General features: G+C 42.7%; 5 protein-coding genes across 28 annotated transcripts; 1 reads left to right on the top strand and 4 right to left on the bottom strand.

Moving 5' to 3' along the window:
• Window positions 1-17,489: 17,489 nt before the first annotated feature.
• CHAF1B (chromatin assembly factor 1 subunit B) lies at window positions 17,490-41,399 on the bottom strand. 2 transcript variants are annotated; one of them, XM_005303313.5, is made up of 14 exons: window positions 41,293-41,399; window positions 39,212-39,342; window positions 38,705-38,837; window positions 37,850-37,967; window positions 36,005-36,108; window positions 32,693-32,789; window positions 30,475-30,553; window positions 27,491-27,584; window positions 26,684-26,753; window positions 26,472-26,563; window positions 24,745-24,907; window positions 23,159-23,587; window positions 19,465-19,559; window positions 17,490-18,829 (listed from the first exon to the last, which is right to left on the bottom strand). In XM_005303313.5, the coding sequence occupies exons 2-14, from the start codon at window positions 39,335-39,337 to the stop codon at window positions 18,708-18,710; spliced, it is 1,722 nt and encodes a 573-aa protein (XP_005303370.1). In that variant the 5' UTR covers window positions 39,338-39,342; window positions 41,293-41,399; the 3' UTR covers window positions 17,490-18,707. The 2 variants fall into 2 exon arrangements, with proteins under 2 accessions (XP_005303370.1, XP_008163441.1); XM_008165219.4 differs by having other exon boundaries at window positions 26,481-26,563.
• A 4,728-nt stretch (window positions 41,400-46,127) lies between these two features.
• MORC3 (MORC family CW-type zinc finger 3) lies at window positions 46,128-93,944 on the bottom strand. 6 transcript variants are annotated; one of them, XR_010600116.1, is made up of 17 exons: window positions 93,655-93,944; window positions 84,833-84,905; window positions 81,986-82,118; window positions 80,611-80,823; window positions 80,176-80,322; window positions 77,363-77,513; window positions 76,002-76,133; window positions 75,649-75,768; window positions 69,526-69,623; window positions 63,325-63,429; window positions 63,063-63,185; window positions 62,889-62,963; window positions 62,024-62,066; window positions 57,875-58,062; window positions 56,040-56,869; window positions 50,806-50,969; window positions 46,128-48,321 (listed from the first exon to the last, which is right to left on the bottom strand). XR_010600116.1 is itself a non-coding variant. In XM_005303314.5 (17 exons), the coding sequence occupies exons 1-17, from the start codon at window positions 93,691-93,693 to the stop codon at window positions 48,168-48,170; spliced, it is 2,793 nt and encodes a 930-aa protein (XP_005303371.2). In that variant the 5' UTR covers window positions 93,694-93,944; the 3' UTR covers window positions 46,128-48,167. The 6 variants fall into 6 exon arrangements, 5 of the variants coding, with proteins under 5 accessions (XP_005303371.2, XP_065446375.1, XP_065446370.1 ...); XM_005303314.5 differs by having other exon boundaries at window positions 56,035-56,869; window positions 80,176-80,320; window positions 80,609-80,823; XM_065590303.1 differs by lacking the exon at window positions 50,806-50,969 and having other exon boundaries at window positions 56,035-56,869.
• A 46,472-nt stretch (window positions 93,945-140,416) lies between these two features.
• DOP1B (DOP1 leucine zipper like protein B) lies at window positions 140,417-238,174 on the bottom strand. 9 transcript variants are annotated; one of them, XM_065590260.1, is made up of 38 exons: window positions 237,985-238,174; window positions 232,125-232,299; window positions 211,684-211,865; window positions 211,423-211,593; window positions 209,365-209,463; window positions 206,642-206,831; window positions 203,966-204,064; window positions 202,132-202,255; window positions 199,326-199,426; window positions 198,768-198,876; window positions 195,588-195,708; window positions 194,383-194,502; window positions 192,887-192,992; window positions 191,681-191,872; window positions 189,736-190,426; window positions 187,446-187,717; window positions 185,496-185,648; window positions 184,299-184,399; window positions 183,354-183,544; window positions 181,020-182,634; window positions 180,646-180,757; window positions 179,379-179,567; window positions 176,444-176,569; window positions 174,472-174,606; window positions 171,507-171,562; window positions 170,495-170,599; window positions 170,336-170,402; window positions 167,732-167,876; window positions 156,926-157,008; window positions 154,628-154,737; window positions 153,530-153,676; window positions 153,044-153,105; window positions 151,375-151,503; window positions 150,850-150,986; window positions 150,397-150,452; window positions 149,842-150,006; window positions 148,021-148,150; window positions 140,417-145,385 (listed from the first exon to the last, which is right to left on the bottom strand). In XM_065590260.1, the coding sequence occupies exons 6-38, from the start codon at window positions 206,666-206,668 to the stop codon at window positions 145,128-145,130; spliced, it is 6,234 nt and encodes a 2,077-aa protein (XP_065446332.1). In that variant the 5' UTR covers window positions 206,669-206,831; window positions 209,365-209,463; window positions 211,423-211,593; window positions 211,684-211,865; window positions 232,125-232,299; window positions 237,985-238,174; the 3' UTR covers window positions 140,417-145,127. The 9 variants fall into 9 exon arrangements, with proteins under 9 accessions (XP_065446332.1, XP_065446340.1, XP_065446335.1 ...); XM_065590268.1 differs by having other exon boundaries at window positions 181,020-182,631; XM_065590263.1 differs by having other exon boundaries at window positions 187,446-187,714.
• A 14,834-nt stretch (window positions 238,175-253,008) lies between these two features.
• On the bottom strand, window positions 253,009-264,132 carry LOC101937374 (carbonyl reductase [NADPH] 1). The gene is made up of 4 exons (XM_005303321.5): window positions 263,992-264,132; window positions 261,325-261,643; window positions 258,416-258,523; window positions 253,009-256,647 (listed from the first exon to the last, which is right to left on the bottom strand). Exons 2-4 carry the CDS (start codon window positions 261,608-261,610, stop codon window positions 256,211-256,213), a joined length of 831 nt encoding a protein of 276 aa, XP_005303378.1. The 5' UTR covers window positions 261,611-261,643; window positions 263,992-264,132; the 3' UTR covers window positions 253,009-256,210.
• SETD4 (SET domain containing 4) lies at window positions 262,232-286,886 on the top strand. Of its 10 annotated transcripts, none has more exons than XM_065590204.1 (13): window positions 262,232-262,334; window positions 265,080-265,213; window positions 266,672-266,775; window positions 267,685-267,780; window positions 268,895-268,932; window positions 269,603-269,691; window positions 272,448-272,877; window positions 274,660-274,834; window positions 276,189-276,270; window positions 276,747-276,827; window positions 277,729-277,852; window positions 279,889-280,097; window positions 283,760-283,895. In XM_065590204.1, the coding sequence occupies exons 3-12, from the start codon at window positions 266,703-266,705 to the stop codon at window positions 280,057-280,059; spliced, it is 1,359 nt and encodes a 452-aa protein (XP_065446276.1). In that variant the 5' UTR covers window positions 262,232-262,334; window positions 265,080-265,213; window positions 266,672-266,702; the 3' UTR covers window positions 280,060-280,097; window positions 283,760-283,895. The 10 variants fall into 10 exon arrangements, with proteins under 10 accessions (XP_065446276.1, XP_065446307.1, XP_065446268.1 ...); XM_065590235.1 differs by lacking the exon at window positions 262,232-262,334 and adding an exon at window positions 264,173-264,310 and having other exon boundaries at window positions 279,983-280,097; XM_065590196.1 differs by lacking the exon at window positions 262,232-262,334 and adding an exon at window positions 264,173-264,310.
• Window positions 286,887-288,358: the final 1,472 nt, after the last annotated feature.

The raw sequence follows: 288,358 nt of genomic DNA, 5'->3' as shown, positions 1-288,358 counted from the left end.
TTTCCTCAGGAAAAGCCAGTGGAAGGAACATGAAAAGAGTGGTGAAATGGCAGGTTTGGCCATGCTGTACAAACCCACGCTGCAGGGAACTGGGGGGACAGGCTCTGGGCAAAGGCCCTCAGGCTGCCCTGACGTAAGGGGAACTAGAACCCCACGTGGGGTTTTGGTTTCAGAGCCTGTGGGAATCAAAGCTGCCCTCAGAGGGAGAGGGGCTGACAAAACCAGTAAAGGGATGGAGGGTGAGGGGGGCTGATGCCAAGTGCAGCAAGGAGTGACTAAAGCCCTTTCTGGAACACCTAGGGCAGAAACACCTGGTTACTGTGGCAGTCTGAATGGGCCGAGAGGTCCTGCATCATGGGTCTTTCCTGCCACAGGCCCGGACTTTAGATTTTGCCAGTGGGTGCTCCCTCCTATCTGCCCCTGCCCCCACTCTTGTGCAAGTGGCGGGCAGGGCCTTGGGGAGGGAAGAGGCCCAGTGAGGGCAGGGTCTCAGGTTGGAACGGGGGGCCGAGTCACGGACCAGGTGCTGGGGCCCACAAAAGATTCATCTGGCCCTGCGTGTGCTGAGCACCCTTCTCTTTTTTTTGGTGGGTGTAGGGTTGCCAACTTTCTACTCACACAGAACCGAACACCCTTGCCCTGCCCCCTGCCCGTCCTCCAAGGCCACACCCATGCCCCGCCCTGCTCACTCCATCCTCCCCTCCCTCTGTTGCTCGCTCTCCCCACCTTCACTCACTGGCTCAGGGGGCTGGGGTGCGGGAGGGGGTGAGGTCGCCGCCAACCGGACAGTCAACAGCCCAGTCAGCAGTGCTGACCGGAGCCGCCAGGATCCCTTTCCGACTGGGTGTTCCAGTCAAAAACCAGACACCTGGTCACCCCAGACCACCCACAGAGTTGGCGCCTGTATTTCCTGCCCTTCAGCTTACCAGGCTCTTGAATACTCTCCTGGGTTGTGCTATGTTTCACCCCAGTCAGAGCAGAGAAACAGCCAAGGACCTCTGGCCCGTCGCTTCCAAAATGCCAGGTTCCGCTGAATCTCCGCCCCGAACAGCTTACAGCTTGCCGCTTGCCTGCCATAGCGCTGTAGAGTGGGGGCAACTGCATTAATGCGCAGCTGGAGTGTGCGCTAGAGCCATTTTGATCTTAGCTGGGCTGCTACACTGCCAGATTTCTCCTCAAATAACCGTTTCCTGCAGACTCCTGTTCTCAAAATCCTCTCCCCACAGCGTGGGTGGGGGACACCAAGGAGAGGGAGAAGAATAGAAAAAAGTGTCATGGAAAAAGCTCCTGCCTGGAGCTAAAGAGAGGCCACGTCTAGAGCAGTGGCTTTTTTCATTTGCGGACCCATAAAAATGTTCAAATGGAAATCTTAGACAAAGTCTGTGGGCCCCCAGGGGTCTGCGGACTGCACGTTGAAAGCCACTGGCCTAGAGGAACCTCCTGCTTCTTACCTTGGAGCAGAAGTGAAACACTGGGGAATAGAGTGGGAGTCAGTCCTCTGAACACCTCCACTTGCTGGCAAGCACATTGTGAAGCTATAAAGAGAGGTTGTGGGTGGGGTGGAAAAAAGAGGCGCCTCTGAGCTTGGAAGATGAGGAGAAATAACCCACTTGTAAAGGATCACCAAGCACCCAGTGCTCATGATGGAGAAGGATCCTCATAAGGCTGAGAGCCTCCTATCAGTGTAAGTTTCCTTCAATACCCTACCACCAAAAAGGCTGCAAGCACCTCCTGCTCCACAGACACCTCCTCCCTTGCCCCTCCTTCCAGATTTCTACTCTCCAGTTCCTCACCCACCAACCCTTCTTCCCAGGGCCGGCTCTAACTTTTTTGCTGCCCCAAGCAGCAAAAAAAAGTGCCCCCCGCCGAGTGCCACGCCGCCGGAGCGCCCCCCCCATCGAGCGCCACAGAATGCCGCTCCGCGCCGCGCTGCCCACCACCACCCCAAGATTGGCTGCCCCTTACCAGGTGCCACCCCAAGCATGTGCTTGGTTGCCTGGTGCCGGCCCTGCTTCTTCCGCTAAAACATTCCTCAATGTAGGGCTGCCAACAGTCCCACATTATAACTTATTTAGATTAAAAAATTGCTTGTCCCATACTAAATTAGCACAAGATGCCTTGTATCCTGTATTTTGACATATTAAAAATAATATCCCTCTGCAAATATTGCAAGCCAGTTTTTTATTACCTTATTTTCCAATGATATTAAGTTTCTAAAACTAGACAACATAGTACAGAATCAATTCCATGATTTACTAAATCAACGTACCTACTTAAGTTGAATTAATAAATGGAAATTTTGCCTACCTAGTGGCTAATATTAGCTGCAGCACCATTTACACACATCAGGTAAACAGATTCAGCAGGGTAAGTGAAACAGCAGGAACTTCAGACAGTCCTGGACTTAAACAAGAAAAAATGAGATTGTATAGATATAAATGCCAATGAGAAAGAAAGTACAACAGTGGTAGTTCTGGTAAAGCCTTTTGTACATGATTTGCTATTGGGCATAGAGGTGAAACTGACCTAAGACAGCATTACAGCAACTGAGGGTACATCTACACTACAGGGGGGAGTCGATTTAAGATACGCAAATTCAGCTACGTGAATAGCGTAGCTGAATTCGACGTATCACAGCCGACTTACCCCGCTGTGAGGACGGCGGCAAAATCGACTTCTGCGGCTTTCTGTCGGCGGCGCTTACTCCCACCTCCGCTGGTGGAGTAAGAGCGCCGATTCGGGGATCGATTGTCGCGTCCCAACGGGACGCGATAAATCGATCCCCAAGAGGTCTATTTCTACCTGCCGATTCAGGTGGGTAGTGTAGACCTAGCCTGATAGACATAACTAAAACCTCTCCAGCGCATCATCAGAGATCTACAACCTATCCTGAAAGATGATCCTTTACTCTCACAGATCTTGGGAGACAGACCTGTCCTCGCTTACAGACAACCCCCCAACCTAAAGCAAATACTCACCAGCAACCACACATCATTGAACAAAACCACTGACCCAGGAACCTATCCTTGTAACAAAGCCCGATGCCAACTCTGTCCACATATCTATTCAAGTGACATCATCATAGGACCTAATCACATCAGCCATACCATCAGGGGCTCGTTCACCTGCACATCTACCAATGTGATATATGCCATCATGTGCCAGCAATGCCCCTCTGCCATGTACATTGGCCAAACCGGACAGTCTCTCCACAAAAGAATTAATGGACACAAATCTGACATCAGGAATCATAATCTCCCACTGGTTTTTGGGTAACACTTTAACCTGTCTGGTCATTCAATGACAGACCTGCGGGTGGCTATATTACAACAGAAAAACTTCAAAAACAGACTCCAACGAGAGACTGCTGAGCTGGAATTGATATGCAAACTAGACAAAATCAACTCAGGATTGAATAAGGACTGGGAATGGCTGAGCCATTACAAACATTGAATCTATCTCCCCTTGTAAGTATTCTCACACTTCTTATCAAACTGTCTGTACTGGGCTAGCTTGATTATCACTTCAAAAGTTTTTTTCTCTTAATTAATTGGCCTCTCAGAGTTGGTAAGACAACTCCCACCTGTTTATGCTCTCTGTATGTGTGTGTATATATATCTCCTCAATATTTATTCCACTCTGTATGCATCTGAAGAAGTGGGCTGTAGTCCACGAAAGCTTATGCTCTAATAAATTTGTTAGTCTCTAAGGTGCCACAAGTACTCCTGTTCTTTTTTTGATAGACATAAGAAAGCACACAGGCCGAAAGTATGACTACCATTAGCAAATGTTTTGTGATGCAAACACTAGAAGTGACAGAATTGCAGCATAGGAAATTGCAACCTTTCACCATACAGTTAAACACAGTCTGCATTGCAACAGCATGGTCAATGGAAATAAGTTTGCAATTCAAATATTGTTAAAAAATGGTCTTGTGCAAGAACCAAGGCAGAGCTATTAGTGACCAGTGTTTTGGCCCCAAAATCTGCGAGGGATTGTTTACAAGATTTATCATCATCACCACCAGAACATCTCGTGTGTCTCAAGTAAAGGGGACAGAAAGATGTGCTAATGTGCTTGTGATACTCTACCACAGGCCAGCACAACTTGTAAAGCGGCAAGGGCCATATTACTCCAAAGAAGACAGCTGAGGGCCGAAACCCCCCCGGCTCCGCCGAATCCCCCCCCCGTCCCTCCGCAAACACAACATCCCCCCCACCGCCCGCCCCACAGAAACAACCGCCCCAGTGCTGCCGAAACACCCCCCATCCCAGCGCCCCCGGGAATCCCCCCCAGCGCCGCCCACCCCGTGGAAAAAACCCCTCCTTCCCCAGTGCCGCTCTGCTGAAACAGCAGTATTGAACCTTAGTAATATGTTATAGCTGGCCCTAGGGTAAAAGAAAAATGTCTTTTTGCTAGAAGTAGAATAAGATCTTCCCCCCACTTTGTAATCAATTGCCCTGTTGAATGAATGAGGTGTGAATGAGGAAGGCAGGCACCTCCAGACAGCTTCAACCCTTGGAGAGGGGATGGGAGCCTGACCAGATCAGTAGAACAGGTCAGCTACCGACTTGCCGCTCGCCTCCTCAGCCCTCCTCCCCCAGCTCACCTCCTCACCCCCTGCCATTGCCCCCCGCCCGCCTCCTCAGCCCCCCACCGCCCCGGCTCACCTATTCAGTCCCCGCCGGCTCACCTGCCCCCCCCGCCACTGCCCGCCCTCTCAGCCCCCCACCGCCCCGGCTCACCTATTCAGCCCCCGCCCCTCCGCCGCCGGCTCGCCTGCCTCCCCGCCACTGCCAAATTTGCAAATGAACTGGAGCTCAGCAGTTTCTCTTTGGAGTCTGGTCCTGAAGTTTTTTTGCTGTAAGATGGCTACCTTTACATCTGCTATTGTGTGGCCAGGGAGGTTGAAGTGTTCTTCTACAGGTTTTTGTATATTGCCATTCCTGATATCTGACTTGTGTCCATTTATCCTCTTGCGTAGTGACTGTCCAGTTTGGCCAATGTACATAGCAGAGGGGCATTGCTGGCATATATAACATTGGTGGACGTGCAGGTGAATGAGCCGGTGATGTTGTAGCTGATCTGGTTAGGTCCTGTGATGGTGTTGCTGGTGTAGGTATGTGGGCAGAGTTGGCATCGAGGTTTGTTGCATGGGTTGGTTCCTGAGTTAGAGTTAGAAACTGCTGAGCTCCAGTTCATTTGCAAATTTGACACCATCAGATCAGGATTAAACAAAGACTGTGAATGGCTATCCAACTACAGAAGCAGTTTCTCCTCCCTTGGTGTTCACACCTCAACTGCTAGCAGAGCACCTCACCCTCCCTGATTGAACTAACCTCATTATCTCCATACTGATTTATACCTGCCTCTGGAGATTTCCATTACTTGCATCTGAAGAAGTGAGGTTCTTACCCACGAAAGCTTATGCTCCCAATACTTCTGTTAGTCTTAAAGGTGCCACAGGACCCTCTGTTGCTTTTTACAGATTCAGACTAACACGGCTACCCCCCTGATACTTGACACATTCTGACAGTGAACATCCCTGCATATGAAGCCCACAATAATTTGCAAACATGAAAGTGATCAGCAGGGCCGGCTCTAGGATTTTTGCCGCCCAAAGCAAAAACAATTTTGCCCCCCCCCCCGTTCTTTAATTACCCCACCCCCGGCCCCGCCTCAACTCTGCCCCTTCCCCAAATCCCCAGCCCTGCCTCCTCCCCCCAGACTCTCAAGCCTAGGAGGGAGGGGAAGAAGCGGCGCCCGCGTCGCGGCCACTCGGAGTCTCCCCCTTCCTCCCAGGCTCTCAAGCCGGGGACGGAGGAGGAGCAGCGGCCCGCGAAACGGCCACTCGGGATCTCCCCCTCCCTCCCAGATTTGAGAGCCTGGGAGGGAGGGGGAGACCCCGAGCCGCCGCGGCGCGTGAAACAGCTGATTCGCGCGCCGCTGCTCCCTCTCCCTCCCAGGCTTGAGGGGGGCGAGTAGCGGCGCGCGAAACAGCTGATTCGCGCGCCGTGGCAGCAGCAGCGGAGGTGAGCTAGGGCGGCCGGCGCACATTTTTAGGGGCGGCATTCTGGCGCCGGCCATGCCGCCCCTAAAAATGTGCCGCCCCAAGCACCAGCTTGTTTTGCTGGTGCCTAGAGCCGGCCCTGGTGATCAGCTGGTAGTTGAGAGAAATTATATTGAAAATTTACAACCATTTTTCTGTGTCCACAAAGCGCAGAGAACACAAAGTTTTTCTGAGTTCGTTGAATGGAAAGAAGTACTGCAACATCCGAGTACAAGATGGCTCCCCCTTAACCTAGCAGTTGACTGACTTTTGAGAAACTGGCCAGCAAGTATAGCCTACTTCAAGTCAGTGCAGAGTCCTGTACTTAGGACAGAAGAATCCCATGCACTACTAGACTAGGGACCAAGTGGCTAGGCAGCAGTTCTGCAGAAAAAGGGCCTAGGGGTTACAGTGGATGAGAAGCTGGATATGAGTCAGCAGTGTGCCCTTGTTGCCAAGAAGACTAACGGCATTTTGGGCTAAGTATGAGTATTGCCAGCAGATCGAGGGACGTTCCCCTCTATTCGGCATTGGTGAGGCCTCATCTGGAGTACTGTGCCCAGTTTTGGGCCCCACACTACAAGAAGGATGGGGAAAAATTGGAAAGTCCAGCGGAGGGCAACAAAAATGATTAGGGGGCTGGAGCACATGACTTATGTGGAGAGACTGAGGGAACTGGGATTATTTAGTCTGCAGAAAAGAAGAATGAGGGGGGATTTGATAGCTGCTTTCAACTACCTGAAATGGGGTTCCAAAGAGGATGGATCTAGACTGTTCTCAGTGGTAGCAGATGACAGAACAAGGAGTAATGGTCTCAAGTTGCAGTGGGGGAGGTTTAGGTTGGATATTAGGAAAAACTTTTTCACTAGAAGGGTGGTGAAGCACTGGAATGGGTTACCTAGAGAAGTGGTGGAATCACCTTCCTTAGAGGTTTTTAAGGTCAGGCTTGACAAAGCCCAGGCTGGGATGATTTAGTTGGGGATTGGCCTTGCTTTGAGCAGGGGGTTGGACTAGATGACCTCCTGAGGTCCCTTCCAACCCTGAGATTCTAAGTCACTAGGGAAATCTCACCCAACAGCTTTAAATAAATTTTTCACCGCAGATGGGGAGTAGAGCTGCATTGTAGAAATTTACATGCATTTTTTCCACAACATGGCTTGTGTCTGACGAGCTTGTGAAGAAGTTAGAGGAATCAAAACATTGATGACATATATGAAAAGATATACTGTTTTAAGATGAAGATGCTTAACCAGAAAGAGGATGATTTTTTAAAATTCATTCCAAGCCAAATAATTGATGGAAAAACTACCACCAGAACAAAATATGAAGGGAAAGCAAGACTTTATTAAGCTTTATGACTCAGTGCTTTTGTACATTTTCGATTGGTTCTATTTCTCTTCTGACAACATAATGATGAACCCACTGGCCTCTACAAAAAGCTTAGTTTCTCAGACCTTCAGGACGTAACAGAAGCACTTCCAAAGAAAGAAATCAAAGAAATCAAACATGGATCAACTCTGTGAGGAATTCTGCACCAGTCGAGATGTGATCAAAACATCAAGAAATATTTCCAAATCAACAGTGAACAGCAGATGGATGTGTTTCAGAAGTGTGGAAAAAGTGTGGAAAAAGAAAAGCGTGTTTAAAATTGTGTCATTTGTACTTAGCATACCAGGAACAAATGCTTTTGTAGAGAAGATTTTTTCCATGATGTGGAATAAATGGTCTGACAACTGGAACAGATGCAGTACAAATTTAATTAAAAGCAAACTTCAAATTTTCATAAACTTCCAGTTATCTTGCAAAGATTTCTTCATCTCCCTGCTAAAGGATCAGGCATTGCTGAGTGCAGCAAAAAGCAGCAAGAAATATCCCCAGTGACCATAGGTGGGTACTGCTTAACAATAAAAATAAAATGTACACTACTGTCACCAAGTTTTGCAGGTCGCCATCCCTGAAAAACAACAACAGTATTTCTCTGCGATGTTGTCCCGGGGCATGTGTGTTTGTGTGTGCATACACGCTATGAACACAGTTCCATATTTTTAAAATACAATGTTGGTAACCATGCCTCAGTATCCCCTACCTAACCCAGGGTTCCTTACTGAAGCCTGTCTCTCCCCTCACTATACTCCACACTGAAGCTTTGCCCTGACCCATGAATGGCAGGGGGTATAATAGGCCAGGGGAGGCTCTGCCTTCGCCGGTACTGCTGCGGCTGTTGAGCCCCGGGTTGTGGGGTTTGGCAGCAAAGATTTTGCTTTATGATGCCCCATGCAGGATCCGAGGTGGCTGAGGAGGCACATACCGCCTCCTTAAGCACCCCAGAACCTACATGGGGCATATCAAAAGCATCTTCTAACAGACACTTTTCCCCTGGGCAGCTTGGGTCCGGGGAGGGGAGGGGAGGGAAGGGGAGGCACAGCACGGCGCTCCTCGGTGGGGGGAATTCAGCCAACACAGGGCTCCTCCAGCTGGAGGCGCTCTGGGCTGCGGCTGACCCCGGCTCCTCTGAGCGGGTGGGGAGGTGCTTGGGGACTTCGGCCAACCTGGGGTTCAACCCAAGGGGGGGCCACACTCTGGGTTTCTCTGGGCAGAGGAGGGCTTGGGGGGGTAGTGAGTGCAGGTGGAAAGGGTGGAGCCAGGGGCTAGCCTCCCCAAAGGGGAGCTCCACCCACCACCCATGCCCTGACCCCACTTTCCTACAGCAGTTCTCAAACTTCATTGCACTACAACCCCCTTCTGACAACAAAAATTACTACACAACCCCAGGAGGGGGGACCAAAGCCTGAGCCCGCCCAAGCCCCACCCCCCAGATTGGGGACCAAAGCCAAAGGGCTTCAGGTGGGGGGCCTGTAACCTGCGCCCTGCCTGAGTGGAGAGGGTGGAGCTCAGGCCCCAGGCCCCAGCAAGTCTAACACCAGCCCTGGTGACCCCATTAAAAGAGGGTCATGACGCACAGTTTGAGAACTGCTGCTTGAAGATACAGTCTGCTTCTCACATCTGGACCTCCCTCACAGGCAAGGGAAGGAGAAGCGAGAACTGCTGCTAGGCAGGTGGGCTCAGTCTCATGCCTGCCTGGTTGAATTCTCTGTTCTGTATTCAGAGCTGGGAGGGAGCTGAGCCAGCTCCTAGGAGAATCTTTCTGCCTGCCACTGCAGCTGCCTCCTCTCTGATCAGTGAAGGATGAGGAAGAAGCGTGCTGAGTGCCACGCTAACAAAGCTCAAATCCCCAAGATTACCTCCCTTCCCTCCATATGGGGGGGTGATAATTAACAGAGAGAAGCAGCATTGTTCTTCTTCTCCTATGCTGGAAAATAGTGCAGTATAATCTATGGATATACATGAGTTAGTCAAAGCCATGATTAGTAAGGTGCGATACTAAGGAATACTACATTTATGACAGACTAGCTGGTCTACAAGACTTCAATTAGAGACAAATGGAAAGCAGCCATCGTTTACCTGTAATCCTCCAGATTAGAAAAGCACTAGTTTTTCAGCATTTTCCAGATGCCTTTTTATTTATTTTCTTAAATGATACAATACAATTCCTTCAAATAAAATTCCTGGGCTACATATGAGTTTGGTAAATAATCTTTGGTTACTCTGGGCCAAATTTTCAATAGTGCTCAGCATTTTAATCTGGACCCAATTAAGTTCTAGGCACTTTTGAAAATCTGGCCCTTCTATATTAAATTTTGAAATGCCATATTTCCAACTCAATAACTAACTACAGTATTAATCTATTTATGTAAGTTATGACAACCAAGCCTATCACAAGTTTGCTATTGCCATGTAAAAACATTCCAGAGCATCTGAAAAGTGACAGAAAAGTTCATTATAAATGAAATGTAATAAATGAGAGGAAAAGTGAATGGTGTGAAAAGCAGGAGTGGCTTAATACAGTATAGTGTATTCTGTATGTTATAACTTAAAACATACCACCAAGCTGCCTCTTATTAAATAGGACTGCCAAACAAGCTGGGAACTCATAATGCAATAAATCAAATACAGCTATAGTATATAGATACCATAAACCATTTTTAAAAATGTGAGTCAGTATATAGATTTTGTTTAGGAGCATATACCTCTGGCGTTCAGTGAAAAATTCTAACAAGAGGAAGCCAAATTCACTGGCAAATCAGGAATTCTTTATATGCAGTCAGCAACAATGTGGAACTGTGAGATTATATATTAGTGGAACTGGCCAAAACATTCGAAAATTTTAATTTCCCAGAACAAAAAAAGAGAAGGTCACATGCTTTTCTGTAGGCCACAAGCATTGCACACACCAGGAGCTCCTTACATTCCTCCATTTCCTCCTGCTGTCCCCAAACTGCCTGTGTCATTCTCCCTCTATTACATGGATTCCTCCTGTATCCCCCACTCCCCATCTCAGGGCCTCTGTGTAACCTCATTCCCTTCTTTCCCCAGGCCAGGGTCCCCCATTCCCTGCGTGCCCCCTCCATTCTTATGTCCTTTCTTTCTGTCTGGGAGATAAACCATTCAGAGTGTCAACCTTTTAAACTTCATTGGAATGAATGGTAGAGCTGAGATGCGGGGGGGGGGGGGGGGGGGGGGGGGGGGGGAAGATAGCTATTCTTGTGCTGGAAGGTGTTAACGGCTGCCATCAACCAGTGTTTTGAACTATGGACTATTATGTGCTCTTTCCAGAGAACAAATTATGGGCACACTAGTCCCATCAATAGCCTCAGTGCAGTGTGGGAAGCCCATTCTCTCAAAGCCAGCAATTATTTCAGGACTGATGTTTATGCCCATCCGCCTTGGGTAAAACACAGTTCTGATCGCCTCACAAACCTCCATCACTACAACCCCTCCCCAAACTGGTTAGCCATAAACCTGTAGCAGTCTGGGGTAGCCTGCTTCCCGACGGCTATAATGACCTGCTTCTGGACTCGCCTGGTCTCCCCTCATGCAAGCTGCTCACACTGCTCTAGGAACATCTGCTTCTTCATGAGAAAGTTCTGGAATAATTGCTGGTCATCCCAGGTCCACATGACAATGCGGTCCCACCAGTCTGTGCTTGTGGCCCTGCTCCAGAAGTGCCAATTGACATATGGTGAATCTGCAGCTATGGCAACAGGCATGAACTGCATCAGCTGGGTTGCAAATTCCATGGCTATACCCCCTTCCAAGAAGTGCTTTCATTAAAACGGATACCACTATTGAAATGTCCACCAGCACCTCACAGATGTTCTGCCAGATTCCTGAAATAGGAGTGACAGTGCAAGCAGGAGAAGATCTTCTATTAGTGCTGGATAGATGGTATTGTCTCCAGTTATAGGGATTGTGCACACCCAAAAAATGGCTTGTCAGGCCAAAAGCACTTTCAGTCAAGTGCGGTGGGTTGGACAGATAAAGTCTCCAAAAATGCATTATGAACCAAGCCCTAGGGCAGCTAGAGCTAGCAAGGGGCACTAAGAATCTGGGATATGCCCCTAGAAATCAGTGCCTTGCAAGCACAGGCTTGCAAAGAGTGGGTTTGCGGGCACAAGTCACATGGACCCAGTGTAGAAATAAGCTTCAACAAGGTCGATAAGGTTAAGTGTGTGTTTTAACCAGATGCAAGGGACTCCATGTGTCCCTCATTTCTCCCTTCTGATTTTCAGCAAAATCACTAGGGTTCTGACCATTGATACCAAAACATTCCCTGAAATTTTGGAATTGATCAGATATTGCATTCTAAAGTTACATCCAAACAAAAAATGCCATCAAGTTGAGCGCAAGACCTCACTTCACTCAGCCATTTATAAAATAACCTTGAGTAACTTCATTAACCCTATCAGGAAGAGGTAATATTTTTTTCTAAAATGGAACAAAACCATGTCTTTTGTTACTAGCTATTGCAAGTTACTGTTGACCAGAGAAAAGTCAAAGCTTGAAAACTGGGTTTAAGAAAACGTGGGAAATTTTATCCATGAAGGAAAAACTAACTAACTAAAAATTATGTTTATTTATTTCTGAAACTATAAGTGGGTCTTGGTAGCCATCTGGTGTTAAACTTTTCTCCTTAATAGAGTTTTGTTGCACTGTTTATATTTTGTTCCATTTCTTATTTTACTATTTAAATGTATATAATGTATTTAGTTTGACCCACGTAGCCTTACTTACGCCTTGGCATATGGAACACTTAAGTGAAAGTCATTTACATAGTTCACTTGTTGCTCTAATAAAAATATTCTATTTTTTAAAATTGCATGCGTTGATTGAGAGGGAATCCTTGTTCTTGTTCATGAGATGCTACTCAGAAAATAAAAACACCTCCTCCCCGCATACTAGATTTAACTGTAAGGAGTAAGCTCTTGTTGGTAACAGAACCAGTATTTTTGGAAGCCCATATATCAAAGATTAAATTGTTTACTATCCTAAAATCCCACAACTCTTCTTAATCCACCATGTTTTTTTGTTGTTTTATACTGCTAGCTTCAATATCTTTTTCCCACAGCCCCCAAGATGTAGAACAGTGACATCCAGAGGCCAGCTAACACTTTATGCTTAGAATTCTCATGCCTGGGTTTCTGGACAAGTTATTTGTTCATACTGTTACTATATTATCCACAACTGAATGGTATTCAGCAACCTAGTGGAAAAAAATCCATCATCTTGTCCAACACAAAGATTAAACTGGTAATCAACCAGTAAGGTGAATGGATGACTTGGGCATATGGAGGACCTTGTAAAAGATGTATTGACAGACTGCCAATAAGGAAATACTTAAATATGAAATATATAAATCAGCTAGTCCAGTTGATATACATGATTATGAATGGAAAGAACTGCTAATGAACTTACCAACAATTTACTTCTGTAAAACAGATGTGGGAGTATCTAAATGTGAAAAGAAATCATAGTAATATAATACTGTGTCGAAAAATAAAAAGGGATGATAACGGTAATTATTTGCATGTATTATTATTGCTGTTCAGAGATGAGCAATAAAAATGATGTGGGACCTGGTTTTATGAGAAGATTAAAAGAGCTAAATATGTCTGACTTTGCTGAGCAAAGAGGAAGAGAGGGGAGACAGCAGTTTACCAGTAACTAAGGGCGGTAAACAAGAAAAGGAATTATTTTGGCAAGAGGGAACTACTAGGAATAATGAGATGAAATTATAAAAACAGAAAATGTAGCCCAAACACTGAGAAAAGCTTCCAATCAGGATGTGGAATAGTTTTCAAAGGGAAGTGGCGGGAGCCCTATTTCTTGCAACACTTATGATTAGACTGGAGAAAGCATTAACAATGAGCTGGCTGGCTAATCTACAATCAGTAATTCTCTTCCATATCTGGCTTATATGGTTTTAAGTGCAATGGTTTTTTCATAGATTCATAGATTATAGGACTGGAAGGGACCTCGAGAGGTCATCGAGTCCAGTCCCCTGCCCGCATGGCAGGACCAAATACTGTCTAGACCATCCCTGATAGACATTTATCTAACCTACTCTTAAATATCTCCAGAGATGGAGATTCCACAACCTCCCTAGGCAATTTGTTCCAGTGTTTAACCACCCTGACAGTTAGGAACTTTTTCCTAATGTCCAACCTAGACCTCCCTTGCTGCAGTTTAAGCCCATTGCTTCTGGTTCTATCCTTAGAGGATAAGGTGAATAAGTTCTCTCCCTCCTCCTTATGACACCCTTTTAGATACCTGAAAACTGCTATCATGTCCCCTCTCAGTCTTCTCTTTTCCAAACTAAACAAACCCAGTTCTTTCAGCCTTCCTTCATAGGTCATGTTCTCAAGACCTTTAATCATTCTTGTTGCTCTTCTTTGGACCCTTTCCAATTTCTCCACATCTTTTTAAAAATGCGGCGCCCAGAACTGGACACAATACTCCAGCTGAGGCCTAACCAGAGCAGAGTAGAGCGGAAGAATGACTTCTCGTGTCTTGCTCACAACACACCTGTTAATGCATCCCAGAATCATGTTTGCTTTTTTTGCAACAGCATCACACTGTTGACTCATATTTAGCTTGTGGTCCACTATAACCCCTAGATCCCTTTCTGCCGTACTCCTTCCTAGACAGTCTTTTCCCATTCTGTATGTGTGAAATTGATTTTTCCTTCCTAAGTGGAGCACTTTGCATTTGTCTTTGTTAAACTTCATCCTGTTTAACTCAGACCATTTCTCCAATTTGTCCAGATCATTTTGAATTATGACCCTGTCCTCCAAAGTAGTTGCAATCCCTCCCAGTTTGGTATCATCCGCAAACTTAATAAGCGTACTTTCTATGCCAATATCTAAGTCGTTGATGAAGATATTGAACAGAGCCGGTCCCAAAACAGACCCCTGCGGTACCCCACTCGTTACGCCTTTCCAGCAGGATTGGGAACCATTAACAACAACTCTCTGAGTACGGTTATCCAGCCAGTTATGCACCCACCTTATAGTAGCCCCATCTAATTTGTATTTGCCTAGTTTATCGATAAGAATATCATGCGAGACCGTATCAAATGCCTTACTAAAGTCTAGGTATACCACATCCACTGCTTCACCCTTATCCACAAGGCTCGTTATCCTATCAAAGAAAGCTATCGGATTGGTTTGACATGATTTGTTCTTCACAAATCCATGCTGGCTGTTCCCTATCACCTTACCACCTTCCAAGTGTTTGCAGATGATTTCCTTAATTACTTGCTCCATTATCTTCCCTGGCACAGAAGTTAAACTAACTGGTCTGTAGTTACCTGGGTTGTTTTTATTTCCCTTTTTATAGATGGGCACTATATTTGCCCTTTTCCAGTCTTCTGGAATCTCTCCCGTCTCCCATGACTTTCCAAAGATAATAGCTAGAGGCTCAGATACCTCCTCTATTAGCTCCTTGAGTATTCTAGGATGCATTTCATCAGGCCCGGGTGACTTGCAGGCATCTAACTTTTCTAAGTGATTTTTAACTTGTTCTTTTTTTATTTTATCCGCTAAACCTACCCCCTTCCCATTAGTATTCACTATGTTAGGCATTCCTTCAGACTTCTCGGTGAAGACCGAAACAAAGAAGTCATTAAGCATCTCTGCCATTTCTAAGTTTCCTGTTACTGTTTCTCCCTCTTCACTAAGCAGTGGGCCTACCCTGTCTTTGGTCTTCCTCTTGCTTCTAATGTATTGATAAAAAGTCTTCTTGTTTCCTTTTATTCCCGTAGCTAGTTTGAGCTCATTTTGTGCCTTTGCCTTTCTAATCTTGCCCCTGCATTTCTGTGTTGTTTGCCTATATTCATCCTTTGTAATCTGTCCTAGTTTCCATTTTTTATATGACTCCTTTTTATTTTTTAGATCGTGCAAGATCTCGTGGTTAAGCCAAGGTGGTCTTTTGCCACATTTTCTATCTTTCCTAACCAGCGGAATAGCTTGCTTTTGGGCCCTTAATAGTGTCCCTTTGAAAAACTGCCAACTCTCCTCAGTTGTTTTTCCCCTCAGTCTTGATTCCCATGGGACCTTACCTATCAGCTCTCTGAGCTTCCCAAAATCTGCCTTCCTGAAATCCATTGTCTCTATTTTGCTGTTCTCCCTTCTACCCTTCCTTAAAATTGCAAACTCTATGATTTCATGATCACTTTCACCCAGGCTGCCTTCTACTTTCACATTCTCAACGAGTTCCTCCCTATTTGTTAAAATCAAGTCTAGAACAGCTTCCCCCCTAGTAGCTTTTTCAACCTTCTGAAATAAAAAGTTGTCTCCAATGCAGTCCAAGAATTTGTTGGATAGTCTGTGCCCCGCTGTGTTATTTTCCCAACATATATCCGGATAGTTGAAGTCCCCCATCACCACCAAATCTTGGGCTTTGGATGATTTTGTTAGTTGCTTGAAAAAAGCCTCATCCACCTCTTCCACCTGGTTAGGTGGCCTGTAGTAGACTCCTAGCATGACATCTCCCTTGTTTTTTGCCCCTTTAAGCCTAACCCAGAGACTCTCAACACTTCCGTCTCCTATGTCCATCTCTACCTCAGTCCAAGTGTGTACATTTTTAATATATAAGGCAACACCTCCTCCCTTTTTCCCCTGTCTATCCTTCCTGAGCAAGCTGTACCCATCCACACCAACATTCCAATCATGTGTATTATCCCACCAAGTTTCAGTGATGCCAACAATGTCATAGTTGTATTTATTTATTAGCACTTCCAGTTCTTCCTGCTTATTCCCCATACTTCTCGCATTTGTATATAGGCATCTAAGATACTGGTTTGATCTTTCCTCCCAGTTTTGTCCTGACTCTCCTTTCTCTCTGCCAATATAGCCCACACTCCCTCTTGTTTCCGACCCATCTCCCCGGTCTCCATGTTCCTCACTTACCTGTGGGCTTTGCTCACCTGTCCCCGTCGAACCTAGTTTTGAGCACACATCTATTTCAAACCACCACAAAAATGAAGATGAAGTGAATAATATTATCCATTACCACTTACCAGTCTTCAGTGTAGAGCAGTGGTTCTTAACCTGGGGTGCATGCACCCCTGGGGGTGCGAGACATGCCAGATTTTTTTAGAAGGTAAATCATTGAAAACACAAATTAAGCACAGGCATGTAAGCACAACTACTTTGTTTCATCAAACCTATGTATTTATTATAATACTTTTTTTAACGATTACTGTAATATACAAACAAAAAATATCTAGGTTTAAAGAACTGACCTACTTCAACGATTTTTGATAAGGGGTGCGAGAACATATTGAGGACCAAAGTGGTGCAGGCTGCAGTAAAGGTTAAGAACCACTGGTGTAGAGGATAGCCCACTTTGTTTAAAATCAGGTTTTATAAAACTTCAGAAAAATATTTCAATTAATGTTTATAAGAGTTTGAATTTAAACTGTCCCTTGCAGTGCACACAACCCAAATATTGCAGCACCAAATTAGTCATTGTATGTGGAAACCAGAAAGTGGAGATGATTAGCGTTTTCATGGCCCAAACTGAGCAAAAAAATAAAACAGCATAAATAGAAAAGATGACTTTAGATGTAAATGTCTATCAGTCATCATTGGTAGAGCTCTTTAAAAATATTTTTACTCAACAGTGTGAACATCTGACCTAGTTTAGTAGTATCTTCTTTCCATTTCTTATTTTAGGATGCTCAAGATTTGGCTAGATCTAATACAGCTCAGCCCCAATCCTAAAGATTTTGAGCAGAAATGCAATCAAGATGTTTTCCCCCCGTTTCTATATCAAACTTCAACAGAAATGTTCAATAGATCCTGATTCAGCAAAGTACTTTAGCATCTGCTTAACACGGTCTCACTGACAAGCATTTATTAAGTAACATTTCTTCCTTATGAACTTTATTTTATTCAACCCATTTCTGAAGAACTTTCACTTTAATTTGCCTCTTTTTGAATTAGTTGTTTCTCAGGCAGTTATGAAACAAGTGATACGTAAATTACGTATTTTAAAAGCAATAACTTTACAGTGAAACAACCAAAACCAGGGAACAGTATAGGTAGAAAAAAGCTTTAATATGAATTTGGAACTTTTTTTTTTTTTAAACTATGTACATTAACACTTCAAATGTTGAAAGCATAGGTTTAACCACAAGAGATTACCTGAAAAAGGGTTTTAAGTGGCAGTTTAAGTAAATTAAAAGGGTCCTTCACTTATTTAACCATTATCTTACATTTTCTTTTAAACAGGGAAGGGGGGTTACACAAAGTACTCCCTCTTCCTGCCCCTCTCCAACCTTCACCACCAGGGCTGAGCATTCTGAAGTGTAGTAGGTTTCAAAATATTTGCATTCTGATTTCACTGTTCCCAATTCTAAGGTCTTATGTTAGCTACACAAAGAGCACTAAGTGCTAAAACGAACACCACATTAAAACCTTAACATAAATTGGTTTTATGTATTTATTTTTTGCTAAGGGAGCAGGTTTTGGACTATGGAAAAATAGGGAAAACTAGTAATTTCAACATATTTATCGCAATCCTTTGCGGTCCCCAGAAAATCTCATGCCTGCAATTTTTTTATATAGAGAATGAACGGACAAATCTGTTTCTATTTTTGAATGCCCATAACAAATATTTAAACAAAAATATTTTTCACTTCCTTGCAGTTTGACTTTTATTTCAATTATAGCACTGATATTGCACTGCATTTTTAAGTGTGGAGCACATAAACATCCAAATGGAATGAAAGTCAGAGTGCATAATTGTCTTGTAAACTGATAAACTTAACTGTGAAATGTAGAAGTCAATTGCCTCAGGGAAACAGTGGTTAGCCACATTAAAACACTATGAAGACAGACAAATCCTTAAAAATCCCCCTTTTTTGCAAGACACAGACTTGCTGGAAGACTTAATACTTTAAAAATATCAATGCGATGATTATGAAGGAGACTCTTCGGTTGTCATGACATTTCTATACCAATATTGCCTGAAAACACTATGCTTTATCATGCAGTTGACACTACTTGGTTTAGAAAGCAGCGTTCAAAGGCCGATACAGGCATAGTTAAGTTCCAACTATTTTCACTTCCACAAAACAGGATTTTTGCAGAAAATCAGTCTTTTCTGCTGCAGATACCCTCCTTCACAGCACCTTATGTTAAACCCCCTTAATACTCTATTTAGCTGCTGAGGATCTATCACTTGCAGAAAGGGAGTTTACTCTCTGGTCTAGTTGCATTGCCCCCAGACAGTGAGTTTACTGAAATTTTGGTCTTCAGTTGTTTGAACTACAGCTGGTTTGCTCTTCAGGAGATGCAGAGACAGGAGTTTCATCAGTTCTGGGACGTTTAGATGCTGGGGGATTGTGCACAGGATCATCAGAGGGAGAAGGTCTCTCTGAAATATTGGGAAATAACGAAATTCACTTAGTTTGATTTCTTGTTTATTATTTTTCATTTTAAAAAAATTAAAAATGAATTGAGCACTCATGAAAGATGCTGAGTTGACAGCCCTGGATACCAAAGTCCTTTATCCACTGTACAGGCATCATGCAGAAGCAGCAGTGAAAGCTGGCCTGTACAACCCACCAGTCTGATGTGGAGGTGAATACCTCAGTGCCAATTCATTCCCGGGTGTTGAGACTGACAGACAGGATTCTAATCAAGATCAACTGTGTTCACAGAATCATAGAATATCAGGGTTGGAAGGGACCTCAGGAAGTCATCTAGTCCAACCCCCTGCTCAAAGCAGGACCAATGTGTTGCTGATGACTAATGTGGTCATCTGTCCACTAGCAACTGGACTGAGAACAATAACTCTTTACATTGTCCAAAGTACCATCAAGCAGCAGCAGCTTCCAAAACTGTGAGCTGGAGACAAGTTTCTGAATTTGTCATTAATCCCTCTGTATTTATGTTTGAACTAAGACTTTCATATTTGCCAAACTAGTCAAAGATCCATAACAATGTAATTTGGAATGAAATGGCTGAGCAGCAAATCTTCTTATATATTATGACCAGAAAATGGCTTACCATGTTGAATTGTTTCTGAGGAGGAAGGTGTGGACTCTGGATTTGTGTGTGTTGAGTTTGGCGTGTCTGTCTTCAGAGGAATCAAGTTTATTCTCCTTAAAAATAAAACAGATACAATTCAACTGCTTTTAATGCCTCACTTCCACAAATTCTTCTTTGAAAGGTACTGTACAGTATAATTATTTAATTACTGCTTCAATTAACTGCAGTGGTATAGATGTGCTTTACACACACACACACACACACACTTTCCCTGGCTACCTTTGGCATGGGATATTCTGAACTGAAAATTTAACTCGTAAAGACAGAAGTGTTTTAATTATTAGACACTTTCCTTGAATGAGTATATGTGGATATAGAGCAACACAGTACTTGATTCTTGACTTCAAAACATGTTATATATATATGAAAGAGATTTCAAAAATTAAAATTGGCTGCTAAGATAAGGTTTCTACTCTGCTCTTTAGGCATGTCTACACTTACCTCCGGAGCGATCGATCCAGCAGGGGTCGATTTATCGCATCTAGTGAAGATGTGCTAAATTGACTGCCGAGCACTCTCCTGTCGACTCCAGTACTCCACCGGAGTGAGAGGGGGAGTCAACGGGGGAGTGTCAGCAGTCAACTTACCGCAGTGAAGACACCGTGATAAGTAGATCTAAGTAGATCAACTTCAGCTACGTTATTCATGTAGCTGAAGTTGCGTAACTTAGATCGATTTCCCCCCCAGTGTAGACCAGGCCTTAAGAAAGTGCTTCCACTGTGTACTGGCAGGTCCTTCCACTGTAGCGGAATCTCTTATCTATACCTCCACTGGACTGTTTTGACTTTGCCTATTCTGGGGGAAATGCCAATTTTCTGCTGGATTACCCGTTCTTCTGCAGATGTTTGTTGACAAGCACTGTTAAAAAAAATTACACTTCCCCAGCAACTTATTGCTTGTGCTTTTCTTCTGTTAAATCTACCAGACATACCATTTGAAAATTAAGTATAAAAAAATGGGGCAGTGTGTGACAAACATGGTAACTAAACACTTCAGTGTTTTCTTTTTATTTTTGCAGACAGCTGTCTCTGTGTTATGGCACAGAGTCCCAGAAATGTAGAGCTGGAAAGGATCTCGAGAGGTCATCAAGTCCAGCCCCCTTCACTGAGGCAGCACAGACCATCCCTAACAGGGGTTTGTCCATGCTGTTCTTAAAAACCTCCAGTGATGGGGATTCCACAACCTCCCTTAGAAGCCTGTTCCAGAACTCAACTATCCTAATATCTAACCTAAATCTCCCTTGCTGCAAATTAAGCCCCTTACAACTTGTCCTACCTTCAGTGGATATGGAGAACAACTGAGCACCAGCCACTTTATAACAGGCCTTCACATACTTGAAGACTTATCAGGTTCTCTCCTAGTCTTTTCTCAAGACTAAACATGACCAGTTTTTTAAAACCTTTTCTCATAGGTCATGTTTTGTAAGTTACATGGGCATGGGAGCATACTGTAATTCTGTATTTCCTGGTTTTCTGCAGTTTGAGTTTTTCTGAACTCGAAGCTCTGGAAGGACATGAGTTGTCACTGGGAAACCTTAACTCTTCATGAACGAAGGTTTTTTTGCTATTTAATTTCCTAGGTTATTTTTCTAAACAGAAAGAAAACTAGTTGGTAGGAGTTAGTGGTCACTAGCAGTTGTAGATAGCATGCAGGCCAAATGGACTATCAATCCTGGCCCTATACCCTTCTGCCCCCACCACTTAGCCCCACTAACCAGCCCTGTCCCTTCCTGTCTGGCTGCTCTCTCAGCTGGCCCACTATTTTGTCCAGGCTCCCTCCCATCCCCACCCCAACTCACCTGAGGAGGGGATAGGGAGAACAGTTTAGACCCCTCTCCAGAATCTGGTTCACAGGAGGGGCACATGGAGGGGGTCAGACCCCAAAAACATGGGTAGGGGTTCCCTAGATCCCGGCACATGCACAGGGGGCAGGAAGCAAGGCTCAGACACCCCCCAAGGAGGCAAGACCCCCCCATCCGAGCTCACATGAGGGGAAGCAGGGAGAGGGGCTTCCATTCCCCTAAAGAGGCAGGGACCCCTCAGATCTTGATGCACACACGGGTGGGCAAGGAGTGGGGCTCAGACACCCTGGGAGCAGAGCCCCCCCCAAACCCAGTCTCATGGGGAGGGATAGGGACCCCCCCCGAGATCCTAGCACACATACAGAAGTAGAGAATGAGGGGCAGACAGTCACCCCCACCCCTATTCTCTCACTAGACCCCATGCCATTCACCCCATGTATACCTCACCTGCTACCCCCAACCTTTCACCTCCCATCCCCATTTATCCCCCTCCCAACACAAACCTAAACCCTTCTCACCCCTTCCCCCACACATTCTCCCCCTCCCCGCCAGCAAACATTTTTCACCCCAAAATAAAAAAAACCCCTCTAAGATGGATTTTAGCAATATGCCACCACCCTCTTCTAAATTTCTATCCAAGGGAGGGGGTGAGGGACTCAAATTGACATTGTCTGGGTTGGTCAAGTTCATACTACTGCTTATTCCCTGGAGCGATCCAGCTAGTGTGAAACTTTGAAGGCTAATAACTAAGGCTGCGAATCATTCATGGAGGTCACGGAAATCCTCCATGAATTTTGCAGCGCTGGTGTGGCTGACCCTAGGACCATCCCAGCAGCTGGGGAAGCCCCGGGACCAGCCACTGCTCTGCCAGACTCAGGCAATGGTCCCTAGCGCTGACCTGGAGCAGCGGTCCGGAACCAGCAGCAGCGGGGCTGCGGGCTGCCCACTGCCCAGACTGGCAGCAGGGCCCTGGGCCGTCCCCCACCCCCTCAGCAGAAGCGTCGCCCATGTTATTCCCCCCTCCCAGCAACAGTCTTCAGGAGCACCACCCTCCCAGCAGGCAAGATTTAGTCCCAGGTATTTTTAGAAGAAGTCCTGGACAGGTCACGGGGCTGTGACTTTTTGTTTATTGCCCGTGACCTGTCCAGGACTTTTACTAAAAACACCTGGGACTAAAATATAGCCTTACTAATAACCTGTTAACTCCTCTGTCCATGCATGCATGGCACAATCTATTAGTCGTGCAGATAGACTGGCGAGTTGTCACATGTCTAACTGCAGAAGTAAAATCTTTAAGTAACATTTTCATTTGATTTTCCCCAAAGGCCTGATGGCTGCCCTGCGCTCTACTGGGGTAACCCTCGAGCATCTGGGATGCTTGGTGATGATCTGAGCCTTGGTTTGATCTGTATTTGTGGACAGAATGATAGGTTACCAGAATCTGTCAATTTGAAGAAAAGCTGGGGGTAGGGGTTGTGAGAAGGGTCTGTATCTCAGAAACCCCTTAGTTAAATGGCCCTAAATTTGGATCGCTAACAGAATCCCACATCCCTATGAGGTACACCAAAGCCAATCTGAGTAACTGTAGATTTTAGAACACTTTAGAGTTGAGCTTTAAACAAAAACAGGTCTTAACAGTAACCATAGCAGAGCTGTCACTCTGCTATAATTAAGGCGCAAATTTAGAATCTAGAAGTCATTTTGACCTTTCACTTGGAGTACAAACGGAACACAAAAGTGTGAAAAATAGCTATAGAATTTATTTTTAAACCTCCATACTTCTAAAGTAGCACAAGAACAGCTTGTTTTGGCCTTCACATTTATCACAGGAAATGGCAATATAAATCTTACCTTGGCGTCTTACTCCATCCTTGTAAAGCATTTAGAGTAATCCTCCTGGGCTGGTTTACTTTAGCACGCTGGCTGGCTGGCTGCATGGGTTTCCTCTCTTCTGAAGAGGAAGCTGGAATATGTTTGATGCCAACGGGTGTTGAGGGAGAATCCTTGTTGGTTATTATTGCTACTGGTGTTTTAGGGTGGAGAGCGAGATTACTTGGATCCAGGGTCCTGTTCAGCGGGGTTCCATCAACTGGCCTGGGGACTGGGGAGACAACCTTGTGTGACTGACTCTTCTTCATTTTCTTCTCTGTTGCACTAGCAGTCGTGACACATACCACTGGTTTCTCTTTCAGTGGTACTCCAAGCTCATCCTCCTCAAATGTCACAAAAGAGCAGTATCCATCCGTGGAAGAAATAGCAAGAAAGGATCCATCACTGGACCTGTTTATTTTTTTCAGAGGGAAGAAATCTGAGAAACTGAGCTAGTTCTGCCCGCTCTCCCCAGAAACATATCCCATGTCAATCACACAAGTTGCCCCATCCGCAAATAAATGTGTAAATGTAAATAAATCTGAAATGACCTCAAAGACATCATCTAACTCAAACAATCAATAGTTCATGAAGCACAGCCTTGACAATTGATTTAGTTCCTCTGGCTTTGTCTGTGGTACGGCATTACCCATTACTAGCAGCAGGTGGGTGCTGCCGAAGTGGTATTGAATACAATTTAACTGCAGGTATACAAATATTCAGCACCTTTTAATCATGACTTCTGACATTCTGCTGAACGCAGTTTGCCATAATTTACATTGTAGTTAAACTGTGTTCAGCACTGGTTTGGCGGCATTTCTTGCCCTTTGTGCTGGCAGTGGGCAGAAGCCCTCAGCGATAACATGAACAGGCCCCTGCCATTCACTTCACCAGTGATCACTGGTGAATTAAGAAACCTTAATTTTCTGTTCATGTTCTCATATAGCCCCCCCTTCATCATCACACATGAGCATCACTGACAGGTTTTGAAAGAAGCCCCATATCCAGTCCTCAGCTGGAAAGATAGTGGTTACAGTATGGACCAGTGGTTCTCAACCCGCGGGCCGCTTGCAGCCCAATCAGCACACAGCTGCAGCCCATGTGACATCCTCAGGGCCATACAGGCAGTATATATATTGTGTAGATGTGGCCAACATAACACAGGGAGCTGCATATGCAGACCACAACGGTAAATAGGTTGAGAACCTCTGGTACAGACCCTAGAGAGGAAAGATGGTCCAGCGATTAGGGCCGCAGTCTGGGCCACGAGAGACCTAGGTTCAGTTCCCAGCTCAGCCACAGACAGAGAGACCTTGGGTAAGTCACTCAGTCTTTTGGTGCCTCAGTTCCCCACCTGTAAAGTATGGATTATAGCACTGCTCTATCTCACAGGGGTGTCATGAGGAAAAATACAGTACAAGATTGCAAGGCACTCAGGTACTATGGTAACCATAAGTACAATCGATTGATAGATGTGTAAAGCAAGAAATAGGAGGATCCTTTCAGAAAAGATAAGAATGACAACCCGCTCTACCATGACAAATCTAAAGGATCTGTCAGTTACCTACCATGAAATGTCACTCAGAGTATGATAATGTATATTGGATACATAACCAAAGGGAAAGGACTGCTGTGTATCATAGAAAAGCACAGAATCTTCTGAAGCAACAGCAAACACCAACCGATAGGGCAGATTTATTAGAGCAGGGATGGACTTCTGTGAAGATTCATCTAGGAGTACAAAGAACACAACTCTGAGAAAAATCACTCAGAGACCACCACTCCATTATAATGGTATTGCTTGTACTAACTTACTTAACTGCTTGAACAGAGTTTTTTCATTGCAGTGTATCAGTACCAACATTCTGGCTGAGAAGATGGCACTTGTATTATATAACACTATTTTCAAGTACATGCAATTTTCTGGAAAAGCTACTCTTTGGACTTAAGTTTCTCCTATTTTATCTTAGCCTAAAAGGTGAATGGCTGGGGAAAGTTTGGTCTTTTTGGCCTTTTTTAAATTATTCGAATGGGAATGAAAATCCTCCAGTTAAACTATTCAGAAGCTTTTTTGCACTTTAACTCAAGGTCTGAATAAGCAAATCTCAAAATTTACTTTAAATTACAATCTTACCAGTTTATATAAAACAGAACTTGCTATAATCCATTTTCTTCCTGAATTTCATTTCCTTTTGTAATTTTTAATTTCAACAGTTGGCTAATCTTCTGGGCTAGGAGTTAGTTCTTTGTATGGTTAGAGGACAGATACTGAAGCAACATTTTCCCAGCTGGTGCTAAAAGGCAAGCACTAACTGGCCTTTATTTGCAGCAGTGCTGAACATACACAGGTCGCACTGACTTCCATCAGTGTTTTGGAAGCTCAATGCCTTTGAAAATCAGGCCATTTATTTAATTTTAGGCATCTAAGTTTGTACATTTTGGCCCTAGTCTGGACCTTTTGCTTTCATGAGAGTGTTGTGGAAGCAGCAGCAGCAACACTCTGCTTAATAAAGAACTGACAGATTGACAAAATCCCATCTAGTTCTCTTCCACCAGCAGCTCTGAAGGTTATGGTGAGAAAAAAAAAGAAAAAAGGCACTAAGTAACAGGATCCTGTAAGGGATACTATAATTTGTGAGTTATGCATTTCAAAGGAGGGGGCCCTATTGTGCTCCAGTTAGAATTGAGGAAATCTGTGCCTTTTAGCAAGAATGTGAATAGTCTTGTTTAAAAACCCTAGGGTAAAATCCTGGCCCCAGGGACTTCAATAGGGTCAGGTTTTCACTTCCTACCAGCCAGTTATTGTGCAGTTTGTGTACAAATTTCCCCTCACCACAGCTCTGCCAATGCATCCCAGTCCTGACCAGCAACACTAGTGCTATTTCAGTCTTAGCTCTCCTGAAAAAATATCTTCAATTGTTGCAAACTGTGACAAATTTTGTAATGATTCTGTGATGTGGGCAATCAGGACTAAAACAATATTTTACGAGGTGATTCCTTAATGCTGAGCCAAGTTATTTATGTTTATCCAGTGAGTTAAAAAAGTTGTAGGAAAACACCATAAGAGGCCAAGTGAGAACATTTATCCACTATACCAAAAATCACTCAAAAGGCACTTAGTGAATTTAAGGCCTTAGAATCAGCAAATAGCTTCTTAGTTGTGGCACAACAGTTAATATCCTGAAGGAATGTTAAAAGACTGGGACACAACATAGTATGACCTGGAGTTACATAGTCAGATTTGCCTTCCAGCAGATTTGCTGTAAAACAAACTCCCCAAAAGGATTTACGGCACCTTTCTTACGTGCTGGTCTCAACTCAAAGTAGACTGGACAGCAGCGAACAGCCAGAGTTGCTTTTCCAGGACAGGGCAGGTGAGCTATGGGCCTATTAAAAAGAAGAAATGTGTTAGAAAATGGCATGTTAAATGGATATATACACAAACACTCTCCCCCCTCCCCCCCCCCCAATATATTATAAAGAAAATTTAGGTATATTAAATCCTACCTTTTTAGATTTTTTCTCGAAAAAACATATGTAGTATTGGTTACATTCTCTCCTGATTCAACACAGCCAGCTGAGAAAATTAAAAAAAGTTTCAAAGCATTACTCATCAATTCAAAGGTAATAAGCACAGAATCTTACATTTATAAACAAGCATTAGCCTTGTGTCAGAGGGCCAGGTTTTTGTGATCTGATCACAACTTGAAAATGTATCCCAAATACTACTTTAAATCTATTTTAGTTTTCCTTATATACTGCTCCAAAACAAGCTTCTCTTTACTTTTGCAAATGGCTGCAACATCAATGCCTATGCAGGTAACAGACCCCACTTTGCAGCTTTGGTCTTATTAATCGATCAGAATGCTTTTAAGAACAAGGACACAAAGGAGTAGAGTCAGAATAAGTCAAAAAAGAAAATACTCCTTTTTTTTCCTGACACTGCAGCATTGTTGATATACCAGGAATTTCATAAAGAATGCCTTATGCAAGTGTTAACACTACACTGAAGGTCTGAGTCTCCTGCTGTTGGTTAATAAAATCCCAAACTGATTGCAAATGTATACAGAGGGGTACACTGAATTTAGCCTACTCTGCAAAATAGGGAACCACCGGCTGTTACTACCACCACCAGCAGCAGCAGAACGTAACAAGAACAAGATACTGTTAACCCCTTTTGCTGCTGTAGCACGTGGCTGTATTCTGCAACATATCCATGTTCCTCTGACATTTCAAAAGTCATGTACCTGACACAAGGGCAAAGTGCCGCTCCAGGGCTGCCACATGCACCTGGTATATCTTCCTTTCACGTACCTGGAGTGAGAAGCAAAGAGCCGTCAGGAGTAAAACTAAGCCTGCGGAAGAATGATTTCATGCTGTCATCATGAAACATCCGATAGCTTCTCACCTGTAACATTTCAAAAGAATAAAAAAAATCTTTAAAGTATCATCTCTGAAAAACACCATTAATTCCAGTCAATACAGTTATCTTAAGGTGTGACAATCGCCTGGTTATGCGATCCAGTTTAATGGGTCTTTAGTGGGTCTTAAACTAATTTAAGATTTTGCTACCTCCAAATTGTTTTTGTAAACTATTATTTTGTGTGGTTTAAATTCTCTATGGCTAATGGTAGTCTCCCAGGATCCGTCTTCATATACTGATTAGCATATTTCAAAGGCATATTAGACTTGACTATTCCTCTCGTTTCCCTCTATCATATTATCGCTATTTAAATTAAAGATACATTTTATTTACAGAGTAGCACTATTGCTTGGATATAATAAGGGGAAAAATGCAACTTGATAAATCCAAGAAATTCAGATAAAGAGAACCAAAAATTAAATAAAGACATGGGAATAAAGATACATTTTAAGTAAACAGACAAGTTACAAATTAACTGAATCTAAGAGTCTGTCCCTTAGGTAATCTTACTTTAATACTAGAGATTTAAAGATGCCCCCTCAGATCCATTTTAGACTTGATTTTCAGGACAAACAAACCTGCTTAAGGCTACTTCCTAAAGAAAAAAGATTTGCATTCCTTTACAGACAACTCCAAAAAGTTATTTTACTATCATTCAGAGTTAATTTGGGGGGGGGAAAAACTCTTCTGCTTCCCCCTTGGGATTTGAAACTTTTTACCAATATATTTTCACTCAAAAATTATATTACACCCACCAGGTGACTGCAAGCCACTGCATTAGTAATAAAAATGTTAATGCAATATTATAACTAGGACTGTCAAGCGATTAAAAAAATGAATCACGATTAATCGCGCTGTTAAACCATAGAATATCATTTTAAAATATTTTTGGATGTTTTCTACATTTTCAAATATATTGATTTCAATTACAACACAGAATACAAAATGTATAGTGCTCAGTTTATATTTATTTTTTATTATAAATATTTGCACTGAAGAAAACAAAAATAGTATTTTTCAATTGCAAGTACTGTAGTGCAATCTATTTATTACAAAAGTTGAATTTACAAATGTAGAGTTAGGTAAAAAACCTGCATTCAAAAAACCAAACAATGTAAAACTTCTAGAGCCTACAAGTCCACTCAGTCCTGCTTCTTGTTCAGCCAACCAGACAAACAAGTTTGTCTACATTTGCAGGAGATAATGCTGCCCACTTCTTGTTTACGATGTCACCTGAAAGTGAGAACAGGCATTCCCATGGCACTGTTGTAGATCAGCGTCACAAGATATTTAGGGCATTTGGCACGTAAAGATTCATATATCCCTTCATGCTTTAACCACCATTCCACATGCGCCCATGCTGATGACTGGTTCTGCTCAATGACAATCCAAAGCAGTGCAGACTGACGCATGTTCGTTTTCATCATCTGAGTCAGATGCCACCAGCAGAAGGTTGATTTTCCTTTTTGGTGGTTCAGGTTCTATAGTTTCCGCATTAGAGAGTTGCTCTTTTAAGACTTCTGAAAGCATACTCCACACCTCGTCCCGCTCAGATTTTGGAAGGCACTTATTTGGAAGACACAGATTCTTAAACCTTGGGTCAAGCGCCGTAGCTATCTTTAGAAATGTCACATTGGTACCTTCTTTGAGTTTTGTCAAATCCGCAGTGAAAGTGTTCTTAAAACAAACAACACGTGCTGGGTCATCATCCTAGACGGTTATAACATTAAATATATGGCAGAATGGAGGTAAGAGAGAGCAGGGGACATACTGAACTCTTTGGAGGAGAATTGTCACAAATTTAATGAAACATTTTTTCTTTTTAAAACGAGCATCATCAGCATGGAAGCATGTCCTCTGGAATGATGGCTGAAGCATGAAGGGGCATACGAATGTTTAACATATCTGGCACATAAATATCTTGTAATGTCGGCTCCAAAAATGCCATGTGAATGCCTGTTCTCACTTTCAGGTGACATTGTAAATAATAAGCAGGCAACATTATGTCCCGTAAATGTAAACAAACTTCTTTGTCTTCACAGTTGGCTGAACAAGGAGGACTGAGTGGACTTGTAAGCTCTAAAGTTTTACATTGTTTTGTTTTTGAATGCAGTTATGAAAAAAACTACATTTGTAAACTGAACTTTCACGATAAAGAGATTGAACTACAGTATGTGTATGAGGTGAATTAAAAATACTATTTATTTTGTTTATAATTTTTACGGTGTAAATATTATCAAAAACAATATATTGAGCACTGTACACTGTGTTCTGTGTTGTAACTGAAATCAATATATTTGAAAATGTAAAAAAATCCAAAATATTTAATAAATTTCACTTGGTATTCTATTGCTTAACAGTGCGATTAAACTGCGATTAATTTTTTTAATTGTGATTAATTTGAGTTAATCGCGTAAGTTAACTGCAATTAATCGACAGCCCTAATCATAACTATTAATAACCTTAAGAGCTGCTGCCAGACAGATATCTTTGAAATTATTCCATTTAAAAGAAACTCTCTGTGTACAGACTATTTTTTGCTTCTCTCCCCTTGAACTTTACTTAAGGGCATTAGCATTGACAATTTGCTAAGTTATGGGAGCAGATGAACTTGCAAGAGACTTGATAATATTATTTGTGATAGTCACTTCCACAGTAAACTAAAGTCAGAGAAAACAATATGAAGAAACATCTTCTATTCCACACATTCATATAGCAATAAATGAAGCGACAAATGCAAAAATATCTGATGTACAAGTAAATTATTTCTAAAACTGAATAGTTTTTTTCCAAATTTCACTTTCAGAGAGAGCAGCCCTTGTAAAAAACATACCAAGGGTTATCTGATAACATTGTTAGTATTAGAACAGTTTACCTCGCCTTCAGCTCCTGATGGCATCTTGGTAACATTGAACGCTACACGCTTAGTCTGTGTACTGTACACACGCAGCACCCTACATAATGGAGAATATCGTTACCCACAAACAGGTACCTTCCGCACTGAGCAATATCCTTGTCTATTTCATACAGAGTTACAGCACCTTCCTTTTCAATCAAAACTTTCTGGATCCAGTTGACAGTTATGTGACAAAAGGACTTCCTTCTAAAAGGGTAGGAGATTATTACTACTAAATATTATAAGACAGGACATTAACAAATAACCACTAAATGCATCTCTACCCTACAAATTTTTGCTGACGCAAGTTTTGTCAGCATAAAGCCACCACAGTTAGCATATTGCTTGTGCATGTGCATGCTGGGCTCCTTGCATCGGCGCTGCGCACATTCACCAGGAGCGCTTGTTTCAATGCAGTGAGGAGCATCATGATGTGAAACTTGCCACTGTCCAGCACACTGTCTTTTGGGAAGTTTTGGCAATGCCTGGTGGGGCAGAAATGAGTTGCGCAGGGGTCTAGGACTGCAGGGTCAAGTTCCCATCATGCAACTTTCTCCACTCCCATGCCACCTCTATCCCATAATTTTTGTCTTTTTTAAAAATTCCATGCACCTGTGTGACTCTCTTGCTGTCCATCATCTCTGACAGAAGCACAGAGCCTGCACAGCTCTGCACTACTGTCGTCAGCATTGCAAACAAAGGACACACGATCCTCTGGTATTTGCAGAGCCATAAGAAGGGCTGCAGAAAACATGGACCTTTGTTGATTTATTCACAGAAGCTTATTTGTGACATGTGTGTATGTGCCCTTGAGAAAAAATCAGGGCTCAAAGTGAAATGGAAAAGACCTGAACAATTTCCTGGGACTTCCCTAGTGATTCCATCAGTTTCTACAGAACATGAACCGTCACTGAAAGAATAAATCATACTTCTAGCCGTTATTGTTGCAGTTTCCTTACGAATGTGAATTGAATGCAGGCATGTGCAAGATTATCTTCCTAAATCTGCACGGGAGAAGTGTGAACAGACTTAATTCATGTCTTTCAGGATTGAACTCAGAAGTCTAAAGATAATTTAAATTGTCACTTTATTATTTCACAGCTGATCATTTTTTTTAGAGAAACATCCAAATATTGTGTTTATCCAGTGGAGATTCAAAAGGACTATTAGGTCTTTCTACTTGTCCTCTCTCTGATCCACTTGCAGGATCTGCTCCAAGTGAGATCAGTACCTTCTGAAATAGAACCCTCATAATTATGAAGGCTTTCCAGGTATACCCAGACAGTTTTCTGTTTCTTAATTTCATCCTGCTACTTCTTGTTACACCTCTGGAATCGAGGCTAGTAATCCAGAGGAGAGGAAAGATAAAAGGAAAGAGGAAGATGAAGCGGGAGGGGATTTATTAAAAGGGCATCACTTTACACCTCCAGCCCCTGGAGAGAATAAAACCAATAAAAGATGTAGGTTAACATGTATCCATCTTTTTTTTCTTCAGCACACACTAGAGACAAAGGGATAAATATAATTAAAGGGGTAAGACTTTGGTGATAAAAAGGTACCAAAGATCAACTAAACTAAGGCACTAGCTACACAATGCCCATGTAATTTCTATAGTCTATGAAGACAGCCCACTGATGTGTTATTTTTCTGCATTACAGAGATTCTGAACACTTTGGTACTAAAGAAATCTCAAATCAGGGATCACTCTCCCAGAGGTTTATTAGCCAGTTGCAAAGTCTATCAAAATAGGATGCATACCCCCAAACAATTTAAGGTGACCTGCTAAGTTAAAATGAAAAAAATTGAGTTAAACACAGATTTGTTTGCCAAACGACCTTACTAACCAGGCTGCTGAGGGTGGGGATATTCAGCCCAGAAAAATTAAACTTCTGATATCTTCAGTGATCCAAAAATGCCCAGTGGAGGATCATTTGTTTAAAAGTTTAATTAAAATTATTTCTTTGCATCCAAAGTCTTAGAGGGAACATTCAACATTCAGCACAGAAATAAATTTAGGATTAACACCAATTCTCACTTCACCTTTGCAGTTCCCTTTGAAGGACCAACGTGAACAGCAATTAAAACTCACATTTCCAGATATTGATACTTGTGAAGTGAAAAGCATTCAGTTCTTTTCTTGACTTAATTAACATGCAACAAAGAATAGTAATAGAAAACACTTAAAACAATAACTCACCTATCACAGCTAAGAGTTGCAATGTACTGGCCGACAGGATCCCATGTTATTCCTTGTACATAACTCTTGTGTTCATTAAAAATTGAAACTTTTTGCCCTGAAAAAGTGAACAGTTTCTAAGTTCCAAAACTCAATTTCTATTTCATAACACACTTTTCATTTCAGAAATAAAACAAGGCCAATTATATATTTTTACACTTAAATAGAGAACATTCCCGTAAAGTGTCTTACACTGACGGTAGTGGGAGAAAAGGCTTTCTAATGATATCAACTCAACCCACAAAACTCTCCACCAACCAGGGGACCTGGTGCTAGGAGGCATGAGGGGCCACAAGTTCCCCCACCCACCCCCGTTACACTGCAGAGGGTGGCACTGTAACGGTTGGATCACAGAAACCCCCCTGAGAGCTGCCACCTGATGTGCCAAGACTACTTCTACCCCTGCTTTCCCTGCCAGCTCAGGTCTCCAGCACCAAGTCTTGCTGAGCCAGACACTCTCGTCTGCTCCAACACAGACCCAGGGTCTGAATTACTTGCCCCAAAGCTGCAGGTTTACCTGAAAACAGCTCACAGAAGTGTGCTTGTCTTTAGCACTCAGATGCCCAACTCCCAATGGGGTCTAAACCCAAATAAATCTGTTTTACCCTATATAAAGCTTATGCAGGGTAAACTCATAAATTGTTCGCCCTCTATAACACTGATAGAGAGATATGCACAGATGTTTGCTCCCCCAGGTATTAACACATACTCTGAGTTAATTAATAAGTAAAAAGTGATTTTATTAAATACAGAAAGTAGGATCTAAGTGGTTCCAAGTAGTAACAGACAGAACAAAGTAAGTCACCAAGCAAGATAAAATAAAATGCACAAATCTATGTCTAATTGAACTAAATACAGATAATCTCACCCTTAGAGATGCTTCAGTAAGTTTTTTTCCTCAAACTGGACACCTTCCAGGCCTGGGCACAATTCTTTCCCTTGGTACAGCTCTTATTCCAGCTTAGGTGGTAGCTAGGGGATTCTTCATGATGGCTCTCCTCTCTCTCCCTTTGTTCTGTTCCACCCCTTTATTTATCTTTTGCATAAGACGGGAACCCTTTGTCCCTCTGGGTTTCCACCCCCCCTCACTGGAAAAGCACCAGGTTAAAGATGGATTCCAGTTCAGGTGACATGATCACATGTCACTGCAAGACTTCATTGCCCATTTGCCAGCACACATATATACAGGAAGACTCACAGGTAAAACACAGCCATCTGCAGACAATGGTCCTGGTTAATGGGAGTCATCAAGATTCCAAACCACCATTAATGGCCCACGCTTTGCATAATTACAATAGGCCCTCAAAGTTATATTTTATATTTCTAGTTTTAGATACAAAAGTGGTACATTTATACAAATAGGATGATCGCACTCAGTAGATTATAAGCTTTGTAATGATACCTTACAAAAGCCCTTTTACATGAAGCATATCCCAGTTACATTATATGCACTTATATTTTTATAAAACCATATAGACTTCAACGTCACAGGCATCGACACTCATGTTTAACATGTATGCAGAGGAATCTGTTAAAAATATTACAAGAAGAGATTCCAGAGTATTACAGCTGTCCAACACATTGACTCCATGTGTCACAATGAAGAAGCTACGGTCTCATACTTGCATGGAGGACAACTGCATACTTTGCAGGAAAAATACTCCAGCATGAGAAGAGTTGCTCAAAGAATTTTTTCATCATTTGGCATAACAAAGCTGCTGTCTTTCACTGTTAAGTGAAGTTTCTTAATAGTTCCCAAGAGGCATCTGACACTAAAATGATCTTGCATGCCTTCAATGTCACAGTGAAAGATGTGCACACGACACACATGAGCTAGTGTTGTGAGATGCTACCGAAAACTTCCGCAAGATTGTTTTTGTGCCTGCTGCTAGGGAACAGAATCTCTGTATATTCCTCAGCGATGCGTTCCTACTACTCGGACCATTAAATGCCACCACACTGCCAGGATGTGACATTACTGGAAGACCAAATTGTCTTACCAGAAGGCATTTGATTCATTCTCCTAAGACATTCTCCACCCTTTGAAGGTGCCTGGAATGGCTGAGACAATCACTGATGAGGTCATAAATAAACTTGGCATATGAATGCCTCCAGTGTACCATTTGAAGACCAACATTAAAGACACTTGCAGAGCTATGTATCACAGGGGTAGCCATGTTAGTCTGGATCTGTAAAAAGCAACAGAGTCCTGTGGCACCTTTAAGACTAACAGAAGTATTGGAGCATAAGCTTTCGTGGGTGAATGCCCACTTTGCCGGATGCATGTAATGGAAATTTCTAGGGGCACGAATCAGTCTGCATGTTGATGGATGTTTTCCCAAGAAGTAGAAAAACAGAGAAAAGTTATCAAGAGGGGGCAAATTATCAAGCAGTGGAATGGCTCTGGGATGATCAAGTGCAAACTATCCTCCCCTTTTGGGCATGGATAGGTCTTGGATGATGGACTAATCACACCAGTGTATGTGAAATGCCTCGCACTCCAGAATCAATCCTTCCGCTAATCAAATGCTCACAAAAACAAAGACCAGATGCTCACCACCTGGCAAACATTTGGCCAGCAGCTTGCTTTTTACAGAGATGTACGAGTGCGCTGCAGACGAGAATCAGTGTGACATGTCTAGCAATGGTGCCCTAGATGGAGACAACATTGACGATGAATAAATATTTTCAGGCCTATATGTCAAGGCTAGCTTCCCTAGAATTACCAAAGATTAATGTCTTCTTTACTTAAGCAATGCATCTCTGTGTTAACATATAATTTTGAATGTTTTCTCAAATATAAATCTATATAATTGTTCAAAATTTGTCACGTTTGGTACCACTGTGGTTGTGGGAGAAAGGGCTTTTAAAATGGGTATCGATCCATCTCTGACAACACTGTATTATCAAAATTTTCACCACTGGAGGACCTGGAGCTGGGAGGGCAGTGAGTCCCCCCTGCCATGCCACAGAGAGACACACCATGGAAACTATGATTCTGTAGATTGTGTGAATCAAATTACCCCTCCCTGACCCTTTTGTCTCTAACCTGTCCACAAAATAAGATTTCACTACATCACGCGCCCAGACTACGAGGTATTTCCACCCCACCCTCACAAATTCAGGAGATAATTTGACCATATTGTCTTTAAAAAAAAAAAAAAAAAAAAAAAAAAAAAAAAAAAAGATGCTTTCATTATTTCTTAAGCATTAAGCAATTCTACTTATCGCAGGATGGATGCCACAAAGACAAATTAGAAACTTATCAATTACCTTTATTGACATCCCACATTATAGCTGTGTTATCTACTGATGCAGATGCCATGCAGTTTCCATCAGGGGTCCAGCAAATATCGTACACATCCTCTAAGTGGCCTCTGGAATCCGGAGTAGTAGATTGTGATCATTAGTAATAGCAAGAACAAGAGTTATGAACAAAGTCAGATTTTTTTTAAATGTTAAAAGCCTATAACCAAAGGTTATCAATTATTGCAATAGTGAGATGGTCAGCCACTGCTTTTTATTTTTAAAACTATATTCCTCCTAGTAGGACTAACACACATATAACCCTGCTAACCTCTGTATAACATGGCATCTTTCCAAGAAATAAAAACCCTGAATTCACAAATGACTTCAAATGATGTAGAATTAAATATGTGAAAAATGAACATCCCCAGGAATTTGTGCAATATAGAGAACACACAATTGTTCATGTACTAATAAATTATATAAATATGAGAAAGGTCACATTTTCAGAAAACTTTCCTTTACAGATACATTTTTTCACAGGAAGTGTTCAATAAAAGGTTGGCATATCAAGTGGAGTCATATCAAATCTCAGAATCTAAGTTTAGTTCATATTGCATTTGAACCAATGTCTTCTGATATCAAGTCCAAGTTAGGAGAATCTCCATGAAAAATAAGCTTTAAAAATGGTAAGAATCACTAGTATTATTTTGTAGATTTACACCACAATGTGACTATTTGAATGATAAAATATATGTTACATTCCCAATTTTTTTGAGAAAAAATAATTCTAATTAACTTATTTTGGAAGCTGTTCCAGTCTTGTATGGAAATTATACAAAAAAATTTGAAGGCATATTTTATACTATACACACTTTGTACCAATTCAGGTTTATCAGGTAGAGATACTAGATTTTTTTTTTGTTTTGTTTTTTTTGGTAAAACAGTGTGAATTACTAATGAATTTAACGACCAGAAGGGGTGCAAACTGAGAGAACCTGGAGACCAAACTGCTCAGTTTATCCACAGATGCTGCTCAAACAGAGGATAGTGTTCCACATATTGTCCCATGAAGGGACAAAAGGTGATTTCAATTTCCACAGCCTTTCATTCCTTTGCTTCTCCACTGAGAGTGGCAACAGGATGCCATTCAGTTCCCCTGTGGTAGTGGTGCTCTGATGTCTTGCCCACTGGGAACTGGACTGAAACCACGACTCATTTCACTTAGATAAATGAACTATTTTAACTGTTAATATACATACATTTTAATAAGCATCATATATAATGTGAAATAAAGGCTATTTTTATTAGATAAATACATAATAAAAAATGTAAAAGTAACAATTGTATTACTGTATTTTGCAAATAATATTTCCAGACAGCTGGAATAAGACTTTTCAACAACTCTAAAAACTAGTTTAAACAATTTGGCTGGGACTGACATTTAGCAAACAGGCATGATTCATTTTTATCTTTTGGCACTTTTTTGTTTAATATTTATTATTAAATTACGTTCACTATAAATACAGTAATAAAAATGTCTGTTTTCTTAAAATGTCCCTGTGCAAAAGTGGACAAAGACAGAGCTTCTGAAGTACATAATCATAAGTAGGTGCAGAGAGCTATGCCACAGATATCAGATCTTCTGCCTTAACATCTTAGAAGACTGGGGAAACAGACTGGTACAGAACACCAGCATTCACTGTTACTAAATAGGGGCAGAAGTTAGAAAGCATAACAGGAATTAGCTGTGGAGCAGGTGAGTTTTCCAAAAACTGTGAAGGGGATTTGAATATGTTGAGTGGAAGGCCGTTCCAGACATAAAGAGCATCATGGAATGAAGAAAACTCTCAAAAAGCCCAATTAAATTACCTTAAAGTTTTAATTACTGTCCAATTCTCTTTGTTCAGCTGAGCTTCATCTTCATCTTGAAATGTTATTGGTTCTGGTTCTTTGTTATCATTCAATTTCCACAATAAAATCACAGCATCTGTGGAATAATTTGACTTGTTGATAAATTTTTCTGATAATGAATTATTATATTGGCCTTATCCTGCTAACCCAAAGATAGACATGTAATGTTCAACTCAACCAGCAAAAATATTTAGACTAGCCTTGGAGATTTTTTTGGTAATTGACCTAGAAATGCTTTTTTCCCCACCATTACCTTTATTACGCAGGAACAGTAAACAAATGTATAAGTTAGTTTTGATTTATGTTGATCTAGCCTTTTTCATTAAACAATCTAATTAAGAAGGAAATTTCCAAAGGTCCAAGAGGGAGTCAGGTTCCCAACTTTCAAAGGGTACCTAACTGCCCTTTGTGCCTTTGGAAATCTTCCCTTAAAATATGACACATTTGTGTCAAACACAATAGAGAGCTATCCAATCCCTTTGGTCCTGAGGATAAAGCACTGGTCTGGGACTCAGGAGATGGATTTAATTTCACAACTCGGCCACAGAGTCCCTTTATGATATTGGGCAAGCTGCTCAATGCCACATCTGTAAAACAGGAATAATTCTTTCACATCTGTAAAACAGAGAAAATACTTCCCTATCTCACAAGGAGGCTGGAGGAATAAACTCATTAGGGTGTGTGGGGCACTCATGTATTATGGTGATAGGGAGGGCAGTGGTTCATATAAACCCGAAGATAGACACTTTCTGTGCTCACTTTTACATGAGATGTATGTATCTTCTTTATATTGGTCTTTATTATGTTACTCACCATCTCCTCCTGATGCTAAAATCTCACCACTGGGAGAGAAACGCACAACATTCACTGCTTTGGTATGGCGAGCTAGATTGGACAAGAATTCCACAATTGCTTTCCCATCTGGTCCTTTTTCCACTTTCCATATCTAGTTATAAAAGTATTACAGATAGTAAATTGGCTTCTATACCTGAAAATTGATCTATTTTCAGTTTTGTAATTAGTGTGCACCATTTTCTTCAGTTCAGTTATTTATATATTTTACAAGGAGGCAGGAGGCAGTCATTCAAAAATTTCAAAACCCTACCCAAACTAGATGAAATTAGGAAGAAGCAGATTAGCCAGAACTTGAATACTAAACTCAAACTGATAGAGTTCATGCCCCACTTTCACATAACTGTTCACCTGAGTCACTTACTCATGGGCAGTGGAAAACCAGAAGAATGTGAAATTTTAAAGTAAAATTAAATTCCTTGGTAGTTATCTTGCACACAATAAAATCAGTGAAAGTTTGGAACTCACACGAACAGCAGTGTCTACTCCTGCTGAGGCCAGTCGATTTATTTTCCCATCAGTTCCGTGTTGGAAGTCTAAGCTATACACTGGCTCTTTGTTGTGCCATGCTATTTCACAAGTGATGACCTTCATTCTTTCTAAAGGAAAACAGGGCAAGAATCAGATATTTTGCATTTATTATGACAAACATTATAATAAAAGTTAACAATACAGTGTCCACAAGCACTAAGGAAATAAGAAAAACATTACAGCAAAGCACAAAAGATGACTACGTTTAAGTAACTATGGTTTATAATAACTGAAATTTTCTGTAAGAACATTCTCTGAAAAGGTTACTAAGCCATGGCTCTCCACTCCATTACTAGAAATCTTATGACGACAGAGGTAGTTGTGCTGGAACAGTGCTTAAGTACATTTTCTGTGAGCATATCATTTTTCCCATCCCCAGACCTCAAAGTGGCTGAATTCTTCATGCTGCTCTGATCCCTCTACTCCCTGCTCTGACGGCAGCACAAATCTTGCATACATTGGTGTTTGAATCACAAGCATTGCCAAAGCAGCAAGAGTAATGACTCCTGAGGGGATTCTGCCCCAAAAATTTAAAAATTCTGCACCAAAAAAATAAAAATTCTACACACAGTATTTTAAAATTCTGCAAATTTTATTTGTCAAATAAATGTGGAGGCTCCAGCATGGCATTAGGAAGCACAGGCCACTGGCTGCACAGAGGTGAGAGATCATTGTGCAGCTCTCCCGCCACAACACAGACTCAGCGGTGAGGCAGCACCCAACCCTGATACAGTGCAAGGACTGGGTCTGCCCCAGAAACATCACAGGGCCCTGCCCCTCTGTGACAGGTGCACCAGGTGTGGGCAGGCAGGCTCATTGGCATGATCCAAGTGTGGAGGGGCTTAGTGCGGGGAGATCAAGTGTGAGTTGAAAGGGTTGTGGGGAGGGGGGCAATCTGGGTGCGGGCAGCTCAGTGGGGAATCCAGATGCACAGGAGCTTGTTGGGGGGTTCTGGGTGCAACGATAATGGGACTCTGCAGGAGGATCCAGGTGAAGGTAGTTGGGGCTCAGCAGGAGGAGTGTTGGGGGGGGTGAAGAGAGCTTGGCAGGAGAGTGTGTGGGGCTCAGTGGTGGGGTCCAGATGCTGAGGAAGTGGGGCTCAGGGAGGGGGAGGGAAGATCCAGGTGCAACTGGTTGGCTTGCTATGGTGGGGATCTGGGTGTGGGTGGTCCAGGTACTGGGGGAGTGGGGCTTGTTGGAGGGGTTCTGGGTATGGGAGGGAGTGGCGCTTGGCAGGAGGTTCTGGATGCAAGGAGGCTGGGTGGATGGGAGAGCAGCTCCCTGTACAGGGATCCCTCCCCTGCAGATGAGGAGCAATGGGTGCAGGAAGCACAGGGGGGGGGGGGGGAGGGGGAAAGAGTTTGCAGAGCTTCTTACAACCAGGGGAGAAATCTGGGGGTGGGTCTGACACAGCCCCAGATGCTGCGCAAGGAAAGAGGAAGTCCCATCCTCCCCAGTCCAGCCAGGACAAGCAGCTGAGCCTGGCACAGGGTAGGAGCCACCAGCTGAGTCTTCCCCAGTCCCACCCCCTGCCCCACAGTGATTTACCTCTGCTGGCTACCCTGGGCACCCAAAACATACTGCTGGGGAGGGTCGCATGACCATTCTAGTGGCTTCCTTTTGCTTCCCCATCAGAAAGTCATTTTTCTGCAGGGAAACAAAAAAATCTGCAGGGGACATAAATTCTGCACATGTGCAGTGGTGCAGAATTCCCCTAGGAGTAAGTAATGCTAGAAACCTGGCAAGCAGTGAGGGAGGAAGGGGTAAAAGAGGAATTCACCATTTAGTGCAGACCTCCTGGACCATAAACGTTATCTGCATTTTAAGGGGAAATTACCAAGTGAAATGAAGAGAAAAGAATTAGCATGTTGGAGTGGGAAGGGAGATGAAAGGATAGAAGAAAGAGGGGAAATAGAGACAGAACAGAACAAAAATCATTCCTCCTAGGAACAGGGGGCTTGTTAGTCACAGAAAAGATGCTATGCCTCAGCAATAACAAAACAACAACACTCACTTACCTAGCAGTTTTCTTCCAGAGGTCTCAACGAACTTTGCACATCACCACTGTTCTACAGGAAGACTGAGGCACTCAGCTGAGAACTGTCGCACAAAGCCTGAGGTGCACAGTTAAAGGTTTGAATCAAACTAAAGTAAAATATGCACTCGTTTGCCAAACAGAGTATGAAGTTTAAAAGGAAGGTGAAGCAAGTCAAGCTGACAAATCCCTGCAAATGAAGAGGCCCCCTTCAAAATACTCCATCTCTGGAACAAAACCCACCCCCGGGAATATTAGCCGGACAAGAGAATCCTGGAGCGACACAAACCCACCCCCGGGACACAGAACAATCTAGGAAGTCACAGCAAGGCTGAATGCGGCCCTTTAGCTGCCCCTCGCCAAATCCCATCTCAACAGAGTCGGGGCTCTGTACGCCCAGCATGTCACATGCACCCCGCAGGGGGCACCTCTCCTAGCCCCGCCCCTGCACCCCCGCACCCCGTGCCCCAGCTCCCGTCCGTGCGCCCCGAGCCCGCTGCCGCCCCTACCTGAGGCTGGGCGCGCGCGGAGTAGGGGAGGCGGGTCCGACCGGCAGGCGAGGTTCGCCTTTCCCGCGCGCGCGCCGCTGCTCCCCCGCAGTGACCGCGCATGCGTCCGATAAAGGCCGGGTCCAGGGAAAGGGACACGCCCGCTGCTGACTCGTTCCCGGGGGACGTTACGGGGCAACAGCGCCACCTGCTGGGCAGCGCCGCTGCGTTCCGCCTCGTGCCTCCCCCGCGCCCCGCTAAACCCAGAGCCTCGGTCCCAAGCTACGAGCCATAGCTACAAGTGAGGGGTGTATTACGTGTGTGTGCGTAGAGCTGGGTGGGAGAGAGGGGACAGGGTGTCTGTGTAGGAGGAGCAAGTTGTGTGTGTATGGGTGGGAGGGAGCAGGGTTTGTGTATAGGGCCAGTGTCTGTCTAGGAGTTGGAGGGGGCAGGGTGTGTGTGTGCAGGGATGGTAGGGGGAGCAGGGTGTGTGTGTAGGGGCAAGTGTGTGTGATGGGTGGGGGGAGCAGGGTGTGTGTGTGTGTGTGTAGGGGCAGGGGAGCAGGGTGTATGTGTAGAGAGGGTGGGGGGAGCAGGGTGTATGCATATAGGGGTAGAGCGTGTGTGTTGCTTTACAGAATGATGGAGATTCAAGTGTATTTTCCTCTGTTCATTCAGTCCCCTCCCGTGGCAAAGTGAAAATTTCTCGAGTTCAATCGTTCCACTAGAGTGGGTCAGATAAGAAAAGGCCCTTCCCCATAATCGCTCCAGCTGTCTGCTCCGTTCTTTCAGGCTCCTGTAAGCCATTCCAGGTAGGTGGGCGCTGGCAGAGCCGTGGGGTTAGCACAGCCATGGGGATCCTACCCTCTAAAGAGCAGCAGGGGGTCTTTTTTGTTTGAGACAATTGCTTAAAGCACATTTTCCTATGTAAGTATTAAGGGGGTGGAGGCATTAGAGAATACCGAAATGGTAACAGAATTGAAACGGTTGCACTGCTCTTATGATTACTGAAATTAATTGTACCTAACCCGACATGGACTCCTCATCCATAGATCACAAAGCACTTTATAAAGCTGAGTATTGTCCCCATTTTACAGGGTCGCAGAGGGGTTACAGCCCTGGATCTCAACTTTTTTTTTTGGAATTTACACCAGTTCCTAGTTGCCAAATTTTGTTAAGTTCCCTTAGTGGCATTTTATGCAAATTATGTAGCAATCTAATTTGCATTCTTGCAAGTTTCCATAGGACCACAGGCTTCATCTGATGGCCAACACATTCTGCCCAGAGCAGTAGCAGGATGTCAGGTGACATGAAATTGCACAAAACTTGGCAATTAGCCCCAGGGCTGCTAGACTACTGAGTGGAGGAGGGTGCCTGGTGTGTGTAAGGGTGAATGCTAGGCTGTCAAGGTGGGGGACTGCTAAAACTGGGGAGAGGGTGCTGGAGTGAGTCAAATTACTAACAGGTGTTGGGGGGGGCAGCGGCTGGCTGTTTGGGAAGGAAGCTGGGGTAGGTAGGGGTACAATCCAGTGGTTGGGAGCTGGCTGAGGGACTGGCTGGAGACAGCCTGGCCCCTGTTCCTCATCTCTTCCCCTGGATCTGCTACTGGTGCTACAACAGGGAATATGGTGTGAGGAGACACAGAGGCTGGGTGCAGACCCCACAGCAACCTCTGCTGTACTCAATTAACAGTTACAGCCTTTTCTGTAACCCATCTGAATGCATGATGTTAGAGTTCAGTATTCACAACCCCAAAAGTTAAAAAATAATGATTCAAACCCTAAAATTGTGAGACTTTTACAAAAGCCCATGAGTATGTGCCAAAGATTAAATGGTGTTTTGGTCTGTCTTGACTTTTGAATTCCTTTTGCTCACCCCCAAACGTGTATCATAATTACAAAATGGCCAACCCTTGCAAATTTAGGTCTCACTATACTTGACCTCATACCGAACACATGTTATATGGGAACAATTTTTAATCCTTGCAGAGCTGGGCACCGTTCAAACAAGTGACCTAGTGCTGAAAGGCTCTGTAGCAGTGGTTCTCAAAGAGGGGTAGGAGTACTTGTGGGGGTATGCAGGAGGTCTTCCCAGGGGTACATTAACTCATCTAGATATTTGCCTAGTTCTATAACAGGCTACATAAAAAGCACTAGCAGAGTTAGTACAAACTAAAATTTTATGATGTGTTTATATTACTCTATATTCTATACACTGAAATGTAAATACAATATTTATATTCCACTTTATAGTATAGATTAAAAATGAAAGTAAGCAATTTCAGTAATAGTGTACTGTGATACTTCTATTTTTGTCTGATTTTGTAAGGAAGTAGTTTAAGTGAGGTGAAACTTGGGAGTACATAAGACAAATTGGACTCCTCAAAGGGGTACAGTAGTCTGGAAAGGTTGAGAGGCACTGCTCTATAGCTCAAGTAGTAATGCCCTAAGTCACTCAATCTCCAATAAGTGCCAATGTTACACCTTTCAGAATGAGGATTACTTTCTGGAAAGATCAGTTATTAAACTTAAGTTCTGGCCTTTTTGGAGCTTACAGAGCAAGAATCTACTCTTTGGTTACACAGAGAAAGTCTTCCATGGATTACTCTGAACCAAACATAAGTAAAAATACAGCAGTAAAGTATATATTAGTACAACATCCAATTTCACTTCCAAATATTTGCAATATAAAATCATTTCAACAAGTGCTTCAGGGCTCTTAAACTGAGTTTTATATATAATGTATTTTTTCCACCGTATCTGGGTCATCTGCAAGGTTGGAACCCACTGCCTTCCAGTCCACAGACCTCTTCCATGTCAAGATTATAACTAGTGGTGGTGTGCGCGCACAGGGGTGGCGTATGCTGATATTCTTTACATGGACTAGCCCTTACAGGGAGGGACGGACGGCACATTGCCAGTGGGTTACACACAAGCTTTTGTGGAATGCTGGGCATTGGGAATCTTGGTTTCCATTGCTGGCTTTGGGAGCAGTGTGTGGTCTAGTGCAGGTGTAGGCAACCTATGGCACATGTGCCAAAGGCAGCACGTGAGCTGATTTTCAGTGGCACTCACACTGCCTGGGTCCGGGGGACTCTGCATTTTAATTTAATTTTAAATAAAACTTCTTAAACATTTTAAAAACCTTATTTACTTTACATACAATAGTTTAGTTATATATTACTTATAGAAAGAGACTTTCTAAAAATGTTAATGTATTACTGGCACACAAAACCTTAAGTTAGAGTGAATAAATAAAGACTTGGCACACCACTTCTGAAAGGTTACCGACCCTTGGTCTAATGGTTACAGACTGGATAACCAAAGATACCTGTGACAGATTTGTCCAGGGTATTGCAGGAAACTGACCAACCTTCTTGAAGTTTGTTTCGTATGCTATGGATTGTATGCAATTCCATGTGGGGAGGGAGACCAGAGTCTTCCAGGAACCAAGCTGAGTGGAGGGGTGGGGTTAGGCAAATTCACTCCAGTTGTAACACTTCCAGAGAACTAGCACTGACTGGAGTCTTGCATATACTTGTTCAAACTGAACTCTCCAGGGACCAAAAAAGAAGGAATTTTGTTTAAAGAGTTAAAACTAATGGAGAACTTTCCTTCTAATCCAGGAAATGGGGAGGGCCCCAATACTCAGGAAAGTGTTGAAAGGACTGACAGACTAGAGCCCTTGTGGAAGATAGGGTGTGATCTATAGTAAGTTTAGTGTATGTGTACATTCTTTTATTGTTTTAATGTTTTTTCTTTAATTTTTTTACTTTAAGAATAAATGTGCTTGCTTAGAAAGAGCTGTGTGGTAACTTAATTGTGGCACTTACACTGTTTACGGTCACTGACAAGAAAAGTAAAACAGGCCTGCTTAGGCAGTCTGACTGCTGGGGAATTCACAGTACAGGCAGGGAACTGTGCAGCCTGGAAATAACCTCATTAGGAGCGAGAGAGACGTGACAGCTGGGAGCTTAGAATGGGTGCCCTTGCTGGACCACAGAGTGGGAGCAGAGATGCAGTTGCTCAGAACTGTGACACTACCAACCCTTTGTTTAGGAAATCTGGCATTGAACCTGGGACTTCAGAATATGGAAACACTAGCCTCCAGCACTGGAGTTAAAGAATCAGGTCTCTTAGCATGGAAGTAGAGTCAAACATCTATATGTGGTCTAACTGCTAAAGAGAGTGACAGAACGACACATAGTGCAGATTACAGAAGCAAGCAATTTGACATTCTTCTGAAAGGCAGCATGGTAAAGTGAAGGCCAGATTTCTCGTAAGGATGAATGTTAAAATAAAGCTGGAGATAGCTAGTATGCATATTCTTATTTAAAACAAAATTATTTTTTTATTGACCAGTTAAAAGTTTTGATCTGACAGAAAACCAGAATGTGCTTTTTACAAAAAAATACATCTATGTACTTTAACAAGTAAACTTACTTCCATTTACCCGCTGTTCCTCAAAATTTAAATGTACAGTATAAATTTTTAATTTTCAATATAGACATATTTTACCAGTCATCTATAATAAATTCAACTACAGAAGTATCTGGACAAAACACTGAGAAAATAAATAAACAATGACAAAGAATGAAAAATTGCACACCAGTTTATCAAAAAATAACAATGTTCATATACCTAAGTCATATTTCAGCTACCTGTTCAAAATTAAACATTAAATTTAGCCATTATAAGCACAATAGTATTTCTTTATCCCTACTAGCATAATACTAGATCAGGTATTCAAGATACTCTTACGCTAAACAGACTAGCATAGTACAACTAAGGGAATGCAACCTAATTTAAACAGGACAGTAAGGTTGCTTAAGCCAAAAAAATGTAGGTTTTGTAGAAACAGATGTTTCACATTAATATGTTTAATATTAAAGGGATGTTTTCATGATTGTTTTAAAGGTTTTAATTGAAACAATTTTTGTTTAGATCACTAGTCAAATGAGAAGGACCCCTCTGTTGGCTGGGGAAAAAAAGATGGTTTAAAGGAGCATACCATCACTATCCCCATATTTGTCCTCAACACTTAAATTTAAACATTCACCTGTTTTGCAGATATTGCAGCACAGTGCTGATACATGAGAACCAGGAAAAGAGACTAGAAACAAAAGGACTAGCCCATTTTTGGTCCATAAAAAATGTGCAAAATTTAAAACTGCATAAACAGTGAAAGCAAATTAGATTTAAGTTTTCAGCTTTAATAAATTCATTGGTCATTACCACCATCGGTAAGGTAATTAATTTGTTTTTAAAAGTATCTTTAACTTAAATGCCCTTTTAATTACATAATTCCTCTAAAACTGAGTAGCCCATTGTAATCATACAGCATGCTGCATTATAGGTATTTTCATGGGAAGCTAAATTAGGAGACAGATTGATTACAGTAGTGTCATTTCAAAGAAAGCTAACAAAGGGGGGTTTCTATGGCAGAGTCAGTAATCAATATTGCAACAATTCAGTGTTCTGAGGTTTATTATTTTAGGACATATCTTGTCCCTATTCTGTATTTGCCAACATCACAAAACCACTATACAATTTAACATGATTCGCAGTCTTCACTCAAGGGGGTAGTATTAAAATGGTAGTATTTCAGGTCAGTATTGAGATGCATCGGCAGAGCTATGAATAAGCTCACACAGCACATACCAAAACTATGCCTACTTGTGGTTAGTACCACAGCAGTATGCTTCTGAGTGGTATGAGCATCTGCAATTCCCACTGGCTTTGGTGGGAATTGCAGGTATTAGCACTTGTCAGGATCAGACCCATGTTGTACAAAAAAAAAAAAAAAAAAAAAACCAACAACCCATATTGCTACCAGGGACCATAGCCCAAAAATTGTATGTACCAACTAAATTTGAGTAAAGGCAAATGCACAAAACTTGCCTGTTTCATTACTGTTTACAAGCAGAATACTGATATTTACAACAATGCTATTGTGGTTTGGTTTTGGAGGGGGATCAGAGAGGGTAAGTTTAGTTTTGGGGGAACAAATACATTTAAGGATCACAGAATACAAAAGTTAAAAGCAAAATGAAAAGCTCTGTAAAAACTGCTTAAGATTCCAAAGTAATAGAAAATATTTGCAAGTTTAATTACAAACATTTATTTTTAAAACAAAATTCTTAATAAGTTAGGTACATCCACGGCCTGTCAATGTTGACTGTTCCTTTAAGGAGAAAGTTAAAGGTACATGAAAAGTACCCACAGTATTTGTGACACCTGAGTGCACACAGTATATATATATATATATCTAAATTACTCAAACATAAAAACAAAACCAGTCTTTACAATTTGGAAACCCTACAATATAATGGAAGATTCAGCAAGTGTCTTAATGTCTTCAGTAAAGGATATTAAGTAGTGGTGATTTCATGCATTTGTTCCACAACTTGTCCTAAAATTTCATCAACTATATCAACATCATAATTTACTTGCTGCAAATCTAGATCAGGCATAATTATGGCCAGTAGCTGTCCAACGTTAACTCGGAGGGATCGCAGTTTCAGGCTGTAAGGAGATAATGTTGATCATATTAAGGAAGATTTTTATATAAAGTGCAGATAAATTCTGAGATTACAGTCCATAACATTTTATATTGAACTTTAGAAACAATATGACTGCCTTACTGAAAAGAGAAGGTTCTGCAAATCTGAGTTTTACAAAGAAACATATCAGCCAATATAAGACATGATGAAATTTAATTTAAAGTAATCCATGAAGTAACTCAAGGCAAGGATCTAGCTGGACCAGTTTTTTCCAAGGTTTGAGCACCAGAGTTCCTGAGCTGGAGGATTACATGCTCATTCCGTTTTAAACAAACACTGAGGGCAGAACTTGGTTCCATCCTCATCATCACAAAATAGAGGCTCTTTTGAAGCAAAATGAAAGGGATTGTGTTTATTTGTTTGGGTAGCACAAACCCAAATACTGACCCAGATACCTTACTTCAATCTCCATTTTGCTTTCTCAAAACAATTCCAAAGTATTAAAAATTGTAAATAGTAATAAAAATTGTAAGTAATAAAAAATGATAGGGCATGGCACATCTGGCCCAAGTGTGAGGCACACACTGAAAGCCACCTCTAGAGACAGACAAGGAGGGGGGAAAATACCAGCTGGAAAGAGAAATGAATTTGTCCAAGAACTACCTTAAAAATAAAGCTACAATAGGTGTGTAAAGCTACGTTTTAGCTATATTTTTCTGTTACATTCTATAGGTTTTTTCCTGCTTCAGCCTCTTTCCTACTTTCCTTTCCTCCTCCTGTTTATTTTTTCTGTGTTCTCTCTCTTATTCTTGCTTTCCTGTGTTCATTTTCTCACCCCATGCCTCTTTGCTGCTCAAAGTTACTTCCAACTCAACCATCCTTTTTCTCTCTCTCTCTCTTCCTTCTGCCTGTACTTCCTTCCAGGTTAGCATCCATTCTGCTGATAAGTTCCAGCCTGATTTGTGGATGGCCGCTAGTGCAACAAATTCAAATAATCCGCAAATCCTTCCAGGGAGTACAAGACATCAAAGTTGGAGGCCAACAGCAAAGAAAATGCTGGCAGACAGAGGAACGATCACAATTGATGCAGCTACAGCTCAAACCTAACACTAGAGATCTGGCTAGCAGTGACAATTCTGAACAGACTTGTATGGAATGGTAACTCAATCTATTACTACAGTTTGCAGTAAGATTTGAGGAAGTGTGTCAGTAATCCATAACAAAGAACATTTAACGCCTAGTCTACATTACAGAGTTAGGTCAACATAAGGAAGCTTATCATTGACCTAATTTTATTACGCATCTACACTACAGTAAGTTGTCCTCTACGCTGACCTAATAACTTCACCTCCGTGCGCAAAAGTGTGCTTAGGTCAATGTAGTTAAGTTGCTTACATCACCTGCTGCTGCTTTTGACAGCCCGAGGCCCCGTTGCCCTTGCATGGAGCCAGCCAGTGCCATCAGCCCCAGCTTCGCTGCCCCCACATGGGGCCAGCTGCCCCATGTAGGGGCAAGCGGGACTGGGGCCGATGGCACCGGCCAGTGGGCGGCAGGGCCGGCCGCCAGCTGGTGCCATCAACCCCAGCTGCTCCCGGGCGGGGCAGCAGGCCAGCCCGTGCCACCAGCCCTGCCTCTCCTGCACGGGGCCAACCACTGGCTGACCACCATCAGCCCCAGCCTGGCCAGCCTCCCCAGGCCTCCCCTGTCGCCTCCGCATAGGGCATGCTGGTGGCATCATCCCTGCCCTATCGCCTCCGTATGGGGTAGGCAGCCTGCCATGGGGCCAGCCAGTGCCATCAGGGCCAGCCCTGCTGACTGGCCAGCCGCCATGAGCGCCAGCCCCACCGAAACATACAGCCCTAGGGCAGAGAGTTCTCACAGTCAGCCCTGCACCAACTGTCAGCCCTGCAGTGGTGGGGCTCTGCCTGTCAGCCCCCTGCAATGCCCCCACTTAAGTCAATGCAGGTGCGCCTGGTGAGGACGCATACCATTGGCACAAGGAGGGTAGTGTGGACATGAACAGCTGATTTAATTACTGCACTGGCTGTAGGTCAACGTAACTTACATTGACTTAATTTTGTAGTATAGACTTGTGCTAATATACATTTGGAGTAAAAACGCCTGAGAAAAATGGACAATATCTTCTGTACGTTGTATAGCGGTAAGTAAGCAAGCTGTTAACGCCAATAAAAAGCCATTATTCTACCTGAATAAAGAGAAACCTTATTTCTTTATTTTTTTTTTTTTTTTTTAGGATTTTCAGACAAACTACACATTTAGATTCTTTAACACTTGCAAACTGGACCATATTATACATAAATTAATCTGAAATATTTTTTGGAAGATAATAAATTGTGAACATTAGCAGGGAAAAGAAGGGGCAGTGAAGATTCAGAAAGCCACAAAAGATTACAGAATCAATCATGAACTTTGACAGGGTTTTAAGGTACAAGCCCGATAGGCTATTCCAGGCAAATTTCTGGTCTAAAAGAAAGAAAAGCGATACCTTTCTTCATCAGAATAACTGACAGGATCTTCAATGTTACTGGTTGTAGAATCATTTGCACATGCTACCACTTGAGGAATTGTAGCTTTTAACTGTGCAACTTCTCTTTTAAGCTCTTCGCACTGAAAACCAATTTGAGTTTTTTCCATTTCCAGCAGTTCAATCTGACAGGTAAATCAAAGTAAGTTAATTTTATACTTCTGAAGTGAAGGTGGAGTAATTTAAAAATAAGGCAATTTAAATTATTGGCTTAACGAATGATCAAATCACTTGATTTTTAAAAGTTTACTGATGCTTTAAAAAAACTCATCTGAAAATTTGTTTTACTGCAATAAATTAAAATTAACTAAATTATGCTTTCTAAAAATGTCACTACTGGTTGGGTATCATATCTATATTTTACAAAAATGCTACAGGAAAACAAAATATTGAAAATTAAAACCATGATCCTGCAAACATTTAAGCAGGTACATAATTCTGCTCACATTAATATCAGATTTTCTTCAATGTGACTACTCATCTGCTTGAAACCAACATGAGTGTACACAAGTGTTTGTGGTATCAGAGGTTAAAATTGTAGTTATCAAAAAGTCTTAGTGCCATAAAATCTTTTCATTCAAAACAAATTGCTTCAATATTCACAATCAGAAGTTAAGACCTTCAATACATTAGTGAACATACTTTACATATGCCAAAATTTTCAAAAACAGAAGCCTAAAGTTAGGCACTTAAAGCTAATTTAGGCACCTAACAGTTGGATTTTCAAAAGCACTTAACATATTTAGGAGCACAAGTTCCATTGATTTCACACTGCAAACCCTGATGGTTGAGTATAGACTGGTCAAAGCATTTCAGCTTTCTTGACTTGTGGAAGTTCAATATATCAAAAAGTGGAGTTGAGTACAAACACAACATGGGCAATTTACTTATCAATTCTGTATCTGTGTGTGTTGTTTTCAGATTAAGGCTATTAATGAGGCTCTTAACTTTTTCAGCATAGATGAGCATTTTAAGTATGAAACTTGGAAGGGTGCAGTCTATAAAATCTGAAATTCTATGAACAATTAGAAAGCCAAAGAAACATACAAAACATCCACATTAGCAATTTAATATTATAAGATAGGGAAATAACTAGCAACATTTAAAGAACTGATCTTTTAAAAACTAATTTATCCATCCTGTGTGAATTCCAAAAATAAAACCTGTTCGTTTCTAAAATTAGCTGTCACTTTCTTGGTTTTAGCTAATTCTTGGTGAGCAAAAAGTAATGGCAGAGTATAGATACTCTCCTCTAAAAAATGTTTTGAAAAAGATGGAGACAAATTACCCAAACTGATCAATTTCCATAACACACACAGCAATTTTGTTTAGAATAGTTTTTTTTTTTTTAAATTAATGGTTTCTCTCCAAAATGAAAATTTTACTCCTCACAAAAGATGCCAGATTGGGCGTCAGAAGCTTTGGATGGCAGCTGATCTAGGAGAAGGTCAACTCCAAATTAAAACCACAGCAGGGTCAGCCATGAGTGGGCTACTTAGCTCCTAGGCTCTTGGTGTGTTCTTTAAATGCAAGTATTTAAAACATGTAACCGACACTCTTTTCCAGGCAACAGCGACAAATTGGCAAAGTCCTTAGAATAGCAACTTGGAATGTAGGTTCACTTAGGGGTAGGTCAGGAGAGGTGGTAGAGGCAATGACTAGAAAGAAAATCCATATACAATATCTGCAGGAAACTACATGGTGTAGAGGCAGAAGTATAATCTTGAAAGATGGATTTTTTAGTTTTGAGAAAAAAAGAAAATGAATGGGGTAGCTTTCATCATGAACTCAGATCACTGATGTCAAAGGATAGAAAGAAGAGGAAAATGACTGACAGTATGGTTGATGAGAGAGAATAGGGTTGTTTGATGTCAAAGTTTGCTCCTCAATCAGGCAGACCTATGGAAGAGAGGAAGAACTTTAGAAATGAGCTGAAAAGTTGGTGGTTATGGTTGAGAGTGACACCTTGTTAGTGACCAGCAATCATGTTGGTGAAGGGAGCCCAACAGAAGGAGTGGTGGGTAAATTTGGCTTTGGTAAAAGAAATACAGAAGGAGAGAACTGGGTTAAGTGGTGTTTAATGGGAGTTCAGCGGTGAATAATGTTTAAAAAAAAATAATCCCATATGAGGATATATTATAGTGGAAAAAGCAAAGCCCAGGTAGATTATATTTTGGTAAGAGAACATATGAAAATGGTGAAGGACAAAGGTTGTTCTGCTACATATTCACTCAGTATAACAAGTATTAATAGCTAAAATGTATAACCTGAGAACACAGGAAAGACAATGAAATTGAGGAAGAAATTGCACTGGTAGTTAAGTTATGTCAGGGGGCAGAAAGGAAGTTTGCCAAACAGTAAAGGAAGGTTTTCATGCTTTGCCAAAGACAGTGAAGTGAGTGGAGGGAGAATTAAGGAAGTTTAAGAACATAAGAACAGCCATACTGGGTCAGACCAAAGGTCCATTTAGCCCAGTATCCGGTCCTCAGACAGTGGCCAAATCCAGGTGTCCCTGCAGGAATGAACAGAATAGGTAATCAAGTGATCCATCCCCTGTTGCCCATTCCCAGCTTCTGGCAAACAGAGGTTACAGACACCATCCCTGCCCATTTCATTAAGGCAGTGAAGGTAATGTGGCAGAATGAATGTTAAGATAAGGTACTTTTGGATAACAAGTAATTAAAAACAAATAATTATTTAAAGAGTTTGAGAAAGCAGGTTGTGATGAGAATAAAAAAAGCACACAACATGCAAAAAAGGCAGTTGCTAAGGCGAGAATGGAGGCTGAAGAGGAATTATACAGAAAGCTGGAGGAAGATGATGTCAAGAAAGTATCAGAGGGGTAGCCGTGTTAGTCTGGATCTGTAAAAAGCAACAAAGACTCCTGTGGCACCTTGTAGACTAACAGATGTATTGGAGCATAAGCTTTCGTGGGTGAATACCCACTTCATCAGACGGGTTGGCAAAAGAGAGGAACAAATGAAACACAAAAGATAGAGCTTTCTGCATGAAGGATGGGAACTGTGTGATGACTAACCCTAAAGGTGTAGTAGAGATTGGAAATATTTTTTCCATAAGGCTGTTAAACAAGAAGAGAATTGCAACAATTCTTGCAATCATGGAAAAGCCACAAAGAGGTATTGATCTCTGTAGAGGAGGTAAAAGCTCTGAATAAGATGAACGGTAAGCCAGCAAGTGAAGATGAGATAACTGTTGATATGATCAAGGCAATTGCAGATACTCGCTTCATACATTACTATGTGTTTGCTGGGATCCCACTTAACTGGAGAATGGGATAGATTGTGCCTCTCTGGGAGGGCATGCGTGATGCAAATGATCCAAATACTTATTGGGCATCACTCGGTTAAATCAGACTCAAAGTCCTTGAAAGAGTTTTGGAGGTAAGGTTTTGGTGCAAGGTGGAGGAAAACATAGGAGAAGAGATTTAAGAAGGGAAGGAATACTACAGACATTATATTTACGATGAGACAGAAGTTTGCAAGAATTATAAATGGAGGGCGTAACTGCTATGTAGCATTTATTGACAAAGCATATGACTTGATTCTGCATTGTTTGCAGTATTGAAATCGATAGGACGGGACTTCAGAAATGGATAGGATAGAGGAACTTTATTGAGGGTCAAGAGCTAAGGTGGTAACAATCCATGGAATTTCAGAGAGTTCTGAGGCAGCAGTGGGAGTCAGACAAAGCAGTGTGCTGAGTCCACTTTTCTTCATCCTAGTTATGGAGTTAAGTAATAGGAGAACCAAACCTGTGGAGAGAGAGAAAGGTAATCTATGCTGACCATCTGGCCCTTTTGGCTGACAGCAAAGAGGAACTGGTAAATACTGTATCAGAGTAGGCATCTGTGTTTGAAGATCATAGTTTGAAGGTAAACACAAAAGACTGCAATTATGCAAGTAAGGAAGAGTGACAGAAGAGCTGTTGACTGAAGTTTCTGGAGAGAAGAAAGAATCTATATGCTTGGGAAGTATATTTCATGCCACTGGACCAAGATCTGGAGAACTGAAAAGAACCCCACAATGTGCATGGATGGCAGTGAAAAAGGCAGGAGTACTGTGGAACTTGCAATTAATTCACAAACTGAAAGGAAGAGTATTCACTGCATTTGTCTGTCCCTGCCTGCTCTGATTTGGCAACAGTGGATAACAGAAAATAATATACTGAAGAGAATGGCAGGCAAGCGGAGAGTAAACAGAGTGCACATGGAATAAATTAGGGGGAAGATGAATTTGGGACTCTCAGTGATAGCAAAGAAAGCATGGGAGAAAGAGGACAGCAAGAAAGGACATGGAAGACAGAGGACACGATGGAAAGACTCAAGAGAAGTTTGAAGAAAAAAGGACTGGAGCTCCAAAACCTACAAACCTGTGCCATGGACTGGAAGGAGTAGTGAAAAATCAGACACCTCCGACCCCATGTAAATGGGAAAAGGAGTCGAAGTGAAGTTAAAAGATGGCAGATGTAGTCTCCAGTGGTATCTATTCCGTTTAGAAACAAAAACGGACAAACAACTACCCAAAAGCAATGAGAACTCCTGTATATTTGTCTATCAGGGTGTCTCAAGCTTACTTTGGAGGGATCACTTCTAACGAGAAGTTAGAATAAGTCTCTGCCAATTCAATGCTTGGTATCTTTTCTAGCCGTTTTTATTAGCTGTGTTACTTGAACACACAATACATGATCTATATATTTACTAGAATTGTTATGTTAATTTTTTAAATTTAACTATTTGAAAAAATATTCATACTTGAATTTTTGAAATAGAGGTAACAATATACTAAAAAATTAACAAAAAGATATTCACATCTCTAGCAATTTACAACAATCAAGATCTAGCATATACACAGGAGATGTCAGCTAATGAGATAATCCTAATTTATTTCCAATTAACTGATTTGCATCTGGATAATTATGGTAATTTGTATGTGCAATTGCATCCACAAATTTTGACCCTGGTCCTGCAGTGTACTCGATGTGGCTGTTCTCTTTGCTCTTAAGGAGCCCCACTGAGGCCATAGGGAGCTCTGTGGATGGAGCTCATTATAGGATCAGGGCCTCGGTGAATATTTTTGTAGCTAGCTGTTAAAAAAAAAAAAAAAAAAAAAAAAAAAAGACAGGTCCTGTATATTCCCTTTACCTTGCCATAAACCATATTAACAAACATACCTCACTTTTATATTGATCTCTCTCAGTATTGCATTTGTCCAGTTGTCTGAAGACATCATCAAGTTGCACAGCAATTTCATCCACCTCATTTTTATTTTCATTGTTAGAACATTTGCTGCATTCCGTTTTTAAATTTAGCAAAGTACTACACTGTTCCTTTAGCTTTTCCATCTCTTTTAAGGCCTGCTCATATAAAATAGCCACTTCTTCTGGACTTTTCTCTTTAAAATTTTCTACTTTGTCATCTGGGAATATAAGAGTAGTCTCAGTTGACTGATGACACATTTCCTTTTTCACATAGTTATCATTCATTTCTAGTATCTTCTGCTCTAATATTTTCATCTGGTTGGTTAACATTTCACACTGTTTTCGGTAATTTTCTTTTTCTTGGTTTGCTACTTGCAACTGATTTCTTAGTTCATTTAATTTGATGCTAAAATCCACAGAAGATGTCTCAGAAGCATTAATGATTTCTTCTTGGCTTGTTTCCAACGTTGATCTGAGTAACTGCATATCTACATAATCTTCTACTTCTTCCTTTTTAACAACTAAACTTGGGATCTCAGTTTGGGTTGATGCAGTCCACTGCTCATATTTATCTTCTGAACTAGCTGCACCACAAGGCTCCTCTTGCATGCTGCCTTGTTCCATGTTAATATGCTCAGTTTTTACTATTGTAACATCACAGTCTGCTGCAGGCTTTGGAGTACTGCTCTCCTCTAAGATGATGACGTCCTCATCATCGTCATCTTCAGTGTGATTGTCAAATGTGTGGTTATTTAATCGTGGTGTCTTTGAAGTAATAGGTGAACAACCAGAAATCTTCCGTTTAAGGCTGGGGAGGGCAGAAATGAAATAATCAGCTAGTGCAAACTACTACATTATTCAAAATAATTTCTAGTTTCCTAACTGTATAATTTCAAAGTTTGTGTGAACAGTGCTTATGAAAATAAAGTACACATTTGTTGGACTGCACTGGTGATTCTAGACAATCATCTGCACTTTTTAATTTCTAAATTTTGAGGTCAACTTTAGGAGTCATGAATCCTACCATTTTGGAGTGCTCCTGAAAACTGGACATTGAGTGAACTGACGCTATACACAGTGAATAAGAGAGGATGTCTTTCTGCTTATCTAATATAGTGAGACTGTTGGTTGTGCTTGGTACTGTTAAGAACATTAGAAGAGATCAAGTTTCATGGCTGGACTGAATCAAAAGGATTCATCCAAGGCTATTTGGGACAATGGAAGCAACAACATCTTTAGTTAACTAATTCAGAATTAGAGGTAATTAGCAGAAAGACAGGCCAAGTCGAGAGAAAGGTGTTCTTGAATAGAACAGATGTCAGCAGAGAGGCTCTGACTAGAAAGAATGTTATGCTAAGAAAAAACTACGTATCACTAGTCAGTCAGGGTACATATCAACCATTATTTTTATAGTAACCTAGCAATTGACTTGTTTTCACACTATATCATGAAACAGACTAATAAACTTTGGGCCAAGAAGTGACAATATAATGAAAGGTTACCTACAATGGAAGCTTGTTTGGAAAAATATACTGGAAAGACAGCTAACACAAATCAGTCTTTCCTGACTAAGAGAAATAGGTAATCAATATTCCTCCTTGTTAGTAAAATGCTCCCTACATTTGCTTTCACTCTTCAGAAAGCATTTGATCTAATGTCTGACAGCTATCATAATAGCTCAGATAACACATCAATCATTATTATGGCTGTCACAGCCTGGCGATTGACATATTACAAACACCATAATTATTTTCATCTGCAAATTATTTATTCCTGAGATGAATGGAAAGCTACTTTGCACTTATTCACTAACCTGTTTTCAGGATCCAAATGAGGTGAAGATACTAATCTATTATTTGAAGTGTTTATAGATCTTGTAACAGAAATGTTTAAGGCTTCTGTTAAGTGTGATCTTAGAGCACCCTCCTTTCTACTTATAGATGACAATGCATTTTTGATTGAAGAGACAGAAGGTGTTTTAAAAAACATTTCATTATTAACCTGTAGAAAAAGCAATATTTAATTAGACTACCTTGAAGGTAGGAGGGGGTACTTGAAATCTAAATTTGACAGAAATATGTACCTTATTACAGAAGTTCACAATGTGTCCCATACTTGGGCCACCCTCACATACAACTGGAAATCTGCCTCGCATTTAGCAATATGAGAAGGGCAGGATGGTCATGAGCCCTTGGTTGAAAACCCCTGTACCCATTAGAACAAACAACCCCAAGCTGACTGTTGTAGCCCAACCACCAAAATCTTATTCAAAAGTGTCATCCATATTCTGTTTCAATACGTTGTATTTATGGATGATGGAGCTACTTTGAATGGTGCAGTGCCCATTCAAAAACACTATAAAAAACATCCAACCACTGAAATCCTATCCAAAAGTTCTGTTTCAGTATGATGTAAAAATACATGTTACTAAGGGAGTAAACACAAAAATCATACGGTGGAGTTCTGGAAATAAAGATTAAAATGTCCTAGACTGGAAACAGGTTCAAATGGTTTAGGAAATATTATAAATAAACTGAACATCTTTGTACGCGTCTGTGTTATTAATATTACCAATCTGCAATTACCGTAAAGAACTGTGCTCACTAAAAATAGGTAAAATATGCTTAACCACCATTAAAAGGATTTTCTAGACAAAAATGTATACTTTAATGTGTAAGAGTGCTAAGGTTGGGGGGGCAACTACACTGAGAGAAACTTAACAGGACTGGCACTAGACTGTTTGAAATCACTATTTTGCTAAGAGATGCTGTGGAAACAATCATGCCCTTTGACAGTAGATAGCAGCAAAAGTACTATATCCATTAAATAAGCAAAACCTATAACTCATTAATGAAGCTTTGTTAACTGTATATAACATATGTGATCTTGTAATTGTTTTAAGGAAGTATGGAATTAAGTCAATGTGTGCTAATAACATGTACGTGGGGGATATACAAGCTATACAAAGTAAAAGTGACTAAGTTATATGCAGCAAGAAAGTTATATGCAGCCCTCTTACCACAAACAAGTTAACATTTTGTACAAGAAAGATTCCAGTTGGTGCAGTGCAAAAAAATTAACAAGGATCCAATTCCATGAACTTAAATGTAAAACCACTGAAACCCATATGGTGTGGAAAAAATTGTTTTCCCTCTGTTGCAAGACAGTGCAAGATCGGGAAAGCCCCAGGCTTGTACTGCTGTTCGCACCTGGGAGACACTTACGTGTGCAGCTGTAAAGTCTTACAGACAGAGTTGCCAGTATGTGGATTTGCTTTGGGGAAACAGTCTTCAAATTGCACAGTATGGCTGAAACACTGACGCTAGTAAAGTAAAAACTGTATGCTAATGATAATTATTGTGTAGTGGCTAAAAAACCCCGCTTCTAGTATAAATGCAGAAAACGTTACTTTAATTGGTCTATGTTCTGTTTCACACCTAAATTACCTGTAGTAATAAATATTTTGAACCAGTTTATAATATAATTAAAGAAAAGAAAAATTAAAATGACAAAAAATGCTTTAAAGGCAAATCAAGCTTATAATGTATTATACCCTAGTAGGCTATTCCATAAAAATAATCTTGCACCCCCTGGTTTGTGCTTTAAGCTAGTATTAAATAGTAATTTAAATAATTATAACTGCTATAATGAGTTTTAAATGAGTTGCTAAATAATAAACTTTTAAAAGGTACACAAAACAAAAATATAATGCAAATAAAACAAATACCAATATAAAAAAAGAACAAAAGTAGTGGAATGTAGACAAGGCATTTATTGGGAGGCACGGTAGGAGTCAATCCTTCAAACCCTACATAAGGGTTTTTCTATAAGGACTGAGAGCTGTTAACTCAGAACAAGCACATCCACAAATAGGTCAAGTCCTTCCACATAAAACCATTCTCAGGAAGGACTGCGTCTCCCCTTGGACAGAAAGTCCTGCATCAGTTTAAACTCAAGTAGTACAGAAGATCTTTCTTTGTTTGCAGGTCTCCAGAGAACCCAGTTTGAACCAGTATATTCAAGCCTGTACCTTTCGAGAGGTGTGTTGCAACCTGAGTTAATTTACCTAATCACCCCCTCTTAGCTCCTGGATGGCTGTAGTCCCCTCCCTCCCCCCATCCCCATGGAATTTCATACAATCCCTGGCCCACAATGATATATAAACTTAATACAATAAGGCTAAACTTAATCCAATAATGTTTTTCCAGGGTACTGCAGGAAATTGCTATTTCACACGACAAACAGAATGAAATTGGACAAAGGCAAAGTACTCCACTTAAGAAGGAACAATCAGTTACACACATACAAAATGGAAAATACATACAAAATGGAAAAATGACTGAGTAGGAAGGAAGTACTGCAGAAAGAGATCTGGGGCTTATAGTGGATCGCAAGCTAAATGAGAGTCTGCAGTGTTGCAAAAAAAAAACCCCATCATCATTCTGGGATGTATTAGCAGGAGTGTTGTAAGCAAGATACAAAAAGTAATTCTTCCACTCTACTTCATGCTGATAAGGCCTCAACGAGCATTTTGTCCAGTTCTGGTCACCACATTTCAGGAAAGAGGTGGACAAATTGGAGAAAGCCAAGAGGAGAGAAGAGGCCATCAGCAAGTTCAGGATTGAAATTAGACGAAGGTTTCTAATCATCAGGGAACTCAAGTTCTGGAATAGCTTTACTAGGGGAGCAGTGGGGCCAAAAAAATCTAACTGGTTTCAAGACTGAGCTTGATAAGTTTATAGAGGGAATGGTATGATGAGGCTGCCTACAATGGCATATTGCTTATCTGGGGGTTATAGAGCAGCAAATACCACTAGCAGCAAATATCCCCAACAGACAGTGATGGGTCACTAGATGGGCAGTTTAGATTGGACATTAGGAAAAATTTCCTGTCAGGATAATTAAGCACTGGAATAAGCTGCCTACGGAAGTTGTGGAATCTTCGTCATTGGAAATTTTTAAGAGCAGGTTAGACAAACACCTGTAAGGGATGGTCTAGATCAGTGGTTCTCAACCTATTTACCATTGTAAATGGTAAATGGGTCACATATGTAGCTCGCTGTGTGTTATGTGGGCCACATCCACACTATATATATTAGACACACACACAGTATGGCTCTGAGGATGTAACATGGGCCGCAGCTGTGTGCTGATTGGGTCGCAAGGGGGCCACAGGACACAGGTTGAGAACCACTGGCCTAGTTCAAAATAAAGGACAAATTCTGCAAATAGTTTTTATAGGTAAAACCCCACTGAAGATGTTGTCTATGCAGAATGGAAAGTAGAATTTGGCCAGCAGAACCTCTATTGCTAGCAATGATACAGATCTGAGGTTGAATTTGCAGGACTGACAATTTAAAAAAATTCTTACTTGTAAATTAAGCAAGTTGAACCTAGAAGACACATAACAGAGTCTCTCAATGCTGTTTTAAATACCTTAATTTGATCAAATAGTATATGGCTTCTTAAACAAGCGTAATGTGATCAGATATCAGTATGTGTGCACTTGCATATATAAAAACATTAAATATGAGAAGTGTGTATATTTGTTTACACATCTTCTAAATAAGAGCAGCAGGCTCATTGCCTTTAAAAAATGTACTAGTAAAACAAAATGCATATTTAAAAATATTATACTGTTGTGTAAATTATGTTTGAAGTCCCTTTCAGAATGTTATGTAAAAATATTTAAATGCATTACAAAGTAGTTTGAGTAATCTCCCTTATATCCTCTCACCAAACAAAATCAGACACTCGGATGGAAAAAAATATCCCAACCTTCTGAAGTGTACATATAGAGTTTTGAATTTACAGCTTTCACTAAATGCACATTAGCGGCTACAGTCCAATATACTGTATGTATATTCTTAAATGAATTACATCTGGAAAATCATCATTCAGGTGCATTTACAGCCAAAACTACCAAATTCAAGAGCAAATCAAGATTGAGAGAGACAGTTACCTGTTGGCTGTACTCCAGTCGCCTCCTTAGTTTTTCCCTGTCTCTTTATACATTGGGGAAGAAAAAGTTTAAATTAAAATATAATTCACTGTAAAAATCAATTTCTAGCTTAAAACAAATACAATACTCTTCACCTTTCAAAGATTAAAAGAATAACAGTTTTCACTAACATTCTGAATTACTGAATATAATTTAAGCATGAAGGCTATTAGGAGTTAAAATTAGCATAACCTCAATTACTCGTCAGATTTGAACCACTGTAAATAATCCTTTTTAAGCTAACCCTTTTCATCAGTACTCAAAACAATAGACTTCCTGAACTGTCAATTAAGGTCCTGTTCATGCTCAAATTACTACTGTGTTGGGGTAGTTGGTTACACCCAACTGTATGTGTAGGCTAGAGCAGGGATCCTCAGGTTATGTAGCCTGCATCACACCTTAGAGTGTCTTCCCATTCAAAATTATGCAACATCCCTGAGCCAATGCCACCAATTGTTCTAATAATATTACCCTATGAGAGTATTTACACTGACAGCTAAATATGTATTAATTTAGCAACTGGAAAAAAGAAGAAAGCGTCATGTGATCAGCAGTCAAAAACAAAAATGACACTAGTGGTCCACAGAACAATTTGAGAATTTCTGCATCAGTCCATGCTAAAAGGAGAGATTATATATGACATTTATAACACTGTAGCACTGTTCCCATACAATGGTTTGGTCTGCTCTTTTAGGGCACAAACCATGCTGTAACTTGGTAATATCCCCCAAACAGTGGGTAAGTTAAAAATTTAAAGGTGTTTTACTTCTCATATTTCTATTCTATAATAGGTACATCTTTTCACACACAAGTCTTTGGTACTCACTTTTTCTTACATGTTTTCTCATATGTTGGATGTATTAGGTCATCATCTTCAGGTTCTTCTGGTACACTGCAATTCCTGATTAAAAGTAAAGTATTGAGACAAATGGTGCTCTAATCAACTGAGAAAAGTAAAACATGCAATAGCATCTAGATATTCCTCCAGATCCTACTTTACCTGAACTGTGGATCAGGATTCAACGAACAGTACCACTTCTCTGGCAAGCGATCTATCCCATCTGGAAGCTTCCGCCACTTCAGACATGAATCGCATTGAACCCATGTCTGATCAGGTCGTTTTCTGTAAAGAAACATCAAAACATTCATATGAAAATGTTTCCTCCGCCCCCATGCAAGATCATGTAGGAGCAGAGAAACTAACATGCATGTATTCTAGTATTGAGGCCTTTACATTATAGCTTTAGAGACATCTTACTTACTGTAGATCCTCTACTGGCAAATCTAGAGGATATTCTTCATTTTTCTTTGCTTTCATTTCATTCCAGTAATCATTAAGTTTTTCTCCCAGTGCCGCTATTGTAAGTCTAGCAAAGAAATAGTGCCTCATGAGAAACATTTTGTAAAATATTTATTAGCCAGGAAAACATTTACATTCACATAGCTGAAGTTGCGTATCTTAGATCGACCCCGCGCGGTAGTGTAGACAAGCCCTTAGTGATATATTTCTGACTTTGATTTGGGAAAATTGCTGGTTCAAATATTGGACAAGTCCTTTGCACTAATAGTGAAAATAAAGGTCTCAAACCCAATTTACAAATGACTTTCAGAGAAGAAATAAAATGAGCATTGAGTAACACGATGGTCTATGGCAGAGGTGGGCAAACTATGGCCCGGAGGCCACATCTGGCCGGCAGGACCGTTCTCCCCGGCCCCTGAGCTCCTGGCCCAGGAGGCTAGCCCCCAGCCCCTCCCCTGCTGTTCCCCCTCCCCCGCAGCCTCAGCTCACTGCACCACCGGTGCAATGCTCTGGGTGGCGGGACTGTGAGCTCCAGGGGCAGTGCAGCTGCAGAGCCCGGCCTGACCCGGTGTTCTGTACTGCACGGCTGGCTCCAGCCGGGCAGCGTGGCTGCCTTTCATGGTGTAGCTGCACCGCCAGCCACCGGTGCTCCAGGCAGTGTGGTAAGGGGGCAGGAAGCAGGGGAGAGGGGATGGATGGAGGACAGGTTAGTTCGGGGAGTGGTCAGGGGATGGGGGTGTGGATAGGGGTGGAGGCGGTCAGAGGGCGGGGAACAGGGGGGTTGAATGGGGGCATGGGTTCCAGGGGGCGGTCAGGGAGAAGGGGTGGTTGGATGGGGCAAAGATCCGGGGGGGAGGTCAGGAAGGAGAGGAGGGGTTGGAGGGGGCGACGGGAGGCAGTCAGTGGCAGAGGTTCCGGGGGCAGTCAGGAATGAGAGGAGGGGTTGGATGGGGCAGCTGGGGGCAGTCAGGGGTGGGGGTTCCAGGGGCTGTCAAGGAGAAAGGGTGGTTGGATGGTGCAGGGGTCCCGGGGGGGGGGGGGGGGGGAGGAGGGGGAAAGAGGTCAGGAAGGAAGGGGGGGTTGGATGGGGCGGCGGGGGGGGTCCAGGAGAGCCGTCAGGGGCAAGAAGCAGGAGGGGGGGGTGTCGTCGGATGGGGGCAGGGCCACACTTGCCTGTTTGGGGAGGCACAGCCTCCCCTAACTGGCCCTCCATACAATTTTTGAAACCCGATGCGGCCCTCAGGCCAAAAAGTTTGCCCGCCCCGGTCTATAGGAATGAGTCTCTGGTTTAGGTATGAGGGAGTCTGGGCAAACATTCACAGTGGTGGTGAAAATTTAGGCCAAAGTATAATTACAGTCAGTAGAAATAGCAGCAGTTGAAGAAAATAACCTTTGATTCAAAAGGATGGTGACAGATAAGGCAATACAGCTATTAAAAAATAACTTAAATAGTCCATTTGATGGTCCTGTTAGTATTTGCTCGTGAATATTAGCCCTTTTAGTCCTTTTCTTTTTTGTATATTGATTCATTTACATATGAACTATTCTTTAGAATCTTTGTTAATATCATAAAAAGTATGTGGAATTCTAAGGCCCAGAATACTGGTCCTTGACCTATAAGTAACCCTATTCATGATTCTATGCATTAGGATGTATCTAATAATCGGTGGTGCTTCCATGTCTATAAAACTCCAAATATTCTTGGAAACCATTCCTTTTAAAAAAAATGTTATAATATAATATAATGCTTACATAAGCATATATAAAATGGATTGATGAGGGATGACTGTTACAGCAGAGGTTTCCTATTGGGGAATCAACAGGGAAGAATGCTTATGGGGGAAGAAGAACTCACTGAGATATTATCTTAAAGAATGTTGGTCCTCAGCTGTAAAAAATTATGCCTTCACACATAAATCAGGTAAACTAAGAATGTACAGATATTAAAGGAAATCCCATCAGAACATAAGAAATGACATCAGAACACAGTTCTGGGAGGTTGTTTTTGGCAAAGAGGGGTTATGGCCTAAAATCCCTATATAACAACAGAAATTTTGGAACTTAGGTGAGGAATGAAACTGTGCATCCCACCAGTTACAGTGAAGAACACAGCATCAGATCTTTACCTTACAGCTAGGGTAGTAATGTATCTATTATTTCTGTATTCTGTACAGTGCTGTACTAATCTCTGATTCAGGGCCGGCTCCAGGCACCAGCCCACCAAGCACATGGTTGGGGTGGCACCTTGGGGCGGGGCAGCGCTCGGGCTTTTATTTATTTAATTTATTTATTTTTTGGTTCGTAGGGGCAGCGCTGGAGGGTTTTTTTTTGTTTCTGCGGTGCGGTGCTCGGGGGGGGGCTTCAGGCAGCGTGGCGCTCGGGAAGGGGCGGGGGTTGGCGCGGCGCTCGGAGGGGTGGCGGGGGCTTGGCACAGTGCTCGGATGCGGAGGCTTGGCATGGCACGGCGCTTGGAGGAGGAGCGGGGGCTTAGGGTGGCGCGGCGCTCAGGGGTGTAGGGGCTGGTCTGGCACTCGAGGGGGTTAGGGGCTTCAGGTGGCGCGGTGCTTGGAGGGGGCGGGGCTTCAGGCGGCACAGCGCTGGGGGGCGGGGGCTTGCGCGGTGCTCGCCAGGGCTTCGGGTGTGCGGCGCTGGGGATTTCGGTGGCGCGGCACTGGGGGAGTTTCGGCAGCGCGGCGCTCGCGGGGGAAAAAAGTTCGCCTGGGGCAGCAAAAAAGTTAGAGCCGGCCCTGCTCTGATTGAACATCTATGATTAATCAATTCCAATTGAGCCTGTTATTTGACAATCTTGGATAGTCATCAAGTCACATGCAAAAGTCCTCAGCAAGATCACAACAGACTTAGAGAGGAAGAGAAGTTTTGAGATCGGATTTAAAGATTTAAAGTCAGAAAAAGAAGAGCAAATGAATGTTCCAAAGAGAGTTCTAGAAAGAAACACACAAATGTAGACAGCCACAAAAAAGTGAATCATGACATGAAGGAAGGAAGCAAACTGGAAGGCAGGAGTAAGTAGCAGAGCAAAATGGATAAGAAGCCAGTGAACTGAAGAGGCAAAGACATGGGAATAAGCAAGGCAGAGCAAAAGTTATAGTACATGAATTAAGTAGGATGGATTTGGACCAAATGAACAAAGGATTCTACAAGACCAAACATGACCTGTAAAATGAAAATACTTGTCTAACGGAAAATACAGACGAGACCAGTAGGAACAATTATGGGTATACAAAGAATAGGCAGTAAAGGAGGAATAGAGCTGACATCATAACCAAAGTCAACAGAGCCCCTACATGCAGACACAGGTTTTCCAGAACATATTCAGTTGCAGGGTTGAAGCCTAAGGGAGGACAAGGAAAGCAGACTTCATAGGGTGATGGGAGCAGATGCACAAAAGCTAGGTGTCTTTGGAAAGGTGGTGGTGGGGGGAGGGCGGATAAGATAACACTACTTCATATAAAATTGTACTCGTGTATTAAATTTATTTCAATATTTTTCATTAGATATTTACCATTCACCTGTCAGTTAAGTGAATTATTTCTGAAGTCTCCCAAACTTTTCAAATGAGAGAAAAATATATATCCACTGTTTAATAAATATAAGCAGCACAATTTTAGATAAAAGTTGAGAAAGTTACTGTCATTGTAAAGGATTACCCAAATCTCTGTTCCCAATCTGGTCTCTCTGAATGCAACCCCCTCATGTGTTAGGCCTCGTGCCTTTACCTATCTTATGGCGTGTTAGTCAATACAAATATATTAGAGACTGCATACATTCCATTAACGGATATTATCCACACAGTTTGTTTACATATACAAAAAGTGTTGGGAAGTTATGTTAACTGAATATATCATGCTCTCCCCACAATTCTGTCCAGAAGATCACAACATTTTGCAAAGCTGAAGTCAGCTTTGCCATTAGAAAACAGGAAGCCTGTTAAGTTAAAATACAAAGAGTGGTAGGTCCTAGTACAGATTGGGATGCACCTCTTCACCCAACTGGGTTTGGAAACTACTAGTCAAATCAGAAATAAGAATAGAACAAAACAAGTTAAAGAACTGTTACAAACTGATGGATTGGATTTTAGTGATGTGTAAAAAGCTTTGTAACTTGTAAAATCATACTACAAATATTACTCAGACTTTACGGTCAGAAGGGACAATGATCTTCTAGTCTGACCTCCAGCACAACGCAGGCCACCACAGAATCTCACCCACCCCACTCCTGTAACAAACCCCTGACCTATGTTTGAGCTACTGAAGTCCTCAACTTGTGGTTTAAAGACTTCAACATGCAGAGAATCCTCCAGCAAGTGACCCGTGCCCCACGCTGCAGAGGAAGGCGAAAAACCATCAGGGCCTCTGCCAATCTGCCCTGGAGGAAAATTCCTTCCCAACCCCAAATATGGCGATCAGCTAAACCATGAGCATGTGGGCAAGACTCACCAGCCAGACACCCGGGAAAGAATTCTCTGTAGTAACTGAGATCCCACCCTAGTTAGTGTCCCATCACAGGCCATTGGGCATATTTACCGCTAATAGTCTAATTTTGGTAACTGATCTTTGACTGTCCCATCATACCATCCCTTCCATAAACTTACCAAGCTTAGTCTTGAAGCCAAATATGTCTTGCCTTCACTGCTCCCCTTGGAAGGCTATTCCAGTACTTCACTCCTCTGATGGTTAGAAACCTTCATCTCATTTCAAGTTTAAACTTCCTGATTACTAACTGATAAGCTATCTTAGAAGCACATTTTCTGTGCAAGAATTGCTTCCCAGAAGGAAGGCATGTATGTCTCCTTCACGTATTGTACTGCTTTGTCTTTAGACAATAAATTTGGGTAAGTTTGGTTATTTGGTCTCTTGAACATTTAACCATGAGCATAATCAAACGATTGTCCTTTTGTCAATAGGTGGGATTCTGCAATTCTCCAATTCTTGAGACCAGGCCCTGGACTACAGTATCCTGTGGATCAACTGTAGTTACTTAACAGGTACAAGTGAGTTCAGGTACCTGTACTTCTTCACTGAAAGTAAGCTAAGCAGGCCTAACTTCTTCAGATACCCTCAGAAGGATCCAGGGTTTTAGTCTGGTTCCCCTAAAGAGCTACCCTCCCTCTTTCAAGAGTGTTCTTTTTGAGTTTTTGATCCCAGTGATCAAAAGCCTTTTTCTGTCCTGGAACTGTCAAACACTTGTGTAGTTACGAGACAAGTGGCTTATCTTGAGCCATTTTTTCCCTTCCTGCTTGTTCTCCGTTCACCCCCACATTATACTAAACCACTGTATCCATACAAAAACCATCCCAATCAGGTCAACATGCACTATTCATAAATTATTACAGAGCAGCTCCAAATCCCACAGTTACCACAACCCTATGCTGCTGAGCAATCTGAGCTGCTTACTTTCTGGTTCATGTGCCAAATCTCTCAAAGATTTAACAGAATTCCCATTCTAATGACCTATCCATTTCCTTCCGTTACAGGTGATTGATATTGCTCAGCCTGGCAGAGAAACAGGAAAGCTGTATCGCAGAATTTTAAAAAGGATGAGTCAACTTTTACTTTTAAAATGGACAAATTACTAATTTACAGCTTTAACTATGGCATTAATTTTTAGACTCCTTAAATACACTCTCCAATAAGTCAATTACTTAATTATCTTTGCATGTAAAAAACAAGGAAAAATAGCAACTCCAAAGTATCTTCAGATGTAGATGACAAAGTATAAAACTTTTCTTGCAGATATTACTATTAAAGAACACACAATAGCTAATAAATTAACTTGGCAATTATTTGTTTTCATTTCTCACCTCACGCCTCCCTCAAATACACATACAGCATATGAATTCAGCTTTTCAGCCAGTTAACTCTACCAATAGAAAGAAGCATTTAAAGAGAAAAGCATGAAGGTGTTTGAAAGATTAAGTAACTTTTTAAAACAGAATTAACTGCCTTTGTTTTCAATTTGGTAGCACTTCCAAAGTGGTGGTAGTATTTCATGACAATTTCAGATTACAAAGTACTTATCCAATACTTAGGAAAAAAAAAACTGACATTTTATAGCTAGGAAATAGCATGCTAGGAAAAGTATTTAATACACCCACTGTAAACCCATTTTATAATATGTCTAGATAAAATACATATATATTCACCTGTATTCATTGGTATAATCAAAATCTTGTTTATTATGAGTTGGTTTTAGGAAGTTACATTCTATAACCCCAACTACACCAACACCCATGTTGTTTGCCTGTAAAAGATTAATATAGAAATTAGAAAAAGATGCCAACTTTTATACTGAAACATTCCTATATACAAAAGGAAAAAAGACTATTGGTAGTTTGGATTTTACAAATATATTCAACTTAGCAACAAGTTTGTGGGAAAAGTTTACAAGCCACATGAGCTGAAGTTATAAAATTTAAATTTGACATGTAGTTCCTCTTGAAAAAAATGGAATTGTCTTGTATTTTGTACCTATCATGGGTGAAAACATACCCAAATGTGGATAAAGGAAGGCTTAAAAATAGGTCCAAAGTGGGCAGGTGACAAAAGCGCATAAGTATAAAAAAACCCATATTAACAGAGGGCTAGATGTTCGGGGGAAGGGAGGAAGACATGGAAAATTACAATAGGGTCACAGGAGCAACAAGAGGGATATCAGTGGGGGAATCTGCTCAACGTGTCTATACACAAATGCAAGGAGTATGGGGAATAAATAGGAAGAACTGGAAGTGTTGGTACATAAATTAGCTTATCACAAAGACTTGGTGGGATAAATCTCATGACTGGACTATTGGTATAGAGGGGTATAATTCGTTCAGGAAGGACAGGCAGGTGATGTAGCATTATGCATCAAGAATATATTCGCTTGTTCTGAGGTCCAGAAGGTGGTGAGAGGCAGACATGTTGAAAGTTTCTCGGTAAAGATAACAGAGGGAAAAATAAGGGTGACATCATAATATGGGTATATTATAGACCACCAAATCAGGAGGAGGCACTTCTAAAACAAAACAGATATCGAAAACACAAAATCTGGTACTTATGGGGGACGTGAACAACCCAGACATCTGTTGGAAAAGTAATACAGGCAAAACAAAAAGTGTCCAGTAAGTCCTTAAAACTTTTTGTTTCAGAAAGTGGAGAAAGTAATCATGGGGACAAACATTTTAGACTTGATTCTGACCAATAGGGAGAAATTGGCTGTGAATTTGAAGGCAGAAAGCAATTTGGGTGAAAGTGATCATGAAATGCTGATTTCATCATTCGAAAGAAAGAAAGGAGAAAAGCAGCAGAATAAGGACATAAAAGGCAAGGGAAAATTCCAACTTCCAAGTATCTTTGATGTAGATGACAATATATAAAACTTTTCTTTCAGATATTACTATTCTAGAATACTCGGCAGCTAATAAATTAACTTGGCAATTATTTGTTGTTTCTATTTCTCACCTCACACCTCCCTCAAATACATGTTCAATATTTTAAATACTCTACTGGTTAGCAAAAAAGCAGACTAACACACTCCGAGAACTCACAGGTAAAGTCCAATGGGAAGAAAAACTAAGGGAAAAATGAGTTCAGAAGAGCTGGCAGTTCCTCAAGGTGATAATATTAAAGGCATAACTGCAAACTATTCTGATCCTATTCTATCTTTCCTTTGTAAGAGACCAATAAGGCTCCATCAGGAGCTCTTTAATTACCTGAAAATCAAAAAGGAATTCTACAAAAAGTTGAAACATGGTCAAATTGATGAGGAACACTAAAGAACAGCATATGTATGTAGAAACAAAAATCAGAAAGGGTAAAGCACAAAATGAGTTGCACCTGGCAAGGCACATAAAAGGGAAGAATAAGAGGGGGTTCTTTAAATACCTTAGGACCAAGAGAAAGAAGAAAAATGTGCATCTTCTACTTAGCAGAGAAGGAGAGCGAATAACTGATGACATCAAGAGAGCCAAGGTGCTTAATGCCTATTGTGTTGCAGTCTTTATTAAAAAGGTTAATGACCACCAGATACTCAACACAATTAATATTGACAACCAGTGGGAAGGAATGCAAGCCAAAATAGGACGAGAACAGGTTAACGAATATTTAGATAAGTTAGATGTATTTCAAGTCAGAAGGGCCTGCTGAAATTCATGCTAGAGTACATAAGGAACCAGCTGAAGGCATCTCGGAGCGCTTAGCAATTATCTTTGAGAACTCCTGGAGGACAGGAGAGGTCCCCAGAAGACTGGAGAAGGACAAATGTAGTACCTATCTTTAAAAAGGGGAAACCAAAGAGGGCCTGGGGAATTATAGACCCATCAGCATAACTTCAATACCTGCAAAGATACTGGAGCAATTATTAAACAGTCAATTTATAAGCACTTGAAGGAGAATAGGGTTATAAGGAATAGTCAGCATGGATCTGTCAAGAACAAATCATGCTAACCTGACTTAATTTCCTTCTTTGATAGGATTACTGACCTAGGGGATGGAGGAACACAGGAGATGTGATATACCTTGATTTCAGTAAAGCTTTTGACAGTTCCACATGACATTCTCATAAGCAAAGCAGGGAAATGTGGTCTAGATGAAATAACTGTAAGGTGGGTGCACAACTGGTTGAAAGACTGTATCCAAATGTTATCAGTTTGCTGTCAAATTAGGAGGGCATATCTACTGGGATGCCAATGGGGTCAGTCCTAGATCTGGTACTATTCAATATTTTCATTAATGACTTGGATAATAGAGTAGAAAGTATGCTTCTAAAATCTGCAGAGGACACCAAGCTGGAGGGGTTGTAAGCACTTTGGAGGACAGGTTTAAAATTCAAAATGAGCTTGACAAATTCAAGAATTGATCTGAATTCAACAAGATGAAATTCAATAAAGACAAGTGCAAAGAACTGCATTTAGGAAGAAAAAAAAAAATCAAATCACAACTACAAAATTGGGAATAACTATCTAGGTAGTAGTACTGCTGAAAAGGACCTTGGGGTTACAGTGGACCACAAACAGTTGTCAATGTGATGCAGCTGCAAAAAAGGTTAATATGATTCTGGGGTGTATTAACAGGACTGTTGCATTCAAGACACAGGAGGTAATTATCCTACTCTACTCGGCACTGGTGAGGCCCCAACTGGAGTAATGTGTCCTATTCTGGGTACCACACTTTGGAAAAAAGACGTGGACAAATTGGGAAGAGTCCAGAGGAAAGCAACAAAAATGATAAAAAGGTTTAGAAAACCTGACCTATGAGGAAAGGTTAAAAAACTGGCCATGTTTGGTCATGAGAAAAGGCTGAGAAAGGACCTGAGAGTCTTCAATTATGTTAAGGGCTGTTATAAAGAGGACAGTGATCAACTGTTCTCCACGTCCACTGAAGGTAGGACAAATAGGGGCTAAATCTACTGCAAGGGAGATAGGAAAAGCTTTCTAACGACAAAGGAAGTTAAACCCTGGAATAGCATTCCAAGGGAGGTCATGGAGTCCCCATCATTGGAAGCTTTTAAAAACAAGTTGGACAAACACCTGTCAGGGATGGTCTAGGTTTACTTGGTCCTGGCACAGCATAGGGGACTGGACTTAATGACTTTGAGGTCCCCTCCAGGACTAAATGTCTATGATTCTATAAGGACAATGGACGTAAAATCTGCCTTTATTTTTTTTAAATATACTCTGAGAACTGGTAGGTAATGTCCCCCGGGGAAGAAAAATCTAAAAGAGAACTGGCAGTTTCTCAAGGAGACAACATTAAAGGCACAACTTCAAGCTATCCTGATGTGAAGGAAAGAGGAGTAATAGTAAGGTATCAACATGGCTCCATCAGGAACTCTTTAATCACCTGAAAATCAAAAAAGAATCCTACAGAAAGTGGAAACTTTGTGGTATTCTTTTGTACTTAGCAATTTATCAAGCATATAGGGAGAAAATCAGAAAGGTTAAGAGACAAAATGAATTACACCTAGAGAGAGATATAGAAGACGAAGAGGTTTTTTAAATACATTAGGAGCAGGAGAAAGACCAAGGAAAGTGTAGGTCCTCTACTTGTCAGAGAAGAAGAGCTAATAACTGATATCAAGGCGGCTGAGATGTTTAATGCCTATTTTGCTTCAATCTTCACTAAAAAAGTTAACAGTGACCAGATACAACACAATTAATATTAACCAGGGGGAAGAATACAAGCCAAAATAGGGAAAGAACAAGTTAATGAATATTTAGATATGTTAGATGTATTCAAATCAGAGGGCTTTATGAAATTCATTCTACAGGTAACTTAAGGCTGAAGCTGAAGCAACCTCTAAATCATTAACAATTATCTTCAAGATCACATGGAGGGTGGGTAAGGTCCCAGAGGACTGAAGAAGGGCAAACATATTGCCTATTTTTAAAAGGCAGAAACAAGGAGAACCTGGGGAATTATAAACCAGTCAGCCTAACTTTGATACCTAGAAAGATACTGGAACAAATTATTAAACAATCAACCTATAAGTACCTAAAGCACAATAGAGTTACAAGTAATTACCAACATGGATTTATTAAGAACTAATCATGTCAAACCAACTTAATTTACTTCTTTGACAGGGTTGTTAGCCTAGTGGATTGGGGGAAGTAGTAGATGTGATATCACTTGATTTTTATTAAGGCTTTTGACAGTCCCACATGACCATTCTCATAAGCTAACTAGGCAAATGGGGTCTACATGAAATTACTGTAAGATGGGCGCAAAAGTGGTTGAAATACTGTACTCAATGAGTAGTTATCAATGGCCCACTGTCAGATGGGAAGGACATATCTAGTAGTGTCCTACAAGCATCAGTCTTGGGTCTGGTCCTATTCAATATTTTCATTAATGACTTGGATAATGGAGTGGACAGTATGCTTATAGAACAATCATGACAGCAAGCTAGGAGGGTTTATAAGCACTTTGGAGGACAGGATTATAATTCAAAATGATCATAACAAATTGGAGAATTGAAATCACACAAGATGACATTCAATAAAGACAAGTGCAAAGTACCTTACTAAGGAAGGAAAAAATCAAATGCACAACTACAAAAGTGGGGAATAGATGGCTAGGCAGTAGTACTGGAGAAAAAGATCTGGGAGTTGTAGTGGATCAAACTGAATATCAGTCAACAATGTGATGCAGTTGTGAAAAACGCTAATATCCTGGGGTGTATTAACAGCAGTGTTGTACGTAAGACACAGGAGGTAACTGTCTCACTCTACTTAGCCCTTGGGAGGCTTCAGCTGGAGTACTGTGTCCGATTCTAGGTGCTACACTTTAGAAAAGATGTGGACAAATTGGAGACAGTGTCCAGAGAACAACAAAAATGATAGAAGGTTTAGAACCTATAAGGAAAGGTTTAAAGAACTGGACATGTCCTCTTGAGGAAAGAATATTGTCTGCAGTTGATCCTTCCTAAGTGGAGTACTTTGCATTTGTCCTTACTGATTTTCATTCCGTTTATGAATGAAAGGGGGGGGAGGGGGGGGACCTGAGAAGTCTTCAAGTATGTTAAAGGCTGTTATAAAGAGGACTGATCAATTGTTCATGTCTACTGAAGGCAGGACAAGATGCAATGGGCTTGAACTAAAGCAAGGGAGTTTTAGGTTAAATATTATGACAAACTTTCTGTCTACAAGGGTAGTTAAACCTCTGGTATAGGGAAGGTTGTGAATCCCTATTACTGGAGGTTTAAGAACAGATTGGATAACTTGTCATGAATGGGCTAGGTTTCACTTTACCTGACTCAGCACTAGGAGCAGGACTGATTACTTTGAGATCCCTTCCAGCCCTACATTGCTATGATTCTCGAGTCCCTCCTTTCTCTTAAAAGTGACACATTCATGCCTACACTTTGTACATCAAGGTTAGTTCTAAAGCAATTATTTATGATTCAGTATTAAACTGATGCATTGACACTACAGAAACCAAGGATTTTACAAAAGCTGCATCAAAATATAACGTTTTTTAAAATTCAGTATTATTACTATTAAATTACTCGATTAAACAAATTAGGTAAACTGGTTTGAATTAAACTACACCTCTACCCCGATATAACGCTGTCCTTGGGAGCCAAAAAAAAAAAGTCTTACTGCGTTATAGGTGAAACTGCATTATATTGAGCTTGTTTTGATCCGCCGGAGTGCGCAGCCCACCCCCCCCCCGGAGCGCTGCTTTACCGCGTTATATCCGAATTCATGTTATATAGGGTCGCGTTATATCGGGGCAGAGGTGTAGTTTCTAATTCACAAATATTAACTTTTTCAAGGTTGAAGTCTTACCTTTAATTGACAACCAACCCTTTCATAAGCTTTGATGAGTCTGTTTCTGTGATACATCATTATTCCATAATGGTCTTTGTTTCTGCAGTTAAATCCAAAGGTGATTCTTACAGTTTTAGCCTTGTTTTGGGATGTTAAGGATAATTTGATCACCCAAGAGTTTCTTCATACTGAAAGTTCATTCAAAAATAAGCCAATACCTTCAAACTGGAACAATTCCATGAGCCCCTAGGTTTGGTATAGCATCTTAACATGGATATCTGCAACACAACATTTTGTCACAGAATTGACAGCCTACTGACATCATGTCTTCCCATTCAGCATACAATGATGTACGAATCAGTAAAGGATACAGCCAAAAATTTTGGTCTATAAATATCACGTTCAATGTATGCAAGACTTTTGGAAATCAGCTGCGTTTTCACTTTTTGTCCTCTGATAATGATTTGCATTCTTGGCTTCAAATACAAAATACTGCTGTAAGCCTGCAAAACACATGGTAATTTCTATTATGCAAACCAACATGAATGGTTTATAATACATCCTCTCTCACTATATAGAATAAATGCTGCATAACAACAACCCTGATAATTACTTCCTGTTAAACATTTTGCCTGGAACTAATTGATTTGAACTGGAATTGGTCTGGACATTGGCAACAGGTTTGCCACTTATTGACTTTTTTTGCCTGCAGCTCCACGGGTTCCCAGCACTGCCATTTCACATGGAAAGACCCAGGCACAGGCAGGTTTGCAGGGCTGCAGTTAGGGACAGAAGTGCTAGGATGTGTGGAGCCCAGGCGCCAGGGTGGGCTGCAGGCAGGGTTGCTGCTGCTGCCTAGATGATGGGGGGGCTGCATGATACCTCTCCCTGTCCTCTCCGGGCTGTGTCCTGCCCTTGCAACAGGGGCATGGCCTTGGCACTCCCAGCCACTTCCCCTGGCCGCAGGCAGGTTTGCAAGTGGTGGCAAGGAGACGGACTGTTCCTTCACTGAGGAGACAAGCTGATAGTGTGGCTTGCCTCGTGCAAAAAGGAGCACCACCAGGGTTGGTTGAAAAATAGTGAAAGGTCTTTGGGGGTGAACTTTGCTTTACAAGGCATTAAACAAGTCTAGATTCTAGACTAAATAGTTAAATAAGTCTAGGTTCTAAATGCATTATGATTTTATTTTATATGTAACTATTTGTTTCCAATACTTCTACTTGCTATCCCTTGAATCTCTTTCCTTTGTTAAATAAACTTTTGCTAGTTTACAATATAAAAATATCTAAGTGCTGTCTGTTAAACAGAACAGTGATCGGAGGTATAACTGGAAACTGCAGTGTACTGCAGCTGAGAGCACCAAAACTGTAAATACTGAGAGTTTCCAGTGGAACAGAGGCTGGGCACTAGGAAGACATTCATGGGCTTGGAGGTTGGACCACATCTATCACTAATCTGCAGAGAGACAGCAGAGCAAGCATAGGCTGAGAGGGGAGTGCTTGTGTTGCCCATGACCGGCGGAGTCAGGGAGCTGACACACAGCAGGCACAGAACAAGGCTTCCTCACACTAAGGGCAGGTTGTTGTTAGGTGCTTCACAATCCTGGGCACCCCGGAGAAGCATCGCAGACATACTTCAAAAGCAAATGGATTGGCTTTAAAATATTTTATGGCCACTGCTGCTGTAGTATAATCATTCTCATTGAAAAGAAATATTTTAACAGCATACCTACCCGTAACGAATAGTCACTTTCGGGCACAATCTGGTCCTGTCTCTCTTGTTTTTTATACCCTCTTTTCCCTGTTGCTTCATCTAAATCTTCTGGAATTCTGATGTCGTATTTATCCTTATCAAAATCGAGCTCTGTTTCTCCATCTTTATCTCTGTGGAAGGAAGTCCAAAATATAAATAGAATAAATTATCATTTTTAATTTATATTAAATTGTTTACTTTTTAATTAACTAAATAAATAACCCAACACAATTACTGAAGAAGGCAGGAAACCACAGAGGGATGGAAGAGGAAAAACATCTTAGCAGGCAAGTTTATTTCAGTTGGCGATTCTAAAGTATGGTTTCCTCAAGGAGATGTTCCTTTTTAATCACAGTTCTCTAATATTTACCAGGTAACATTGCAATGACATTCATTTGTTCTAAATGAATCCTAATACTACTACTACAGAAATACATCCTAAAATACTCAAGGGGCTGACTGAGGAAACATCTGAGTCATTAGCTATTATCTTCGAAAACTCATGAAAGATGGGAGAGATTCCAGACTGGAAGAAGGCAAATACAGTGCCAATCTACAAAAAGGGGAATAGAGACAACCCGGGGAATTACAGACCCAGACCATAGTTATCAGTGGTTCACAGTCAAGCTGGAAGGGCATATCAAGTGAGGTCCTACAGGGATCCTTCCTGGGTCCAGTGCTGTTCAATATCTTCATAAATGATTTAGATAATGGCATAGAGAGTACACTTAAAGTTTTCAGACGATACCAAGCTGGGAAGGTTTGCAAGTGCTTTGGAGGATAGGATTAAAATTCAAAATGATCTGGACAAACTGGAGAAATCGTCTGAAATAAACAGAATGAAAATCAGTAAGGACAAATGCAAAGTACTCCACTTAGGAAGGATCAACTGCAGACATACAAATTGGAAATGACTGCCGAGAAAAGAGTACTGTGCAAAGAGATCTCTGGGTTACAGTGGATCACAAGCTAAATGAGTCTACAGTGTAACACTTGCAAAAAAAGCAAACATCATTCTGGGATGTATTAGCAGTATTGTAAGCACAACAGAAGAAATAATTCTTCTGCTCTACTCTGCGCTGATTAGGCCTCAACTGCAGTATTTTGTCCAGTTCTGGGCACCACATTTCAGAAAATATGTGGACAAATTGGAGAAAGCCCAGAAGAGAGAACAGGCTATAAACTAGCTATCAACAAATTTAGGCTTGAAATTAGGCAAAGGTTTCTAATCAGAGAACTGACGTTCTGGAACAGCCTCCCAAGGGGAGCAGAAGGGGCAAAATACCGAACTGGCTTCAAGACTGAGCTTGGTAAGTTTAGAGGGGATAGTACGATGAGACAGCATACAATGGTACGCCGATGATCTGCGACTGCTAGCAGCAAATTATCTCCAATGGCCAGTGATGGGGAGGGCTCTGAACTACTACAGAGAATTCTTTCCCAGGTGGGTGGGGCAGGTTCTGCGGCCTGCAAGTACAGGAGGTCAGACTAGATGACCATGATAGTCCTTTCTGACCTTAAAGTCTATGGGAGCAACAAAAATGATTAAAGATCTAGAAAACATGACCTATTAGGGAAGATTGAAAAAAATTGGGTTTGTTTAGTCTGGAGAAGAGAAGACGGGGGAGGGGGGAAATATGTTAACAGTTTTCAAGTACAAAAGAGATTGTTACAAGGAGGAGGGAGAAAAATTGTTCCCCTTAACCTCTAAAGATAGGAGAAGCAGCAATGGGCTTAAATTGCAGCAAGGGCGCTTTAGGTTGGACATTAGGAAAAACTTCTTGTCAGAGTAGTTAAGCACTGGAACAAATCTCCTAGGAAGATTTGAGAATCTCTCTCATTGGAGGTTTTTAAGGACAGGTTAGACAAACACCTGTCAGGAATGGTCTACTTATTACTTAGTTCTGCCTTGAGTTCAGGGGACTAGACTAGATGACCTATTGAGGTCCCTTCCAGTCCTACATTTCTATGATTCTATAGGGCCCAATCCTGCAGAGGAACGTGGATGGAGAAGTTGACCTAACAATGTTCTCTAATTTCTACTGACTTTGAGAATGTGACTAATTAATACTGACTTTGAGAATATGACTAAGTAAGCCTTTTATTTTGCTATGGTAAATTGTGTGGGAAAATTCTGGATTAGATAATGTAAGAGTCAACAAACTAGAATTAAACTTGAAAAGTTCCAGGCATTTTAAGTAGACTACTGCTAGGCACAATAAAGTTTAGTTAAGGAGCTGCCTGGTGTCTCAAACAGCCATTAAAATATTAAAACAGATAGGATTTAGCAAGATACCACATTTTAGGGCTAGTTTACAACTGCCAAAGCTTTTCTGGTACAACAGTACCAACAAATCTCTCTAGTAAAGATCCAACTTATTCTAGCAAAGTAATTCTTTTGCTGGCACAGTTAAGCTACCTCCTCAAAGGACATAAGCTATACCAACAAACGTCTTTTGCCTGTATTAACTGTCAAACACAGGGTTTTTTGCTGGCATAACTAACAGACATAGCTATGCCAGCAGAACACAGTATAGACCTGACTTTAGTCCCTTTGCCTCTGGCTATTTTATTTGCTCTGTCGAGATAGTTCAGTGGTAGTGGATGAATGACCTTGTATCTCTCAAATTCATCAGTCCAATTCCACATGTTCCCACTAAGTTACTACCAACTCATGCTCATTAGCTTTAGAGAGTAGTTCCACCAAGACGTCTAGCTGCTTACCACCAAACTCATGCATAGTAAACACTTATTTTAAGTTCACAAGTTACCAGACATTGGACTTCATCTTACCTTCTAAGGTTCCAAATGATGATTCTTGTTCCTTTTTTCCCCATGATAGCATCAAGCTCTGCCAGTAACTTCTCCTCAGTAGAGAACAAAGAATGTGCCTGGATGGCCTTTAGGCTGGCTTTGTATTCTGGATTAATTATTTGCCGTAAGAACTAAGTTAAAGACTTAAACATTTCACAAATTAAAATAAATTTCTAGGTGAGCTTCTTTGGCACAGCCACAGTACTCAGGGCTTTCTCACCTAACGTATCTCAGACACGTGTTATGCTGCTAGCTTACTGCTTTTATCCAACCCCATAGCCCTCCTCCCTCCTTATATATAAGGAGGACATCAGCACAACTGCAATTTCCATCCCTTGAGAGGCTGCTCTTATCCTACTTTTACACATGCAAGTTCTCTACTTTTTATGTCTGAAAATAGTCAAAAGGATATGTTGCCTGTTAAATGATACTATCGGAACAATGACATGTTCTGCCTTTGTAGCTTCTAGGAAGGTCTGAGATAACAGGCCGACACTCATGGTCTCTCCATTTTTGGTGAAAACAATCGCATCTTTTCCCAGGCGCATAGATCCTGATTTAAATCCATTTCCATACAGTCCCACTGGAACGCGGCCATTTATTGTAACTTTGTCACTGAAGCCAAAGCTGAAACACATTGTAAGAATATTTTGTAAAAAGTGTAAACCCACAAAAGGTTGATATAAAAATAGGTTTAAACAGATTATGTTAATCTCCAGTTTTGAGATCAGTGATTACAACACAGCTAAAAGCAATATTTGCTCAACAACTAGACAAAGGCTGAGGATCAGATTGAGGTTATAATGCTAAACTGCTCCCTAGTGTCATCTATTGCCATCTTTTAATATGTCTAAGGGGTATCATCTGTATGGAAAAAGAAGAACAGGAGTACTTGTGGCACCTTAGAGACTAACAAATTTATTAGAGCATAAGCTTTCGTGGACTACAGCCCACTTCTTCGGATGCATATCTGTATTCCATCTGTATGGAATTATACAAAAAGAGCTCCCAAAGCAGTCTAATAGTCAATTATATTTTAAAAGACTGAACTGGACCTTGGTGAACAGTTTTTCCACTTCTCTCAATTATTTGTAAACAAAAGTCAACTTTGCATTAGTAAATGATGCAAAGGAGACATTTCATTAAAAGTGACGATCTGTAGTTGTGCAGTGAATTTAGCATTAAGCCCTTAAGTCACAAGAAACAATACCTTAGAAAAAAAAACATGTACAAAGAAAATATATAACTGTTCATTAGTTATTCCTCATCCCATTAATTTTTCTACAATACCTTTAATTTTGAACAATGTGCAAAATCTGAATTCTATTACATTTCACCTATAACCCACTAAGAAACAACTGAACGGTCATGTTGGCAGTTAATAGCACTGAGTTAACTACCTTTCAACTTTGGCTACCTGGGTTTATATTCACACAAACCTGAGTTTAGCAGGTATGGCCTCCTCTTCTTCCCCTATCCTATTCCACTTACGGACATTACAAAACCACATATTTCTGTATAGACGCTGACTCAAAATAGGCTCAGGAACAGACAAATGGAGATGGGTGATTCAGGAACAAAATGTACTGCCAATCTTGATGAACACTTGACCAGCATCTGCCTATTGTTTGGATCTAGCTACTAATCCTAGTCTTGCTTTTACAAGTACTAAATTCATTGGCAGATTTGATATAAAAATATGTAGGAATGAGCAGAACATTAAAATCTGAAACTGGAAATTGGAATGATTGTGGAAGACCATAAAAATATCCACAAAACAGTTACCCACCTGAGCATTTTGTGCAATTTCTCTGAAGTCATACCATTTCCATTATCAGTAAATGTCAAACATATGTTGCCCTTTATTACTGTTTTGTCTATCCATATCTGTTTAGCATTCACATCTGGATCATAAGCATTGTCTGAAAATCAGGGAAGTGTGAAATTAACAAAAGCATAAATTAAAATGCTATAGCATCCATACATTCAAAAATACATCATTCTGGTGAAGGGCTTATATACCAAAACCTTCTATGAAAATATTATTTTCCAGGTATGTGGATTCAGCATGTCCCATCTCTACCCCATAAAACATTAAATTCCATACACTTCTTTCTCCGACCCTTCTTTTTAAATCAGTTAAAGCCATTTTTAAAAGTTAAAATATTGTACAAGGTCTACAAAATGAGTGGCTTATAGTTGCTGTTTTAGGATCAAACTTGAAGGACAGTCCCCACTTAGTACACACCAATTTTTATCATCACTCATATGGACAGCCACCATTTTTTCTGTGCTGTTTGCTGATGATTTTCCATCACTAATCACTAAGAAAGATGTCGGGTTAAACTATGAGTGCTGGTTGCCAAGTAGCTTTCAAACAAAAGGCCTTTCCAAAGATTAATGAGGATCTGACATTTAGGAACCACTTAAACTATTGCTGGCAATGCTGATGAGCAGCCACTGGAATGAACCTACCACCTTGATTAAATGTAAACCCTGCCGAATTTTAGTAATTTGCATTAAGGCCTATTCTGAATTTGTGAGTGAACAAACATGTAAAAGCAAAGGTGCATAACAAAGATGTCCTTTATCAATTTATTTTGTCAATTTTAATTATGTACATTTCTTCACAGTGTAAATATACAGTGGTACTTTGCAAAATTAAATTGTAGTAATACAATACCTCATTACAGCATCTGCCACAAATTCTAATTTGGGGTGAGGGGATACAATTTTTTCCTTATGACTCGCGCATACAGTTTTGCAAAGCACTGAACAGCGAGATTTTGCTACTTTGTTTAAAAATTAGCATAGACCCTGAAACAAAAACCATACGTTGAAGACGTACTTGATGAATGTCAATTCTAGAATTAGAAATGCATTTTAGTTTTATTTTCATCTCTTTGATGAAGTCATCAGATTATATGTAAAATATGTAAAAGTTGATTAACAGTCCCCCAAATTGACTCAATTTTAAATACAAGATTAACACCACTCCACCCCCTAGCAGGAATATCAGCTCACATTAGACTTGGGTGAACTATGGTTTTAAACATGTGCAATATGCCCAATGCATGTGGTCAAAAAGAATGAGATCATAAAAAGAGTTGTGTTAAACTTTCAGTGACCCTTCAAAATACCAGTGTTATATTATTTAAGGTTTGTGCTGAAATAATATAAGTAAAACCTGGTTCACTGGGTACCAGGTACAGTAAGTAATTGTCTATATAAGTTTGTTTAATATATTATAAAAAACGGCTTCATCTGGCCTTAGCTAAGGTCAAATACTTGGCAATGACATCACTTGTTCATTAAAGGGTATTAAAAAAAGTAAACTCTAAGGGTTCATTGCTAATACCTGCCTGAACAAGTTGGAGCCAACCAATATGGGTATAAGTATTCCTGTAAGCCCTTTTGTAAATATTTGTAATCAAATGCTCATAAGTGTGGTTACTGTTTGTATATTTATTGTTTAGGCTTTTAGACATATTTAGAGCAATTGCAGAAATACCATTGGGCCTTCAGATTTAATAAAGGAATTTATGATTGACTTGGTGTCATGGTAGTATCCTATATTAATAATTTCGATACACACAGCCCCCAAACTATGCCCTCTACAATACTGCCCCTATTTATAGTTCAAGATATATCATATGTAAAATTCCACTGAAGACGTCATCATAATCAAAAAAGGAAGAAAAAAAAAATCTTGTTTTCCAGTACCTTGTATAAACAAAATGTTACTAATTTGCTGCCTATTAGGGAAATGGCTAACCTATTTTTAAAAATCTAGATTGCAATGACTGATCTTCATACAAAACCAGATGCTAAAAATTAAGATTGGCCTTAGTTTCCTTCAAACCACCACTGAATGGCAGTAGAAATGGGCATTTTCTCCCATTCACCTTACTCCTAAGTTTCTCTTTAGTCCTTCTCAACCAGCTATGCTCCTAACTAAGCTGTACTGCAGTTCAGGAAAAGGAGGCACATGGCTAACAAATAAGGCTATAAAATATTTTCTTGTTGGACAACCAAATATGAGATACAAACTATTCTGAAAAAATGTACTTAAAAAAGGTCATTCTAACACAAACTTCTAGCTTTTATAAAACTAGAAACTGTGAACAAAGATATAAAAGCAAAGTGCAGTTTGGCTTATTGACAAGTATCTCTTATTACAAGTAGACAGGTCCAACATTTAGGTTTTGCTATTGAAAATTGAACAAAAGTCTAAGAAATGGTTTTATGTATTTTAAATGAGAAAAAAAGTCTTAAATTTGAACATTTCCCTAGCAATGTTCAAAACTTAAATTATACCACTGCACTATTGCAAGTGAACCTGACAGATCTACTTCTAAACAAAATAAACCACAAATAGCATACAGGGCAAAAAACAGTTTATTTTTAAAATTATAATACACAGTATTAAACACATGCAAGGAAGTTTTAAATATGATTAAACTGAAACTTTTGATTGCTCTCTATGTACTATAGAATCAAAATTTAAAACCTTATTTCCCCTCCACTTTCAATTACAATAATTATTTTAGCTGAATTTAACTTTTAATGTCAAAGTCACTGCACAATTTAAACAAAAACAAAGAGGTCAAATATTCAATAAATGAAGTGCTGATACCTATAAGTTCTGCAACTGCACTGAACGGCCAAGTGTGACTGGTAGAATTTGTGTGCAAGAACTTTGGACAAAGCTGAAACAAAAAACAAAAACAAAAGGTTAGTGTTAGCTCAGTTTGTTTCCCTCCTCAATATAAGGTGAAAGACAGTATCTATTAAATACTGTGCCATTTACTGTAGCTATTTTAATACAACAAATATGTCAAATTACCATACTTAAATCTTGGAAATATTCTTCAGATTTTTTTTTTTTTTTTAACATCAACATTCTTCAAGAAAGTGACATGATCAGCAAGATTTAGCTCTTGTTGTTATGCTGTGTTCTGGACTAGAGTCCTCACGGTCATCCTATGAAGTTGGTTTCTCTTTTTTGGAGAATCTTATATTACTCCTGAGGGAGGTGCAGAGCTACATAGGGTGGCTGAGTGGGGGCACAGAGATGAGTGGGGACAGGGGGAGGGGTACATGGACACATAGGGATGGGGGAGTGGCTAGGTGAGAGCACAGATGCATGAGGTCAGGGAGAGGGGTACAGGGACAGGGGAGTGGCTGGTTGAGGGCACAGAGACATGGTAATGGGAGAAGAGTACAGGGACAGACAGGGGAGTGGCTGGGTGAGGGCAGAGTCACATGGGGAGGGGGTTGTGACGTTGCAGTCTATATGCTTTTTAAAAATATGCTAATGAGTGAATATAATGTAACTGGAATATGCTTCATGCAAAAGGTCTCTTGTAAGGTATCATTACAAAGCTTATAATCTACTAAGTGTGATCATCCTATTTGTATAAATGTACCACTCTTGTATCTGAAACTAGAAATACGAAATACAACTTTGAGGGCCTACTGTAATTATGCAAAGTGTGGGCCATTAATGGTGGATTGGAATTTTGATGACTCATTAACCAGGACAATGGTCTGCAGATGGCTGTGTTTACCTTCCTGTATACGTGTGTAATGGCAAATGGGCAATGAAGTCTTGCAGTGACATGTGATCATGTCGCCTGAACTGGAATCCATCTTTAACCTGGTGTCTTTCCATTGAGAAGGAGGGGGTGGGAACCCAGAGAGGACAAAGGATTCCCGCCATATGCAAAAGATATATAAAGGGTGGAACAGAACAAAGAGAGGAGGAGCCATCATGAAGAATCCCCTAGCTACCACCTGAGCTGGAACAAGAGCTGTATCAGGGGAAAGAATTGTGCCCAGGCCTGGAGCGTGTCCAGTCTGAGGAAAAAAACTTACTGAAGCATATCTGAGGCTGAGATTATCTGTATTCAGTTTGATTAGACATAGATTTGCGCTTTTATTTTATTTTGCTTGGTGACTTGCTTTGTTCTGTCTGTTACTGCTTGGAACCACTTAAATCCTACTTTCTGTATTTAATAAAATATTTTTACTTTTTACTTATTAATTAACTGGAGTCCTGAGCTGGCAGGGAAAGCAGGGGCAGAAGTAGTCTGGGCACATCAGGTGGCAACTCCCAGGGGGTTTCTGTGATCCAACCCGTCACAGGGGTACAGAGCTACATAGAGCCAGGGGAGTGGCTGGGTGAGGGCACAGAGACACATGGGGTTGGGGGAGGGGTACAGGGACACAGAGTGCCAGGGGAGTGGCTGGGTGAGGGTACAGACACACATGGGGACGGGGGCAGATGTGCCTGACTGAATGGGAGAGGCTAGGGGTCAGCCAGGGTCTGAATGGGGGAAGCTCCCTAACAATCCCTCCCCACTCCCCCCCCCCCAAAAAAACCTGTTCCATACTTTTCCCACCCATACCCAACAGCCCTCCCAAGTTCACTCCCAGCAATTTACTTCCCTCTCCCTCAGCTCCTCCGTTACCCCTAACTCCCTCAAGCCTTTGCACTGCTTCTGAGGAGTGCAGGAAATACAGTTCTGTATTGTAGTTTAAATGAATTATTACTCAGAGTTCTGTATTAATATGCCTAGTAAGGAATCTCTTTGTCAAAAAACATTTCCTGAATCTTTTTTGTTGTCTGTATTGCTACAGACATACTTGCCGAGAGGTATTTTGAAATAAATGATCAAAAATAATTGAAACTGGTGTGATTATATTCTGCATATTTTATTTGTCAAAATAACACAATTTTGCAGAATTTTAAAATATTGTGTGCAGAATTTAATTTTTTGGCGCAGAATTCCACCATGCATATTACATGCAACAAACTACAATTACATGCCCACTGACACTAGAGGTCATCAGAGGAACCAAACCTCAGCTCTCCAGCACAAGCCTCAACCACTTGAGCTAAAAGAGTAATCTTTAGCTTTAGGTATGTAACAAGCACTTATTCTTACTGGGGGCAGCCACCAAGAGGAGCAATACACTGGCTTAGGCTTTGTCTATACTACAAATGCTTTGCCAGTATAGCTATAACAGGGGAGCCCCCTAGTGCAGACATAGCATACACTGACAGATGGAGTTTTTCCACCAGCATTGTAACATCACCTTTCCGAACAACATTAGCTATGCTGACAGCAGCACTCTTCTGCCAGCATAGTTGCATCTAAACTGGAGTTTTTGGTGGCATGGCTGTGTTGACAGGGGGTACCGTTTTTTCACACTCCTGAAAGACGCCTCTCCAAATTAAACTTGGCAGTATCGACCTGCTCTTAGCGTGTACAATCATGTCTCCCTGTAGTAATTGGGTCTGTTTGATGAAGGCTTATTTACCCCTAACCAAATAGCTCCTTTAGGTCAAGCAGTGGTGACTCATGGTTTGGATAGTCAAGCTCCTAGATTCTATCCCTACCAATGACCAGAACAGCTATCCCAGGAAACCCTTTCTAGTGTACACAAGGCCTAAGTAAACATGAGCTAGTCACCCTATCCATTATCCCCACAGATATAATGCTGTTGACCTTTCGCCAAGCAGAGCAGAAATCAGGACCTTGTAGGTCAGTTTTCTGTTTGGAGCGGAAATTGGTGATGCAGAGTCAGGTATTTTCTTCAGGTAACTTGTTTATACAAAACGCACACCAATCCTATTTCCTTGAATGGGGGCAGTAAATGACACAAACAACTCTCTCGTGCAGAAACCTCAAGTAAAGTATCTCTGTTTCCAGGACACTCATCAATGTAACTGCTTAACAATTTCTGAGAATCTTTCTCTCCCTAAACACCCCTGCACTTCTACATGTGAGGGCAGGTGTACACTACAAACTTGCAGTGGCACAGCTGCACCAATGCAACTATTCTGCGGTAGCACTTCTGGCACAGACATTCTAAGCCAATGGGAGGAAGCTCTCCCGTTGACTTAACTCCACTTCCATGAGAGGTAGTACCTATGTTGGTGAGAGAGCTCTCCCGCCAACATAGCGCTGTCTCCACCAGCGCTTAGGTCAGTATACCTACAGTCATTCAGAGGTGTGGATTATTCACACCCCCTGAGCGACAGTTATACTGAAGTAATTCTGTAGTGTAGCCCAGGGCTGAGAAAGTCCTAATCCCACACTGCTCATGGAGACCATAAGGCCTGAAAGCTGAGCCATCAACACTTTTACACAGCAACTCTGCAACACAAAGGCAGCTTAGAAAGGTCTAACCACATGCACAAAGGACTGTGATTTAGCTCACACAATGTCCTTAATGACTTTCAGAGAGTGGTTATTGCATGAAATCTTTAACTTCCTTTGGAGAGCTTAATCTTAGGTGCTTTTATATTTTTGTATATGTATATGTACACACACCCGCCTCATGGGCAAGCCACTAGTGTTGTTATACTACTAAAAGGTGGTCCAATGAAAGATATTACCTCACCCAAATTTGTCTCTAATAACATTGCTCATCCCACATGAATGCTGTAAAGCTTGTCTGAAAAGCAATTTTTACATACATGGAAGAGTTAAATGGAGCCCAATGCACATAACAGGAACATGTCCTCATGATGCATATGCTTGAACCCTTTTCTATTGATTAAATTAAAACTCACGCACTGTCCAGCAGAACTCAAAGGTCTAACATGTCTTTGGCCTTGCTTCACTGCAAAGTTAACTTGAGTTATACTTGAGTCATCATCACACATAAAACCCCTTAATTAGAATGCAGTGGGGCTCTTAACTCAAAATGTCAGGCCCAAGAGGAGCATAGCTCATCAACTGTATAACTATTGCAGTGTGGATGCAGGCTAGCTTTACTGTGGTGCCACCATTAGTCCAATACCTTCCAACAATTTTCCCCATGTTCCCAGAAAGGACAGACAAGTTCTCCCACAATGCACTAAGAAATAATTCATAGAACAGCTTAAATTTCTACATTGCTAAGAATCACAAAATTTGCCCCCAGAAGTTGTAGCACTACTCAATGAGTGAGTACAGTAACTCCTCACTTAATGTTGTCTCAGTTAATGCTGTTTCGTTGCTGATCTATTAGAGAACATACTCATTAAAAGTTGTGCAATGTTTGCATATAACATTGTTTGGCCGCCGCCTGTTAGCAGGTGGGGGCTTGGAACAAGGGTGGGCCAGCAACCCTCCATTAGGTCCCCTCCAACCCACCCAGCAGATCAGCAACTCCCTGCTCCTTCCCCGTGCCTCCTGCCCGCAGTGCCGCGTCCTCGCTCCTCCCCCCCCCGCCGGCCTCCTGAACATTGCGAAACAGCTGATTGCTGTGGGCAGGAGGTGGAGGGAGGGGGGAGGCTGTGCTAACTAAAACCTCTCCAGCGCATCATCAAGGATCTACAACCTATCCTGAAGGACAATCCATCACTCTCACAGACATTGGGAGACAGACCAGTCCTCACTTACAGACAGCCCCCCCAACTTGAAGCAAATACTCACCAGCAACTTCACACCACACAACAAAAACACTAACCCAGGAACCTATCCTTGCAACATACCCCATTGCCAACTCTGTCCACCATCACAGGACCTAATCACATCAGCCACACCATCAGTAGCTCGTTCACCTGCACATCTACCAATGTGATATATGCCATCATGTGCCAGCAATGCCCCTCTGCCATGTACATTGGCCAAACTGGACAGTCTCTATGCAAAAGAATAAATGGACACAAATCAAACATCAAGAATTATAACATTCAAAAACCATTTGGAGAACACTTTAACCTCCCTGGACGCTCAATTACAGACCTAAAAGTGGCAATTCATCAAAAGCTTATGCCCAAATAAACTTGTTAGACTAAGGTGCCACAAGTACTCCTCGTTCTTTTTACTCTTACAACAGTTACATTTTCCCCTCTGTTCCAACTTTATAAGCTTAATTCTGCTCATCTTTATTTTCCACTTGTTTATGACAGATGGAAACTGGAATTTTCAATTGTATTACCACACACCTTAAACTTTTTCTAGCTTTGTACATAACAGTCCAGATGAAAATAAACCGCAGAGCCATCTGCACTAACGGTACCTAGCACAAAGTGCATTATTAGCAAACTTCAACAGAACATACATCTTGCTTTTGTAGATTCTGCATATACAAAGAAGAGAGATTACAACAATTTAAATACTAGTGAATTTCCACAATAATGCTGAGCATGAATACGAAAGATTCTGGGAGATTTTAACTACCTCAATGCACTGACAACGTGAACATTTGAGACTATAAATGTTTACCTTCCTTCACCTACTCAGTTCCATACTTCTAAATAAATAGGTTTCTGAATCTTCATCTTCCTAATTATAATTTTACTTCAGAGATACAGTAGTAACGTTAGCAAAACTTCCATTCTAAAAAAATTCAGAGCCACTATAGATTTTATTACATTCCTTCTGCAAACAACTAAAAGCTGATTTTTGAAAATAAGATTGGTTTGTTTTGATTATCTTATACATTATATTTGAATGCTATTTAATTGTGCATGAAGTTTTAGAATCACTTTTCTTTTGGAAGGACACAAATATTAGAAAACAAGAATCCTAGGGTTGCCAATTGTCTAATCACAAAAACCCAAACACCCTTGCCCTTCCCCGAGGCCCTGCCCTACTCACTCCATCCCCTCTCCCTCTGTCACTTGCTCTCCCCCACCCTCACCGGGCTGAGGCAGAGGGTTGGGGAGCAGGGGGGATGCACGCTCTGGGCTGGGGCGGAGGGGTTCGGAATGTGGGAGGGGCTCCAGGCTGAGCCTGGGGTAGGGGTGCAGAAGAGGATGCGGGGTGCCAGCTCTGGGAGGGAGTATAGGTACTGGAGGGGGCTCAGGGATGGGGCAGGAAGTTGGGGTGCTGGAGGGGGCTCAGGGAGTTTGGGTGCAGGAGGGGACTCGGGGTGGAGAGTGTGAGGGATGTGGGCTCCAGTCGGGAGGCACTTACCTCAGGCAGCACCACAACGGGGCTAAGGCAGGCTCCCTGCCTGCCCTGGCGCCACACCATTCCTGGAAGCAGCCAGCACATCCCTGCGGCATCTGGGTGAGGGGCAGGGGGCTCCATGCTCTGCCCACATCCACAAGCACTGTCCGGCAACTGTGGCCAATGGGAGCTGCAGAGTCGGAGCTTGGGCAGCACACGGAGCCCCCACTCCCCCCCCCCACACACACACACACACATCCACAGGGACGTGCTGGCCGCTTCTAAGAGCATTATGAGGCCAGCGCAGATAGGGAGTCTGCCTTAGCCCTGTTGCACCTCCCGACTTTTACTGGCCTAAAATCTCCCAGTTTGGTTTCAGTAGCCTCTGGGATACAGGATCTGATACCAGGAGACTCCCAGCGAAACCAGGAGAGTTGGCAACCCTAAATATTACTAGTAATTTTTAAACATCCAGAACTTCTAAGTGATTTGGTCAACTGGTTTTAGCCCTTGGTTATAGCCACAGCCATGGACAATGCTAGTTGCCACTATCATGGTTAGCTGTGCCTTTGACCCCTTACTGATCTCTCTAAGTCCGCTTCTCAGGTCTCATGCCTTCTCCCCTGGACAATTCTGCTATTCTCCCACTCATAGAAAGGGTGTTAGGCTACAGTAGCCTGCATATCAACTGTGTTTACCCAACAGATCTGACTAGTTTGGTGCCTACTGTCCTTCCTTTGGGAATCTGTGACCAATGGATTACAGTGACCAAAAACGAGGCTTCTTAAAACAAAGTATTCTTTAGTCCCAACAGTGGGAACACAAAGAATAGCATAAGAGAAAAAAGTTTTTTAAAAACAGAAGATCTACATGCCTGTCTATCTTATCTAAGCCCGAGTTCTGTTGGTGAGAGAGACAATCTTTAAAGCTACACAGAGCTCTTTTTCAGATCTGGGAAAGGTACTGAGCCCTAGTCTACACTAGGGACTTATGGGGTTATAATTATGTCACTCAGCAATACAGTACAGACCAAACTTCCTGTATAAACAGCGCTATGTCAACAGGAAGGCTTCTCCCCTTGACTTGGTAAATGCCTCTCAGTACCTGTACCTGAAGTGCAGACAAGCCCTCAGAGGCCTTGGCTACACTTGGGGATTAACAGTGCTGTGGCAGCGCTGTGAAGCGCGAATGTAGTCGCGCCGCCAGCGCTGCGAGAGCTCTCTCACAGCACTGCAAGTCCTCCACCTCTCCGAGGGGAATAGCTTGCAGCGCTGCAGGCGCTGATTACATTGGCGCTTTACAGCGCTGCACTCGGGGGGTGCGTTTTCACACCCCTGAGCGCAGCAAGTTGCAGCGCTGTACAGCACCAGTGTAGCCAAGGCCACAGTGTCACAGCTAAATTGTTAGCACATATTCTAAGGAACCATTCAAGGTGAAGTGGCCCATTAACATCCATATGTCACATGACAAAAAGTGGGGTTAGCGGGTTACAGATTACTGTAATAAGCCATGAAGCCAATACCTTTATTATAACCAGGATTTTTAGTATGTAACAAAATTATGAATTTAAGCTCTCACTCATCTTTTGGAAGTGTTGTGCAAGTTTCCTTTGAGGATAAGGATTCATAAATCAGATATAGAGTGATCGCTTCATGAAAAGTGTTCATCACAAGTGATATGGCATGTCTTTTTTTTTTTGTCCAAAAGAAGTTGGTCCAATAGAAGATATATTACCTTGCCCGCCTCGTGTCTCTAATACCGTAGGACCCACACTGCTACAACAATACTGCATATTATCTATGCCTTTCCATCACGTGAGAAGGGGACAGGAAAGCTTTGCTGTTTAATAACTCTGCAGGGGTGTGTGGGTGCCAACAGGTTTCCCTTGCAGAGGTCCCTGACAACTGCCTAACCCACAGAATGCTCATGTCCTTTTAAATCTAGCCACTGTTTTTCTTCTCCTCCGCCTCCCAATCTCGGGCTTCCTGCCCAAACCTGTCCGGTGACCTCCACAGGCAGGGCCAGAGCATCAAACCGAAAGGCGTTTGCAGTCTCTCCCAAGTCCCCCTTCTCGAAACACTGAGGGACGCCTCAGCTCAACTCAGTACCTCGCCTTCCTGTTTCCAAACAGCCCCGATGACACCGCCCACAATAGCCACGCGGTGACCATCCCCGCGGCCAGGCCGGCACAGAGCGCCGAGCCCTTCCCGGACCCCCCCAGCAGAGCCTGGAAACGCCCCTCCGGGGCCCTTCCCCGCCCCCCCGGACTCCCCCATGGCGGCGCGGAACGAGCCCCCCCCGGCCCGTCTCTCGGGAGCCGCCAGCGGGCCCCGCGGTGTTTTGGTTTTCGGAAGCGCAGGTTTCCCTGCCCGGGGCCAGGCCTCAGCCCGCCCCTCCGTGCCCCCGCCGGGCTCGGCCCCACACGGCTCAGACTGGGGGTGCGGGCGGCTGGAGCAGCAGCCCCCAGGGAACGGACCCGAGGCACAGTGGCGGGGGGAGGGGGAAAGGCGGGAGAAACCAACTCAGCCCCCCCCCGGGGGAGCCCGCCCGCCCGCTCGCTCACCGCGCTGAGGCGAATCCCGCTCTGCGTCTGCGCCGCCATCTTAGCTCCGGTGCAAACCTAACGCAGCAGCGGAGTCGTCCCACTCCCGTCCCGACCCGCGCCCGTCTCCGCCCCGAGCTCTTCCGGGGCGGGGCCGACCACTTCCGGCCCGAGTTAGGGGCGGTGCCGGGCGCTTAGGAAGTGCCGCGAGGCGTTAGCCCCGCCCCCTTCTGCGTGCGGGGCACCCGCCTGCAGGGGTGAGGTGGGGGCGAGGCGCCGAGACGGTGGCGGTTTGTGCTCCCAGCTCGCGCGCAGCTGCGGGGCGGGAGGCTGGAGAGGAGCCGCAGTCAGCCTGTCCGCACCGCCCCACGTGACAGCGGGAGAGCGGCTCGCGGACACCCCCGCCCGGCTGCATGGAAAGGGAGACCCCGCGGCCGAAACCTGACCCCGCGTACGCACCCACTCACCATCCCTTCCACACATGCACCTCTCGCTCGCTCCCCGTGCACCCCCCCCGCCTGCATCCCCTTGGGTATATCTCCCCGTGCAGTCTCTGCTCCTCCATACACACAACCTGTGTCCAGCCCATCCTCCCGCCCATATATCCCTGTATACCCGCTCTACACACACACCCCCATCCATCCTCCCTCCACACACTCGCCTGTACACATCCATCCCACATCCCCTGCATGCCCGCACCCTGCGCACACCGAGTCCTGCATGCCCACACCCTGTGCACACCAACCCCCACATCCCCTGCACACACAACCTGAATGCACCTACCCCATATCCCCTGCACATGCACACCCAACCCCACATCCCCTGCAGACACACATCCCACATCCCCTGCACACACACCCTCGTACACATCTGCACACACACACACCCCTTCGACATCTGCACGCACACATTCTGTGCACACCCAGCCCCACATCCCTCGCATGCACACACCCTGTACACATCCATCCACATGTTCCCTGTGCGCACACACACTGTGCACAGACTCAGACACATTGTTTGAATGTTGCCACATTCAAGGTTTTCCTGTGGAATGGGCTACTTATGCATGCCAGTTGTATTTTTTGAGCAGTCACAGGTTGCAGTATTTTGGGCAAGTTTGCTTATAGTCTGCTACATTTGGGGCTAATTAAATTTAATTAGATGAAATATGTATATATTTGTGGCACCTTAGAGACTAACGAATTTATTTGGGCATAGTTGGGGGCTGAAGGTGACGGCTAGTGGCATCCTGTTACTTTCTTTGTTGGGCCTGTCCTGGAGTAGGTGCTTTGGGTACCCGCATGGCCCCACAGTATGCCAACATTTTTATGGCTGACTTAGAACAATGCTTCCTCAGCTCTCGTCCCCTAATGCCCCTACTCTACTTGCACTACATTTTAGCCCACGAAAGCTTATGCCCACATAAATTTGTTAGTCTCTAAGGTGCCACAAGTAATCCTTGTTCTTTTTGCTGATACAGACTAACACGGCTACCACTCTGAAACCTATATATATATATATACTGTATCACGGGCTCTCCTTACAGTATCTCGCTGCCCGCTGGCTTTTCCTGGCTGAGGCGAGATTTTCAGCTGCAGGGTGAGCTGTGAGCTGCGGCCATGGTGAGTGCAGGCTGCACTTACCGGCTCTTTTGCTCCCTGGTGGGACGTGAGCTGGATGTGCAGGGCCTTGGTCATGGCTTCTTCCTGCCAGGGGGGTTTCATGTCTACGTCCCAGGACCAAACTGCCTGGCTCTGGGCCCTTGACGGGTGAGTGCTGAGGAGAGCAGGTGGGGACTGGGTTCTGCGGGCATACATGGGGGTGACCAGGCACTGTTCTGCTCCCCTCTCTGCTTTTGGTGGCCTTTGCTACAAGCAGAGGACATTTGGACTCCTCTTATAGCTTATTTTAGCTCAATATCTCAGAGTGCTTTATAGATGCCACATTTGCCATCACTCATATAAATGTGAATCCCATTTTACAAATGGGATTATTGAAGCTGTGAGAAATTAACATGATTCTGTAAGCTTAGACTCTTAAAATAAAATCATGTTTTTTGGCAGAGACGATTGTTCTGAATTTTTTAATTTTTTTCACAGTTCTTTTAAAAGAGTATTTCTGCTTTGTTTAATGTCCACAATGGCTTCTTCCGCAAGATAGAAACTGATTATACAGGTACTGTATACACTGATACTACCTATACACAAAGTACAGTCTAATGCACAAAACAAACTGAAAAAGAAAAAGAGAAACTTTTTTGGTAACTTCTTTCAGTTATAAAAATCTTAGGTGTGATAAACAACTGTACAATGCTGTCTCTAAGTACACTTGCCAGGGTTACACTGTGAATCATTGAATTGTAACTAAAAGAGCAAGTCAGGAATTGAAACTGAGAGAGCTGACTCACAGTCCTTTGTTATAATCGGTAGATGTACTGCTTTGTAGTGTATACTTAGAGCAGCAGCAAAACTTATCTCCTGCTGTGTGTACAGTTTAAAATTATGAACCATATCCCTGGTTTAGTGGGTATGCACTTTCCTTTCCTAATGGAGAATGGAAAGAAAAGCAATTGACAAGTTTGTCTGAATATTTTGCCTGGTGGTTGTCATATAAAACTGTGATTTGAGTGAGGGAAACTAAAGAGAGCCTGTTAAACACATTTGTCACCGAAGGGAGAGAATCTTAAAATTTCCTAACACATTTATCACAAAGGATGGAATTGTCCTTGTCATGTTATTGACAGGAGCTGTGACTGTATAGATCATTGTTGCACCTGGTCTTGTACAGAGGAGGCCAAGTGGGGTGTCTATGGAAAGGTGGTAGTTTGCTGGTTATAATTATGCTGTCTGTCGGTGTGTATCGTTTTTGTATTTGAAGTTATGAATGTTGGCTATGTACTTGTTTGATTTTAAGTAGCCTCAGTGAAGCATTTGGTCAACTTCTTGAGTAAAGACTATTCTCAGTTAGTTCCCAATGAAGAAACACTTAAGCTGACAATGGACTTCGAGAGATGCCAATCCACATCTGAGCTTTAACGTTGGCCTGTGAAGAACTGAGTCATGCATGGACATGTGACTTGCCCATGTAACTGCAAAACTCCATCTTGTAGCTGTGATTCTGTATAGGAAAACACAAGGGGTTTCCACCCACAAGAGAGACTATATAAGGCCCTGGGAAACCCTTCCATTTTGTCTTCAGCTGGCACAAAAGATAGCCTCTCCACCCCAAAGAGATGCCTGAAAGAAACTGGAACAAAGGACAGTAACTACAGGGGTGTGAGTGATTGCTGGACCCAGACTAGGAGGAAGTCTAGTCTGTAAAAGAGGCTTATTGGAACATCTCTGAGGGTGAGATTTACCTGCATTTAGTTTCTTAATATTTTAGGCTTAGACTTGCATGTTTTATTTTATTTTGCTTGGTAACTTACTTTGTTCTGTCTGTTATTACTTGGAACCACTTAAATCCTACTTTTTATACTTAATAAAATCACTTTTTACTTATTAATTAATCCAGAGCAAGCAATTAATTCCTGGGGGAGCAAACAGCTGTGCATATCTCTCTATCGGTGTTATAGAGGGCGAACAATTTATGAGTTTAACCTATATAAACTTTATACAGAGTAAAATGGATTTATTTGGGGTTTGTATCCAATTGGGAACTGGGTATCTGGGTGTTGGACACAGGAGCACTTCTTAAGCTATTTTCAGTTAAGTCTGCAGATTTTGGGGGACGTGGTTCAGACCGGGGTCTATGTTTTTAGCAGGCTAGCATGTCTGGCACAACCAGGCAAGGTACTGAAGTCCCCAACTGCCAGGGAAAACGGGCTCAGAGGTAGTCCCAGCACGTCAAGTGGCAATTCCCAAGGTGGTTTCTGTGACCCAACCCATCACAGTTCTCTTCCCCCAAATGAATGCAACAGCTCTTTCTAGCTCTCCTCCACTATGTTAGTGATCACAGTGTGGGTAATAGCAATATGTCCACTTTAGGGAATTATGGGGATACCACAGAGAGAGAGATCAACAGGTTAGCTATCATACAAATTTTTGACTGAGTATGGGGTTGCTACTGTGGGGATATGTAAGGGTTAAATAAAGACCTGGGTAACCGCTATCATGGTAATAGGGAGTAAGGCACAGGCAAGCACTATTTCTTCACTTGATAGATAAAGTTGCCATCCCTTTCCCTTCCCTTCTGCTTGTTAAGGATAGATAAGCGTTGCAGCTGCATAAGGAATATGGTTGTCTGAAGGAAACTCTTTGTGTGGAAAAAGTGTTATCTCCCCACTTCTTTCCTCTCCCAGCTACATAAAGGAGCTCAGGGTCATGGCCCCTTCCTTCCTCCCCTGTGAATTGCTGATTAAGGGAACTTGTGGCTACAATTACTGTAAAGAAATGTATCTTCAAGGTAAAAATGTCTATATAATATGCTTAGTGCTGTAAACAGGGGCAGGTATAATTATATTCAGAATATAGCTATTAATATTCATTATTTGGGCGTTCATATTATTAAATAAGGGTTTTGTGGGTGTTGTAGTAAATATGAGTATTTACATATTAACTTAAATAAAAGAGTGTGATGTGATTAATTTGAGGGTTACTCAACAATTGGGTCGAGGAGAATAAGTACCACAATAAAGAAGTCCGTTTACTCAATCCACCTCTGGGTCCTCCTGCTCCTTCTTTCCATCTCTAACAGCTACAACCCTTCATTCTACTTCTTTTTGGTAGAGGAGAGGTTTTAGCTGAATATTAAATGTGTTGTAACCTCTGTATACATGCAGTATTTGTGAGGTTGGGGCAGGGGTAGGCAACCTTTCAGAAGTGGTGTGCCAAGTCTTCATTTATTCTCTTTAATTTAAGGTTTCGCGTGCCGGTAATACATGTTAATGTTTTTTAGAAGGTCTCTCTCTATAAGTCTATATTATATAAACTATTGTTGTATGTAAAGTAAAGAAGATTTTCAAAATGTTTAAGAAGCTTCATTTAAAATTAAATTAAAATGCTGCTCTTACGCCGCCAGCCTGCTCAGCCCACTTCCAGCCTGGGGTTCTGTTCACCTAGGCCTGCAGTGGGCTGAGCGGGGCAACTTGAGGTCAGGGCAGAGAGCTGGGGGTGTGTGGAGGTGCAGGGCAGAAGGCTGGGTGTGAGGGGGGAGGTGCAGGGCAGAGGGCTGGGGCTGTGGGGGTGCAGGGCAGAAGGCTGGGTGTGTGTTGGGGTGGGGGGGGGTTCAGGGCAGAGGGGTGGGGGGTGCAGGGCAGAAGGCGGGGGTGCTCGGCTCGTGGGGGTGTTCCCAGCCTCCTGCCCTGAGCAGCTCATGGCAGGGGGCTGGGAGGGATATACCTTGTTCCACCCCCTTCCCCAAGGCCCGTCCCTACCTCTCTCTGCCTCCTCTATGGAGCTGTGTGCATGCTGCCACTCCTCCCCCTTCCCCTCGCAAGGGCCATGGTGGGCAGGGAGAGGGAGGAGGAGGGGCCGGAATGCACCATGCTGTGGGAAGAAGCGGGGGAGGAGGGAAACTTGGCTGCCGCAGGACCAAGCTTCTGCCTCCTGCCCCGGCAGGGGAGAGCGGTGGGCGGGGGGGCTGAGTGGGGTGGGGGGCCGGGACCCCCCCCCACCGCTCTCCCCTGCCGGGGCAGGAGGCAGAAGCTTGGTCCTGCCGCAGCCAAGCTTCCCTCCTCCCCCTTCTTCCCCCAGCGTGGCGCTTTCTGGCCCCTCCGCCCCTCCTCCTCCTCCTCTCACCAGGCAGGGAGCATGCCACTCAGAATCGGCTTGTGTGCCGTGTTTGGCACGCATGCCGTAGGTTGCCGACCCCTGGGTTGGAGGAAGGGGAGGGGAAAGGATCATGATTTTTATAAGAAAGCCTTTGCAGCGTGGGGTTAAATAACATTTGTCACTGACAGGGCCGGCTCTAGGTACCAGCAAAACAAGCTGGTGCTTGGGGCGGCACATTTTTAGGGGCGGCATGGCCGGCGCCAGAATGCCGCCCCTAAAAATGTGCGCCGGCTGCCCTAGCTCACCTCCGCTGCTGCTGCCATGGCGCGCGAAACAGCTGATTCGCACGCCGCGGCGGCTCGGGGTCTCCCCCTCCCTCCCAGGCTCTCAAACCTGGGAGGGAGGGGGAGACTCCGAGTGGCCGCGCCGCGGGCGCCGCTTCTCCCCCTCCCTCCCTCCCTCCTAGGCTTGAGAGTCTGGGGGGAGGAGGCAGGGCTGGGGATTTGGGGAGTTGGGGTAATTAAAGAATGGGGGGGGGCGGCCAAAATTGTTTTTGCTTTGGGCAGCAAAAATCCTAGAGCCGGCCCTGGTCACTGATTCCTGTGCTTCTGAGACATTCAGAGACAGGAGGGAAGGAGGTAGACACAGCTGCATACAGTACCTGTGTAACCCTTCTGCCCATCTAAGTTGGCAGCAACAAGGGCCGGGTTCTGTATCTAGGGGTTCCGTTTCAATAACGCAATGCAAAACCGGCTCGAGCCCCCACCCAGTGACCTGGGACAATTACATACCACCCCCTGGGCACCTCTAAGAGGCAATACTTCCCCTCTCGCAAGCACGGAGTCTGAGTGTAACAGAAAATGTTTAATAACATGAGGTAAACAACATCAGCATTAAATGGAAAAAAAAACACCACAACTAGAGTTTTTAGACCAAACCATGAGCGAAGACCCACCCCAGCAAATTGGGCCGTGTCCTCTCCCGTTGGTTCTTGAAACCAGCGACCCAAGAATCACCAAAGTCCCAAAAGTCCACCAATCCCAAAGTCTCTTGGGTCCAGCAACCCAAGAATCACAAAAGTCCCAAAAGTCCGACAACCCCCCAAAGTCTCTGTCCATGATCAGTGCAGCCCCAGAGTTCAAGGGGGGGGGGGTGAGCAGGGTGTTAAGGGGCACCTTACGTGATCCGAGGCCAACCGGCTGCTTCTCCGTGGGGTTCCACTGCAGCCTTCACCACGAACTGCTCCACTCCACCCGCAGTCCCACGAACTGCTCTGGCAGCTGCTCCGCTCACCGACCTGTGAGCCGCGCTGCTCCGCTCCGCTCCGCTCCGCTCAGCTCACCGACCTGTGAGCTGCACCACTCTGCTCACCGACCTGTGAGCCGCTCCGCTCCAGCCGTCCCCAGCCGTCCCGTGGGCCGCTCCCACAAGGCTCTGCTCTGCTAGCTGCTCCTCCAGCCGCTCCGCTCCGCTCACTCCCCGCTAAGCTAGGTTAGCTTAGCTATAGCTTCAGGCTCCCCCACTAGTTAACACAGCCTCAGTGATCTCAGCTCTTAAATAGCTTTAGCTCTTTTGTGATTTCAGCTCTTAGTGATTTCAGCTAGTAGTAGGGGAGCCCCAGTGCTGGTGCACTATTGGCCCAAAGCGAACTCAGCTCAGCAGTCTGTAACTAGACTCCTAAGGGAATCAAAGTTAGCTCTGACATTCAACAGTGGAGAGAGGAGGTAGTGCAATTGGTGTTTCAACCCCCTTGGGGAGGGGGCCACACCATCAGGTACAAATACCTGTCCCCATCCTCTCTCCATTCACTGGGTTTTGTAACTCATGCCCCTTGACAAGCAAATGCTACTTAGGTAATGGTGAATGACTCACTCAGTCCTTCTGTCATACACCAGTTCCACTGGCCTTGATTCACAGAATCAGGGTAACAAAACTTTATTCTTCCTGCCCCAATAACAGAGAAACTGGGGATCCCACACCAGCCAAAGTAACCACTTTGAGTTGCTGTTGTTTCCTGCCAGGCGAGTGGGTGTGCCTATGCAAACAAGATCAGCCCCTGGAGTTCTTTTCCACACTCGCCATAATTCACCACCAGATGTCAGGGTAGAGCTCATCCTGACTCTGCTTACATCCTCCCCCCAGCCAAAAATTTGTCGTCCCGACAAATCACACTCCCTGTTATAACAACTCACTGGTTCCCTCCAAAGGGCCTCAGATAACCCACTTTAGCTTCCACAAGCCTGTGTGCTAAACATATTGGTTCCTCACTAGTTACCCCAGGTGCATCATAAGTCAACCGTTTTACTGGTCTTATTACCCTGTCTCGTCTATTGAGAATCTCTGTTGCCGTGGTGCGCGGGACAGCCTCTTGAACGATGGATGGAGAGGTTTCCTTTGAGGGTCCCTCGGCTACTGGCATAAGCCCCTGCATTTCTAGTTCTAACAGTGGAGGGTCCAAGGTGCCCAGGACATCCTCCACCTGTAAGTCTCCACTGTCCAATAACCTGGGTGTGTCATCACATGGGGGTCCCACCAGTCGCTCAGGGGTGTCAGGAATGGGCCTAAATACTTCTGCCATGGGGTTTAGGGCGGAAGAAGAAGAGCTCTCTTTTGATTCAGCCGATCGAGACTGAAATCTTGTCTCCATCCCAGGATACACCATGGTTGTGTCTTCCTCCTCAGACTCACTCTCGGATGTGCTGCATGGGGGTAGGTTAGCTGCAGGGGGCTGGCTGTCCACGTTGGAGGGCGGCTTTGGTCCAGCACCTTCGTTCTGCCCAGTTGCCCTGTTGTGGCCCAACTCATACGGGGTGCCTACCAATTCCCCCACAGGGAGCAAAAGGTTTCTATGCACTGTCTTTGTCTGCCCTGGACCCTCTTCAGGTTTGATCTTGTAGACCGGCAGATCTCCTAGCTTTTCCATCACCAAGTAAGGTATTGCCTTCCATCTGTCGGCTATCTTGTGTTTGCCAGCAATACCCAAATTTCGCAGCAGAACTCTGTCCCCCGGCTGGAGTTCTTGCAGACGTACCCTAGCATCATATCGATGTTTGTTGCGGTCGGCGTTCTTCCGAGCCGCAGATGTAGCTAAGTGATAAGCATCCCGCAGCTTTTCTCTCAGTCGGGATACATATTGCTGATGAGTTTCATAGCTATCTCCATCCTCTGATACACCAAAGCACAGGTCTATGGGTAATCTTGGTTCTCGTCCAAACATTAAGAGATATGGGGTGACTCCTGTAGCATCATTCTTTGTGGCATTGTAGGCGTGCACCAGATATGCAACATGTTGGCTCCAGGTTGCTTTCTGCTCTGGTCGCAAAGTCCCCAACATATCTAATAGGGTTCGGTTGAACCTCTCTGGCTGAGGATCACCTTGCGGGTGATAAGGCGTTGTTCTAGACTTCTTAATTCCCGCTATCCTCAGCACCTCCTTCAGAAGATGACTCTCAAAGTCCCGCCCCTGATCCGAGTGTATCCGGGCTGGAAATCCATAAACTGAGAAATATTTCTCCCACAGTACTCGAGCAACCGTGGTGGCCCTCTGATCACGCGTGGGATATGCCTGCGCATATCGTGTATAATGGTCAGTCACTACTAGAATGTTCCCAATATTCCTCTTGTCTACTTCTAAAGACAAGAAATCGATGCATACCAGTTCCAAAGGTTTGGTGCTGGTGATGTTCTTGAGATATGCAGCCCTCGTGGGCAGAGTTTTCCTTTGAACACATCGAGCGCAGGTCTCACATTTCCTGCGAACATCTTCAGCCATCCGAGGCCAATAGAATCTACTACGAAGAAGTTCCAGGGTCCTCTCCATCCCTAAATGTCCAAAGTCATCATGCAGGGCCCTCATGGCCAGGGCTCTGTACTCTTTTGGCAGCACTAGCTGTGCTCGTTGCTTTTGTAAAGGGTCTGTGGTCACTCGATGTAGCACTCCCTGAATCAGTTTTAGTTTGGTCCATTCTCTCAATAGTAGTTTACCCTCCGGGTTAGGTGGGACAACCACAGCTGGGCTTCGCCCCTCCCTTTTGGCAAGTAGTGTATCACGAATGCCAATATCTTGCAGCTGGGCTTCCTGCCAGTCAGCCGCATTGAGCATGGGCAAAGGAGATTGGTCCAATGCAATGTAGTTCACTGAAGCAGAAGGCACGCATTCAGGGGGCAGGCCCAAAGCTTCTGCAGCACATCCATGAAGACTCTCATGGGACTCTGGCTCCCGGCGACTCACACTGCAAATAGCCCTCACTCCATCTGTGGGTATCACAGCAACTCCTGGTGCCTGTGGACGCCTGGACAATGCATCTGCATCTACATTGCTTCTCCCTGATCGGTATTGAATGCTGAAGTCATAGCTAGCCAAAGCGGCCACCCATCTTTGCCCTGTAGCATCCAGCTTAGCACTTGTTAACACATAGGTCAGTGGGTTGTTGTCTGTCCACACCTGGAACTGAGCACCATATAAGTAGTCTCGAAATTTCTCAGTGATGGCCCATTTCAAGGCCAAGAACTCCAGCTTGTGGGTGGGATAGCGAGTTTCACTATCAGACAGTCCTCGGCTGGCAAAGGCTACAGGTTTACGTCTTCCTTCCACTTCCTGGTACAGTACTGCTCCCAGACCCTCCAAACTGGCATCAGTATGCAGGATAAATGGCTTGCTTGGGTCAGCAAAGACTAGGACTGGAGCATGAGTTAGGCAAGTAATGATTTCTCGAAAAGCCCTTTCACATCTCTCATCCCACCGTGGCCCAAATGGTTCGAAGGGGCCATAGTGTCTCTGCACAGGAGGCTTTGGGGACCTTCCCTTATTCTTGGTCTTAGATTTGTTCCTGCTGGACTGGTATCCCCTGGTAAGATCATTCAGAGGTTTTACAATCGTAGCATAGTTTTTCACAAATCTGCGATAGTAGCCACTAAACCCAAGAAAGGTCTTGAGTTCTCTGTAGTTACTTGGACATGGCCATGTAGTGAGGGCTTCTATTTTATCGGGATCAGTACTCACACCCTCTTGGGACACGATGTGACCCACATACTTCACTGAGGTCCTGCAGAACTGGCATTTGTCAATTGAAAGCTTCAAACCATAATCCTCTAACCTATCAAGCACTTTAAGAAGTCTTTCTTCATGCTCCTCCAAGGTTCTTCCAAACACTATCAGGTCATCCAAATAAACTAACACTTGCAGTAAATTCATGTCTCCCACAACTTTCTCCATAAGACGTTGAAATGTGGCAGGTGCTCCAGAGATCCCTTGGGGCATGCGTTCAAACTGATAAAACCCTAATGGGCAGATGAAGGCTGTCTTCTCCTTATCTGCTTCACCCAGAGGGATCTGGTAGTATCCACTCCGAAGATCCAACACAGAGAACCACTGGCTTCCCAGCAAACAGTCTAAGGCATCTTGGACTCGAGGCATTGTGTACTGGTCAACCACAGTACGGCGGTTTAGGGTGCGGTAGTCAATACACATCCGGATTTTCCCATTCTTTTTACGGACCACCACAATGGGTGAGGCATATGGGCTGCGGGACTCTGTAATGATGCCATTCGCAGCCAGCTCCTGAAGATGTTGTCGCACATCTTCCATCTCGGAGAGGGCAATCCTCCTAGATCTCTCCCTGAAAGGTCGAGAGTCATGTAGTCTGATGTTGTGCTCTACTCCTTTTGCACATCCCACATCCCACTCATGCAATGAGAACACCTTGGATCTTTCACAAAGTTTCCTCCTCAGGCGATCTTTCCACTCCTCGGACAACGGTGAATCTCCAAAGTCAAACTTTGCAGGGTCTATTGGCGGAACTTGAGTCTCACACTGGGGTTTTACAATTGATTCAGGCTCAAAGAGATCCGCTATCTTTTGTCCTTGCTTCACAACAACATCTCGACTTGTTTCATTAGCAATCAGTATAGTCACCTTTTCCTGGGCTTCAGCAGGTAGGGTTATGACTCCACTGGGGACCAGCACTCCTTCCGGGAGCTCTCCTTCAACCGGCTGCTCTACCATTGCTAATGCCCCTTTACTGCCTTTCAGCCGAGTACTCATGACAAGCACTTCTTGCTCCGTCCTTGCAGGCACTACTAACGGGGTTGTGCCCATGTACTTCAGCGCCCCAATCGGTAGCTCAGATGTCTCCTTTTTAGCACCCTCAATCTTCCTATAGGCTTCAGCACAAAGCGTATGGATCATCAGGGTATTCAGGTACTGGTCCCCAGCCCGTCGTCTGCAGTAATCCGCGAGCACCTTGAAGAGACTGGAGTTGGTCCCTATCAGCACAGACACATCAGAGGTCCCTTTAGGGTCAGGGCATATTAATGCAGCTGTGTCCACCTCTTCTCTTACCCCAGCAACCTCCTCTGGGAATTCCAGGTGCACTATGACATACCCTTGGTAGGGGTATTCATCCATGCTGAGGCCACACAGACCAACGCCAGTCAGTGGCTGTATAGGCAGGTGCCTAAGCATTTGTTGGTAGAATGACTGAAATATAATAGTCACTTGAGATCCAGTGTCAAGCACAGCTTTACACTCCACCCCTTCAATCTTCACCATGACCTCTGCTCGAGGCCCTATCAGTCCTGCGGGGATCCCAGCTGGACAGTCTTTTCTGGGGGAATCTTCAAATCCTGCAGGCCTGGGTGGTCCCCGTCCCCGGACTCTCTGGCAGCTACCGGATCTCTCCCAACTGATCCTCAGCTTTCCATACACTAAGGAGGGGTTTTCTTCATTATGGCACTTGGCAGCACTGTGTCCATCCTGACCACATCGGTAGCAGAAGAATTGTCCTTTCCCTCTTCGCCCAGATGGGATGGTGGCTCTAAATGCTGACTTCTCCATCGCCACGGTCAGAGGCTCCTTATTCCCGGAAGTCTTAGCTTGGTCAATGGTGCTTTGCAGTTCAGCTATCCGTTCTGTCAGGACCTGCACTTGTTGGGCAAGTTCCTCTGTGGTGCTCACCATCAGTACACTGGCCATTTGCAGTGGTGTTGTGCCGGCTGGCTCCAATGTTTGGGCTTCCCAAAACTCGCTGGCAGCCTGCCTTTCTTCCTCTTCTCTGACCTCCTTTATCAGCTGGGAATAACTTGGGGGATGTTCCCGTCGTTCTCTTAGCCGGAGATGGAGTAGAATCGAGTTCTGATATTGAGCTCCTCTTACAATTTGAGCCAGTCTGGTCCGATCCATCTGTTCAGCAGTCACGGCACCCCTCATGACAGCTCTCTGAAGCAGTCTTTCCAGCCTCTGTATATAGGCTGAAATCTTCTCGCCAATTTGCTGTCGGGAATTAAGGAACTTACAGTAACTGTCTTCAGGGCCCTCTACACTCCCAAAGGTATGATCAAGGGCCTCTAGGCAGTCCTTCACACTGACCCCAGGGTCAATGAGCTTCAGGGTGCGAATCACATCTAATGCTGGGCCACTAAGGCTCTCTATCAGACATCTTCGCTTTTCTGCATCAGGTACGGCCCACTCCTGCAGCATTTCAGTGGTATGCTCCAACCAGGGTTCGAACTCCTCTGCCCCAGCAAATAACCTTAACTCACGACAAGAGTTTGACCTAGCATGGGACAACACAACCTTTTCCAATATTTGCCCCAGTGCTTTTGTCCAATCATTGGCTGAGGCTGTGGCCCCTGAGCTAGAGGCTGCAGGGCCGGGGCCCAACAAACCCGACATATTAGCCATTATACAAACAGTAATTTCCTCAAAATATAACCACAATTGTTTCCCAATGCAGGGGAACACTCAACAGGTGCTTGCGAGGGGTACTGACCCAGGGGATCCCGGACGAGCCCCCAAAAATGTAACCCTTCTGCCCATCTAAGTTGGCAGCAACAAGGGCCGGGTTCTGTATCTAGGGGTTCCGTTTCAATAACGCAATGCAAAACCGGCTCGAGCCCCCACCCAGTGACCTGGGACAATTACATACCACCCCCTGGGCACCTCTAAGAGGCAATACTTCCCCTCTCGCAAGCACGGAGTCTGAGTGTAACAGAAAATGTTTAATAACATGAGGTAAACAACATCAGCATTAAATGGAAAAAAAAACACCACAACTAGAGTTTTTAGACCAAACCATGAGCGAAGACCCACCCCAGCAAATTGGGCCGTGTCCTCTCCCGTTGGTTCTTGAAACCAGCGACCCAAGAATCACCAAAGTCCCAAAAGTCCACCAATCCCAAAGTCTCTTGGGTCCAGCAACCCAAGAATCACAAAAGTCCCAAAAGTCCGACAACCCCCCAAAGTCTCTGTCCATGATCAGTGCAGCCCCAGAGTTCAAGGGGGGGGGGGTGAGCAGGGTGTTAAGGGGCACCTTACGTGATCCGAGGCCAACCGGCTGCTTCTCCGTGGGGTTCCACTGCAGCCTTCACCACGAACTGCTCCACTCCACCCGCAGTCCCACGAACTGCTCTGGCAGCTGCTCCGCTCACCGACCTGTGAGCCGCGCTGCTCCGCTCCGCTCCGCTCCGCTCAGCTCACCGACCTGTGAGCTGCACCACTCTGCTCACCGACCTGTGAGCCGCTCCGCTCCAGCCGTCCCCAGCCGTCCCGTGGGCCGCTCCCACAAGGCTCTGCTCTGCTAGCTGCTCCTCCAGCCGCTCCGCTCCGCTCACTCCCCGCTAAGCTAGGTTAGCTTAGCTATAGCTTCAGGCTCCCCCACTAGTTAACACAGCCTCAGTGATCTCAGCTCTTAAATAGCTTTAGCTCTTTTGTGATTTCAGCTCTTAGTGATTTCAGCTAGTAGTAGGGGAGCCCCAGTGCTGGTGCACTATTGGCCCAAAGCGAACTCAGCTCAGCAGTCTGTAACTAGACTCCTAAGGGAATCAAAGTTAGCTCTGACATTCAACAGTGGAGAGAGGAGGTAGTGCAATTGGTGTTTCAACCCCCTTGGGGAGGGGGCCACACCATCAGGTACAAATACCTGTCCCCATCCTCTCTCCATTCACTGGGTTTTGTAACTCATGCCCCTTGACAAGCAAATGCTACTTAGGTAATGGTGAATGACTCACTCAGTCCTTCTGTCATACACCAGTTCCACTGGCCTTGATTCACAGAATCAGGGTAACAAAACTTTATTCTTCCTGCCCCAATAACAGAGAAACTGGGGATCCCACACCAGCCAAAGTAACCACTTTGAGTTGCTGTTGTTTCCTGCCAGGCGAGTGGGTGTGCCTATGCAAACAAGATCAGCCCCTGGAGTTCTTTTCCACACTCGCCATAATTCACCACCAGATGTCAGGGTAGAGCTCATCCTGACTCTGCTTACACCTGGGAAATGAGTTTAAAGTTGTTTCACGTTCAATACCTAACAACTTCATTCACCATTGTAATAGGAAGAGAGAGCCAGAGACATGAGGCCTGGTATACGGAGCCTGCTGAGATAAAGCAGAGTTAACAAGAGTCAGGCCCTGCTGTGTTTCAAAGCAGATGCTGCCTGCTTGCAGGTTCACTGTCCAATATATGAAACTGGCAAGAATTGGGAACTGGCACTGCAAAAACACAAGCACTCCTAGGTATTAAGTATTCATGTAAATATATTCCATAAGCGTAGTACCAGAACACCCCGATACAAGGTTATGATTTAAACACACTTCCTGAAGATGATAGAGAGACACACTGACACCCTCTTAAAGATAAGGTCAGGATGACACGGTGATGAATAGAGATATTTTGATTGAACCAACTTATACAAGGTAAAGGGTGGTAACTAGCCATGTCAGAGGGGCAATATGTAACTTGTTTGAATCAGTGTATAAAAGAACGGTCACAGAGAGAACGTCTTTGTCCAGCCAAGGGGGGAATAGAAAGTCCCGCCTTTCACTGAGCTGAGTCCATTGTAATGGGAATACATGTCTTAGTATCCTAGTGGCATCTGCCAGGTGCTATTATCGTGATTTGTTGACAATAAACCTGGCCGAGTGCCTTCACTACAGAAACTGAGTCTGGTCTTTTGGGCAGTTTGATTGGAGCCTGCTGTACCAGCTATCTGGCTAGAGCCAGTGCAACATGCAGAGAGAACACACATGCAGCCAATGACTGACTACAGCCTTTTTTTGTTTGAGACATCTGCCAACCCTCAATTGGGTTACAAGTACCAATATTGGGATTATGATTTTGAATTTGATTGTCCTCTCATAGCTTTGTTGCTAATGTGGATGAACTCCTGCTGGGGCTTGTAGGTTTTTTTGTTTTTTTTTAATCATATCTATACTAGATATCTAATGAAAGCTGTTATTTGGTGTACAGACCAATTTGTTAATAAAAAACCCTTTGTTTCAATAAATGGATTGGATTCGTTTTCAACAAGTGACTTTTGTCTATTAATGCAGTAGAAATCTGGCAACCCTTTTATTACGTAACATGTTAGAGTGGGTGGGTCCTTACTTTGCGTGTTTGTTTCAGTGTTACTAAGTGGTAAAAGCTTGGCGGGGCGTGATTGGGTCTTGAAACACATCAAAAATGTGTTACATAAATTATGGACAACCACACACATCTTCTGTATACTGTATCCAAAAACCCTTCGACACCAACTGGCAATGTCCTGATTCTGGTACCTACATTCTGATTCATCAAAGAGTATTACGTGAGATCTCCGATGAAAGCCAGGGTCACACTGATTATTAATATCATTGTGAAATATATGTATAAAGAAGTTATGCATATACCTCAAAATATTTTCTTCAGTCTGTATCAAGGTATGAATCACCAGCATTGATGAAAAACTGGTTTTCTGTCAGACAAGAGATGTTTATTCTGTCTATTCACATGTGCACTGAGTATTGTCTCATTTACATTGGGCTTTTTATAACCAGTTTGAACTGGATGTAAATGAAGGATTGTGAGGACTTCAGAGTTAAAAAATGTAGCAGGCGAAGGAAGGTTTCAGAGGGGTAGCTGTGTTAGTCGGTATCAGCAAAAACAACAAGGAGTCCTTGTGGCACCTTAGAGACTAACAAATTTATCTGGGCATAAGCTTTTGTGGGCTAAAACCCACTTCATCAGATGCATGGAGTGGAAAATACAGTAGGGAGGTATAAATACACAGCATATGAAAAGATAGGAGTTGACTGACCCCCTGTGACGGGTTGGATCACAGAAACCCCCTGGGAGCTGCCACCTAATGTGCCAAGACTACCTCTGGTCCTGTTTTCCCTGCCAGCTCAGGACTTCGCACCTTGTCCTGCTGAGCCAGACACTCCCGTCTGCTCCAACAAAGACCCAGGCTCTGAATTACTTGCCCCAAAGCTGCAGGTTTACCTGAAAACAGCTCACAGAATTGTGCTTGTCTTTAGCACTAAGATGCCCAACTCCCAGGGGGGTCTAAACCCAAATAAATCTGTTTTAGGAGAAGGAAGTGTCATACTGTATGGAGTGGCTCACGATTGTGAGTGCCTACCTCAGGTTAGACCAGGGGATGACACTGCTTGTTGGCGGCATTTCGGCGGTGACACCTTTTGACGTTGCCGCTTGTTGGCGGCATTTTGGCAGGCAGGGAGCGCGCCACTGCGGGTAAGTGGCGCCGGGCCGGAGCCCAAACCCCTCCCTGCCCTGAGCCCCCGGCCTGCACACTGTTGAGCTGGGCTCCCCTTCCCCAGGGCTGGGCTGGCTGCTTTAACAGCCCCATGTGCTCCCTGGCAGCCTCCCACCCGGCAGCACCAACACAGCCACTTAAGGTGGCCCGCGGGGGTGCTGCCCCAGCCCCCCCGCCAAGGCAGCTGCCCCCCCTTGAGCGCCCAGGGCCCCAAACCCGCCTGCGGCTCCCCGCACTGGCCGGGGGCCTGGACACCACCCGGGGGGGTCAGGCTGCCCCTGAGCCCAGCCCACCTTAAGTGGAGCCCGGGAGCCAGCAGGCCCGTGGCAGGGAGCGAGCCCGGCCCACAAGCCCCCCCGCAGCCTGGCTGCGACCTCAGCTCCCCGGCGCTGTTCGGGGGCTCCGGCCCAGCACCTTCGTCCTTGAGTCCAGCCCTGGGAGCAGCCCGGCCCTGCTGCGATCCACCTCGGCTGCTTCTGCCCGGCCTGGCCCCAAGTGCCCAGCCCAGCCCACTCTGCCTGGCCCCCGAGCCTGCCTGCCGGACAGGGGAGCCCAGATCCCCAGCCCCGGGCCTGCCTGCAAACAGCCTACCCTCCTGCATCCCAACTCCCTGTCCTGAGTCCCCTGCCTGCACCTCTCACCCCAATTCCCTGCCCTGAGCCCCCTGCCCACCAACCCCCTGCCCTGAGCCCCCTGCCTGCACCTCGCACCCCAACCCTCTGCCCCACAGCTCCCTGTTCTGAGCCCCCTGCCTGCACCTTGCCCCGCAACCCCCTGACCTGAGCCCCCTCCTGCCCCCCAACTCCCTGCCCTGAGCCCCCTGCCTGCACCCTGTACCCCTCCTGCACCCCAAATCCCTGTCCTGAGCCCCCTGCCGCACCTCTCCTGCACCCCAACTCCCTGTCCTAAACCCCCTGCCACACCCTGCACCCCAATCCCCTGCCCTAAGCCCCCTCCTGCACTCTGCACCCCTCCTGCACCCCAACCCCCTTCCCTGAGCCCCCTGCCTGCACCTCGCACCCCAACCCCCTGCCCCACAGCTCCCTGCTCTGAGCCCCCTGCTTGCACCTTGCACCCCAACCCCCTGCCTCACAGCTCCCTGCCCTGAGCCCCCTGCCTGCACCTTGCCCCACAACCCCCTGCCCTGAGCCCCCTCCTGCCCCCAACCCCCTGCCCTGAACCCCCTGCCTGCACCCTGTACCCCTCCTGCACCCCAACTCCCTGTCCTGAGCCCCCTGCCGCACCTCTCCTGCACCCCAACTCCCTGTCCTAAGCCCCCTGCCACACCCTGCACCCCAATCCCCTGCCCTGAGTCCCCTCCTGCACTCTGCACTCCTCCTGCACCCCAACCCCCTTCCCTGAGCCCCCTCATACACTCCACACTCCTCCTCTGTCCCAATCCCTTGCCCTGAGCCCCTTCCTGCACACTGCACCCTTCCTGAACCCCAGCCCCCTGCCTTGAGCCCCCTGCTGCACCCTGCACCCCTCCTGCACCCCAACCCCCTTCCCTGAGCCCCCTCATACACTCCACACTCCTCCTCTGTCCCAATCCCTTGCCCTGAGCCCCTTCCTGCATACAGCACCCCCTCCCACACCCCACCCTTTATGATGTTCGCCTTTTAAAAAAAAATTTCCTGGGTGCACACCCTAATGAAATGTGCTGCGCACGCCTATGGACAAGTTCATGTGCAGGTTTCCTCTTCATGGGGGGAGGTGGGGGGGAAAGCAGGCAACAAAGTCTTTTGTCCTCTGATGTTCCATAATGGTTTGTCAGGTGTCTATAGGCATTCTTCCATGGACAAGAGATCACACCTCCTGTGGCAAACTAGTATTTCACACTTGGTAATGTTTCTCTCCTGACAGTGGGGGTTTACAGTTACAGAACAAACACTTAACTATCACCTTATAACATGGGATATAGATATTATAAATGAGATTAATGCATACAGCAACACACAAACATTTTATAGAGTCTAAGCACTAAATACATTCTTATAAGATTAATACCTTTTTTGAGCAAAACTAACACACAAGTGACCTGGTCTGGTCAGCTACAAAGTTGTCTGTTCTTAGCTAATGCCTACAACCTGGGCAAGAGCTGGCATCTGGCCTGCCAGTGTCACAGGGGGAACCCTATCTGGTGGGTGCACTTGACTATATTTGGGAGGCAGAGAAGGTGCCCAGGCACCATTCCTTGAGGTAGGAAAAGGACAGTGCTTTTGCTTCATGAAAGAGGGGTCGCAGCCAGCCTTGGCTGAAAACGCTGGAAAGAACTTTGGGTGAGATAAGCTTCTTTAGACAAAAGAGAAACTTTTATGCAGTGTTGTAGCCATGTCGGTCCCAGGATATTAGAGAGATAAGATGGGTGAGGTAATATCTTTTATTGGACCAACTTCTGTTGGTGAGAAAGAAAGGCTGATCTCTCTCACCAACAGAAGTTGAGCCAATAAAAAATATTACCTCACCCATGTTATCTCTCTAAGAGAGTAACTTATTGAATGTCTAGAAATCATGTTATGATTTTGTTTATTATGTAACCATGTTTCCAGCATTCTACCTATTACTAGACTGTTTTTTTTATGATAAACATGATTGTTTTCACTATAAATATATCTAAGTGCCATGGGGTTAAGCTAAGTGCTGGCTTAGTTGAATATTGCAAGTTGGTGTATAAAGTGTTCCCTTGGGACCCTGCAGGGAATGCTCTGAGACCTTGGGGGTTGGTATGTGCCTATCGCTGCCTGTACAGAGATAGGAAGGCCTGCGGCTGACTGGCAGAGACAAAACTCCCCCATGCTACGGACAACCGGTGGGGAGGTGCCTCACAAACGTGAGTGCCCTTGGAGAGCAACACACACACACACACACCGAACGCAGAGCCCTGGAGGGAATAGAGCTGTGCTCTGGGAAGAGCCAAGAAACATGTGAAAGTGTAGCCCATAGGGCTAGCTTGCCTTTATTATATTCAGCAGTAATGCAAGGAATCTGCAGGCCTGTATCCTGTAAGATATTGGCTTCAGCAGTTTTAGCATAAGGCTTGAGGCCTATGAACTTTGACACAGATAAATGGCCTAATGTAGGGTTACCATATCCAGCAAATAAAAAAAGAGGACCCTCCACGGGCCCTGGCCCCGCCCATTTCCCCACCCCAGCCCCGCCCCAACTCCGCCCCTTCTCCATCCTAACTCCGCCCCCTCCTCCCTCCCACTCCCAGCCACGAGGAAAGGGCTGCCCGAGCGCTACCGGCTTCACGGTTTGCCGGGCAGCCCCCAGACCCTGCGCCCCCGGCCAGCGCTTCCCCAGCGCAGCTGAAGCCCGGGAGGGGAAGCGCCCAGCCGGGGGCGCAGGGTCTGAAGGCTGCCCGGCAAACCGTGAAGCCGGTAGCGCTTGGGCTTCGGGCAGCCCCCATGCCTCCAGACCCTGCGCCCCCAGCCGGGCACTTCTCCTCCCGGGCTCCGGCGGCGCAGGGTCCCGCGGCATGGGGGCTGCCCGAAGCCGGTAGCGCTCGGGCAGCCCGGCTCTTAAACAGAGCCGAAGAGTCGGGGAGGAGCAGAACCGCCGCGGCTGGAGGCTCTGCTCCTCTTCGGCTCTGTTTAAGAGACGGGCTGCCCGAGCACTACCGGCTTCGGGCAGCCCCCATGCCTCCAGATCCTGCGCCTCCGGAGCCCGGGAGGGGAAGTGCCCAGCAGGCGGCTGGGGTCCGGAGGCAAGGGGGCTGCCCGAAGCCAGTAGCGCTCGGGCAGCCCGGCTCTTAAACAGAGTCGGGGAGGAGCAGAGCCTCCGCGGCCGGAGGCTCTGCTCCTCCCCTGACTCTTCGGCTCTGTTTAAGAGCCGAGCTGCCCCAGCGCTACCGGCTTCGGGCAGTCCCCATGCCTCCGGACCCTGCGCCGCCGGAGCCCAGGAGGGGAAGTGCCCGGCTGGGGGCGCAGGGTCCGGAGGCATGGGGGCTGCCCGAAGCCGGTAGCGCTCGGGCAGCTCGGCTCTTAAACAGAGCCGAAGAGTCAGGGGAGGAGCAGAGCCGCCATTTTCCCGGACATGTTCGGCTTTTTGGCAATTCCCCCCGGACGGGGGTTTGAGTGCCGAAAAGCCGGACATGTCCGGGAAAAAGAGGATGTATGGTAACCCTACCTAATGGAAAATGGTAAGTATTGGGGAGCTGAAAATAGAGTGTTTAAGGGGAACCTCTGACCACAGGAATATGAGTCCAAAGCAAAGAGTGTCATAGCAACAAATTAACGTACATAACAATAACAGGTACATGAGCTACATCCTCAGATACCTAACCTCAAAGGGCCATGGCAACGAATTGATGTATATGGATAAGTTAAGATAAGATAAACCTATAGCAGAAGGACACTCCAACGTTAGTAAGGTGAGGAAATACAAATAAGGAAAAGCGAAGAAACCTCTACTGATTATGCATCAGACATAGGCCTTGGCTACTCTGGCGCTGTACAGTGCTGCAACTTGCTGCGCTCAGGGGTGTGAAAACGCCTCCCCCCCCTGAGTGCAGCGAGTGCAACGCTGTAAAGCGCCAATGTAATCAGCTCCTGCAGCGCTGCAAGCTATTCCCCTCGGAGAGGTGGAGGACTTGCAGCGCTGCAAGAGAGTTCTCGCAGCGCTGGCGGCGCGACTACACTTGCGCTTCACAGCGCTGCTGCGGCAGCGCTGTGAATTCTCAAGTGTAGCCAAGGCCATAGTGGCATCAGCCTAACATAATATAAAAGCTGCATCCCAGCCTGGGGCAGTAGGACAGATCTCTTGGTAGGTGCCAAAATTATGGCCATTGGTGATGTGGGGGGGGACACGATGGTGATGAAAAAATAATGGCTAACATTTCAGGTTGTTCTGTAAGGGATGGTGTAAGTATATGGATGTGCCGGTGTACATTCTATAGTATCTCCTACCTTACTGGGTTGGAATGTTTGTGACTGTGCTAAATATATTAAAAAACTATTTGTAAATATAGAAGAGTTCCTATAGTGTGAGTGTTGCAACAGGGCACATCAGGGTTCCCAACTATATAATAATTTGAATAATCCTGGGCCAGAACTTGGAACAAGAACCTGTCAACCCTCAAAGTGTTAACTGGAATCCTTAAGTAATCAATATAATTAATACATAACCTATAAATCAGGCTACAAAAGGGAAGCTCAGCCTATGGGCCAGACGGTAGGGCAGGGGCAGGCAAACTTTTTGGCCCGAGGGCCGCATCGGGTTTTGTAAATTGTACGGAGGGCCGGTTAGGGGAGGGAGTCGTGGCCCAGCCCCCACCTCCTATCTGCCCCAACCCAGGACTCCTGCCCCATCCAACCCCCCTGTTCCCTGATGGCCCCTCAGGGACCCCTGCCCCATCCACAGACATGCGCTCTCTGTTCCCAGACCGCCCCCGGACCCCTGCTGCCCCATCCAACCCCCCCTCCTTCCTGACTGCCCCTCCCCGGGACCCTTGCCCCCATTCAACCCCTCTGTTCCCCGCCCTCTGACTGCCCTAACTCCTATCCACACCCCCGCCCCCTGACCACCACCCCAAACTCCCCTGCCCTCTATCCAACCCACCCCCGATCCCTGCTTCCTTACTGCGCTGCCTGGAACACTGGTGGCTGGTGGCACTACAGCTGCGCCGTCCGGCTGGAGCTGGGCCATGCCGCCACCACAAAGCACAGAGCACCGGGTCAGGCCGGGCTCTGCAGCTGCGCTGCTCCAGGAGCTCACAGCCCTGCCACCCAGAGCGAGCTGTGGGGGAGAGAAGACAGCACGGGAGGGGCTGGGGGCTAGCCTCCTGGGCCAGGAGCTCAGGGGCCAGGCAGGTCGGTCCTGCAGGCCGTAGTTTGCCCACCTCTGCAGTAGGGAATAGAGGGGAACTGAACAAACGAGAAGTGGAGATGAAATGCGCACTGTTAACTTTTTCGGAGGACAACAAAATAATATTTGGAATTTTTAGTACTTCCTGTTCTTACGGCTGGAGAACTGAGAAAGGAGAAGTGATCTGCCCAGCCACAGTCAGGCACTGAGCCAGTGTCAGGGCGCAGAACTCTGTCTCTGACTTTCAAACCCATGTTCCTCCCTGCATGCCACACCAGCCATGAGATGCTGCTTGCTTGTTAGTAGGAGAAGAGGTGCTCCATGGGAGTTAGGGATCCTCTAGCTTTTCCATGGTAGGAACCACCTTTTAATAGAAATATTATCATCCCTCTTTGTGGACACCTCTGGTTCATGATCTTAAAGCCTCATCCTTGGAGTCATATGACATCACTGTGGCAACTATAGAAATTGCTTACATGAAAAAGTAATAATTGTTGGCCTATTGACTTTGAGTGATATGTTTTGGGGGTCAAGGATTTGCTTAATGTAACTGGTTTGTTTACAAAATGTAGAAGTCCCATTTTCTTGAACAGAGGGAATAACAGACTGTAGCCACATGCTTGCCTCTCTGCAGAAACCTCAGAGAAAGCACTGCTGTCTTAGGCCTCTCTCCTGGCTCCACGCCACCCTTACTTAAGCTCTGTGCTCCTTTTCCTCTCTCACCCCCTATGTTTTATATATGAGAAACCTCTAATCCAATGTTATCTCTGTGGCTCTGTGGTCTTGGGGAACCAGGGCACAGTACCCAGCCTGTCTGACTCACAAAAGACCTTTCCTCCACTCCCCGCCCCCGCCCCCACCCTCTGATTGAACCAAATCTGCATCAAAAGAAAGACTTACAAAAAGCAATGAAAAGGCAGTGGGAGACACACCTAAACCCCTGGGAAAAAGATGACAGGATTAAGGAAACTCCCCTAGCCTCTTTTGCATTGAAGGTGGAATAAGGAGGCATCTCCATTAGTGTACAGAATGGAGAACAGAGATTCCAACGCAAGAACCGCATGGAACTCTGGGACCAGAAAAGCAGGGAAGCACTGCATGATGGGGGATCTCTGCTCCAATGAACCCACGCCTGCACACACCCACCTCAGTAATTATCAGACCCATTCTAGTAATAAATCCTTTATTGTTATCCAAAATAGGTAAGCTCCCTAATTGCATTGTGAGCTCCCTCCAAGGAACATGGTCCAAAGCCAGGAATGATCAGCTCCCATTGTCTAGCCTGAACAAAACAACTTTGGTATACTCCCATGTTTACACATAAACAAATCTAGTGTTCTCCCTTGAACCATTGTTGTTTCTCTACAAAAACCCCTACCATGCTCAAGTAAGTGTTCTGATGCCTGGATCCAAAATCTGCATCAGTTCTACTGGGACTTCATCTTCTCCTGACTGATCATGCTGGGGGCTCTGCCTGACTCCAGCACTCCGGACCCTCAGCTACCACTACCACCTGGGATCCCCAATCAATTCAAGCTTCACGGAGTGGTGAGAACCCAGCACTCTCTCTCTTTAAGTATGGCCTTCTGACCCTGACTTGTGTGATCAGTTATAGTTTTCTGAACCTGACTTTTATTATCAAGTTTAAGTTAGATTTAATATTATAACTGTTTTGTTTGCTTGGCTCCCCTATGGGTATTACCTGGCAATAAATAACTTTCATGATTAAGCTGGTGGCTTCTCTCTCTCTCCCCCTTGTGGGTGTTTTTTGGTTTCCTCATTCGCCCGGTGGCAGCGCTCCTCATACCTAAGCTAAAAGATCCCTGCAGCGCCCAAAACTCCTGTGGGGTTTGCTCATCAAGTGGGTTACTACCAGAACAATTGTAACATAAAAGTGGGGAGAGGGACATGCTGAACCTGGGACATAGGAGGATGGAAGCTTGGAAGTGCTACTTAACCCAGTCTGCTGAGTCCAGGGGTACATGAGGGTGGCAGATTGAAAGTGCTGCTGGACCCAGGCTGCTCAGGTGTGCTCTAATCCGGTGCACTATCCATGGCGTATGAGGGTGACAGGTTGGAGGTGCTGTTCGACCCAGCCTACTGAGTCCAGGGACATATAAGGGGTCAGCTTGGGAGTGCTGATTAATGTCATGGAAAAAGTCACCCACGCATTGATTTTAGTTCACAGATTCAAGCCTGAGGCCAGTTTATTGCAATACATACCAACGCGTTGGGGTAGCAGTCCGAAAACTCCCACACCTAGCACAGCACGCAGGCTGCTTTTATTCCATCAAACCGCAAGCATAGTACAAATAATACGTTATTTATGCGAAAATAAGAGTTGGGGTCTGTCCCTTTTTCCCGGCAGCTTCCTCATTATTTACGAGAATTGGGTGCCTATTGGGTGGGGGGGTTTCTTGGTGGTTTCCGACATGAGTGGTACTTGGCACCAGTTGGAGTGTTGTTCTCGTCAGGGTACATATTGTTTTTTTCCGGGGTCTTAGGGGTTTATTACGGGACGCCCGAAGATGATATATGATTAGCTGGTTGGCAGATAGCTGGAACTATAGGAGAAGTTGGCCTTTACTAGAAGAAATTTCTTCATATAAGCTGTTATTATGTTTCGTCAACAAATGGTTATGTTTTTCATCAACAAGCAGTTATCATGTTGCTAAGGCCTTTCGCATTGCTTCCTTCCCCTCCCTCCTCTGGTCATAGCCCATGACCGTATTTGGCAGGGAATTGTACAGCTTAGTTTTGTTCAGGCCCTGGCCTGTACTGTTCTATGTAAAGGCCGTTTATATAGTCCGCCTCTGTCAGAGGGCCTGAATTTGGGCCTTTGGTGTTACTTTGGCTGTCATAAAGAAGGCCCCACATTAACCTGGTCCTCTCAGACGCTCTCTGTTAATGTGTGTGTTCGTCTTATTCTGGGGCTGGAAGAACCCAGCCCTGGGGAACCTAGGTCCTGCTGGATAGCTCCATTGGGAGGGAACTTGCAGCAGGGAAAAGTAGAGCTCCGTATAAGAACACAAGTGACACAAGTAGTACATTGATAGAATTACAGAACCCCCTTGCCCCCAGAAGAGTAACCCTAATAAATCAGCATACCCCAAAGTAATGGGCAGAGCTGGCAACACCAAGACTATATCTTCACTGCTAACAGAAAGGTGTGTTCTCACTGTGGGATAATGAAGGTATGTTAGCTATACCAAATTCCAGTGGAGACAAGGCACTATAATTTGACCACAAAGTAAACTAGGCAAAGTTAACAATGGGTACAGAGGTATACTGTTGACCTCACCCAGCTACCCTATAAAAACCTCCAGGGAGCTTATCTCCACCAGAATCTAACTAGTGCATGACCGTTCTCATTAAAAAAAAAAAACACCTTTTTTTTAGCAGCGAAGAGAGAGCCTAAGCCTCACCTCACACAGCATTTAGAGGCGACGAGTGGGAGAGGTCATGTGTGTCCCCTCCCCCCCCCCCCCCCCCCCCCCCCCAGATTTGCTGCTTGGCTTGTACTAAACATGCTCACACAGACTGTGTGAGATGCTATGTAACATCTGCTGAAGCTGATGCCCTCACTCTCCCCTCCACCTCTTGCCCTACTATCAGCAGGTACGGGTCATCTCTGCACAGCATGAACTGGAAAAGTGAACTAAGGCAGCACATTTTGTACAGTTGCTTTGTCATACAAAGGAACCTCAAAGCTTTAACTGCTAGCCAAAAGTGTGCTTTGGCTCACATGATAACTGTAATAAATCTGGGATGCAGTTACTGCATGGCATCTTAAGCTTTTTCTATGGAAATGTGAATCCTGAGTCCTTCCACATCTTTGACACCTAATATGAAAGCCATGTAATTTTAGCTATCAATGAAATTGAGCAGCTTGAAAGGAGGAGAGCCCATATTACGTCACCAGCCAGTTCACCACAGTCCTTCAGTTGTCCTGGCCAGGCTCTCCACAGAGATATAGTTCATACCATGCCAAAGTTGAAGACCTGCAGGAAGGAGTCTCCTAGAAACATCTTCACTTGGCTTTCCATGTCATCTAACAACACTGTTAGCAGCTACTCTGTCCATTACAGTGATCCTCAGATTAGAGCATTTAAAAAGTGTTCATTAATGGAAAAGGGATGATGCAACATTACAGGCAAAAAAAAGTGGGACACTTAGGAAGAAGTATATGGAACTGGGATTTAGGTGATGGAGAAAATGGCTTATAGAAAGGGAGTTGGGAGACCTTTTGTAAAAAGTGCAACACATTGCTTAAAATACCTAGAAGCTTCCACAGAAGTGAGCTACTTAGCCTACAGGCAGTTGGCATGGGAATAGTGCTGCTGGAGCTTCTGCATGGTTGGACAACTCTGAATGGCAGCCATTGTAATACTGGTAAACCAAGTGCCAGCTCTGGCCAAGGCCATAGGTGTTAGCTAGGAACTGATAAACTCATAGCTGGAAGCCAAACCAGCTCATCTGTATTTTAGTTTTGTTCAAAATACGTATTATCTTAGAAGAACATATCTAGTGTTTATGTATCTCTGGGTATGTCTACACAGCAAAGAAAAACCCGCGTCTGGCCCATGCCAGCTGGCTTGGGCTTGTGGGGCTTGGACTGTGGGGCTGTTTCATTGCTGTGTAGACTTCTGGGCTCAGGGTCATAGAATAGGATCCTATAGTCCAGGTTCCAGCCTGAGCCCAGACTTCTACACCGCAGTGAAACAGCCCTGCAGTCAGAGCCCCACAAGCCCGAGCCAGCTGGCACGGGCCAGGCGCGGGTGTCTAGTTTCTGTGTAGACATACCCCATGAAATGCTTGTAAATTGCTGCATGCATTAATCTCACTTGTAATGCCTGTATGCCATGCTATAAGGAAATATGTAAGTTTTGCTTTATAACTTTGAAAACATTTGCTCTGAACTTGTGAACCCAGGCACAGGAATCATCCCCCCAACTCATTAAGGAGGCCTATCAAGATTAAACGGGCCATTAAGAAACATCACAGTACAAAGGATTGGTGACAACCCTATCACACCTTAGAAATGCTACGGGCAAGGGAGCTCCTGTTCTGGACTGGAAGGCCAAATGTAAAAGATGAAACTGAGTCACAAGAAAATTTGTCATCTCTTTGCTGTTTAAACTCTCATCATAGGGCCAGAGACACTAAACTAACTAACATGCGTCTGACAAAGTGGGTATTCACCCACGAAAGCTTATGCTCCAATACTTCTGTTAGTCTTAAAGGTGCCACAGGACTCTCTGTTGCTTTTTACAGATCCAGATTAACACGGCTACCCCTCTGATACTAAACTAACTATGTCGCTCAGGGAAATGAAAAATTCACACCCCCGAATGATGTAGTTACACTGACCTATCCCCTGGTGTAGACAGCACTATGTTGGCAGGAGAGCTTCTTCCGTTGACATAGCTACCACCTCTCTCATCAGCATAGAACAGTGGTGGGCAACCTGCGACCTGCACGCAGCCTGTCAGAATAATCCACTGGTGGACCACAAAACAGTGTTTATATTGACCATCTGCAGGCATGGCCGCAGCTCCCAGTGCCCGTGGTTCGCCGTTCCTGGCCAATGGGAGCTGCAGGAAGCAGCTCCCAATGTCCAGGAACAACAAACTTTGGCCACTGGGAGCTGTGGGCAGCCATGCCTGCGGATGGTCAATGTAAACACTCTTGCAGCCCACCAGTGGATTACCCTGATGGGCCACATGCAGCCTGCGGGTCGCAGGTTGCCCACCACTGGCATAGAAGCTGTAATACTGTGGTGGTAGCTGGCTAGCTCAGGTCACCACCTCATAAAAGTGTTAATCGTACACATTCACTTGTATGTGGATATCAAAGAGCTGTTAAGTGCTTGGTAGTCATAAGCCCATTCATTGTTGTTGCTAAGAAATCAAGGAAAATGTTACTGGTATTGCTTTCATCTGTCTGTATCCTGTACTTAATTAACCTTAAGATCAAAGATTTGTATGCACTGCATGAAACTAATTAATACTAACTGTACTGTTTTCACTTATCTATCCCTGTTATAATGAATAGCCAGCAGTTACCCTATGTAAATCAGTGTACCTAGATTACTTGTGTATGCATGGGAAGTAGGTTAACTTCAAAAAGCGGGTCATTATGTGTCCCATGATGGGAAGTCTAGGGACACATACTGTGCTGGGAATACCTGCCAAACTGTTTCCAGCTTGTCTTCCTGTGAACAAGATCATACTGGATCCTGGGAACAATTCTTCATCTCTGAACTGCTTGGGTTCTGACAGGGGGAACCTTATGCGATTGGACAGAGAACCCCAAAACTATTTTGGGAAACCCTGAGGAACTTATGGAAAGCAAACAGACATTACATCTCTGCATCATTTGGACTACAACTCTAATTCACCTGTAATGTAGTTTGTCTGCTTGAACCACTCAATAACTCTCTTTTTTCTTAACTAATCAATCTATAGTTTAATTACTAAAGGATTGTCTACAGCGTTGTCTTTGGTGAAATCTGAAGTATACTTGGACCTGGGGATAAGTGATTCGATCTCTGGGGCTGGAAGTAACCTAATGTGTGGTGAATTTGCTTTTAATAACCTTTCATCATAAAGTAAGTTTGTCTGGGTGGTAAAAAGGGATTGGAATGCCTAAGGGGACTGTCTGTGACTCTGTGGTAAAACTAATATAGTGATACAGGAGTACCGTTTTGGTGAATGCTAATGATAGAATATACCACCAGTTTAGGGTGTCTGTCCTATTTTCTGACAGTCTGTCCTGAATTTGGCATTTTGCTGTGAGTCACTTCAGACAGCGTGACAGAAGTGTCTTCACTTAGACGCCAGAGCGGCACAGCTTCATCGGTGCAGGGTTATAAGTGTAGGCATGCCCTAACACAGAAATCTCCAGGGGTTACCCTGGGCTCTGCCCTGAAAGACATTTTGAATGGGCAGATTACCACATCTCTTTCACCTTTAGGAACCATAGATGGTAATTCACATGGGTGCATGTAGCGAGGCGGTGTGGTTCCCCGCTGCCCCGGAGAGGGACGAGCCCCTCCCAACACCAGCGTGGGCAGAGCCAGCGAGTCCTGCACCCGCCCGCCCGCCCCAAGGCGCAGGACAGGAAGTATAAAAGCCCGACCCCAGAGCTCACTTGAGGAGCAGCCACTGGAGAGGCCAGACACCTCCGGCCTAGCTTCTGGTTGGGAGACCTCGACGACCTACAGCGGACCCGGGTACTGGCCTGACCTGCCGATGCCTGATGCTGACCTGAGCTCGGAGGAGCTGCCTAGCCTGCCCCTCGCCAGTTACCCAGAGGACACTGTCCGGATCCAGGTACCTCCAGAGGGGGAGTTCGGAAGTAGCCCAGGGGCAGCTGACCCTAGTCTGGTGGCAGCACTGCCAAAGCCCATGTCAGTGTGTTGTGGCCAGGATCCCCACTGATGCAGCAACAGGACTTGTGCCGCTGCTAGGGCCCCGGGCTGGGACGCAGTGGAGTAGTGGGAGGGCCTGCATCCCCCCCTGCCACCCAGCTTGTGAGTGGCAATCTCCCTCTCTCTCAGGTCCCTCCGAGCTGAGATCCTGGGCTGGTTGTTTACCTGCCTTTGCTCAGCCCCTGCCTGAGGGCCTGAGCCACTGACTCTTTGCTGCCCTGCCCTGACCCAGGGCCTGGGCCTGCTAGATAAATACTGTTTGCTCAGCTCTAGCCTGAGGACCTGAGCCTTCAACTCACTATTGCCCCGCCCCGACTCAGGCCTGGGCCTGCTAATTGTATAAACTGTTGCTCAGCTCCTGCCTGAGGATCTGAGCCCTTGACTCGCTATTGCCAGCCGACCACGGGCCGGGTGTGAATAATTGTCTGTGTTTGCCTCTATAGCTGTCACGGCGAGAGACTCCCAGGCTAATTCCCTGTCGGCAACTGAAAGGAAGTAGCAAGGCAGTGTGGTTCACCGCTGCCCTGGAGAGGCAAGAGCCCTGGCCAGACCCCTCTACAGTGCATATGGTGCTTGCTTTAACCTGTAAATAATATCTTTTTCCTAGTTCATAAACCTTTAGTTAGTTTATTACAGGATTAGCTACAGGCATTGTCTTTGTTGCGAGAGCTAAGATACAAATTGATCTGGGGTAAGTGACTGGTCTCTGGAGACTGGAAGCAACCTGAACCTTTTCTGATTTTTGGTGTAAGTGGCCATTTATCACTAAGTCCAGCTTGCCTGAATGGCAGGATAGAACATAGATGGCAGGGGGAGATGCAGGCTCTCCCACTCCACTCCGTCCCAGCCCTGACTAAGGGCCTGGATGCACTGTTTATATATTGTTATTGCTCAGCCCCTGCCTGAGGGCATGAGCACCTGACTCACCATTTCCCTGCCCTGACCTAGGGCCTGGGCTTATGACTAACTGTGTTTATTTCTGCCCTCACAAAGGCTGAGGAGGAAGACTCCTGCAGCCAGACTAATTCCCTGCTAGGCCTCCTCCTGAACCTAATGAGGCGGTGTGATTCCCCACCACCCCAGAGAGAGACGAGCCACAGCTAACCTCTCTACATGTGGTGGAGTATGTGGGCACGATCCCTCCACCCCTGTGAGAAGAGGTCTGCGGGGAAACGTAACCCAGAAAGGGCCATGGATATAGACAAACTTATCAAGCTCCTGACCGAGAGCCAGGAGCAGCAGCAGCAGGCGGCCCAGCTCCAGCAGTAGCAGCAGCTCATCCAGCAGCTAGGAGCACAGCAGCAGCAGCTGATTCGGGACCTGAGGGTTCAGAACCAGGAACACCAGTGGCAATGCCTGCAGCAGCTGACGACAGTACACGGATAGAGAGATACGCACTGCTGTTTGCCTCCCCCCCTCCAGGTATTAATACATACTCTGGGTTAATTAAGTAAAAAGTGATTTTATTAAGTAGGATTGAAGTGGTTCCAAGTGATAACAGACAGAACAAAGTGAATTACCAAGCAAAATAAAATAAAACAAACAAGTCTAAACCTAATACAGTAAGAAAACTGAATACAGATAAAATCTCACCCTCTGGTGTTTCAATAAGCTTCTATCACAGACTGGACACCTTCCTAGTCTGGGCACAATCCTTTCCCCTGCTACAGTCCTTGTTCCAGCTCAGGTAGTAGCTAGGGGATTTCTCATGATTGCAGCCTCCTTTGTTTTGTTTCACCCCCTTATATAGCTTTGCACAAGGCGGGAATTCTTTGTCCCTCTTTGGGTTCCCATCCCTCCTCTTAAATGGAAAAACAGCAGATTAAGGATGGATTTTAGTTCAGGTGACATGATCACATGTCACTGTAAGACTTTAAGCCTTTATTCCTTCCAGCCTGATTTACAGGAAGGCCTGCAAGCAAACAAAGCCATTCACAGTTAATTGTTCTGGTTGATGGGAGCCATCAAGATTCCAAACCACCATTAATGGCCCACACTCTGCATAACTACAATAGGCCCTCAGAGTTATATTTCATATTTCTAGTTTCAGATACAAGAGTGATACATTTATACAAATAGGATGACCACACTCAGTAGATTTTAAGCTTTGTAATGATACTTTACAAGAGATCTTTTGCATGCAGCATATTCCAGTTACATTATATTCACACTCATTAGCATAATTTTCATAATATCATATAGAGTGCAACGTCATACCTCGGATACACCATAGGGGGAGGACAGGTGAAGCCCCTCGTTGGGAAGGTTCAAGCACTGGCGGCATGCGAAACGTCAAGTGTGACAATTCCTGGGGCTCGCTGGCTACTATCGGCGATTCATTCCCCAGTTTACTTCCATTGCAGCCTCCTTCCATTGCAGCTCCCTTGATGGGACTTTTGACTAGGGACAGCCCTGGCACGTGCTGCGGACTCAAGAATGCGAAAACGCCTTCTAGACACGCAAAGAGTGCCCCTGCTGGGAGCAGGTCTTGTATAGCCCAGACTTCGACCGTGACTTCATCCTCCACACGGATGCCTTGGAGGTGGGGCTCAGGGCCATCTTGTTCCAGGAAATTGATGGAGAAGACCACCTGGTCTTATATCTAAGTCGGAAATTATTCCCCCATGAGAAGAACTATGCAGTAGTAGAGAAAGAAGCACTCACGGTGAAATGGGCCTGTGACGTCCTGCAGTACTACCTCCTCAGGGCCCACTACACTAGGCACAGACCATGCCCCACTCCAGTGGTTAACCCAAATGAAAAACAACAATCCATCTATCACCCACAGACTGACGGGCTGGAGGAACGATTCAATCGGACCCTGAAGGGGATGTTGCATAACTTTCCCGCAGAGGAGCTACACTGGTGGGACCAGTTACTCCCTCCCTTACTGTTGACAATCCGCGAGGTACCCCAGTCATCGACAAAGTTCTCCCCATTCGAGTTGCTATATGGTCGCCGCCCACGGGGCCTGTTAGACTTAATGTGGGAGACATGGGAGCAGTCTCCATCCCCAACCCAGAGCCTCCTGAAGTATGTTCTCCAGCTGCAGGAGTACCTTGCCCAGGCCGGAGCCTTAGCCCGCAGCCTTAGCCTGCGAAAACTTAAAGGTCGCGCAAGAAGCCCAGGAACGAACCTACAACCAGGAAGTGCAGGTACGTGCCTTTGAACCAGGGGATCGGGTCCTGCTCCTCCTACCATCAAGCGAGTCAAAGCTGCTGGCCCGTTGGCAGGGACCCTACAAGGTGGTCCGGAAGGTCTGCCCCTTTACCTATGAGGTCCACTAGCCCGATCGGCGCAAGAAGACCCAAGGGTATCATGTAAATTTGTTGAAACTCTGGTGGGAGCGGGAGGGCCTACTAATTAACCTTTACCCGCTAGAACCGGAGTTGGGTCCCTGCACACCCCTGACCGAGGACCCCGCCAGTCCCTAGCTTGGCAACATGCTCACGGAGGAACAGCGCAAACAGGCCCAATGTCTCCTACAGGCTTTCAGGAGGACCTTTACGGCCCTACCCGGTTACACAACCCTGGTCCATCATTCCATCCAGACCGAACTGGGGAAGGTAATCCACGAGATGACCAGGCCTCTGCCACACTGAATGCGACAGGAGGTCGAGGAAGAAGTACAGGCCATGCTAACCTTAGGAGTCATCAAGCTGTCGCAGAGCAAGTGGCACAGTCCGGTGGTCTTGGTGCCCAAGCCCGAGGGCACATGGCGCTTCTATATAGACTTCTGATGGGTTAACGCCATCTCACGGTTCGATGCTTATCCTATGCCCCGTGTGGATGAACTGCTTGGCTGTCTAGGGGAGGCCTGTTTCATCACTACCCTCGACCTCAGTAAGGGATATTGACAGATCCCGCTCGACCCCATCTCTAAAGAGAAGATGGCATTTGCCACCCAAACGGGACTCTGCCAGTTTACCCCGATGCCTTTTGGCCTCTCTGGGGTGCCGGCGACATTCCAGCGACCAATGGATCGCCTTTTACGGCCCCATCAAGACTATGCGGCAGCATATCTGGACGATGTTGTAGTGTACAGCCGCCAGTGGGAGGACCACCTGGAACGCGTAGCTGCGGTCCTGAGATCCCCGCAACAGGCAGGACTGACGGCCAACCCCAAAAAATGTCGCATTGGATGGCAGGAGGCAACGTACCTTGGATACACCATAGGGGGAGGACGAGTAAAACCCCTTGTAGGGAAGGTGCAAGCACTGGCAGCCTGTCCGCCACCCACCAGGAAACGCCAAGTGTGACAGTTCCTGGGGCTTGCTGGCTACTATCGCCGATTCATCCCCCAGTTTGCCTCCATCGCAGCCCCCTTAACAGGGCTTTTGACGAAGGATAGTCCCCGGCAGGTGCCATGGCCCCAAGAATGTGAAGACGCCTTCTGGACACTCCAGAAGTGTCTCTGCCAGGAGCCAGTCCTATACAGCCCAGACTTTGACCATGAGTTCATCCTCCACTTGGATGCCTCGGAGGTGGGGCTCGGGGCCATCCTGTCCCAAAAAGTGGATGGAGAAGACCACCCAGTTTTATATTTTAACCGAAAATTATTCCCCCGCGAGAAGAACTACGCGGTAATAGAAAAAGAAGCACTCACCGTGAAGTGGCCCTGCGACACCCTACGGTACTACCTCCTTGGGGCCCCGTTTACACTAGTCACGGCCCATGCCCCCCTCCAATGGTTAATGAGGATGAAAAATAACAACAATAGATTACTGCGCGGGTATCTGGCCTTACAGCCCTATGCTTTCACCGTCTGACATAGGGCCGGCAAGGACCATGCAAATGCGGACTTCCTGTCCCGCCTAGGAGGGATGGAAGAGCCTGGCCCCGACGAACAGGAGCCAGACTTGAGGGGTGTGTGTGCGTGCAGTGAGGCGGTGTGGTTCCCCACCGCCCCGGAGAGAGACGAGCCCCTCCGGACACCAGAGTGGGCGGAGCTAATGAGCTCTGAGCCCACCCCCCAGGGGGTCAGACGGTGCCCCGGAAGTATAAAGCCTCAACCTCAGAGCTCACTGGGAAAGCAGCCGCCGGAGAGGCCAGATGCCTCTGGCCTAGGCAGTGACTGGGAAGCACCAGTGACCCGTGGTTCATGCAAGGACTGGCCCGACCTGCCCTGCGCTTGCTACCCGGAGGAGTTGCCGGGCCTGCCCTGCGCTCACTATCTGGAGGAGCTGCCGGACCTGCCTCTCGCCAGCTACCCCGAGGAGCCCATGGTGCTGGACCCCCCCGGAGGACACCACCCTGACCCAGGTACCACACAAGGGGGAGTTCGGAAGTAGCCCGGGGGCAGCCGATCCTAGTCTGGCTGCAGCACTGCCAGAGCCCATGTCAGTGTGTTGCGGCCAAGATCCCCACTGACACAGCAGCGGGTCTTCTGCCGCTGCTAGGGCCCCGGGCTGGGACACAGTGGAGTGGGAGGGCCTGCGTCCCCCCTGCCACCCAACGCGTGGGTGGCAGTCTCCCCCTCTCCCAGGCCTTTTGGAGGCTTGGGCCTACTGTTGTTGCACAGCCCTGCCTGAAGGCCTGAGTTCCTGACTCATTATTGCCCTGCCCTGACCTAGGACCCTGGCCTAACTGTACTAATTTCTGCCCCCCACCAGGGCCGCCCGGGGAGGACTCCCACAGCCAAGCGAATTCCCCAATACATAAAGAGAGTATAGTGAGGCGGTGTGGTTCCCCGCCGCCCTGGAAAGAGATGGACCCGGGTGAACCTCTCTACAATCAGGCTGTGAATAAATTTGCAGAGGAGCGTGAGATTTGGAAACAGGAAAAGGAAAATTTGCAACAGGCGCTAGAGAAGCTGACATTACAAAATGAGGGGATGAAAAGATTTGCAAACTGCTCTGACTCAAAATGTAACTAATGTCCTGCAGAAGGCTGCTTTAACTCAAACTTGTCAGGAATTGGAATATGATATGGATGCACAAATGCAGGCAAAACAAAAGTATAAATTGGAGGCAAAATGATATAAGGGGCTGTGTCAGTTTTAAAAAGAGAAGCATAAGAAATGCATTGAAGTGATTAATAAGCTGGAGTCTGCTTTGGTGGCTAGGAAAACTATTTGTAGCATGGCTTGATGATAATCCCTGGAATGAGGAGGATTGGGAACATGTTGTGAGGGAGTGGCAGAGGGAAAAAGCACAAGAGAAAGAGGAGGAATATGTAAAGCCACCTCCATATGAATGTATGAAAGAGGAAAAGAATGGCAAAAGGGTGTATGTGTCATTATGGTCTGGCAAAAAGTATGGGAGTGAAGCAGCAAATCAGCCTACATACCATGACATTGATATACACATACGGTGTCCACAAGTGATTAGAAAACAGAGATATAGAGCTAAATACAATACTGATGGTACAATGGTGAAGGATCAAGAAGGGAGCTTGGTGTTTGAACTCCTGGATGAGGAGGATGAACCTGTTGAATCAGGGGAAGAAATGGAAAGACAACCAGTGGTGGTGGTTCAAATACCTAAATCCCCAGGCTATGTATTGGAAGAAACAACCCCCCCCCCGTTAACTGAAAGTGAAAAGCAGGTATTAGCTAAGCAATTAGGTCCCTTGACTCAAAAAATGTGTCTGACTTGGTTAATGGGATACACTGTTAGAAAACATTTGGATTTAGGAGACTTAAGGGAGCTGGTAATAACTTGTGCTGGCCCTACAGAAGGGGTGGCGGTGTTAGCAGAGCTTGAGCTGGAGTCAAATAGAGAGGACAGAGAGGCTACAGTACGGAGATAGCTCGGTATTTCTTAACCCCTGCTGAGTTAAGAAAGACAGTTTTGCTGGTGCATCAGGAGGAAGGAGCGTCAGTTATGGCTTATTGTGCTAAACTGTTGTTGACAGGTTCTCTAGCTGATATGGAGGAAGGGCAGGTAACAGATTTGGTATATGATGGGGGAACCTATTAAGGTGTTTCTAGGCTCTCAAGAGAGTTGGATCAGGCTAGATTGATTAAAATGTCCCGAGCAGCAGAAAAGGTGGTAAGCAGAATAAGTGGCTCCTCCCAGAAGGCAGTCAGCGAGGTTTGTTATAGCAACCGAGCAGGCTACAGTGGTCCTAATCCATGCCGGTATGGGACGTGGAGTGGGACGACCCAACAGAGGATGCAGAGGGTCCAGTGGAGGAAGAGTGCAAGCACAAATATGGGCTTTACTCCAGGAGAAAGGAGTGGATATGGTTCGTTTAGATGGACAACCTTTAGAGGTTGTGTTAAATGCTGTGAGTGATTTGGCAGGGAACAAGTCACAGCCTGTGCCACAACCTGGGGCTACGGCTGTTGAGATTGTGGGAACAGGTATGGGAGATCTGGTAGGCCCTTACGGCTTGTTGTCCCAGGACTTGGCTCAGATGGACATGGCAGCTTCCCATCAAGGTAGCTCCACATCGCAGTAGAGTTGCCTGGCCCTTAGCAACCCCTGCCCCCAAGATTGGACATTAGTGGCTAAATTACAGCCCCACATAACTGGTAGACCTTACATGGAAGCGGGGCAGGTGGGAGTGGGAGGAATCATACAATGGTTACTAGCATTAATTGATAGAGGAGTGGAGGCAACTCTGATTAAATCAGTGCAGGAGGACGTGCAGAAAGGACAGACTTTTCCTTTATTTGGATTTCAGGGCAGAGGAGTGAAAGGGATTTTATTGAAAAAACCTGCCATGGGTAATAGGACACAGTAAGTTTTGGACAGATACAGTGGTCTGTAACAGCATGACTGAAAATGCCATCTTGGGTGAAGATGTGGTAAAGCAGGAGAAATGGATAATTGATTTGGCAGGAGGTTGGCTGTGGAAAAGGGAGACCGGGATTGTGAGTGAGCAGGTGATTTCAGGAGGCTTAAGGAAAGGAGCTTGCAAAGCCATAGCAGCTATGGTGCTACCAGATAATGAATGGACACGGGAGTTCCTTATGGTGTGGGCCAAGAAGAAAGCCGAATGTGGGGGCATACAAGCAGCAGTGAAAATAGTAGGAAAATTTGTAAAACCAGTTCCTCGATATTCCTATCTTGCAGAAGCTGTTCCGCATATAGAAGAATTGCTACAGGATTTAAAAGAACAAGAAGTGGTGGTAGAGTACCAAAGTCCATACAATTCTCCGATCTGGCCTGTGCGGAAATCGGATGGACAGTGGGGCCTCACGATTGGTTATAGAAAAATCAATGTGGCTACAGTCCCGATGGCACCAGCTATACTGGCTGGAATAGCTGCAGCTGCTAAATGGTTCTCTGTATTGGATATTGGTAACTGTTTCTTTGCCATTCCATTAACCCCTGAGAGTCAGACTCCGTTGCCTTTTACATTCCAGAACAAACAGTTAACATTTCAACATGTCCCCATGGGTTTCCATGATTCTCCAGCTATAGCACATGCACATGTGACAAGGATGTGGGATCAACTCCCTGATTTGGATAAGCCGTGGGTTACTTCTTATGTGGATGACTGTGACAGGGCAAGGCCAGATGGCTATAGGAAAGTTGTGAGAAACAGGTATGTTAGCCCCAGGCTAAACAAATCCCTGTTACCATGGTAACCAAATGACAGTTACTCCAGATTAATCAAGACACCTGGGGCCAATTAAGATCTTTCCAGAAGGCAGGGAGGACACTAGGTTGATTGGGACACCTGAAGCCAATCAGGGGCTGGGTGAAACTAGTTAAAAGCCTCCCAGTTAGTCAGGTGGGTGCGCATGTTAGGAGCTGTAGGAGGAAGTTGTGCTGTTGGAGAGGCTGAGCAGTACACACCATATCAGGCACCAGGAAGGAAGCCCTGAGGTAAGAGTGAAGTGGATCTGGAGGAAGTGAGGGCTGCTGTGGGGAAGTGGCCCAAGGAATTGTACACATCCTGTTTCTAAAAAGTCAGCTACCATAGCTTGATACTATTAGGGTCCCTGGGCTAGAGCCCAGAGTAGAGGGTGGGCCTAGGCTTTCCCCTTTGTCCCCCTGATTAATCACTGAGACTGGGAGACAACAGAGACTGTGCAAGGAAGGGTAGCTTTTCCTCACCTCCCTTGCTGGCTTATGATGAAAATGGCTCAGTAGGCTGTGACCCTTGCCTCTAGAGAGAGAAGGGCTACGTGGAAGGTCACAGTGAGCTTCCGAGGTTAGTAAAATCCGCCAGGAAATGCGGGACCCACGGAGACAAGGACAGAGCTTTGTCACAATGACATACTGATAACAGCCGTTTCCCAGGAGGAGTGTAAACCTCAAACTAAACTGGTCCTGGGAATAGTGGAGAAAACAGGCTTTAAATTATCATGGGACAAGGTGCAGCTGGTACAGCAAGAAGTTGAATACTTAGATACTATCTTGGAACAGGAGGGTTGTACTATCAGAAAACAAAGAGTGGAAATCTTATACACCCTCCAGTGGATGTGTATTCAGTTAGGATATTGTAAGGAGCTGTGGGATTTGTTCAGGATTTTATACCAAATGTTGCTGAAATTTGTAGACCCCTATGGTCCCTAATAAAAAGAAACCGCCAATGGGACTGGGGCCCAGAACATGATGAGGCATTCAGGAGTTATAACTGCACCAGCATTAGCATATCCAGATCCAACTAAAGCTTTTTACTTAATGGTATCACACAGCTTGGGAGCTATAGATGCAGTACTACTGCAGGGAACATGTGGAAAGCAATGCCCTATTGCTTATGGAAGGAGCAAATTAACACCCCATGAGTCCACATTTTCTCCACGTGAACAGGAATGCTTGGCTAGTATATGGGCCTTACAGAAATGGGAATACATAACCGGACAAGCTTCTATTATTGAAACCACAGCTCACACTCCTGTGAAACTGATTCTGCAAGGAAAGACTTCTGATATGAGAGTAAGTGATCATAGTTTGGCTAAGTGGGCCCTGATTCCACAGAACCGCTGGCTTGTGGTGAACAGAGTAAAGGAATCCCCACTACTTCTATATGCTCTAATAATAGACGGGGAACAACATGAATGTCCTATACCCATACAGACACAGTACAAGTGGCCTGTGCAAGAAGCTGGGGATCTACTACAGGCAATATTGGATCACAACTGGGTATGGTTTACAGATGGATCTAGTTATTACAAAGAGAGTCAACTTGTTTGTGCACAGCAGCTGTTTGTTTGTTTCCAGAACAGGAACTGGCGATCCCATGTGAAAGGGTGTCAGCCCAGGGATGCAAAGTGACACAGTCAAGCTAGCATTTGAAGCAACTCCCTTGGGCTGTGATGTGGTCATATACTCTGATTCTCAATGCACTGTGCAAGGAGTAAGCATATGGGTACCCGTATGGGAACAGCAGGAAGGCAAAGAAGTTGCATACTGGGATTACTGGAAAACTATTATTGATATTATTCGGAATAGGACTGGTTCCACATAAATCAAGTATGTTACAGCTCATGCTAAACAACATACGCTGGAAGGATACTACAATGCTAAAGTGGATGAGATGGCTAACGAAGCAGCAGCTGCAACATCTTCTGTGGTTCACAGTGACAAAGTGATAACTCGATCTCAAATGAAAAACGAAGCAAATCCAGGAAAACTGCAAACAAACACTGATACAGCTGATCAAAAACTTCTGCAACACCACAAAGCATTCATGCACTATGAAGAACAGAAATGGAAACTAGTTATCCTTTGTCCTACACGAGTAGGAGAATGGGAAATAAATGAACAGAAGGTGATCATAGCAAAACAAGGAGATCAAGAAAGATGGGTACCTCCAGAACAATATAGAGAAATAATCGGATTTGTACATGAACAAGGACATGAACAAGGGCTAAAAGAACATTAGCACAAGTAAAAAAAAAAAAAAAAAAGTAATGTGGTGGCCAGTGGTGAGCTGGAGCTGGTTCGCACCAGTTCGCAAGAACCGGTTGTTAAATTTAGAAGCCAGTGTAGAACTGGTTCCTAAAGGGACGGGCGGGTGAGCAAACTCCGGCCCGCGGGACCGTCCTGCCCGAGCTCCCAGCTGGGGAGGCTCTACCGGCCCCTCCCCTGCTTCCCTGCTCCCTCGCAGAGCTCCAGCGCACCGCGCTGCCAGCGTCAGTGCTCTGGGCAGCTCTGCAGCTCCTGCCGCTTTGAGCAGCATGGTAAAGGGGTGGGGCTGCAAGCTCCAGTGGCCCCGCGGCATCCTTACACAGCAGCATGATAAGGGGGCCAGGGCTGGGAGGAGGGGCTGGATAAGGGGCAGGGAGCAGTTGGAGGGGGCGGAGGTTCTGGGCGGGCCGTGAGGGGAAGGGGAATGGGGGGGTTGGGTAGGCGTGGGAGTTCTGGGGGTCTGTCGGGGTGGTGCTGGTGGATGGGGTTGGGGCAGTCAGGGGACAGGGAGCAGGGCGAGTTGGGTGCGGTCCTGGAGGGCAGTTAGGGTGGGGGGTCTCGGGAGAGGGTGGTCAGGGGACAAGGAGCGGGGGAGGTTGATGGGTTGCGGGTTCTGAGGAGGGCAGTCGGGGGCAGGACATAGGTTGGGGTCAGATGGGTGGGGGAGACAGGCACGTGGGGCTTGTATTCACCGCGTGGTTCCCTACTGGGTCTTCGGCGGCACTTCGGTGGCAGTGGGTGTGGGGGGGTCTTCACTCGCTCCGGGTGAAGTAGCTGCTGCTGAAAACCCGGAGAGAGTGAAGGCCCCCCTGCCGCCAAAGTGCCACTGAGGACTCAGTAGGGAACCGGTTCTTAGGATTTGGGGAGCTCATCGCTGGTGGTGGCCAGGAATGGACATGCATATTAACAGATTTTTGTCAACAATGCTTGGTGTGTGCCCAAGTTAACCCTAAAAGCAGGAAAGAAAAAATACTGAGACACCAATGACACTAGGGGCTCATGGCAAAGATTACAAATGGATTACATTGGACCTTTGAAAAGAACTCCTACAGGGAAAACCTTTTGCTTGGTGGTCATAGATGATTTTTCAGGATGGGTGGAAGTAATCCCCACAACAGATAACACAGCTCAAACTACAGCTCAGGCTTTATGGACCCAAATACTAAGCAGATGGGGTATACCCTTGGTCATGGATAGTGACCAAGGACCTCATTTTGTGGGAGCAGTGGTAAAAGCATTATTTTTGATGGGGATCAAGCAGAAATAGCATATAGTCTACCACCCCCAGAGAGTGCAAGAAATGTGGAAAGGAAGAATAGAGAAATTAAAGCAGCCTTGACCAAGCAAATTCAAACACAAGGTTGAGATTGGGGAAACTGCTTTACCTGCAATCCTGATGACTATGAGAGCCTTGGGATAAGCTAGAAGTAAGTACTCACCTTCTGAGTTAATGACAGGTCGAGCTATGAGGACTCCTGAATTCTTACTCCCACCTAGAAAACAGATAACTGAATGGGTACAGAAGGAAGTTTGGATTTGGTACGTGAAGAATTTTGGGCACAAGAAAATCAGCGAAGACAAAGGGAAGAACAAAAAGGCTGGCAAGGAACCTTGGAAAAAAACACACTTTGGTAGTTGAATAGAAATATGATCCAAATAGTAAACAATATGTATGGACTTCGAGTGTAACTAATTGTATACATAAATCAGGAATTCACGAATCCCAAATTATTGATACTAGAACTGGGGAACTATGGAAAGCAGATGTACCCCAAGAAAAGGTCCTTCAAGCCAACGCACTCCAAGAATGTATAACTCAAGGAGTTTGGTTTGAAAAATGGGACTGAGGTTCCCGCCACAGATATAGGAGCAACTGTGAAATTGTATAACATCACTGAAAATATGGACATATGTCAATGGGAATGTAATGGGTGTACCCAGACCACATGTTCATTAGGGTATGGCAGTGAATCTGTGTTTGAATGGGAATTAGGAAATGAATGGATAATGGTAAAGGGACATCGCCATAACACCAAATTTGAGGGATGGGAAGTATTGAGATGAAAATGTCTTGAAGACCATCAATGTGCTTTAAGATGCCATACCTCATATACAGGGAATATACAACATAGGGAAGGTAAAACATGGGTTAATATAACCAAAGTGACTGAGAATCATCATAATGTAACCAATTGTTCCCCTGAAGGCATGGAATGGTTAATTCCAGACCATGACCACAGGCGCAGATAAATATATAATGGGTTCAGATTTAAAGTTTTTATAAACGTATTCCCTGAAGATTGGATGATTAGTGTCAATCATCTAAAGTGTTCTAAATGGATTGCACAATATAAAACATATTGGGTGTGGAAAGAAGAGGAATGGTTAAGAGATACCATATGGGAAATACTATACACTGGAATGGGATTAGGAAACACATAAAGCCTCTCTACCCTAAGGGAAAGAATGAGAGAGACTTTAAAGCAACTGATGCAGTCAGCACACAGTGGGGAACAAGGGGAAATAATGGATCAAGAGATGGGATATTCTGTGATGGAATTGAGTGAATTATTGGGGGAAAGTAATCTGGATATTGTTAAATAAGGGATATCCACTCAGGATTATCCTGGGGAGAAATTTGTATAGAAGCCCAGGGAATCTTGGGAGAACAATGGAACTTGGCCCCAGACTCTTAACTAGGCATTGAGTTACTACTCTTATATTAATCAATCATTCCAAGATACCTGGATGGTGCAAGTGGATACATGTACCATATACCAGTGCACTCTTGTCCTTTCCAGAATAGCCAATGGAAAGGCACAGGAAGTGTATCTGCTAATATATGCCAGCACCTGGAAAAATGAAACAGGGTACTATGAAATAGTACCAGAAGGAAATGGATTATGGTGGATACCTGGATTAAGATGGAAGCAAATACTAGGAGCCCAATGGGAATGGGGTATCTTAGTTAAAGGAGGAAACTGGAATTTGGAATGGAAAGGAGGTAATCTCACCATGAATTTACAGTGGAAAAATGGGTAGTGAGGATTATATGAAATAAACCAAGATATATGTTGGCATCAAAACAAAAAGGGTAACGAAACAATAAACTACTAAACCTGGTTCATAGACCAAGGAACGTGGTGTACTTGTGGAGAGATGTTATTTACAGTATGAACAATATCAATGGCATCCTCAGATGACTAAAACCATTATGACTCACCCTACACTAACATTGCCAAATTTGAAGGAAATAGAGTGGAATGATGCAGATTGGAATATGGACATACAAATTAATCAAGGCACACTAGACCAAATAGAATGGTCAACTAGACTGATATCTGTAAAAGGTATGCTTGTTCGAAAGTATAAAATCGTTGAAAAAGCTGTAGAAAAAGTAATATATCAAATGTGTGCTTGGTACGATGTTGTATGTCAAGTAATAACATGGAATGGAGTTGAATGGGCACTGTTATTTTGGATTTCTGGAACTGCCGTATTATTCCTTGTATGTTTCTGTTGTGGATATCAGATGTGTAAACAATATAAGAAAAAACAAGCTTTGCGGAAAATTTATAAGATTGAGTTATTGGATGATGCTACTAATAATTGTAAAAGAATGCTTTAAATTTTATAGACACCAGACAAGGAGACACATGATCTAATAATGTACAAATTGTGGGTATGATTGATGCGAAATTACAATTATTTTTGGTAAATGAATATTGAATGGGGGACTGTTGAGATGGTGCCAAAGTGGTGTGGCTATAATGAATGAATAGTGTGAGCATAACTTGACATGACAAACATGGCAGAATGGCTGCAGAGGATGCTGGGAGCAGGTTCCCTTTAAGCAGAAGCAAATTTGATAAAGGACTGGCAAAGTCTGCATGCGTGATAGATATTGAACCTAGTGGACAGCAAATATGGGCCCATGCAAAAGTAAATACCACATGTATAAAGTTCCAGCATGGAGCACAGATTGACCTGATTATAGTGACCTTACAGCAAGGACACCATGCAGAGAGCCAGAGTGAATGATGAGTGAGTAAACATGGGGTGATCTTCGTTTGGTACCACCCAGAAGCGCCGCCAGCTTTTTTGCCACCCTAGGCGGTGGAAGGTCCCGCCCCCGAAATGCCACCCCCGACAGAGGTGGCAGAAGGTCCCGCCCCCAAAATACCGCCAACAACCGGGGCGGCCAAAGATCCGGCTGCTGCGGTCGTCACCCCCCAAATGTTAGTGCCCTAGGCGACCGCCTAGGTCACTTAATGGGTTGTGCTGGCCCTGGTACCACTCCCCCCTTCTAAAATCCTAATCAGGTAAAAATTAGTAACCACACACCCACAGGGCATGCTTTTAAGACACGTGACTTCGTTGAGGGGGAAAAAAGAGTGTATAAATCAAGCAAAGTAAATTACTGTGGTTGGGATTCCTTAATTGACACTTGAAGAAGCAACGCTGCTAGACAAAGTAGCCAAAACTCTGCTCCGTGGGCTCGAGTAGAACTGTGAACTAGAGGGGTTTTAAGGCAACCAAGGCCTTGCCTCAAGGGAATCTGAGACAGACCAGAGGGCTGAGAAGAACAGACCAAGAGGGAAGAAGCGGTCTATAAAATTGGTAACCACCTTCTCTGTTTGCCAAACAGGAACTGCGTGAGGCTAGTGCAGGTCTTATTTGTGTATATTTGTGAAAGAGACTCGTAAGAGGAATGTATAGCTCTTAATGTTTAACACAGGAGTTATGTGCTTAATATGACCCTTTACTGCTTGTGTAATTCCTTCTCAATCTGCTGTGTATTGAAGATAATTACTATGGACCTTTTTTCAGTGGTATGACAGTAATCTGCTCCACCGGGAGCCAGTAAAGATCCATTTCAGGGGTAGTAGTGCCCTGTTATCAATACTAATGTATGCTGTTATTATCCACTTAAATAACATTCTTCATTAGTGTCAATCAGTTTCCTCTCAACCATTTTGTTAAAGTCACTGTCCAATTCATCATTTCCAACGGGGTATGCAGTAATATTTCTTAAAACGAGTACAGCGCATAGTGTTCAGTAGAATTTTTCAAATATTATGCAGCACAACTGAACCCTAGCAACTTCTAGAGTGGATGATTGAAATTAACTGTTTCACACAACTGCAAAAGGTGTGCTAGGAAGGCAGAGAAAGAAAGGATACAAATTTTAATACAGTGACTTTCAGTTCTGAGCAGTAGCAGAATCATTCGAACTTTGTCTATTGTAGGTTTGGATTTTAAAACTATGTGGGGCATAGAGGTGCTTACACCATACAGAGCAGTTGCTTAAGAGACTATCTTCCTCCCTGTTTATTTTAAAAAAAAAAAAGTGTACACCTCTTGGTATATAGAGCTGTGTATCAGAGCTTGCTAAGTTGAAATGAAATTCTGAAGAGACTTTTGAGAGTCAAAGAAAATAAAATGATCTATGAGGACAGCCTATCAGAAATGAGTAGTAAGACAATTACAGTTCCATTTGAAGAGGTATTTCAAAATAACATTTAATATTAAAAGAATTACATTCAAAAAGATAACATGGAATACACTTTAAGGCCTTTATTTCATGTACCATGTTTCAACTTCTGCTGTTCTTTGGCAGTAATCTGTCGTAAATACTATCACCTTTTTCTTCTGGAAAATTAAGCTTTAAGCCTATGTGATTTTGAAATTACATTTTCATAAAAACAACTGAACTAGTGTTTCTGCTTTACCTCAATTTTGCAAAGAAATTATCATGACTGGACACATACTAAGCAAAAGTATTCTTTTTACTGTTCCTAACATCAGGCTTTATGCTAAAGTTTCTTAGGGCGTGTCTACACACAAGTTATATACTGCGTTATCTATACCAATATGGCTAATGTGATATAATCTCCCTAGTATGGCTGCATTCATCAGTATAATCTACACAGCATCAGATCAACACAGCATGGCAATGCACACTAGGGGATGTGATTTCTAAAGTGTACTAACATTTTGTGTATTAACTGACTCATACAGACCCTGTTGGCGTGCACTAAAAGTTCTATAAGTGCATGTTAACATAGTGCAACAGCGCATTAGGAAACTTTTAGTGTGCACCAGCAGAGTCTACACAGTCCAGTTAGCATGCAACACATTAGTGCACTCAAGAAGTCACACCTAGTGCATATTGCTGCACCATGTAGGCAAGCCCTTAGTGTCCTTTAAACTGATACAACTATTCCTATACAGAAAGAGGAATAAATTATGCTGGTATAAAAGTGTTTAGTGTGGATGCAGATATATTGGTATAACGTGGTTGTACTGGTATAACTATTTCAGTAAAAAAAACCAACACCACCCACAACCAAAATAGCACATAGTAGACCAGTGAGACAGTCTGTATCCCTATGTTCACCCCTTTTTAAAAATTATAATGTCTTTTGAGGCATCATTTGAAAACTCATAATGTGCTGATCATTATTGTCCTGGTAAAATATATGTGGTAGCATTGTATGTGAAGTTATACTCCTCTGTATAACAGTACTGAGACATTCCATGCTTAGAAAAGCAGGCACCAACAGCTTCCTCAGAGAGGAAAGGCAAACTGTCTGCCTCAGCCAGGCGTCAGCAAAGTCAAATGGACTATCACCTGGTTAAGCGGCCATTCTTTGGAAGGAAAAAGGGTGAGTAAAAAAATTTACATCTTGGCAACAAAACAGCTGGAGGTTCCCATCTCCACAGACTTGCTGTCTCCTGAACCGTAGCTGGAGATGATTTTCAAAGAAAGAGAGAGGGAAACAGAGGCCCCCAAATATCTCTCCATTCATGTCTACTCACAATATCAACAGCACCTGAAGGACAAGGATATTAACATTGAACTGGGGGAAAGATCCTGGCTGAAAGGATTTCAGCCATATGACTGCTAAAGCATGTGGTGAGAGAAACCTTTGCTGGTATTTACTTAGCTTGTTAAGTTAGGTATTAGTTTGCATTTTGCCTTTATTTCTTTGTAACCAATTCTGACTTTTATGCCTCATTACTTCTAACCTCTTAAAATATCTTTCTGTAGTTAATAAACTTGTTTTATTGTTTTATCTAAACCAGTGTGTTTGGGAAACTCTATTTGTTATAACAAGACTTGCACATATTTTCTATTAATGAAATGATGGACTTTATATGAGCTTGTATCGTCCAGGAGAGTGCTGGGCAGTACAAGACCCACATTTCTGAGGGAAAGTCTGGGACTGGGAGTTTGCTGGTGTTGTCCGCAACGTAATTCATGGGTGGCTGACTATAGCACTCATACAGTATAGCTGGGAATGATTTACATGTTGGAGGCTGTGTGGGCAGACCAGGAGCGGAGGCTCTCACAGCAAAGCAGTGTAAAAAGTACCCCAGGTTGAAGGGGACATAGCTGTTCATCAGTCCAGATTGCACCCTGGGTAAATGTCACAACCAGGCCTTAGCCACTTAAAATAGAAACATGTTTTCTTCTTAAAAGTCAGCTGACTCTGTAGTGCAATTAATAATTCTACAATTATGGGTTGCTGGTCCCCAGACACTTCTCTAGAGGTCCTTAAGGACCATGACAGCAAGCAGAATGGATTTAGAGCTAAGTGATACACAAGGGGACCTTGTCTTTACAAAGTGGTCTGCAAAAATCAAATACGAGAGAGAACTTGTGGTGTAGTGGTTAATGCCATTTGGCTGCTATGTGGGGAAACCTTTTGAAAGTGACAGAACTCTGATACTTGTGACAGCTGAAGCTTGGGAAGTCAAAGGTGATACTCCCTGTCTCACGGGATGTAGAACTGAGAGCAACAGAGAGGAAAAACCCAGGGAGCCTGGTCCAGCACATAAGCAGTGCTGGTCCTGTAAGTGGAAAGGAAGCTGTTCAGGCAGCTGTTTAGTTCTAGAACTGAACTGAGGACCTAGAATGAAAGATCTGGTGGTGAATCATCCCAAACAGCCCTCTTGACATAAGCACTTCATCTGGGTTAGGCAGGAGGGGAAATCACTCACTGAAAACAAAGGGTGCCTCTTGTTACAAAAAACTTAGTTTACAAATAAAACCATCAAAATACCCTGAGTGTAGCCTTATTTGCTGATTACGTTGAATGAAAACATTTTAGAAGTAACATATATACTTAACTTTAATAAATGTTCTGCTCCAGTTTGATGGTGATTTATGATTGAGAAGAGATACTACATCTTTTTACCCGTGATTAGGCCAACAGCTTTCACAGATCTAATTTGTCAATAAGTTACATTCAGAACGAAGTCTGATAATTCACATTCATAATGAGTAAACAATACTACACTTAATTATACCAACGTTTACAAATGATTAAAGTTCAACATAGGACTAGGAGTAAATAACTATTCATTAGTCAATGGTATAGCACAAGTACAGTAAAGCATGTTGTGTATGTTTCACCATTTCATTTTGTATCAAAACAGATGAAAACCTTAAGTTTATCTGAAGGCCAACAAGAATTGCAGAGTAGCCTCCTGTGTTTCTGTATAAATCTTGGAAAAAATAAAAAACATCTCTGTCTGCACTGTCCAATTTTACTGTTTCCTAGGACTTTTTAAAATAGAAAAGTGCAATACGATGTTTAAAATCAAAAGTCTTGGCAGGTCTAGCTTGGCATTGAGGTTTCCAATTAACACTAGTAGCAGTGGCCAACTGCTCAACAATATTGCACAAAAACACATCTTTAGAGATGAAGGTACTAAAACAGAACAAGTAAAGCTCTTCTCCCTGACAAACAAAATGCTCCAAAATAATTCAACCTACATAATTTATTATCTTATTTGTTGATCTTAATGATTTTATACTTCATTGGATTAACAGGCAGTTTGAAAATTCAAGAATGTTTGCTTTCTCAATTAAAAAAACCTCTTGTAATCCTTCTTCTGCAGGTAACTGCCAGGATGCTCACCATGAGGCCACGATCAAACACATGGCATCTTAGGCAGTTCAGACATTTAGCCTTACTGTGTGGAGGGAGAATAAGCCAGTCAATCCCTTTCCTCTAAATCCATCAGAACTGCTTTGCCACCAGAATTCAGAGGTTGCTCCTGAACCTTTCAGTCACAGCCCCATGAACTGTCTCCTCCTATCTTTTGTGCCACCCAAGGCAGCAAAGACATTTACCTGTACAAAGAGTATTTAAAAACTGTAAAAGGTTTTGCTTTTGATCACCCATGAAAGTGAAGTGTTGATGAAGAACAGAACGCACATACATTTCAAGATCTGTACGTTTCTTGTATACAGTAGTTTACATTTTTACAGGACTACCTTACTTAAATTGCCATTCAAAAACTGTAAGATGATTTTAGTCTCTGAAAGAACAATTTCTGAACAAAGTTTTCATTTTAGAAAAGTGACCCTTTTTGAATAATTTAGTTCAGTGATATAAATTACAATAAATGTTACTGAATAGGTCTGTCTTCTAAATTAAATAATCACTGATCTTGCAGAGTATATTACTAGAATACAGATTTGAGATTACAAATGCAGTACATCTGCACATTACTTACATCATCTTAAAGCTGATAAAATACACCTGTTGGTAATTTAGTTTACTTCTGTAGAAGTTTAGTAGATAAATATGTTTGGGCAATTGTTAAAGAAAGAGCACTATAAGCGGAATTTAAACAGCTTCTGGAAAGTGTGTGTAAAACTAATGTAACTTTCCAAAAATTGCATGTCCATGTACAGTCCGGACATGCAATTTTTGGAAAGCTACATTAGTTTCCTTTTACTTTTAGAAGAAAGGTTCTCTAAGTCCGATTAAAATATTAGCTTGCTAATTGGTTAGATAAATAGTAAATTTTTTGCCTTCCTTAATTAGTCAAAATATTTCTACTATAATTACAAAACGTTTTCTTGAATCCTATTCGTGTTTCCATTGTGAAGAAGACTATAATGATAAGTTATCACTGGCACTAAATTACGTTACCTTTCTCTTCCACAGAAGCTGGGCAAAAATCCTCACAGTTCAACACAAAGCAAGAAACAAGATTCTGGGAGGTGTACTTTATAGCAGTACAAAAAAAAGCTGAACTGCAGTTTCAAAACTGGGAGTGTGTGGCAGGAAAAACAAAACAAAAAACAAACAAAAAAAACCCCCAGTAACAAATCTCTCTTTGACAATGAGGTTGTAGCTTGGTTTCACTATTTATACCAACATAAATGAATTGTCCTGTAATTGCCTTAACTTTCCAGGTTTTCCAAAAAGTCACATTCAACACTTTCTTCTAGTTGTTTCAAGATCCTTGTGTTGTTGCCAAGAGAATATTCCACTGACAGAGATGCTGAACTCTGTGCATTTTGGGACCTGTTACCTTGTGCTCTGAACGCACAGCTCAGGGTCCTGAAGAAGGGCATTAACTGTGTGATGCTGGATATAGAACGAAGGTTCAAAAGAGGATAGTCACATTTCTCTGAAGTTCTCTCATTAGTGTTTGTTTCCTGCAAACAAGCATACAAACCAGAAGATTCATTGAGTATTATGCAGAAAGCTAGTCTATTCTTCTATGACAACTTGGTTGAAATCTGCAGTAGATACTATTTGTCCATCAATGTGAGATCTGCAGCCTGCTATACCAGGCATTTCTTGCATCACAAGATGATTTGTACAGCTGTTACCTTAAAATGGAGTTTTACTTTTAAAAAGTGAGTTTCTAACAATGCTATTATGTGGTTCTATATTCTCCCACCCCCACAAGTAATCCCTGTTGGTCACCTGCTTAGGCACTGTCAGTGAGTGCTGTTCTGCAGACATATTAGCAATAGGTCTTGAAAAAGGACCTAAAGGACTGGGTAGTAGCTTTACATCTTTACTTCTGGGAAGGTGTTGCATACACACTGGAAGGCAGGCATGGAGTAGTATGGGAGAAGGTGACAAGTGGGTAATGGAGGTTAGCATAATTAACAGTGTGAGATCCCCTGCCACAATAAGGTTCTGTGTATGTAATATATGTAATAAGATTCTGCAGTCCAATTCTACCATTTATTCCTCACAACTCTGCTGCCGTCAAGGAGGATGCACAGGTGTAAATTAGGGCAGAATCTTATTTAGCACTTCAAACTTTGATACTGATTCCTTTGATGCACATGCGGAAAGAAAATCTAGCTTGTTCACTGAGCTGCACTGGCTGTGCTGTAGTAGCAGAATTAGTAAAAATGTTGGGACACTAAGGCAAGCACATATTCCTCTGAATAAACACAGGCAGAAGATCTGAAGATGCATTTCTAAAAAGTCACTTTTCCGAGGAGAGCCACACATTACATTTTCTCTTGTGAGCAACAGAATTCTTTGAGAGCGCACATGGAATTTAAAAAAATCATACTTTCTAGCCACAGTCTGTTTTGTCTTCCTTCATAACCCTCCCTATTTTTCAAGGCTATGTTGCAGTATCTAAAGTGATACATTAGTTTAAAATACATGAATGACAACTGTGTATTTGCGGCTACTACATTCTAGTCTCATTTCAGATGGTTATTTTTTAATATGTTATATATTTGAAAGATTTCCTGTATTAAAAGAATTCCAATTTTTCTTAAGTTATCCATTCACAGTGCAAGATATACATGGAGATCCTGTCCTCCAATATCCAACCAGAAGACCTAAATAGCTGCAGTATCCATTATATCCAGGAGTGAAATGAGCAGGTTTGCAGTAGTTTAGCAAGTTGGTACTTTCCCCTGGAATTCATTCCATACTCCAGAATTTCAGCTTCCATGAAAATATTAGCCCTTATGCTTGCAAAGCTAGATCAGCTTGCAAATGAGAACTGGATGGAAAGTGATGGCAGTGTATGTGGGATTCTGGAGACAACCAGAAACAATAGCCCTGAGAACCATGAACACCCCCATTTATCTTGATGGATTTTTGATGCTGAAGCCTAAAAATTTAAAATACCAATATTCTTATCAACTACTTCATTTTTGATCAAAGCATGTAAGATCATAATATTGCTAGTAAATGTTAATCTTTTATTATTCCTTTGAATATTAAACTCATGATTCTTTGGCCAAACATCCCAGAAACATTTCTGTGTTAGCCAAAAAGCTGTGTAAACTCTAATGCTAAAAGAGTGCTTTGTTTTAAACTAATGAATGTCTGTAATTAATAGTAGCATTGTATTTAATTATCCGCTCTGCTTTTTACCCTGATCTTGCTAACCTAGTACAGATGCCCAGGAAGGATTTCTAATAATTAACAAAGGATGCTTATAAATGTGCACTGTAATTGAGAAGATATTAGTAATAGACAAACTGGACAAAGAACATTTGTTATAACACATGTGTTCTACAATCAATGCAACAGCAAACCACTGAGTAGTGTATTGATTAAATGTCTAAATTATTAAGAGCTAATGATGGTCACAAGTGGTCTCAGTAGTAATAAATTAGTTATCAATGTAATTTACTTATTGATTAGGTAAGTTCAGAATATTCAAAATAAAACATGAGAAAGGATATTTCAGCAGGGCTAGCCCTAAGAAAGAAAAATATTGAAGGATTTTTTTTGATCCAAACCAGTATACAAGGGATGAATATGGGGGACTGAGTAAGAAGTGAAATGAGATGCCAAATTTCTCCAGTCGCAGACTGATATGTATGTTTTCATTTCTGTATAGTGTTGTATTAAGTATTGATTGATTGTCTTACTTAAATAAAACTTCAACTGAGTTGGTTATTTGACATCAAATCTTATTAAAATCTGAACACGTAACGCTATGAAGACATGCCCAATCTCCTGTGATTAGTTTCTCATTTTGGGGTCATGAGTGGAAGGAGTTTGGGATAGTACAGCGATTTTTTTCCAGGCTGACCTTTGTCAGAAGATATTACCTGCATAATTGGTAGATGTGTCTATAGTGAATCACTTGAAATAAATGGCTATCTGGAATCCTCCAGGCAAATGTAATATAATAGGAATATTGTCAAGATAGATCAATTTTAAAGCCAGAGAGCCTTTTAATATGGAGACTGAAATCTACCACCCAGCTGAATTTTCTAAATGAATAAAAATGGTTCTTTAAAGTTATCAGATTTAATATTAATAAAAAATATGTATCTAATGAAGCGCTCTCTTTACCCCATATTTCAGCTTTAACGAGTCCATGATTCTAATGATATGTGGTTTACATTCCTGGTGATTTTCCATTAGATGAGAGGTCATGGTACAAGTCTCTGTGTCCACTTCTGGAACAAAGGCCCATCTGTACCTGAAACAAATGTATTGTACAGGTCAGAAATCATTCATGAGAGTCCCTTTCCTAGAAATAAATAAAAAAATGCTGACAATTCCAACACTAAGCTTTCTTATCCCACTGTTTTAATAGCTGTGCTGACCATCCTCCCCCATGCTCTGTTACAAGAGCTGTATTTTGTGGTCAGTCTAAGTACTGAAAGGATGGACAATGTCCCCATATAGATACAAGTGAAAATGAAACAGACCCTTCCTCTCTCCCAACAATTCTCTCAGTGTTGGAAACAGCAAAATCTTCTCAAAGTCTGATATCTAAATATTTGTCAGATATCCAGCAGGTTATGCCCATATGTGACGTTGTCTGATTAAAATATAATTATGCAAACCACTGTTATATAATTGCAATGAATCTTGTACAAAGTGTAACATATGGCCAGAAAGGGTTAAACAGCTTGCAGGCTAGCTAACCCAGAGACATGTTAGAAATGGTAATTAAGGCCATTCAATGCTAGATAGGTTTGCATTTCAAAGTTCTAGCCTATGTTGTTAAAAGTTAGAAGTGATACTAATTGTGTGTTTACTTATAGATGCTAGCCATGTAAACAGACAGTTCCTGTCTCTCACTATAGCTATTGATTCAGAGATCAAAAGGGAATATTAACATTTAGATGAATCTTGGGTGAAATAATGTCATTGTCTATATGTCTCTCCGAAGTTTGTGACAGACTGCTTAATAAATTATTTTATGTTAATCCAGGTAGATAATTACCGGCAAGGCTTAGGAAATAGACCTACTTCAAAGTTGCCCTGATTGCCCATTGTTTACCCAGGACTGTATGGTAAAGTGGATGCTAGAACACTGTATAAAAGACCCTTGGGTCCTGATCCTGTCATCTCAGATCTGCTTGAGGTTTCATGCAGGGGAAGCCTAAGCCATAAGGATTGAGATCCCAGTCCTAAGCTGGAACACTCTGAATAGGATATAGGACGTTGGACTATAACCTATGAACTAAATTCTAAAAGAACTCTTTGCAACTACAAAGCTCACCATCTCTGCTATGAATCTGAACCTACGGAATTGAACTCATGTCTATATGTATATTGATCTTTTAACTATACTTTCTCTCTTTTCTTTTTAAATTTTAGTTTATTTAATAAGAACTGGCTGTAAGCATGTGTTTGGGTAAGATCTGGAATATTCATTAACCTGGGAGGTAATGTGTCCAATCCTTTGGGATTGGAAGAACTTTTTTATATATGATATGATGAATAAGATTTTCATTAATCCTCATTATATCTGACTTGGGTACCTGGATGGAGGCCTGAGGCTGGGTTACTCTAAGAGAGCTGTGGTGTTGGCTTCTGGGCAACCAGTGAAGTAATAAAGAAGCTGTTTTGGGCTGGCTTGGTAAATCTAAGTATTGGAATATCCACCAGCTCTGGGGATTGTCTGCCCCATTCTTTGCATTTCACCCTAATTGAATGACCTCAGCTGGCTCCCCTGGGAACCCGGTCACACCATACCGATATAAAAACTTGTGGATGAGGAAAAGATTGATGAAAGACACCAGGTTTACTAACTATGGAGGAGAAAATAAGAGTCTTACAGTACATTTACATATTTTTAAATGGTGCACAAATAGTATGTTACCTACAGTACTATATGCCATATAGCTATAAATTAAAAAGAGTACCTAGAGGACTTACATTTGAAATAACTGCATCTTGTCAGGTGGAAAAGAAAGCGCTGTGTCCAGGAACTTACAAGCTGATAAATACAAGGACAGCTCGTTCTGTTGTATGTCTGAAAGTAAGGGGCCACTGCCATCAGCTGAAGCTGAAGTTTTCTGTCTGCTTATTTTGCTGTTGCTCCTGTGTGATTAACCAGGAAGGAAAGCACTATTAAAAAAACCCACTAAATATTTTCCATCTGCTAAAGGATTACAGTCACCTATAAGGGTTCATTTGTACTCTACATTTTATCTTCAGACATTTATAAAAAAGCTACATGTAAAATAGTCAAAAACTATAGACTTCACCCATTTTTTCCTGTAAGTAGCCCATTTCTAAAACACCATTGCCACATCAGCTGCCTAATGACAACATTTACTGTATGGCAATGCCAGACTTCGATATGCAACATTGCTTGCAAGCTGCAAATGCTATTGTGATTTTCTGAAATTCCAGCCAGAAAGCAACCACAACTTCTCCGACATGTTTTGTTAATTTGTTTCTGTTTTATGTGAGATAAACAATTCTTACTTTGATGGTTCATCTTCCTCAGCTAAGTCTTCTTCCAGCTGTATAAATGTCTGAATCTTAAAAAAAAAAAAAAAAAAAAAAACCAAAACAAAAAGGCATATTTTTCTTTTCGAAAGTTGTAAACTGTTAAAGTGTATACACAACTCAATCATGGAAAAGACTGCTTCATATGAGATTAGGAAGTGCAGGACAAGTTTTATTTTAACTTTGTCACTTATAAACACTGTCGACCTATCACAAGAGTTAAATTTTGTTGTTCAAAGAACTATAATGGAAAGTAAAATATATTTTCAAACCACAACAGTCCCCCCCAAATTATCTAATTAAAAACTAAGATGTAAAATCATAAACCAGTTGCAAAGATGGAGTGTGTTTGGAAGGAAGGGAAAGGCGGGTATGGAAAGCAAATGTAATATATTCTACATTGGTATTTGTTAAGGCATTATTGCTTACCAATTCAGTCACCATGATTGGCCACAGTGAGGTTAGATGCTGAGGAGAAATTCTTAGCAACAGAACTCTGAAAAAGAGAAACATCTGGGCAGCAACTATAGAAGTCTGTCCAACACGGAGGTTATCTGTCAGTCGTTCTGAAACACATTTTCAAAAAAGTTATAATTTTTCATGTACATAAAGCTAGTTTTGGTAAATTAGAAATGCAGGGAAAAAATGTAGTTTGCTTTGATTATGTCATCCAGTTTTGATTGGCCGTTCTTTTCACTCCATCAAAGAAATGGTCAATTTTTCCAAAAATTATCTCAAAATATGACAATAATTTGGAGCTAGATTAACCTTTGTTTGGGTTTTTTCTTGTCAAAAATTAATTGTGTTAGAGATCAGAGATTTTAAAGGATTTCCCCCCCCCCGAACCTAGCAAAAATTCAGAGGTGGTAGGGAAATAGGTAATACAACAAAAATATATAAACTATAAGACGACTGTATCTATGTAAACAAGGCACATTTTAAAAATACTCTTACCTTGTATTAATGGAAGGTAAAGGTGATACTGATCGATTTCTCCACTAAAGACAGCAAAAGCCTGACGCTTTAACAACATTGCTTTTTGCTCAAAACTTGGAAACATTTTTAAAGAACTGCTCTGCATACCTACAAAGAAGACCATAATGAATATGTACACAATTTAAGAGATACATCTTTACCTCAAAACACAAGTTATTTCTAGCGCTATCAAGCAATTTAAAAAATGAATCATGATTAATTGCGAGATTAAAAAAAGTAATTGTGATTAATCACAGTTTTAATCGTACTGTTAAACAATATTAGAATACCATTTATTGAAATATTTTAGGGGTTTTCTATGTTCTCAAATATAGAGTCAACACTAGGGGCTCTGAGCTTCAGCCCCCATGAGGATGTGGGGTTTCAGCCCCTCTTGGGGTACAGGGCGGGGCTGCAGAGCTTCAGCCACTCTTGGGTCACCAACACCCTCCAGTCCCCCCACTGCCTGGGAAGCTGCGGACTGAGGCTGCTTCAGCCTCCTCCCCTCCTAGCTGTTGATGCTTCCTGCCCTGCCCACAAGTATGCGATTAACACATTAAAAATGCATTAATTTTGCTGTCAATTAATTGCAGGTGTTAACTGCGATTAATTGACAGCCCTAGTTATTTCTTAGGCTGTTAAACCCATTGAAAGGGGGGAACAATTGGCACAGTCTAGGTCTGCATGTATGGATGGGGAATTCCAGTTGTAAGAGAAGCACTTCAGCTGCAAGGAAGTTGCCCCGCAATTCCAACTCCCACCTCCACCTCTGTGTGCCATCTCTCTGGTCTCCCCTATGTATGATTTTGGATTTCTCACAATGAGCTCTGGGACACTGAAGTACTAGCCACAGATTTAAAAACAATGGGTCCAAAATATATTAAGTTTTTTTTTTTAAAAAGAGCGTTATATCTTACGTTTTTAAAAAAACATTTTAAAATAGCTTAAGGGGTATATGGAGGACAGAGACCAAAGTATCCTCCCCTCAATTCTCAGTGTGTTTTAGGGGTCTTCTCTTGTCCTCCCTCAGGCCTTGAGAGTTGGAGACTGCCTTTTGAGGGGAGTCTCCATCTTCCCATACTTTGGTCAAGCCTGGAGAATGAGGTTTTAGAGTGTGAGGGGTCAAAAGAATGTCGAAGCCTACTAACATACTGCTCTTATGATAGTGCTCCCCCCTGCATGGAGCACTTTGCTATCCTACAGACAGACTCATGCAAAAATATGATAGCAGGAATCTCATATCTGAGCTATATGCACGAGATGCTACAGTAGGGGTTTAAACTCCTCAGCAAGATGAGCATCACTAAGTGATATGTACAAGTGGCAATAATTCTGATGAAGTCTGTTCGCAGAAATCCAAGTTTATTATTAATTTATCACCATTTCTGAAAAGAGAACATTTAGAATGTCTTCCTGAACACGGCTACTACTCTCTACCCTTTTGAGCATGTTAACAGAGAAGGATTTCCGTGAGTAAATTATTTAACTATAGCTAATCAAGGTTGGTAACATTATGAGCTGTGAAAATGCACTGAAGTTACATTAAATTAAGGAGGTAATATGTTAAGACAAAATATATGTTTGAGAGCTCACCAGAATATGAATTCCAGATTATTGTAGTAATAAATTATCAGCAAAGAATACTTACTCATAAAATCTTTAAACATAGTTTTCTCATGTGTTAGAAGATGATCTATAATGGACCTCCAACTGAATAAAATATATAAAGAATTAAAGATAAAACACAACTTGTCACCATCATACAAAAGAGACCCTGGGATAACATTTCATACAAAAGCAGCACATTTTACCATTTCATTTTTGATTTGTGTTTGAAATGCCAGACATGGTTATTTTATGCTCTTGAACCTGATTATGTGAGGATCCGAAAGTTAATGTGGAGAACATGCATTTACATGATGTGAAGAGAAGTTATCCTGCCTCTACACACTGCTGAAAACCTAATCCTTTTATAAAACGATTTGCTAGGACTAGTATTTGGCACTTATTTCAATGTTAATATATTCTGTAGGGAAATTCAAGATAAGGCTTCTTTTCAGTAATAGTAGGCTTCCCCTTAATATCTTTGGAAATTTCCAACAGAATTACAGATTACCACACTTTCATTTCTTACTGAATGCATGAAGTGTCCATTTGGAAGAAAGCTGGGTCCACAAATAACTCCAGAACTTCTTTTTTCCAGGCTCGTTTAGTGTAGGCATATCCACTTAGGGAGCTGAGCAACCGAGCACCAGCACGGAAGCTAGGGGCATTGTAGGCACTGCAAATAAACCTCAAATATTAATATTTAGGACAGACGCCACCAAATGAGTGCCTTTTCCCCAGAACTCCAAGCCTAGTCCTGAGTGTAATAATTTACTACAAATTCTGTTTGCAAGATATAGAAGAGGTTTTTTTCCTCTAGCACTGAGGAAATTAATGTCTCTTCAACTATACAGATGAATCAGAATGAACCATTACAGGGCAAAATGCTATATCAGCTCCTTTCAGATGACCCTCCCATCTTCTGCAAAATTTAAGATTACTGAAGTTTCTAGTCCTTATTCTAAATTGAAGGACTGAGTTTACAGACTCGAACAATAGTATTAGGATCCCACTACCACCCTAGTCACAATAGAGTCACTGTGACAGTTATGTAGGGCACTTAGGCCATTCCTGCAGATTCCACTCAGAGAAAGGGTTTGCTATTATTAGCAGTTAGAAAACATCCAATCATTAGGAAAGTGCACACCTAAACAAAACGGAAGGTGCGTGCCATCCTGTTATTGGCTGATGGCCAACAACTCAACTACAGGAGAGATTCCTGCATGGGCAAGGGCATAGATCCACTAAGACTACCAACCGTACCCTTGCAAAAATTGTTATGAAAGTTTACCTGATCGCCTGTGTTTTGTGATAATCATGATTAAATTGTGTTATACTTTATGTCAAAAAAGTTACCTTTATTTATTCAGGGTCCTAAAAATGCGAAAAAGGGCACACATCTTATTCATATACTGCAGACACCCTTCACATATGTTAAAGATACATCCTTAATTTAAGGCAACCCACAACAAATCCCCTTTCACCCCAAACAAGTCCCCACCCATTATAGTTTCTCTTATGCCCCCATCTTGGAAATGCATGGGGAATAAAGTTGAACCCTACAACATGCCTTGAAGATTTAGCATGATTTAAAAAAAATATAAGTATGTACAGCAAAGACTACTACCTGTGATTGCGTAGATAAGGAAATACGTAATACATCAGACGTGAAATTAATGGCACGGCTTTCTCTTTTTCATCACTACGGTAAACCATGTCCAGGAGAGAAGCAAGAACCTTCAGAAAACCAAAATCCCACATGTGACCAAATGCATCCCTGTATTCACACCCTACACACCATTATAATAACTTTGTACAAAATATGACTTGTGAGGTATCATTTGAAAACTAATAACTAGATGGTCAGTAACATCATGGTGAAATGAATGTACTAACATTATATATAAAGTTATGAATGTAAGCTGAAATCATGACTGAAGTGTGTTTACCAGACAAGTCTGGGGAGTGGGCAAATCTGTTTCTCAAAGACACAGGACAAGCCGACACCTCTAGACAGGTGTAACCAAAGCTCATGGGCAATTACCTATCAAGTGGCCACTCATAGACAAGGAAGGGGGCAGGAACAAACAGATATGTATCTTATCAAACAACAGCACAACTCTTTCACCACCAGATTGCTGGTCTTTGTCCACACAGCCCGAAGGAACGTTCTCTGGGAATAACTCTCAGGAAAATGTAGTTAAAAAGGGTGACTGGACTACAAAAGTGAGGGGGCAAAATCAGCCCAAGTTCTGTCACTATCCATCTCTCTTTTTTTCACCTAAGATGACAAAAGAAACAGCCTTTGGACTTTGGGGCCGGATCTTCAACTGAGAATTTGATCAGCAATGTTACTGGGAGCATACTGTAAGAATTTTATCTTGAACCAAGTCTAGTCTGCTAAGTTTTAACACTAGGAAGTGTTTTATCTTTATTTCTGTTTAACTATTTCTCACTTTAGTGCTTTATACTTGTACTCACTTAAAAACTCTCTCTTTGAAGGTAAATAAACTTGTTTTATTCCTTAATTAAAACTAATTCAGGGTTGTTGATTGTGTGGGTAACTCCATTTAGGTAGCAGACTATTGTATATTAATTCCCTTCAAGGGGCAATGGACCTAATATATCTGGACTGTCCAGGAGAGGGCCAGTTAGTACAGAACACAATTTTTTGCGGAAAATCCAGGACTGGGAGTGTGGTGGGGTTACCTTGCAAGTGGTAACCAAGGCTTGTGGAAGCCAGAGTGTGACTGATGTGTGGCTGACAGGCTGCGGCTAGACACAGACACTCAGGGTGTTGTCTGCATACTGCAAGGCTGTTTGTGAGCAGCCCAGATGGGAGCTACAGCAGCAAAAGCATTGTGAGGCACCCAAGTTTGCGGGGAAGGGGTGACTGCCCCTCTCTGGTCCGGATTGTATCCTGGAATGTCCTATCATATTAACCTGCAATAGACACTTTTGGAGAGGGAGGACTGTTAAACTTCAGAAAAAGTCAAAAAGGAAAACGGTCTCACCTTCACTATCAAAACAAACACCTTAGTTTAGCTGTATCAATTGTTAACCACTATATAGAGAAGAATGGCAAGCATCTTGTTAGCTCATATGCCTGACTCCCATAAAGCTTTATGAAGTAATGCTAAGGGACAGCTGTCATATAGGCCCAGGACTCCCAGCGTCCTTCCCAGTTTGGTTAAGGGAACTAAAAGGTAAACCTAACTTTGAGCGTATTAAACGTATGTAAGGTGTGCTCTAAAAGCAATGGAAAATGTATCTATTATTACAGCTGCAGAAGGCACTTTTAACTGCATATGTGCTAGCAAATATGCTTGGTTTCAGTGCTTAAATAATAGGTTATGAAACTGTAACCAAGACCATGAGAAAAGAATAAGTGGGTAAACAAACATAACTGGAGGAAATGAATTCAGTACTAAGCATGAAACTTTGCATACGTTATAGTGAAAAATAATGGAAAATTACTCATAAGTGAGCTCTGTATTGAGTATAGAACAGAACATATAGGGGACATGAATAACCTTGCTTGTGTACAGGAAATGTTACCTTACGGTCAAATTTGTAGTTATGATTGGATAATGTATGTATGTAACCAACTGCAAAGGGCAAAGTGAAGTAATTGATTAGAAAGTGTTACATAGGAAACCATAAACTGTATAAGTACACAAACAGCTAGGGTATAAAAACCCCACGGAATTGCAACAAAATGGGACCAAATCTGCAAAGCTGTCCCCAGGAAGGGTAAAGTATCAATCTTTGCTTGTGTTCTGTATAGTCCTGATTAATCTTAGATGTATAGTCTTTGATTAATAAATTGAGCTTGATTTGAGGTCTTGTTGATCAGTGATACAAATTGAATCCCTCTTACAATTTTCTCCTACTTAAGGAGATGTGTAGGAACTTTATATCTTACTTCTGCAAGAAGAGAAAGAGCTTGAACACTGTATATTGAGGGAGCAGAGGCAGACACCATTGAAGATGGTACTAGCGAAGCATCTGAAAAAGACAAAATGTTTAATTTGCATTTTGAAGCAGAACTTACTGTGGAAAACCGATAAGTTTCAGGAGTGGTTTGGTTCCCATCTGGGTGATGCCTTGCAGACTGAGTTGCAGTGAGATATTGGGGGAGGGATAGCTCAGTGGCTTGAGCATTGGCCTGCTAAACCCAGGGTTGTGAGTTCAATCCTTAAGGGGGCCATTTAGGGAACTGGGGTAAAAATCTGTCTGGGGATTGGTCCTGCTTTGAGCAGGGGGTTGGACTAGATGACCTCCTGAGGTCCCTTCCAACCCTGATATTCTATGATTGCTGGGAACCCCTGCCAGCTTCCATAAGAACATAAAAATGGCCATACTGGGTCAGACCAAAGGTCCATCCAGCCCAGTATCCTGTCTACCGACAGTGGCCAATGCCAGGTGCCCCAGAGGGAGTGAACCTAACAGGTAATCATCAAGTGATCTCTCTCCTGCCATCCATCTCCACCCTCTGACAAACAGAAGCTAGGGACACCATTCCTTACCCATCCTGGCTAATAGTCATTACTGGACTTAACCTCCATGAATTTATCTAGTTCTCCCCATATGCATGCCGACTCTTGATCTTACAGGGATTATACATTATTAGAGGGCTTATTCCTTCACCTGCTCACTTCCCCGTTTTTTCTCTCATGAACAGAGAGCAACAATACCCCAAGTCCGAAGGTGCAAACAATTTAATGTTTACTGGGGTGAACTTCCAGCGAGCATGATTCCAGTTTCCTTTCTCAGTGTCCCCCTTCCCAGCTCTGACACCACAGAGCCTTGCCTGTGTCCCTGTTCCCATTCCCCCCACCTTAGCAAAACATGATCCAATTCCCTCAGCCCCATTCCCTGTTCCCATTCCCCCTCCTACTTCCTGACTGACTGCAGACCACACCTCTACCCCGATATAACGCTGTCCTCAAGAGCCAAAAAATCTTACCGCGTTATAGGTGAAACCGCGTTATATCGAACTTGCTTTGATCCACCGGAGTGCACAGCCCTGCCCCCCTGAAGTGCTGCTTTATCGCGTTATATCTCAATTCGTGTTATATTGGGTCGCGTTATAATGGGGTAGAGGTGTATATAGTAAAACTTGAGTTTTGCTTAGCTATACCTTAACCAATCATTTTACTGAAATTTAACTAACCAATCTTAACATATTGTAACATGATTATCTAACCAATTATATCCCACCACCTTAATTGGTTTACACCCAACAAAATTAATTATACATCTGACAGAAACCATCACAGAACCAGAGATTATACAGACAAACAATAGGGAAATGGGGACTACAGTGATAGAACAACAAAGAAATGAGGATTTCACATCCCAGCTATTGATAAGTGAGTTCTTGCCAGACAGGATGCTATCAAACTAAGTTTCCTTTTACAACTTCTAGGCTCTTCCCTTTCTCTGGAGGTGATAGGAATACAATCCTGTCCTGATATTCCTAACAGCACAACAGCACCTTATTTCAATGGGACTAGTTTGGAATGCAAGGATGTGCCCATACACTTCCCCGTTTATAGCTGCCTCTGCTACTTAGCCGAAGGCCTTAGCCTAAGAACAGGGCCTCAGACTGTCACAGTGAGAGGAGGCCCTTACACTGGAAGACAGTGATTTTGATTCTCTTTTTTATACCTTTATAACTAGCTAAGTGATAAGAATACACCTAAATTCTTAAAGTATAGGCCTTTGCAGACAGGCCTGAATATCTATATCCTAACATACATTGTATCATTTTAAACTTCCTTAAAGCCATAAACATATGCCAGTTTCCAATAAATAGGTGTTAACAGAGGTAGCACATCTGCAGATAAAGATCTGAGGATAGAAGCTTGTAAGTTACAGGATTTGAAAAAGAAGAGTAAATGATCAATTATTGGAGATAGGCATCTATGAAACCAATGCACTGTCGGTCACATTTACTACCATTACACATGCGCACTGTACAAGTATAGATGATTTGAAAATTCTGCAGCCTCTATCTGTGAATGCTTTACGTTTGGCAAAGACCTTAGGAAAAATGAAAAATTGACTAGAAAACACTCATTCAGCAAAGTTCCTTAGTCAAAAAGGGGCATACTTTTCACAGCGGATTTGAATGGATTTATACCCTCTGAACCAAGGGTATAAAAGGCAACATGTACTGATCTGCAACTTCCTCTCCATTTCCTACTCCACTGCGAATCAGGTGAAGGTCCAAGCAGAAGGAAAGAAGGGCAGATCATGGACCACCCACAGGGACCACACATCTCAAAGAACTTCAGTGACTAAGGCAAGTAACGCTCCTTTCTTCAAGTGCTGGTCCCTATGGGTATTCACAGTGGGTGACTCCAAAGCAATGCTCATCAAGGCGGAGGATGCAAGAAGTGTTCTGCACCACAGATCGTGAGATCACTGAACCAAAAGAAATTTCCTTGAAAGAAGCTTGAACCAGGGCATAATGCCTAGTAAAAGGGGAAAAAAAGAAGAAGCAGTGAATGCCTAATCTGCTGCTCTACAGATCACCGGGAGGGGAATTCCCAGAAAGGAAGCCACTGAGGCAACCTGAGCTCCAGGTAAGTGAGCCGTGACAATTTGAAGGAGCCTGAAATCCATTTATAGAGCCTTTGGGAAGACTGCTTCTTCCTTCATACCTCTTGGCAATGGAGATGAATTCAGATTCGCTCCGATAATTATATGGCATGTGTGGGGGTTAAAACGGTCTTTTCTGGATTTTGCTTGAAGTCCCAAGGAGTGAAAGTGGTGACTGCAGCCTGCACTTCCTGATACGACCATCCCGTGAGCAGCCAATGCTCTAGGTAGGAACCTACTCGGGTATCTTGTTGGTGCAGGTACGTTGCCACCATGACAGTACCTTTGTGAAAACTCTCGGTGTTGCAGAGTAGCACTTTGTATTGGAAATGCTCTAGAGGCCCACCATAAAGTGCAGGGTGAATGTCTATATGAAAACATGCATCCTTCAAAACAGGGAGCTGCAAACCACTTGCCTTTGTTCAGGGAAGGGATTATGGAGACCAACGTGAACTGAATCTTGAACATCATATGATGACATTTAACTGTCTAAGGTCCAGGATGGGTGGGGTTGGGAGTGGGATGAGAAAATATGTGGAGTGAAAGCCCTTCCCCCTATGTAAGAGGGTATGGGATCTATTACTCTTAACTAGATTACGGAGATCACCCCCTGTATGAGAATGCTCTCATGAGAGGGGTCCCTGAAGAGAGACAGGGAGAGGGTTTTTGGAGAAGGGGCAGAAAGGAATTCTATCATGTAGCCAGTCGAGCTGATGGCCAAGATCCATTTGTCCAATGTGATATGCTCACACATCAGGAGGAAATGGGCCAGGCAGACACTGAAATGGGTGGGATGAACTGGCTATGCAGAGACTGGCTGGTGGCACTCAAGCATCCCATCAAAATGGCTTCTTGGTATGCAGATTAGTCTGAAGAGGGGGCGACGGTAGTGTGGCATGTCTGCTTTGCTGTACCCTCTGGCACTTTTGAGGGGGCTCATAGGCCCTCTGATGACAGAAAGGCTGAGGGGCTGGGTGGTACCCCATGAAGATGGGTCTTAGAATATTTCCTGTTTGGTGCCAGGAGCAAAGGGCTGCATGAGAGCGAAGTGACTTGTCTGTTTTCTTGCTAAGCAGGTTGTTACCGGAATCACTATGGGGAACACCAAGGATTGCAACCAAGAAGCCTGGCTCATAACTACCAAGGTTGCCATGGAGGGGGAAGCCACGTCCTCTCCATTGAGTGATGCTTGGATGGACAATCTGGCAACCAGTTTCCCTTCGTCCAGGATGGCCTGGAATTGGAGCCTATGTTCCTGTAGTATCTTATTAGCAAATTCTGACAGTATATTTGTAATTAATATATTTGGACATTAATTCCCGGTAATTTTCTATGACAAATAGGAGGCTGGCTGATGAAAAGTTCTTTCTAACAAAGAAATCTAGTGTCTTGGTGTCTTTGTCTGAAGAGGTAGACCTAGGCTGGTGCAGCCTATTTCGCTCCGTGACAGCCTGGACCAGTACAGAGTTCAGATTAGGGTGTGAAAACAAATATTCTGCCCCTTTGGAGGGAACAAAGTGCTTCTTCTCAGCCCTCTTAGCCTTAGCAGGCTCTAATATGGCTTCATTAATAGGGACCCAGTCTAGAGAATATCCAGGAGTTTATGGGTAGGATCCTGATCCTCTTCTAGGGGGGACTGAAGAGTTTTTGCAACCCTTCTAAAGAGGTCCTTCTATTCCCTATAATTGTCTGATGGTGAGAGAGAGGGTAGTGCCACTACCTCATTTGGAGAGGAAGAAAATAGTGCTGCCAGCAGACTTCTACAAGGCACCCCTGGGGTCTGAGGTTCCTCTCCGGGAAGTGAAGTTCTTTTAATGCAATGCCCAAGACCCTACTAGTCTGGGGCCCAAAAGTATGAATACCAGGAGCCCAGTATGGCCATTGGGTATGTATCATAAGGATACATAGGTGCTGGAATTAGGGGAGCTGGAGGTGCTGCTGCACCCCTTGGCTTGAAGTGGTTTCCATCATATACAGGATTTACAGTTTGGTTCAGTGGCTCTTAGCACCCCCACTATAAAAACTGTACCAGCACCCCTGTAAGGATATGGCGGTGGGCCTATGGTAGGTACCATCAGCCCCTAAAAAACACATTCCTGCCAACTGCACTACTGGAGCCATCTGGGAGGCTCTGGAAGCCCTGTCTGGGCTGTTGTCTCACATCAGGACCGCCAGGGGAACAGTCAGTGCTGCCTCCTGTTCATCCAAGGAGTAGAAGTCATTTAACTATTGGTGGAGCGGACAGTACCATCTGCCAGAGACAAGCACTGGTGAGTAGCACACCAATGGTGTCGGAGTCTCCACACTGAAGCTGGTACTTGGAACTGGCAAGCGATGTGCTGACTGGGTAGGGATGTCCCTTGATAGTACTGGGTCTGAGGATTGGGAATTTGGGATTGGTGTAAATCACCAGATCCTTGCGAAGGGCACGCTGAGGCCTAGCTGGAGGAGAGCTGATGGGAGTCTAGGGTCGAGACCAGAGGGCATGGAATGTATTCTGGGGTGTGTAAGAGAAGCTTTAGGGAAAAAAAATACTGCACATTTTACCACAGCGACGAATAACTAGCAAAGCTGATTCCCCCAAACATATCAGGTCCTCAGACGTCGCTGTGCATTTGACTCTAGATGGCGCTATACCTTTTGACTGATTTCTGTTAAGTTTGCATAGCATCATACAAAGTCGTTGCCATCTGTGCATTAACCAATGCAGTGTGCACATTTAATTGTAGACATCGACCACAACTGCAGTTTTGCTTTTGCTCTTATTACAATGGATCATTGGCTTTGTTTGAACCAATGCCTTACTGTTTTAATATTTAGTGAGAGTTGCATGTTTTCGTTTTTAAATCGGTATATGTACTTGTGTGGTGGAAGGGGAGGCATAAACTACTACAGACACAAAGAAGGGGGGCATGATCAAATAAGTTTGAGAACCAATGGTTTAGACAGATCCTCTGGTTTGAGCATGGCAGTTTTCTTACAGGGCAGTACTGTTAGTATAGAGCAGGGGCGGGCAAACGTTTTGTCCTGAGGCCGCATCGGGTTTCGGAAATTGTATGGAGGGCCGGTTAGGGGAGGCTGTGCCTCCCCAACAGCCAGGTGTGGCCCAGCCCCCACCCCCATCCCCTCTCTCCCCTGCTTCTGACCGGCTGACAGCCCTCTCCCCCTCCCCCCCCGGGACTCCTGCCCCATCCAACCCCCACCCCATTCCCTGATGGCCCCCCCGGGAACCCCTGCCCCATCCACCCCCCTCGCTCCCTGTCCTCTGACTGCCCCCAGGACCCCCACCCCTGACTGCCCCCCACCACCCCATCCAATCCCTCCTCTCATTCCTGCCTCTCATTCGTGACTGCCCCCCCCCGGACCCCTGCCCCATCCAACCCTCCTTCTCCCTGACTGCCCTGCAAGACCCCTGCACCCATTCAACCCCCCTGTTCCCCGCACTCTGACCACCCCAACCCCTATCCACACCCTCGGCCCTGGCCACTCCCCGAACTCTCCTGCCCCCCCTTACCGCGCTGCCTGGAGCACCGGTGGCTGGTAGCGCTACAGCCGCACTGCCCGGCTGGAGCCGGCCACGCCGTCGCCACCATGCAGCACAGAGCACCAGGTCAGGCCAGGTTCTGCAGTTGCGCTGACCGGCTGCCCAGAGCATTTGTGCCGGCAGCGCAGTGCGCTGAGGCTGCGGTGGAGGGGGGCCCAGCGGGGCAAGGGGTGGGGGGCTAGCCTCCCGGCCCAGGAGCTCAGGGGCTGGGCAGGAGGGTCCTGCGGGCCCACGTCTGGTAAAGAGGATTAACAATCCCTTTTGTCTCTGGGTGGTGCAAGGATCAGTCCTGCACCTTTCATAGACTGTTTTAGAGTACTGGGAACTACCAGTGCTATCAATGCTGGCCTCTGGTCCCTGTGAGCTCCAGATGCACCCACACCAGGGAGAAGAGTCTCATTTAATACGGAGGGGAGAGGAGAAGCAGACTTAAAAAAAAAAAAAAGCAGGACTTACGAGGCAATTTATCCCTGTTTTTATGGGGTTGTTCACCGTTACCCTCCTCATACCTTTGTTTAATTGAATCTTTGCACTTGTATGGGATTTTATTATACACACACACACACACACACACACACACACACACACACACACTTGGCTAAAGTAAAGTTTGCGTAAAGAGCAGATGCTTAGCAGTTGTGGAAAGGCTTTGAAAGATGGCCAGCTGGGTTGGAAATACTGGGCTTGGAATGTGGCTTAATTGGAAACACTGGATCTGGAATGCAGCTGAGAAGATAAGAGGAAAGTCTGAAGAAAAGGCCCCAATTAGCAAGGATGGTTCTAAGCAATTTTAGCAGAGAAAAGGATTCAAGAAGTAGTGGCTATAGTCATGTAGGTTCCGTTTATTCAAATATAAAAGAGTGGTCTCTTAAGAGTGTTTGTTGCTAGTGCCTGTGTAGTAGTAGGATTTTATGTTTGTATTTTGTATAATTTAGAATGAAGGATAAATAATAATAATGTAGCATGCATTAAATGTATTGGTGTATGATTTGACCATATCCTGACAGCCACCCTTTCTGAAAGCAGAAAGGAATGGCCTAATGGGCCATTAGTAAAGACACATCAGCCAAAATCTGTGTCTGAAGCGGATTTTAAAGGCAGTGACAGACCTTTAGGGTCACCACTTTGTTGTAGGTTTAGCATTTTAAAATAAGTAAAAGAATATAATGATTGTTTTCTCCTGCATTGCAATTTGATGTTTTGATTCAAATGCTATGTGTAAATCAATCCTGTTTTGTGTGTGAATGAGGAATGTGTGTGTTAGAAGATAAGCGTGAAGGCCATCACTGGAACAGATGGTCTAGGGAGGAACCAAGGACAGATGTATGGGCGCCAGAAGATTTCAATAGGGGCGTGTTGCAATGTCAGAGGAGGACAGATTGACAACTCTAAAAACGAGACAGGCATCTATCAACCAGCCTGGGATAACTCCCTGAGAGACTTAATGAAAGAACAAGATAAAGGATGAGAAGAACCATTTAAGAAAACAAGCACTCAAACGACAATAGATTACAGCATGATGGTGCAAAACTCATTGGTCCCAATGAAGAAAAATCACTATATAAAGAGGGTGCTTCCATGAAACTTTGGGTTTGTCCTGCCAAGACTTCCCTGGAGCATTGCGTCGTGAACGACAGAACCCGGTTCCTACCTACCCGTGATCAACCTAGCTGGCCACTAGATTGATCCGGACTCTGGACTGGTAACTATAACATTGACTGGAGGGAGGAAAGGAGGGAGGGAGGGTGTGTGCATATGCTAATTACTGTATTTCCAATAAACGCAGTGTGTTGCCTTTTCCCCTGAAAAAGAACTTGTGTGCTTCTTATAAGCATAACATGAGCCTGTCCAGTTGGAGCCAGCCAACATGGTTTGAGCATCCTGGGGCTAGCCTTGAGGTAAGTATCTGAGCAATAGGTATAAATGCATGTTACTGTATAGATGTGATAATTGCTTAGGCATTCAGGGCCCATTTGGAACAGCTATATAAATATTAAATCCAGAGGTCAAATTATAAAGGAATTTATGGTTAAATTGCTGTTGTGGTGGTATACTGTATTAATAAATAAATAACAACAACAACTCTACTGCTTGCTGGAGGATTTCGATCTAGAGGGCACCAGTGTCAGAGAGGCGCTACACAGAGGCTCAAGTCAGTGAGATGGGGAGTGGGAGAGCCCAGGACCATATTGGGGCCCCATGACAGCTTCATTACATGCTTATGGAGCCTAAACTCCAGCGACTGCCTGGTAGAAGGGAGAAAGGAATGGTGGATGTCACATTTTGAAGGAACATATGATTCCCCAAGGTAAGTACGTACCAGCTCTCGTGGGAGTTGCTAACCAGGAACAGGCAGACAAGACCTGAAGCCTGGAATCTGGGGCATACTGGGTGCCCTGAACAATAAGGAACAAGGGGGGGGTGAGCCCCTGAACTAGCTAACTAAATTAACTAACAGCTAACTAGCTAAAGATAAAACTGTTTACACACTATTTACAAAGTTCAAGTGGGAGCGCTAGAAAGGCTACTGACACAGAACATGGTCTGTTCCAGATCATGAAGATGAGAAAGGAACTGGAGAGGCGGTCGCTCTGAGAGACTCTTTATGCCCTTGGTTCAGAGTATGAGGAGGAGTAGGGTACAGGCACAGACCAATGAACACTGCTGTAGTAAGATGAGGCCCTGAAACATAAACCCTTGGTATCAGAGGCCTGAACTAAAGTAATGGTCAAGACTTTGCTAACATAAAGCAAAGTTAAGCTGTGAGCCAGAGGCAGGCCCTGCTCACAGAAGTTGGCAAGAAGGCAGCTGCTAATTGCACGTATACACATATCTAAAAGGTATCAAGTACTAATAGGATGAACATGTGCCAGGATGGCACCAGAACATTCTGGTACGAACACATTCCACAGAGATAATGAGGAACAGGCTGGCTCATCCTAAAGACAGGGTCAAATATAATTGATAGAGTTGTTTGTTCGAATCAACATGTACCAGGAGAGAGGCAGCACCCCAACATGCAGAGGGGTTGTACCTCAATGCATCAGGAGTGATGTGTAACTTGTTTGTACCTGTGTATAAGAATGCATCCCTGAGTGGATGTCTTTGTCTAGCCTAGGGGGCAGTGGACAGTCCCGCCACTGACTGAGCCGGTCCATTGTCAGGGGGCACATATTCATAGTATGTCCTGTAGAATCTGTGGGTAACTATTACTGTGCTTTCTTTGACAATAAACCTGGCTGGGTGCCTTTGTACCTTATCAGAGACTGTGGTCATTGGGGGTTCTCTCGGGGTCTGCTGTGTCAGCTATCTGCGCAGAGCCCAGGCAGCACACAGAGGGAACACATTCATGCAGCCAACTTATCAACATTGGATAGAGCAGAGCACCACGCTGGTGATGTCTGACAACAACTGCTATGGAAGTGTTTTCCATTCTCAAGTGCATGTGCAACCACAGTGAATACCCATAGGGACCAGCATTTGAAGAAGAATGTAGAATGTCCTCGATTTCTAAAGCTTAGCTTTCATTTAAGAAAAAACTAAAACTGTATAATTCTTTAAAAAGGAATTTCCCAAAAATATTACAGTTATACCCTATTAACCTCTACTCCAAATAGTTGTTTAAAAACTTGGTATTATAATAAATCTCTCACTAAGCAGCAATTCAATATATGTAACCAAAACATGAAAAAACCCCACTGAAGTTTAACTTCTCAAACCTGGGTGCCGACTGTTTGGCTTCTAAATCCACAATAAAAAGTATTTCAATTTTCAAAAGGTGCCGAGCACCCAAAGCTTATACTGACTCTTAAATATCCAAGTCTGAAAATGCTGGCCTTGCTATTTATATAGCATTTTACTTCTCTCACTCTCCCCCAGGTGCTGCATGAACAAATCAATTCTCACAACCTTCACCCCTATGAAGTTGGTACGTATAAGACATTTTACAACAACGGAAGGAAGCAAAGAGGTAAAATGATTTATTTGACTCCTTAGAGTGAGTGACTTGCAGAGCTGCAATTAGAACTCGGGTATTCCTGGTTTTCAGACTTGTTCTTAGACCACACTAGAAAAATGCTACCTCTTAATCGAGATCAGTCAAAAAAATTGGATTTCAGTATTTAAGTATGCAAGAAAAAAAAATTACCCTCTTACAAATCAGAAAACTTACAGATTATGTTCAATAAATGGCAACATATTTTACCATTACAAAAGTGGTTTCTATGTACTTTTTGACCTTATTTGTAAGGATGGTATATAGAATGTATTACACATGTGTACCTTAATATTTCCCTCCAGTATAGTGCATGTAATATACAGATACTGACTGAATGCCATTTAACATATCTGAATTTTTACTTAAATGAGAAGATAACATGCTCTTTTGGTGCACGTTATTTAAAAAAAAAAAAAAAAAAAAAAAACTAGCAATTCATTCTCTTTAGTAATTTGTGGTATGATAAAAATCATTTTCACATGAGCACAAAGCCGATTGTCACTAAACTTTATAATAAATGGCACAGAAAAAAGTGACAAGAAGGTCAGAAGTGACACTGGATCCTTAAGAAACCACCTTACCATACAAGTCATCTTCAGCACTGGATTCAACTAAAGAGATCTGAGGCTGGGCTTTCACCTCCAGGTTTCTGCTCAGCCAGCTAGTCTGTTCCAGGGAGGAACCGGCAACATTCCCCACAGCTTCCAAGATTTTTTGGGTCACCTCCTGAAAAGTAATCAATGCAACACTGTATCAGATGAAAGCTATTGGGATCTGGCCAGCCCAAGGATGCTTTTGTTTTATTTGGAAACTGGCACAGTGTTTTGTACCTGGTACCATATCTGTAAGTATATGGAGGGGAGTAACAACAAACAGAGCAGAGAAACATTTATCAGCACTCTGCAGGTAGTAAAGTGTCACTCATTTCATTTGGTAGTAGGCATGAACAATGAAAAAGAAAGGAAAGCTTTGGGTTAGAGTAGATTCACGTACAGGTCTTAATCATACCTTTACATGGAAAGGTCATTATGTACATGTGTATGCATGCACACACATATCTGGGCTAAAACATTAATATAAAAGAAAATTAATCTATGATAGCAAAAAATACCTAACACTATAATTAATCTACTCTTGATGACTATCCTTATAATCACAACAGGAAGGGGGACTTTTTCCCTTTTGACAAACCTTCTCTTCAACTGTGGTATAAAAGCTAAGCACTGGAGAGAGAATAGCAGAGTCAAAGATTAAAAAAGGGAGAGACAACCAACCCATTTCAGTTTTTCACTTCCTGTGTAGGTTGGCACACACTGAGCACACACAAGATCAAGTCTGTTTAGAATGTCTTCATTCTTTCCACTTCCTCATTTGCTTTCTGGGCGTTTTAAATTTTAATGATTTACATTAGCAGTTTAGTAGAATCTAGGTCACAGAAGGCATGGGTCTTGTTGCAGACTCTGCTGTATTTTCAATTTGATTGGGAATCCTATTGCTACCATTACTCCCTCTGACAAGTTTCTTTCTTCTAACTTGAGCCAGGCTAGATGATGAGTTTATTCTTTATGGAGCTTATCTACCACTGCTTCTGTGGCCATCAGGATAAGAGTGCACAACCGGAGCATCCAATAGGAATACAATAGTATTGTTGTTAACGAGATAATCAGGGTCCACACACCCCAATGGTGAACAGGAGGTTTGAATCCCAAAATGTCTCTCTCAACATTTTCCCTCATATACTTTGACGGGCATCTTTTTTAGGTCACAAATTTGAAACATATTAGGGGATTCATTCTTACGATAATTGATAAATTCACAGGTTTCAACTCACTGCGTATTTCCCTGATTGTTCAGAGTATGGACTCTTACCTGGTTCTCCAGATTTCCAGTCTTTTACTTGACAAGTTACTATGTTTTAAGAAAGAGTTTTTGTCCCCTGAGGTTTCTTAACTTTGTCTCCTTGGAGGGCCACAGAATTCAGCTGATCAAGATATTTTTCAGTTCTAGTGGAGTAATCATCCAGTCGGTTCAAATGAAGATTGCAAAGTATCCATTATACTGCATTAATAAGCAGTCATCTCTCAAAGACTTGTATGTTCTGAATTTGTTCTTCAGATTTCCAAAAAAATTGCATCAGTACCTTCTATTGTTCTCTAGGCTCTGAACTGTATGGTCTGAAAACCTGTCTGCTTTTTCCTTTCCTTTCAGCTACAGGGCTTCCATGTGGTATTAAATTAGATGGGGATGTTGGTTACTTTTAACTGAGTGATTTAAAAGTGTCGTTTTATTTTTTGGGAATTCGTCTGGCCATATTTCAGTCTTCCCATTGTAGGGTTGGGCCAAACCCTACTCCCAGCCTCATGTTTGAGCAGCAGAGCTATTCACTGCAGGATGGATACTCTGGTTCGGAAACTTCAGGTTTCCCTTCCAAGGCTGCCAGAAAAATCAGATCATTTCTTGATAATGCTGTAAGAAGCTAGGCATTCACTAGACAATTATCTTGCTGGCCAGTTTATGAAGCAAAACTGGAGGAAGTCACTCTACCATATCTGCTGGGCAGCACAAGTACCACAATCACAGCTATCAGAAGGTTCACTTTTCAACATTTCATCTCAAATTCAGAGCCAAAGATGATTGTAACAAGTCTGTGGTGCTTCAGCTATCTTGGCAAAAGCAGAAACAGTAGGAGAAAAGAATCCGGCTCTAATCCTTATCTTGTTTCCATAATAGGTGAATGGATAAACAGTTGTTGAGATTGCCAAAGCCAACTAGGGGACATAGCTATACAGCTCCCATTGACTTCAATGGGAATAGTGCACCTAATTCTCCTACTTGGTTTTGAAAATTTCAGTGATAATACAAATGAAGGGATGTGGTGACATCATATTTGTGTTATGAATTTAAATCTAAAGGATGACATCACAAGAGACACTCAATCTGAATACAGCTTTGGCCAATCAGCATCCTGAGCCATGTTAGAACTTTATCAAAAATATACAAGATAATTTGTTAGCTGGAAGATTATATTTTATGCATTCTTACACACTTACTTACTGGCTTGCACCATGCCCAAACTTTCTAGGAGTATGCGGATGTTCAGACATGGAGTTGGTTTGGGCTAATCTTGGTTTAGAATGAAGAGTGCGGTGCCAGATTTGTGAACTAAAAGTGTATGTACACAATACCTGCAGGTCTTTTTGATCCTTTTTATTTTCCAGGTTAGGAGTTCTGGTCACAAAGTCATTCAGAGTACTGTAGGAAAAAGAATTCATTCCAAGTTAGTAATATGGACAGTTTTACTCAATCTATCAAATCAAACCAAACCACCTTGTTTTGTGCTATACCTCAGAAGCAGGAAATATCCAGGGGGAGCCAAGTTCAATTGCACAGATTCCTTCAGCACTCCTAACAATGACTGAAAGTTCTCCTGCAGGGCTGAGACAGGAAGTCTGCCAAAAACAACATGCAAGTCTGATGTCAAACAATACATCAGCCATAAGCACAGATAGTGCTGGCTCTAGGAGCTTCCCACCAACTTTAGTCTTCTAGTTCTCCCCAAGTCTAATGAACTACTATCCATAGTATTTGTGTCTAAGTACCATGATATCCTGTCAATGCACGATGACACCTATATTATCCTTTCATTCTATTAGTGTGTTGATGTATCGAAGTCAAAACAGTACACAGAATTGACTTGGGTTGTCCTGCAAACTAAAGCTAGGCTTGGAGCATATGGAATATGCCAGTGCTGTGAAAGAAGAAGAGGGTCTCCATGAATGATACAATGAGGAGAAGGCTTTGCAGACTAAGATCCTAAGGTGTTCCATGCATACACCGCAATCTATGCTAAGAAGAGTTTTGATCACCCCCATGCTGTCTAACGTGATGAATGCAGAGTATAAATTGGAAACACAAGGAGCCCTCCCTAAGAAAGCCTGGAAGGGAGATTAAGGAGAAGTATCCAACTTTCATACACTTTTCCAGCAGCCGGGAACAGTGTTCGAGCTGGAGAAAGGTAATACAAAAATTTCATCATAATGTCCTGATAAGAGTTTGAGAAGGTTACAGCATGCTGTTGTGTTTGTACATGATGACATTGTGTCACGATGATACAAACACCAATATATCAGTGCAATCACAGAACACCACGCCACACAGTAATCTTATGTCTGTCGTTTGACAATGTAGTGGTTGTCCAGTTCTGCTTCATTAAGCACTGATAACGTAGAGGTTAAGGTTTTCTGTGCCAAGCAGCTATGAAGGTCAAAGTAAAGCTAAAGTAATAATGCTAGCTGTTAGTTGCTGAAATAGCATTTGTAGCTAAATGGAAATCACTTTATGTAACAACCTAGTTACCTTTGAATGAAAGCATAGCTGAATTTCAGCACTGGGATATCCACTAGAGAAGATTTCTGAAAATAAAACAAGGAATTACGTTCTTGCTTTACAACAAAATGAAATTTAAGCTGTTAGAGGACTCAATGTTCCATGTGAGACTTGCTTTTTTCCCCCCTGAGAGCAATCTGTCTCCCAGTCTGAGACTGATAGGCTGTGCCTTGTCTGTAGATATAGTAGGTAGTTCAGAGCTTTTGCTAAGGAAGTCTGGAATAAAACAAGATGCATCCTTTCTCTCCACCAGACACATTCTTCCAAAGCTCTAGAAACACTTATAAATGAACCTCTCTGCATGATAACAAGGCTGGCTTAATTCAAAGCAAGCTTTGTTAAACAGCAGAATCACCACAGAAGCAACCTCACTAACTAGGATAATTGAAAGTCATTGTTATGCCAAACTGCTGTCATGAATCTGGGAAGTGAAGTTTTGTAAAAAGCTCTGAAAGCTACATTTCCTGGATAGCCAGACCAGATGGCAAAGGTCTCTAAAAGTTCCACTTACAATTTTAACAGTCTTATTTAATAAAAAGGAAGGCCCTCAAAAAGTTTTACTAATGAAACTACTACTTAATGAGTTTTAAAACACTCACTAGGATTGGATTTTGTTTAAAGCATGTGTGACGTTGTGCAGTCTATATGGTTTTATAAAAACATGATAATAAGTGAACATAACGTAACTGGGATATGCTTCATGCAAAAGGTCTCTTGTAAGGTATCATTACAAAGCTCATAATCTACTGAGTGTGATCATCCTATTTGTAGAAATGTACCACTTTTGTATCTAAAACTAGAAATATAAAACATAACACTGAGGGCCTATTGTAATTATGTAAAGCGTGGGCCATTAAGGATGGTTTGGAATCTTGATGACTCCCATTGTCTGCAGAAGGCTGTATTTACCTGTGAGTCTTTCTGTATGTGTGTGTGCTGGCAAGTGAGTAATGAAGTCTTGGTGACATGTGATCATGTCACCTGAACTGGAATCCATCTTTAACCTGGTGCTTTTCCAGTGAGGGGGGGTGGAAACCCAGAGGGACAAAGGGTTCCTGCCTTATGCAAAAGATATATAAAGGGGTGGAAGAGAACAAGGGGAGAGAGAGGCCATCATGAAGAATCCCCTAGCTATCACCTGAGCTGCAACAAGAGCTGTACCAGGGGAAAGAATTGTGCCCAGGCCTGGAAGGTGTCCAGTCTTGAAAAAAAACTTACTGAAACATCTCTGAGGGTGAGATTATCTGTATTTAGTTTGATTAGACATAGATTTGCGCATTTTATTTTATTTTGCTTGGTGACTTACTTTGTTCTGTCTGTTACTACTTGGAACCACTTAAATCCTACTGTTTGTATTTAATAAAATCACTTTTTATTTAGTAATTTACTCAGAGTATGTATTAATACCTGGGGGAGTAAACAGCTGTGCATATCTCTCTATCAGTGTTATAGAGGGCGAACAATTTATGAGTTTACCCTGCATAAGCTTTATGCCGGGTAAAACGGATCTATGTGGGTTTAGACCCCATTGGGAGTTGGGCATCTGAGTGCTAAAAACAAGCACACTACTGTGAGCTGTTTTCAGGTAAACTTGCAGCTTTGGGACAAGTGATTCAGACCCTGGGTCTGTGTCTGGAGCCAGACGGGAGTGTCTGGCTCAGCAAGACAGGGTGCTGGAGTCCTGAGCTGGCAGGGAAAACAGGAGTAGGGGTAGTCTTTGCACATCGGGTGGCAGCTCCCAAGGGGGTTTCTGTGATCCAACTCGTCACAGCATGTTTTTTGTTTGATAGGCAGGATGATTGTACCAATGTTAAATATCTATTTCTGTTATGCTGAATTACAGACACATACACACAACTGTACCTTAAGACACACATATTTACTCTTTCTAGGCGTTTATTTTATGCAAGTTACTCAATTTGAAGGGAAATATTGGTCCATCATAAAAACCTGAAAAATTTTGGTGTCTGTTTTGTAAATTCTGTTTCAAATGCTTGCTCCAATGTTTCAATGGCTTAAGAGTACTGGGACATAGCTTAGGCCTCAAATTAAAGAGGACCAAACCCAATATGAAGAGAAATATTTTGATGTTTGTTAAGATTTCAATGAAAAGTTAAATTTTATTCAGTGTTGGGAGCCTACACAGAGCAGCATTGTAGTACACGAGAACCAGAAAGTGAAGCTACTAACCAAAATACTTAGTTCTTATATTGCTCTTTTCTAGCTATTTTCTCTTTCTCGAAGTGCTTGGCACACGTTTGATAATCTTGAAGGGAAACTTAAAATTTCAATTATCCAAGCAGAGTGAAATGCAAGAAATACAATAGGATAAAAAGGAAAAAAATATGTTAGATACTTAGAGTTATTTCATTTCTGATAATCTGAACTGTGAATTTAAAATAGATGGAGCCAGATCCTTGTGACTTGCCCCTCTGTATCCCAGAATGGAGCGGGGCCAAGGTGTTTTTTTCACATAGGAAAGGCCCAAGAGCAGCCTCAGGGCAGATAACCCCCCACCCCAGGCCGTTACAGCAGCTAGTGATCAGACAGACACAATGGGTCCCTGCCCGTGCCCCCTTTGCGGAGGGCAAGGGGGCTGCAACCACTATACTCGCCTGATGAAATCTGGAAATTCCTCTATGCTGGGAGAATGCACAAGAAGTCTGTTACACTGGCTTTACCTCAGCTTTGTGCTGCCAAAGTAACACAAAACAACCAACGACTACTCTTGTAAAATGAAAATCAGAAACTGTATACACATTGAGTACACTTTTAACTAGGTACAGAATATGATGAGGAAACAAATTCTAATAATTACCAGTAACAAAAAAAGAATAATGAATGTTGAAAACCTCTTTCAGGTTAGCAGAGATTTTTTTCAGGGACACATTGGAAGAAGGAAGACAGTAAAGCTGAATATTATTTTAGCAGTTACCTCTTCGCCTTTGATTTGGGATGGTTTCTTGACAACTTCTTTTACCAGCTGTAATATAGTGTCAGTCTTCAGAGTGTTAAGTGCACACACTAAGTCCACAAGAATAAGCTGAGATGCACTAGCCACTGGAAGAATCTAAATGACACAAACATCATTAAGTTCAATGTACCAGGGAATGATGGAGGAAAACAGCATTTCACACTATTAACCATGTGCAAACGTACATATGAAACTCAAATAGGTGAAAAGGATCCCGGAGGGGATCAGAGTTTGGGTCTCATTCATTCTCTCTCTGCCCTGCCCTGCCCGGCTGGGAGCACAACGAGGCAATGCACTCAGACTAAGGCCTTGGCTACACTGGCAATTCACAGTGCTGCACTTGCTGCGCTCAGGGGTGTGAAAAAACACCCCCCCCCCCGAGCGCAGCGAGTGCAGCGCTGTAAAGCGCCAGTGTAATCAGCGCCTGGAGCGCTGCACGCTCGCTCGCAGCGCTGCAAGCTATTCCCCTCGGAAAGGTGGAGTACTTGCAGCACTGCGAGAGAGCTCTGTGAATCCGCAAGTGTAGCCAAGGCCTTAGGCAGATTAGGAAGAGGGCTTGTACTTAGTAACCATGTTTGGCTCCAGAGGGGGCTACCTCTAATTTTCCTCCTCTGGAAAGGTTTCTGACCTGGAGTCTTGGACAGCACTGGAGGAAAACTGGAATTGTCTGGGCTCCAACAACTCAAAATGGCTTGGTATTAAAGTGCCGGACTTGGCTTGGTACATAGTGCTTACTGATAATTGTTCTTTGCATCTATGCATGTAAGTGGAGCTTGGTATCCAAGAGCTTTTCCTTTGCAGTTGTTTCTAAAGCTGGTCAGAACATTTTCATCTAACTGTTTAGTCAAAACATGCTGTTTCAAAAGCCAAAACATTTCATAGAGATTTATAGTTTCAATTACGTGTCTGCTGAAAAGGGTTTTGCGATTCCCGTGTGCTCTTTGTTCAAGTCTGACCAGAGAGGGAGAGAATGCACTGAAAAGTTGAGCTTTTCAATCTGAATACAACTATTTTGACAATTCCATTTTGCAAAAGTGTTTTTGTTGCAGCGTGGAATGAAAACAAATTTTTAAACCTTGAAAGTAGTCACAAAAAAAGAGAAAGGTCACTCTCTGGAAAGCTGTAGTTATTTAAATTTGGAATAAGGTTTTAAAATAGATTGTAATAATGTGCAGAATGAGAGTCTTGTTTTAGTTTGCATATAAATTAAAAAAATAGTATTTAATTAACTTTTCTATTTCCATTTCGAACACCAAGTATTTGACCAATGTAAATAAGTTCTACTATTTTATAAAAAATAAAATTACTTTTTCCAGAAAAGTGGAAGCCAGTAAGATTATTTTTGTCATGGGAAATGTACTGCAAGAAAGATAAATTCTTTATCCTACAATAAAAATGGTTTAAGGCATTTAATATTTAGTTGTTTAAGATATTGAAAAAAAACCCATATAACTCTGCAGATATAGAGTTAAATGTGTAAAAATTCATTGATTAATCTTCCTCAGCAGCAGGCTGGCTGGCGAGACAGACACCATGACTTCTTTTCCCCCCACAACGAAAAAGTCCTAAAGTCGTCACAGGTTGTGTTACAAAAGTCATGCCCCAGACAAATGGTCTCTTCATTCTCTAAGTAAAATATTTTCTTCTTTCAGTATTTTTCTTCAACATGCAAACACATTAAAATCTTTATTTTTCCTATTTTGATTATATTTGTTCCATTTACTTATAGTTTTCACATTTTAAATTTTAACCATTATATTGAATTCAAATTCTTATCTAATGGCTTGTCTTTGTCACTTATACAACAAAAACAAAACAAAACCAAAAACCAAAAACAAAACATGAGGGTCTTTGCAGTAAACCTAGGAACAAAACCTCTGTCTTTTCATGAGAAAAGAAACCATCATATGAATTAACATTTCTTTAACTTCACCTTTATTTTACTTTGATTCTTATGAGCTTTTTTGCTGTTCCATACTGCTGCTACTGCTGATATTAACTGGACTCCAAGTTGTGGCGTCAGTGGATTCAAGAAATCTAAAATTTTATTTTTTATCGTCTATAAAAAAAAAGATGAACATTTTTGACAATGTTTAGCAATAACATATTCAAGACTGATCTTCATTGTTTATTTGGAGATTCTTTGGCTTTTTAATGTGATATTCAGAAGTTATACTATCATTAAAGAACAGTACTGTATGCTTTTGATTCAGGTTAATTTAGATGATTTCCCATGGGTTCATTCTCCTCCCTTATTAAAAAGGTGTGATTATCTCAAATCCTGGAAAGCTAACAACAAAAATCTATTTTTCCATCATGCATATTCTCTGCCCAATCATTGTTCATACACAGTACTTCCTCATTATTATTAATCAATGTCTGTGAAAGGAATGTGGGGAGAAGGAAACTAGTAGTATATATAGAATGACAAACATATACAATATTTTAGAAAGTAGAGAAACGGATGACAATTTACTAAAGGAGGACAAGAGGAGAAAATTAGTGACGAAGGCAGTATAAGAATTAATGGAAAAGTGAGTTTTCAAGGAGGGAAGAAAGGATTTGAAGGACATGAGAAGAGTGGTAGGGCTAGCTTGGCCGAGGAGCGAAAGGCTATTCCAAGAAGAAAGAGAATATACATTAGGAAACTAAGTACTATGTTTAGAGGACAACTGGAACACTAATTTTACATTTTCTCATTTGCTTCAATGGACTCTTTGCTGTCTCCTTCCTGTAAGGACCAAAAGGTTAAAGAGTATAAGAGCTCTTCAGTAAACCAGATTTTTGACTCAGATTCCCAATTCTTCTGACCTGAGTGGCTTATTGAAAGAAAAAATGATTCAATATTCTTTGTATAAATTTGTTATCAAGTTCAATAGCTAAGCAAAAACGAAGTAAAGAAAACAAAGGATTATACTGCAATCTAAATGACTGATCAACTACCACAATTGTCTAAAAATAAAACAAATCAATGAGTTAAGAAAAGTATTAATTTAATATTAACTCTGTTGGGGTATGTAAGGGTTAAGTAAAGACCTGGGTAACCGCTATCATGGTAATAGGGAGTAAGGCACAGGCAAGCACTATTTCTTCGCTTGATAGATAAAATTGCCATCCTTTTCCCTTCCCTTCTGCTTGTTAAGGATAGATAAGCGTTGCAGCTGCATAAGGAATATGGTTGTCTGAAGGATACCCTTTGTGTGGAAAAAGTGTTATCATCTCCCCACTCCCTTCCTCTCCCAGCTACATAAACGAGCTCAGGGTCATGGCCCCTTCCTCCCTCCCCTGTGAACTGCTGATTAAGGGAACTTCTGGCTACAATTACTGCAAAAAAATGCATCTTCAAGGTAAAAATGTCTATATAATATGGTTAATGCTGTAAACAGTAAATAGGGGTGGGTATAATTATATTCAGTATATAGCTATTAATATTCATTATATGGGCATTCATATTATTAAATAAGGGTTTTTGGCTGTTGTAGTAAATGTGGGTATTTACATATTAACTTAGATAAAAGTGTCATGTGATTAATTCGGGGCTTACTCGACAATTGGATCGAGGAGAATAAGTACTGCAATAAGGAAGTCCGTTTATTCAATCCACCTCTGGGTCCTCCTGCTCCTTCTTTCCATCTCTAACAAACTCGTCAGTTAGTTCATTGAATGAATACAGTAAACAAACAATCTGTACAAATCCGAAACAAACATCCAAGGAGGTAGCTGTCTGGTTATATCCTCCACTAAAAATAGAAATCCCCATTGCCCCCACAACTTTCACCCATGGCAATATACTCAAAGGAAAACAAAACAAAACAAAACAAAAAACACAAAATTGGTTTCAAGCAAGTTGCCCATGCTCCCCAGTGGGGTAGACAATCACATCAAAGTCTAATGGAGGGCCTCAACAGGCCCACAAAAAATAAGTAATTGACAACAAAAACACAGCTTTTCACCCAAACTTCTCATTCACCCTCCAATATTTCTTAAAATAAAATTTAAATAATATCTATGACAAACTGTCACATCATTCTTCTGCCCACAAAAGATTTGGGAAGCTGGCAGTTACAGGCTGACCAGGTGAAAATTCAGAATGGTTTCACTGGGCAAAGTTCTCAGCTCATTCAAGAAAATAAAGACTAACTTCAATACAATCATTTAAAATTAAGATAAATGTATACAAACTATTTCTCATATGCACTACTTATCTTATCAGTATCAGCTATCCAAAAACAAGTGTAACAGAGTGTAATATTAAGGGGAAAACATGCAATGTGCTGTGTCACGTTTATGTCGTCATCAGCTTCAAAACTCAAATGTTGGTTTATATGGCAAAAATCTCATTACACTTCATAACAAAAGCAGAATGAATTCTAAATACTTAAGTAAATGAAAGAGCACGCATAGCTCAAGTTCACTCCAGACAAGCCAGAAACTGTGTTCACTTGCATCTCCCAAACTCATTAGGACAGATGGCTTGTTTCTGAGTTGCAGTGTTTTTATTTTGTTTTTGAAAGAGTCGAGAAAACAAAAACAAGGAGAGGAAGAGGATTTAATAGAAGGGCGAAAAGCATACGTATGGGGAAAAGGGGCAGGAAAAAAAATCACCAAAAGGCAAATTAATTTTATACAAATGGGGCATCAATTTAGGTTTGGAAATCTGGCACTTTGTAACTGACTTGCTCAAAAGGTGACAACCCTTTTAGAATAGGGAGTCTGCACCTTTGGCCGGGAACATTCTCTGCAGCCTATCAATTTCAGAAACTGTAAAACTACTTTGCTGTTTTGAGAATGGCAAAATCATATACAGTAACTTTACACAAAAGGTAATGGGGGGCAGGGGAGAAAGAGTGCTTGGAAAGGATTCCTACTTTGGTTGCCTTAAAGTATACTGAAGAAGAGCCTTTGGTTGCTCCAAGAAAGTCAGTTGGTCTTTTTTGAGAGTCTTCCTTTTTTATAACACTCCAAAGAAGGGCCATTGTATTAACAATACGAGGCAATTCTTCCAAAATGGCATTCCTGGCATTTCTCAGGTTTGCGGGGTCAGATATAGGGGACACCTAGGAAAACAGAAGTATCTATATTAAACAACATACTCTGTGGACAAACACTCAAGTATATGCAGATTCATTATTCTTAACATTGTTACACAATCTTTAGTGCTGACATCTGCTTTCCACCCAAGAAGTCTTTTGTAATAATAAATTTTGCAAAACACTAGATCATTCAGCTGTTCTGTTTATGAACTTTATTATCACTTACAGAATGGGTAAATATGTGTAACTTTGATTGCAGAGTTCATTTCTCTATTTGAGGCCATATCCTCTTCCAATATATGGTGCAAACTACATATCTACATTTTCCACATAATTTGTAATAAAAAAGAGCGTGAAATGCATTCATTTAGAATACATGCCACTAATATTCTCCTGATTACTTATTCTATGGAAATTTTCCAGTTAAACAAATGAAGTAAAGTAACTTGAGAATAGAGCCACAAAACGCATGAGTATTTGGGTGGGAAAAACCAAATTAAACTTGTTCTGGTTTTGCAATACAAGAAAAAAAACAAACAAACAAAAATGAGAAAAAGGATGCATATAGAGTTGTCTGTGTGGTTTTTAAGATGTACAAATTTTGTTCACTCATACTTTCATTTAACAATGTACTGAATATATTTATAAATGTAAAATTCATATTTTCCTAGAGAAGCTTTTAGAAGAAATGACCTTTTACTGTATAGCTTTTTTTGACAGCATGACACTCACATTTCTTTCTTCATACATACAAATTACTTCAGAATAATTTGAGAATACTGTACTTTCCCCATAAATGAGTAGCGTCCAATAATCCAAATATATTTATTGTTAGCACACACTGAGCTGGGGTGAGAGAATAGTTACCTTATCTGCGAGCAGAGGGTTCTCCTCTACACAAGCATGTTCCTCTTCCGTCATGGAAGGGGATTCTGCTATCCCTATAGTAACAGCCTCTCATTTCTGGGCCCATAATAATAGACATTAGTGGTCCTGATTCAGCCAAGAACTTAAGTACTTTGCTGAATTGAGGCCAAACTGTCAAACGTATGGTTGGCATTTGGAGACATATCTACTGAAGTAATAAGAAGCAGTTTGCTACCTTTTTGGCTTGATTAGGATGATCCAAAAGGCAAAAATGACCAATGGTTGTTAAGCCTTCCAAAAGTGTCAGAGGATAATCTGGTGTAATGTTCTCCCTTTTAGAAGTTACACTTTGGAGAAGAACACAAAAGTTATTAATAGTACAACTGGGTATTTTCATTCTTTACATGACTACTATGGTCAAAAGAGTATTTGGTCCAATGTTCTAACTGCTGAGGTATCAGAAAGCAAAGTTTCTAAAATAACTAGTCAGACAAAAAAGTAATTTTAGAATACTTTAGACAATAGTATGAGGTTTGAGAAAATAAGCTCATCAGTACTTTGTCCTGAATAGTTAAATCAACATCAAAACTCTGCATTTAAGAATCTTACCTCACAGACATCTTCACAGTTTCATTTTCATATTGTTTAACAAGTTCATCCAGGTTTTTACATATCTGTATGATAAATGGTGCCACAGTCCAGCCTAAAGATTTCCCAAAGTATGGCAAAGAATGTGTGACTAAACCTACCCAAGATGGATGCATCCCATAGCCATACTCTGGCTGCAAACCTCTAACTACAGCGGAGACAAATAATCCTTGTGAAGTTATTGGGTGTGGATGCACATACTGCATTGCACTAATAGCCTGCTGGAAATTAAGAGCCCGTTGCCATTCCTTAGATAGGTCTGGCTGGTTCTCCTGTTCCTCATGTGTCTGTCCAAGATGGTGCTCCAAGACAATCAATATTTGCAAAAGCTTCAGCAGCTCAATCTGAAGGGGGTGTTCACTCCATATCTGATCTTGCCCAAAATTGATAAGGCTTTCTTCAAAGAGGCTCTCTTCGATGACGCTATTAATTTTATCAGATGTCATCAGTTCATACCGTTTTTGACTTGTATACATAGAAGCAGACAAAGAAAGAAGAACAAACTCTTGAATTTTGCATCTTCCAAGCAAGTTGTGTATAAACTCGATATTCTTGTTTTCTGCTGACTTTGCCATTGTGGCCAGCTGCGCCATCATTCTAATCAAGACTTCTACACTTTTGACTTGGACATCTCTGTTGCCAAGCACATCTCTGTGGGTTACCTTCAAGTAACATGGATAGTAAGAGCGCAGAAAACTCAAACAGAGGTAAGTCAGCAATTCTATTAATAAAGAATGGGGACACATGGTTGGTGACTGAGTCTGAAGCTTACCATAAAAGCTCTGTCCCACAAGAGTTTCCTGGTGCCGGGCTAGAAGATTATAGATGAGATTTAAGTGAGCTGTAGAGCTCGTATCCATGCTAGTACTGGCTACAGCCTCAATAAATTCTTTAGGGTTTGTTTTGAGTACTGCCTCTAGTACAGAAAAAGCATACAAAACCCTCTTGGAATCGTAAGGCTGAAAATACAGGAGAATGTGTTTAAACAGAGCCTCTATCATCTCTTGTTTTTCTTTCTGCTGCTTGAGCAGCCTAGAAGTTGTAATTGCTTGGAGTTCCAAGTCCACCTCCTCATCACTTGATAGTGATTCCGATGCTTGAGTTTTCTCAGAGTCTGCACGCACAAGATTTAACATAGTACTGGATTTGGAGCCATGAAGAGAGAAAGTATTAGATGAACTAACATTCTTCATGTTTTCTCTACAGTCGATTGTAGCTCTACAGTTCTCCTCATTGCTCATTTCCTGTGGATCCAGAGAAGTTGAAAAAGATGATGTATTTTCACTATCATTATGTCCTGTGCTGGTATCTGCCGATTCTGTGTGTTCGCTGTTATTATCACCACCAGGATCCTGTGGAGGTTCTGTACAGTGAGATGCTTCATTTTCAGACCGTCCATTTTTTAGCTGAGATGTCTCTGGATCGATTTCCACTTCAGCCCAAATAGCTTCCCTGTCCACGGTTGTAAATTGGCTCAGTGGTATGTTTTCTTCAGAACTGCTTTCATGTAGCTCAGAGGCTCCAAATGACTCTTTGAAAGAGGCACTTTTCTTGCTAAACCAATGATGTAAGTCTTCTGAAAAAAATATGAAGATTTCAAAAATCAGTGTTTATTGTTGCAGTTGTTAATACATTCAATAGCCTTTAGGCTGAAAGACAAACTTAAGAGAAAATGTAATGGTGATCAAGTAACTGACTTTACATTAAAGTTAAAAATCTTATTTATGCCAAGGAAATAATTTCATCGAGCAGTTATGTTTTATGATGGAATTGTACAAGTCAGAGATACCATAAACCTTCTCAGACTGTAAACCCTTTGGGACAATGACCATGTCTACTTCTATAATTGCACAGCAGCTAGCACAAGAGACTTCCTTTGGATGCTACTATAATGTAAATAGCGAGAATGATGATGATTGGCAAGTCAATTAGATAGCAAACAAGGTAGCAAAACTGTTATGCAAGCAGATAGCTAGATTAAAAAAGCAATTCAACTATTAGGAAGTTTAGAGCTTCTTTTGCTGAAATGCTGACCCAAAATAAGATACTAATGGGCGTTATACCTTTAAAAAGATATGACCTACTCCATAATTGTGTTTAAGCATTATTACAGGTGTAACTGAGAAGAGTTATGTATGCAGCTGGCATTGCTGCTTACTAGAAAACACCTCAAACTGTCGAGTGTGACATCAAAGGTCAAAGACTGGCTTAAAATGGAGTCCAATGGAGTAATGTGACTAACTGTTAATTTACTTCACTCAAACGGTTACATTTTCAGTCTGAGAGCAGCTTTACCTGCTGAATTCTTCTGTTTGATGCAATGGATGGATGTGCGCTGTGTCTTTGGATGAAGAAGAAGCAGGAATACTGGCTCAAGAATTCGTGCAACATCATTAAGCGAGAGAGCACGTATCAGCCAACCCTGTGCTGCAGCACCAATTGCACCATCTGAACAATTTAGACTGTCCAGTACCACAAACAGAGATCTGAATGGAGAAATTGCAAAGGAGAAGTAAAATTGCAAGCCTTCATTCACAACACATTTTAAAACTCCACTCCTGCAAATACTTGCCCATGTTTTAGCTTTACTCCTGATAGTAATTCAATGCCCAGAAGTTGTGTCACTGAGTTCAAAGTCGAGCACATGTGTTTGCAGGAGCAAGGCAAAACATACTATATGTGTGTATATTGCACACACACTACCTGCAATTAGAGAATGTTTTTATAATATCCTCTCCTACTTCATAAGGGTTGAAATTTTTGGCTCATAATCTATCAGACTGAGGAGCACGATGAGTAACATACCACTCTTGGATTACTTTAACAATATTTTGAATGTAGCTGCTTTTGCTGGGCCCTTTTATCCTTTTCTAGGGAAATGCCCCACCTTCTTGATGTAGGAAGCCACTCCCGTTAGAAGGTGGGGCCTCAGCTGTTCACTCTTTGCTGACAACATGGAAAGCAACTCCCAGCAGAGACTTCAAACTCCTACTCCCCTTGGAACACCCACCAAACAAACAAACAAAACCCACAGTCCAAGTACTTTATGACTTGCCGTGAGAGAGTGTTACCAACACAAATAGGGGTTTTTATTTTTAAGTTAAAAATAAATAAATATTTGACACCCTTACTTCGGTTCATATGACTGTCCAGGAGATTTTTTTTCCTAGCAAAAAAGTATAATTTAACTAAATATATTTATAGAAACATGAAGCCAGGCAAATTAAAGTACAACAATACCTGTCAAAGGATCGATTGTGGGAAGTGACTCTACTGCCTTGGATTTCTCTGGTCAAATGCCATATCACAGAGAATCTGAAAAGTGCCTCCAGCCTTGTCCCCTTTACAGAAGGAAAAAGAAAAGACAGGAACTTTTTGATTCTGTGATAAATGTAGTAAGTTTAGTGAATTTAAAAGGCTCTAGTAAAAAACAATGCTTATTGCATAGATGACTTCTAAAATCTTAAGACTTCTGCACCTGTTTTTCATTTCTAGATAGGATTAACACACACTGCCATTTTCTTGCCATGCACTCACAACCCAAGGCAATCAAAACAAAAAAGCCCCTAGTGCACAAAAAAAGCTGATGATTTCAAAGAAAAGACATGTTTGGAATTCCCATTTACAGTATTTTAATCTCTTGAGTTATTGGGGGTTGGATGACAAAGAAGGGTGATACGATGGGACTGTTATTAGTGGGCAGACCTTACTGAGGATTTATCATCCCTGAATGTGTATAAGAGTCTAAAATATAGGTTTTCAAACTCTTGACTATTCAGATACCCACAACCCCTGTATGGATCCTAATATATAACAAGTTTCAGAATTGTGAGAGCAGATATATATAGATATATCTATATATAAAATGAATCACAGAAGGTTTAAGACATTGGTTATATATTAGCATCATGGTGTGACCTTTTATTTAAATTACATGTTAGCTGTCAGAAAAACTAAGAAAGAACTGATCGATCTTTAAAATAGGGAAATGAAATTGCTAAAGGGAATCTGCTCATTTTAAATATAGTTTGACTATGACTGGTCTAGGAGCCGTTCAATGCTGTCTCCGACACAGGGTCAAATGACTTATCAGAACATAAGGTTGGGAAGAATAAGTCAGTGTCCAGCCCAACTTGTTTTCAGACTTACCGTGGATCTGGAAAATATTTAGAAATGCTGTGAAGGACTGCTAATTTTGGAGAATCTGTGATTTTAGGGAAAGTGGATAGCATCCAATGACTAAGATGGGTCCTATGTTGATTCATCCAGAGACTGAGGGAATGCACCACTGGGAGGAGTGAGAGATTCTCAACTGTGGTCTCTAGAGAAGCAGGGGTTGAGAAGCCCTGAAGCTGTGCGGCCAGGGAGCTGAAGGTTGGCTGGAGCTAGAGGTAAAACACTACAATAATGAGGCAGCCTAGGAAATACAGGACTTACTTTATCGTGATCCAATAGCGTATGACAAATAATATCTTCACAAATATTAGCTGATGGAGCCAAGCAGTGCAGTCTATAAAACAGCTCCACACAGGTAATGTGGTGCTCCCTTGTCTCTTTGTTCAGCTGATTCCAAAGTACTTGAGCGACTCTCTAGGGGAACAGATAAAATAAATTGTACCACTCCCACTGGTTTAAAAGTTTGGTATAAACACTAAAGTGTTCTGTATTTGTGAAAAGGGTAGTTCATATTTTCCTATCCTGCATATTTTCAGTTTAGGGAAGTGCAAGAGGTTGATTCATAAATCCAGAACTAGGGGAACACAATAGCACTGTCCTGGAGTTGCAATCAATTCATGTCTGTGCACTAATGGGTGAGGAAAGCAGAGTTCTGCTTCCATTTCTAACTTTAATCCCCACCCCAAACATGAAGAATTCAGATGATGTAAACAATACTAAAAATTGTAACACAAAAGCGGCACATAGGTAAGAAATGGAACACCGGGATAGTTTTACCACTTTGGCATACAAAGAGGAACAAGGTTGAAAGAAGTGGTAATGTGATAGAGCCACCTTTGCCTCACACGATTAAACAGTAGCTCCCAATTAAAGTTTAAAAATTTAATTTAGAATACCCCCCCCACCGCACGTCGTTTTAAAAAGTAACTAGCTGCTTAGACATGCCCTTCTCCTTCCAGCTAAGCCTCTCAACTGCCCTTCACATTACCTATTACAAAGATTTGAGAGTTGATCTTGCACGGAAGCAGAGAGAAATAGTAAGATAACCTTACAGCTGTCCTTAGAAATATTCCTATAAATAATCACAACATATTGCAGAATAAAAAAAAATTACTACGGTATTTGATCAAAGAGGCACCCACTGGATTTAGATACAATATTTTGTCTATGAATAATATGGATGCTGATTGTCCAAAGCCATAATCCAAATGAAGACATCCTATCTATGTTTAAATCTCTAGTGACGGACAGGTGTAACATTTCCACCTTATTACCAGAGTATATAATTTAGATAATGATCTCTTTTCCACTATCCTCCATCCCATCTATTTCTACCATAAGGTTTTGTTGGTTTTTTTTGTTAAAGAAAGGATTCAGTTGCAAAGAATGGGGAAGACTGACTCCTGCTATCCCTATCTCAGTTACTAAGCTTTGCAGCAAAGACAAGAGAAACTGATGAGGTAACAAAAAAGGAAAGCAACCATTTTAAACTTCTTTTCCTGCCCCCTATGTTTTGCCTTTTAAACAGCATTTGGGGGCCCACCAGCCAGTTGAAATTCGTACTGTCTATTATCAAAAGATAAAATGGAAGCTGTTTAAAAACTCTCAATGTAGCTCTTTTGCAACAGTATTTGAAAGTGGCTATTGGACCACAAATGACTACTGATAGGGCACCCTTCAGAAATATCTCCCCCACCCCCGCACTTATGTGGAATACAGTGTACTTTGAATTTTTCCCCATTTTATCTACCATCACCCATTTTTCATACTGGGAGCGCAAAAGAGCATAAAATCCTTCTAATATCTAGTCTTCAAGTTCACAAAACAAAAACAAATGAAGGCATTTAGTGTTAGGGATCAAGATTTTCAAAAAGTGACTAGTGATGTTTGGTGCCCCACTTGGGACACCTGGGTCTTTATTTTCCAAAAGTGCTGAGCATCCACCCTCTAAAATTCAGGGACCTTTAAATCTGTGCACAAGAAAGTTAAGGTTTTCTAAAAATCACTACTCACTTTTGAAAATATCGGCCATGATACATTATAAGAGACATAAGTTATGTCAGAGTGTGTATAACTAGGCCATACATGAGTGTCTCCAGTGGACATGAAGGCACTACCTTCAATGTTGTGTTAGAATTATCCCAAAAATCCATCTAATTATGACTAACATATTTTAGCTAAAGCATATTTGTACAGTAAAGAGTTTGACACCTGATAGAAGTCGGTTTTCTCTGATATTAGCTTTAGGACGCCAGGAGCAATTGGAGGAACTGTGACCATCTGCAGTCTCCCAAAGAACGGGTTGTGTCCAGAGATTTTATACCGCTTCATTCGGTCTTCAATCACAAGTGCCAGTGACTGAGAATGGTTGATAACTTCAAGCAGCGTGGAGATGGACACATTCTGAATGTAGCAGTCAGTTACACAGCAGCATATCGTCATTAGGGATTTAAGCCACAGAGGGAAGCTGGTATCACAACCTCCTCAGAAGACAGACAGGGAAAAAAATGCTTTTATAACATTTAAAATGTTAACATCTGTCAAATCTGAAGATGCCATGGAATTTACCTTCCCACAAAATCATGAGCTTTATAACAACTCTTTATACACCTCTACCCCGATATAACGCTGTTCTCGGGAGCCAAAAAGTCTTACCGTGTTATAGGTGAAACCACATTATATCAAACTTGCTTTGATCCGCCGGAGTGCGCAGCTCCCACCCCCACTCCCTGGAGCGCTGCTTTACCACGTTATATCCAAATTTGTGTTATATCGGGTTGCATTATATCAGGGTAGAGGTGTATTTCAATGTGTAGCATTAGCTTCACCTACTAAAATATGTTATGTACTACCCTTTTATTCTATTAAAAGAGTTTATGCATATGTTTTAGCTCTCCTAACACCAATTAAATTTTATTATCCACTAAGATATCATGAAGCAGCCCAAAAGAATAGGAAAAAACATTAAAACAGCTAACCAACATAGCAAATCTCAACATTCTACCAAGAGCCCCATCCTCTCAACACCTCCTCCCCTCTAAATGCATGCATTTTCGTTGTATATTCTGTTACACTAATGGTACTTCCATTAACAGCTAGACTAATTTGTTTGAGAGAGGAATATGTTGGGGGTACAATTAAAAGTAACTAAATATAAAGGTCCTAAAACACAAGCACCTCAAAAATTGTAACAGGAAAGTCACGGACAAGATTTGGTAAGAATTATAAATATAACGCTTTGGACTTTTAGTAACAAAAATCCCCTGACAAATCCATGTTTGTAGAAGACTGCTAGTGCCTCATTATATACTTTGACCCCAGACATTCCTCTCACAATCAAGTGAAAAAAGACCAATCACTCTGAAAATTAAGCATGTGCATGAAGATGTAATATTTTTTAAATTCACATTATTCATTCTACTATTCATGTAGCTTCTGTATGAACTATCTTACAGAAAGTTACTCACCCCTCTCTTCCTTACTACAAATTCTCTGATTTAGGAGTGAGGTTGTTTTTTCTTCCTTGGAAACTCTTTACTTTCTATGGACTATGTAGAGGAAAAAGCCCTAAAAGTCAGAATGCCCATATTGACTCCAACATGATATCCTGGAAACTCAGAAGCTGTATGACTCTAAACCCTTTAATTAGAACACTTGACATAACTGAAGTGTCTTCCATTGGAGCATCTCAAAGAACTGAGGGCTAGTCTACACTGGCAATGCTAAAAATACCAAAACCACACACAACACCTCCACGAGAGGTGTAGCTCCCAGCGCTGGTGCACTGTTTATACTGGCACTTTACAGCGCTGAAACTTGCTGTGCTCAGGGGGGGTGTTTTTTCACACGCCTGAGTGAGGAAGTTGCAGTGCTGTAAATTGCCAGTGTAGACAAGCCCCAATGTTGAAGACACAACTGCCCAGGGAGTAGGTAAGTATTATCCCTATTTTACTGATATCAGAAATCTGTCGCAAAACCAGAAGCAGAACCCAGATCTCCCATTGCCCCACTCCTGTGTCCACCACAAGCCTATCTTTTCTAATGGCCCACTCTTAGCCTCTTCCAGGGGAGTAGCTGAACTGTCAATGGGAACCAGCCCTAATTATGCAGTTTGTTCTGATGTTGCATGTTAGCCTGTGTTGACCCTCTTTTCCCAGGGAACCCTGAAGGGGTGGGGCGAATTGTTTTATCCAGGACCAGAACACCAAATTATTTCAAAAGAGAACAAAGTGGATTTCAAAAACTGCAAAACACACTCAATTCTAAAACATAAGATGCACTCTAATATGGGCATGTCTTGGACACAGTAAGCAATTTGCCTTCAGTCTCTCCCCATATCCCTCCAAATACCCAAAATGTACTACAACTGCATTCATAATACACACCCTGTCATATTATATTGTGTACACATTCTTGGTTGTGCCTAGTACATAGTGCACTTAGTTTGTAGTACAATTTACATTTTGGGACACTGATGTTATTTGTCTAAGACACTTCTTACCAGGAACGTGAAACAGAGATAAATACAATTGTTCTGTTTCTTCCTCAGAAAGGTAGACTGGGAAAGTAGTACATTCCAGTAGAAGGTGACAAGCAGCAGCAAAGGCCTCTCTGCAGTCTTCTTTCATGTCCCCCAAATCAAGCATTACCTGCTCAATGTCCCATTCTTCTTTTCCCTTTTTGCTACCAAGGTCATGGTTTGCAGGGAAGAGAGGCTCCAGACTTTTCTGTTTAAATGGTGATCCTCGAACTGTGAACAAGTCTGAAAGCATTTGTTTAAACTGCGGTACGGTAATTTGCTTTCCTTCCCAGGGGTTCTTTTTCTTGCTAGCATTTTCAGCGACTCTGTAATTATTTTCTTTCTTCTCTCCTCTGCTCATGTTTGCTATTGAAATTCTGCCATTTCCTGGATCTTGTAAATGCACCCCAAAAATGTATTTACTGGCAAACTTATCAACTAACTCTTGGATACAATGCAAAGTCCTCTGAATACTCCCCCCATTTTTCCAAACATCATCCTTTTCAGGAGTCACTCTTGGCAATCTTAAGTGTTGAGAGAGCTCTGGGGATGAGGCACTTAGACCTATGCCACTGTCTTCAGACTTGAGGGGAGCGAAAGCAATGTCATCTTCATCCTGTAGTGCAGGCTTGGTTTCTAAAGTTATATCACCATTTTCTTGTTTCACTGGGCTCTGAAATGGAAGCAGTGAGTGTCTATTTCATTACACTGTATTTTTGGAGTTTCTTTAAATAACTGAAATCACACTTGGGGCAGCAGGGGGAAAAAAAAAAAAAAAAGAGTGTAGGACAGGAATCCCTTCCCTTCTGCCCTGATAACTTGTGCAGTGTCTTTGTGAAAGTGGTATCAATAGACTTGTAAGAGTTATGGTCCTGCTGATGACTGCTGTTTAGCCAATATTCTCTTTTTTGAGGAACATCCTATGGCTTGTGTTATACAGAAGGCCAGATTACATGGTCACAATGGTCCCTTCTGGCCTTGGAATCTATGAATCTCCTGAATTTATGAATAAACCACCTTATCTGGCAATTGTTGGAGCCAAAGAGATATTTATATGGAATAGTTAGATGTGGCTATTGATGAGCTCTGTTGCATTGAAGACAAAACTATACTTGTTTTAAAACTACACCTCACACCTCCTCCTCTCTGAGGCTCTGGGCCATGTTCAGCACTTTCACGATCTAATGTTGTGCAATAGCAGCCCAACAGGAAATTTAAGATGTGATAAAGCGTGGAAGGAAAGGGTTTCCTTGTTATGCCATTGATTATAACGTCAATAAAGCAGCTACTGCCAAGTCTGATTGTTTCTAACTGTTATTTCTATTCTTGTATTATTGCTCATCATTAGCAAACTGTGTAGTTTGTTTTCTACCTGTATCACACATTAATTATTTCCCATGTTCTTGTGAGCTTGTTTAACAATTTGTTGTATTAACATGCATCTTGGAGCAGGCCAGGTAATCGTGATAACAAAAAGGCTGGGCTTGATCTGGCCACTTCAACTCTTTATTTCAAATGCCCCAGGGCATTTTACCAGTACATTGAGTAGCATCCACAGAAGACCGGGCTCTTTTCAGTGGATGGGATGGAGCAGGAAAGGGGGTTGCACCACATCCTAGTTTTAGACAACACTATGCCTTTGCACGGCTTAGGCAACAAGTCAATTAAGGTTGGGGTTGGTGCCCAAAATGAGACCAGCTCAGATACATGGCACAAAGTGGATCAGAGTCTATGAAAGGGGCCTAAATAGGTAAGACTCAAGAAAATATACTGCTGCGATGAGTAACCTAAATTTCAGTTAGAGTAGAAAAGTTAGTAGCATACCGTATTTTAATAATGCAAATTCTTTTATGGAGAGTACAACACTTTTGATTTGTGAATAGTTATTTATAAGCAAACAGGCAACAGGCCTTGCAGCAATACCTACCGAGTTTTTACTTCCGGTCTCATTATCCAAGTAGGCAGGAGGCATTTGTACTTTGCTAAGCACTTTGAAGCAGGTCTTTAAAGCATGAGTGAGTTCTGGTAAACTTAGAGTCTCCACATTCTCCAGAAGAGATTGTACCATGTAACTGAGCATCTGTGGGAGATACTGAGTCTGCACTTCAGAGTAAAGTTCCTAAAATAAGCAGGGATTTAAAGTAGTTAAATGCTAAATAGCTTAGCAGACAGAAATGGATTTTATCATTGTCAAGCTGCCTAATATAAAGTCTAACTTCAGTGAGCATAGATGTGACTAATACATGTGCACATTGAGTTAAGTTACATATAGTTGCTTTAAATAGTGCTACTACTCCACTCAATGCTGAACGTAGAACCAGATCCTAGTGTTGAATGGAATTTGACTATTGATAATAGCCTTGGCAAAACAGTCCAAATAATATATCCACCCAAGCAGCAAAGGGGAAAAAAACCCTGACAATACATGGCACATATATCCTTTAAAATAGGATACAGTTAATGAATTTTTTTTTTTTGGATGGGCAAGTAAAATGAAAAGTAATCACCCACAAGCAAGTGGGCATACAGAACTTTGCAAGTCATGCATGAGTTACCAGTCAATTCTAATTTCTATTTCAGTAAATTACAGTTTTATTATAAGTATCCAGTTATAATTAGAAAATTTCAGTAATTTTCACAAGTTCATTATTCGTATGTAAGTCATCTAATCAATATATTGATTTTCCAGGGAGTTCTGGTGTTCCGAGACTGAGTTTATATATTTGTCAGATAACATACAAAGATATTTGTCTATTAGCTGAGAAGCCCCAAACCATTCTTATTAGGAGGATATGTTGCATACCATGCTGATAGTAAACCCCCCATTAACACCTCAGTCCTATACACGCTGAGAAGACTAGGAACAAAGTTCTACTCTTGGTTTACATGGCATTAAGTGGTGTTGAATGGAACTCCTCACACGAGTAAGAGTGGGCAGGATTTGGCTCAAAGGATTGTGTATTTATTCATCAGTTTTCTTTTCAAATGAATATGTAGTTCCTCCATTAAAAAAAAAAATGTATCCACCAAAATAAAAGCAATACTTCTGTGTAACTGAAACTTATCTGATAAAAGGGAAAGAAAATGAGAGTTAGGACTCTGAATGATTAACTTTAGGTCAAACTTGTCTTACCAAAGGAATCACATCAAGAAGGAACAACAGTAGTGTGCAGAGCTCTGAGATTGTAGGAGGAGTGCTGACATTCTCAGTAGGGTATCTTGTCTGCATGGATTTATTCCTGGCATTGAAAGAGAGTGTGGTTTATTTATTTATTTAAAAAAACCTAAACCTAAATGTACTTTATATTGGCATCCATGCTAACTACACAAGCCAAGAAGGCCGATTTGTATCCACTATCAACTTGGCTGTTTAAGTCAAGTTCTTATCAACATTTTATTGTGATCACAAAGTTGTGTACAGTTTAGCATCCTATCATATAGTAGTTAAGAGAAGTACAACGCCACATTGTATTATCTTGATCAAAATAAGCACCAGTTTCTTCTCTTCTTTAAGGTTCATATTAGATACTTAGCAACATTACCCGTTAGTCTAATTCCTCTCTGCTGTGCTGAGGAAACCCCCAACTATTAGTAGCCTAGCATATAAAGGGATATTTTCTGGGAATTTCATCTTCTGAAGACAAAAAGTTATAAAACTCGCATCGACAAGAGCAGAGTAAAGGAAGAGTGCTATTATCCCATTCCAATAAATACTGGCTCATTTCAAGCACTACTTATGGTGCTTAAATACTATGCTGACTGACAGGACACCTCCTTTCAACTACCTAATTAGGTTTAGAATGAAAACACACTCATACTTAATTGCACACTTTGGAGGAAGCACTTTTCCATTAAAATTTTGATTACAGTTAAATAGGTGTACCTATTCTAAAAACAAAAGTTTGGCCACCTTGTATGCCTCTTAAACAATATTAATTTCATTTCTACATAGCATGTGAGAAGACACTAGGCCAGATTCTTCTGTAGGGGAGTTGCTGTATGCTGTATTTTATGTACATTAGCTGAAAAAACAAAGTGGCCAGGAAAGATCATCCTAGTGTAAGTATGATCTTATCCCATGTGATCTCCTTGCTTTCTACTTATGAACATGCAGTTTTTCCTCCAGAAAACAACCATGTTGCTTTTTGGAAAGAGTGACCAAACCATGGCAGTTTATTTTGTATTTAGAAACAGCTGCCTCAGATTTAACTACTTGTATTAGATGAAAGAAGAACAGGAGGACTTGTGGCACCTTAGAGACTAACAAATTTATTAGAGCATAAGCTTTCGTGGACTATAGCCCACTTCTTCGGATGCATATAGAATGTTCCATTCTATATGCATCCGAAGAAGTGGGCTATAGTCCACGAAAGCTTATGCTCTAATAAATTTGTTAGTCTCTAAGGTGCCACAAGTCCTCCTGTTCTTCTTTTTGCGGATACAGACTAACACGGCTGCTACTCTGAAACCTTGTATTAGATGGTGAGTACAGTATCTAACCATGCATCTCTCTGCCCCTTTGGTTAGGATCATGGCACTGGCATTTCAATCTTTCATTGACACTACTCGGTTGTCCTAGCTATGTAATTCCTAATTTATTTTTTCATTAATGCCAGACAGCATAACTACCTGAAGCAGTCCTCAAAACATCTGGTCATATAATCCCATAGAAAATCTGTACTTAGGGATGTGATCAACAAGTTGACTGTTTTAACAATTTCTGAGGCACTTCTATTCTCTTTGATCGCACTGTAAGAAGAACAAAAATGATTAGTGAAGACTAAACAACAAGTATACACATTTTTGTATTTGAACTATTCTTAGAAAGTTGGCCTGAAGAAAAGACATGAAGTTCCTTAATTCAAAAATCAAAAACAACCATTTTGGAATAGCTAAATTTTGCAAGTGTTTCTGAAGACACGAGAAATCTTTAACCTTTAATTTGATTTTGGGTATGTCTACACTACCCACCGGATCTGCGGGTAGTGATCGATCTATTAGGGATCGATTTATCACATGTAGTGTAGACGCGATAAATCGATCCCCGATCGCTCTCCCATCAACTGCTGAACTCCAGCTCAGCGAGAGGTGGAAGCAAAGTCGATGGGGGAGGTGCGGCAGTCGACCCCGCGCCGCAAGGACGTAAGTCGAACTAAGATACGTCGACTTCAGCTACGCTATTCTTGTAGCTGAAATTGCATATCTTAGGTCGATCCACCCCCTAGGGTAGACCAGGCCTTTGTGAACTAAAAAGTTGAGCTCTGTCAACACATTTATGTAATAAATCTGATATTAGAAAGACAAGGTGGGTGTATGTATTTATGTATGCAACACTGCATATATAAATGTGATGTTATCAGCCAAGAATCTAAATCAATGATCTCAAATCCTCTTGGCTGGAAGAGAACAACCCTGTGATGCTAAAGGAGAACTCAAGGTAGGAAATATAAAGGAAAATAAAAAACAGATTGGAAAAAAAAAAAATCAATGATTTTCTTTTTTTTACATCAAAAAGACACTGTTAGAACTTATGGTATTAACAAACAGGTAACATTTACCCAATGTGATTATTGAATACACCTCTACCTCGATATAATGCTGTCCTCGGGAACCAAAAAAATCTTACCGCGTTATATAAACCGTGTTATATCGAACTTGCTTTGATCCACCGGAGTGCGCAGCCTCACCCCCCCGGAGCACTGCTTTACTGCATTGTATCCGAATTAGTGTTATATCGGGTCGCATTGTATCGGGGTAGAGGTGTAGTTTACTTTAGTAAGCTTTCTTATAAAAGATACCATTTTCAACTAATAGTTGAAATTGTAACAGTATACCTTGTAAGTACATTGCCACTTTGACTGTAGCTAAGTTTAAGATCAGAACCCAGGGCATCCTTGCAATAAGAATAAAAGGCTCGAATCACTTCAAGGAACAAATCCCCAACAACTTGTGGCCCTGCAATCAAAGGAAAAATAAATCCAGTAGTTACCCCAAACTGATTACAGAACTAATCAATTACAAGCTTTTAGTCTAAAACTGAACTTCTGATTATAAAGAAAATGTACTATGGGAAGTATGGGGATGAGACAATTTTCTATGACATTTTAAACTACTATCCAGATTCCGCTTGTGAGATCAAAAATTTGCGTATTAAATAACTTTGTTTTGCACACCTTAATAGAATGTGAGATTGCCAGAATTTTACAATTTTTTGGGAAGCTGCTTGAAAAGTTGGGCTGTCTATTCCATATTTCACTTCAAAAGATCACAAGGTAGCTGCTTAATGAATGCCTGCATTGTTTTTAAATCACTTCAGACATTTATATAAATGTGTGCTAATGACATTTAATATACAGCGTGCATGTCTCAACTGTCAATTGTACAGTTAAATTCCAGGGGGTCCCCAATGCAAGTTTAATATGCTGGCATTACAACGAAGTCTTCAACTCCATACATGGAAATTTGAACAGTTGGTAGGATCACACAGGTTAACACATGGAGAAGAGAAAAAAAGCCTATCAAGGAAAAAAGGATCAGAAATACACTAAGGAAGGCCTGATTTTCAGAACGGCTGGCAACTGTAGTTCCCATTGACTTTAACTGGAATTGTGGGTGCTCTGCGTTTTCGAAAAGCAAGTCCATAGTGCTAACAGCACATCTGAGGCCCAGCCATGAAACTCAAGAAGCTGCATAGGACTAATACTTCATGCTTATGTGATGCATGGCTAGAAAGGGTTAAACATCCTGTAAAATAAATAACCCTCAAAAGACACGTGGGCAGATAATGTTTGAGTTTTTATGTATTTACATATATATTAATAGGGTCAACAATGTAATCAAGAGTCCCTGTCTATGTTGTATTCTGTTAATTCAGAGATCAAAAGAACATCCTGGCATTTAAATGAATTGTAAACACAGGATCTCTCTGTATTTATTTCTCATCTAAGAATGGTGGAGGAACAAGCAAATTGCCTTATGTTAATCTGTATGGCTAAGTACCGGTGATGGACCTCCTTCAAAGTCATGCTAATTACCTTTTGTTCCCAGAGGAATTCCAACTTGTCAAAAAGGACATGAAATTGTATAAAAGATCCTTGGGTCCTGATCCTGTTCATCTCAAATCTGCTTAGGCTTCATCAGGGGAAGTTTGAGTCGCAAGACTGAGGTCCCAGTTATGCTGGAACACGCTGAATATGATATTTGGACATTGGTGTCGAACCTATGGACTATTTCTGAAAGAACTCTTTGCAACTACAAAGCTCACCATCTCTGCTATGAATCTGCACCTCAATGAATTGAATTCATGTCTGTATGTATATTGATCTTTTAACCACACTCTCTCTAGTTTTTTAATAAATTTTAGTTTAGTTAATAAGAATTGGCTGTAGTGTGTATTTGGGCAAGATCTGGAATATTCAATAACCTGGGAGGTAATGTGTCCGATCCTTTGGGATTGGTAAAACCTTTTCTTTTATATGATGAAATAAGATTTTCAGAAATCATCATATTTGACTTAGGTACCTGGATGGAGGCCTGAGGCTGGATCACTTTAAGGGAACTGTGTTGTTTGGATTTCTGAGTAACCAGTAAGGTAATAAAGCAACTGTTTTATGCTGGTTTGGTAAATCAAAGTACTGGAATATCCACCAGCTTTTTGGGGATTGTCTACCTCGTTCTTTGCAAGAAAGCACCCTTTAAAAAGAAATCTACCTGTGTTACAATGTGTCTAAAAGAAAGTCACGCCTGGACAAGAAAAGCAAGCATCCTGTTACATAAAACTGAGCATCTGAAGGAATGTTACATTCACTCAAGAAGTTTGCTTCCTTTGTAGACAAATGAACATTGAACTGAGCGCCTTGAACAAAATCTGTACAAAATTTTTTTCACTTGGTAAAGGACAGTACACGTTCATCCTATTTTTTCAGATAAATGCTGTCTGATGTATTGATGAATTTGTAAAGAACAAAGGGGCAAATGCATTGAGAGAGGCAAACAAAGATATTTTCCTCTCCACCATCCATGAAATAGGAGAATCCTCAGACAAATACTAAAAAATTTAAGCCGCTGTCAGCTAAATATTTATAAGCTCATAATGTGAATTATTCATTCATGGTATCATCTATACAGATACTGTGATAAAATCTTCATAAGCAGGGTTACCATGCCCAGTTTCCTGCACAGCATTAAAAAACATCATTTTCTACAGGAGATGGTTTATAGGCATGAGATTCCTTCAGCGAGAAAACAAACTTCTTAAGCAACAAGTTGCCAAAGAGTACACAAGTTTCAAATAACCACAAGTTACTCATAAGCATCTTGTGTCTGTCATATGTTCAAGTACAGTAAATACTTCTCTGAGTAGGTTTTACAAAATATTGGTATACAGCAAATCAGGTATGTAATCTTGGCACCTGCATAGTGTAGGAGGATGTGCTGGCCCTTTAAGGGTGAGGCACTGCCAGTTTGCATAATAGGACTGTGGATCTCTTGAGCACATGACAGACTGAGGACGTGACTACCGCGGGAAACAGGATATGCAGATCAGTCAAGGGAGACTCAGGAGGAGCAAGATGGGCCTAGGGAGGCGGCTTGCCAGGAACGGCCAAAGGTTGGGAAAGACACTGTACAGAAAGAGGAGAGAGTTGCCCAAGAAACTAAGCTAAATGAGATAAGGAAGGTGACCAGGGAGGGGTAAGAACTTGTTGTTTTCCTAACAGCCAGGGGGAGGTACGCAGCCTGGGAAAGGGGCTGTGATCAGAAGCAGGCAAAGACCAAAGAGAAAGTCAGATCAGCGACAGGATTGTAGAAAGTAGCCCCCGGGTGGGGAGTTGAGCAGAATATTGAGACGGAAATGGATGGCTGCTCTGCAATATAGGACCCAAGGGCTGGAACCTGAGGTAGAGGAGGGACTGCACCATTTGGAGGTGATTAACAGAAAGCCTTCTATACATCATGTCATCACTATAGTACAGCAGTTCTTAGCAGTCTGTGTCAGTAGTGATATTTAATATTACCTATTTCAGGTTTGTCAAGGAGACTAATTAGGATACGGAAAGGTTTCAGATATGCATGATCTTCTAAGGCAGACTCTGAGAACTTCTGATGCAATATTTCAATCAAAGCCTGTTAAAAGAAAACACCAAAATGTGACAACTACTAAGGAGAGATACTGTCATTTTATTAATAATTTTAGGTCTGGATTCTTGCACTAGGTGCCAAACTTCGATTACTGAAACAGAATAGGGGGGATAATAAATTAATTCAGATAATCAAGGAAATTTTCAGTTTATTTGATACATACGCAAGAAAGTTTTGGATAAACAGGATTTGTTTTTAGTAATTCAGGTAGGCTAGCGTAGATGGAACTGGCAGTTTTCATTAGATTCCATTTACATTGCATGCCCATAAAATGGAACAAAACAGCACAGCATGCGTTCAGACTTCCTGTCAAATGAATACAAAATAATGATCTCCTCCCATTTGTTATAGTTCAGGAAGAGAAGCCATGAAGGACATACAGAGAACAAGATGAACAGCAGTTTGTTCTGAGGTTTAACAAAATAAATACCAACCTCAACTAAAAGATCTTTGGAATATTTTCCAAAAAAATAGAGGGAATGATCTTCAAAAGCTGCAGAATCTGGAGCAAAAGTACCGCCTTTAATATCAGAGCCTACAAATTAAATAAAAACATCATGAGTACAGAAAATACTGATGTAACATACATACCATAAAACAAGCAATAGAAGCAATTATATTCATTTTAACCGGAATTTGTCCAAGATGTAGTTTATGCTCCAGTCCAGGCTGAATGCCTTCAAAAAATGTGCGCTTACGTGGAGGCCAACCACCAAGTAACTTGTGTCTCATCTGCAGCTTGGGCCTCTTTTTAGGGCCTCTACTACAGGCTATGACTGAATCATGCAGATTTTTCTGCATAACATCTAAAATATTTTCCTTTCCATCCACACAGCTAAAACTCTTGTGCAGGTTCTCATGACTATTACTACGACATTCTTCTCTTTGGCCTGGACAAATGCAATCTTGCCGCCCTTGGATTCAAGTAGAAAGTTGCTGCAAAGATCATTTTCCCTGCTGGTTGTTTTGACCACATGACTTCTCTTTGCATCCCTTCACTGGGCTCCCTCTTCTCTAGCATATCAAACATAAGCCACTTGTCCTCACTTTCAAGGCCCTTCATGGGCTATCCCCACCCTACCCATCATCTCTCATTCACTACTGAGCTGTCAACTCCTGCCTCCAATTAGTCTGTGATGCCAGACTCCATTGCCCATTTGTTAAAATTTCCAAACAAGCGCCTTTGTGCCTTCTCCCACATTCCCGTGATACTCAGGAGGAAGTCCCCATAAACATTTGCAAAACTGTCTTACTCACATCCTTTAAAAAAAAACCCTTAAAACGCTCCTTTTCTGTGATACCTACACAAAAAACTTGATAATGGCTGTAATACTGGAGTATTGAGATCAATGCCTATTATGACCAATATCGTCTCATTGTTTCCTGGTTCTCCCGCCCTCTCTCTGGGCTTGACTACACTGGCAATTTACAGCGCTGCAACTTTCTCGCTCAGGGGTGTGAAAAAACACTCCCCAGCGCAGCAAGTTTCAGCACTGTAAAGCACCAGTGTAGACAGTGCACCAGCGCTGGTAGCTACACCCCTTGTGGAGTTGTTTTTTATAGAGTGCTGGGAGAGTGCTCTCCCTGCGCTGCACCACGACCACACGAGGCATGTTAAAGCGCAGCCGCAGCAGCGCTTTAGCATTGCCAGTGTAGACTAGCCCCCTGTCTATATCCATCTGTTGTCTCTTGCCTTATACTTAGATTGTAAGCTGCTTGGAGCGGGCACCATCTTTTAGCTCTGTCTTTGTACAGCGCTTAGCACAATGGGATCCTGGTAATATATGTATCACCATCATCAACAGCTAATCAAATCCCTCCCAATCCTTGAAATGGTGTCGGCCTGAAGCATCCTTTTGGAAGTGAAAGATAGAGATAGATAGATCCCTTCAGAGCCGATCAAAGTCACCGCCTCCTCCCTCCCCACAGAGATTAAGCAACTGGATAGAATTCTGATCTCCTGGAGCCAATGGGAGTATTGCTACTGACTGCACGAGGGCCAAGATTTCATCATGCTATTTTCTGTGCCTCTTCTAAAACCTTGACACCCTTGTGAGTTATTACTGAAGCTTTAGATCCAACATCAGTTCTCTTCAGGACAGAGCACTGCACTAGCAATAAGAACATAAGAACAGCCATACTGGGTCAGACCAAAGGTCCATCTAGCCAGGTATCTGTCTTCCAACAGTGGCCAATTCCAGGTGCCCCAAAGGGGAAGAACAGAACAAGAAATCAAGTTATCCATCTAATGTTGCCCATTCCCAGCTTCTGGCAAACAGAGGCTAGGGACACCATTCCTGCCCATCCTGGATAATAGCCATTGATGGACCTCTCCTCCATGAATTTATCTAGTTCTTTTTTGAACCCTGTTATTGTCTTGGCCTTCACAACATCGTCTGGCATGGAGTTCCACAGGTTGACTGTGCATTGTGTGAAGAAATACTTCCTTTTGTTTGTTTTAAACCGGCTGCCTATTAATTTCATTTGGTGACCTCTAGTTCTTGTGTTATGAGGAGTAAATAGTACTTCCGTATTTACTTTCTCCACACCAGTTATGATTTAACAGACCTCTATCATACCCTCCCTTAGTCATCTCTTTTCCAACATGAAAAGTCCCTATTTTATTAATCTGTCTTCATATGGAGAGAAGAGACAACCAAGCCAGCCTGGTATTAAGGAGTCTTATAAATGGAAGACTAACTTGGTAATTATTGTTATCAGTTTGTTACTGAAACTATGTTATCACCGTTGTAATTTTAATTGGGATAAGATTTTATTCCGATTCACTACTCTAAAGCAACCCTTTTTTCTACTTGACAACAGCTCACATACTACAGTTTAAGAATTGCATCTGTACAGAATTGTTGTAGATACTCAAATGCTATGGTATGTAAATCGAGATTCACGGATTACAAAGAACAATCATTTCTGCTTCAAATTCAGGCATGTTTGCTCTCTGACTAAAGTTATCTCCCAAACTTGTTATAGACATACCGAGACTGAATTGTGATGAGGGATATCAAGTATTTGTTAGAGACTTTAAGATTTAAGAAGGCAGAATTTATTTATCAACGGAAACAATATTGGCTTAATAGAATTCTCAATTGCAAAAAAGAGTTGTCATTTATGAACAGAATGAAGAGACTTCTATTATTTATCTCTGGAAAAGTATATTCAAATGTAGTGGACAAAGTACAAATTAGATATTTAAACTTAATGTCACCACATATTGCACAGTACCTAGCAACCACGCATATAATCTTCTATTTAGTGACATGTCTCTCCTCAAGAGTGTTTGTGTAGCTGCTGAGAGAATATGGACTACATCAGACCTGAGCAGTGGAATAGTACTTTCATTGTAGTCCTAGACAAAGAATAAAGACAACTTAGCTGTAGGTGAACTGTAAAATTCACAATTAATTAATTTCTAATGGCTACCAGTATCAGATACAATACTGACAAAGATATGTTATTAGATCTAGCCTACTAAAGGAGAACAGGGACAAACCAACAACCTGCAATTTAAAATCTCAGTAGAAATTGATCCACTGAAGTCTTCCTTTAAAATTGCGTGGTCATTTTCAAAATTTTTATTGTATAACCACAATTAAGACATCAAGCCTAATTAAGAATTAACCAATTTTGTTACTCACTAACAAATTAAATTAGCTGACATCTTCAACACTAGGATGATGCTAGGAGACAAATTAGCAAAAAGTAATAAGGGAAAAATCTATTTAATGAGGCACAAAGTATTTGATTTTGCAAATACTGTGTAAATATTTTAATTTAGTCCAGACAACCCCAACCACTTAAGAACTCTTAGCTGGGAAAAATAAAAATCCAGTTCATTTCCTATACATAGTTGCTCAGGCTTGAGCTCTTCACATTTTATGTTAGCAACCCCTAAGTGTGTGTTTAAGAACACCAGTGGTGTCTCAGGCCTAATGGATGGTAACCACTATGTGGGACTTTGGGGAAACAAAGTGGATGCCTGACCCTGCTGAAGTCCACAGCCAGAGGTGAAAATAAGCCGGTACAGCACGGTATGGCGTACAGGCAAGAGCCAGTACACCGTGCTGGACCGCACCAGCTTCCGCGGCGCGGATTTAAAGGGCTCGGGGCGGGGAGCTCCGAGCCCTTTAAATCCCGGCCCCAGCCCGGCAGCCAGGCTCGGGCAGGGATTCAAAAGTCCCGGAGCTCCCAGCCGCAACGGGGAGCCCAGAGCCCTTTAAATCCCGCCCCAGCTCGGCACCCGGGCTGGGGCAGGGATTTAAAGGGCTCAGAGTTCCCTGCCGAAGCGGGAAGCCCCAAGCCCTTTAAATCCCGGCCCCGGAGGGATTTAAAGAGCCCTTTAATTTGCCCCTGAGCCCTGGGGGCACCCAGCCACCTCTGCAGCTGAGAGCCCCAGGTTGATTTAAAGGCCCTGGGGCTCCCAGCCACAGCCGGTGCCCCAGGGCCTTTAAATCTTGAGAGGCCCCGCCCCCCTCAGGACTCCAGCAGTACCGGTAAGTCCTGTACGTTACTTTCACCCCATCCACAGCCAAACTAGTGACTGCAAATGGTGCAGGATTAGACCCGAAGGGTATGTCTACATGGGGAAGGGAAGAAAGGGAATTAAAAACAAAAAACAACACCCTCCCCCACCCCCCCACAAGCCTGCAGCAGCAAGTCTCAGAGCCCTGGTCTACAGATTTGTGCTTGTGAACCTCATGCTATGGCACCAAAAATAATCACGTAGATATTCCAGACTGGGCTGGAGCTCAGGGTCAAACCCACTCCCCACCCCAGGCTTCCGAACCCAAAGACCAACCCAAGCAGAAATGTCTATGTGGCTATTTTTATGGCCACAGTGTAAAGTTCCATGAGGTCAAGTCTGTAGAACTGAGCTCTGAGACTTGCTTCTGCAGGGTTGTTTTGTCATATAGACATATCCTTAGAAAGAGAAAATAACTGGTGTGTATTCACAGGAATATCTAGATTATGTAGGACCCTACAAGAATCTTCCCTCAGTAAGATCTTATCCTTCCGCCAATAAAATGTAATCATAATGACATTCAAATAATGCTCTTACCAAAGATGTATAAAATGGAAAAAAGAAGAGAAGCACTTCCAAAGTGTTTCTTTGCACAAGAACATTTGAATCCAATACTGATACACGCAAAGATTTTACCTGTAATTTGAGAAAGAAACATACCACCATTTTATTTATAGTTATAATCGTTACCTAAGTTATGAATATTGCTGACAGCTATTAAATATTGTAATTATTTATTTTATCTTCTAATAGGAATACCAACATCTGTACCTTTACTTGGTGTGACGTTATATGATTAAAATGTGACCATGTATATCAGTGTTACTACCACTGTTATACAATTGCAACAAATCTTGTGAAAAGTATGTCATGTAAAGTGTCAATGGAAAAGTTGTGATTTGCTGAATAGGATTATCCTGTTTGTATGCATTTATCTTTTTTATACCTGAAGTTATGAGTATTGACTATATACCTTTATTTCAAATGTGTTTGCTCCTGTGATAACTAAAGCAGTTTACATCTAGTCTAGCTAGCAGTGTGACTGGACCATTCGAGTTGATCAACGAACACAATGGGCCATGGAAGAAGTTTATCCCCGCAGGATGGGCCTTCCGGAGGACATTTTAGCCAGAATATGGGTAATGACTCCTGGTATGACTCATCACAGCATGCAACGGCATGTGACTTGCTCATGTGACTTTGGACTCCATCTTGTTCCTGTACTTTTCCACAAATTAGGGTTTGTCTAGACTACCACTTTTGTTGGTAAAACTTTTGTCAGTCAGGGGTGTAAAAAAAGCACCCCCCTGACTGACGTTTCCGTGGCAAAAGTGCTGGTGTGGCCAGTGCTATGTCGGCAGGAGAGGCTCTCCTGACAACATAGCTAATGCCACTCGTTGCGGGTGGTTTAATTATGCCGGCAGGAGAGCTCTCTCCTGTCGGCCAAGAGCGACTACACAGGAGACCTTACAGCGGCACAGGTGTACTGCTACAGCTATGCCGCTGTAAGGTCCGTAGTGTAGACATAGCATAAGACAGAGTTTTCCCTCCACATGGGAAAAAATATAAAAGGCCCTGGAACATCTCCATTTTGCCTCTTTCCTGCTCTGATCTCTGGACTACGGACTTACGCTAAAAGGAGCATTCTAATCAACGGACTGAGGACCTTCCAATCTTTTGGATGTTACCAGAGATGATGTAAACCAGCATTTCATTTCATCACTGCTTCAAACCCAATCCAAGAACTTTGCAATGCATGAATGTATTTGATTCCTTTGACCATTTGAACTCTCTCCTCTTTCTTTTCTCTCATAAATAAACCTTTAGATATTAGATACTAAAGGATTGACAACAGTATGATTATTGGGTAATTTCTCAGCTGTTTGTCCTGCATCTGGCATCTTCAGCTGTGACCCACTGAGGCACGGCAGCACTTGGAAAGCATCGAAAACTACATATTTAAAGAGAATTTTCTTTCCACAAATAGGAGAACATAAAAATGATTCAGCTTTATATTGTTTCCATATATAATTATTAGCATTTCCACATATCTGGGTAGGCCACAATTTTGAATATCTGATGCCTGCCAATGCATCTTGAGATGACACATCCTGTCTGATGATTAGTTACAGTTATTCCAGTATTTCTGGTAAAACGATAGGTAATTTAAAACCTATGAAACATTTTTCAATTTCCAGAAAGGAAATTAAATACAAGACAATAGATACTGGAGTTCTCCTGTAGGTTTACTGCTGTTTGGTTTAGTTGTATGTTATTTTAAATAATGTCAAAAGGTGCACAGTGTTAAAGTTAAAAAAAAACAAGAACATCTTAAACACTGTGTCTGACATACAATGACAGAGAGTTTGACATTCCATTCCTAAAGGCAAAATGGAGTAAGCAAAGATGGGCATGTCAGCTTTATTTTTCATTTCTTGTCAAATACTTAATGCTGTACTTAATATTCCTGTAACCAAAGAAACTGCAGCCCAAGGTGAGTGCAGAAATGCTGGGGTTGTAAAGGAGTTTGGTTAAAAATTATCAAGGACATGCCACCCCTAGGCAGTTCACTCCCCCAATGCACCGCTTCTCTACTCATTTCCTATTTTTCAAATTTTTGTCCTACTTTCTGGAGCCAAGAATTATGAGACTCTCCAATCTTTTTCTCCCAAGCACTTCTGGACAACTGCAATAGGTAGGCAGCTAATATTAGTGGTTGCAGAGGATAGTCTTTTCACTAAGTGTAAGAATGCATTAGATCTCACTCCACCTCTCCTTTTTTGTTTTTTATGGTGTATAACACGGATACTATTTTGAACCGTTTGTGTACAATGCCTAACGCAATAGGGCCTCAATTCTGATTGGAGTCTTTGAGCACTACTGCAATACAACTAAATAACAGGGTTAAATCAGTTTTACTGTAACAAGGCAACACCATCCATTTCTTATTTGCATCACTGACCATGTTTTTTTAAATGACCTATTTGCCATTCTACATATTGGTCAAAGTTTGCAAGAGTTATTTTTCATTATTATCACTTCAGTTGAGATTCTGCACTCATTGAGCAAATTTTGAATTAGACATTTCATTCTCTTACTGATGCGCTTTAAAGAGATTGGGACTTTAATTTGTACGGAGAAGGATACTGTTTTCCAGTTTGTGTCAGCATTATGGCAGTTGAGAATATTCCATTAGCAACATAATGAACTTACTGTGAGCTTATAATCAGTTCCCAGCATGTACTTCTGCTGTTTTCCAGACAACTCTCTGTTGATATGACTCACAACAAACAGAGAAGCAGGAAGTCTTATAGAAGGGCTGACCAGAACACTCCCCCAGATAGCAGCATAGAACACTTCTTGGCCTGTTAGTACAGACAGCTTCACAAGCAAAGCATCTGTTCTGTGTGGGGCGAAAAAAGGTAATAATATTATAAAGATTTACCTTTCCATGTAAAATATAAATGTTAATTCCATTGAACTCTGTCACTGAATTCAAGTGCAATACTTTCAGTTTGTTAATACCGTATAGCTCAGGGTGGGCAAACTACGGCCCGCGGGCTGGATCCGGCCCGTCAGGGCTTTGGATCTGGCCCGCGGGATTGCCCCGTTACCCTTTCCAATATGATTTTGCCATAATAGCAAGTGCTGTAACGAATCTTTTAACATTGTGCGCATTCAATGGAACAATGGTTTGTCTGCCCACTTTGGCAACTTCTCCAGCAACAACCCGTTTTGCATAAATGTCACACAAACTAACTGGACAGTAAATAACGCAGTAGTTTCTGGTAGCTAATTCCTGAACCAGTTGCACTGAAAGAATCTCATGCATACTATAAGGACTTGCACAGAATGATGATGATTTTTAGCTGTGTGTTAAGTCACTTTGTTTCAGTGAAACACGCATGCATTTCAGTGTTTGCTCAGTAGCTCATCTCTGCACTAATGCAATATAAATACTTTAACTTTTCATTGGTTGTTATGAAATTTGTACAGTGTACACTTTAATACAACATATTGGGTGATCAGGTTCAATATCTATAGTAGCTAAATTTAAAGTATTATTTTAAACATCTAAAAACTGTGTGATAATTATGTCGAGGTTAGCCCAAAGGATCATCACACCCCCTTGCCTGAGGAAGAAAAAGGAGTGTGTGAAAGCCTTGACACAGATAGGACAATATCCTGGACAAATATTATAGAATAAAGATAAACTTTACTGAATTAAGTTTAATGCCTTGGGGGTCCATTGTATTAAAAAGGCAATTGTTTATATGTTATTGTGGAATTGTATACCACTTTTCTCAGACACATGACTAATGAAATCTTTGAGAAGTAGTAAAAACGTCAACTTTTGGGACAGTAAGCGTGAAGTAGATTTCCCAGCAAATACTTGAGGTGAGGAGAATGCAAGTGACCCACCTCTGAGTCCATCCTTTTGAAGCTTTGCTTTGACCAGAAATCCATTGTCTGGTTGACAGCCTATTCATGGTCTCAAGGGGGATAAACGAGTGCCTCACAGTCTCATGAGGGTACTTGTTTTGGGCAAAAGGATGTTATGATCTTGAAACCAGAGGAACACCCAATGTGGGATTTTGAAGGACTGCAGGGGCATATGTTGGAGTTGGGATGAGGGATCTCTAGTAAGCTTATTAGCATTTGTGTGGGTTTTTTTTTTATTGTTTAAAATTAGTTCACTCTGTAATGCTTTTACCTTGAGACTAAAACGTTCTTGCTTAGAAAGAGCCGTGTGACACCTTATGTCTGTGGCAATTACACTGTGTATCGTCTCTGAAGAGAAGGCAAAAGAAGCCTGCTTAGGCAGCCTGTCTTTTGTGGAGGATTTCACAGTATAGTCAGGGGACTGTGAAGTGTGACAATCCCTTAGTCAGAAAGAGGGGTGTGGGGGTGTGTGTCTACCCAAGCGAGGCAATGGCTGGGGAGCTGAAAGCCTAAGGGGATGCCCTGCTGGACCATAGAGGGGGAATACAGATGCAGTCGCCCAGAACTGTGTCAAGCTTCTTCCATCTTTAATTTCCAATTGTCTGCAATAATACTGCATGTAGAATGTAAAGCTTGGTTCTACTCTAAAAACCAACCACGTAAAAGAGAAACACCTTTCCTTAAGAAACCTGATTCCAGTGTACATTCAGTTAGCTTTACTTTAATGACCACAAAATTTTCACTCACAAAAATTGCTAATCCTGCACAATCAATGTAGCTATGAGTATGAGCTGCTATTCTAGTTCACACACAGCAGAATTATTAACTGTTCTGATTGCAGAAGATGTATTACTGCTGATGTCCGAGCCAAAAAGAACCTAAATTGACTTTCAGATTCTAGTGTAAGCTTACTGGGCTGGTAGTTGGAAAATAACCCCACACATATTTGTACTCGTAAATTTAGCAGACTGAATTTTAAATAATAAAATGGACACAAATATGGGATCACACGATATCTTTTTGCAAAGTTGCTTTTCACAGTATTGCTGCACTTAATGGTTAAATTTCAGCCACTTTGGGGTAATGTGACAGAATGCTTCCCTGGTTTATGCTCCCTATAGTTTCAGCTTTGTATTTTATTATATTGGAGTGGAAAAATTGCATTTGAAATCAGGAAAAGGAGGGGAAATGACTTGCGTTCTTTTTCCTGTGAAGTCCTGAAAAATGTCCTCATTTGAAATTTGAGAATGCCTGTGCTTGATCTATACTAGTGCTTCCACCATTGCTAGCAATAGTGGAGATACATCAGTGCTAGGCCAACAGCGGGAGATTTTCTGAAAATACTCAATATAGACACAGATTTCAATACAGCTGAAGTAAAATTTACCCAGCTTAATCGCTTCTGCCTTAAAGTGTTTTATTTACCATTCTTACACAACCAAGAAGAGTAAAACTCAAAAACCAAAGGAAAAAAAACTTGTCATTCGGCTTACTTTGTGCTTTTTGCACCACCATGTAAAGTTATAGTGTTTCACTACAAGAAACTTCACTATGATTAGCCATCCCATTTGTGTGTCCCCAGAGAGACACAGCTAAAAGTGAAAGGGAGAGAAAAAATATTAAAAGAAAGAAAGAAAGAAAAATGAGATTATAAAACCACAAAAATTGACAGGGGACCTTGGGGATAAAGTGTAGTGCCTGAAACTACTGTTAATTCTTACTTCAAACCTAGTGAGTTTCAAATAAATAAAATATTTTAAAGACTTTGGTTAGGTCAGATGAGAAGATGACTTTGATTCAAAAGAATTACTGGGGTCAGAATAAAGAAACTGCACCAATACTTCACTGTATACGGCCGATCGCGGCTCCCACTGGCCACGGTTTGCCGCTCCAGGCAGGGCCGGCTCTGGCTTTTTTGCCGCCCCAGGTAAAAAAGCCTCCCGCCGCCCCCTGCCGGGGGGAGGGCGGCGAGCCCGGCCACGGGCCCGCTCTCCCCAGCTGGCCGGAGCGCCGGGGGGGAGGGCGGCGAGCCCGGCCGTGGGCCCGCTCTCCCCAGCCGGCCGGAGCGCCGTCCCCCTCCAGGTGCCGCCCCAAGCACATGCTTGGTAGGCTGGTGCCTGGAGCCGGCCCTGGCTCCAGGTCAATAGGGGCTGCGGGAAGCGGCGCATGCAGGCCGCCGCTTCCTGCCGCCCCCATTGGCCTGGAGTGGCGAACCGTGTCCAGTGAGAGCTGCAATCGGCTGAACCTGCGGACGCAGCGGGTAAACAAACTGGCCCGGCCCAAAGGTTGCCGATCCCTGGTATAAACCAATCTAACAACACACACACACACACACGCTTTAAACTCACTCTTTTGTGCAACAGTTGTAGAAGAGGCAACACTTATACTTATCCATCTGCCTAACAGCCAGTAATTCAGCAATTAAAAGCTAGTTACCAGTCACTAAACAATTGCAGCTTATTCTTGTTCACTCATAACAATAGATGTTAACTGTCCATGTAAATAAAGCTTTTTCTACGCCTTCATGACTTGAGACTGTTTTACAAAGAAACATTACATGAAGCTAAACAAAACATCTTTTGTCAAAACAGACAATTACAACTAAACTCAGTTCCACCATTTCTTGGGAAGGAGAACAGAATGCATCAATCTGGAAAACACATACATACTGTATAGGACAAACATTTAGTCACTGTCTACGTATAGAAAGTATTCAGTGAAATATAATGAACGTTATCTAGGAGCACAATTCCTGCAACAGGTTGTTGCAAAATAGTTTTGTTACAGCTATTACTTGATGGAAGTACAATCATTACATAACCAAAAGCCTAGTGACTAAGTGTGCTGCAACAGGACCTCTTCAACCAGGAATCTAGCATGCATTGCTACAAAATGTGTTGAACTTTGTTGAACCTGACCACACTAGCTGGTCATCATTTTCAATACCGCATTAAGGAGCTTTGGGTGAAAAAGGCATTTTTGATAGTGAGTTTTAGAAGTGGTACATTTACTAGTGCAGCCAGGACCGCAAGGTGATCTTCTGGTATAGAATGCTTGCAATCTAGATATGTACAGAAAATAGGAACTCCCCTTTATCAAAAGATTTAAGGAGTGCAAAAAACACAGGCTTAGTTTAGTCTGTCAAAGATCTCCTCAATACCCCATTACAGATTTGAAAGGTAAGTATTCAGAAATTTTGAAAGGAGAGCTGTGATGCTTTCTAAATATAGTGGACGACTCAATAATTTGCCTCAATGCAACTTTCCCCCCAAAGTTTAACTTTTCAATTTCTGTTTATCCTTGTATTTCTTTTCTCCCTTACCCCTCCCCCACATCCTCTTGCATTCATGCATCTGTCTTTCTTCTGTTCCCTTCCAACTTCTAGTATTTTTCCCTTTCCATCCCATCACTCAGTATCCCTCCATTAGACATCCTCCTTCTGGATTAGGATTTCTAGATATGGGTTCCTTCAAAATAAATAAAAATTCAATAAGTTGGGAAGTGATTGAGTATCGCATTTTATGTTTCTAAAGTAACAAAAGCAATTCCACCTGTCATAAATTTCCGACCCCTCCTCCAATCCAGGCAGCAGTCCAATTATAAAGGCTTGAAGACTTGGCAAGAGGGACTTCTGCAGAGGAAGAAAATATTTCTCATACAAACCGAGGAGAATAGGCCTCACTGACATTGCTGCATTTGCTAGCAGGGGAAACAAGCCAGAGCTTTAAAAAAAAGAAAAAGAAAGATTCAGTCGTTTAAAAAAAATAATCTATTATGAAATTTTAAGTCTGAGTTTTCAAAGAGCAATTTACCTGTAGAGGAATAAGTCTTTGGCAAGCCATTTTGTCCCAATAATTTTAAAGATTATTTCATAGGTCTCTAGTGCTTTTAAATGCACTCCACTAGGTAAAGCTGGATGTAAGCACTGAGATAATCTCTTACTGATAATCAGACGTCTTGGCAAGAGGGAGTACTTCAGGTTACTTTGAAGAGCCTGTACAAACAGTGGGGATGGGGGAGAAGGAAGGAAGGAAGGAACAAAAGGTTATTGTACATGCATAACATCCAACATTAATTTGTCAACACTTTAGCTGAAATAAGGTTTTGTGACAGAAAATTTACTTAGTAAAATTAAATAAGTCATTCAAGAGTTTTCTTCCACAAATGCATAATAATTACATTAACAGAGCAGAGATCATTAGACTTGAAAAATTGGTGTGAAAATTCTTTTCTTTGGAGGATGGAAGACCGAAGTCAAAGATTGAGGGTAAATGGGATAGGAATTGAAGAACAGAAGGAAGAATTTTTCTCAGCATTCATGGGCTGGGAAAGGAGGGAAGAGTTCAGTAGTAACAGAATCTTTCCTTCTTGCACACAACCTGTAAGCTTTTATTTTTTTCATTTCACATATAACGATGGCTGATTTTATCATCTCGTATTGGACAATAAAATTTAAGAAGTGTGGCAATGTTTAAAGAACATGGACTACAACAGTCATTACTATCTCTAGGCCTAAGACTGAAACTACAGTAAAAGTGAAGCGTCTTAGAGCAGCTCCATGTAAACATACTGAAAAACTGATCATCATTTAAAAAACAATTTAGCTGGGAAAAAACACACACAAATGTGACATCTGCTATGTAGAGGACTCATTACAAATCTAAATCCAAGTATTATCTCTTCTATTCATGACATAATAAAACTTTGCATATAAAATTAAGGTAGAACACATTTATGGAGCTCCCCTTCAAATTTTAGAATGTTCATGAAGGATTCCTCTACATAATGTTAGTAATGCCTACAGCAGGAAGGTACGAGGACTGCCTGAATGCTGGACTTTGGTTGGTACACTTTCACAATCTTAACTAAATGGCTCACACCCCCTAAATATATACTTAAATTGTTTACTCTAAAAGTTCTAACTCATCAGGAGAAAGAAAATATCTAGGCTGTAAATACTTTTTTCCTCTTGCTCTGGCTTATTCAAATCAAGACAAATACCATAATATTCTATCAGTTAATTAACAATTAAGTTATTTATTAACTAGTCATGAATGACACTATTCACTATTTAGTAAAATCATGGAACAACTTGAGGTATTGCAAAAATAACATCATATTATATAGTACGTGTTCCTTGCACAAATTTTCTTTCTAATGACTGCAAGTAATCTCCCCTAGCAGAATAGGACACTTAAAAAGCCCTGGGAATAACAAAAGGAAAAATACTCTTGGCATTGTTTTCTCTCTTTTGAAATTTGGACAAAAATGAACTACTAGTCTACATTCTCCTAAATCCACAAGCTATGCTGCCATTCCTCAATCACAGAGCACCTGTGCGAGAGTTTTGCTTAGTGATTGAGCTCTCATAAGAAGGGCTTTTACATTTGAATCATAGCTTCACATGCAGGCCGCTTAATTCACAGCTTCTTAATGAGTAATTCTACACCAAGCATAGAATCATAGAAAGGTATGGTTGGAAGGGACCACAAGAGGTCATCAAGTCCAGACTTCTGTGCTGAGAAGGAGCAAGTAAACCTGGACCATCCCTGACAGGCAGCTGTCTAACCTGTTCTTAAAAACCTCCAACGATGGGGATTCCACAACCTCCCTTGGAAGCCTATTCCAGAGTTTAAACTATCTTTATAGTTAGAAAGTTTTTCCAATATCTAATCTAAAACTCTCCTGATGCACATTAAGCCCATTACTTCTTGTCCTGCCTTCTGTGGACATGGAGAACAATTGACCAGTCCAGATCACAACAGTCCTTAACATATCTGAAGACTTACCAGGTCCCCACTGTGTCTTTTTTTCCTCTCAAGACTAAATATGCCCAGTTTATTTTAAAACTTTTCCTCACAGGCCAGGTTTTCTAAACCTTTTATAATTTTTGTTGCTCTTCTTTGAATTTTCCAATTTGTCCACATCCCTTCTAAAGTGTGGCATCCAGAAGTGGACACAGTACTCCAGCTGAGGCCTCCCCAGTGCTGAGTACAACAGGACAGTTACCTCCCTGTCCCCAATGTTTTATATACGATACCTGTTAATACACCCCAGAATGATAACAGACTTTTCTGCAATTGTGTCACATTGTTGATTCATTCAATTTGTGATTCACTATAATTTCCAGATCCTTTTCAGCAGTACTATAGCCAAGCCAGTTATTCTCCATTTTATAATTGTGCATTTGACTTTTTCCTTCCAAGTGTAGTACTTTACACTTTCTTTACTGAATTTCATCTTAGTGATTTCAGACCAATTCTCCAATTTGCTAAAGTTGTTTTTAGTTCTAATCCTGTCCTTCAAAGAGCTTGCAACCTCTTATCAGCTTGGTGTCATCTGTAAATTTTATAAGTCTATTCTCCACTCTATTATGCATGTAATTAAACAAAAAATACTGCATAGTACCAGACCCAGGACTAACCTCTGTGGGACTCCACTAAATACATCCTCCCAGTTGGACAGCCAGCCATGGATAACTACTTTGAGTATGGTCTTTCAACTAGTCATACATCTACCTTATGGTAATTTCATCTAGATCACATTTCCCTAGCATTTTCCCAGCCTTTCCAAAAAATTTTGCATGCATAAAATTATGTGCAATCATTAAGGCTTATTCCATCCAGACTTCCTTTCACTAAACTGGAAGAATTCTGAGATTAATTAAATTATTTTTTTGAAAATGAATTCATGCCTTCAGGGTTTTTTGGGGTGGTGGGGGAAGATGGTTTTTTAAAATCTTTTCCTCATTAGCAAGTTGCATCCTAATACTCTACTCAAGATGGACATTAGTAAGCAACATTAGACGAAAATACACGTATTACAGGTTAAGACTACCCCTGGCTTTCCAGCAGATACAAAATGCCTTTACATCAGACTGCAGAATGATTAGAATATTATGGAAGCACCAGTCACAGTTCCATTAAAAAAGGCTGAATTGTCTTAAAAACTTAAATCTTGGATTCAATCACTGTGTACCTTCCCCAAACGTTGCAGGAATTATTCTTTGATTACAGATGAGAAATTTAGCAGCCTTTGCCAGGGCTTTTTTGTCCTGAACAAGTGGAATATGGCAGGCGCTTCACATTTTCCATATTGTTAAAGCTCCTTGAAATCTCATGCATAAGCAACATTTGAAGGAATTATGTTGTAATTAAGCTAAACAACTACCTATTTTATCTGCTACAATTAGAGGTTATAGACAAGGTCAGGTCAACAGCTCAGGATTTATTTATACAAAAATTGGCAGAGGTGAATCTTAAGTAGATTTGATAGAACAGGTAGGTTTTATCTGAAAGATAGGATCAATGGTCTTTTGTTTGTTTTGTTATTTTTCTTGACTGAAAGTTTATCCTTCAATATGGAGTAGCTGACTGAGTTAGGAGAAATAATAGGCATATCTGAAAGATTTGAAAAAAAATCTGTCCTTTTATTTCTTTTCAGTTGTTTTCAGAGTCTTACTGAGCTAGAAATGATGGACGGTTGTTTTGTAAAGGGTAAACGTATGGGGAAGAGGCAGAATTAGCCAGGAAAATGGAAAGAGTAGGTTGAGCATGAATCATTTATGCTTTACTTATTATATGTATAGCTACTGTAACCATGGCAAAAGAAAACCACTAATTCAAATGTTGGCTTATTGTTTTATAGAATTATAAACTTCACTTTAAGATAGGATGCCAAGAGGAAGCCAATGTTATTAATTGGACTCTGAAATGTGTCCAACTATACTGGAGATCAACTGACATGTCAGAAGTGAGAGAGAACCAGAAGCTATGAGTGAACATTTCCCAACAAGTATTTAGCCAATATTCACCAAATTTGGCATCATTATTCCTAATTTGTATTGCATACAGATATGTTTGTATTCTGCAAATTAACAATTAAGTAACAAAAGCCTTGTTAAGAGTACAATAGAAAATTCCTAGTCATTTTCCAGTTGCCCCACACAACTGTCTTAAACATATACATTAACTTGTTCTAATCCAGAAACTTTATAAATTCAACAAAATAGAAAACATTACAGCAAAGATCCAAGTCTACATTTTTGTTGTAGCCTATATTTTACTTTGCTTAACAATAGATTATGCATTTGAGTAGATTTAAATTCGTTGCAGTGTGTGGGATCCAACAGTATGGCCAGTAAAAGTTGGTCAGATTACGTATGTCATTAGGAAATGCAGTCTTGAACAAGATCCAAGGGACATTTTTAGAAAAAGGTTACTATTTCAAAATAAATATAATTGTTCTTATCAGACCTTAAACCTCTTTTCTGCCATGATGCCTACAAAAAGTAAACCCTCTGCCTAAACATTGTCAAGTTACGTGGCCACTGTTCTTCACGCTGAACACAGTCATTTAAATGGTTTCCCTGTGATCCCCCATCTGGTTGTTTTTATCTACCCATTTCTTACAGCATTACACTTAGATCATAATCTCTTTAGGGCACAGGTATGCTTCTGTTATGTTTCTACAGTGGCTAGCACAGTGGGGTCCCAGGCTCAAAGCATAATCATCTTCATTATAATACTCAATTTTGGGGGCAGGCATGAAAAGGAGGAAAGTGTATAACTGGAACAAATATGCTGCACCACAGTTAAGTACTCAGTTAACTTATTTTAGTAAACTTAATTGTGATGTTTGGGAATTTTAATGTCGCAAAACATGGCTCACAGTATGCATCCCTGACTATCTAATACTACTTGGGACTCTGAACATGAAAAGTGCTTTACAAACATTACCTACTACATCCTTACAACAGTCAAATGAGGTACGTAAATTAACTTCATGAGGCAGATGGAGAAGGTAAGCAGAGAGGTTAAAGGCCTGATTTTCAGGAGGTATTGAGCACTCAATTCCCTGTGAATTCAATAAAAGCTCTGGGTGCTCAGCACTGTTGAATCCAAAAGCCATAGATCCGGGATTAAAACTGAATTAACGATTAACTAAAATGCGAGAGCACCCACACCACCTACATGCTGCAAAATGAGTGCTGCCTGATCTATTGATTGTATATTGATTAAATTACTGATTTAGTTTCCCCATTTAGCACTCTGAAATTTGGTAGGTTCTTGTCCCAAGATCAGGCCCAGCATTACCAGAATTACTGCTCAGCTGGGATCTCCAATGTGCATGGTTGCAACACTCTCTCACTTAGCACATCATACTATAGTTATAATAGTCTTATTAACACACTTAGCAAATTTACACACACACCAACCCAGCAAGGCAGGTAGAGGTAAAACAGAACGAGCAGAGCATCCCAATCCTCACACCATCCCTTGCAAAAAAACAACAACCCTGAAATGTTAGTTATCTTCCTCATCTTCCCCCTCACTGTCACCACTGGTAGTCATCCTGGCCTTTCCCAAGAGCTATTATCTCTCCCTTTCCCAGCTCACAGACTGGGATACAACTTTTATGATGTGTTACACTGATGCCACAATGCCCAATGCATATTCAGTAGGGGTTTCAGCCTCTTTTCCTCATTTGTAGTTTCGCACCCTACTAATGATGGTGTGCCCTTCCCCCATAGGTTATTAATCCTTTAACCTAAAGCTTATTAGCATATACATCAATTAGTTACCATGGCATTCTTGTGTTCAGATGTCCTTAACTAAAAATAGCACAAGCAGTTATAAACTACCACCTCAGCGATTACCTACTAGCAGTTTAGTCATTATAGCAGTCTATCTTTTGATATCTTTTATCTAGGTTTAGTCTTGGTTAGCTACTTATGTTAAGGTTTTTTGGGGCCTTATGCCTTAGTTTGGCTAAGATATTGTCTTACAGGCCTTGAGCCTTGTAGGTTGATTGCATTATTGCCTTAATTTATACCTTACCTAGCAAGTACCTATACTAGTCACTGCCCTGAACAACTTCCTCCTGGTTCCTAGTGCAACACTTGCAATAGACTATACCTCTCTCTCCATAGCTTTAGGAATTATGATATAATTTGCCAAGTATTTTTCTGATTCTCATGAGTCAGTGCAATCTGACTGCAGTTTCTTCAGATACATAGTTGCTTATGCTCACTTAGGATACATTTTTTTCCAGCTCCTTTCAAGTAAGTGATTTAACTGGCGGCGGGGGGAGGGAGGAGGGGGAGAGTGTTAAACATCACAAACATGTCCTTGTAGTTCAGCTTCTCAAAGCAAATATTTTGCTGGCAACAAGCTTCCTAACATTCATAATAATTCTACAGAGTTTTGTTCTTACAGTTCATTGAGAAACTACTGATTCTACAGATGTATAAAACATCTGAACTAGTCAAATAGTCTTAAGAATTTTGTTCTTTCCCCACGTCCAACCCATGAAAAATAAAGTTTAACATTTTGGGCCCCTCTGCTTATTTATCTCAATTTTTTTGTTGTGTGTTTTTCTTAAAAGTTCCCCCTGTGCTTAAAAAAAAAAAAATTACTGCTGCTTGTAACAGTGTGTTCCACCTATTAAAATGCCCTCGGTGTAAATAAATTTTCCTCAATTTCTTTGATGATGACCTGAAAACTATTTGCCCTTTTTTGGCAATACATAGAGGAGGCCTGGAATATAAACATAATATTTTTAATTTTTGTATTTATTTAAGAGAGTCCAATCCTCATCAATGTACATTCAGGTCTTATCTACACTGATTCCCTAGGAAGACTATAGACAACTGTACAATTATGACTGAAGCATCAAGAAAAGGAAACCCAAACAGTAGAAAGGGAATATTGGTTTGTGTTTTTGTAAACATATATTTAAAGCAAATGCTTGAAATGCAGTTAGGGGGAAGTCATTGCTAAAGGATCATCATCCCAATCTTTCGATTAAGAGCTTAGAAGACTCCCACTCCTGTTCTTTTGTCCTCCAAGATCTCCAGACAAGATGATATTCCCAATATTTATACATCATACAGCAGCAATGAACAAAACTCCTTTTTAATGACCAACAAAGCAGAGGGAAAGGACTGAAACTTTCCTGTTTTTAAGCCTGATGGTATGAGATCTCAAATGATTTCACAGCAGCAGCTCGTTCTCTACCTCAGATTTTATACATCTCAATCAGGTCCTACTAATCACATCTAACCTCGTTTTCTTAACCTGCCCAGCACTATAAACCCATGAGAATATTTAAATTGAAGAATAGGGAGAGATGCAAAAGACTCCAATATTCTTTCTGTAATGCAACACACACAACTATGTGCTTCCCCATCAGTGTTACGAATGCAAAATCAGCCCAGATGAAAATATATACTTTATTAGTGTTCAGGGCTCTCTTTACTTCAACAAGTAAATATAAAATAGTTTTCAGTAACGCATAAATTTAGACACTTATTTAATACATTTAATTTGGACAACAGTTTGCTTCCAAAAACCAATTTACTTCACTAATATACTGTTTGGCTTCTTAAATGCAAATTACCACCATATCAACATCTTCCCTTTGTAGCCGATCGGTGAAGGTCATCTACGTAAAAAGTTCTTATTCCCTAGGACTTCAAAACAGAATGTTTTTTCTGAAGGACAAATAATGGTCATGTACAGTACTGAACAACGAGATAAAGCGTGCTATTGTTAAACAATAGCACCACAGGTCAGTCTGACCAACTTTTGCTGAAATATAAGAACCAAGTAGGAGATGTGTTTATATCACCAGGATACTGGTTATAATACAGAACACACTTTTTAATTTATAGCATTAGCTCTAATTAAGAATTAACACCGTACTTGTTTGAGACAAAGGCAATAAATTAAAAACTTGAAGTTATGATTCATCAACTGTCGTTAAGGCCCAGTCTACCCTTAAAAAGTTACATCAACATAGTTATGGTGCTCAGGGGTGTGAAAAAGTCACACTGAGTGCCACAGTTAAGCCACCTAACCCCTGGTGCTGACGTGGGTAAGTCGATGGAATAGTTCTTGGGGAGGTGGATTATCTACAATCGATAGAAAAACCCTTTCCGTCGATGTAGGAGGTGACTACAGCGGTGCTGCAGCTGTGCTGCTGTAGCACCTGTAGTGCATTCATGGTTTGAGAAAACAAGCGCTAAAGACATTTGCTATAAAAATAGAGGACAAGAGTTTCTATGATTTTCTCAGATAGTGGTGGGGAAAGAGAAAACAAGAAACAGGAGTTTAAAAACAATTCCATGAGCTGTTTACTTGCTATTGCTGTGCAGAACAAATACCTAAAGCTAACATTACATAGCCCTGGCCACTGCATTTATGTACTTTTAGTGCTGATGTTCTATTTCAATAAACCATGTTTCATGATCTGATTAAAAGGAAAAATCTGACTGTTCTGAGTTTTCTTAAGCCTTTTCTTCACTGGAGGGGATGTGTTCTTAACTAGAGTTAAAATCCTGGCGAGCATAAGGCAGAGTTTGTAGTTTTCATGTGAGTTAGCAGGTTGAATTAAAGACAATAGAGGACTGGAGCCTCAGCGATAAAGTTTGATAGCTATGACAAGGTCCTGTATTATCCTGGACAAACCTTACTAAATAAAATTTAACATCATTGTATCATTTAACTTAATTGTATTAAAAATGCAATTGTCTCTGTTATTGTGGGATTCATAGAATCATAGATTATAGGACTGGAAGGGACCTCGAGAGGTCATCGAGTCCAGTCCCCTGCCCGCATGGCAGGACCAAATACTGTCTAGACCATCCCTGATAGACATTTATCTAACCTACTCTTAAATATCTCCAGAGACGGAGATTCCACAACCTCCCTAGGCAATTTATTCCAGTGTTTAACCACCCTGACAGTTAGGAACTTTTTCCTAATGTCCAACCTAGACCTCCCTTGCTGCAGTTTAAACCCATTGTTTCTGGTTCTATCCTTAGAGGCTAAGGTGAACAAGTTCTCTCCCTCCTCCTCATGACACCCTTTTAGATACCTGTAAACTGCTATCATGTCCCCTCTCAGTCTTCTCTTCTCCAAACTAAACAAACCCAGTTCTTTCAGCCTTCCTTCATAGGTCATGTTCTCAAGACCTTTAATCATTCTTGTTGCTCTTCTTTGGACCCTTTCCAATTTCTCCACATCTTTTTTAAAATGCGGCGCCCAGAACTGGACACAATACTCCAGCTGAGGCCTAACCAGAGCAGAGTAGAGCGGAAGAATGACTTCTCGTGTCTTGCTCACAACACACCTGTTAATGCATCCCAGAATCATGTTTGCTTTTTTTGCAACAGCATCACACTGTTGACTCATATTTAGCTTGTGGTCCACTATAACCCCTAGATCCCTTTCTGCCGTACTCCTTCCTAGACAGTCTTTTCCCATTCTGTATGTGTGAAATTGATTTTTCCTTCCTAAGTGGAGCACTTTGCATTTGTCTTTGTTAAACTTCATCCTGTTTAACTCAGACCATTTCTCCAATTTGTCCAGATTGTAGGCAACTTCTTTAGAGAGATGGGGTATGCTAATGGAATGCCTCCAGTTACCAGCCCTTTGAAGCGTCACCCTGGGGAGGGGACCCATTGTCTGGCTGGACTACCTTTCAAAGCATCAAATTGGAGTTTCAGAGATTAACTGACAAAGGAAGGCAATTGGGATAAATAATCTGAGTTTAAATTGACTCCGGGTTTTTGTTCTGATTCAGCAAGTGGTCAGACTAGTCCCCAGAGGGCCCCAATCCTTAGGGAAGGGTTGGAAGGACTTTGTCCTACCGAGGCCGCATAAGACTGGATTCTTGTTCTGAGCTGAAGCGGTGATGAACTTGAAACCACAAGAAAACCTCTGGGTGGGGTTCTGAAGGACTGCTCCTGCCAGAGCCCATGCTAGAGTTAGGGTGATCACTAGTAAGCTTATTAGCATGCATGTAGGTTTTTATTATTTTAAATGTTTTCTGTGTATTGCGTTTACCTTAAGAATAAAATTATGCTTGCTTCGAAAGAATATTGTGGTAACTTATAACTGTGGCAATCACACAGTTAACAGTCTCTGAAGGGACCTGCTTAGGCAGACTGTCTTTTGCGGAGAACACCACAACAAATGCAGGGGACTGAGCGTGGGTGCCCTTACTGGACCACTAGGGGGAAAACAGGTGCTGCTGCCCTGAGCTGTGACAAAAGCAACAGTGGAATGCTTCCTATATAGAATTAATCTTCAAGCTATTTATGTCTTTGTCTATGATTCCCTCATCTCCCAGAGTGTTCCATAATATTGCTATAACTTGAAGAAAGTGGGCTTGCTCATCACAGCCTCCTCATGAGGCTCTCATAGGAGCAGGAGTATAGCCTAAACAGTCTCTACAAGATCCTTTTTACAGAATTCAGGATGGCACTATTTACTACAATGTTCTCAGAGTACGTATTTACAACCAGTCCCAGTACCTTCATATTTGGGGCTTTCAGAAATCTCTTTCCAGGAAAACTGATTCTTCCCACCTCCAACTTTTTTTAAACTTGCTTCAAAACTCATTAAATTAGAAATTCTTGTATTACAGTATTGATATTATTTCTTGAACTATAAAATACATACAATTGTGTGTTTTGGAATTTCTTCTCTTTAGAAACCATTTTAAAAAACAGTGAAATATGGAATCTTCTAACTAAATGCTTAAAAGTCTAGCCATCACTGTGATCTGAGTGCAATCAGTGCAAGATGATTTTCTGTAGGTTTAACCTTTGTCAGTTTAGTTGGAGTAGCTCACGAACACTGCAAACCTAACTTGTTCTGATGGCAGAACTTAAATGTGTATGTTGTGACCAGGAAGAGGTAAGCACTGTTCTGGCACTGAAAAACTTATACCTGCTGGGGAGCAAGTCAGAAAGATGACTTTGCCTATGCTTCCATATTGAAAAGATTATATCCAACCAGGGATGGTGGAAGATTTATGCCTGCAGTCAGTTTACACCTGCAAGAAAATAAATGGAGGGCAGCATGGAAGCATGGGGTATAAGCTCTGCCACTTCCTGTCCCTTTCCGGTGACATTAGTAACTGAAAGGCTTGTGGGAGGGGATCCTGCAAGGCCACGGAAGAGGATCTTATTTTGATGTTTGCACCTTCTGTCTCTCTGACGTTCTGCCTCATTTTATGCCAGCCTTTCTGCTCCCCCACGGCTCAGGTAAAAATATCACCAGTGGCCACAACAATTCCCCTCCCTTCCAAACTTATTCAGCTTTATGCATGGTAGCACATTCTAAATCTGAGGTCACCCTAGCATTGCACAATTGGTAGAGGTATTAGTCATGGAGCTCACAAACGTTATAGGTTCTGTTATTGTTCCAATATTCTTTACCAGGACAGAGAAAGCACCATTGCCGTAGGGTGGATGGGGGGAAAATGCTAGCCAAATTCTCTGCTGCTGTCAGCTCACATGCAGAAATGTGCACATGAACAACAATCACCATCATCTACCTCCCCTGTGAAGCTTCTGCTTATCAACTGCACTCACTGGTGGTCTGGTCAGTCAGAGCCATAATCGGTTTTCCCAATGGATCTATCAAAAGTTATTGAATCAAAGAGCAGGGTGGATAAGAAACAGCGAGAACAGTTTGGCAAATTCCACAACCATAAGCCATTTAGCACAGGGATTCTCTTTTTATGCTTGTACAGAATCCAGCTAAAAACCACCAGCACCTCTCCTTGCCTCTCCCTGAGGACAACTCGATACAAATTTTGAGTTCTGAGATGACACTCCAAAAGCAGAAAGCCTCTTAAAAAAAAAAAAAAAAAAACGAAACAAAAAAAACCCCTCAAAACACTTTCATGGTTCTTGTATGGCTTATCAGATGAACCTCAGGGTTTGGTCAGTGATCCAAACTGGAGGCCATTTGAGCATAAAGTTCCTGAGATATAGCTTTTCTTAAAGCTGACATGTTCTGGCAATGAATTTTTGTGCCCAGAGAGAGATCAAACCAGGGCTGAGATCATCACACCAGGATCTCAGACACCTGAGAGTTACCCCAACAGGGTTCATGCCACTCCGAAGCCCTTTGGGGAAAATCAGATTACAATGCTATTTGCCAAAGACTTTAACTCTTTAGTTTGGATCATCAGCCTCTGAAGTTCTTGGTGTTGCACCAAACGAATGAGCATGTGTGGACAGAAGAGTTAACAGGATTTTTAGCCTTGGAAGTTTTAAGAGGCTTGGATGGCTTAAGAGAATAACCAGTAGTCCTTTGAATTTGACTTATGAGCCAGTATGAGCCTGAGTCCCACCTTGTGCAGAAATCTGGAAAAGGTCAGAAGACATATTGCTAAAAATCCATCTCCATCAGAGTTGTGGGGTTTTTGTTTTTGTTTAATTTTTTGGAGAACATAATCAAAGTATTTTTGTAAAAAAAATTAGACATGCACATGCTTGCTGACAGGGGAAGGCCATTGTAGAGGGTGGAGGAGGAGGAGGAGTGGGGCCTCAGGTGAGAGGGAGGGACATTGGGAAGGAGACATGAAGGTGAGTGACAAGGGGGTAGGGAATAGGAGCAGGAGTGCCTGTCAGCCCTACAGTCTCCTCTTTTGTGCACACCAAGATCTGGGGACCCATGTATGGCAGTTTGACCCCCTTCTATGCCCCTCCTTATGTGAGCCAGGTTCTCGGTGGGTGTTAACTTTCTAGGGAGTCCCTCTTCCTACATCTCCATAGGATTGCCCCTCTGGGAGTGTTTGAACCTCAGTCCCTGCACTCTTGTGTGTGCCAGGATCCGAGGGGCACTGCCCATCTATGGGGGTCTGACGCCCCATCATGTGAGTCAGGTTCTGTGGGGGCTTACCTTCCTGGGAGGGGGTCTGAACCCCACACCTATGTGATCTGGGGGTCTCTGTCCCCAAGTGAGCCAGGATCTGGGGAAGTAATGCCCTTGGGAGCGAGGAGGTGAGAACAGACTTGCTTGGAGCATGCACCAAGAACACACTGCTAACACTAGGGTGAGGAATTAGGTATATCTCCATATATATATATATACCTATCTCATAGAACTGGAAGGGACCCTGAAAGGTCATTGAGTCCAACCCCCTGCCTTCACTAGCAGGATCAAGTACTGATTTTTGCCCCAGATCCCTAAGTGGCCCCCTCAAGGATTGAACTCACAACCCTGGGTTTAGCAGGCCAATGATCAAACCACTGAGCTATTCCTCCCCCCAAATTGAGAATGGGCATGCTTGACACATCAGAGGCTCTCCAATGGAGCAGTTCACACATCTCAGAGTGGTTATTTCAGGTTATATTCATCTCCCCAGGGGGTTCTCATTTAGCTGAGACCATCACATCAAGATGACAAGGTCACTGGCCTGCTGAGTGACCTTGGTCAAGTCACTTCACCTTTTTCCCATATATAAATTGGGAATAAGGAAATAAAGTTCTTTGAGATCTACTGGTGAAAAGCACTGTATAAAAGCTATGTCTTTTGAATACTATCTAGCCAGAGTAGCATGTCAACTGAATACTGAGGTGAGAACTACAACTGCCTAAATGGCCACCAACGTCTATGAATACACCTCTACCCCAATATAACAGTGTCCTTGGGAGCCAAAAAAAATCTTACCACATTATAGGTGAAACCACATTATATTGAACTTGCTTTGATCTGCTGGAGTGCGCAGCCTACCCCCCCCCCCCCAGAGTGCTGCTTTACCACGTTATATCCGAATTTGTGTTATATCAGGTCACGTTATATCGGGGTAGAGGTGTATATGTGGGGGTTTTTTTGTTTGTTTGTTTTTAAGCGAAAGAGAAATACCCTAAGAAACTAAACTGCAAAAAGCTTCATTAAAACACAGTTAAGGTTGCCTTTGCTGATAGTTCATGGCCTTTTAAAACCATGAGTTCATCAAAACTCAAACTTCTGAAAACCAGGAAATACAGACTTAAAGAAAACACCCACGTAACCTTAACTATGCCCTCTCTGAGAGATGTCCCAAACTACCCATCACACACACACTTTTTACTGTAATGGACAGCTGATCTCCGCACCTGCCCTAAGTGCCTACTCCCCTGACAGAATACCACATTAGTTAAATTTAACAATTTATAACCCCCTTCACACATGCACACAGGATACCACCTAAACCTATGCTTTTCCCTACCTATCATTAAATCCACAGACTGCTCTCATATCCCATCAATACTGTCAATACCCATAGCAAGATCATCCCAGTGCCCTTCTCCTGACACAGCCTACACAATTCCATACTGAAATGATGCCAGACTGAAACCTCAAGGTACATATGCACCTCTTTCCTTTGATCACACATGTGAGGAAGGATTCAGACCCAGATCTCCTCACATCATCTCAATCACAGCTCTGTGATGCTCCTCAAACTAGACCCCAGATCTCCTCATATCACAAACATATCGCTACCAACCAGCACAGCTACACCTAACATGGTGACTGCAGCTGGAACGCACACAGATAGTTCCCAGTGGCTCTTGCCAGCTTCAGGGGGCAGAGGTAAGATTGGATGGATATTTTACCTTGTAAAATACCTCGTATTTCCTGGTTTTCAGATGTCTGAATTTTGCTGAACTTGACATTTTTGAAGGGCACAAGCTAGCACTGGGCAACCCTAATTCTGCATAATAAAATTTTAGATAAATTTAATTAAAGATATTTTGGCTACAAGCATGTATGTTAAAAGCACTAACATTATGGATGAGTCTACACATAATGTACCAGCACTAGTTTCAGTCAAAAACTGCTGTTAGAGGCAAGCTATCAGCAGTAACTTTACAGAACCTCACCCCATTCTGTTAGCACACAAAGGCAAAACCTGCAATAGCGTAATTACATTTTGGCACCAGGACTATTTAAAAAAAGGATTACTAAATCCTGTACACTGCAATCTGTACTGAACATTCTAAATACTGGCATTCATTTTGTTAGTTAGCAGCAAAACAATATTTTCCTAGCAGTTAACACACACGTGTGTGTAGACTCATAGACTCAGACTTTAAGGTCAGAAGGGACCATTATGACAATAAAAATGCTGGTAAAAGCACTACTCAAGAATAGGAATGAGAAAAGAATAACCGTATTTCTAAAAATACATAGTGGACTAAAAAGGTATAAGAGCCTCATGAACAGTTTGTCAAAATCACTGCTGTGAAATAATTTCTTTCCACAAGACCTTGTATATTTCGATTATACAGGCCATGAGCACTAGAAATTACAAACCTAACAAAGATAGATTAAGGAAATAAGGATACGGGATTTATCTGGTCGTACTGTGCATCCACAATATAGGAAATAGATGTAAAGCTGTTTAAATCCCAGGAAATGCACTTACATCAAGGATTATGTCTTCAAGTGATTCATAAGGAGAAAGAACACATGAAATTCTAACCAATAAAGATCCCATTTTCATGCTAAAGAGAAATATGGAGACTTATCTATAATTGCTTATGTTTCATGGGAAAATTATGAAAAACATTTCAAGTCTTTAAAACACTGATGAATGTGTCAATATTTAATTTTTGGTAATTAACACAGTCCACTTCCATGTATTTGGAATAGACCTTTTATAAACATAGTAAATTATTTTCTACAGTAGTGCTTGAAAAAATCCTCTTGTAAGTGACAAATGGAAAGTCTTCCCTGGCAATCATGGGGTCATAAATCACCAATTCCTGCAGACTTTAAGCTTTCATTATAAAAAATGGATTGTCACAGTTTCAGGGCAACTGCACCTATACTGCTCCTCCAGGTCCACTCCAGGATCACCTGGGTAGGTCTCAGACCTCCAGCTGTCACCTGTCTCTGTCCTACTCCTTTCTGACAGGGGATTTTAAGGCTGCACAGCTGCCTGACATACTCTGATATCCACAGCAACCCAGTCTGCCTTAAGGCCAGCATCTAGGCTGAGCTTTCTTTCCAAGGGCTATGAAAGGTATGATTTGCCAGTAATCTGAACAGCTCTTTCTAAGCAAGCACTTTTAGTCTTAGGGCAAAAGCATCACAGAGAAAAAACAAACAATAAAAAGATTTTAATGCTCACTAAACACACCAGGAATCACCCATCTTTCACTTGGGGCGTCTGGTAGAATAACATCCCTTCTAACTAGGGTGACCAGATATCCCGATTTTATAGGGACAGTCCCAATATTTGGAGCTTTTTTTATATAGGTGCCTATTACCCCGTCCTGATTTTTCACACTTTCTATCTGCTCAACCTACTTTTAACCCTTCAGCAAGGGTTGAAGTCTCACCTCTTGGACACAAAGTCTTGTCCATTTGTTAAATCAAAGTGTCTGTTTAAAGTCGGCTTTTTATTAAAAAAAAAAAATCTTGCTTTGTTCCCCAGCCTCCTGAAAACAGGTAAAACCAGTCCTGTCCATGACTCCCCAGAAGGCCAAGCTTCAAAGCACCTCCTTTCCCTTAAAACACACAAATACATATCACTCACACTGATACCAAGGGCTATGAATATTCTACAGCTAATACTGTCTAGCCCATCTCAATATAATGGCTATTTCATGTTCACGCATTAAAACATAAAATACAACAGGGCGCCCAAAAATACTGCATGTGGTTGCAGTATCTGTCACATTGATCTCTAATCCTTATGGTTGCAACAAGTGTATTAAGAACATTAAATGTGGTAGGGCTGTATTTCTCAGTCTGCAGACTACTCTAGTACCACTGCTGATCAAATTTTGTCAAGCAGCAACAGATTAAAATTAACAGAAGTCTAGTAGGCTTCACTGCTGCTATTCAGAACCCTGCGGGCAACAATGAAATTGCAAAGAACCACATCAGCTTCATGCTGCTACTGCTTGGTAAGACTGTAAGCAGTAGCAAAGCGAGACACTGGAGATATTCACAGAGGAGAAGCACAAAAAAACAGCAGGCAGTGGAGAAGAGTGATAGAGCTGCATAGACCTCTTTTCTCCCCTTGCTTCACCACAGCCACGAAGTTGGAGGAGGCGTACTAGAGATCATCTTCTTCTCCCCTTTACCCCCCTCATCCCTACAAGAACCAGCTTACCTTCTTAATACAAGAAGAAGTGGAAATTCCAATGAAGTTGAATGGCAAAAAGTTTATACAACCCCCCCCAAATTATTTTGTTGAATTCACTACTGCAAAAATTCAGTGAAGCCAAGAGCTTAGTAGAATCTAAATCAATTTATAAATCAAAATATAAGAACATTGATAACTACATGAAATAAGAGAAGATTAAAAAGTTGGGATATTAACTCTGATGCTTCTCCCAAACATCTCCTTGCCATCAGTCATGCTACTGGTTATGTAGGAAGGATCTCCCTGAGCTCATAGCAAAGCCCCCAATTCTTTTCACATTTGAGTTCCTTCTGAAGACCCACCTGTCATGATGCCTATAAGAAACTTGTTAACCAACACTGTTATGCTCAGAGTTTAACGGAGTATAAATTTTCATGTCCATTTAAAAAATACATTTATTAACATAGCAGTATTAGTTGCTTCCCTCCGCAATACCTGCTGTGTGTCTGTAGGTTATAAAATCCCTGCCCAGGGGACTGCACTGCCTATATAGGGGAGAAAAAAAAAAAAAAAAAACCAGACACTCCATGGGCACTCCTGGAACTAAACAGTAATTAAGTATGCTTCAGACATAAGAGAGCTAATAACTGCTTAGGCAAGAGGAAACTTTCCTTACAAGCAGATTATTCCATCATTTTCCAATCAATAGGTGTTTTGGACCTTCCTCTGAAGCATCTGGTAGTCTATAGCAGGGGTCGGCAACGTTCGGCACGCGGCTCGCCAGGGTAAGCACTCTGGCGGGCTGGGCCAGTTTTATTTACCTGCTGACGCGGCAGATTCGGCCGATCGCGGCCCCCACTGGCCACGGTTCACCGTCCCGGGCCAATAGGGGTGGCGAGAAGCGGTGCGGGCGAGCGATGTGCTGGCCGCGGCTTCTTGCCGCCCCCATTGGCCCGGAACGGCGAACCGCGGCCAGTGGGGGCCGCGATCGGCCGAACCTGCCGCGTCAGCAGGTAAATAAAACTGGCCCGGCCCACCAGAGTACTTACGCTGGCGAGCCGCGTGCCAACGTTGCCAACCCCTGGTCTATAGCCTCAGACAAGATACAGGACTAGAGGAACCACTGGTCTGATCTGGTATAGCAATTCTTATAACCCTAAGAAGATTAAGTCTAAAAAATACCACAGCAGATGGACTGATGTAACAGATAAAAGCTTTTTGGTTGATTTGCACTCTACTGCTGAATGTTTTGTCAGTCACATATCTGAGCAAGAGTTTTCAGCTAGTAGATGTCAGCTGGCCCCAGTGAGCAAGACTAACCAAGGTAAAATATCAGAGCTCATCTCCCTCCACATGCAAGTGCCCAGTGACACCTGGAAATGATCAGTGGAACGGTCTGAAGATCCCAAGTTCCCCTCACATCCCTCAACCTCTCTCTCACAGCAGGGACTAGCCTATCAGTCCAAAAAATGATGAAGGTTTGCTGAGGCTGCGAGGGTATAACCGATAACTCATGCAGCCCAGGTAGCACCATCCAACTTCTCTCTTCTGAAGATAGCACACACTGCAGGTAGTCAGTAAACCTACTAACTCCACTTTTTGCACAGCTGTGGAGATCTGTTAGTAAGGTTTACACAATGTAGCCAAAGCAGGTTACTGGTAAATGTGCAGTTTTGCTAGTATAACTGCATCAACATTAGGGGCTTTTGCGGACACATCTGAACTTGGAGATCTGCAGTTTCCACACCTGCTTCCCCTGCTTTAACTGTAACCTTTGCAATGATATAAACAGATTTCTCATTTTCTCCTCCTATATATACAGATAATCTTCTTCCTCCTGTGTATATAGAAATTATTAAAATAGTTTACTCCTGAGGGAATTCTGCACCAAAAAATTAAAAATTCTGCACACAATATTTTAAAAAAAGTCTGCAAATTTTATTTATCAATAAATAAACGCGGAGGCTCCAGAATGGCAATGCGGAGCACAGGCCACTGGCTGCATGAAGGTGGGAGATCACTCTGCAATCTCCTCCCAGGACACTGACTTGGTGGTGAGGCTGCACCCAAACCTGACACACCGCAAGGGCCAGGCCTGCCCCAGAAACATGCCGAGGTCCTGCCCCTCCATACCAGGCACACCAGATGTGGGAAGGCAGGTTCAGCCTTGCTGGATCCAAGCATTGAGGGGCTTCGTGTGGGATGAGAGGGTTCCGTGTGGGGCAATCTGGGTGCAGGCAGCTCAATTGGGAGTTCGGGTGCAATCTGGATGCACAGAGCTCGTTGGGGGTTAGGGCTCAGCAGGGTGAGTCTGGGTGTAGGAGGGATAGGGCTCGTTGGGGAGCTCAGTGGGGGGTCCAGGTGCTCAGGGAGTGGGGCTTGGTGAGGTGGGGGTCCAAGTGCACCTGGTTGGGGTCCAAGCAGCTGGGGCTGGAGCTCGTCACTGTAGGGGTTTGAGTGTGGGGAACTCAGCAGGGGGTGGTGTGGGTGCAGGGGGATGGGGCTCGGCAGAGGGTGGTCCGGGTGCAGGGAGTGGGGCTTGGCAGGGAGGGCCGGGTGTGGAGAAGGTGGGGCTCGGTGGCGTGGGGGTTCGGATGCAGGAGTGTTAAGATGCATAGGACTTGGGCAGACAAGGGAGCAGCTCCCCATACAGTGACCTCTCCTCCCCCATGGCCGAGGAGCGATGGGGGCAGAAAGCAAGGGGCGAGGGTTGCGGACCCAGGAGAGGTTTCTGGGGGTGGGTCTGACCACTTCCCCTGCATGGAATGGCCAGGACCGGAATTCCTCGCCCACCCCCAGCCCAGCCAGAACTATCAGCTGAGCTCAGTGCAGGACAGGAGCCCCAGATGTGGCTGGGGAGGGCCAGGAGCCTGGGGCTCCGGGTGCAGGAGGGCTCCAAGTGAGGCGGGGTGTGTGTGTCTGGATGCACAGGGGTTGGGCGGATGGGTCTAACTGGCCCCAGTCAGGGCTTCACCAACCATGCAATTTACCTCTCCGCTGGCTGTTCTGGGCACCCAAAATGACATGCCCTGCTGCTGGGGAGGGGTACACAACTACTCTTGCAGCTTCCTTTTGCTTCCCTGTCAGAAAGTCATTTCTGCAATGGACATGAATTCTGCGCACGCAGTGGCACAGAATTCCCCCAGGAGTAATAGCTGCATTAACTGTAAAAGCCCTTGGGGTTTTTGTTTTTTAAAAACAAACTTCTCACTATTTAGCCAACCTATAATTGCCCCCCAAATTGTTTTCTGGGCTTTGACACATTAACGAGATCTTTAGATGTCCTAGTCTCAAAGCAATCAACACAGGGTAACCCAAATAAAAACCAAACCAAACCAAACAAAAAACCACTTCCAAGATATAATACCTTATTGAGTTTGCCAAGTGAAGATATGAGATCTGCCCATTCGCTTGAAGATTCAAAGTTCCTCAAAGCTTTTTCAATCACTGAAGAATAATTTCTGTATCTGTAGTCCCTGAACAGCTCCTGCTCTTCTGGATCCATCTTAGGTCCTCATAGCAAGCCAAAACTGCCTGGCAAACTAAAATGAATATACACAGTTATGAAAAATTAACCAAGAATTAAATATTGACAAAGCCTACACCTGAAAAGATTGCAAGGGTGTAGTAAGTATGCAGACATGTTTGAAAGGGAACTGTAAACAATTTATTTAATTTAAAAAACTGAGTTCAAAGTAATTTAAGGCATGACACCAATTTCCCATTGCCAGCATTTGTGTTTTTTCAATCACAGTTTCCTATTTTTAGAAATGCTCTCTCCTATGTCTGAGTGCATCTTTTATACAGTAACAGTAGGGGAGAGTAACTACACAGAAGAACTCATTATACACAAAGTAAATAAACTGGGGAGGAATAAGGGAGGGAGAGGAAGATTTTTCCTGCTTTTTTAGTTATAGTTATCGATGGCATTACCCGCAGCAATAGAAAGTAGAAAATCATGCTTTAGTGTGAATTTTTAACTATGTGCCAATTCTCATGATTTTATTTCAAGTTTCACAATATTTTGTGTTTCTCTTAAAATCCCAGCACCTGGAGTTGTGCAAATGTGAGAATATCAGTTCTCACTTTTTAAAAAAAAGTTGAGTCTTCATGGTTGTAGAACAAAGCCTTAAAACATTACCTGAGTGCATACCAAAGGCTCAAAAACCAGAAGTAAGTTGAAAGAATGTAAAAGGTATTTTTTTAGAATCTCATGATTTTTAGACCCATCTCATAGTTCTGGGGCTCCTGACTCACATTTCAAACAGCTGGGATTGGTAATACTGACAAACTCACTAAAAAATGTTCAGTGACAGGCTCCTATTTTAGTCATTAAAGTAAGTCTGTATCTGAAAACAATTCTAATCAACTTATTCTTTAAAATGTTGGTAGTTAAGGGACAAGTTCTATTCTTCCCTCCATCAAAGATAAAGCCTTTCCCCTCCACCAGCGTGAAACAGTGTTTCCTGATTTTCAGAGCTTTAAGTACAAGTGCATTCAACATTCTGGAAAGGTATATGGCACCGCCAGCCAATATTAGCTATGAGTTAATGAAGTTTCTCTGCAGTGAATAGATTAGGCCTCGTCTTCACTACAAAAAAGGTCTGTCCTTAACTGGTGATAGAGAAGACCAGGCAATCTGTAATTTTCACATGTTAGCCGGTTGAGCTTTAACCCAACTTGTTAACACATATGAAAACTACAAACTACCTGGTTTTCTCTAGGATTTTATGTTGAATTAACTAGCTTGCGTTAATACACCCTTTCTTCCCCTTTCCCCCTCCGGCGAATATATGGCCTTAGAAAGTGACAAATTATGAACAAAAACACTTAAAACTATAACACGTAACTAACTTATATTTCATCTTTCAAACCCATTTTTTAATCCTCAAATAGCAATGCATGAAAACAGGAATAAATATGTGGTTACTACCTCACTATTGGTTAAGAAATTAAAAAGCAAAATAATCTGCCATCCATCCAGGTTATATCTAGACATACACTTACTGCGCAACAAGCTGGGATGTAAATCTACAGCATTCCAGCGTGCTGTGTACTAGCTCTCCATGTGGACCCTGCTCTTCCACCTTAAAAGTTCCCTAGTGATCTCTGACATACGCTGTTTCAAATCTATCTATTCAGGAGTGGTACTTTATGACTGGAGAAATTTGTGAGTGGGCTTGTGTGATAGGGTTGCTTGTGATAATAGCGGGGGGGGGGGAAGAGGGGGATGACAGGGCTCAGCAGTCCTGAGTGTCTCTTCCGAATCAAGTCAGATGTTCCTTAAAAATCTCATGCTTCAGGGCTTCAACCAGTCACCTACAGAGGTCAGGAAGGAATTTCCCTCTACTCCACCTCAACATATTCTGTTTTTTGGTCTCCTTCCTCCAAAGCATCAGAGATGGCCAGCTGGAGACAGGACACTGGATGCGGGAAGTTGGTACTCTGAGGAGTTACAGAGTATTCGTTCTCTCAGGTGCTTGGTTGGCTGGTTCTTGCCCACATGCTCAGAATCCAACTGATCACCCACCATATGTGGGGTCAGGAAGGAATTCTCCCCAGGTCAGATTAGTAGTGCCTTAAGGGTTTTTCCACCTTCCTCTAGAGCATAAGGTGTGTGGGTTGCTTGCTAGATTCATCTGGGTATATCTCACTTAATCAAGTCCCTGCCACTGCAGGGGCCATGGGCATTGGTGCAACTTGGTCCCTCCTATCCTTTGCCTATGGCACATAACAGTTTAGTCAGAGAGTTGTAATACCTTGGTCTAATTTCAGTTGCTGGGTTGTGTTTGTAGCCTGTGATATACAAGAGGTCCGACTAGATGATCTGGTAGTCCCGTCTGGCCTTAAATTCTATGACTATGACACTTGGGCCTGGTCTATACTAGAAAATTAGGTCAGCAAAACTGTCGCTCAGAAGTGTGAAAAATCCAAACCTCTGAACAGCATATTTAAGCCAATCTAAGTCCCCATGTATACAGCAGGGAGGTGGATTACCTACACTGACAGGAGAATTCCTCCCATAAGTGTAGCTAGTGTTTACACTGAAATGCTACAGTGACGCAGCTGTAACGTTTTAAGTGTAAATAACCCCACAGATTTATAGTATGCAAGCAACTTTATTTATTATTACTTAAAATAAAGAATGCCAAACAAAATTTTATTTTAATTTTATTTTTTTAAAAAGAGTTTACATTTTTCAGGCCCAATTCTTTCTCTCATTGTATTACATGCTTTATAAGTTAGAATTGTCTAGAGTGATGCTAAACATAGCAATGCCAGCTTTAACTACTAGAATCAGGGTGCTTGCACTGCTATACTAATTGTGACTCTAGTCCTGCATCCTAGTGTCACTATCCTCTGAGGTAATATAGAAAATACAAACTACAAATAGCTATACCAGCAAAACACACCTAACGTGGACACAGCTATACCAGCAGAACAGCACAATTTTCCTGGTATAAAACTGCATCTGAGTATATTTGGATTGGAATTCATTCAGACGGACACTTCATGATCAAATTATAAACACATTTAACAGTGACTGATTTTCATGGAATCACAAATCATTTTCTACTTACACCTCTACCTCGATATAACGCTGTCCTCGGGAGCCAAAAAATCTTACCGCGTTATAGGTGAAACCGCGTTATATTGAACTTGCTTTGATCCACCAGAGTGCGCAGCCCCGCCTCCCCAGAGCACTGCTTTACCGCGTTATATCCGAATTCGTGTTATATCGGGTAGCGTTATACACGGGTAGAGGTGTATAAAGATGTACCTATTTCTCTCAATGGACCATTTGCCATCAATAATCCATTTTTGTCCTTAGATGTTTAGTAGTAACACTCTCATCCTATATCAAGTACCTCCACAATGCATGCCAATTTCAGAAATAATAAGGGTATTTATCCAAAAGCACAGTAATGGGTCTTGTGGAAAAAGTAAATAGGGAAGTGTTATTTACTCCTCATAACACAAGAACTAGGGGTCACTAAATGAAATTAATGGGCAGCAGGTTTAAAACAAAAACAAAAGGAAGTATTTCTTCACACAACACATAGTCAACCTGTGGAACTCTTTGCCAGAGGATGTTGTGAAGGCCAAGGCTCTTTTTTGAACCCTATTATAACTAGATAAACTCATGGAGTAGAGGTCCATCAATGGCTATTAGTCAGGATGGGCAGGGTTGATGTCCCTAGCCTCTGTCAGAAGCTGGGAATCAGCAACAGACGATGGATCACTTGATGATTACCTGTTCTGTTCATTCCTTCTGGGACACCTAGCATTGGCCACTATCATAAGACAGGATACTGGGCTACATGGACCTTTGGTCTGACCCAGCATAGCCGTTTTTATGTTTTTAGTCATCTAGGTATTTCTGAAGTCAAGTGGAGCTGTGTTGCTAAATGTCAACAAATTTACATTCAATTTTAATGAAGGTAAGATAGAATATTTTCTTGTATAAATACAGAAAGCAACAAGTAATTAAATAATACTTTTTATCAGTGACCCCGAAGCCCACATTCCATTGCTAGAAAGCCCCATTTTAATTTGTAAACTAATACATTAAAATTTACTCTATAAATCCTACTTTAAAACATTAAAGATTAAAGTGACAAAGTTTAGGATTATACTTCAATCTGTAGGCACAATAGGATGTAGTGTTTATTACTATATTGATGTGCTCACTATTGGAGTAACACCTTAACTGACATTTTTTGTGCTTTTTTGTACCAGACATATCCATCCAACTGTTTCATTATAAGACTATTGTTGAAAAAATATTGAACGATCCAGGTTTTGAATCATTTACTACTTCCAGAATAAGCTTAACTTAGAACCCAATAAACTGGAGTAAAGGCTTTAGTTCCTTATGAATTCTCTATTATTTTGCTTTAATCTCTTGCCACCTCACTGTATTGCTCTTTACTTTAATCTACTGTGTCAACACAGTAGATTACACTAAAAAAAGTTTAAAAAATCATATTATGAATGGAATTCTCTATGATTTCTTTAAATGACAAAGGCTTGCTTTTAAAACATCCCAGCACTGATGAATAGAAGTGAAATTGACCAGGCTGTTTTCATTGTTAAAGAGAAGATAAATTAAAAAGTACATAGACTGAATAAATTATGTAAAGTAATTTAGACATTTCCTCCCATTTTTATCTATCTCAGATGAAAAAGAGACAAGAAAATATGTTTGGTTTTAAAATATTACTTTTAACCTAAGGTGTACCTTTAATATTTGTGGCTTATGCCTATAGATAGAAGTTTGGACAAAAACATTCTTGTTTATCAATCAAACACATCACAACTTGGTTTAAGTTTCTCTGTTCTCTTTCCATGTCCCCTATTAATAATGACAACACAGTGTATGTGTAAAGTTCCAACCACGCATCACTATGCAGACTGCAGGGCAGTTTTGCTCACCAGGAGTCAGGGGCTCCATTTCCCCCGGTGCCAGTCTGGACACCGTGGTTTGGGCAGAAGTTCACCCAGATCCAGTGGGTACCATGGAAGGAGGAGACCCTGCAGCACCTATGCAGCAAACAGGGCCCCCACAGCCCTCCCCCACAACATTTGACAGCCAAGTACTATGGCAAAGACCACAGCTGTTACAACAGCCTGCTGATGCTGCAGGGAGGGAAGGGTGTGAGCTGCCGCATCTCAACAGTCTGCACTTCTGCACTAGAATACGCACCCACATACATACATCCTTCCTCCCAGACACACACACAGATCCCCTGCCCCTCATACACAGGTTTACACACACAAGACTAGCCATACTGGGTCAAACCAATGGTCCATCTAGCCCAATATCCTGTCTTACGACAGTGCCCAGTGCCAGGTGCTTCAGAGGGAATGAACAGAGCAGGGCAACTACTGAATGATCCAGCCCGTTCTGGCGGCATCCAGAGACCCAGAGCATGGGGCTGCACACACACATCTATACACACAGACACCTCCCCCCACTCACACACCGAGATGCCCCAGACACACACACTCCCCTGTACACACGAGACCCCTATGCGCGCGCACACACACCCTCTCACGCTCCCCCCGGACACCCCGCACTGGCTGTCAGGGCCGGAGGGGGTCACACCCCGCGGGTCCCGGCCGGGGCTGGCTGGGGGCGGCGGGAGGAACCGGCTCCCGCACGGCTGGGCAGCAGCGGGGGGGAGGGAGGGGGTGCGCGCGACGCAGGGGCCCCAGGAACCCACCTGGCGAGGCGGCGGCTTCGGCCGGACACGGACGCTGCTGCCGCTTCCCTGCGACGTGTCTCTGCTCGGGGCGGGGCCAGAGGGGGGCAGTCCCTCAGTTTCTATGGTAACCTGGCGGGGCGGGGTCTCGCTCCTGGGCCCGGGGATCCGCCTCCCTGCCCAGCCCGGGCGGCTCCGCTGCGGCCAGCTCGGGAAATACCACTCCGGACTGGGAAGGGGGGCGCCTCAGCCGCCGGAAACGAGCAAGTCCGGTCCACCTTCCCTCTCCCTCTATACCCGCTGTCAGGGATGTGGAGCTGCCCGGATTCATCATGATTACATTGGAAAGTATACCCCCCGTAGGGCCAGGGTAAGTGGTACATTCCGGTAGACACGGCTGTGTGTCTGCCGCCACCTACCGGCGAAGGAGGGGAAGCGCCCCGCCACTGCCGCTGCACAAAAGCCAGGGCCACCCCTCGGGACGCTGCTGGGGGTAGCGCCCATTCATCCCGATCCCAGCGCCGATCCCACACTCCAGATCGCTCTGTGGTGGGTAGTGCATGTTGCGGAGCAGGTGCAAAGGCCACCTTTGCAGAGTGGCTTGTTCCTGTAACACAAGCAACAGCAACCCCGCGGGCTGAAAATATCAGCAGTGACATAATCAGCCCATTGAAACAGCGATAGTTTGGGATTCAGGTTTCAGAGTGGTAGCTGTGTTAGTCTGTATCAGCAAAAACAACAACGAGTCCTTGTGATACCTTAGAGTCTAACAAATTTATTTGGGCATAAGCTTTCATGGACTATAACCCACTTCATCAGATGCATGGAGTAAAAAATACAGTAGGCAGGTATATAATGTTTTCACCCCTCAGCTCACAGGAGTTGCCTTATCAAGTGGGGGGTTAGTGCTAACGAGGCCAATTCAATCAGGGTGGATGTGGCCCATTCCCAACAGTTGACAAGAAGGGGTGAATATCAACAGAGAGATACTCACACCTTCTTGTCAACTGTTGGGAATGGGCCACATCCACGCTGATTGAATTGGCCTTGTTAGCATAGGCACCAACTCCGTGGGTGCTCCGGAGTTGGAGCACCCACGGGGAAAAATTGGTGGCTCATTTTTGCTGCCCCAAGCAAAAAAAACCCCCAAACGCTCTGACTGCCGCCGCCTGAACTGCCGAAGTGCAAAAAAAAAAAAAAAAAAAAAAGCTGCCCGGAGTCTGCCGCCCCAAGAATGGACGGAATGCTGCCCCTTAGCATGTGCCACCCCAGGCACGTGCTTACTCTGCTGGTAAGCCGGCGCTGTTTGCATTGCAACAGCTCTTTATGGATCCACATCACCTCCTGTTCCAGTATGCCCCAACCTTTCAACTGCCACATCCCTACAAGGTCTCTACATGAGAGAGTGCCAGCACAACAATGGCCAGGGAACTGAACTCCCAAGTAACTCACTACATCAGCTTTGCCACTTAATTTTATTTCATTCATATGCACATTTTGTACTTCCCTTCTGTACATTTTGGTAGAAGTTAATCCAAACAATTTCAGATAAATCTTACATAAAACATTGTTTCAGAGTAGCAGCCGTGTTAGTCCGTATCTGCAAAAAGAACAGGAGTACTTGTGGCACCTTAGAGACTAACAAATTTATTAGAGCATAAGCTTTCGTGGACTACAGCCCACTTCTTCGGATGCATATAGAATGGAACATATATTGAGGAGATATATATACACACATACAGAGAGCATAAACAGGTGGGAGTTGTCTTACCAACTGGGCTAGCTTGATTATCACTTCAAAAGGTGTTTTTTGTTTGTTTGTTTTTTCTCTTAATTAATTGGCCTCTCAGAGTTGGTAAGACAACTCCCACCTGTTCATGCTCTCTGTATGTGTGTATATATATCTCCTCAATATATGTTCCACTCTATATGCATCCGAAGAAGTGGGCTGTAGCCCACGAATGCTTATGCTCTAATAAATTTGTTAGTCTCTAAGGTGCCACAAGTACTCCTGTTCATAAAACATTGTAAGTCTCAAGCAGTATTTATGATTTAAAAAATAAATAATCATATGTAAAATTTATATACACATTAGTATCAAGCCAATTCATGGACACCTGGTTACACTGATAATATTTGATCACTTATCGTGTAGTGTTAATCTATTAATGTCTAGTTTATTCAGATTAATCAATATTCTCCAATAATATTTACCTTTCATATAGCAACATTCATGTCCAAAACTTAATTCTTTACAAACATTAACCCACACTGTGGCTTTAAGCCAGGGCCTGTGTAGGGGTGAAGGGGGTGAGAAAGACGCATGCAGTAACTGCAGTCCCTGAGAAAATTTGAACCAGCAGTCCAAGCACACTTTGAAAAGGCGCTCTCCTACAACAACTCAGCTCCTCCAGCCAGGGCCGGCTCCAGGCACCAGCCTGGCAAGCAGGTGCTTGGGGCGGCCACTCCAGAGAGGGGCGGCACGTCCAGCTATTCGGCAGCAATTCAGCGGACGGTCTCTCACTCCCGCTTGGAGCGAAGGACCTCCTGCCGAATTGCTGCCGCAGATCGTGATCGCGGCTTTTATTTATTTATTTATTTTTGGCTGCTTGGGGCGGCCAAAACCCTGGAGCTGGCCCTGCCTCCAGCTGGTGCAAAGGGGAATATCTCTGGTCCACAATGCCTTTGGAGAGTCTAATGCTGGGATTGGAACTAAATAAGCATAGAACTTGCAATCCCCACTGACAGTGTGACTGGCCCCTGAGCAATTTGAAGGGGAAAGGATGTAAAGAAGCTCCTTGCTCCCTCCCTTCCATACCCACCCAAGGCCACAATCCAATTCATAATCTAACTTTTACATGCGTATGACACACAAAAAGTAACCATATATGAACTGTTTTTTCACTAATCAACTGCCCATGGAGCCTATCAGGCTCAGAGGGTAAAACAGCTAAATATACAGCATTCTGAGCTCCCTCATCTGGAGTTTTAGGAGCATTCAGACCTACCAAGTCAGTTTTCAGCCATCTGGGGCAGTCAGCATTAAGAATTCTGTCAAATGTCTTTTTCTCATTCATCATCCTGGCTTAAGTCTTGGACAATACTACAATTCCAATTTCAGACATACTGTAGGCAGTATGTGGCCAGCACTCCTCCTCATGTACTCCATTCTTTGTACAGTATCTTCCACAAATGTTTTCCATAAGCTTCACTAGCTGCTCCTTAGTGATTGTATCACTGCGAAATTTCTGCTGCTGACCTTGGCTGCAACTTGCAAATGCCAAAACACTCATGACATTTGATACGTTTACTACTGTGGTTATAATAGGGAAAATGCCATATTTCAATTATCGACAAAATACTGTATAATTTTAGAATAAAGGAGAAAGAAAAGTGATTGATCTCAAATAACACATCTATCATTAAGATGAAAGAGTGAAATAGCATTGCATAAAGCTAAATAGAAGAGTTTCTGGACAAATGGTCTTAACGATAAAATGTAAAAACAAATAAGATTCTAAAGAATAAATTTGCAGATGACACCAAACTGGGAGGGGTTGCAATCACTTTGGAGGACAGATTAGAATTCAAAATACCTTGATAAATTGAAGAATTGAAATCAACAAAAATTAAATTCACTAAACTACAAAACTACATGTAAGAAAGAAAAATCAAATGCACAACTACAGAATGGGGAATAACTGGCTAAGCAATACGGCGAGTTCTGGCGGTTATAGTGGATCAGAAATTGAATGAGTCAACAAAGTGATGCAGTTGTGGAAAAGGCTAATATAATTCTGGAGAGTATTAACAGGAGTGTCATATCTAAGAGACAGCAGTCAAATGCTCTGTTGGGACTGGTGAGGCCTCAGCTGGAGTACTGTGTCCAGTTTACGTAGGGCGCCACACTTTTAAAAAGACATGGACAAATTGGAGAGAGTCCAGAGGCGAGCAATAAAAATAAAAAAAGGTTTAGAAATCCTGACCTATGAAGAAAGGTTAAAACACCAGGCATGTTTAGTCTTGAGAAAGGAAGACTGAGAGGGAACCTGATATATGCAAGGTAGTTGTAGCTGTGTTGGTCCCAGGATATTAGAGACAAGGTGGGTGAGGTAACATCTTTTATTGGACCAATTTCTGTTGGTGAGAGAGACAAGCTTTCAAGCCACACAGAGCTCTTTCTCAGGTCATGATGGATCTGAAGAAGATCTCTGTGGCTCGAACACTCTTACTAATAGAAGTTGGGGGAACCTGATAACAATCTTCAAATATGTTGAAGGCTGTTACAGAGGATGGTGATCAATTGTTCTCTGTGTCCACAGAAGGTAGAGCAAGAAGTAATCAGCTTAATCTGGAGCAAGGAGGACTTAGGTTAGATATTAGGAAAAACTTTCTAATTATAATGATAGTTAAGCACTGGAACAGGCTTCCAATGAAGGTTGAGAAATCCCCATTACTGGAGGTTTTTAAGAACAGGTTGGACAATCACCTGTCAGGGATGGGATAGGTATACTAGGTGCTGCCTTATCATGGGGTGACGGGCTAGATGACCTCTAAGTTCCCTTCCGGTCTTAGAATCTTCTTTCTTCGATGGATGGCTGTTGTGGCTTATACATCTGCTCAGGGTAAAGTAACTGACAGATTTGATGGCAAGAAGTAATTTTCTTCTAGGTCAAATTGGCAGAGCCTTGGGGATTTTTCACCTTCCTCTGCAGCACGGGCGTGGTTTGCCTGCTGGGATCATCTGGGAAGATCTCATCTAATCAATTTCATGCCATTCCAGGGGCCTCAGATACTGTTGGCACCTCAGTGTCTCCTATTCTCTGCCTATGGCACACAACAGTTTAATCTAACTCAAGTAGGGGTATCTAGGTGAAATTTCATGGACTATGGTAAGCAGGAGGTCAGACTGGTGATCTAAAAGTCCTTTCTGGCCTTAAACTGTGAAACTATTAAATCAACTTCAGGCCTCCAATAAGGAACTGGGATCTTGCATATAAGTAACAGGCAATAAGTGCACCCCCATCCATCTGTCTGTTGTCACTTGCCTTACACTTAGATTGTAAGCTCCTTGGGACAGGAAGTGTCTTTTTGTTCTGTGTTTGTGCATCACCTAGCACATTGGGGAGCCTGGTCCATGCATGGGGCTTCTAAGCACTAGGGTAATAAAAATAATAAATAATAAGAGAATTAATAAATAACAAATTTCACCCTTTTGTTGGGTGCTCTTTCTCCTTGTCTTGGAAGAGCAGGAGCAGATCCGGCTGAGGAAGTGCCCCAGAAGGAGGGTTACTAACAGTCCCGTATTAAAAGGGACATCCCTTATTTAAATAAAATATTGTCTGTCCCACACTAAATCAGCACAGGACATCTTTTATCCTATATTTCAACCAGGTTAGTGACATTAGTTGGCAACTTGACCTGGTGCAGTGTCACAATGCCTCTCAAATTTGGCCCAGACACCCCTGCATCATGCCTACATGGCCCCTGGACCCATATTTTTGAATTACAGTGTTGGAAACCCTACCAGGAGATGAAGAAGGAACCATAGCAAAGTAGTTGTAAAGTACAAAGTAAAATGAGCAAACCTGTTTTGTTCTGCGTGGCAGCACAAAAATGTAGGGCTATATCCACCAGCAAAACATATGCCAAGTGTGTAGTGTGTAATGTTATCAGCTTTGTAACCAACATCTAAAAAGTGATTAGTTTTTAAAGAGTGAAATGTGGGACTGAGAGCCAACCTAAGGGACATACAGATTAGTAAAGGAAGAAGCTTGAAATGTTGTACAATCAACCATTTTTACTTAAAGCAGGGGCTTGTGTCTCCAGGTACAACAGTCTGAACATGGGAGAGGCTGACTCTAAGTGGGATTTTTAAAACATTGACATGTCGAAAAATGCAGGTCCTTCTTCACCACAGGGAGAGATGTTAAAATGAATCCCAAATGAGTAAGCCTTGAAAATATGCAGTGTTGTAGCCATTTCAGTACCAGGATATTAGAGAGACAAGGTGGGTGAGGTAATATCTTTTCTTGGACCAACTGCTGTTGGTGAGAGAAACAAGTTTCTGAGCTTACACAGAGTTCTTCCTCGGGTGCTCTGTGTAAGCTCGAAAGCTTGTCTCTCTCACCAATAGAAGTTGGTCCAATAAAAGATATTACCTCATCCACCTTGTTTCTCTGGGCTGGTCTACATTAGGGGGCGGGATCGATCCAAGATACGCAACTTCAGCTACGTGAATAGCGTAGCTGAAGTCGAAGTATCTTGGATCGAATTACCGGGGGTCCACACGGCACGGGATCGACGGCCGTGGCTCCCCGTTGACTGCGCTACCGCCGCTCGCTCTGGTGGAGTTCCGGAGTCGACGGTGAGCGCATTCGGGGATCGATATATCGTGTCTTAACGAGACGCGATATATCGATCCTGGCTAAATCGATTGCTACCCGCTGATACGGCGGGTAGTGAAGACGTACCCTAAGATAAGCCTCAGAAGGTCTGATAAAGCCTTAAATTACCTCATTCCATGAGTCAGCATTTTCCCAGTAGCTTACAATAACTGTTACAGCACCAAGGTTAGGTGAGATAGAGGAAGGGCACATGAAGGACGTGACAATAGGAAGAAGAAATTGACAGCCTTATTAATTTTTAATGGAATTTTTAAGAGAGTTTCCCAAATGCAAAGATGCTTCAGTAGTAAAACAAACCTCCATGTGGTTTTTCTTCTTTTAGTTACTTCAGCCTTGATTCTGAATAGCAGCCCCAACTTACCACCTAACTGTTGTTAAAAAAGTTACACCAATGGCAAGGGGCAGAGCATGTATTTCTGCCAGCTAAAAAGTATAGGCAGATGTTGAATTAATTGTAATAAGTTAGACTTTGGAAGCCTATCGTGTAGCCTGTGAGAAAAAAAATAGTAGAGTCAAATGTTTGCTGTGAGATTTTTCTGACATAGGGCCGTCCTTGCAGTCTCTGCACACCCAACTAGGGTAGGAGTTTTGGATGTACAAGGAATTGAGATTGAGATCCCATAACATGCTTGAAAGATTTGAAGGAAAGATAGTGTGTGTGTTAGTGTGATAATTAATTACCTTGAGGTCACTAGTTCATACAGAATATTCTATTCATGGTTGAAAAAACAAATTTGAAAGTGCCACTCTTGGTTTGAGAGTTTATGAGCACTTTTGACATTGACTCCAAAGGAAGCAGGATGAGGCCAATGATTACTAAACTGAGATAAACTGTACTGCGTCTTTCTAATTGGTCAATCTGATTTTGCAAAACATCTTGGGACAATGCCCACCATGGGAATTAAAATGAGGAAACTCCAGTAATCCTACACTGACTCTGACCCAGGGAGCAGAAAAGATGGATGTTATTAAATTTCAATTATTTTCTATTTGCAACCACAGACCCCAATCAGGAGTGGACCCCATTTTGCTAGGCAATATAGAAACATGTAGGAAGATTCAGTCCTTGTCCAGAGGAGCTTCCACTCTAATTAAAGGCTTGTCGGTAGTATAAGGGCCCTACCATCAATCAAGCCCTAACCCCGCCCATTGACCACTTAAGCCCCGCCCCTTGACCAATTAGTCCCTCCCATCTGTCACCGGAAGTCCCACCCCATGGGGGTATTACTTCCGGGGTCAAGGGGCCACCTGACCGGAAGCAAGGTGTGTCAAGTGACCCCTCTAAGAACTCCCCCCACCACCCTCTACCAATCAGGAGGGGTTTCGTCCCGATAGGACCACCCTGAGAGGAGATTTTGACCAATTAGGGTGACTTCTGGGTTGGGGTGACCCCTCCGGAAGGGAGTCGTGTGACCCCACTAAGAACGCCTCCCAAGGCCCTCCGCCAATCAGAGTGCAGCACCATTACCCCATAAAGCCCAGCGCCAGACAGAGGAGGCGGCCATCTCTTACCAAGGACACGTGTTTTCGAAAGCGCAGAAAGGCTGCTGAGAGGAAACGTGGCCTCCTTCATCACCCCCGTGAGAACTTCGGACATTGTTTTAGCCCCAACCACCTTTGACCTTGTGTGGAGCAGGCGTTGCATCAGCCACAGTTCCAAGGAGGACCCTTTGACCCAGCCATTGATGGATATGTCGGAACCCGACCCCGAAACCCTCGTGAGACAGCCCGATGAGCGTGACGGCCTCTCTTTGTCCACCCCCTCAGAGGTGGAAGGCAATCGCGGCTCGGGGGAGACACCGGTGGACAAAGCGAACGGAAAAGACGGCGCTCAGGTAAAATGAATGATTAAGAAGCGGCGGTCGAGGAGGGGTGGGTAATGGGGTAGGAACCGGGGGTTGCGTAAATTAAAAAAAAAAAAAAACAAGCAGTGGGGGTGCTTACGCGGTTTCTTTTCTGAAAATCTCTCAACAGGTCGATGATGCCTTTTTAGAGGCTGTCAAGGCTGGATCCCCACTTTGAACTTTAGGGTACAAATGTAGGGGCCTGCATGAAAACTTCTAAGGTTAACTACCAGCTTAGCTCTGGTTCCGCTGCCACCATTTCAATTTTTCCCTCCCTGGGAAGCCTTGAAAAACCTTCACTAATTCCCTGGTGAATACAGATCCAAACCCCTTGGATTTTAAAACAAGGAGAAATTAACCATTCCCCCTCCTTCCTCCCACCAACTCCTGGTGAATACAGTTCCAAACCCCCTGGGATCTACAACAGGGAGAAATTAACCATCCCCCCTCCTTCCTCCCACCAACTCCTGGTGAATCAAGATCCAAACCCCTTGGATCTTAAAACAAGGAAAAATCAATCAGGTTCTAAAAAGAAAGCTTTTAATTAAAGAAAAAAAGGTAAAAATCATCTCTGTAAAATCAGTATGGAAATTAACCTTACAGGGTAATCAAACTTAAAGAGCTTAGAGGACTCCCCTCTAGTCTCAGGTTCAAAGTACAGCAAACAAAGATAAACACTCTAGTAAAAGGTACATTTACAAGTTGAGAAAACAAAGGAAAACTAACACGCCTTGCCTGGCTATTTACTTACAAGTTTGAAATAGGAGAGACTTGTTTAGAAAGATGTGGAGAACCTGGATTGATGTCTGGTCCCTCTCAGTCCCGAGAACGAACACACTCCCAAACAATGAACACAAACAACAACCTTCCCCCCCCAAGATTTGAAAGTATCTTGTCCCCTTATTGGTCCTTTAGGTCAGATGCCAGCCAGGTTACCTGAGCTTCTTAACCCTTTACAGGGAAAAGGATTTTGGAGTCTCTGGCCAGGAGGGATTTTATAGTACTGTACACAGGACAGCTGTTACCCTTCCCTTTATAGTTATGACAGAGGCCTTTAAGAACTTACACATTGGAAGCCCTGTGGGAGTAAACATATCGTGCGTCAGCTGCTTTTGCTCATGTCTGAGACACAGATCTCAAACCGAAGAGGACAAAATGGAAGAATGAACCATCTGAGACTCCCTTATGGTAGGGGTCATGGCATCCATTTTTACAGGTGGCTGTAAAAGGTCGTGTTAAACCAGACGATTAATAAAACTTATTTAAATGTGTCAATATGAATGTGTTCCCTTTCATACTCGTGGTAGTAAAAGACGGTACCGGTAACAGTCATGTCTACACAGACGGCTCTGTTAAAGAAAATATATTACGCCCCCGGGGAAGTTGGGAGCTTCGGCGGGGTCAACCCTCTTTTTCAAGCGGCCAGAAAGCATAGTAAAACTTTAAACAGAAGACAGGTAACAGTATGGCTTTCAGACCAGGATGCTTACACTTTACACAAACCGGCTCGAATACGTTTTAAAAGAAACAAGACCATTGTTTCAGAGGTGGATGCGCAGTGGCAGGCAGATTTGGTGGATATGCACCGGTTCTCCAAACACAACAGCAGTTTTAAGTACATCTTAACAGTGTACTTTTTCCTCAATTGTTTTTTTTTTGTTTTTTTGTTTTTTTTAATAGCACACCAAACATCATTTGTCTTTAAACCCCTCACCTGGGGTGCTTTATTGGGTAACATGGCTATGAAAATCATTGCAAGATACACATGTCTGGGCTTGTTGAAACATGGTTTGAGCAAGGCTAGGCATGCCCAAGAATTTAAATTTCCTTTTTACAAACTTCATCACCATCCGGTCGTTTTGCACTAAGTCGTTAGAATACAAATTTAAAATCCGATCAAAAGATAAACCCTTGCTACGATGATGTAAGAAAAACATGCAGTGATAGCCGGAGGGCCTTGAGAGGCGTTCTTAGTGGGGTCACATGACTCCCTTCCAGAGGGGTCACCCCAACCCAGAAGTCACCCTGGTTGGTCAACATCTCCTCTCGGGGCGGTCCTATCGGGACGAAACCCCTCCTGATTGGTAGAGGGTGGTGGTGGTGGGGTTCTTAGAGGGGTCACACGACCCACTTCTGGACGGGTCACCCCCACCCCGGAAGTCACCCTAATTGGTCAAAATCTCCTCTCGGGGCAGTCCTATCGGGATGAAACCCCTCCTGATTGGTAGCGGGTGGTGGGGGGAGTCCTTAGAGGGGTCACATGACACACCTTGCTTCCGGTCAGGTGGCCCCTTGACCCCGGAAGTAATACCCCACGGGGTGGGACTTCCTGTGACAGTTGGGCGGGACCAAGGGGTCAAGGGGCGGGGCTTAAGGGATCAAGGGGCGGGGTTAGGGTTTTGATGGACGGTAGGGCCCTTATACTACTCTTGTCTATAAGGCAAATTACTGTACAGCCAGCCTAGGTGTGAATCTACAATGAACCAGCTTGCTGTGCAGTAATGTCCCATGGGGGGAAAGTCCTGGTGCGTAGCTTGTCATACTATCACTTGAAAGTGTAGTATGCTTGCAGGCCAGGCTTGGCATGAGTAATTAAACGGGGGATGCCTCATTTCTTGGAAGACAGGATTAGGAGGTAACTAGATCAGCAGGCTGAAAATGGAATGTTTGTGCTAAAGTAAGTACATGGGTCAGTAAGCTAAAAGACAGAAAGTCTGAGCTGGCTCAAGATACAGGGCCAGTGCAAGGAAGTTTCGCGCCCTAGGCGAAACTTCCACCTTGCGCCACCCAGCTAACCCCGCCCGCCACCTGGGAGCCCCCCCCCGCAGCTAACCCCACCTGGGGAACCCACCCCAGGTCACCTCCGCTCCGCCTTCTCCGCTGAGCACGCCGGTACCGCTCTAATTCTCCCCTCCCAGGCTTGCAGTGCCAATTGGAGGAGAATTAGAGCGGGGGTTGTGTGCTCAGCGGAGGAGGCAGAGTGGAGGTGATCTGGGGCGGGGAGTGGTTCCCCTGTGTCCCCCCCCGGTTACTGCAGGCGGCCCTCCCTGAGCTCCCCCGCCCCAGCTCACCTCCACTCCACCTCCTCGCCTGAGCGGGCTTTTAGGTGCCCTCAACCACTAGGCGCCCTAGGCGGCCGCCTAGTTCGCCCAGTGGTTGCACCGGCCCTGCTCAGATAAGAGGGGGAACACCCAGGGAACCATTTACTATGAACAAGGTACTGTACCAATGGACAAGAGCATGCTGTACAGTGATTGGTTCCTGCATAGTAACCAAGAAAATACCATAACATGTGATGCAATGTATAGTGAGTGTAATGTGATGTGTAAATGTATATAAAGGAAGGGGGTATCTGTGTAACTTTGGATGTGCGGTATGCCCTGTATTCAACTCCAAGCTTGAATCTGATCAACTCCAGCGTAGTTTGATTGAATGCTAATAAAGGAAGTTCAGTGACGAGTTTGTAGTTGAGTGGAGTTCTTGGGAACGGAGTGGATAAGGTCATGGAGGCTACTGAGTGGATAAGGTCTCAGAAGCCACCCCAACATATTCCTGAGTGGATAAAGTCTTAGAGGCTACTTCAACATATTGGTGCAGTGACTCAGATCTGCTTGTCTGGAGCAGGTAACATATACACAGCTTAGCATGAGGGTTGCAATCAGCATTAAGGGAAATTATATTGGAAGGGTTTAAAGGATTAAATATGAAGAAATTAGTACCATGCTGGAGAAGTAGGTTAAATCTAAAGGCAGGCCCTATGTCCTCCCCAGAGAAGTATTAGTGGGAGACTGGGTGAAAAAGGAACTCCAGAGTGTGGTATTAGAGATAGAGAGAAAAAAAATGTTTGGTAGAACACAGCAAAGATCTGGTGAATGCCACTGAAATTTTCAAAAAATAGGACCCATTGGTAGCCATGGAAAAATAGTATCTTTTTTTTTTATCCTAAGGCAAAGAAAGCCCAAATCGAGGCAGTAGTTTCACAAAGATTATTTCTGGTGGCTAAAACATTACAAACAAAATGTGCCGCCTTGTGGGATGAATATGAAAAGCATAAAGAGCAACAAAAGGTGTAGAGTGGGAACCAGATTAAATGGAAAAGATTCCTGAAAGGTCAGGGAGAAAACAATTTCTTACCTATTAGCGTACATCCAGAGTAAAAAGCAGCTGTTCTTCAAGACTGTATTTAGGGAAGGGGTGGGCAAACTTTTTGGCCCAAGGACCATATCTGTGAATAGAAATTGTATGGTGGGCCATGAATGCTCCAAAAATTGGGGTTAGGAGGGGGTGAGGGCTCTGGTTGGGGGTGCAGGCTCCGGGATGGGGCCAAAAATGAGAAATTCAGGTTGCGGAAGGGGGCTCCGGGCTAGGGTGGGGTAGTGGGATGTGGAGGAGGGAGATGAAGGCTCCGGCTGGGGGGGTGGGGCTGGGGATGAGGAGTTTGGGATGTAGGAGGGTGCTCTAGGCTGGGATCGAGGGGTTCTGAGGGCAGGAGGGGGATCAGGGCTGGGGTGGGGGGTTAGAGGGAGGCTCCGGGATGCAGGCTCCAGGCCGCGCTTACCTCAAGTGGCTCCCGGAAGCAGCAGCATGTCCCTTCTTGGGGTCCTATGTGGAGGTGCAGCTAGGCAGCTCTGCACGCTGCCCCATCCGCAGGCACCGCCCTGCATCTCCCATTGGAGCGCCGGAGGGGGGCCATGCCACTGCTTCCGGGAGCCGTGTGGAGCGGCCCCCGACCCTGTGCCCCAGCTGGAGCGCCGGAACGGGGCAAGTCCCAGACTCTTCTCCCCAGAGGGAGCTGGAGGGTTGGCTTAAAACGGCTGGTGGGCCGGATCCGTCCCATGGGCTGTAGTTTTCCCACCCCTGATTTAGGGAGTACAGCTTTCCAAAGTGTACTAAATTAAGAAATAAATGCAAAAAACATAAAAAATAAGTTTAGAGCCACCGAAAGAATTCAGCTGAGACTAGGGTGACCAGACAGCAAGTGTGAAAAATTGGAATCAGGGGTGGGGGGGTAATAGGAACCTATATAGGAAAAGGACCCAAAAATCAGGACTGTCCCTATAAAATTGGGGCATCTGGTTACCCCAGCTGAGACATGTGTCACTTTGGGAGATAAGTAAGTGATTTAAAGAAAAAGAGTGAGGACTTAAAGGAGCTTTTGCACAAATTAAGACTGCAGAGTTCCAAGGGAGCTGAACAGTCGGGGTTGGGGAAATGTTAAAGAGTAAAAGTTTTAAAGAAAAGAGAGTGCTTGGTTTGAGAATGAAAGCCAGTTATGGCAGTATAACATGGTGAAGTCCTGCCTGGTGAAATCTTTAGTAATCAAACAAACTATGCAAAGGGGAGGTCAGTGGTGGTGACTACCATGACTATAGTATGTGCTTTTCCCTCCTGAGAAGCCTTGTCAGCCATTTTGAAGGAAATGGACCCTTCCCAATGAATGTGTCTGTAAATGAGCAATTGTGCTAGTTGCTGCAGGTACAGAGACAATCTGACTGAAATTGGCTTACTATGGATGATTGAGCTGAAATCACTAAAGGAAACAGCGATTTCTGTATGGCTTAACTGCTTCCAAATGTACTAGTAGGAATGTAACGTTGGCACAGAAAAGGGAGGTAAAAAATTGTAGTGCTAAGTTAAAGGAAAAAATAAATGAAACAGCAGCTGGAATTGCCTGCCAGAAAAAACAGTGATCTTACTATAGTCTCAGCTTAGATACAGAAGAAAAATAAAGGAGAGAAAACAGCAGTAAAACAAAATGTAGCCAGGATACAACAGTTATAAGAGCCCAGGCCAAAAAAGTTATCTTGCCTGTGAAGAACTTATTCGAAGTAGGCTGTCAAACAATTAAAAAAAAAAAATCCCAATTACTTGCAGTTTTAATCATACTGTTAAACAATAATAGAATATCAATTTAAATGTATTATAAACACTTTTGGATGTTTTTCTACATTTTCAAATATATTGATTTCAATTACAACACAGAATACAAAGTGTACAGTGCTCACTATATATTATTTTTTATTATAAATATTTGTACTGTAAAAAAGAATATTTTTCAAGTCATCTCATACAAGTACTGTAGAGCAATCTCTTTATTGTGAAAGTATAACTTACAAATGTACAATTTTTTTTTAAACATAACTGAACTCAAAACAAAATGTAAATCTTTAGTGCCTACAAGTGGAAGCATGAAGAGGCATACGAATGTGTAGCATATCTGGTACATAAATACCTTGCAATGCCAGCTACAAAAGTGCCATGTGAATGCCAGTTCTCATTTTCTGGTGACATTATAAATATGAAGCAGACAGTATTACTTCCCATAAATGTAAACAAACTTGTCTTAGAGATTGATTGAACAAGAAGTAAGACCGAGTAGACTTGTATATGGTGAATTGAAAAATATTATTTCTTTTATCTTTTTTACAGTGCAAATATTTGTAATAATATAAGGTGAGCACTTTGTAATTTAAATTGGTATTCTATTATTGTTTAACAGTGCAATTAAAACTGAGATTAATTATTACTTTTAAAATCTAGTTAATTTGTTTTGTGTTAATCACTTGCGTTAATTGCGATTGACAGCCCTGATTCAAAGCTTTATATAAAATATGAACATTGCAGTTTAGAGATGTAAACTCTTGTTGCTGCTGCCTCAACCTGGCAGAAGGGTTACAGAAATGTAAGCAACTTAAATGTGTCATAACTTGCACTTTATGAAAGGAAAACTTCAGGATTATAAAGCCATTTTAGAAAAGAAAGAAGTTCAAAGGATCAGCTGGCAAGGCTAAACCTAGCAAGTTTAAAATATTTATTTGGTCTCTCATAATAAACATACATAAATACAACATAGCAAGGGACCTCAGAATTTAAGAAAACATCTATTTAAAAAGAAAATGTACATGTGGCTTTCAAAAGATTCCACTAAAAATCCATCTGAATCTTTCATTCAAGGTTTGCAAAGCTGACAAGACACTCTTTGGGCAGCAGCCAGTGTTTCCTGGCAGCCTTAACTTTGTTAATTAACACTTGGGGTGTCTTAATACTTTTACAACGTTTAACATTTTTTAAATTAAGTTGTAAATGTTAAATACAAATTAGTAAATAAAAGTAGGGACTTAAAGGGCAGCCACACCCAGGATTATGGGGAAGAGACCCTGTATCCATTTTCAGTAATAAAGGAACAGCTAAAAGAGCTGCAGAAGAAAAGTAATTATTAATAATAGTAATTATATAATTACATTGATATGCCTAATATGTTATAGCAAGTAAAAAGTAGAGGTTAAATTATGAAAGGAATGTACATTTCTATTACATGTGCAATTTACACAGTAAAAGGAATGTAAACAAGACATGGTACTTAATTAAAATCCAATAAGGGCTCCAAAGAAGAGCCACAATAGGTTGTGTTTTGTTTTTCAGGTGGCTGTGTGCCCCAGTGCCCTCTGCGGAGCTGAAGCCCCGACCCCAGTACTCCCCCCAGGTCCTGGTTCGTACTTTGAGCCTAGTATTTATGGGGATTCAAATTACAACTATTGGGAATGTGTTGCAAGGTAATAAACTTAGGAAGAGGGCACAAAAAGACAGGAAGATGATACAAATGAAATGAATAATTATGGAGAAAAGAAAAGAAATAAAAAGAAAAGCAATGGAATATAAGATGGCTTGACATACGTAATTGAATATAGGGGAAGCCTCATTTTTTGGAAGACAGGATTAGGGAGGTAACTGGATCAGCAGGCTGAAAATGAAATGTTTGTGCTAAAATAAGCAAATGGATCAGTAAGCTAAAAGACAATGTCTGAGCTCGCTAATATAAGTGAGGGAACACCAGGGAACCATTTACTAAGAACAAGATACCAATGGACAAGGGAAATTGGGAGTGTAAAGATGAGGCAGAAAGTAAAGTCAAGTCAAACATGGATACCATGTGGACAGAGCATGCTGTACAGAGATTGGTTCCTCCAAAGTAACCAAGCCAATCTCACATGTGTTGCAATGTATAGTGAATGTAATGTGAAGTGTAAATCTACATTAAGGCAGGAAGTTTGGATGTCTGGCATCCCTTGTACCCACTCCCATTCTTCATCCTGATCTACTCAAGTATAGTTTGATTGTGTGCCAGTAAAGAAACCTCAGTAATGAATTTGGAGTAGAGTGGAGTTCTTGGGAACCAGGTTGATGAGGTCTCAGAAACCACCCCAACATACACCTGTGATCTTATATTTTTGGTGCCTGAGTGAAACAGAAAGTGGCTATAATATGCAGAAATGTAGTAAAGCTGCAATAATAGGTGGCTTCACTTCCACTATTTCATTTGGGAGTGTGCTTGTTTATGCTCAGATCACAAGCATTGGACAAGGCCAGACGAGTGGTATTTCTGTGTTGTGGAGTATGCCTGGGAGGCAGTTTGAATAAGTTTTTCCATTTGGTATTATTATTAAATTATATTTAATACAGCAGTGATACTCATATCTCAGTGGTTCAGGAGCCAAATTAACAATCAACATTACCAAGAAGAGCCACAGTAATATGAATGACAGGGAAATATTTAGTTTTATATATCTAGAATATTCTCACAGCAAATAAGTTAATAACTTAGTGCAAGTTGATAACTTAATTGGTTAACATAGTAAGAACCTCCTGATGGGCTAATAATTAAATCACACTGCGTTTTAATATCGTTTGCTGCAAAGAGCCGCAGGAGACACATTAAACAGCCACTTGCGGCTCGTGAACCTCAGTCAAAGTGTCACTGTGTTAAGCATAAATGTAAGGCCCCATTGTACAAATGCATAGTAAGAGACAGTCCCTGTCCTAATGAAGTTACAATCTAAAATAATCCTGATAAATCAGGTTTATCTGCTATCCTTACAACTCAATCTGTGCATAGAAGCCTGGGGATGAAAGTTTGGGAGAAAGAATTATAAAAATACTTAAAAAAAAAAAAAAAAAACCCACAGAGTTCTCACTGCTTCTCTTGGGTGTGTTGGTCAGGGCATTCAGCATAGAGCTGCAATAAATTACAATTATTTGTTTACATGGCACTTATCAAGCAGTTGAACTGTTCATGTTTTGTAGTATTAGAAGAGTGAGGTGAAAATCAGCAATAAATGTTACCCTATTTTTGTTTGTTTGTTTGTTACCATAGGAACTAGGTTAATTTATTCTGAAGCTGTGGACAAAAGGCTATGACTACCTGAATTTATTAATTCACTGTGGGCATGAGAATAAATACAAAATGTGAATTAATTTACAATGGGCTAAAAATTACTCTCAGGGTGAATCTGACTATAGATCTTGTATCTCCAAGCCTTTACTTTGAATTATCAAACTACTCTTTAGCTTCAGAAGATTGAGTGTCCCCGGTTGGATCCTATTCTCATTGAAGTCAATGGAATTTTGCTGCTGACTTCAGTGGGAGCAGAATGAAGCCCTACATACTGAAGAGTTTGAAGAAGCATTCAACTAAACAGCATAAGCAGTCTCTTGGGGACTTCTGGGCTGAGAATATATTTGCAGGAACGGTTTCACATTAATCTATGCCAAGTCATCCATCTTTGCCATCTCACTTAAAATGGAATGACTTTCTATTTCAAACTGATATGGTTACTTTTAAGATCAAATAGTTAGACATCATAATCTCACCAGGAACAGTATGTGAAATCACTAAAAAGAACACACCTCTTCCCCCCACCACCACTAAAGAGAATATAAATTTCAACAAATGCATTTTAGCTTATTAAACTATACTTTTTTATTTCAACACTTTTCATACCTTTAAAAACTAAATTAAAGGCACAGTTTAATTCATGCACTATTCCAAACTGCAATTATTTTGCAATAGCAGAAACCTTGTGTATATTCTATAAACCCTAATAAGATATTAGAAATGGCAAAGACATTTACAGATGCTTAACTATTATTGGTACCAACAATAAATTAGTAATATCTGATATTGTTTCTGGACTGCATCTCACATATACAAATAAAGGATTACCACTTTTGCACTTTCTTTTCACTAACAAACTGCCCATGAGGCCCATCAGCATCAGGGGCTAAAAGGGCTAAATAAACTGGAGTCTCGGCTCCCTCATCTGCACTTTTAGTGGCATTGGGACCTGCCATGTCGGTTCTCACCCATCCAGGGCAACAGGCATTTAGAAGAATTCGATCAGCTTTCCTTTCCTTGTTCAACATCCGGGCCTGGATTCTGGACAAGACCGTGACTCCAATTTTGGTCACACCATAAGCAGTATTTGGCCAGCCCTCCTTCTCATGCACTCCATTCTTGGTATCCTCCACAAACTTTGTCATGAGTTTCACTAGCTCCTCCTCAGTGATTGTGTCACTACGAAACTTCTGCTGCAGATCCCGGCTACATCTTGCCAGAGCGGATACACTTCCCATGCTAGATACATTCACTACTCTGCCTATTAAAAGAAAATTATAAATAAATATATAAAATAAACATGCCCATACACAATATTAGGTCTTGATCCTGAAAAGTGCTCCACGAAGGTCTATGTATGGTGATTGCTTTTCAGAACAGTTTAAAAACCAAACCAAAACACACTGTTGGATGTAATAGAATTGCTAGCAAATATTTGACATATCCCACCTCTACAATTTTAAATAGGGATATTTCTGAATAAACAAACAAATCCTGATCCTGCAAACACTCACTACCAAACACCATGCTTCCATGAATAATCCCATAAAAAAAAAAAAAAAAAAACCACCACAACAACAAACAGAAATGGGCCTATGTACAAGAGTAAACCCTCCCCTCAGCAGTGTTTGCAAAATTGGGGCATGGGACTTTTGATAGGAACTTTGTTCTCCCTTCTACTTTAAATTGGTATGAATGAAGAGGTCTCTCAAAATTCCTAGGGAAAGAGTCCTACCTACAGGTTAGGAGGGCCTTGAATGCAATAAAAGCAATATGGTTCCACTGCACTGAGGGGAGGCAGGCTGTATGGAGCCCATGAAGGGGATCTGCAAGCCAAACACACAACAGAGTGCAATGTGTGTCCCAGCATCAGGGTGGGGGAAAAAGGGAAGACGACGACTGATTCTGCAACTGCACATCTCGGTCAGCCAATCCTCCCATATATTGAATGTGTGTGGGATTCCTTCCTTCTGTAGGGTTCCTCAGTGGACAGTCATTATCTGGGATGTGTGCTGAAAAGAGGAGTGGTCTCTTAAAAACCCAAATACACCCTCCAGAAATAAAAACTGTATCTAAATAAGTACAGATATCCTTTCAAGATCATTTATCTTTATAGTATGGGAATGTTTGTTGGTTTTGAACAAAGCCATGACACCTTTTCTACTGGTTTTTGGTGTTGTATAAACAAGTTTTTACAAAACCTAGATTTTGGGGAAAGTTTGACCTATGTCCCTTTCAAACATCTCCACCTGTGACGTCACAGGGTTCTAAGACATTCCCAGAGGTTCAGCTGGGAAAAACAGAACTGCTGCACGCACAGTGAAGCGCAGATCATCTGTCTGTTGATAATAAAACTGTGTTATATTTGTGAGTTTAGTATGTCTCATCCTGGCCTCTCCTATTCGGTTTACCATTATTGTGTGGACCCACACAACTCTTTCATCCTGTAGCATTTATCGCCACATGGGATGATTTTCACTACCTTTCAAAATAATATGGTATTTCTAATGGCATACCCGATGCTGACAAATGTGTCAGCTCCCAAAACAAGGGCTGCAGTGTACATAGAGTGAAACTTCTCTGCAGGGAGACAGCAACAAGACTAGGGAGTTAGGTTTCTTCAATGACTGTGTGCAAGCCTGTACAGAACACTGAACTCAGCCTCAGTGCTCCATTTTTGTGAGCAAGCAGAACATTGAAATATCCCCATTTCCTCTTGTCTGAAGCAAGGACAGATGAGGCAATTGACAATCCGTCATTTCTGCATCATGGCACAGATAAGCACTTCCAGAATAAACCATTAGTAAAGAAAGGGATTGGAATAGAAGCAACTTTAGATTAAAAAGCAGAGACATTCTGTACGTCAAGACGTGCATGCAAGCTATTCTTGTCTTCTTACTTTTGATGGAGCAGAAATGCACTGGTACTCCTGTGGGCAGCGAATTCCTAACAGAGGGTAGGGTTTTCCCCCTTGTGAGAAGCAAGAGTTATTCTCAATGATACTTTGGTATTTGTTAGGTTATACTTACCATGAGGCTTTATGAGGGGTAGCAACTCCGTGCAGACGTCCCTTGTTGCAAAAAAGTTTGTCCTCATTGTAACCTCTGCTTGAATAGCAAATGGAGTGGTATCAGCAACTGTTCACAGGGAGAAGAAAAATATATAACATTGAAGTTATGCTCACAGGTTAATGGGAAAATACAGGTCTCTGAAAACTAGAGTTAATCCTAATTCCTTCTACAGTAGTCATTTCTGTATAAATTAGGAAGCAGATGTTTAACAGAGAAAGTGCAGAAAAGTAACAGGTACACAGTGCTGCAAAGATTAACATTTTAAAATGCAAAGGCCCAAATATGCAATATTAGATTAGTGGAAGATTGAGAAGATTTTCACCTGCTAAGAACTCTTAGGGTACATCTACACTACAGCGGGGAGTCGATTTAAGATACGCAAATTCAGCTACGTGAATAGCGTAGCTGAATTCGACATATTGCAGCCGACTTACCCCGTTGTGAGGACGGCGGCAAAATCGACTTCTGCCGCTTTTTGTCGGCGGCGCTTACTACCACCTCCGCTGGTGGAGTTAGAGCGCCGATTCGGGGATCGATTGTCGCGTCCCGACGGGACGCGATAAATCGATCCCCGAGAGGTCGATTTCTACCCGCCGATTCAGGCGGGTAGTATAGACCAGACCTTAGTTTAGGGTTCTGTGCTCCCCCCACAAGAGCTGATGACACAACTGATGCCTCAAAACAGGGCAGGGAGCTGCATTCTTTATACAGATTTAGAGCTCAATCATGCGTATTAGGCAATGGCTGGGTTGTTACTGCTGGTGTGTTGAGTTTCAGCATGCGTTTGAGCCAGGATGATGAGTGCTGCACAGAGATAGGATTCCCATGCAGGCAACATCAAGCTTTTGAAGAACTGCAGCAAATGGGGGCAACTAAGCCTGTTTCTTTGTGGCAGGGAAGGAAGAAACAGGGAGCACTGTCATTCTGTAGTAGATACTCAGAATAAAAATTTTATTAAGATGATGTTAAAAAGAGTGAACAGAGTTTGAGCATAGAAGTTTCTGGTTATCGGGGAATAACATACAGATTATCGAGGGTGCAAAGTTTGGTTTAAGATCAGGTGGCATAAGGAATACATAATCTGCAATATCCCCGATTGGGGGTAAAAGGTTGATGGGTCAAAGTACAGGCATTGAGATACGAGGGTATGAAGTTCATAGAGTGGCTATGTTCGGGTGTGGAGTATAATGAGTGGATGATGATGATGAGGAAGGATTGATTCTACAAGCACGAGGGCTCTCCAAGTAGTGTAAATAGATACCAATTGTTGTAGTCCCCTTGCTAGATACAACATACCTGCAGGTAACTCCAAGGAGTGGCTGTAACTGAACACCTATTGCTTAAACTAATGGAGATATTCCTTAAAGGCGTTGCTAATAACCACCTTACCTGTTCTCTTGAGCAATGTGCCAGGACACCACTATTTACAGAATACTGACCAGTATATTAACACTGAGACACGAGGCCCAATTCATCACCGATTTCAATGGTTTCAGCATCAAAACAGGGGTAAAGCAGTGATGAGTCAAGATAATAGCTCCCAAATAAGAAATGTAAGCTGTAACTAGGACATAAGAGTTTTTGTTCTTTATCAACATTTAATACATTTTAAAATCTCTTTTTAAGCAGGTTTTCCCAGAGCTCAGGGCAGATGGCTGCGGTTTGTGAGTTGTCGCAAAAAAATATGTATCATCCATGCTGTGTGACAAATAACCTTTGCTAGAATCCCCCAGCACTATTAAAAGAGTTCTGTGCACAGTCATTACATGGCAAGCACTTCCCACTATGCATATACCTTACAAAGAGAAGTTTCTGTTGAGATAGTGATTTATGCATGAATACGTTCAACAACAGATCAGTTTAATACCAAATCCAGTATTTGAAAGGCAACATCATTCAGGTCACAGGGGAATTATTTAAAATGGTACTTGAGGCAATCAGAGTAACAAGATTAAATTAAGGAAAGAACAATTTAGACTAAACATCAAGAGAAGCCTCCTGACAAATAGAGTCCTATAATATTTTCTAAGACTCCCAAAGTAAGTAGAGGAAACTATGTTGGTAGGAATAGCTTCTAAATAGTCTGTTTATTTATACAGTGCTCATCACCATGGTAAATAGCTCCCTAAAGGTGTGTTCCCTGCAGAATTAAATTGAGTTATCTACACTCCCTTGCCTCTGGGGGAGGGATAGCTCAGTTGGGGGGAGGGATAGCTCAGTGGCTTGAGCACTGGCCTGCTAAACCCAAGGTTGTGAGTACAATCCTTGAGGAGGCCACTTAGGGATCTGGGGCAAAAATCAGTACTTAGTTCTGCTAGTGGGGGCTGGACTCGATGATCTTTTGGGGTCCCTTCCAGTTCTATGAGATAGGTATATCTCCATATTTCTCATGCCTAGATAGAATGAGAGCAGCCACTCTGCAAAGCAATCCTTGAGCTGCACAGCATGACTGGCTTTTAATAACAGAGTAGCAGCCTCCCCACTGCATTACTTCAGCAGCACTTGAGCATGCTCCCAGATGGTCCAGCTAGCTCAAGTTTAAAGCACCACTTCTCTTGAGCTAGAGAGAGGGGTGTGTGTGTGTGTGTGTTGGGGGGAGGGACACGGACAGGAGTTGGGTTACATAATTTGAGTTATATCTTGAGCTAACACAGCAGTGAAGACAAGATCAAAAATGAGATCTGACAAAGCACCAGAAAAATGTCAAGTTGGGAACAGCTCTCTGCTGGCACAGGGATGAGCTAGGTATCATCATACTTGCTTGCCTCTCCAGCTAGCATGATTCTTGTAAAAGCAGACACGACCTACTCATCATTTTTTATGTAATTTACAGCTCACAAAGCCTTGCCAATGAGCCAGCATTGTACCTTTAAAAGCAATCCCTGCATTATTAACCAGCACATTCAGCCCTCCGTATTTCTCCTTCAGGAAGTCCTGCAGAGTCCGGATACTCTGCAGATCTTCGATGTCCAGCTGGTGGAAAAGTGGGTTCAGTCCCTCCTGCTGCAGCTTTGTCACCGCAACCTGACCCCGTCCTGGGTCCCGGGCTGTCAGGTACACATCCCCAGTGAACTGCTTACACAGAGCCCGCACAATAGCAAATCCAATCCCTTTGTTGCCCCCGGTCACCACAGCTACTGGGGTGCTGGACATCCTCCTGGGCTAGTGGATGGCAAAATAAGTTCACTGCAACAGGCAAAAGAATATAGGTGTATATATTTGGTTATTGTGACTATGCACTCCTACCTGCTCGCTCTCTATGCAATTTTCTGCAAATGTACATTTCTCTTCTGTTGCCAAACCAAGAAATAATTGGGCAAAATAAGGTTGGTCTCCAGTTTTTCAACGAACAATCGGCACTTATCCTGTAGCTTGCTTCTTCAAAGTGCTTTGCAAATGAATGTGAGCCAAAGAGCGGTCTAGGGCAATCAGGGACAGGGCTGGCCTCGGGGGTGAGCTACCCTGCAATCGCCTAGGGGGCGCTGTGTGGCAGTAGAGGTATGCACTGCCAGTGTAGAGTCAGAAGCTGCTCACAGCTGGCAGGGGAGTGCTCTGTGGGGGGCACCCAGATTTCTCCCAGTCACTGCTTCTTCCCACCAGAGGAACATGGTGGGTAAGTAATGCACAGACACTGCTTCCCCCCCCCCGCCCCCCCATAAACAGACAGTTAAGGGTTAATGCCTCTTTTACCTGTAAAGGGTTAAGAAGTTCACCTAGCCTAGCTGACACCTGACCAGGGGAACCAATGGGGGGGGGGGGGGGGGGGGGAGAGACACGGACGGACAAGATTTTTCAAGAGGAAGGATGGAAGTTTTTCCTTTGCTCTCTTCATTAAGTTCTGTGCCCGAGTGAAAAGATCCAAGAATCAACCAGGGTAGTGAGTATTAGAGAAGGAATAAATTAGCTTATGTTTATTTCCTTTTGTGACTTCTTTTTGAAATAGAGGGGGAATCAAATTGGGTTTTCTTTTGTGTACTTTAAGTTTTTATGCCCAGAGAGAAATCCTCTGTGTTTCTGAATCTGTTGTCTGTGAGAATAGCTTGCATGCTAATCTCCCAGAGGTTTTTCTTTCACCTTTCTTTCTTTAATTAAGTCTTCTTTTAAGAACCTGACTGATTTTTCCTTGTTTTAAGATCCAAGGGGGTTGGATCTGGACTCACCAGGAATTGGTGGGGGAAAAGGGAAATTAAACTCAAATCCTGCCAGCAAAGGGGGGGATGATTAATTTCTTCTTGTTTTAAGATCCAAGGGTTTGGATCGGTGTTCACCAGGAAATTGGTGGAGGAAGTCTCTCAAGGTTACCCAGGGAAGGGTTATAGTACCTGGGAGGGAGATATTTTGGGGGGAAGACAGAATTCCCAAATGACTCAAACGGTTGTTTAAACGATTTGGTGGTGGCAGCATACTAATCTAAGCTGGTAATTAAGTTTAGGGGTTCTCATACAGGTCCCCACATCTGTACCCTAAAGTTCAGAGTGGGGGTGAAACCCAGAGCCGGTGCAAGGAAGTTTTGCGCCGTAGGCGAAACTTCCACCTTGCAACCCCTCCTCCCCCCAGCCCTGCAGCAGCTCCCCCTCTCTGTTCTGAGGCGTCCCCCACACGGGGAGCCGAGCCGTGCGGCAGCTCCCCACCCCAGCTCACCTCTGCCCCGCCTCCTCCCTGAGCACACCGCCCCCGCTCTAATTCTCCTCCCCTCCCAGGCTTGTGGTGCCAAACAGATGATTGGCGCTGCAAGCCTGAGAGGCGGGAGAAGTGGAGCGGCAACCGCGCGCTTGGGGAGGGGGCGTAGGAACGCTGTAAAAAAAAAAAAAATTGAGGGCACCGCTTTTTGGCGCCCCCAAATCTTGGCACCCTAGGCAACCACCTAGTTTACCTTAATGGTAGCACCAGCCCTGGTGAAACCTATGACACCCCCCCCACATTCCTTCGTGCCCCCCTAGGAGGCTGTGGGGAAGGTGAGGAGGGGAAGCGAAGAGCAACACGGAGTGCTCCATGTATCCAGGTCACTTTCCCCGCATTGGGCTACTGCTCTCCTGTCCTTCCCTTATGCAGCCCTGGTGGGGAAAATGCACAGAGCCCTGACATCACTCCTCACTCCCCCCCTCACAGCTTTTAGGGGTGTGTGGAGGAGCTGCATCAGAGGGGGGAGAGCGAGCAGCAATGCCAGCTGCTCCCTGCATCCAGGTCATTTCCCAATGTGGGCGCAGGAGCGGGGTGCACGGGTTAGGAGCAAAGAGAGTGCAACACAGGGGTTGGGGTGCAGGAGGGGGGATGAGACAGGGATTGGGGCAACAGGGGGGGAGCTCACAAGGGCCATAGGGGGCAGGCACCATACCCATGTGGACTGGGGCACCAGAATACAAGTTCACCCAGGGCACCATTTTCCCTAAGGCCAGCCCTGCACAAGAAATGCGGTCTGATCTCCGTAACAAGCAAAGGCAGGCTGCAAGGAACGCTTTATGCAAGCTGCCCCCCGGGGGTGGGTTCGCTGGGGAAGGGGGTGCTAGGGTGAAGAAAGCAACTTGCAAACTCACCTCTGGCACTACGTAGCTCAGCCTCTTTAGCTGCTTCAGGCTCCTACGCTAAGATCCAACGGTTTTTATGCATCAGCCCAGAAGGGTCGATCCGAGAGGGCGGAGCGCTCTCGACACAGACGTTTCTCACGCCTGATAAGAGAACAGCGAGAGGAGCGAGCGAGCTGGAGGCGGAGTTCTAGATATGTCCGCGGGCTGCCTGCGGCTCCGAGCTGGGTGTGGGACTGGGGGAGAGGAGGCAGGAAACACGTGGCTGCGCTGCAGCTGTGTCCGTGGGGGATAAGCGCGAGCAGTCTGGCTGCTGGGGCCTGGCTTGAGTGTAAGTGAGGTTTTTGCTTTACCATGTGCTATCTGTGCGAGATCTGGAGCTGTAAGCGAAAGGCCGTAGTTTGAATGGGATTGTTTACAGGCACTAGCGGGTAGGTTTTTTTTAAAGCTCTTTGTCTGATGGCAACTCCGGAAAGAACCAGAAAATGTAGCCGGGGTACTCCAGTCAGCGATCGGAGCTGTGAACGCAGTGGTTTTGTTATAACTGTCTCCCGTGGTGGTAGAGATTTTTCGTATTTATTTAATCTCTTGCGCAGGGCTCTGAAAATCCAAGGCGCTAGAAGTAATATTGTTACTCATTTCAGTATGCAGTTGATAATGCAACCGGTGCTGCTATTAGAGATCAAGCCATTTGTTAAGAAAAGGCCTGATGCCGGAACTGGAGGGGGAAAACACACACACATAGGCTTTCTCGCTTACAGCTGTAGACTTGTGGAAGAAGTGATTCATGTGTGTTAGAATCGTCATCCTCTCCCCTAAAAAGATATGCTCCTTTTATTGGGAAATTCACCCACACCCGTACACGCATATTCAAAAATGTTGTGCCTTGGAAACGGGTGCTGGAACTCGGGGTGCAGGAACACCCCCTGCTTGAAGTGGTTTGTATCATATACAGGGTTTACAGTTTTGTTCAATGGCTCTCAGCACGCCCACTGTACAAATTGTTCCAACACCAATGTCAGGAAATAGAAGTTTCTATGATCTAGTGTGTGTGGTGGTGGTCCTGAACTCAGCAATGCTATAATGTGCTTACTTGACAGTGTTGCCGGCACAGGGGCCCGAGGACAGCAACAGTGGGGTTCGGTGCCTGGGGAGTGCTTCACGCCAATAAACATACCGGGGTGGAGAAACAATCGAAGTTTATTTGAGATCTCAAAGTGGTGCAAGGAGACAGGCAAGTCTCAAATCGAGCACACCAGCAAAAACAGTTTCTCTCTCTTCTTTATACATTTTACAACTAAGCCCCCCTCTCTCCCCCTCTCTACCACCCCCCCACTCCCCCTCCCCTCTTTACCAAAGGCATGTTTATACATTTAAGCAACTAAATCATTCTAGGGTTATAAATCTAGCTTGTTAGTAACTTCTCTCTAAACAGTTATTTGGTCCTGTTTACCCTTAGTTTATTACCCCTTCCCCAACTAGAAACATGCAAACCTCATCATTATGGTTTGGTACCTGAAATGAACAAGGTCGTAATTGCTAACTGGCTATTTACACATTCCAATTCCTGTCCTTGGTTGTTGAGGTCGATCAGAGTTAAACATGGAAGGACAGAGTTTAAACATGGAAGAACTCTGGCTCAGGCAGGCCTAGTAACCCCAACAATAGTTTTCACTGTCATAATTAGTGCTGTCCAAATCGACTATCTTCTCATTTTGTTCTGGTGTCTTCTTTTTGAAGTATGGCTTGCCCCCATTAATTCCTATAATTTTTTTTTCTTTTACTTATAGTTAAGCTATGGTTCAGTTCAGTTAATGACAGTATTGTCATGTGTCACTGTCCACATTGCAGTAACAACTAAATGCTAACCTGTAAGATGTGTTTACAAGTAATTTAGTCAAATATATCAAAGGAATATGTGTAACTTGACTACTTGAAATTTATAACTGTGTAGGTATATTATGAAATATTTTATATGTTGTAGGTCAGAGTTATGGTTGTTATTGGAATAACGTTAATTTTTTCCATGCCAGTATTGTCTTTCATTGAAGAAATGAACTGCAAAGGTAATGGAATATTTATGTAAATTATGTGTGTTATGTTCATACTTTTAAATGCAGTGTTGTGTAGCTGTGTCAGTCCCAGGATATTAAAGAGACAACGTGGGTGAAGTAATATTTTTTTATTGAACCATCTTCTGTTGTAGCTTGAAGGCTTGTCTTACCCACAGAAGTTGGTCCAATAAAAGGATACTACCTCACCCACCTTATCTCTCTTATACTTTTTAATTGAAAATAGTTATTTTAAGTGTTCTTGCTGTGAATTTTATATATGGGTTATATTAGTCACTGTATCAACATAACTGTAAATTAATAATGTTTCTGCATGGAAACTGCCTTATTTTTAAATGTAGAAATGGAAGTGCCTCTGTTCCCCAAGGGGATTATGTCCAGTTCTTAGGTAAGGCGGCAGCATGGGATGGAAGCTTTTTGCTTCCCTCTCCTCGCATTGCTCATTCAAGTGCTAGTGTGTCCTGCGTTTTCAGAGATGAAAAGCTGAAGCATGTTGAATATGAAGAACTTTAATTTCTTTTGTGTATATTTGTAAAAGTCTGGAGTGAGTAATCTTTTATATGCAGGAACTGAAAGAAATATCAAAAAAGAACCTGGCTGTTTTCCCATTTTTCATTCAGGTTGTATACCTAAGGTGAAGTTTTTCTTACCATGTGGAAAAATAGAGGTCGGACCGGTAGAAAGAGAAGAAGAAAACAATTTAGTAGTTTGCCTTCAAATGGAGGTACTGTATGTTTTCATCTATTCTTTGTTTGCATTCAGGGAAGCAACAGAATAATTAGTTACTTGGCAAGGGATCTTTCTACAGTCTGTACATGTTCAAACTCCTACATGTCTTGACAAGAGTAATCATGGACATCAGCCGTTACATGTGAACAACCATTTTATTTTCTGGTTTTAATATGCTTTAACTTAGTCTTCCTTTGTCCATGTTTAGCTTTGTGAATTCTGTTTTCTGGTTGAAGGATGATACTGTATTACTCTTTGAGTTTTATCTTGTAACATGCTGAGTGATTCTTGGTCATGCTGAATACCCTCAATTTTCAGTGAAATCAGTGACATTAAGGGTATTCAGTACCTAACAGAACTGATGCCTTTTTCACTATCTTATGGTGTGTCATGTTCTAAAAGACCATTCTTCTGTGAATATGGTAAAAATCTACTACAGCAGTACTTCTCAACCAGGGGTACTCAGAGATCTTCCAGGGAGTACATCAACTAATCTAGATATTAGCCTGTAGAAAACTAGGCAATGTAAAAAGCACTAGTGAAGTCTGTACAAACTAAAATTTCATACAGACAATGACTTGCTTATACTACCCTGTACACTATACCCTGAAATGTAAGTACAATATTTATATTCCAATTGATTTATTTTAGAATTATATGGTAAAAATGAAAACTTAAGTAATTTTTCAGTAATAGTGTGCTGTGCCATTTTGTATTTTGATGTTTGATTTTGTAAGCAAGTAGTTTTTAAGTGAGGAGAAACTTGGGGATACGCTAGACAAATCATACTCCTGAAAGGGGTACAGTAGTCTGGAAGGTTGAGAGCCACTGTACTACAGTACAAGTGCACCATGTTTTTAATTAAATTGTATGCTGTAGGTTAATCACTCTTCTCTTCATTTAGTAAACCAGAGTCACATACTGGAATATATACAACTTAGGAAGTGGCTGAAAGAGAGGGGGTTTGATGACCGTAATTTAAGACCAGCACAGTTTTCAGGTAATACTTTAATTGCTTATTGATCCTAGGTTGTCTGGTTCTCACTGTGGTTTTATCCCCATCTGGCTGGTTTTCTTCAGGAATGAGTATTCAGTGTACAGACATTAAGGACCCAAATCCTTCAAACAAATGCACACATGAATAATTTCACTCACACAAGTAGACTCTGGCCCACATACTGCAAGCTGTTCCTCACGAGGGGGTTCTTATGCTGTTGCAAATTGCTACTGATGCCAAAGGGGCTCTGCACGGGCAGTGGGGTACACTCATGTAGTACTTCTTGTAGGATTGCTGTCATAGGCCTTAAAGAAGCTGGTCACATTTGTAAAATACTGTTGCATAAGTGTTCACAGGCTCAGGACTTAAGCTTGTAACCATTTCCTCATTCATTCTGGCAGACTAACTAAACCTATCAACATGTAGAGATGGAATGCAGATAGCAACAATAATAAATAGTTCAAATTTGAATGGATTGTTTACTGTGTGTGTCTTTAATAATAATCTTCAAAAATCTTTACAGAATTAAATTAGAAGGCAGCAGATAGTACATAGTATAAATCGAGAAACAACTGTGCAGAGATATTGCAGAGTGACAACTAAAACACTGAGTGTAAAATAACTAGCAAAAAGGGAGAAGCACAAGCAGGGGAGGAAAAAAAGTGGTTTTTAAGCCAAGATTTGGAAAAAAAAATGAGTGAAGCTGAGGGATGCAGGAAGATTGTTCAGATGGCAGGAGCTGTAGAGATGAAGGCTTTCATCAGTGATAAGAATGTGTGAGACAGCAGAGAAGAGACTGAAGCTAGAGAAAGGAGGAGAGAGAGAGAAATAAGAGCCCATATCTTTAAAGGTAATTAGGTGCCTCTCTTCTATTTAAATCAATAGGTGTTAAGTGTCTAAATACCTTTAGAGTATCTGGCCCAGATACATACATAAGCTTCAGCTAGTCCATGGGGGACTTTTAAAAACGGTTTTTATGTTATATAAGAAATATGTTCATTTTCATGTTTCCTTTTTCAGACCAGTTTTAATTCATAGTGTTTTGTTGTAGTCTTATGGAGAAGTCTTAAGATTGTATACCATATTGTAATCATTCTTTTTGTTCCTGCTATTTCAGATACGGGAAGAGGCCTAATGACCACAAAAGCCTTTCAGGTTAGTATTTATTTGTTTGTTTGTTATATGGCTTTTATTACATGTACTGCAGGAGCAGCTGGAGACATTCTGGGCCCTAATCAAAATTGCTCCTGGAGAGCCTAAAAGACTAGAGGGGAGTCTAAGATGATATAGTTTATAATCAGGAGTTGGAATCCCCCAGGCTCCGTGTACTCTGCACGGCAGTGTGGACTACATGGGGTGTGAATTGCAAAGGGCACCAAAATGTTATGCTTTAACTGTCCTGTGTGGACACTGCAGGCATGAACTAAAAGGTACCTAGTTTATGTTAATGTAGTCCTGTTCGAAAGGGGCACAAAGGAGCTATAATCTGGGTGTAAATGCCCAGTAGAAAATTCCTCTGTCAAAGGGGTCTCGCTCCAAGTGTGGTGTATTCTGTTCAAGGGGAAAGGTGATGCTTCTCAGCCAGTCGTCAGCCAGCCCAGAAACTGTTTATCCTCTGTCAGGACATCCTGCCACATACTGCACAAACATCCTACATTGCTGGACCACCAGAATTTTACAACTATAATGATCCGCGCTGAGGCTGTGGTTGTATCTGTTTGCCTCCTGGCTCTGGTGTGCTCTGGGACATTTCTCTACACTTGTGAATTGTGCATCCGTGGGTCATTTTCAATCTGACTTTTAGTCTATTTGATTTTTCTCAAAGGCGGGGGAAGTGATTATTTCGTTGCCGGAGAAATGCTTGCTCACCACTGGTACTGTCCTTAGTAGCTACCTTGGGGAAAACATTGCAAAGTAAGTGTGAAGGAGGGAAAGATAATCTCGTAAGAAATTCCTCTGTTGGTGTTGATAGGGTGCTCGCACACTGTTAGATTATTCATTTGAATTTGTGTTAGGGCCTCAATCTGTAAAGCCTAATTTACACATGTATGTGACCCAAGAAACTCTGGATGCCAAATGGCAACAGGTACAGGGATCCTCTGGGTTCACCAAATAATGTCATGTAAGGTCTGTACTGGAAGCTTGTCACACCGGTTGTCATAATCATTGCAAAATGTATGTATAGATGTTGTATAAGGAGTTATATATACACTGAAAATTCAGTCCTTAAGATCTGTGACTAGGGACTGATTACCAGAAAGGTGAAAAGCAGGTTTTCTTTCTGGCAAGAAATGTTTGGTTCAAAATGGGCATCCATTTACAGTCTGAGCTGAGTGCTAATGAAGGATTGTGGAATCTTCAAAGACAGGAGATTTATAGGAAGAAGTGTGTGAGCAGAGGAGAGCTCTGTTTGCAAGTAAGGACAATGAACTTTGGGGCAGTGTTCCCTCTCATTTTTTCTAACCCATGTGCAGAATGAATTTTGTTATGTGCACCAATATGGAGGTGGTGTGTGACACATCACCTCCATATTGATGCACATAAGAAAGTTCATGTGGCGGGTGTGGGGCTGAGGGGTTTGGAGTGTGGGAGGCGGTTCAGGGCTGGGGCAGAAGGTTGGAGTGCGGAGGGGATGAGGGCTCCGGCTAGGGGGGCAGGCTCTGGGGTGGGACTGGGGATGAGGGGCTCAGGGAGGTGGGGGGGGGGGATGAGGGGTTTCGGGTGCAGGCTGCCCTGAGGCTACAGTGGGGAGAGAGGACTCCTCCCAGCTCTCCCCCTCAGCCCAGGTGCTGTTGCGGGGAGGGAGGGGTGGCTCTCCCTGCTGGGGTCAGGGGAGGGGCGCCTCTCCCACGGCCATGGCAGGCCCGAGCTGGGTTGGGTCTGGGTCTGGGGAGAGGTATCTCTCCCCTCTGGAGCCCTGAGTGCCTGTGCGGTGCTTAAGTATTTGGTTTATTGTAATACTTTAATATAAATTTATAAACCTAAGTTTGGCTGTAATGCAAAAAACCTACAGGCTATATCCTGTGTGTTAAGCTAAGGGAAAGTTAGCATATTTAAATTAAAACCTAATAAACTAAGAATAAAACTTAGGGAAACCAAGCTTAGCCTAGTTCCCTTGAAACTTAAAGCTTAAGAAGAACAAGTATAGCCTACTAATAGTAGCAGTCATCGTAAATAAATAAAATAAATAAAGTTAAGTAAAAATGAAGATGGAGTAAAGTGAGAACTGGAGATACTCTTTTGAGGTGGGTTACCTCTTTTATAGGGCAAATGCCAGAAATCCTTCCTCTTATGCCCAAATTCTCCTTACCCACAGAAGTGTTAGGGTACACTCACCCCATAGGCTAATATGTATGAGCATATTCATAACAGGTATGTACGCACATTAGTCTCTTGTGGTGTACTTGTTAAGTCTGTGGGTACAACATTTAAAAAAAAAACCTATGCCATTCTTCATTGTTTATTAGTTTAAATAAACATAGGCGTGGGTACTTATCTATTTAGGTAACAAAATATAGTTTAACTTTGCTTTCTAAGTAAAAGATTTTAATATAAATATGCTAACTTTGCCTTAGCTTAACATACAGAATATGGCCTGTAGGTTCTTGCATTACAGCCAAGCTTACTTTAATATAAATTTATAAACCTATTACAATAAACCAAATACTTAAACTATAAAAATATATACACACAAGCAAGCAGGTTAGTCCTATAGGCTACAGTAATTGCTGGGGTAACGTCTGGAGCCCTTTTAAAAAATTGGCATCATATTAGCTATACTCCAGTCATTTTGCTACAGAAGCTGATTTAAATGATAGGTTACAGACTACAGTTAGTAGTTCTGCAGTTTCACATTTGAGTTCCTTCAGAACACTTGGGTGAAATACTGTCTGGTCCTGGTGACTTATTACTATTTAGTACACTGGTATGCTGTTTCTCTGGGAACAGAGGATCTGGTATTTCTGTGAGTGTTCAGTGGTCAGGGGCTGGATACCACAGGGTGACACTTTGAAGGGACACAAGGCCTGGGGTGCATCTGTTGTGAAACTGCAGGGCAAAGGAAGGGCTAATATAGCCCATTATAATATAGCTATAATGACGGGCTGTTTGTGTTAGAAAGCTGACACCCAGTTAAGCATAGGCAAGACTCCTTCGTGCTGGCAGCAGATGGTAACAAGGTGACTCATAGCTCTGGGTGAGTCGAGAAGCGTCACAACGTATTCCCATTGGTCTCAACAAGACTACTTGCATGCATGTGGATTGCTCAAATGAGTAAGGTTTTGCAGGATGGGGCCCTTATTTAAATGGAATTGTAAATGATTTGTTTGACATTACTAAATGTGCATGCCCTAAAAGAAAGGAATTCAAATATGAGACCACAAAGTGCTATATGAAGGCACCCTTTCAGCAAATTCATAACAAAAGGTGATGTAGAGTATAGAAAACTATTTTATATTTTTGTTTAAACAAAATCCAGTGTTTTACCAGCTCGTTTTTAACAGCTTGTCAGTAAAAATAAATTTAAAAACACCTCGAAATAATGAAAAAACATTTGCAGGTGAACTACAAAGAAGTTTAAAATATTTGTTTATAATCTCCAAGTATTAAAAGGATATGTGTGGTTGTATTTTCTCCACCTCACTTCTGTGTATCTGTTATGTTTTTAATAGGTGGAAGCCTCCCATATCTCCTTTGATAGCACTGTGCACATTTTTAATAGCAGAGAAATATGCTGGTGAGCAATCTGTGTGGAAGCCTTATCTTGATGTTTTACCAAAGACCTATACGTGCCCTGTTTGTTTGGATCAAGAAGTAGTGAGACTTCTTCCTGAGCCCTTAAGAAGGAAGGCTCAGGAGCAAAGAACAGTGGTCCAGGAACTGTATACCTCTTCCAAGTCTTTTTTCTCTTCTCTGCAGTCTTTGTTTACTGAGAATGTAGAAACTGTTTTTAACTACGATGCCCTGCAGTGGGCTTGGTGTACCATTAATACTAGAACAGTGTACATGAAGCATTCACAGAGGGAATGTTTCTCTAGAGAACCAGATGTTTATGCACTAGCGCCTTATTTAGATCTGCTAAACCACAGTCCAAATGTTCAGGTAAGAAGCTGGAAAAACATAACCATAGTTTTTACGATGTACAATGCACAGACTTTGTGCAGAATCCACATTCTTGTCTCTGATGAATTAGGAACACGGCATCCCACTGAAGGGTCATGATTGGTGTGTGTATAGTGTATTGTTTGTAGGACAGCTATAGGCTCAGTAGATATGCCACTAAAACTTATCATGTAACCCAGCGTGAATTAACAAATAGAATTGATTTTATGAATCAAGTGGCAAAATAAGGATGGGGAAAGGATTCAGCGCCTCTGCCCACCCCCAGTACCCTGGTATGATGAGGTGTAGCAACCCCACACTCAGCCTGAAGGGATTAATGAAAGCCTGTGGGCACAATCCGCCTCACCCCACTACACCTGCAGTATGTGTCAGACCTGAAGGAGAAGTTAAAAGGGCTGGAAGGAGAGCAGATTTCTGGCTCTCACTCAGTGAGAGAAGCCTGGCTGGAGTCAGAGAGCTGAGTAGGGTTGCTGGCAGACAAAGCCTCTCTGAAGGAAGGCACCTCTGCAATGGGGAAACTTAGGCAGTTGAGAAAGAAAGTGGCAGGAGGTGAGTCCACCCAGGTTTCTCCCCTGTGGTGGAGGGTCCTTCAAGGAGCAGGAAGACTCCTGCTGAGTCAGAGACTGCCCTGCCAGGGGAATGGAGGAAAACCCCTCTGCAGCAGACCCAGCTGGGTAGCGGAAAGTGCTAAGAAGCCCTGCAGTGACCCTTTGGGAAGCGGCTTAGAGTGGAGCTGATATGCTGGGAACCTGGGAAGAGGCTGAGATAAAGGGCCAAGACAGGATAAGGTAAGAAGTGGCCCAGGAGACAGCCAGGGCCTTGACTGTGTAATGAGGGTCCTTGGTCTGGACCAAATGGAGTGGGAGGGCCTGAATTCTCCCAGCTTACCAAGGAAGAGGGGGTGCCCCCCTCTCTCCCCAAAGAGTAAGAACTGCTGAACTCCCCTGATACTAGAGATGAGGACTGGTGAGTCTGGACTCAGACCAACTGTCCAATATGAAGTCGAAGGACCACAAGCTGGTTTACCCTGGGAGGGGTGGGACGCTACATGAGCTGGAAGGAGGGGGGCTGAATGATATGAAGAAGCAGACCACAGTAGGGGTGGAATGGCTGTCAGCAGGGGGCGCTAAAGGAGGAAAGCCTTTACACCATGCCCCAGCCACTAGGGGGTGTGCCAGCCAATGAGTCACATGCTTATGCTTTTGGACCATGTGTCCAGAAATGGCTTGGGGAGAATTGTCCCCAGCAGAGGGCCCCTGTAAGCAGCTCTGTATTACCCCCTCACAAGGCACAGTGCAAGGGGCATGTGGTTTCTAGAGTGCCTGGTAGTAGGCTTCAAGCAGCCTATGGCAACCTCATCAGGGCTGCCTATGAAGTTGCTCTGATTTATGCCAGGGACCACACTGACTCACGTGACCGCACAGAGTCAGGGTAGCACAAAGGTGGCTTAAAGCTAGCTTTGTTCCCGCTTCCCCTTCTGTGCTCTGCCTCCTAGAGGCAGCACAGTCTTGAACCCAAGGATTTTTTGTTTGTTCTGTTTTAGTATTTTTAGAGAATTTTTCCTCTTTCTTCAGATAAGGTCCTAAGTGCAACAAAGATAACCCCCTTCAAAAATCACTTTACATATTTCATCATTGAGTCCTAGATGTTTATACCCTTTTGCCACAGTAAGGAAATATTACTGGTCTTTATCATTCTAGGTCTGATGGGTTTTTTCCCCTCACTGCCATAGAGGAAATGTCTTTTTAAAATTTCTCAAAGGTAAAAGCTGCATTTAATGAGCAGACAAGATGTTATGAAATCAGGACAGAGTCACATTGCAGAAGACATGAAGAACTGTTTATCTGTTACGGGCCTCATGATAACCAGCGACTTCTGCTAGAATATGGATTCGTTGCCATCAACAACCCACAGAGTGGGGTTTATGTCTCAGCAGGTTGGTAGCTTGATCTTCACATTAAAATATGAAATACTAGGGAGCCAGCCAGCTTTATCTCGTCATCTGGGTAAATATGGTAATTGAGGGGCAGTGAGGAAGCTTACATAGTTCCACTCTGCACTAGGCTGTCGCCATATATGATCAATTTAGGGTTTGTTGGGAGCATTAAAGTGAAATATAGGGTTGAGTTGGTTCCATTTTTGCCTTTTTGAACTACACCTAATAGTGATTTTTAACTAAAAGTGTGTGTGTGTGTGTGTGTGTGTGTGTGTGTGTGTGTGAAGTGGCCTTCATTTTTTTTGGAATTGCTCAGGTTTCATTTGTTACGCTATGAAACTTAGTCAGCTTTACTCTGAAAACTCTTACGTGTTTGGTTAACTTTAAGCACAGGAGTAGCAACACTAGCTTCAATGGGAGTGCTTATGCGAGTAAAATTTAGGCACGTGCTTAAGTGTTTGCAGGATTGTGGCTTTAGAGAATCATTTAAGGATGGAACTGGAAATGCTGGGAGATTTTTGCAAACTACTCTCTCTCAAGTGTGTGTGTGTGCGCGTGCATCTGTATCACACTAAATATTGATGGAGCCTTTTCATAGAGAGGATGCTCACATGTCTTGGAGGCCCCAATTCTGCTAAACTTAGTGTTAAGCATGTGCTTAAGTGCATTGCTGAACTAAGACCACAATAAGAGAAACCCATGCTATTAGGCAGCCCAGTCATTGTTATAGAAAATTAATAATTAAGTGGTGAAGACTTGGTTATGAGTTGGCCAACAAGCTGATTGGAGAGCCAAAAAATAGCTTGGGAAGTGGATTTTTTTTTAATGTTTGTTTTTTTTGTCAGTGGGGCTTGGTTGCTTATATAGGCATGTGAAGAGAGAGACAGCTGTTTGGAATTGAGTATGCAGTAGACAAGTTACATTTTTATTATAAAGCATTAAGGCTGTTTAAAGTCAGATTTGCAGCTTGTATAAATAAACTCCATTTACTTCAGTGGAGTTATGTTGATTTACCAGCTGAGCATCTGGCTCTTGGTGCTTTAGAACTGACTGTATGTCAAAAATTGTGTTAAAAGAACCTTATTAAGGTTGCCAGGTCAAGTACTCAAGAGTTAGGAAATGCCAGAATGAACTCATGCTCTGGGTTCAGTCCTGCAAGTTGCTAAGTGCTCTTCAGAGGGTTCTTCAACTCAAGGTAAAGTTCATTAAAGTTTTGACATTATCTGAGCTGGTCTTTGCGTACTGTTCAGTTGGAAGATTAATTATAGTTAAAATATAAGAAAATACAGTTCAAGTTTAGTTTGTTTTCAGTGTTAACTGTTTGCTTAAGGATCTTTAAATATGTGTTTTGCAGATATCCTTCTTAAACATATCTTTTCAGCAGACAAGCAGAGAAATATGAAGCTTTCCATTCTAAAGGCTCATAACTTGTTAGAGTAAGTATCTCTTTAAAACCCTGGTTTCCATTTGAGAAAATAGTTACAACAAAACTGAAATAAAAGTTCAGATGCTTTTTTTTTTTTTTTTTTTAAACTTGCCAAAAAATTGGTTTATAAAAATATAGGTATTCTGTTTAGCTCCTTGATAGTGGAAGAGAATTTAAGTGGATAAAAGACAATATGAAAGCTAAGGATCAGGGCTAGGGGTCAGCACAAGACAATCTGGACCGCCCTGTCCTAAGGCTGTGGGAAGCAGCAGAGCAAAGGAAGCTGGGGAGAATCCTTTCCCCCTAGATGTTACAGTGTAGTTCCCACGTGGACTATGAATTTGCTTCTCCTTAACTGTGTCCTAGGGTGGGAGGAGGCTGCCACTAGGCAGATGTTTTGTTGCCACAGTTACTGTTAGTGTGAAGATGACAAACTGTGTAATGAGCTCATGCTTTCTACCTTTTGGTAATTTTTGACACTTTTAGAAATTTGACGTTTGGAAGGGATGGGCCATCATGGAGACTCCTCACAGCTCTCAAGTTGTTATGTCTTGGAGCAGATGAATTGTAAGTTTCAAATACACTTACAGAAATGTGGTCATTTATTTAGAAAATAATGCCTCTCCTATCCCTCTAATCTGTGTCTTCTCACACTAAGTGAGGTGTAGAGATGGTAACATTGGATATACTTGTGTGATTATCTCGAACTTCAATAAGACTACTCACATGTGTAAGGCAAGAAGAATTTGGAACAATATATAATTTAAAAGTCGTTATCTGCTTGTTGCATATATGACAACTCGATTCAGTTAAACACCAAGCATTCTGTTGTTGTTCCCTTCCTACTCCAAGAACTGGATATTGCTTTAATGTTCAGTTTCTGTTTCTTACATTTGTCACTTTGATGGGTCCCATGAACTCAGACATCAGTTTGATTTCTCTGAAAAGTACATTTCAGGGACTACTGTTGAAATTTCAGGGCCAAGTTCATGCTGAAGTACAGAGGTTCAGCACTGATGTCACAAAATTGATTGTGCTTATTTCAGCAGTGAAATTGGTCTTCAAAATCTTGGCATTGTTTGCAGATAGGTACATGAGCGTTGTCAGTTATCAAATATGTTTTAAAATTAAAAGGAAAAATATTTACACTCATCTATGCTGTGAGGGTTTAGTCCTGGACAGAACATGTTAAAGTAACTGAAAGATATTGAGACCCATCTGTCTTCCATACCATGCAGTGTGTGTTCTGTGCTACTCAGTGGCTTAAACATGCACATCATTGTGGTATCTGAGTGCTGTGGGTCTATATTTTATTTGTGTGTGTGTGTGTGTGTGTGTGTGTGTGTGTGTGTTAACTTTGACTTAGTTATCTATCAGGGTTTTATTTATTTTGGGCTATAACTTCAGTTTAACTTCTGGCTGGGGAATGCAACAAATAATCGCTTGTCAAACGTATTTTTTGCTTTAGTACCTACTGGAAGAAAGTGCTGCTTGGTGATATAATTTCAGCCAGAAATGAAGAGAGGAGTTTGAACATAGCGGCAAAAATATGCTTTTCTTTAATAGAGGAGACACAGCACAGCCTTCACCAGGTAACTTGGCTAGAAGAATACAACGGGGCAGACGCCCCCAAGGGGCTTGTCTACATGGTGCTGTAGTCTGCAATAGAGGGCTGTAAATTTTAGTCCCCACTAGCATGTTGCGCACTGGCAGGCCCAGGGTGGACTCTGCTGGTGTGCACTAAAAGTTCCTGTGTATGTTAATGTACTGCTGTTTAAAACAGGACTACGTTAACACATGCTAGGGAGCTTTTAGTGTGCACCAACACAGATCAGTTTGCACCCCTCAAGTGCAGACTACAGTACTGCATAGACAACTTAGCATAAATTGGTAGTAACAACATTGACTTCAGTGATGTAAATGAGGGTAGCATCTGGCTCTGTGTGTTTCACAGGCAATAGTTTGACCTACAATTATCAGCTTATTTCTGGCGTTAGCTAAGTGCTTATTTTTGTGGGCAGGGTGCCTTTTATTTTTCTATTCAAAGTGTGCTTCAGGCATAATATACTCTAGATTTACACCAATATAACTGGGATCAGCTCCTGGTGCAGTAAGCGTACCTTAGTTTAGGATTTATCCTGCTTTGGGGGAGTTGGAAGGGACTGTCACTTTTTTGGGAATATCTTGGTATATATTACGCACATGGACCTTAAATCAATGGGATTATTTCCATTTAATTCAAGTGGGTTTTGGATTAGGAACTCTTGGTAAAGCATAAAAAGGTGGCATATGAAAAAAGCCCCTTGCTATTGACTGCACTAAAGTGATTCTGGATTTACACCAGCATAACTAAGATCAGAAAATGGCCCAACGGTTACAATGATTTTCTTTAAAACTGCATGCAGTCATCTTCTTGCAGTGGCAATAGGCTTTAACTCAGGAGCAGCGTAGTGGCCATCATATCCCTTTATCTGGTGTGGTGTACCTCATGGCTATCTGATGTGACGAGGGCAAACCAATTAGGTCTAGACAGTATTTGGTCCTGCCATGCGGGCAGGGGACTGGACTCGATGACCTCTCGAGGTCCCTTCCAGTCCTATAATCTATGATTCTATGAGGTGTACTTTTTATGAATTAAGTGAGAAAATAAATAAGCAAATACAAAGCTAGCTAATTTACTGCATTTCCCTAAAACAATGTGATCAACAGCGTCAATTGACCTCAATTGACATCAATAACCTGACAAGAAAATAGATTGAGAATCAGTCAAAAAAAAGAAAAAAAGACTGGGACTGACTGTTCAGCTTGGAAAAGAGATGACTAAGGGGGGATATGATTATGACTGGTGTGGAGAAAGTAAATCAGGAAGTGTTATTTAATCCTTCACATAACACAAGAACCAGGGTCACACAATGAAATTAAAAGCAGCAGATTTAAAACAAACATAAGGAAGTACTTCTTCACACAACGCACAGGCAACCCGTGGAACTCTTCGTCAGGGGATGTTGTGAAGGCCAAAATTATAACTGAATTAACAAAAGAACTAGATAAATTTCATGGAGGATAGGTCCATCAATGGCTATTAGTCAAGATGGTCAGGGATGCAACCCCATGGCTCTGGCTGGCAGAAGCTGGGATTGAACAATGGGACGCATCACACGATGATTGCCCTGTTCGGTTCATTCCCTTTGAAGCACCTGGCATTGTCAAAAGACAGGATGCTGGGCTAGCAGGACCATTGGTCTCACCTACTATGGCTGTTCTTATGTTCGACTGATCATATCATTGTAGGAACATGATCTGTAGTCAAATCGTTAAAACAATATAACAGAATGAATTCCCCCCCCCCCACACACACATCCTATCCCTGCCTTAGCCCTACAGGTATTAATACATCCTTGGAGAGCCAATCATTTAATGGCTTATTCAGGACCGGTCTACACTTAAAAATTAGATTGATGTCACTCAGGGCTGTGAAAAATGTTTGCATCTTGGGCAGCGTAATTAGGTCAACCTAATCTCTGGTGTACATGCGGCTAGGTCAGCGGAAGAATGCTGTTGTGCTAGCTACCACCTCTTGGAGAGGTCAGTTAACTACTTCTCAGAAAAAACCCTCCTGTTGCCGCAGGAAGTGTCTACAGTATGGTGCTACAGTGGTACAGCTGCGGTGCTGTGCCACTATTGCGTGGACGTGACTCCCACTCTCATCTCTCTACATTCAGTACAGTGGAATCAGCAGTTCAAGATTCCTCTCTCCAGCAGAGTGGTTTATGCTAACACCTCTACAGACCCAGGATGACCCCTTTTGATCTGCGGTAGGATTTGCTTAGAATTTAGGTTAGTCTGAGTCCAGTTATGGTTTTCTTATATGGATGTATCAGCATGTGATTCTATCTCTACTACTAATTCTCCCCCTTTGCTCCCCAACAAATGGTTAGGAAAAGTCTTAGTTGCAGGCATCCCCGCAGTTATCTTAGAAAATAATTCAAAAGAGAAAAATACTTAAAGGATCTACTCTTCAGCTTGCTTACTCCGTGAAGCTTCAGAGTCAGTCAGGAACTGCAGTTTGGGGAACCAGATGATGTCTTTTGGCTCAGATATCTTAAGATAGCATGTGTCATCCTCTGGTCAGCTGGCTGGTCTATGAGAATCTCTCTCCTCTTTCCTGGGGACTGGCCCAGGGAAAGTAGGGTATTAGCCATCTGGGTGTCTTTGTGGTGACCCATGAAGCAGCACACGTGGCTTTTTAAGGTTGGCAATGCCTCATAGTACCTCCTAGAGATTTTTTTCGAGCAAATGGGAGATCACAGGTTCCATATCTCTTGTAGTAGGAAGAGAACTTGAGACATAAGCCCTTGTATTAGAGGCCTGGTGTGGGGCGGGACCTGCTTACAGAATCTGGCAAGAACAGGGCTAATATTGCAAAAATACATATTTCAAAGAAGTGCTAAGCACAGAGTACTTACGCAAACACATCCTGATATCAAGTGGTACCAGAATATTCTGATATCAAGGATGGTACAAAAACATTCCCCAAGAATAACAGCAACACACTGACCCCTTCTAAAAGATAAGGTCAGTATGTAATAGAGATGTATTGATTGAACCAACACGTACAAGGTGATGGGTGATAACTAGCCACATCAGGGGGCAGTAACTAACTATGGGGCAGTACTAACTTGTTTGTATCAGGGTATAAAGATGTATCTCAGAGGGAATATCTTTGTCTGGCCTAGGGAGGAATGGAATGTTCCTCTGTTCACTGAGCTGCCCATTGTTACGGGCATACATGCATTAGTAGTCTGGTAGAGTCTACGGGATACTAGTACTGTGTTTTGTCGACAATAAATCTGGCCTGATGCCTTCATACCTTAACGGGTCTTGTGGTCATTGGGCGGTTCATTCGAGGTCTGCTATGCCAGCTGTCTGCACAGAGCTGGGGCAGCACACAGAAAACACACACACATACGCAGCCGGACATCTAACCACACTGGTGACCCCAACTACTGCGTTGTCCAGTCCTTGTTGAGGATGGTCAGGCTTAATCTTTGGTTCGCTTTTGGGGCCTTCCTTCCTTCCTGCGAGCAGTGTTATCACCACATCTATCTTAAACTACAAGTCCACGTACTCCCTCCCCCTCCTCCCTCCTCCCCCCCCCCCCCAAAAAAAAAACCTTATCTGGGTTAACAGTCAGTGTGTCACAGAGGTTCTCAGGCAGTTAGGGCCCAGCCACTTCCCTGGATATGACTGGTAGCCCATTGCTGTTTGACTGATAACATTGTCAGTGCCCAGACTTATTCATATAACTCATGCACGCACTTCCTTAGTGTTGCTTAGGGCCTCACAACACACAGAAAGAAATGACCAAACTTTCACCCTGTGGCTAGACTGGGCGAATGTAAGGGTGTCTTGCACTACCAATGTCCTATTGACAAAGCTGCTTTTGAACTCTTGTTAATATAAACGTCATTTAAAAATACAACAGATCAAAATACCTACTCAGTGTCTACACTACTATAGACTTATGTGCCATGTATAATTGCCTACAGTAAAATAAAATGACTACCTGTGAGTTTATTTTAGCCACCCCTGAGAACAAAACGCACCTCTGTTAAGAATATTCTAATGGAAAATAGTTATAAAAATACATCCTCAGCAAAGAAAACATGTATGCACACCGTTCAAGCAGCTCATGGCCCTCAGAGCCTAGGTACAGCTTCTTTAGGCCTGAACCGCTGAACTGGAGGAGCAGAGACAGAATTGTTTATAGACATGGCATATAGGGACATTGTAGAGCAAGCCCGCCTCAGAACTGACTTCCCTGATCTTCCAGTTGAGGAAGCCAATCTTCTGATGGAAGGGCACGTAGGTGAAATGGAAGGACACACCTTCTTAGATGGGATTTCCTTCCCACTGCGATAGTGGAGATGAACAATTCCTCAGGCACCAAAGAGGTTGCTTCAGGGGATGGAATTACAGGCAGAGGTACGGGATTAGATCAGGAATAGACAGGTATGTGGTTACTGAGAGAACAGCATGGTGACTTGCCTGCCAGTTGCAAAGGTGGTGGATATTACAAGACTCTAGATGGACTTCTGGTGAATGCTGGGGAGGAGCCTATGATGGTGGTACATGTTGGTACTGATGACATAGGGAGCCATAGGAGAGAAGTCCTGAAAGCTAAATTTAGACTGCTAGGTAGAAGGCTTAGGTCCAGATCTGGGGGAGAGGAGCATTCCCTGAAGTCCTTCCAATCTCAGTGTGTGGTTGAGAAAATGGTGTATAGAAAAGGGGTTTTAGCCTAGGTTCTGGGGAACATTTTTGGGAAGGGGGAACCTGTACAGAGGGGATGCAAGAATTTTAAAAACAAAAACAGTGAACTAGAGCCTGGCAATGGAAGAGGACCTTGATGTAGTAGGTAATATAGAAATGTGATGGAATGATTAAAAACCAATGGGATATGGTAATACCTGTTACAAACTATACAGGAAAGACAGACTAGGCTGAAGAAGTGGGGGAATAGCGCTGTATATAAAGGATTCCATTGAATCTTGCTAGAAAAAATTTAAGAGGGGAGAGGACTACACAGTTGAATCTATATGGATACAAATTCCAAATGGTAAGAATGTAAATGTATTAGTAGGACTATGCTACTGTCCTCGAGATCAGGAAAAGGAAACGGAATAGACAATGTTGGGAGAAATCCGAGGCAGACAAGTGTAACGAAATGATGACAGTGGGAAATTTCAGTTATATAAGTTCAGGTATTAACTGTTCAAAAGGCACAATGGGATCGTGTTGAGTACTTGTGTCAAAACTTTGATCCATTAAGTGTTTGCTTCTTATAACAGTCAGTTCTAGAGGCTGTTCTTGACTTTGTCTTAACTCAAGCATGGGAGCTAATTCGTGAAGTAGCTAGCTGAGTCCATTATTGAAGCTGATTGTGGTGTCCAGAAAGCTGATGCTGGTGTGGCTGTGTTTTAGAGAGCGTTTGATGGATGCGGGGTGGTTATTGAAGTTGTGGTGGAAATTTATGAGTAGCTGAGTAGTATTAGTGACTACAATATAACTAGGCTCACAATCTCTGACCTACTGTAGGGGGCAGATTGCTGAACATCTGCTTACTGTCTGTAGGGTTCTTCTGAACCTTCTGGTGCTGGCCACTGGTGCGGACAGGATACTGGACTAGATGGACTTTGAGTCTCATCCAGTCTGGCAATTCCTACGTTCCTGTGAACACTGGGCTACTCACGAGGAGCCTGACATTTTCTTAATGTTGACTTTAGTCTATATTTTCTGTCTGTGTTGTGGATTTTGAATAAACGCTTTTTCATTTTGCCACTAATTCTGTTTTCTTGATAAGTCATAACATGTAACTAGTACACATTTTGATGCCACTTACCTCTGGCACAAATTAATTTGTCGCAAATGTCTGTTTATGGGCTACATCTATTTTTATTACTGAGTTTAAATATCCTCTTGGTTTTTATACACTTCAGATTTCCCAAATGAAAAAGGACAAGGTGAACCTTGAAAACCAGCTGGCTTTGGTAGAAGTACTGCGCCTGGAAGATCTGACGATCCTGCAAACATCAGCAGAAATTCTGTACAACTTGCACCCTGCAATAACTTGACCTGTTCAGAAAGCAGACCCTGACTGTCACAGCACAGTGGCTTTCACTTACCAGGAGCTAGAGGCCTGCTTGACCCAAACATTTTTGATGACCAGTAGCATCAAGGAATAATGTAAAATTATGGCGGAAAAGCTGTCCAGTTTCATTTATGGGTGTTGACATCAGCCATAGGGACATACTCTGTGCCGCTTCTCCTGAGAGGCGCAGCCTAGAAAATGCAGCGGGCAAGAGTGGCTTTGTCACCTTTGTCATCTAGATTCTGGGCTGCTGTGGGGACCAAAACAGCTGGAATAATTAGAGCAGTTCCAGGGGCTGATGGAACTTCATCTACCTGGGGACTGGACTATAGTCCAGAATTTCCATAGTGCCAAGCAGCTACTCCCTGGTATGTCCCTACTTTTGTGGCTTACATGGGAAGGCAGTGCAGAGCTACTTGCCTCACCCTATGTTATTTGTGTGCGAGGGCCATCCTCTGCTGACCCTTTTGTATCTCATTTATGGTCCCTGGACTTTGCTGGGATGATTATATAAGGTCTGGAGCACAGGCCATGTCAGCCCCACAATGACTCAAAAACATTCATCCAATGCCCAACCCAAATGCATGTATAGTACACTGATGCTGGAGGCTCGGGTGGTGGCCGTCATGCAGAAGTGTAGATTTCCCTCCCCCCATTTAAAAAAACTCCTCCAGATTGTTGCCAGCCTATGTGATTATTGCTCCTCCTCTGAACAACAAACAGATGTGCTTGAGTTTATTTTGAGCTGTGGTGTTGTAATAGTTTGCATGTTGGCTATTCAGGAAATCCACTCTGATGCATTCTACCAGTCCCGATTGTCACATGGAGAAATTTCCCTCTCTTGTCCCCTTTTTGCCTTTCCTGATCGATCTGGCTGGACTTCATAGTTGTCGGAGGGTTAGGGTAACTATTGACATTAGGGCCGTACCTGTGTGAATGGTCTTGTATCTTATTATTTTTTTGTGTGCTTTCCTGCAGGCCCTCGGTCTCTCACTTTTGTGTTTTCTAGTATGGATCTGCTGCATGTCAACAATTTACTAATACCCTAGTAGCTTTGGAAAAGCTAATGTGGGATAAAGTCTTGGTCAAGGGAGATATGTGAGGTGATGGGCAAAGCTTGAAGAGGAAAGGAAAGAGGATATCTTGGGTTCCACGGCTATGGGATCGGTATAAGGACATAGATAAATGGCTACAAAGTCAGTTGAAAACTGTCATGTGCACAGGGCCTGTATAATTTGGGAGTTGGCTGACTCACAGAGTTAGAGGCAAAAAGGGACACTTTGAGCATTTAGTCTGACCTACTGTATATCACCGGCCTCTAAATTTCACCTAGTTACCCCTGTATTTAGCCTAATAACTTGTTTGACTAAAGCCTATCTTCCACTTTGGCATCCAGTCTTGACTTGAAAACAGTAGAGATGGAGAATCCACCCATGGTTCCAGTGGTTAACCACAGTCACTGCTAGAGATTTGTGCCTTATTTCCAAGTTGAATTTGTCTGGCTTCTGCTTCAAGCCATTGGTTCTTGCTATGCCTTTCTCTTCTAGTTTAAAGACCCTATTAGTACCCAGTCTTTTCTCCCCATGAAAGAACTTGTGCATTGTAATCAAGTCACCTCTCAATCTTTTTTGATAAGCTTAACAGATTGAGCTCTCATTGTATCTCATTGTGAGGCATTTTCTCCAGCCCTTGAATCATTTTTTGGGGGGCTCTTTTCTACACCCTCTCCAAATTTTCTACATTGTTTTTTAAATTGTGGATACCAGAACTGTAGGGGCAGAATTCTAGTATCAGTCTCACCAATGCTGTGTACAGAGGTAATATCTTCCCCTTATTCCTACTAGTAACTTTGCATTTGTCTGTATTAAAATGCATTTTGTTTGAATGGGGCCAACTTTACCAAGCAATCCAGATAACTTTGCATGACTGCCCTATCCTCATTATTATTTATCACTATGACAATCTTTTTGTGTCATGTGCAAATTTTATCAGCAGTGATTTTTTTTATATTTACTTCCAGATCATTGATGAAAATATTGACTGCTACTAGTCCCAGCGCTAATCTCTGCAAAACCCCACTAGAAACACTGCCTGAAAGATTGCCTCTCAAAGAATATGTCTGTGGCCTGTGGAGTACAGGCACTACACGTGTAGCTACATGCTGCAGTGAAAGGCAAGCTGTATATACACCTGTTGCTGTGGGGTAGAGCTACAGGCTGCAGTGAAAGTCTCCAGCAGCAGGGAGTGGGAAAAGGCTCTGGCAGTGGAGAAGCCGCTGGAATCTCCCTGGTGCTTGAGCCTCTCGCTGTGTAGGAAAAAGACTCGAACACTGTTAAAAATAGCAGCATAGATGTGGGTGTGTAGAGAGCCTGTGTTGGGTGTACACACCGTGTGGTTCAAGTGTGTAGGATACTCTACTCGCCTAAGCAGTTCCTCCTCATTTACACTGCTGTTTATATGTGTGCTAGCGGGGCATGCAGTGTCTCTACGTTTATGGCAGCATGTAGACATACCTTAAGTGTTACACCACCACACTTCAGATCAACAGAGGTACCAGAGCTAGAGTTCTTTCATTTTAAATAGGAGGACATTCTCTTAGAAGGTCTCTCTCCTCTATAATTTGCTTCCGTCCCCCCCCCAACCACACTTGGTCCACCAACACCTGAATTTATTAACCTTTCCATCATGCTTCAAGACTCTTCTCTTCACCTGAACATTTGGAAAGATGGGTTGAGGGAGAATTTTATTTTTGTCAGATAATTACTGAAATGGGATGAACGGTCTAGATGATGATGATGTAAATAAAAGAGACTATCTGGGAAGGGAGTTGATTGCTATTTTATTGCCCTTTTTTTTGTACCCAATTGCTCTTGGCCTGTTATGTTATGGGAGCTTGTGGCCTCACACTGCATTTTGTAAGGAAGTCTTACTATAATGTTAGTCATATGTAAAATGAACTATGGTATAAAAAATAACATAAGGCTCTGTTTTTATTGTGTGTTTGAACAGCTCCTAGCACACCTAATAGGAGCCTGGGCCATGACTAGGGCTCCTAGATGTTACAGTAATACTAATAATAAGGTAATAACAAAACTGAACGTACGTATATTTTAGTTACATCAGAAAAGCCCATCTATTAAACACTTTTAAAATAACGTAATCTCTTTGAAGTGGTGTCAAGAGTCACTACAAATCACTCCCAGCATTTTACACTCTCAGTTGTAGCGTGGTGTAACATGTCCTAGGGGCCCTTACAGCAGCTGGGGAAGGGCCAGAGTGTAGCGAGCTCCAGCCATGCTTGTCCCTGCTCTGACAAGCCCACCGTCCCTGGAGTGTTGAGAAGGGGTGGTGTGAAGCAGGGTATGCTAAGATTCTCCTAGGCCAGGGAAATTCTCAATAGCTCATGTAGATCCTTTTTGTAACACAGAGACGGTTCAAAGGGAACTTTGGTGCTGAGGAGTTGTGACTAATGCCAGGAACTGATTATCTGCTTAGTTTCATTTAATAAAATTATCCCTAGAGAACATAGGATGTGACCCTGAGTTGCTATCAATCTGCATATTTCTATGTAGTTAATGGAACTAGGCTAATGTAGACCAGCTGAAGATCTGGCCTTGAGTATGTTGAATAGTTAATAGCAGTGTTTTACAGAGTTGGACACAGAGGGGTTTAGAGATTATTTTGAGGTGATATGGGGCTGTAATTAAGACTGCTGTGCTTAGAGCAATTTCCATTTCTGTAGGTATGATAGGTGGCCTTGGACTTGCAGGAAAACACTACAGTTTGACAGTGGACTAATGTCAAAGGCAAAATCCTGCCCCACCCTAAACTATGAAGTCACTATCCGTGCGTGTGTACTACACTTCAACGTCAGCTTTGCTGAATTGCACCCTTAGGCACATGTGTAAGACTTCAATAGGGCTTAAGTGGTTTGCTGAATCAGAGCCTAAAATACATCTGAGCTAAGGCATCCTAAGATGGTTTACCTAACCACCTTTGCACATTCTTAGCTTCTCTAGCTCTCATTCTAGAAGCTTAAAAGGACTCTTGTTATCTTAGTAGTTTAGTTTTAGTAACTTGCTGTTAGTTAACATTTGCCTCAAAGAGTTTAATCAGTCTGTCATTTAAGTGTAGTTCTACTGTGAAAAGAGACACTGTAAAAATAGCCCATTCTCATTCATTCCACAGATCTACTCCTTGTGGGTGTTCAAGGCAGATCTGCAAACTTTAGAACCACTACTATGTTTTTACCAATATAGATTTGGGGGAAGCGAGCTATATTTTATTCGGACTTGCTTAGCATCAGCAGAACAGTTAAAGTCCAAAATACAGAGCTACATTCTGCCTTCAGTTATGCTTGTGCAACTACAGAGAAGACAATAGGTCTACATAGGTGTAAGAGCAGCAGGAGCAGAATCTTCATTGCTAGTGGCAATACATAAGACAA

Source organism: Chrysemys picta, chromosome 1 (assembly GCF_011386835.1).
Source record: "Chrysemys picta bellii isolate R12L10 chromosome 1, ASM1138683v2, whole genome shotgun sequence".
Taxonomy (NCBI): domain Eukaryota; kingdom Metazoa; phylum Chordata; order Testudines; family Emydidae; genus Chrysemys; species Chrysemys picta.
This window is presented reverse-complemented; position numbering and strand designations above follow the sequence as displayed.

Coding starts and splice junctions, on each gene's coding strand:
- CHAF1B (XM_005303313.5), bottom strand. CDS start 39,337: ATGAAGGTCATCACTTGTGAAATAGCATGGCACAACAAAGAGCCAGTG. Junction 19,560..23,158: donor GGATGGAGTAAGACGCCAAG/GTAAGATTTATA, acceptor TTTATTTTTAAG/GAGAATAAACTTGATTCCTC. Junction 18,830..19,464: donor CTCAGAAACAATTCAACATG/GTAAGCCATTTT, acceptor CCAATATTTCAG/AGAGACCTTCTCCCTCTGAT.
- MORC3 (XM_005303314.5), bottom strand. CDS start 93,693: ATGGCGGCGCAGACGCAGAGCGGGATTCGCCTCAGCGCG. Junction 84,906..93,654: donor GCGGGATTCGCCTCAGCGCG/GTGAGCGAGCGG, acceptor TTTTTGTTTCAG/CTTTGTCCAAAGTTCTTGCA. Junction 63,186..63,324: donor TTGCCAGTAGAGGATCTACA/GTAAGTAAGATG, acceptor GTTTCTTTACAG/AAAACGACCTGATCAGACAT.
- DOP1B (XM_005303320.4), bottom strand. CDS start 232,262: ATGGATCCAGAAGAGCAGGAGCTGTTCAGGGACTACAGATACAGAAAT. Junction 206,832..211,422: donor GGGTCGGAAATTTATGACAG/GTGGAATTGCTT, acceptor CGCCCCACACAG/AACAGATGCTTTGCTTGTGA. Junction 183,545..184,298: donor CACAATCGATCCTTTGACAG/GTATTGTTGTAC, acceptor TTCTCCATTCAG/ATCTCTGTTTGTGGTACTGG.
- LOC101937374 (XM_005303321.5), bottom strand. CDS start 261,610: ATGTCCAGCACCCCAGTAGCTGTGGTGACCGGGGGCAACAAAGGGATT. Junction 258,524..261,324: donor TGCAGGGATTGCTTTTAAAG/GTACAATGCTGG, acceptor CCCTGTGAACAG/TTGCTGATACCACTCCATTT. Junction 256,648..258,415: donor ACCCCTCATAAAGCCTCATG/GTAAGTATAACC, acceptor TTCTTTTAATAG/GCAGAGTAGTGAATGTATCT.
- SETD4 (XM_065590204.1), top strand. CDS start 266,703: ATGTGGAAAAATAGAGGTCGGACCGGTAGAAAGAGAAGAAGAAAACAA. Junction 276,828..277,728: donor TGTCTTGGAGCAGATGAATT/GTAAGTTTCAAA, acceptor TTTTTGCTTTAG/TACCTACTGGAAGAAAGTGC. Junction 277,853..279,888: donor CACAGCACAGCCTTCACCAG/GTAACTTGGCTA, acceptor CTGTTGCCGCAG/GAAGTGTCTACAGTATGGTG.